The 288358-nt window shown below is 35.2% G+C and overlaps 4 protein-coding genes and 2 long non-coding RNA genes across 24 annotated transcripts in view; 3 read left to right on the top strand and 3 right to left on the bottom strand.

Annotated features, from left to right (window-relative positions):
- Nucleotides 1-12097, bottom strand: part of LOC149773693 (uncharacterized) — a 79587-nt gene extending 67490 nt beyond the window's left edge. For all 4 annotated transcript variants that reach the window (XM_089946102.1, XM_089946103.1, XM_089946104.1 and 1 more), the window contains exon 1: nucleotides 11745-12097. The gene's annotated coding sequence lies outside the window, so the exon portion shown is untranslated. The remainder of the gene's footprint in view (nucleotides 1-11744) is intronic.
- LOC149773692 (uncharacterized) lies at nucleotides 10713-35387 on the top strand. Its single transcript, XR_016417307.1, has 3 exons — nucleotides 10713-11067; nucleotides 17945-18092; nucleotides 34032-35387. It is a non-coding gene; the product is annotated as an uncharacterized LOC149773692 (long non-coding RNA).
- Nucleotides 35388-55024: 19637 nt separating this feature from the next.
- LOC149773691 (uncharacterized) lies at nucleotides 55025-221222 on the top strand. Of its 14 annotated transcripts, none has more exons than XM_089946165.1 (18): nucleotides 55025-55096; nucleotides 106274-106705; nucleotides 107302-107346; nucleotides 120419-120660; nucleotides 127542-127623; nucleotides 141665-141742; nucleotides 142696-142893; nucleotides 144468-144535; nucleotides 150841-151185; nucleotides 155352-155405; nucleotides 180858-181170; nucleotides 183698-183986; nucleotides 188447-188627; nucleotides 193814-193918; nucleotides 196172-196237; nucleotides 200143-200822; nucleotides 218821-219146; nucleotides 221071-221222. In XM_089946165.1, the coding sequence occupies exons 1-18, from the start codon at nucleotides 55045-55047 to the stop codon at nucleotides 221082-221084; spliced, it is 3570 nt and encodes a 1189-aa protein (XP_089802291.1). In that variant the 5' UTR covers nucleotides 55025-55044; the 3' UTR covers nucleotides 221085-221222. The 14 variants fall into 14 exon arrangements, with proteins under 14 accessions (XP_089802291.1, XP_089802290.1, XP_089802289.1 ...); XM_089946164.1 differs by having other exon boundaries at nucleotides 142651-142893; XM_089946163.1 differs by lacking the exon at nucleotides 141665-141742 and adding an exon at nucleotides 139545-139685 and having other exon boundaries at nucleotides 142651-142893.
- A 12930-nt stretch (nucleotides 221223-234152) lies between these two features.
- Nucleotides 234153-260644, bottom strand: LOC149773690 (katanin p60 ATPase-containing subunit A1-like). 3 transcript variants are annotated; one of them, XM_089946194.1, is made up of 11 exons: nucleotides 260574-260644; nucleotides 255598-255778; nucleotides 252328-252518; nucleotides 249147-249321; nucleotides 247615-247715; nucleotides 244818-244923; nucleotides 242507-242665; nucleotides 240850-240976; nucleotides 238056-238190; nucleotides 237486-237612; nucleotides 234153-236770 (listed from the first exon to the last, which is right to left on the bottom strand). In XM_089946194.1, the coding sequence occupies exons 2-11, from the start codon at nucleotides 255763-255765 to the stop codon at nucleotides 236572-236574; spliced, it is 1488 nt and encodes a 495-aa protein (XP_089802320.1). In that variant the 5' UTR covers nucleotides 255766-255778; nucleotides 260574-260644; the 3' UTR covers nucleotides 234153-236571. The 3 variants fall into 3 exon arrangements, with proteins under 3 accessions (XP_089802320.1, XP_089802322.1, XP_089802321.1); XM_089946196.1 differs by lacking the exon at nucleotides 242507-242665 and adding an exon at nucleotides 242272-242430; XM_089946195.1 differs by having other exon boundaries at nucleotides 260570-260614.
- Nucleotides 260645-272028: 11384 nt separating this feature from the next.
- LOC149773689 (baculoviral IAP repeat-containing protein 2-like) lies at nucleotides 272029-272909 on the bottom strand. The gene is made up of 2 exons (XM_089946072.1): nucleotides 272665-272909; nucleotides 272029-272459 (listed from the first exon to the last, which is right to left on the bottom strand). Exons 1-2 carry the CDS (start codon nucleotides 272777-272779, stop codon nucleotides 272083-272085), a joined length of 492 nt encoding a protein of 163 aa, XP_089802198.1. The 5' UTR covers nucleotides 272780-272909; the 3' UTR covers nucleotides 272029-272082.
- A 6449-nt stretch (nucleotides 272910-279358) lies between these two features.
- LOC149773688 (uncharacterized) lies at nucleotides 279359-281913 on the top strand. Its single transcript, XR_016417325.1, has 3 exons — nucleotides 279359-279634; nucleotides 280731-280837; nucleotides 281038-281913. It is a non-coding gene; the product is annotated as an uncharacterized LOC149773688 (long non-coding RNA).
- The last annotated feature ends 6445 nt before the right edge of the window (nucleotides 281914-288358 follow it).

Raw genomic sequence — 288358 nt, 5'->3', positions numbered from 1 at the left:
ATTTTAGTAATGGTTAATAGTTTTGGAGACAGTGAGTGTTTTAATGATGGTAAATAGTTTTGGAGACATTTTGGTGTTTTAGTGATGGTAAATATTTTTGGAGACATTTGGTGTTTTAATGATGGTAAATATTCTTGGAGACATTTGGTGTTTTAATGGTTATAAATAGTTTTGGAGACACTGGGTGTTTTAATGATGGTAAATAGTTTTGGATACGTTGGGTGTTTTAGTGATGGTAAATAGTTTTGGAGACATTGGGTATTTTAGTGATGGTAAATAGCTTAGTTCACATTTGGAGTTTAAGTGAGCTTTAGTTGAAATGGGGAATTTTAGTAATCGTAAATATCTTTAGGTAGAATGGGGTGTTTTCGTAGAGGTAAGTGACTTCAGGTGAGATATACATTTTAGCGATGGTTAAGCAGTTTTTGTATCAAGCCATTCGCGAGAGATGCAAAAAAAATTCCCAATTTGAATTAAGAACTATACCTTATGGAACACCCGGTGTTGGAAGATTAATCTTTCCAGCCTTAATTAATCTCTCAATCTGATTAAATGAAGAAATATATGGAGTTGAAAAGATTTGAGCCACAACATGTGCATGCAGGCATGAATTCTTAGCAAAAGTAAAGCAACCTTAAAGAGGAAGAGGATTTAGGTTTCAGAATCATGTAAGCTGTTACCTCAATAATTAATTACAATAACCATTGGTACAGATAACTATGATATTCCTAATATGAATAGTATAGTGACTGATGAACAAAAATAGTCATCCACAGAGCGTTAAATCCGATCACAAAAATGTATTGATGAAGTTATTCGGCCATCAGGAGAAATCACCCCCATAGTCTGTGGCCATTTTAAGTGCCTGGGTATAACGTATTGATTTAAAGTCACTTGGTGTATGTTGTTCAACCGACTTAAATTTCTCAAATGTCAATAGCAAGGTAACATGCCCCAATATTGGAATTTAAATGGTAGAAGAGAAAAAAGCAAGTACAGAAGAACGGGTAATTGCTGTGATTCGTAAATATACTGTAAGACTTTGCCAGGTGTGCAAATGCAGCTGGATAAGTATTGCCTACTCCTAGTCTGTAGAGATTTGAGAAAAGGAACGTAGTAAAGTTTTGAGTTATATAAATAAACAATAAAAACATAACAAAGATAGCAACTGTCTCTCAGAATTCAAGTTTAGCAGGTATCTGTCATCCTCGCGTTAGTATGAAAGTTAACCAGCCACTATCACGATGGAAATATAAAGTGATGTTGAAGCTGGTATAGATACTCTGAATTCAGTTCCGTAAAAGATGTGGACCCAGGTGTAGTATAAAATCGCGTCGTCTTGAAATCAATAAGCACGATAATGGGATTCATCTGCAGGAAATGTGGATACGGCTAAAGCAAACGGACAACTAATTTTTCATAATGCTTGCTAACACAAACATTATTGGCATTAAAACCCATGATAAAGGATTGTACATGTACTGATTCAACTTGTACATAGTGCTGATTGAACAAACATAATAACAATCTGTCATTGTTAGTAGTGAGAGAGTGAGAGAGAGAGAGAGAGAGAGAGAGAGAGAGAGCAAAAGTGCTATATTCGAGGCGGTATGGTGGTATCTTTCGTGAGAAGCAAAGATGCAAATTGCGATAAGTATCACATTTCTCTCGGGGGCCCCGAGTGGCCGAGTGTCTAAAGCGCTCACCATTATGGATCACTGCCATCTCACCTCTGTCTGCTTGGGTTCGAGTCTCAGGCTTGGCCAATGTGGGTATGTGAGAAAGCTTGCCAGTAGCTTCTCGTGGGTCGGTGGTTCTTTCCGGGGTTTTCCCGGGTTCTTCCTCCACCATTAATACTGGCCGCCATGTATAGCCTATCGTGTGCTGGAAAATGGCGTTAAACCCTACAACAACAACATCACATTTCTCTAAGATTCGGTTGCCTGAAATGGACATATACACCGGATTGTCGAAATGAACGTGCGCATCGGATTGTCTGAAATGAACGTGCGGATCGAGTTATCCAGTATTAACACACACATTTATAAATGACCCTCTCATGTAAGATACTACGTGTCACGTGTAATCGTTAACTTTGGCCTCATAACGTAAATCACAAACTTTTAGGGCAAAAGGAACTTTGTGAATAAATAAAGGAAATGCGATTTACGAAGACCCAATTCACTTTAAAGTTAAGATGCATGTTTCGAATGTACTGAAGTCAATAAATTCGCTGAAATATTGCATATCAAAATGTTACCACTTAATAGTTTGCTACGGAAAAAAGATTCTAAATTGTACATATAAAAATATGATAGAAAAGTTAAAAAGAAAACCATTGACATTTTCGAGAACTAGAATATTAGAAGCATGAAAACGGAATGTATGTATATAAGACCAAATCGTAAAAAAAAAAAACAACGTGACACAAAAAAAAAACATTAAATAAACTGATACGACAGCAATGAGTAAAAGATGGAGGTAGTGACGCTACAGTTTTATCATATCACAATCTCTACTACATACACAAAACTGCATACGTGTTTTGTTCTGGTAAACGTGCTAATATATCAGCTAAAATAACGCGCACAAATCATTTGTCAAGGAATTCATACTTTCTAGTTACATATCATAGTCTCTACGATAAATTTAACGAAGATAAATGGACTTTTCTTGAGTGTGCAATTTTTTATATGTGCATATATTCTTCCATTCTAGTTTTTGCAGCGCCCTTTCTGTGGAAATTTTGACCGCGTACTTTTTAGTATGAAATTGTATCACTTTACAATATTAATTTGTAGAGAAGTAATAATACTATTGACACAACTACTCTATTCAACAAGTCAGCACTCATGCGTGCTAATCATCTGACAAGGGGTATAATTAGCGTTGTTATCCAACATATTAACTTTCCATTTAAGTATATCTTGTTGATTATACAGACCATTTTTATTTATTACTAGTTTGTGACATAGCTCACTCTCCAATACTAACAACCATGCCTTCACTAACGAAATCTCGGTTATGACGCTAATTGTCCGTGTCATTTTAAACGGAGATTTATTAATATGGTACTTGATATGAACTTCCTTGGATAAGAATGTAGTCTCTGACAGTGAAAGGACGGGGAATGGATATCTGCTGACTTCAAAATTAACTGACCATATAACTACCTGAATGAAGATCAATGTGAGCCAGCTATGGGACAATAAAAACAGTCTGTAAATAAAAAAAATTCTAAAAAGAGGTTAAAAAATGGTATTTAACAAAATTCGTAGATATGTAACACAACTTTTATAAAAGAAAAGCATATTTAATGATCTTTTAAATAAATATTTTTTAAAATCATTTTTTTCCTTTTTACAACGCAGCAAGTTTATTTGCGAAATTTGTGTAAATCATGGAATAAAAACAAAAAGTAAAACAAAAACGTTTCTCTTTTTTGACACGCACAATATCATCGGTGAATGACAAATAAGAAACAGTGTATTGTGAAGAACCTAGAACAGAAAATTATTCAAATGTTAGTAAACAGTCCCCTCACACACATGTGTGTATATATGAGCTCTGCGTGTGTGTGTGTGTGTGTGTCTGTGTGTGTCTGTGTGTGTGTGTGTTTATTGTATTTCTATTTATCCAGCCATGCGAGAAAAGGGAAGGAAAAATCTTGGCTAGAAGATTTATATTTCAAGACCTTGGCTGTTCAAGCGTATATCAATAATACACATATCCCAGATAAAAATAGTATTACAGCGCATAAAACAATATTATCCTTATCGAAACAGCCAAATTTCGATATCGTTTTTCAGTGAAGTCTTTTGTTCCCGTCAGTAATATGATATAGCCATTGGCGATCTAATTAGAGCCCGAACCTTCCGTTGGACCAGAAAAATTATAAGTTTGTTCAGATTAAATAGATTGTCAAATTTCTTACGTATATCCGCATATAACAAAATCAAATTTAAACACTTTCTAGATAGAAAAAACATTGATTTGTGCCCGATTGTGTAGCAACAATGGCAATAAACGTAGCTTCATCATTCTGGCGATATCACAATTTTATCTACTTTTTTGCCAAAAAAGGAAATATATCTTTCCTATATGTATGTATGTATGTATGTATGTATGTATGTATGTATGCATGCAGGTAGGTAGATAGGTAGGTAGGTAGGTAGGCAGTAAAGCAGGTGATATACAGAGTGGGCGCCATGCAGTAGTTAATGTATGCCTGCGAAAGTACTGAGGTGATTTTGCTTTAATTACTAATTCTGTATTTGTAATATAGTAACCTCAATACAATACTGGTGTACTAAAATATAGTAAACTATTATAGTAACCTGAATACAACACTGATGTATTATTATATATTTACCTAAATACAATACTGCTGTACTATGACATAGTAACCTAAATACAGTACTGGTGTTCTATATTATAGGAACATAAATACAATATTGAAGCAGAAGTGACCTATTGATTATGTTAAATCAGATACTGCTGAAATCAATGCGCGAGATCAACGCGGTCACCTACATGAAGAGAAGTGAGAACGCAAAGAAAATGGTAGACTAATTACAGAAAAAAGAAATACAAATACTGCTATTACTATACAAACTTACTAATTTATATTGACCGAAGCAACCAAAGTAATTTTTGTAACGTCGAAATGTCAAAAGTCAATTTTGAGAGAGAGAGAGAGAGAGAGAGATTAACAGATTCAAAAATACATTTAGGATTAGTTTACAGAAATATGTTGTGCTTCATTATCGGCATTTGCTACATCGTTGCTGAGAAAAATAAATCAAACAACAAACATGTTTTAAAACTAGTGAGAAAATGTGATCATTACGGTCGACAAAGAAAATATTCAGAAATGATATTGTGAAACTAATTCATTTAAGTCAAATGATACTTTATAATGGTAAAGCATGTTCAATTATCGATAAGTTAATCCAATTGTCAGAAATAACAAGCATTATAGGAAATAGATGAATGGTTGCCAATTTAATGTTAAGCTTCGTCCTGTATTTCATAAGAAGACCATGAACCAGACAAGCAAAATATATTTTCAGTAATTTTCATACCGAGGGAACTTGTAAAGAATGCTTTGTCAAATATCATTTCTAAGGACTATTTATATTGCAGTAGATACCTTAAAGAAAAAGTAAAATGGGTTTTTTACTATACAAAGACCAAACCAATGGTAACAAAGCCTGTGGAGTGTCAGAAAAATTGCTTTGTCCACATAATGAAAGGAACTTAAGAAATTGAAGCTGATAGTTTCGTAGTTATCAACATAAGAAAGATGTGAATAACAATCTTTCAGTTCAAATAGATGTAAGATCGAAAATCAAACACTCTTGTTGCCTGCTTTGATAACCGTATGCATTATAAATGGACTATCGTCGAATACGAGTCCAAAATTAGTTCAGTCAAGAAGATACAACGATCCACGGGAAATTACTGGAAAGATTTCTCAGATACCCGCTATCATTTTAAGTTTGCGCTGGACGAAACGGCGCTCAAGGCGAGCTTCGCCTTCGGTACTTCGACTCGACAAAATGCAGCAAACTCCGCGAAATGCCGCCCCTTTCGGTCGTCCGTTGTTGTTGTTGTTGTTGGGTTTAACGCCATTTTTCAGCACACGATAGGCTAGTTTTGGCGGCCACTTGCGGGGTCGTCCATATTGCACGTCCATTAAGATGGTCCTGCCTGGGTGGCCAGTTGGTCTACGCTTACCTTTATAGGTAGCTGATATCTCACCTCTATCTGCGTGGGCAAGAGTCTCGGTTCGGTCAACGTATTTACCTGAGAAAGCTTGCCAGAAGCTTCCCATAAGTTCTTCCCAATATTGTACCTAGAGTCTTAACCCACCAAATATACTGGCCGCCATGTATAGCCTATAATGTGCTGACTAATCGTGTTAAATTCACAAAACCAAGCGTCTGACCTCTCTTATTATGAATAGATGAGAAAATGTCTCACTGATTAAGCACAGAGAAAATATATAAAATATGCCAAGATGCATTTGAAAAAAAAAAGATAGAAGAGCACAAAACACAGGTCAACATTCATGATGGCGAGCTTCGCAAATAGTATAATTCCAGACAGTATTGTCTAATACATTTTCCCTGTCAGATTTAACCGAATAATAATCAGTTAATCATAAAATGATAATTATGTAAAAGTTAGGAGTTGTAGACACAGTAGCATTTAAAACAAAACAACCGGTACATAGTTCATTAAGAAAATGGTTAGTATGTTCAGGTCTTTTATTTTCTTTTGTTTGTTTTTAAATTGATGTACTTACATGATATGAATCAAGCACACAATGCAGATTGAGGCTAGCCAAATTCAAGTAAAAAATCCATTGATTATCTTATTCCGTTTGAAGTCATATAGCTATTTGTAGTTAATGTTGTGAACTGTCTAAATTATCAATCAGATGAATTTTTTAAAATAATGTCACAGCTTAGTTTACAACATCCGGCTCTGGAAATTTTAGTTGTTCTAGCATTGGCAAAGATTTCATATGTCTTCTTGTTTTTCTTCCATCTTTTTCCAGCGTTCTTCCTTTCACCATTTGTCGAAAATCTCTTTGTATGTTCCCTTTGCAACGGCTGTGTTCAAGTTTTGTTTATATTCTTCAGTGTCGGTAGAAATTAAGTTGCTTATATTTTTGTCCTTAATAAACGCTAATTCTTTTTCCATCTGTGCTTTGTCCGTTTCTTCAGTATTTAGATCAAGGAAAATTGGTTGAGGGTGGTGACGATTTCCAAGACTTCACAAGAGTGTAAAAGCCGTGACAGATGACATTGAATCAATACAATAATTACAAAATATCAAGCCATCTTCACATGAACATGAAATATCAATATAAAGATTTAGAACCCTTCAACAATCTATACTTACCGATATAAATCAAATAATACATTATTTAATTACTGATACATCTTATAATTATCAACAAATATGCAAAGAAAGATGATGGTAAATATATTTTGTATCCAAAGGAATGCTGGCCTAGAAAGTGGACGTATTTTTCTTACCAGTCAGCTGAATAGAAAAACAACTTGGAGGTTCATGACATATTTAGCTTTCTTCTGTAATTCCATTTTAATATAGCGTTTTTACACAATATTGGTATTTTATTTTTCGTTTCTGCGTTTCCTCTTTCAGTTTTTTTCTGAAGTATTTTTAAGAACTTACAACTCCTTGTATCTCATATATCATTTGTACCCTTTATTTATTTTTATTACTACTTCATGTCAAATATTTATTACCATTTCAGATGAAAATTCTGAGAAAACTGTAACTCTAAAATCTGAACATTTACTCACTTTTAAAGATGTAAAGGATTTTACTTCATCTACGTGGTATAAAGCTCAAGTCCTTCCTCAGCGAAAGATGTTGGTTGATCATCATTCGTTATGATTAAAGTCTTCATTGATGTGCTAAAATTGTACATGATTGACATGTTGTCCTGGAGAAAATGCAGAGTTGTTGGTGTAATTGCGTAGTTGTTGGTGTAACTGCGTAGTTGTTGGTGTAATTGCGTACCTTCTTCGAATAAGATCTGAGAGCAGTTGCAATGTCCTCGTACTTGTATCAACATTTGTGTGATTTTCACTACCTCTTATCTTGTTAAAAAATCTCGACGACTGGCTTGTAGTCTTTACATCGTATTATGTTTCCTCAGCTTTTATCAGATGTATCAAAATAAACACAGCAAGATTTTTTTATGTTTCTTTATGTGAAGTCATGCCTCTTATACACTGTTGTTGTCTTATCAAGATTTGTATGTGTACCAATTTATTGGTTATTTACTGTTTGGGGGTGTCATTTCTTTTCATCGTTTGATATTTCACGTATGAGGAATATATTCATTCCTTAAGTTTCTATTAAACCATTCCTTCCACGTCTGTCACATTCATTAAACTCATCATCTTTCTAAAACCTAAACGTTTTCATACTCCGCGATACTTCTATTTATGCATTGTTCTTCCTATGTCGTTTATTTAACTGGCATACTGCTTTTGCTTGCTTGTAATTTTCATTTCAAATGTAAATACTCATTGATATTCATTATTCTGGTTTTGAAAATCTTTTCGGTTATATATATGTCATCTTTTGTTATATAATCATAACAACTATTCGTAAAAAATGCTTTCTATTTCCCATTTCTTTAGTTCTTCAAGTCTGTACAAGACTGGTTCAGCTAAAATTACTTTCATGACTTTAAATATCTCTTCGCTTGAGTTAAGAAGTTAGCCCTTTGCAGATATTGCGTTGAGGTTTGAAATTGTATTTCACCGAGTTTGAATGTGGGTTTTTCAATTGTATATGTTGTCCTATAACAGAAAACATTATTCCAAACCGCTGCTCTGTTTCCTTCTTTGCTTTCTTCAACTGGAGTAATAAGTAACGATCTACGAGCAGTATTATTGTTGCTATAAAAAGCTTTGGTAAAACGTCAACCTATTTTCTAGTTTCATTTTAGTGATATACTTCTACATTTTGTCTTGAGGGTTCTGTTAAATGTCTTAACTATGGATTGGATTGTACCTAAAAAATATTACTGATTTATTCCTCAAGCAAATCCCTAAATATTATTTTATAACCTGTTTTCTTCGTCAAAATGTTTTTTCTTCAGGCTGTTCAAAGTGTTTCATAGTCTCTGTCATTGCCCACTTTCATATTTACTTATCAACTCAAGTAAAGTTTTACAAATGATATGTTGCTGTCCAAATGTATGTGTTATTCATATTTATTTGTTTTCCATATGAGTGCATGTCAATTATTTATGCACGCTACTATCAAATTATTGTCTTTTTGCAACACTTAATTTGTTTGTACAAATGATTGATAATTTTCCAAGCAACTGGACTTTCCGGATCGTGTTAAAGATTAAAAAAAAATCTTTTCTTTATCAGTTAACTCTGACGCACTATTCGTCTATGATTTAAAACAGTAAAAAAACATCTTGAGAATACTATATGCAGATAATCTATATGCAGATAATCTATCTGCATGCAGATAATCTATATATATGCAGATAATCTATCTTTATGCAGATAATCTATCTATATGCAGATAGTCTATCTTTATGCAGATAATCTATATGCACATAATCTATCTATATGCAGATAATCTATCTTTATGCAGATAATCTATATGCAAATAATCTATCTGTATGTACAGGTCAACAAATAATCTATCATAAAAAGTGTTTTCATTTTCAACAATTTGCAATATATCTTCAATCTTCTCAAACCTTTGAATGATTTCAGATGATTTGAAATTTTGATTTTAGATTTACGTGAAATTTTGATATACTTACGCTTGATTTTAATACCGCTCCTTCATACACTGAAGTACCATATGTAATATTTTATATTTAACTGTGCTCTCCTTAAACATCTATCTTTTGTTGAATCGTTGTAGACTGACCCTGTGAAGCGTACTAATCTTAAAGATGTGCTCTGAATTTGGCCGAATACAATTCTGTATATTTACTTGTGTCCAATACAAATCTGTATATTTACTTGTGTCCAATACAGAATCTGTATATTTACTTGTGTCCAATACAAATCTGTATATTTACTTATATTTACTTGTGTCCAATACAAATCGGTATATTTACTTTTGTCCAGTACAAATCTGTATATCTGCTTGTGTCCAATACAAATCTGTATATTTACTTGTGTCCAATACAAATATGTATATTTACTTGTGTCCAATACAAATCTGTATATTTACTTGTGTCCAATACACAATGCATACCTTCCTCATACTGCATTGCTTTAATTGCTGCAATTGGTTTCTAAATTTAAAACTGTAAAAGGGGATGAGTTAAACGATATCACGAAGAGTCTAAACTAATGACTCTTGCTGGTTGTATTTTAAGAAACTGAATTTTAAAATAGGCACACCTTTCCTTTCCTTTATCATTTAAAAAAAAAAAAAATACAGCATTGCAATGACTAGCTACCAAATTTACAGTGTTCAGCAGTAGACCGGATGATCAACCTTCACCATTTTTAGACTGGTGTCAAGAATAGCTAATATTTACTACTGTCATATAGATAATGATTATTATTATTATTATTATTATTATCTTCTTGTTCATATTAACCACCAATCATCTCATTTCTTTGCTAGTGACAAAAGTAACTTACTCAGGATGCTTGTTTATTTATAATTAATTTCAAAAGTTGACTTTTTGTGATCTATATTGAAAGCATCAAACTGTATCATCTCTCTTTGTGTGTTAGTCTGCCTCTCTTAACAGTCAATTCTGACCTCGTGTAGCCACAATACCTTGAAGTTTGGGTCAGGGTCAGTAGGGTAGTTGAGTACTTGCTACATGTACATTCCTGTATTTATAGATGGCGACATTTCAAAAGTATATACCGATAATTAAAAACGAAAATTCTGAAAGCAGATTTGCATGAAGATGCCATTGATACATTTGCGTGTTTAAATCAATGTATGAGGAATAAAACGAGAACTGATTTTAAAGAAGACAAAGTATTTTCCAGATTTTAATTTTCTGGACGTCTATTCGCTTTTGACACAACCCCAGTACTGTCTCAACTGTATGACCTGTTCGAGAGTCGAGTTTCATATCCTTAACGCGGATCAGTTCCTGTTGCATAAATGTAAACAAGGTTGTCTTTATACGAGTTAAACCTTGGTTTTGCTATAAAGTGGACTCGTCGAACATTTACACGGAATGTTTCTTGACAAGTTAGACAAAGAATCGAATATTTTAGATGATGCTAGAAAATATTCCAAATTTATTATGTTAGGTACATTCATCTCCTAGACCAACCACTTTGGTATAAACATTTGATTTTAATAAAACGCGAGATAAAAGTTGTAGATTTTAATAAAACTCAATTCCTAACAGTTCTGAGTGATCAGTTAGTTATTGATTTTACATACAGCGCTTCCTTGGACATGAATGTAATACTATATAAAGTGTACAATCCCACGATGAAAGGGGTATTAATGGCTGGGATTAGTTGCTTGTTGACTTGGCGGAGTTAATTCACAGATATCAAGGTAAGATTACATTTATCAATTTCACAACACAAGGAACGGGAACTGTTTCATGTTACGTGATATCTTCCTATAGTATATAGAGGGTCGGGTGGAGTAACAAATGCGTATTAAATCACTTATGAAGTTCGTACTCACAACATATACATGCACATGCATGCATTCAAACAGGTACACAGAATGCTAATCAACGTACATGTCCAACTAAATCCTTCTTCTGTTCCTTACAGATCATCTAGTCTTCTATCTATCTATCTATCTATCTATCTATCTATCTATGGTTTTGTGATCAATTAAGATCATTCAGTAATAAAAGAAGCGAAGCTTTTAATGAACATTTTACGGATTTGGCATTACTCTCAGATTTTCGTTACATACACTTATTATTTCATGTCTAAAATGGTTTATTTTATTTCAAACTACAGCGACCATTGAGCGACTCTCTCTCTCTCTCTCTCAAATGATGTTTAAAACGTCACGAGTACTGAACTTTGTTAGATTTACATAAATACCTAATTGCGTTTTTGACTGATTGGTTACTTTGATTGTTTCAAAATTGTTTAAGATACAGATTTATATTCTAATTTTTGTTAGGCCAAATCACCTTTTTTGTATTGGTTATACGTGGAAATATTCAACTGAACTTGAATGGTGTAATAAGTTAAGCTAATAAATCTTACCTGCTGTATTCTGCATGTGAAATGCACCTTGGTCTAAATAGTCCTTAGACAGGCCGTTAATTCTGTATATACGTTAAATCCAAAATGAAATGCACACATCAAATCCATGACTATAAAATATTAAAAGGCTGATTTTGATAATTCGGTTGACTTCTTCAAAGCCTCTTGGTTTGAGAGAGCGACATCAGACTTGTAGATTAGTTCTTAACTCTGAGCTTAGCTTTCACGAAAATCGTTTTCTTTTGTGCGACAATCTATTCGACGTAGAATGGGCGCTTTCATTTGATAGTCGAATTGGCGTTCTGACAACGCGATCAATTGAACCACAGAAGGGTTGGTCTCTCCACACTTGAATGTGAGACAGTCACAATCATCGGTGTATTGGTATACGATACTAAGGTGCCGACATGTGACATAATCTCTACTGATATCGCATTGCTAGGCGGCTCGATAAGAAAGCACAATTTTACTTGCATGTGACCTCGGACTACTGATATGAGTGAATTTCTGTGCAAGATTTAAAATTTAAGATAATTACATGTGCAAGATAAGTTTAAGGTATACTGGTTATCGTGAATTTTTTCGATTACAAGGAACAAAAAGAATGTCTCTAAGCAAGGACACTTTAAAAATGATAATAGGGAAAAGTTGTAAACTATATTTGTATTATAAGCTTAATTTCAAGGTTAATACGCTGGGTTATAAAGAGATGAAAATCTATGTAGTTAAATAGAAGTAATTAACGAAAATTATAATTGCTTATCGATAGTTTATAATTACCGATTGCATAGCGTAATAATGTTAATTCGCCATTAGCAATGAGTCTTCTGCCCTCCTGACCTCAGTGCTTTTTATCTCCACCCTAGTGTATGTCATTCTGTGTAGAGAGAGAGAGAGAGAGAGAGAGAGAGAGAGAGAAGTTAAGTCAGTGTTAAGTCAATATAAAATCTATTACAAAGCTAAATGGATATTGGGGATATATGCCAATTTATGCACAGTGTTGGAGGGAAATAAAGAAGATTACGCCTTTTTGGGAAGAATTTGGCCATTACTGACGACCAGATCGCGCTTTCTCGCAATCATTGATTCATATTTATAATTTGGTTATAATTAGATTTCAAACGAAAAAGTAAGAAGTATGAACATTATCGTGGATTATCGTGTTTTTATTTAGCGCATAGTTCGTGGTTGTCTTCCGTGTGAAATGAGATAGGTTCCTGGAGTAGGTTGAACAGCTATGACAGCCATATAATCGGGTTTCCCCTGTATGTCCATAACCTGAATTCATCTGCATTATTTATTACGTAGTTTAGTTTGGTCTGCTGTCCGATATTTTTTTTTTACTATTTCAAAGTGAACTTTATGGCAGCAGCGAATCGGTAGACTAACGTATTGGCAATAGACAGACGAGGCTTAAGTGATGTCAAACTCCATCCACAATCAAGCTGTACGACATATACATTTATTGGTTGAAATTTTGTCGAGTAGCATTGAGAATAAAACTCAGCAAAGGGTTTCAGAGTTCAGATATTTGAGTTTTGGTTTCCAAACAAAAACGTTATAGAAATGAACGAAATTTGATACTCTTTATTATAATTAAGGATGAATGTACGGGTAATGAAATTTTGTTGGGTATCCGACTGGGTCAGTATTTACCACGTCGGGTTTCTCCACTCCCATTTTGTCCGGTAACAGTGTTAAATTTGACCAAAATGACGAGGCACATCATGATTGTACGGGGATGATCGGCAATTCATTTTCAATATTTCTAACTATATGTGTTCATTTACAAGGTTTTGTAATATTGAATTTTCTCGATTATCTCAGTACAATGACATGATTGTAAGATAAAACATCAGAAATATTCCAATACATCTTTACAAATTGTTTGCCTGTCCTCAGCATTTCATGGTCGATTATACAAGCAAAATAAGAATTGATCTGTGTAGAAGAAACCAGTTTATTCCTTACAGAAGGAAATACAAAATCAAGTCAAGTATCAAAGCGCTATGTTCTATGAGAAAACCTGAGCATTGTTTAGTTTCGTAACTATTTTCAACACAGAATTTCCTGTTGTTTTTCAATGGTTCCCACCATAGTTTACCTTTTTTTTGTTGCTATATGACTCTATGACTAAAACGAAGTATTACCGTCACCACGAGAAAACATATTCGGAAAATATTTTTCTAAATAATAACTACAAAAACTTTTAAAATAACAACAAAATATTTCGAAAAGTATTTGTTCTAAGCTTTGGTCATTTCTTAAAGATCTTTGCGAAATATCGAAATCTTATCTTTGTAATGAAAGTAATCTTTTCTTGACAAATCAATTGCTTTTACTTTTACCGAACGTAAATGGCATATTAAACGAAAAGATTTTTTTTATATATCTCAAAAATATCTCTTTAAAAGAACGAAAAGCTTTTGTTATTTGGACAAGCAAAATATTTTTGCTAATAGGAAAACAGACTTAAGAAGAGATATTTTCGTTACTTTGAGGATATTATATCAGAATTAACGTAAAACCTTACCAAAAAACCGGAAATCGTTTTATTATTTTGTAAAGTATGTTTTGGTTGTAACGTAAATGTTTTAGTAATTTCGGAAAACATGGTTCTCAAAGACGATACTCTCTTTGAAGAAACAAAACATTTTTAATATAACCGAAAAACTACATATTGAAATAATGAAAAGATATTTGTTATATCAAAAAGATCTTTTCTAAAATGTCGAAAATATTTGGTTTTCTTAATGGAGATAATGCGCTACTGGATACGACTGTGTACATCATGAGAAGAAAATAAAGACTTGGGTAGGAAATGTCAAATTATTAAGGTAAATCTCGGAGACCCACTCATGAGAGCATGGCGACCAATTTTGGGTCACGGCCATTGTTAAGAACCATTGTCTTGATGAAACGTGACCCCATTATAGGTGAATAACCAGAAAGGTCAAAATATTAGAAAAGAATCTGACCAAGTGCAAATATTAGCGTTATCTTATCTATCTGACAAAACCAGTGCTCTAACAGCGAAGTTACGTACGTCAATTCTTATAAATCCTTTTTAACGTTTGTTATTTTAATCTATTCGATGGCTTGCAAGAGCAGAGTTTTATATCATGCAAAATAAATCACAACATTTTGATTGAGAAGAGAGCATCTTTGCAACCTGTAAGCTATTAGTACCTGAATGATATTACATGGAAAGAGTAAAGAAACATATCAATATGAGATGGTTATTACTCGAGGGCATAAATTCCAATGTATCAGGAGAAATAAGTAATTTTGCTAAAAAAGCGTTGCAGCAAGTGCCACTTTTAAGTCTTAAGCGATAAAATAAATTTACTTCATATAGATCAATAGGTTAATGCAGTCTTTTGAATGTTTGATGTTTTTTATATGCTATGAACAAATGAGTGAAAATTTTATTTATTTTGTTCTCCATTTTATAAGGAAATATTTTATGGTATCCAAGTAGTTAGGTGTACAATGGATACTTAATACGTCAACAAAGAGCCTCAATGATACCACATCTTGACGCTAATAGTATAAATTTAAACATCAAAGAACAGAACAATCTTGAAGGTTTTAATGTGATCAATAGAACATAGTACGTTTAGATACCACATCATAATAGGTAAGAGGTTAGCAAGACGAGTGGCATTGATGCTTCTTTAAATATTTGCAAATATATAGTTCAAGTTTCTTACAAAGTCTCGAATCATATAATTTGAGTTTTCTATATTCGTCGTACGTCTGCTTAAACCAACCTCAAGGTGTGGCTAATTCTTGTGCGATGAAGCTTTTAATGTGGAAGCGGGAGCAGTGCGGGCGTCATGAACAATGTGTACCAATCTGTTATCAGAGTTTGTTCTGTCGTCTATCATTTACCGAACTGTCGGCATTGTTGGCAATGCAGCATGGCGATTTTACTGTGGACAGTTTGAAAACATTTTTGTTTTTGCTACAAGACGGCATTTACGACCATCGTCAAATTGACATCACCTCAGCACCGCTTGCACAACCGACTTTAGAAAATCACGTATTTCGATTGGATCCAAATGGCACGTTCTGTGGTGCACTCTGCATCTTAGCCGCTAAGTAAGCGCCTCTGCGATCTGTCTATTCACTACACAATGATTGATATTCTTGCCAAGAGTCAAACAAAAAGTTTTGAAAAACACAGGAAGTTATCAAATTTGCTTCCGGTAGTGTATGCGCATATTATCTAACATTGTCAATTCCTTTCGATAATATTGTCCCCGAGGTCTTGAGCAACGCATGCAAGTCCCCCCATCCCACCCCATGGATTTAATGAATTATTTTTATTATGTTCCTCTGTTTCTAAGGACGTGTGTTTTCAAAGATGCACACCTGAAATATAAACAAATAAAACACAGATAATTAGTACAGATGAAATACACATCATGTTTTACTTAGATCAAGGGTGGATTGACAACGAATGTGCCCATACAGATAAATACTGCAGTTCTGATGTGTTGTCAGTTTCTTTTTGGGGGGCCAGATATGTTGAGCCTCACTCCCCCCCCCCATGAAAGAATCCCAGGTTGTGCACAAGGGGTGAAGTCCCAAGAAGCCGTTGCATTTTAAGCGTTTCCAGGATATAATTGAAACACTCTAAATATAAAGAAAGAGGGGGCATAGTTCTAGCTCACCTTTGTCAGTGGTCGTAGGCGCGCAGGCTCATTCTTTAGTTTCAAATGTATATTCTTTCGAAGCTGGACACCATCTGTGCTGGAGAAACTACGCCTCTCCTAGCTCACATGCAGTGCATCACACTAACCCACTAAGTCACACACTAATCGCCAAACAAGGATGCAAGCGGACCTTCGAGATATTGCTTGGTGAATGAATTATTATGGAGGGAACGTATATGTCAAAGCACGGTGAAGCAAGTCAGAGCAACTGGCCAATTGCCATCGAGATCCACGGTTCCTTTACTTTAAGGGGACATCATAAGTGGAAAGAAAGAAAAGAAGAAAAAAAAAAAAAAAACAATTGCAAACACCAAAATGTAAACAAAATATCTATTTAAAAATGTTTTCTTATTGAAACCACCATGAAAGAATCTTACATCAATATATCATACAAGCGCCGAAATTTATACTTTAAACTATTTACGCTTTGGAAAATGAGGTATTTCATTAGACAAGAAGAAAGAAAAATATCACGTTTGTGATGCCTAGTATGGGTCCCGCAAATGTTATTGCCGATAACATCTATTGTACAGTTATAATCCAAAGAGTAAAGATAGCGTGCTTCCAACATTAAGAATAACATGATATGCCTGTACGCAATGTAGTTTGACGGTACATCTGCACAGTAACGGCTATATGGTGCCAATTAAAAGTAAAGTTGCCTGCTAGAGGATGTAAGAAGGATGCAAAAGTCATGACAAAAGGTATCTTTTTATTATTTTTGCTTGTTTGTTACCGTTGAAGGTCGTCTTGATTTTCCATTATCGCTTTTTTGTAGCATTATTCATATTTCTTCTGTCATTGATCCCTCTGACCAGATGCTGAGACAATTTTTTAGATTTTTTTTGGGTGTGTTTCTCATCATATCAGAGCCTTTTCATTTTTAGTGCTGTCTAAAGGGTAACTTTTGAATACAATGTTTGTGGATCCCAGCTGGATGGGAGCAAACATTGATATCTGTCGTTTCGTTTGGATTATACATCCACGTGGGGGGGGGGGGGCTTTACAATGATTTTGCTGTTGTCTCTATAACACTTAGTTTGTATTTGATATTTCTGCCGTGAACTTGAATGAATGATGGAGTTCCTTTGTATTAATCATAAAATCGTCTAGCTTTCTTCTCCCCGGTGCCACTTCATATCAACGTCATCAAAGACACGTAGCCGCTTGAGTGGAAAGCACGGCACTGAGGCTAAGAGACTGCCTTAAAATTGTCACAATAAAATATTTGAATATAAGGGGACCATCTTTGTCCCTTAATGCCTATTACGATCCAATTCATTTGCAGTAGTTCTTTAACTTGAAATGGAACTTATTAGTATTAACTTTTAGCACCAGTTTCAATAGTTGTACAAGATAGCCAGCTGGAAGTGTCTTCTCGGGTCTTATATGCCATGCAGATAGTGTATAGGAAAGTTACATCGACTGAGACAAACAGCATTACGCGTGATAAAGCTTGTTGTTTTTACTTTTAAACAGGAGATCGGCGGTGTCTTGAAGATGAGAGGGAAGTGTTGTACTATGGAACATGATGCAGAAAATCGACGAAGTCTTTATTTTCTTTATCGGGTGACCATTACCAAAAGTGTGGGTTTTCCTGGATTTGCTGGTTTACGTATCTTGCGCAGTAGGTACAATCTGCATGTCCTATTGTTCTTGGGATAAGAATGCCTCTGTTGGTTTTTCATCATCAAAGTGTCCATCTTCAAATTTTTCAATGATGATTATAGTGACACTTGTGTGCGTTCTGCTGCTAGGGCCTGGTTCTTATCATACTGAAATGTTTCATAATTTAGTTGCATGTTTACCTTAAGATTTTATGTTGAATAGAGTACTATTGATTTTAAAACAAAATTGACAAAAAGGCCAAATTGATATTAAGGAAAGACATTTTTGTTGAAATAATACATGCCTATCGTCATTAAACAGTCTGTACTATAAAAAGAAAAGATTACGTTTTCGATTGCATATCGAGCGGATCAAGATAGATCATAAATTACGTCAGCTCGAACGAGATCGTACTTGAGGATATTGAATGTATGTCTCAATGGAGATGATAAAAACAAAAGTTAATCGATTGCGATACGTTAAAAGGGATCAAGATAAAATGTTTAATTATGACAAGTTTGAAGGTTTTGATAGTCGTAATATTTAATGTGAGTAAAGGTAATTCATTGCAAGTGATTATCATAAATGGGGAAAAAGAATATTTAAAGAATCATGTGTGATAACAGAGCTGAATGAGATTGTCAGAACATCGAAAATTAAGTTATACCTTGTCTCTAGCATTGCAGTAAAACAGTTAAGAGCCCAGGGTATTATGTATTGATATACTCATGGTATTATATATTGATATATCCAGGGTATTATGTATTGATATACCCATGGTATTATATATTGATATATCCAGGGTATTATGTATTGATATACCCATGGTATTATATATTGATATATCCAGGGTATTATTTATTGATATACCCATGGTATTATATATTGATATATCCAGGGTATTATGTATTGATATACCCATGGTATTATATATTGATATATCCAGGGTATTATTTATTGATATACCCATGGTATTATATATTGATATATCCAGGGTATTATTTATTGATATACCCATGCTATTATGTATTGATATATCCAGGGTATTTTTTATTGATATACCCATGGTATTACATATTGATAGACCCAGCGTATTATTTATTGATATACACAGGGTATTATGTATTGATATACCAAGGACATTGTTTATTGACATACCCAGGACATTTTTTCACAATTTTATAAAAGGTACAGAGATAATTTACATCCCTTCTTTATGCAAGTGTAGACCAATCTGTTTCATAATAAAGTGCTTTTCCACGAAATGCTTCAGTAAACCAGAAACTAGTATATCTGCCACAAGTTTTACTTTTTCCGTTTTTTTAGTGCACGATGATCCACATTCTAGTACTCGGCGAATATAACGTCTATTTCATGAACAATTTTTTAGGTGACCGACACATTGTGTGGCAGATGTGAAAATAATATTAATTTAGTTTGACTTAGAATCATTCCAGGTTAAGATAACTCCGAAAATAATAACGTGATGAAGAAAACAAAATATTTTTGTTATTATTAAATAGAATAAAAGAGTAGGAAAACTATTCATCTCCCGGTTGTGAACAAAATAACTTTTGTTTTTAAGGATTTAACAGTTACTAGCTAAAGATTTACTAACCAATCTGAGAGTTTAAAGTGAGAAGTCATCTGTATAAATGGACGTGAAAGATTTTAAGATATCGGTTATATAGTTAATGCACACACGAAATAGGAACGGATCACAGATGCAATCTGCTGTCTGACGTTTTGAAAAGTATTTGCCTTCGATTATTATTTGCGATCTGTTAGATATGTAATTTATAACCAAGGTTGTGTAAGTATATATTTGATACATTTGTCTTGATAAATTCTGTTACACGCAAGGGGTCCCACTACCGAGCGAATTAAACAACATCATGCACTATTCAAGTCTAATCACTCTCTGAAGTCTATTACTTGATCTAAAGAGTGTGTGTGTGTGTGTGTGTGTGTGTGTGTGTGTGTGTGTGTGTTAAGGCTGTCTTGATAAATATGTAATGACTAACCGGATGACAAAAATGAAGCATTATGTAGCAAAGATGGAAAGGAAAATACTAGGAAAATTTAAAGCTTTAGACCTTTTCACGACTAACACACAACGTAGTTTAGCCACAAACGTCTGAAAAACCATTTCATTATTTGAATTTCTTGCGTGAACTCGAGGGTGGCTAATCGAGTTTCATTTCAAGTAATGATGTTGATTTTGTATTTAACATCATGGAGAATATTTCTCCTTTTATCAGCTGATATAAACAAAGATCTGCAACAAAGCCTTGAGTAAATACCGTACTGTGCAAATCACTCTAGCAGAGTCGACCAAAAGTCTTGGATGATGAGGAAGATTGAAATAAGCATTAGACCATTTCAGTGTCATACGACCATTAGACCATTTCAGTGTCATACGACCATTAAACCATTTCAGTGTCATGGGACCACACGTTTTCATCTTTGCAAATAGAGTATAACGAATTCTTTCTTCCATCTTTTGGCACGGCATGGACATGTATTCTTTTGAACCCGGAAGACTGAAAGCGTCATACCTGAGAGTTTGATTTACAACAATAAAAACGAGATTCGGCTCGATATATTCTGACGTCTGATTTGTCGTTAATTTGATGCTTTAATTCAGAATTTCGAGTCGAGTCGAACCGGGCTATTAAAGGCAATTCACCAAGCCTTCACGTCCATGTTCTATGACTCAGTGTTGGATAAAACAATATGGCAACATAGCAGTAAAAGGGCTCCAATAGTTAACTTAATTGAAGTTCTTCTTTCTATGAATTAAGTATTATATTTACATCTCAATTCACCACAGTGCTGGGAAGATTAAAAAAATCCAAGACACTCAACGAAAACTAAGGAAATTTGTGTTATACTATGACATGTTATTGCCCATTATTTAAGCAAAATAGGAATTTGACCTTTCATGAACAAGCTGTTTGCTTTTTACGTAAGGAAGAACAAACACGGCACTGTTTAAAGTTAAATAACAGAAACAATGCATAACACAGTATTACAATGCATAACACAGTATTACAATGCGTAACACAGTATTATCCCTTTGATTATTGCAATGTTATAATTTATTACATTTTAGCTACGTTTCATAAACATAATTGTACTTTTTAAAAGGAAAATCTGTTTCTCTTTTTCTTCATTTTATTTAATAAAAATAGTTTTTAAAATAGTTATTAGCTTTTTGCTTGAAATATCTTCTAGTTTAAAGTTTAACTTTGAGTAAAAACTGCCTTGTATTACAGATACAAAAAGTTGACATTAAAGTTATTGCTAAAAACAAACGTAAGACAGCTGTTTGACTGAACTTAAATGGCATGCATTATGTCATATACTATTCCGTGTTGTATAGATACAACCTCATCTTGTTAAACATTGTTGACAACATGACCCTTATGCTTCCTTAACTTTGGAATTTGTCACACCTAATTTTTTATCATGTTGGATTGAAAGTGATTTTTTTCTGGATCATTTTGGAACTACCGTCCTGAGAGTCGTGCTACCATAGCGGTAGACAGACAATTGGATGATAAGTGTTTTTTTTAGGAACTACCGTCCATAGAGTCATGCTACCATAGCGGTAGACAAGGAATTGGATGATTAGTATTTATACTATTAGGCAAGGTATAATTTGTAAAAATATTTTAATGGCATCAAAAAAAGCAACAATTACGAAGTTCTATATTGCACCCATACCCACTTGACACTACGTTGCCATCCTTGCCTTTATTTATATAACCTACTGAGCTGGTGTTGATGTAAACCAAGCCTTTAACCCTTAAAGGAGAAAACGGAACCATGCACTGTGATCATAAAAAAAAAAACACGACGTAGTTTGTCTTGTCTTGCAACAGCATCTGCCGTTAGTGAATGATATCGCGAAATCGGTCGCTAAAGGCGCGTGCTATTGCCTGACAAGCCAAATTGTGTGGCGGGAGTGTTTTTATGTTGTTGTTCTTGTTGTTTATATAGGGTGTAAGATCGGCTGCATATGGCGGAAAGTATAAATGGCAGTAAAAGAACCCGGGAAGACTCCGCAAAAATAACCGACTCACGAGCAGCTACTGGCAAGTTTTTCACGCACCCACATTGGCCGAGCCCAAGGCTCGAATCCACGCAGTCAAAGGTGAGATGGCAGTAATCATGAGCGGTGACCGTTTAGATCACTCAAGGCCTCGGCGTGTTTTTATAAAGGCTAGGTTGGCAGTGAAGTCTCTATGTACCTACCAAAGCCTATTCAGATAAGATCAAGGACATATTTTATGAAGAAATGGCCTTTTATTGCAGAGGTTCCAAATGCAGACAAGTAAATCGTCCTTGGCGACTTCAGTACTAGAGTTGGCACATATCACAAGATATATCCAAGTGTCATTAGTAAAAATGGCGTTGGCAAATGCAACAAAAACGGACTCCTCCTACTGAAGAAATACACTGAACACATCTTGGATGGACCCACTCCCCAAGCACTGGCATCTTAATGACTACATCGTTAGGAGAAGAGACAGGCAGAATGACGACTGTCATGACCAGTGCAGAATGCAGAATACAATATATCATAATCTCCTAGCTCAATAACCGGATTCAGCTTAGCGGACGACCGCAAGGCAAAATGGTGTCCCAAATGTGTAACCATCCAAAATTTTCGATCTCACAGCGTAAACATCAATACTGGTTTGAATACAACGATGCTGCCATACACTGACTACTGAATGAGAAACATCGACTACAGAAGGCTTGCTTCGAAGACAGCACATCCGGGCCCAAGAGGGCAGCCTTCAACAACATCAAAAGGACTGTCCAAATCAAATTCAGAGAGTCGCAGGGTTCACGAGATAGCAAGAAAAAAAAAAGGATGAGATTAAATGCCACGCAAACAAGAATGACATGATGAAATTATATAATGCTTTGAAGCCAATCTACGGGCCACAGTCATCAGGGAAAGCTCCAATACTTAGTGTTGACATCACCGTGCTGCTTACCGAGAGAGAAGATACTTCAAGGGAGGGCAGAACACTTCAACAGCAATATCACTCAGCAGTCATTTATCAGGGATGAGGCGATTGATCGACTGTCACAAGTAAAGTTCAACATAACACTTGCTGGTACCTCCAATGCCGACTGAAACTGTGAAAGCAATTGACTGCTGTCAAATGGGAAACAACAGATGATGCTGTACCAGCAGAAGTCTACTAGAACGGAGGGGAAAGCGGAAAAGGGGGAAAGATGACAGACACTCATGTGACAAAAAGAGGAATCTTCTTGTTGTCATTAGTCGGCAAAATGCTTGTCAGAATTTTTTTTATCAAGGTCTCCTGCCAGAAAAGCAGAGTGACTTAATAAGAAGGACGAGGAATCACAGACATGGTGTATGCAGCTCGTCAACTCGAGGAAAATTACCAGAAACAGAACTCCATTCTGTATGTGAATTCGTCGACCTAACAAACGCCATTGACAAAGCATGCCGTGGAGGCCTTTCAAAGATAATGGCAAAATTTGTTTGCCCAGATAAATTCATTACGATGGTTAGGCAATTCCATTATAGTATACTTGCTCGTGTCACAGATAATGGTAATTCATCTGAACAATTCCCAGACAGCAATGGAGTCAAGCAAGGCTGCATGTTGGACTAACCCTCTTCAGCATAATTGTGTTTATTCGTGCTTACTGATGCCTTCCGTGGTTATGGCACAAGGATCGACATATGCTACAGCACCGACGACAAGTTCTTCAATCTCAGGAGACTACAGACGAAGACGGAGTTCCAAATTGTGATCATTCTTGATTTCTTTTTTGCTAACGACTGTTCCATAAATGCAAAAGCTGAGTCTCAAATGCAGCACAGTATAGACTATTTCTCTTCAGCTTGTGCCAGCTGAGTCTCACAGTCATTATCGAGAAGACAGGGGTGATACACTAACATTACGTAGAGCCTACCATCACAGTAAGTCGCCAAACTCTCGTGGTAGTGAACAAATTCAACTATCTCAGCAGTACACTGTCACGTGTAGTCCACACTGATGATGACACTAACATCAGAATTGGTAAAGCAAGTATGGCCTTTTGCAGACTTTGGAAGACAGAGTGATCAATCTTCAAATAAAACTCAAGGTCTACAACGCCACTGTGTTGCCGACCCTGCTCTAAACTTGCGAAGCCTGGACGGCATACAGACGTCATGCCAAAAAGTTTAATCATTTTCACATGGGTTGACAGGAAACTGATGAGGATAAGATCGTAGAACAGGGTCCCTCCTCCTGAGGTTCTCACATGGGCAGGCATTCCAAGCATCCAAATTCTACTGATGAAATCACAGTTAAAATGGGCAGGACACGTCACCAGCATGTTATAAGAGCTACTGCAAAAGATCCTCTGCGGCAAGCTGATCTCAGGGTGGTAATAGGAAACCGCTTCAAAGATTCCATCCCTAAAACACTTCAAAACATTGTGTCTTGGGAAGATCTTATAAAGGACTGCTCCACTTGACGGAGTATCGTCCATGCTAAAGCTACATACTTTCAATGGATACGAATTGCTGATGCAGTGCAGACGCGTGAGCAGCGGAAATTTCAGAACTGAAGTACGTCTCCCATTGTACAAGCAAACCCAAGCAGCATCTCCTGTCAAGTGTGCCACGGAAAGTTCGGAGCACAAATTTTTATTGATGAGCTCATCACCCACTAATTGAAACCGAACCACCTGGTGATGTCATGGTCATCTTCGATCTCGAAGGTCGAACAACAACAGAACACATTGCTTATATAAATCATTTGTTTTGAAAGTCTCTTTGATCTCATCCGAATTATATTATGTGAAAATATAAAAATTCGGATGTAGGTGTGTCAATATATGATAGCGTTTCAGCTTAGATGTATTAAAGAAAATGTAATGGTCTAATAGCGAATATCATTAATATAATTTGTATTATAGACCGAAGGACTAAATTGTTGAAGTACATGTATATTGATTTTAGCTTTTTATTTCTTTCTCAAGTAGTTCAATAATATCAATACAGGATTTATCTAGTTCTATTTTGATTAAAATGCCATAAAGCTGCTAAAATATAAGTTAAACGCAGTATGCTTTTCAACAACTGCAATGTTAATTATTTTATGCACATAATAATAATAATAATAATAATAATAATAATAATAATAATTAATATAAATAGCAATATATATGTATTAAAAGAGATCTTACATGTGATCTTCTTTAATAGCTTCTTTAAAAGCTTGCAAATCTGGATAACCTGTAAAAGGATAGATATGAAGATAATTCAATACAAAATTTAGTTTTAATCAAGCAATGGAATTATAAGAATATTTTCTGGATAATATGTCAAAGACGAGACCTTTTGCGAGTAAAGAATAGAGTCTTGGCCTAATGAGATTCATGCGAACACCTTTAAACTTGTGTTTAGGGTTCTAATCAAATTTTATGACTTATAGCAACATCTTAATGTTCACTTTGTACTTCCTAATACATGACTGGATATTTGCCTCTTGTATCATTTCATACCATAAACAGACATACAACAAAGCTTTCATTTTATACAATAAATAGACATACAAGAAAGCTTTAAGTAAATATTGCGCTCTTCAGTCTACGACATTGAGTCAAATGAGACGTACTGGATAAACATGGAGAACCTCGAGACTTCTTTGTCTGTAATAGAATACAGCTTTGGACAAAAACGTAAATAATTTATCTGCAATGCATACGCATTTTGAAGTAGGACAGTTAACAAAAGCCACTGGAATTGTGTGTGATTTGGATTTTTAACGTAGCTTTAACAATTTTTCAGTCATATCGCTACGATGTCTACCGTGTGGCAGTTTATAGTGATGTCTAGCACTGTGGCATCATGTCGCAGACATGTAACATGATGTCCGCCCAGTCACATTATTTTGACTCCAGGCAGACCAGTGCTAACACTAACCTCTTAATGTTGAGCACCAAACAAGGCAGCTGTTAGTACCATTTCGTAAGTCTTTGGTATGACTCGGCCGGGATTCGAACCCACGACCTCCTCCATCCGAGGCGGACGCTCAAACCACTAGGCCACTGTGGTCCAAGGTACTGGAAGTAGCTTCGGTTCTGTAAGATCAAATTGCTGCTATGTTGAGCGATATTTCACTTAAGCAGTTAATGTTAGGATTGCATCTAAGTCAAAGCAAGACGGTGTTAAAAGGAGTCTCGAGAAGTCATAATCTAAGCCGTGATTATCTTTAACATGCCGTTGATTATGAAAGCAATACAAGAATTTGTCTAACTTCAACAAGTTGTTAAGCAAAAGCAAATACAGCACTGTTAAGATGTCAAACAGGAAATAAATACATCGTGCATTGTACTGTCATACAAAAGATATAATATTATATACAATAGTAGATATAATGATAGATATAATAATAGATACAATAGTAGATATAATGGTAGATATAATAGTAGGTTGCAAACTTTACTTTAGCATACATAATTTTTTTCAGTAGTTCACAACTTTACCTTTTTGTATGTCCCCTGTGGTTCTTTTGTCGTTTATATATGATATATTTGTAAATGAACTGGAACGTCCTGCGAGTTTCCCAGGTACATCTAATCTTTAGATTTTGTGAGAAGGGACTTCTGGTGACACAACCATATGAGGGTCCCAGAGTGGGACGGTGGACTTTATATATCACTCGCAAAAGCACCTCTGTTCACGTGAGTTCAAGTCACGCGCAACCAATGTATGTATGTGACAAAGCTTGTCAGTATCTTCCCGTTGACCTGTTGTCGTACGCAGGTTCTTCCTCCACCAAATATGCGAGCCTATCATGGGATGAAAAATGGCGTTAAAACCCACAAAACCCAAATCAAACCACAACATGATAACTACCGTATATACTCGCTTATAAGCCCAGTCCAACTGCAAACAACGTGCACTTATACGCCGGCAGATCGGACTTTGTGTTGTTTGTTTCACTGACTACACTTAACATACTGCATAAAACCATATCTGTCTGCACATTATGTGCAGTCGAACTAGACTAAAAACGGTTTCCAGATAAATCACACATCCCGTATTTTACTGCACCAGACAGACACCATGTGAGTCAAAATCCCATTATGATCCCCTAATAATGATTATCCATTGGTCAACCATTTCATCCTCACGTGCATGAAAGTTGTTATGTCGTTAGAGTAAATTATGCCCAAACATTTAACATCGCTTTTAAATCTGGAATTTCTGAGGATTTTTTAAAATTATTATTAGTGAATTATATTTGATCCAGAGTTCTTCGCAAAGAACTTTTGCCGTTTATAGCAAATTGTAACTTGTATGGTTGACAAAGGCTATTAAAAAAAAAACAACAAATAAGCCGTGTAAATTTAGTTAATAAAAATTTGCAATATTCGTGAGGAAAACTAGTTTAAAAAGTTTATACTTGAAAGCTACTTCTTGTTTTCAGTTAACTTGTAGGCATTTTGTAAGGTACCTCTTCATTACTCATATACATGCATGGTCATATGTTAAGATCTATTCATCCTGATCAAGATCGATCATTCGTGAAGAAGAAGACGAAGATTAATTAAACCTAAATATGGAATATATCATACATAAATGCGGATATATTTTATAAATGGGAAAATATAGTAGTTCCAGATGTGACACCATCACAGTGACGACATCACTTATATCACCACTGTGAGGAAATACTTTTTTCACACTGATACAATTAAATATCTCATTATGAAATATATAACCAGACTTAATATATGTTCAACATGCGAAGTTATTTTAATGCAAAAATAATGAGACAATGGTTCAATGTGCATAATGCAACTTTATATTTCACCTGAATACATGATTATAATTGTGTTTTGACTGAAAGTGATCCTATGTCTTGATATAAAGATCTAAATATTATTGGTCGAATACTACTTTAAGGTCGTAATAGCCTCTCTATGAAAATGTATATGCGACAGGTACCTTACGTTAATCAAGTAAGAGCTACATGTAATGGAATGATGGGAGAACAACACTGAACTCTGGGTCTGATTGATAATCTTCATCTACGTTTTAGACTTCTTAGGCAATCAAGATGTTACCAAATGATGCCGTATTTATTATGCGAAGGGTTGCGTCAGTTATATCGTAGCGATGTCTACTTTTAAAGCACTCAGACGTGTTTCCAGATAGTATGCCCAATTTAAGCAGTTCCCCGAAGAGCACCACAATTATACTCATAGCTTGCTGACAAAGTTCATATTCTGTTTCAAGATTAGTGTTGATTCTGGTCATCTGTCGCACCTCTCGATAATACCTTTTTACCCTTGAAGAATTCACCATAACTTGACATGACAAGTATATAATAGTTTGCTGCATAGCATATGGTGATTACCATTTCATTCTGTCCATGTAGCAGATAATATAATTAGAAACAAAATGTAAACATTATGTGGTCGTTTAAGAATTTTGTCTTAAAGCCACATCTGGTGGCTAAATCGTAAATACAGATAAACTTTGAAAATTCTACGCAACCAAATTTTGACTTCGAGTTCTTGGTTATTTTTGGCTGAGGTTGCTTGATCAATAAAAAACACAAAAAGAAATAGAAAGAAAAGACATAGTTCAGACTCATGATTGACAGTAATATCAGTTCTCTCGTTTGCATGCAAAATATTGTGTCTTTTTTAATTTCATTTTGTATTGCAGGGAAATAAATGGTTTGCAGATTCTTCTAAATTGTTTGTTTCACTTTCATTCTGTTACATATTTTAAGACCTCGAATCGTAACACTATATGCGGTGAATTTAAATTAACTTGGTGCCTTCTTGTCCTGAGAAAATATTAGATTAATTAAATTTTAAAAAATACTACGCTGAACAAGCGAAAAAAGCCATTCATATGCTGTTAAGCGAAATCACTGCTTTCACTGCCCAACAGATATATAATAACATTGATAGCAAATATTTTATCAGTTTAACTTTATGGTTCTGGAGCTTGGCGTACAAAATACGCAATCGAAAACATGAACAATGATGAGCACGAGAAAAATCAATCTCAGGTAAATTACACTTATTTATGTTTCATTAAAGTCTGGGTAGAACTCCGATCGATATTTACATAAAATCTCACATGCTTGCATCCTGAATGTCAGTTACAGTAGAAAACAAACATTAAAATTTCCAAACAAATTTTAAAACACAATGCACAAGTAATCGGATATAGACCATAACTATAAATGGATTGAAACATCTTTTGATTTCTGTTTGAAGAATCGTATTCTTTTATTCCGAATCTATGAATAAACTTAAAGGTACAAAACTAACTTTGTTCGAACCCTTAGCGAATAGTATAATGAACAATGGAATGCAAAAGTAGTTACTTCATCCATAGGCATATATTATTATCTTTTGAGACAGGACACAAATCTCAAAAAATACTTAATATATCTACATCAAGATTCATATTTACCAGTGCTCAGATTTAAAACAAGTTATCGTAGACTCCAAGTTAAGACTGAGCACTGGGAAAACGTATCACACTGACAGAGCGTGTAATATTTGTAAAAACAACAAAATAACTGAGCCCAACTTGGGTGATGAAGAATCAAAAGTTTTAGAACCCTAAGTTTTATTAGCCCAATTGTTATGTAATTTAAATAACTGCTTTCAACAGGAAATATTACAGTTATGAATATTTCTGAAAATTATAATTAAGAATTTTACAGAATTGTTACTTCAAAAATAGCGACCTTTTGTGAGTTGAAAAATAGTTTTTCTATAAATTCAATTTATTTCAGTCAATTTTGTCTGTCAGACACATACTCTTTTTATTTGATGCAATTATCAATAAATATGTATAAGTGTATGTACATGTAAGTATCTTAGTTCGAAGTCTTGGTTTTTTTTAGTTGCATATGAATAGAAATGTGTACGTATATTTAAATTTGTTTTAAATATATGTGCATGTAGACACCAACAGCTTGAAAATAAATATTTAGATGATACTGACGATGTATTAAACTAGGACCGTGCCGTTGTTGTGGATATATTGTTGTGGTGGATATACTGACGATGCATTCAACTACGACCATGTTGTTGTGGATATATTGACGATGTATTCAACTACCACCATGTTGTTGTGGATATATTGACGATGTATTCAACTACGACCATGATGTCGTTGTGGATATATTGACGATGTATTCAACTACGACCATGCTGTTGTTGTGTTGGATATATTGACGATGTATTCAACTACGACCATGTTGTTGTGTTGGATATATTGTCGATGTATTCAACTACAACCATGATGTTGTTGTGGATATATTGACGATGTATTCAACTACGACCATGATGTTGTTGTGGATATATTGACAATGTATTCAACTACGACCATGATGTTGTTGTAGATATATTGACGATGTATTCAACTACGACCATGATGTTGTTGTGGATATATTGACGATGTATTCATGTTGTTGTGGATATATTGACGATGTATTCAACTACGACCATGTTGTTGTGTTGGATATATTGTCGATGTATTCAACTACAACCATGATGTTGTTGTGGATATATTGACGATGTATTCAACTACGACCATGATATTGTTGTGGATATATTGACGATATATTCAACTACGACCATGATATTGTTGTGGATATATTGACGATGTATTCAACTACGACCATGATGTTGTGTTGGATATATTGACGATGTATTCAACTACGAACATGATGTTGTTGTGGATATATTGACGATGTATTCAACTACGACCATGTTGTTGTGGATATATTGACGATGTATTCAACTACGACCATGTTGTTGTGGATATATTGACGATGTATTCAACTACGAACATGATGTTGTTGTGGATATACTGACGATGTATTCAGCTACGACCATGATGTAGTTGTGGATATATTGACGATGTATTAAACTACGACCATGTTGTTGTGGTGGATATACTGACGATGTATTCAACTACGACCATGCTGTCGTGGATATATTGACGATGTATTCAACTACGACCATGCTGTTGTTGTGGATATATTGACGATGTATTCAACTACAACGATGATGTTGTTGTGGATATATTGTTCGATAGAAAGCGTATTACTTGTCATCAAATTGACGTGTAAATATAATTTTCTCCATTAAAGAACGGACATTATGTATTATTTTATATAATATGTTATTGTACTCCTGTATGGACTTGCAACTTATATGTTATGATAAAAGTACTCTCCGTTAAAAAAAACTATGAAATATCGATGCAAATGTCATTTTCTCTCAATTCCAATTCCAAAATTATACATATGTTCCAAGTGTCGACTCCACGGTTTAGTATTTTGCACAGGTCGAGTGTCTTAATAACAAGGGAATCAAGAGATTTGTCCTATGTAATTTATGTGTTATTAAAAGTAGATTCTTTAAATGCTAATATTAGCTGGTTTCAGTTTTATTTAAGTAGTGAGTGTGCATGGAAATATAGCTTAGTATGAGTATCACAAAATCGGTTTAAAACAGGGACACGCCAGAAATACCGAATTTCAGTTATACTTGACGGAGTTTTGCTTGTTCACATGCTTAATTTAAACAAATGTGGACTAATTCTGTATCCGAAACATAATAAAGCAATCGGTTAGACATACAGATAATTATATTTTGGAAGGATGAAAAAACAACAACAACATAATCAAATAAACAAAGAAACAACCCGGTATTGCAAAGGCTGAACCTCGTGCAGACGCCAAACATGAGAAAAAGTAAACAAAAATTTGGAAACACGAGACTGTTTCATCCTGGGTTTCGAGTTTTAAACGGTATGTTGTGATCGGAACCGACCTGTTCCTTTGAGTGACGTGTATGATCGATGCTTTTTTTGTAATGGTGATGAATATGAAACATCCACGACTTTAAGTCCGGAGCAAGGATGCATTTCGTTTGATATTCGAGGAATTTAAATTTGTATTATCGAAGTTTTACTGCTTATCTAATCATAAAGTTCATAGAGAAAGCAAGAAATCTCCCGTTTTCAACGATGACATAAACGAAGCAACTGTATGGTCATATTTTCTTCAACAGTAACAAAACATGAGTTGTGACTGATACAAGTCTTTGACTAAATACGTCAATTGCGCTTCTAATAAACACTGTTGCAACATATATACTTGTCGACGTAATATACTGCAACTTATACCCTAGTTTTTCTGCGACTCTTACAAATATTGTATGCTCTTGCTGTGTGCTTGTGTTCTTTGTAAAGATACAGGTGCTTAACTTGCGTGTAATTCATACGAATATTGCATGAACTCGCACGAGTTAGGTCCCTTATATATATATATATATATATATATATATATATATATATATATATATATATATATATATATATGTATGTATGTATGTATGTATGTATTGAAAGATTACTATAGATCATTCTTGATAATAAGTAAAGACAACTATTACATAACTCATGACAATCAGGTCATCTGTAATATAAAAATGAGTACCAGTAGAAAAAAGATTATCAGTAGAAGTATATATCATGATTTCAAACTCCAAGGCAGGAACTTGTCATCATAACTCATATGACATTGAACTCTTTTGAACTTAACCATCTGATAATATTAATCTTTTGAACTTAACCATCTGATAATATTAATCCTTTGAACTTAATCACTGATAATGTTAATCCTTTCTGTGCACTAGTATGAAACTCTATGGCAGGGGTGGGTAAAACATGGCCCGTGGACCGGATTCGGTCCGTGATCTGGTTTAATCCGTTAATTTACATCATAGGGTGTAAATGTTAAAAATCACTTATCCGAGATATACAAGAATTAACATTATGACATCGATTAACATACGTTACTATGAGGTCAAGAGAAAATTATGTATTAAAATTTCTCCAATGGTTAACATGTGGAAGCCAATCTGTGTACAAGGGAAAATTAACATTATCTTGACCCCAGACTACCTGCAATGTTACGGACAAATGAGCCTCTCTGGGGACAAAGGGAAATCTTATGTTAAAAATGTCCATGGGTCCAATGAAACATTTCTGCTTATAAGGGGAAATTAATGCAATTGTTTTAAAAATTACAATCCAACACACGTCCTTTTATCCAGCAACCATTGTTTGATTACAATCCAAACACGCACACCTACTATCAAGCATAAATGGTAGACGTTCTTTTTGGACACACTCTACACTTATTCACATATAAACATATCATCACAGAAAGGGGGTAGGATGTAAGAGAAGGGGAATGAAATATACATACACTGTCAAAAACCCAAATATCACGCAAGGGTGGGTATGTATGTACAAACGTAAAAACAAATGAGAAATATAAGTGGTTTAAGTTATAGCTGTAACGATAGACATACACAAGTATACACCAGATGATGACAAATGATTAGTATATATCGGTGGCCCATTCAAGGTTCGTTTGTTATTACTGACATTAAAATTAATAGACAATGTACCTTCCGGATCTGGTACCTCACAATATACATCTTTGGCCCCATGATGTTTTGGTGGAAACAACAAGCCTAAATCTTGGATCGTTGTCCTCCACCCAATTTATTTTCGTTCACCTCCGTCGGTATCCAATCTACATGACCCAGTCTTCTGACATTTTCTTGAATTTTCATCCATCTCTTATTTGGGTCTGTCAAATTACCCCTCTCTTCTCCTTCTCTCTTCTTCCGTTTACTTCATCAGTCTCTTCTGTTCCCTCCTCTCCTCCATCCATGGTGCATATATTTTCTCCACTTCCTCCTCCATTACGTTTCTGACGAGCCTCTTCGCAAAATTTAATGAAGTCTTCTCCCTCTTTCGATGTATAATTTGATGATATGCGTGCATTTTTTGTATCTGTCACAGAAGGCGAAATACTCAAATAAACGGATAACTTCTCTCAATTTCCAGACTTGACAACGTTTGGCTGGTAATTCTTCTTCCTTGCCTGGTCGACGCTAAACGGCAGGACAGTTGGAAGGGCCGATACATAAAGGAGATGAAGGAAAACATCCCTAAAACAGAAATCAACCCTTACACAGAATAATAAGGGAACAGAAGTGGCAAATACTAAAAGAAACCAGTATTCTAATTGTATTCATTGTTGGAACAAGTGTATTGCGTGTTTATAAACACACTAGGCTCCCACATTATACTTACAAACAGATATTTGTTTATAAAGTAATAGTTTGTTAAGTTTTAATTGCTTTTTTGATGGAGAGGGATGGAGACCAAGACATATACATGCACACACAAAATACAAATATAAAACACAACATAACTGGCAATTGACAAGTATCTATTTTCAAGTGATTTGGTTGTCCATGAGAAGGACCATTATGTTGGTGAGTGGTCCTGGATTTTAATGTCTAGCGAGACGACCATTACTGTTCTGCATCAGGTACGGCCTAACCAGGTACAAGAGTATTCAATCTTGAAATTTGCGAGATGTTGTTTGGTTGACGAGTCAAAGATGGGTCAAAGATTGCTCGTTCGTTCGTTGGATTAACGTTGCTTTCGCACATGGTGCATTTGAAGCTAGTTTATTCCCGAGTGTCAGGATATTTACTTAGTCGTGGGGGAAGGAAAAGAGCATCATCTGCAATGCTTTTATCTTCATAAGGTGTGCTTCTAAATGTTGTCAGATTCCAGGACAATTAAGTCCCACTGGACCTACGATGAGCGGGAATAGGTACACGTATACTCATTCTTGGTGATCTGAACGGGGAAGGCATGTAGGGACCTTGCGAGGGGGCGCAATACTAACTGGTGCTTCCTAAAACGTCTAAGTGTACTGTAATCCAGCTGTATTAATTTGTATTTCCTATTGTCAATTCGGTTATTGCCACCATTGTAATTAGAGTGAAATATAACAGGGTTAATAATTTTCTTTTTTTCCCATAAGTTGTGAATTAGATAGCTGAGCGTATCTCCAATTCTAAGGAAGAAAGGAAGAGTAATATTGTTAAGTCAAAGTGACCAAATAATTTGTAAGTCAAGGTGTATTGGATAAACATTAATTTTGAAAGGAGAGAGGAAGGATCGTGCTTAGTCGTTTGTTTTTTTTTTAATCGAGTCGGGGATTCATGCCAGTTTGAAATCCCTATATAAGAGGCAACTAATGGAAGCTCCTAAAAGGGCTGAGATTACATCTCTGGAAATAAAAGTGGTTTTATGTGTTCTGGTGTATACAACACTTCTCTCCTTCCTTTAAATTCATTTACATCAACTATATCTCCTTACATCATGTCCTACCATTGTTGGTGTTGTTGGATGGGCTGGTTCTGTATGTTATGTATTTTGCACAGTTCGTTGACCATCAGGGCCACAATTGGAACTGGGCATTCGAGGAATTTACGTCCTAGGATACTAATGTTTTCTGTCTGCCGATTTGCTAGTATTAACTTCCTTTTACTTTTGGCGCTCGGATTTCCATCATAGTATATTTTACGGATCAATTCTAGGATTGTTCTGAGCGTCTCGGTGTGTTGTATAGTTGTTTCACAGTCGTCTAACATGAATGTTAACCCCCAAATCTCGAGTTGGTCAAATATATAATTCACTACATCTGCTCTTTGTTGAGTGCTCATCTTGATGTGGTGCTACCCTTTCCTTGTCTTTCTTTTAGGTTCTTGGTCTTGACCCGTTGTTGTGTTGTACAATAGTTGTTTCCAGTGTTCAGCTGTTTTATCTAAGGTTTGAACTTTGAACTTTGATCAGCTCATTCGATATTAATATGACGTCCTCCAGAGGCGGTGATCCACAGGAGTCAAAACATTCCACACTAGACGGCTACCCAATCGGTTACTGGACGATGACTGTCGTCTGTGTTGATTGCAGAGACTTGAACATCGATTGATTTTCGATGGAGAAGTTCGTCTTTAGTACACACAGGAACAGGATTCCAGGAATCCGCGTACGAACTGTGATTCAGACGGTAATCAGGTTACCGGGTATCCATTGTTTCTTTTGGTGTTTTCCACAGGTAATCATAAAGCATTAGTTCCCACCTGACTTTTCCCTGATAAGTTCTGTCAAGTACGGCGATGTACAACGGATAGCCTTTGTACTATGTCGCAAGAGAGGTTCGATGTATAACTGATAGCCTCTGTACTCTGTTGCAAGAGAAGTTCGATGCGTTTGATCTCTAGAGAAGTCATATTAGGTAAGGAATGGTCACGCAAGTATTTATAGCACTTCCTCAAAATTGTCTCTTCTGAGATGAGAGTCCATGCCTCTTCCAGATACTCTTCCACCTTTTTTTCTTAACATCATCAAATATGTGTCGTGTTGTTTCTCACTAGGATGATCCATTTGACACCCATAAGAATCTTCTCCGGTCCGGTTTGTGATTGTTTCAGCCAAGGCACCAACAAAACATTTGACCAAATGTTGTTCTTGTTCTGGCAATCTTGACAACATGACTGTCTCTTCTTCATTTTTGGTTTGATGCTGTTGTGCGTGTTCTTGATAAAATAAACATTCGTATCGCCGATCTCCACTGTATCATAATGTCCCTCATTTGTTTTCTAATAGTCTAGGAATACTTCTTGCAAACTTTTTTTCCAGAGCATTATGCACTTCAGTATACAATATGACGTTCACTGTGTTGACAGTGCTAGTAGAAACTGTTACACTCGAAGCTGCTCTGGTTTTATAGGGTAGAAATGCCCTTTGTTGTTGCCTTGATCAAAATCATATTAAACATTTCCTTCTGCAAAATCTTCACACGAAATACTGCGGACGCCGATGTCCCTAACTTTCACGTGGCTTCAAAACAGTATCAAATAAGATCTCAAACAGACTTTGTGGGTAACGTTAGGTTACAATGGTCTGGTGCGCAGAGTCTGGCTATCTTGGAAACCTTTTGTCTTGGACACGTTGAGGTATTGTAACTCTAAACGATTTTGACAGATGTTTCCGTTAAGGCCCGCATTGCTGATTGTACCAATGAGGAAATGTTTTTACTTCCACTCTTCGCAAAGGATACTTGGCTGTCATTTATTCTCAGAGTTTGACTGATGTCGTTTCCCACTTTCGATAACACTTCCATATTACACACATAAAGTCTGGCTTCTTTGACATTCCTTCTATGCACGCTAGCATTAGCCATCAACTAGAATACAATACTACTTTGATTCAGTCTCAGCCTTACATCATCTCCAGTTTCTTTTCTTGCAACCACATGTCAGAATGCAAACTATCCAACAAAAGCCTTCGTTCATCGTTAAATCAAACATTGTGGTGTGTAGCATCAGCCAAGAATCATAATCCAAGAATAAAAAAAAACTATGTGGATGTCCTTTTCAACGCAATTTCACTTCTTGCATTGGTTTTGAATCGTCGATCATAATAGTGTTCCCTCATTTATATCACTTGGTATCGTTTACTTTCTTAACTCAGGTGTTGTTGGCACGTTTTCTTGATCGTCGTTAATCTGAACGAACATGCTTTGGTAATGCGAATTTCTTCCGCCATTAAATCTTTGCGCTATCTCTGGGAAGTGAAGCGTACTTTATGTAAGAAGAGGCTTTTCCATCGATCATTTGTCATTGAATTTTTGGACGTGTTGAATTTATGTAGGTCATTTTGGAAGGCGTTAATTATGTCGGTATACAGACCTAGATTCTGACAGAAGACTTCAAACTGTAGTTATGGATCGATAGTCTCAAAAATCGTCATCCTTTGTTTGGCACTTTCGTTTCAATGTCTCTAACAATTAATCCTATAAAAGTGAAATAAGACCGCTGCAATTTATGGTGCCATTTGGGATTTAAAATTGTTAAATCCTTTCGTGTACGTGTAAGAGTTTCTCGAATGTGAAAATAATTTTCGGAAGCTACCGAATGACTTTCTTTCTAGGCTGATCATAACTCTCTTGATTTTGTGGTAGAGATAGATGGTGTTTGGTTTATGCTCATTCGTGTCATATTTTGAAATCACGTGTCATGCACTTATGCTAACCCTTCACTTAGTACCCGATGGCTTCGTCGCTATTGGTTTTTTCTGATTTCTGTTAGCAAGGCGTGATCGTTTCATCTTGAGTAAAAACAAAATTGTTTGGGCTTAGGTTTTCGTACTCTTTCCCTAAATGTAGAGAGAGCTCAAAGAATATATGTGTTCACTTGTTAAGATAAAATTAAAGATAGTCAAGAAAAAAGACACTGAGATTCTGGATGTATACAAAGTCAAAGGAAAGGAAGGATAGGTTACAAAAAGAAAAATGTAAAGATACCTGTTATCAGTGTCAATAAAAAAGACAACAAGGAGAAGGAGGAGAGGTCTTCAGAAACAGAAACAGGAGAAGAATCCATAGCCATCAAGAAATTCAAGAAAGCAAGATAATTAGAAGAAACTGAAGAGGACGAACGTATGCTAGTGAAGAAATTGAGAAACAGACATATAGTGAAGAAAGAAAGGAGAAAATTGACTTTCGTGTAATGTTATGAAATGTCATCATGATTCTTAATCAAGGTGATTCTCTTTCTCTGGATTCTTATACTTTCAGTAGGGATCAGATACACAAAAGCTCTCATACACATAAATACACAATTTAAGCACGCCCTGACTGAATTCAGTATTGTTGAATGTGCAATTTTACAATTAAAACTAAAACCCTTTTATCCCGCTCTAATGCTTTATGTCGTGAGGGTATAGTAGTGTGTCTATATACACTACTACCATTGTGTCATAGTATAGCATTTTTGTGTAAGCGTGAGCTTATATTTCACCCCACCCCGCTAATTTTACATTCCACCCCCATCAATCCTGTGTTATTGTATGTGTATATGCACATGATTACAGCATAGTATCCATTAAACACTGGTACCATGTCATTGGAGTGTGTGTTTGGATTATAATCAAAAAGCGGTTCCTGGATTGTAGGTTCTGTGTTGGATAGTAATCAAAAGAGTATGGATAGTAAGGGATGTGTTGGATTGAAATTAGAAAAATAACATTACATTTCCTTTTGTCCACATAGATTTTAAACAAAGATAGACACTTTTATCATAAGAGTCACCCTTGTTCCCATAGAGGCTCATTTGTCTCACAGTTCCCAGGGTAGTCTGGAGACAAAATAAATGCTGATGTTAATTTCTCTTTGTCCCAGAGTGGCTCCCGTAGGTTAAACTATGGTCCCTTTCAACATAGGATTTCCCCTTGTTTTTTTTAATGACTCTCTCATGTTAACCTAATGTAAATTCATGTATGTCCCTACATGGAGCTCTTGATGTATTAAGGAGATGGATATTCTGACAAAATGTAGTTTAAAATATTATCTGGCAAGCATTTGCAGAAAATGGTTTATTAATTGTTCCTATCTTTAAATAAATTAGATCTTGTAAATTCAAGGAACATTATACATTAGAATGAACAGTGACCTTTTCCGGAATATGTACTCCTTTTCGGTCCTTAAATCAATACAGAAAAACGATACAGATACACACACTCTCCTGAGTGTTATTTCGTTTAGTAAGTTCAAATATGGTAACCTTAATTAAGGATTTCGTTTTCCGTGTATCCCTGTCTTCACGAATTAGTCTTATTTTACTATTCCTTGGAGCCATGATTCAAATAGCAGTATCAACAGTACTGCAAACGCCACTGGTAGAATCAGTGGATGTTACCAGTCAAATGATTTAACATCATGACTTATCTCGATCAAAAAGCTCTCGAAACAGCAGTTTTACTTCAAGCATGGCATAATATTCATCCAGATTCGGCATTGTTTAATTTAGCAGCGGACGAAGCGCTCGGGTACCGGCAGTTCAACGAAGTCTCACATACTTAATTACTTTGCGTCAACGGCTTTCAAAATGCGCCAGTTTGTCAGACATATATGTTTTGAATGCGCCTTATTAGATTTTATGGTGCCAGTGTTGCAAAGACTTGGACTAAAGTGATATTTGTACTTCATGCATGTATTTATGCAAGTATCACATTTAATTCGTGAAAATATATCAAATACCTCATTATATGGGTAAGTATATGTCCTTCAGAGAGATTGCTAGACATGTCTGAATCGCTTACAGATTTATTTTTCTTTCAACGTGTCCATACAATATGTTGGTATTTTCTTAAATGAAAAAATGTCTGAATGTAACGTACGAACGATAGATAGATAGATAGATAGATAGATAGATAGATAGATGGATAGATAGATTGTTTGTTTTGTTTGTTGTTTGAGGGGGTGTCTTTCAGTACAGGAGCTGCACATGGGAAGTAACTCCAGCAGCCTGCACTGAATTTTTTAACGATATTTACTTCCCTGTACTATAAACTCTGTTTCGAGATGCGTATGTGTTCTACTATTTGTTGAAGTCAAAGAACGTATAAACTATTGTTAAGTTTGGCTGAATTGTATTTCGAGTTGGGCCGAATTGTCTTTGGGCCAAATTCCCTATAATCCGGCATAAATGATACAAATTCCCAATCCCCACCCCCCATTCGATCCCACTGATTAAATCCACTTTTTCTGGTAAACATGGTCTTTCGGAAAAAGAAAGAACCCTTTTTCCCATCATCATTCTTTTGGTTACATCTGTATGCAACACAGTGCACCATATTTGCTATACAAAAGCACGATCATACGCTATGTCACAGACATTTACGTGGGGAAATGAAATACTTTAATGGTTTGGTTGAATAGAAGGGATAAATGTACGTCATATCCGGTTTTGGCACGCGGAAACTACCGATTGTTTACGGAGATTGCTGAATATTTTTTGATTTAAAAAAGCCGAGTTTTAAGTCTAATTAAACATGTTTATGGTGTGCATACATAACCAATGCGTTTTGTTTATAACTATAATAATATCACACTTATGTACAATATAGGTGGCCAGTGACCAATGAAGCTGCGGCTGTCTTTGTCAAGCGTTGTCATTGCAGCTGTAACTGTATTTCAATTGTTCAAGTAGTGAATACAAAATATGTTTGTGTGTAGGTTCCAGTTACGTAGGAAATTATCATTACGCCGGAATACTTTTCCAAGATTAGTATCGTAACATGACGAACAGAAACATATTTGCATTTAAAAAAAATACTTGTGTATTTTTGCTATAGGTAATAATTTTTAGTAGAACATACAAGACTATGCTGAAAGATAATAATTCGGCAGACATCGTGCCAGTAGAAGGGTATGTTGTAAACTTTAAAAACTACGAACATCAACTAGAAGTCAAATAGGCTATTTGTTGTAAGTTTGAATTTTGATTTATCACTGTGCCAGAGGTGCAAACGTTCAGACTGTCGAGCTTCACTGAAGGCGGACACTGTATCTGGAGTGAACACAAAAATTACATTAGGACCAAAATATTTATTTAGCTGTTATGGTATTAGATATGATCCACCCGGATCTGCTGAATGCGAGACAAGAAATTTCCTTCAGATTAGAAAGTCATGTTTATTCATAATTACATATTAAATCCGTACGATTATTGGACATTTTTTAAAATTGATTTCTACATTCGATTGGAGGTAGTAAGTCAATATTTGCCTTAGACATGAAGAATATTGACCAGATCTTTACAGTGTTGAAGAAACACGTACATACTGTCTTCAAAAAAACAATATTTTAATAATTGGAATGAATCATAGAAACGTCCTTCACAGTCATGATATTGCCTAATAACTGACAGCAAACTCAAATATAGTTGGTACGCATAAAATAGAAAGGCCTCTGCGCAGTCACAACCTTTATCATTAGACAAATAATAGTAGCAGGAGTAATGATATAAGAACCATATCTAACGGTCTAGCATTTGCTGGGAGCAATTATATGTTCAAGATATTTCATCCCTAACGGGTCTGATGAAGATATAATTAGACACGAAAAACACAGAATCTCTGCAGAGGAAAATGAAAACAGAACAAAGACATTTTATTACTTGAATCATGGGTGGGGAGGTAAAGACTTAACAGTTCAGACCAAACACAACTTGAATAATGTCTTTGTTCGATATACTCTATTCGTCTTGATGCATCGGTGAATCCTAAAAATAAGGTATAACTGGAAAACCCAAGACAACCGTAACTTAATGATTTCAACCAATAGTCTCTAACAAATCTCAAACTTGTTTCTCCTAGAATGATCTTAAAAGGGTGTTATCATACCGTGCAACAGAAAGTGGTTCAAAAACGTTTTGCAACGCAGCAATTGCGAACGTTCCAATGACTTTCACGACTATCTATTTCAGTTCTGTTTCCACCGTAAACCGTGGTCTTATTGTTAGCTGTTGATACAGCTTGTTGTTCAAGTCAGTAATTTTGTGCTAGAATCATTATCACCTTTTTAATCCATTGGTCGCGTTCTTGTAATTCATTATGCAGATCTTTCCTGTGACTGTGTCAACTGAGATTGAAAATTAATATAGTCTGTCATAGATTTACAAAGCCTAGATTTCACTCCTCGTCCTAATGAATTATTTGTAAAAGTTGAATGTAGGGTATTTCACCTTATCTTTCTCGTACAGTTTGTAAGAATTATTGAACATTAGCAGATGTTTTTAATCGATGTCTATATACGTCCGGAGCATAGAAAAAACATTGTTTTTCTATTCTCATACAAACTATTTTGTACTTCTGATATTGTGATACATGTGTTTTAGTACAACCCTATTAAATAGCTGTTAATTTATTCTCAACTTGTTCCCTCCATGGTTTGGTATATTTTAAATCAATATCCTCCAACATCGTATGTTTTTATTCAATAACATATCCTTGTCCAAAAACTAAGTGTAGATATTTCATTAATTTAACAGGATGATGCAGATTTGTGATGCTGTTGTTGACGAGGTTACATATTTCTCCTCTGTTTATATACTAATGCTTCATGGTAAAACCATCGTTTTATGTCCCCTTGGAGATATCAGTGTAATCAGTTTATTCTACGTCCCCTAGAAGATATCAATTTCATTAGTTTATTCTGTGTCCACTAGGAGATATCAATGTCATCAGTTTACTGTTTATTTTACATATAAAAGCATACGCTACTAGCATACGCTGAATGTTTTCCATTTTAATTTTTCATGCTGATATTTACTCTTTTCATTGTACCTTTCTGTAACTGCTTGTAATGCCCATTAGCAATGGTTCTCACGACAACAACAAAAAAAATACAACAACAACAACAACAACAACAACAACAACAAAAACCCAGGCATAACATGCAGAGATTATAACCAATGATGCATAATAACTTGTAATGTCTGAAGTTATATATCCTATCGAGGAACACTACACATATTTAAATCTCAGAAACTCACAAACTGTACCAGTTTTATTGTACTTTCATGGTTCTATGACTATTTGAATAATAACAATTTAGCATTGTACTTGGTGGTAAACACTCTGTAAATGTTTACTAAGAGCGATTTTAAATTTGGCGTTATAAGAAATCTATATTGTCATTGTTCTCACCATTTGGAGTTATACTCTTGTTTACTTTATGTGCAAATCGAGGCTGCAAAACGATCAAAATTAAAGTTGTCTTCAATTAATTTTTATTATTTATGTAATAAATATATCACAAAACCCAACAAAAGAAAAAAAGTAATATTATCTGTGATGGTAGGATAGATTAGCACTGATGTTATCAACCGGATTTATATAACAAATTTCTTCCTCAAAGAGACCAACACCGTATTACTTCAAAAGATCGTCTTTTGTAATATAGCTTTTTTATTTATCTGGCATTAAAGTGGACTTACACGAATTAATGTATATGAAACTTTAATCAGCGAATAACTGAACCGAAATAAAATATTTCATATTTGTATCATTTCTTGTAACGATTATAGACTTTTAGTTCAGTAAAAATAGCCTCAAATTCTCTATTTCCTTCAAATGTTTCCTGCCTCACATGAAACGTTTTTAACAATTTCCCCGAGTCCACCTTCAGTGAGGCTTCAACGTCGTGGAATGAGATATGTATTCTCTTCCTGATTACACTTTGGTTTATTTTCTTGTACCTTTCATACTTTTTGCTGACAAAATTCTATAGATCATCATTGCTTCTTTCATGGCCACTCGTTGCTTTGGGGATCATATTTAAACTGTTGAACTTGATGGTTGAAGAAGATACTATTCGATCATGTAAAACTTGATTGCACATATGCAAGAACAAATAAAAAATATTACACTTAATCTACTATTATTACATTAAACAACTTCTTCGAAAGTGTTCTATATAATGCCGATTTACATGATGTATGGTAGATAGAGTTAATATTATGTTTCCTTCACTCAAAAGTTGTCTGTAGATAAAACCTTTCGTATGTATTACCTGTTAAAAGCTACAACATCTCTGAGATTAAACTGGACAAACTCCTGGCTTCTCAATTTTACGTAGAAAAAGGTCTGGCATACAGAACTTTATCAGTTCTTTAACGCTGATGATTGCCTTAGACTCTAACAAGCCACATCACTGCATATCCATTAAAAATACATCGTGCGGTGTGAATTCGTATAATCTCTTTCACATATTGTATCGTGCGGTGTGAATTCATATAATCTCTTTCACATAACGTATCGTGCGGTGTGAATTCGTATAATATCTTTCACATAGTGTATCGTGCAGTGTGCATTAGTATAATCTCTTTCACATAGTGTATCGTGCAGGGTGAATTCGTATAATCTCTTTCACAAGTGTATCGTACAGTGTGAATTCGTACAATCTCTTTCACATAGTTTATCGTGCAGTGTGAATTCGTATAAACTCTTTCACATAGTGTATCGTGCAGTGTGAATTCGTATATTCTCTTTCACATAGTGTATCGTGCAGCGTGAATTCGTATATTCTATTTCACATAGTGTATCGTTCGGTGTGAATTCGTATAATCTCTCGTGCGCCAGTGCTACAGAGAGTAAATTTTAGAATCTGTCTGTTCCTTTTTTAAATGTTCAGCTTTGACATTTTGGCTTCTTGTAAACGTTTCCACGTTGTCTTGCAAGTTCAACTCTTCGAAGGTCTTTTTGCTTGCTTGCTTGCTTGCTTGAGAGAGAGAGAGAGAGAGAGAGTTATAAATTTTTACAATAATACACTCATTTAAGGATCCTAGGATCCTGAAACTCTGAAAATAAATTGCTTTCAAAGTTATGGAAATAATGACTCGAAGGTTATTTTTCATAACGTTTCTCGAGAGTATTATTTTAGGACTTAATAAAAGAGAGCTAGCTCATTTGTGCAGTTAAATTAGTACGTTCTTCTCCTGCACACAGTAAATCATCCACCGATATATTTATCATTTTATCTCTATCAACTCTTAGTAGTCCAAACCAACTAAAATGCATGGCCCAGTAGAAAATCAATAAAAGACGCATTGGTAAAGCACTTATCACTGTATATTAATATAGTCTATTACAGCTGTTTAATTATAGATCAGAGACCGATGGAAATTCTCTACATTAGAAAAGTTTGGCGCATTTTCACACACACACACACAATAAATGAAAAACAAAATTATCATGCTGAGACATTAATCCCAACACTGAATTATATACATTATATCAAACGTTTGTTATTCTGATAATATAATCATAATACAAACGAAGTTGTTAAGTGTAGGAGTATTACAAAACTACTTTTGACATTGCACTAGAACAAGAGCAGTGTAGCAACGATGCATATCGTTTGTTTTCAATGTTATTAAAGAGGAACACTGTTAGCAAGTCTGATTTCCTATCATTTCGTTTCCAAAAACCAGAAGTTTGCTAGCGGAGAAATTTATTTCCAAAAATAAATTTACAACCACCTCATTGTTTAAAGTTGGCGATATACAAAGCAAATTAAAAATATACATCGCGCTCAAAAGTAAAATGTAAACTCCCAGATTAGAAAATGCTTAAAAATTTGGGCATAACTATTTGGATAGGAAGCAAACTAGTGTAGAAAATTGACACGTGCAAAAGACTGACACGTGCAAAACCTAAGGTATTCATTGATGAAGATGATAAACATTTGAATTAAACCAACGCGTGCTATGTCTGTGAAAGGAAAGTATTTAAAGATAAAGTTCGCGACAACGATCACTTGACTACAGGTAGTAATATTAAAGGGCAGCTCATCATGACTGCAATTTGTGTCACAAATTCTAAAATATATCCCACTATTCTTTCACAGCTTTTTGAGCTACGACATACATTTGCTCAAACTATGAGTTTAATGACACAAAACCAATATTATATATCATGTACCTAGATGCCGCAAAGCATTATGAATGAGGCATCAACCAATGCACAGACTTCAAGCTTTGCGTACAATTACGTTTAAAAAGAATACACCGCGTTGTCTTGATTGGACATCAGTCGTGGCCTTAAATAGAGCTATATACAAATCTGAGATAAAAAGCTAACACTGATACTGAGGCAGACGTTTAAATTATTAAATAACAGTGTTATCAATTAAGAGATTCAAAATATGTGTAAGAGAATAACAGTAAAACGATGTACAGACGCAATGACATTTTACAAAGCCAAAACATGTTTCACTTGCTTAGAGAGCTGCAATGTGTTAGATTCATATAATTTGCTGTTGTAAGAATATTATCAAAAGTTGAAAATAAATACGGTAATAGAATGAGACTATATATGGCTGACACAGATTCATAATGCATTGATGCTGAGACAGAACACTTTTATAGAGCTATAAAAAAGAGAGCATCCATTTTATTTGACACAAGTGACATTGATACATCTATACTATTTCACAAATTAATAAAATGATAACAAACGGTTTTCGAAGATGAACAAGCTGGCACACCTGTGAAATAGTTTTGTGGGTTAAGATCATAACATTATTCATTCAAGCCGGACAATGATGAAATGAAGGTCTCTACAGGAATAAAAGGTGCGTGATTAAAACGAAATGGAAATGTGAGATGTACCGGGAGTATTTCTTTCATTGCAAGGAAATTCATCAAGAGATGACACTGCTTATATCATACAACCATAAGAGTGATATCATCCAAATGAACAAAGTAGCACTGACAAGTGTTTCTGGATTAACAACGTACATGTATTACATTATTGACACGTTAGCACTGTACGGTAGCTGTGACGCTCGGACAGAAAGTATACAGTACATGGTACTTGCAACATGACACGCCATTGACATGGAATTTCTAAACGCATTAAAATTTGGTTGTTTTCTTGTTTTATAGAGTACAATTTATCGTTGAATTTCACCTGGAATAGCATGGTTCTCCTCACACACTGTTTCCGTCTTATTGTTAATCCTTGCAGTAATAGACCACCAAAAACTTGTATTTTCTCTCAAATGTTTGATTAAAGGGTAAATAGTTAGTTTGAACATTTGCCATTAACTGCTAATTAGTTAAGAGTATTTTGCTTGTTTACGTCGTCAAGATTCACAGAGTCATCAGTTAGAAACAAAGTACACTGATAAATATCAAGCCAGTAGCTCTAACCAATTATCATTAGAACATACCACTATCACCTTTTCATCTTTTTGTGACCACATTCTATATCGTAAAGCTCGTTGCACAGATTACAAAAGCGATATCGAAATATTTATATATTCCATCTATATTATATTAATGGAAAAGTAATCAATCCACGAAAGTATCATCTTATGACGATATGCCGAATACATGATGATTAAAATATAATTGTTTACCGATTGTTTTGAGTGTTGATCAGTGTTATGCATATCTATATTTTTGGTTACTCCTGGTAAATAATTTTATCTAAGTTTTTGTAATTTGAATTAATTGTAATTATTTTCTTTAGTTATAGTTTGCCTAATTGACTAAGGTCTGTTAGTATAATCATTAAGAGCGTACAGTTGCTTTGGATATATAAACAGATGCTTATGTTTGTGTTGAAAATTAATAATAATGATCTTAACAACAAGTTGTTGATGACTTTGGGTTCATTTCTCATTGGCTTTTAGGGTTTGGACGGCTTTAGAAGAATTGAGTAATTTCCCATTGGATTGTCTAGTTAACATAAATAGGTATTTCGAAACATATTGAGTAGCCAGATCTGTCACGTTGGGTATGTTGTGAAATGGTTGTAATAAAAGGCTATATAAGGAGAGAACCAATCAATCAGATTCATTCCTATTCTTGGAGTAATTCTTATTTCTCGCGTTTCTGTTGTAACATCGAGTCTACAGACGTGTTTTACGTTGTACTTAGATATTATTTGAGAAGAAAACCATTTGTTTGGACTGTTCGGTGGAATTAGAAAGTGCTTATTTTGGGACTGCAATATTATTCTGGAACTATTGTGAATTATTCAAAGGAATTCTGGACAGCGGCATTTTGACTAAGTCATGATTCTTGGCGGACCAATATATTTCCGGTTCTGAATTTTCAACGGAACTGTTCATTCTTATGGACTTCAAAATAGCTCTTTCATGATTAATTTGGATTCACATAATACTGTAATTTCCTCTCACAATTTTCATTTATAACTTGATAATTCAATTATTTGTTAAGTTTTACAAAACGTGTTGGTTTTGCTTCTTTCTTTTACTTAGTTTATGACCACATAGTCGTACCATCAGACACGAAATAAATCTGATGAGCATCGATATTTACTTTACAAATCTGCCAATATTATGAAAATGTTATAGTCATTTAACTTGTAAAGATCGTCGCTTCCGTAGGATATGGTTAGGTCTTTGCAGAACCATTCTGTAGAAAATATTTACCATTGCATTGTTAGCATCTTTTTTTTACCTTTATGGTAAACGACACAAATAAACTACCGAGTACAATCAATATAGTTGGGTTCAGCTTTGATATTGTTATATATGTTTGATATAATTATATCTGATTTAATATATATATTTATTTCAATTTAATGTTTGTCAGTTTTTTTTTTTAAAAAGTTATTTTTCATTGCATGATATTGTAATGTAAATTTATTCACTAGAGATGATACTTTTTCAGATAATAGTTTGACCTTGACTGTTCGTTTTATAAACACCAGCTGTTGATCTAGATCCTGACCTTGATTGAAAATTACTAGCAACCACGTAAATAAGTTCTATTTTATTTTATCATGGGACTTCGTGTTTAAGATATAAACAATTTTTTAATTTTATATTTCTTAGAGTAAAATGATTGGTGTTTGTCAGGGTCACACTGGGTGTACGTGACCTTTAAAAAATACATAATTCTATGAGCTTCCAGAACATTATCACATAACCCCTTGTTTACATTTTAGATAACCATATAACCTCTGTTTTGGAGAATTATTCTCAGTGGAAGCTGGGCTGTTACACTGGAAGTTATATACTATGCTGTTTGGATTTATTTCAAATTACTTGGAATCAAAATGATTAGTTCTGTTATTTTTCTGGAAAATACGTGTGCTCATGTAAAATTGTTGAACAAGGACCGTTTTTTTAAAATTTAAATTCATTCAGCTATCAGAAACCGGAGTGATAATTCTTGTTTCTACAAGAAACTATAGACTTCAACACTACATATTGCAGTATACGTCATCGTCCTCCATCTTGGATTCTTCGTCGGGATTCGAACTTGAAATCAGTAGAACATTTTATTATTAGGACTACTAAATTTTATTCGTGGATTATTCTTGGATTAATTTTGGATTTTATTATATAAAACCGTAGGTTCATATTTTTTATTTTTTTATAGAATTTTCCAGGGAAATAAAGTATAGCATTTTCCAAAGCTTGTTATTTTCATTCCTTGTGTTACTGTTTATTCGAGCCTAAACACGTGACAAAAGAATATGCAAACGTATGTTTTCGTGTTAAAGGATGTTCGCGGTGGATGTATGCAATGATAAATTTCCTTTAGGTATTTAGCCCTTTGCGGGATCTTTTCCTGTTTATGAGAAGTTATGCATTTTAACCATTCTCGTAGATTTTCTTAGCTTTTTATTGTAACTAAGAAAAGAGTCATTACCTGTAGAAACTTGTAAGTACGCGCACCCATCATAACTGTAATGAACAAACATAACACCCATCACAACTGTAATGAAAATGTATAACACCCATCATAGATATAATGAAAATGTACTCGTATTTTACTTGATAATCTGACGGTTAGGTAGTAAAAGTCAGTTAGTTTTGGTTGCTTTTACCCCTAGTATCGTTTAGACCATGCCGACCACCATCACTCTGATTAGAGGCATGTAGAGAAAACGCAGCGTCCAAGTTGTTCAAACACTTAGTCACCAATCTTTTTTTTCCTCAGCCTTTCATTCCGGTGGACCAGTATCTTTAATCTGTCTACAATTTGTCTCTGAAAGTCATGGATATTTTTGTCTTGTCTAAATATTTTGTCATCGGCTCCATCTGGAGCAAATACCTTGAACAGACAGTTGTTCCCATTTATCAAGAGATGAAGCACGTACCTCTGGTACACTTATCATAGATATATACTTAACGTGAAAATAAACCAAAGTGGTTTGATCCTGCCAAAAGTGCTTTGCTATTTCCTTGAAAATATACGTTACACGCATGGCGTGAAAATCTATCGCTTTTACATATGATACTCAGTCTGATAATTCTGCCACTCTGTTGTTGGTTGTGATGACTATTTAATGGTATGAAACAAAGTCACCACGAAAAGACTTTAACGGGAAAAGATTAGAACAACGTGTAACAGTTAGCATTTAAACATTTATTGTTTGTGTCATTGATTTCATCATTGAAAATTTATAGAATTAAAAGACCAGTAGCTGTACCAGATTCAGAACAGCCATGTTTGAATGTCTGACAGTTGCTAGAAAATTCTAACAATTTACCTGATATGCCTTGAATAACTGTGACACAGAGTGATTTTATAGTTTACGGTATGCTTCAAACATTAAGGATCAACACTTGGTTCGTTGTTACCATTTGCAATTACTGTGTCTTTACATTTTCCCATGTACATTTTAAATGGGTTTTTAAAAAAAAAAATCATAAAAATTAAAAGCCTGTTTTGGAAAATACTTTTTTTTGTAGCAAATTAGGCAAAAGTCAATTTACTCTCAGGTAATCAGCTTTGAACCAGCTAAAAGAAGCTGAAATTGATACCTTTACAACTTCTTCAATGTTAATGCCTGATGATGGAACAAATTAATAGCTCAGTTTCTATCTACATGAAGCTTTGCCTATTGAAGTGCAGAATGGTGAACACGATTATCATATTGATCAGTCGACTTCTTAATATTTATTACCTGAAAGGTTCAAGTTTACCGGAGATCGGATTTTGAGAAATTTACATTTTTGGATTTTGATGCTTGATGTTATTATTGTCCATTGTTATATCCATAGCTTTAAGCAATTGGCTGTTGAAGTCTTATTTTGGAAATAAACAAACAGGATGCACACCTCCTTCTCGCAAACAAAACAGAAGAAAAGAAGAAGAAGAAAGAAAAAAGAAGAAGAAAAAACGAAAACAAACAACAACAAAAGCTCCAGCTATATATATATTGCCACCTACCAAATAATGGATTATGCTGTTTGAATTTGGTTTCATTTCTTTCATGTAGTGTGATTTCAGCATTTTGTGATTTTAAAAGTTTTTGCCCTTGAGCCTTGCAACGTTCTGCATTGACCTCTGTTTAATTCCTGTGAACGTTTTCCAAATCAACTAATAAACTGAATTCTATGTGCATCTTTTGACTTTTTCATAGTAAATTGTCTGTTGGTTATTTAACCAAAGATTCATCATGCATTTTTACTCGATATTTCCATATATTTGTACGGAAACTTGTAAAGAAGATAAACACAAAATCTGAATCTGTACAAAGGTATTTGCAACATACTTAAATACTGCTTGCAAGTAGCTCCAAATAATTTAAAATGTAGCTGCTTAGGTTAATAAGATGAATTTGAAGACATATTCAATATGTGAAGATGATAAAGACGTGTGTGTATTTTAGAGAGATAGAAAACTTAATTGTCTAAACGAGTACTATAGAAAAGAAATTTAAAAAATGAGATAACAAAACCGAGAACGCAAACATTACGGGTTTTGGAAAAGACAAAGGTACGATAATGATGACATTTTCAAATTTTTTATTTAAAGAACAAGAGTAACAATTTAAAAAGCAGGAATAAAAAAATATCAGACAAGACGTTGAAGAAATTCGAGACACCATCAAATGACTTTAATCGAAGATGGATAAACTTTGCAAAACCCGTTTAGTGATCACGCTGATCCATAGTCATCAATGCATCTCTCTGACCATGAATCATAAAGAAAATTATTTCATTGAAAGAAAAAGATATGGGATTGCTAAGGACTACATATCACAAAATGATAAAATGTCAGCAATAAACAAAACAGAAGCGCTGGGTGAAAAGAGAATAATTCACAATGGCTAATATCACCATCAAACCCATTCTGAATAGTATTTGTCACTTATCACTGATTTGCTTTACTGCAAGATACATAGTTACTCGTGTACTGAGAACTATTGTAACGAGTTGTTAAAGACACTTGTGCATCAACAAAAAGTAATGAGAACACATTAACGTATCGATGATTTGACAGTATTTTCATTTAATATAGTTCTTTTGTAGTGAAATTAACATGTTTGAAAGTTATACAAATTACAGTCATTGCAGAGATTATGTGCCCCATATCAGGTGGAAGTTATGTAGTCGTCTTTCAGTTCGTTTTGTAAAGTGCATACGTTTTCGACTGAAATAAATTTGCAAGTTATTGATGTTACAAATATAAATTAAGACATCTGATTGTGATTTCAAATTGTATCCGCTCTTGCGTTTACGATAATTTCATATTTTCCTAAATTGTTTCTCGTCCATCTTCCACAACGCCTTTCAGTTCCCATATTCTCAATTTATCTCTTTGTATTCCCATTTAATTTTTTTTTGTGCTCAATTCCTGTTTGCAATCTTCAGTTTCTGAAGAAATGAGGTTGTTGTTATTTTTCTTCTTCGATAATTATAATTATTTTTGAACTTGTGCTTTGTTCGGTTCTTCTGAATTTTCTTCGGGATTTAAATCTGTAAATAAAATGGCTATCACATCATCTTGGTGTAAGAGCGTATGAATTTAAATTTACGAGTATGCATGTACTTCTTTTACTTTTTTGTAAATAATGTGCTCGATTCATTGATATCAGCAAATAAACAAAATTTAAAATAATACACTATTGTAAAATAATACCATCGAGTCATTCCATAACTCTATCACTATGTCAGGATATTAAAGAAAATTTCTTTAACTGCCATCATATTTTCATTTTCGTCTTGCTCGCGTTTCACATATTTGCACTGAAATTTGGAAAGTTAATGTGCTGCAAATGTAGATCAGAATATGGGCTAGTTGCAGGCAATTATACCAAAAGGCAATGTCTAGTAAGCAAAAATTTAAATGTTACATTGTGCAACGAAATAAGACTGATATTTAGTTTGATAAATGAAAACGATGGATAGAATGAAATGTTCTAAGTATTAAATAGGTAAATATGGAACAGAGTGTATCAAACAAACCCGAGACCAGCACATATTTATTTTGTATATGGCATCTTTATTTTGGGTGATTAATATCAGAGTAGTATTTTTCTCCAAGTATTTTGCTCTATATTCTGCTATCCTTCTTTTCTAATCCTATTTTTTAAGGACATTTTGCGGTAATTTTTTTTTTTTTAAAATAATATTCATGAAAGTATCGTATGAAGTGGTTTTACCACGTAAACACTCCATGTGTGATCATCAAAAACCTCCGGCATGTAGAAATACGCTTTCGATCTTCCCAATCAAGTGCAGTAGCCCACATGATTAGTATCTGCATCGTTTATATCGTACAATTCTCTTTCTCCATTTTGTTTGTGAGCTTTTCGGTACAGTAGGTGTGGTATTTTATCATCTGCATTCAATTCACTGGTCCAGTAAGATTTAAAGTATGGACTGCACTTTGACAGTGAATAAACTGACCGAAGCGGAATTGGAACTTCTTGAAGTTTTGTTTACTTATTTATTTATTTTGGCCCTCGTGTGATGGTTTTTATTTTTATTTTTACCATGGCGCTGGTCTACCTAAATATTCACTACTTGTACGCGTTGGAAAGGCATCATTGCACATTACTTCTAGAGACATTCATTTATGTGTGTCTCTGTTGTTGCTGAGAAAAATGAAATGTCTTCTCGTGTAACCAATTATATTCATATGATACCAGTCTTACAGCACGAAGCCATATTAAAACCTTAGCAAATTTTATTTCATTAAACTTATGGACTTTTTCTATAAGACGAATTTTTACTTATATTTTAGATCGTCGACAAAAAATGAATTGTTGCTGAAAAGTGTCCGATCTGAGTTCAGGCACCCATATGCAGATTCAATGTAATCTTCCATGCACATTGCAGCTTGAGACCGGTGCCTTATCCAAACCTTAAAATTAAAACCAATTAGAATTGAGTATTAAGAAATGAAAATGGCTTTTATCAGTTCGCCACCTGACCTAAGTCTGAAAAGAAATCTTAAACAGAATAGAAGGAGTATGTTTACCATGGTTAGCAATAATTTTTCCAATGACTGCAAGACACAACACTTAAAAGAAACGTAAATTAACAAGCGTAACTAAAACAGTTATATTTCTTTTCATGTGAACTGATCGAACTGGAAGTTACTGTTTAATCTTTCTAACTCGAATAAATTCTACAGAAATAACTTTAACTTTAATGTGTGGGTTTATATTTTGTAAAATATTTTATCACAGGTTAAAATAATTTTTTTAAAGATCACCATTGTCATTGTCATTATCATTGAGTCCAATATAGAAGAAAAAAGGACTTTCTTGCAAATATATTTTGCTACGAGCACAAAATATTCATTGTTTTCTGCAAAAATTATGAAAATTTGTCGAAAGGAGCTTTTGCAACATGGAATAACTTGTGACAGTTCATGGCAGGGCAGTTCGTTATTAGGATATGACTAATCTTGCGCAGGCCCATGACGTCATGTGCAGAAATATGGCGGACGGTAGTGGAGTAGAAGGCAGCTGCCAGCTAGGTAATTGAGCTATTCTAGTCGGTTATATTGCTTATGTAGTAAATACACTAGATCATCTGATATGTTCAGTGAATTTTCTCGATGGTTAAGTTGAACAAAATCTGCAGTACAGCATGGAAAGACTGATATGAGCTTTTAAAACCAATTGATCATGCCTTGGTTACGTCGTCTGTCATTTTTCCGGTAAACCTTGGACCAGGAATTATTCCCAGTCTTACTCGTTTGACCTTGATTAACCCATAAACAGTTCTCAAGACATCCTGCAAATGATTTGTGCACTGAATTTTATCGTAAAGCTTCTTTCCTTTCAGTAATAGATTTTTGTAAACATGTCCAAATCAAGTACGGTAATTGGAATTAAGATGCAGGTGGTCCAGTTTGAGGTGGGTGGGTGGGGACATTTGTATTCTGATAATCACTGCAAGTAGGCAGCGCTGAACTTTTTTTGTGCATTAAATTGAGTAGAATTCAGATTCGCACTGAACACGTGATGAAGAATATGCATTTTGACACTTGTTTTTTCACTTGATAGTTTGAAGAGTTGAGTTGTGAAACAATATTAATACCCCTACCTCTCTTGTCAGCAGTGTACTAAAGTAAACCTATATCTTTCTGTTGAGTAGCCAGATGTGATTCACACCTGGTGTATTGTCTGCATCCCCTCTGCAAGTATGTATATACTGCATCCATATCCGTAAATGCCAACTGTCTAGGCAGTGTAGGGCCATCTGGAGAATGAGAAAGTATTTTGTCATGGGAGTGGGGACAGTGTGTATGACCCAGATAATGTTCGGCAGTTGATACTAAATTATTTACTCATGTAAGTATGTGGCAAATGACTGGAAATTCAAATTTAGGTAGAAGTTGTTTTCTTTCAAGTATTTAATATGTTTTTTTTATATACAAAAAATAGCAGGTAGACTTAGCGTTGTCATATATCATCACCACAAATGTACATGCATATGTGCACACATTCACTTATTTCACTTCCACGCATATCTTAGAAAACAAAAATGTACAGTAATTGTCTTTTAAAATGTACTGGACAGTGAAATAAATTATCAGCTTGTACCTTGCTTTTCCCATTAATTCATTGGATTGTTTGAAGGTAATGCAAATGGTGTTGGTGTTCACTATGCAATCGTTTTGGACAGGATAGTACTGTTGTTAAAACCTTCCCAATGGAGGGTGATGTTAATATGTTGATGGATATTGTATAGACTAATGTTGCTATGGTGTTTGTAGTATGTGTAAAATACAGAATGCCCATCATTTTTTGCTTCACTTAATAGAATAAGGCTCCATTGACTGAAATTTTGTTTTCTTGAACTTTGTTTACTTTGCCTATTGCTTAAGTGTGTAAGTGTTTTGCATTCGGAATTGAATTTACACCCACAGTGACACTGCTTTTAACCTTGCCATTCCAAATTCACATTAATAGACCTGGGAGCTCTAAAGCTTTAATATGATGGGTAGGGAAGTTGGTTGTGCTTTGTTGTGGATTATAAATTATGTTAATGTCAGTGGATTGCATACTGCGGAAAGGGTGAATTTGAACATTGTAATGTGTTTGGAAATGTAGAGATCTTGGCTCTCCCTGATATATGTATGCATTTTTTCATGTTACATGCACGTGTCCAGCACGATTGTCATTCATGTGGATACCACCAGCACTGTCATCATGTTCAATCTTGCGCATCATTAAATATTCATAAACTCTTGTAGAATCTGATTTCATATGAATTTATAATACCCAGAAATCTGTTTTATCACACTTTAATTCCCTTCTAGATCAGTATTTGAATAGCACTAAGCTTGATGACATCATCAGCTGTTGCTAAAAAGTATGTTTGCAGTCATGATGGCTGACACTCTTTTACATGACAGATTCCACACACTGCATTTTTCCAAATTAAAATTTTTATTTAAATTTCACTTGTTTATTGTAAATGCTGACCTTTCTTTATACAGGTATGAGTATGTTTTGAACTTTTAATATTCTTCATTTTTATTCTTCAACCAGTGGCCTTGGTTGTGACTTAAATGGATTTAATATTTGATGGACAAGGGATAACGAAATGTTTTTATACTTGCTACCGATTTTGAGTAATTTACAAGTAATGTTACTTAAATTGTATGATACTTAAATAGTAGTTACTGTTATTATGGCAAATTGATGATTCACAATAGTGTCCAAATAAAATTTTGTGAAAGCTTAGATTACTTGCATGTTTTATATTATTATAGTCCATATAATTTAAAGACCATTACAACAAAATAGGGCATAATTCATTTTTGCCAATTAATTGCAGGTGCCTATATGCTCTCTCAATAGAACATGGTTTCAAAATGGGTCTGTGGATTAGATGTCAAGTTAAGAAAAGGAAAGGTCAATTTTGGACACTAGGGCAACTATTTTGCATGAATTGCCTCCTAGCAACAATCCTGGCCATGCCCCTGCACATCCATGTAAGGCAAAGAATTCTAATGGGGATAAGATTGCATTAGTTTGTAGATGTGCTTTACCACACTTAAACTCAGATGTAGACTGCTTTGGTGGCCTAAGTGGTTAGAGCACCCACCTTGGATCCAGGAGTATAACATGTTTAGGCTCGAATAAACAGTAACACAAGAAAGAGTGAAAACAACAAGCTTTCAAAAATTTAACAAATTATTTATTTCTCTGTAAAAATGAAAAAATAAGAACTTACGGTTTTGAGAATCAAATTCAAAAATAACCCTAGAATAAAACTTTAGAAGTCCAAATATTGAAATGTTCTAAGGAATTCAAGTTCGAGTCCCGATGAAGAATCCAAAATGAAAGGCAATGACATATGCTGTATCCTGTACTGTGTTGAAGTCTACAGTTCCTTGTAGAAACACAAGAAATAACACATCAGTTTTGGAAATCTGAATAAAATTTTAAAGAAATGTCTGCATGAGCACTCAAAATAATTTTACACTTTTACATCCCAGTGTTTAGAAGCCCAACTCCGATCTCTCTCTCTCTCTCTCTAAGCATCACTATTAAAATTAAGTAATGCACAATTTTGGAAATGCCTAATTGCAAAAAGAGGATCACATGATCATGTTTACATATAAAAAAAATCCCATAGCCCCAGTATGACCTTGATAAAAACCAATAATTTTACTTTTAGGAAAAACGTTTATTTCACTAAAATCTATTTACAAGTCTAGGGTCACGTATCCAACAAAGCCTTAATCTCACCCTTATTATTCCCACAATAACAATAAATTAACAAAAAGAACTCGTTCGTGTGACTGTTACTAATTATGAATTAAGGTCTGGAACCTGGTCAGCCTTAGGTGTTTACAGTTAGAGTTAGGTCAAACAGATTTTCTGAAATAAATTCCAAATCACGTAAACAAGATTATATTAAAATAGCATAATAGCATGTAAAATAAAAATAAATTTTTAAAGCTGATAAACAAACAATAAAATTAACATAAATATGAATTAAATCAGATATATGTAACAGGAGGTCTCAGATTCAAACCCTGGTTGAGTCATACCAAAGACTTGATAAAAATGGTACTAACTGGTGCCTCACTTGATGCTCAGCATTTGGAGGTTGGTGTTAGGACTTGTCTGCAGGTATCTGCATGGTATATGATGCTTCATGTCTGCAGCATGATGCCCCAGTGCTAAACATTACTATAAGCTACCATACTGCAAACAACGTAGCAGTATGATTGAAAAGCTTTTAAAGCTACATAAAAAATCCAAATCACACGTACACACCAACTTGGATGTATATTGGGGCAGGGGTGGTTATTGGTTGTCGGATTTGGGTTCAGTGGGGATTGAAGAATGTGTGTGTAGACAAAGATTCTTTGTGAGAAACTTTTATTTATTAATTTAAATATCAGAAAAAGAGACTTTAAGTGAGAAGAATACAAAATATCTGTTTTAGTTACCTTAGTGACAATTTCCTTGGAAGAGTTAACATAATTTCTCTGTTGTCCACAAATTGCAACCCAGTCATAACCCAATGATCTGGTTACTTGCTGATGGGATGTTAATTATGATGTACTGTGATCTTTAATGAAGGTAGATGTCAAATAGAAATATTGGAGTCATCGATATAGATTGTCATAGCTGATAACCTTTGTTGGAACCATTACTACCTGGTGATCAGCTTACCAGTAGGAAAGGAAATACTATCCATGTGATATTATATCCTGCTTTTACTTTGATTGGATCTGCTACTTTATTTTGTATTGATTTTAGACTGCCTCATGTGGATAAGAGCTTATCCTATCATTGTATTGGCTCTAGCTATTACCGACTTTAAAAAAAAATTAATTCATGCATGGTAGGAAATGTTTAGGAAGAATTTGTACCTTGAGCACATGACAAGTTTGTCTCCAACTTATGCATAAAGGCATATAACATGATTAACCATATTATTTTGTGATGATTTTTAATAAAAAAAGCCGTTAGTGTGTGTAATTAGGTATAAATACGTGAAAGTGGATGGGGAGTTTACTGTTGATACACTGCCCATGATTAATGAGTTTACTTTCTTAATTAAAAGCTGTATATGCTGTGAATGGTGCTGATTTTGATAACACTTTGTAAATGAATAAGAGAAGAAATTGATATTAGCTTTCATACATTACATGGCACAATTTTGCCTTCTGTGATTTTAAGGTCTGACTGCTGTTAAAAAGTGATTGATTTTTGTCAAGCTGTTAGTGGGAAGTGAGATGTAACTGTCATTCCTGCTGGTGTCATTGTCAACAGTTTGTTATATATTTTATTTGTTTGGTGTAAGTCTTCTTTTTCACTTCTGTTTCCTTAACTCTTTGACAGATTCTCATCATACTTGGCACAAGCTAATATAAAGCAGAGACATTTCATTCTGTGACAGTGTGTTGTCAATCTGATTAAAATCAGATCTCCACTGTCCTGTGTGAAGATCTGATGGCAACCGCTCGGGTGGCCTAGTGGTTAGAGTGTCTGCCTTGTTGTGGGAGTTCGCGTGTTAGAACCCTGCCGAGTCATACCAAAGACTTATAAAAATGTTACTAACTGTTGCCTGGCAAGGTGCTCAGCATTAAGTGGTTAGTGTTAGGACTGGTCAGCCTGGTGCCAGAATAATGTGAGTGGGACATAATGCTACATGTCTGTGGCATGATGCCCCAGTGCTAGACATCACTGTAAACTGCCACACTGCAGACATCATAGCAATATGACTGAAAAATTGTTAAAGCTAGTGGAGATCCGATTATAATCAGATTGGTATGTTGCTTCATGTTTTCTGTTTGGTTATTTTTCCTAAATCTCTTTGATGCATTATCTTTATTCTTGGGATTTATCATTTGAAACTAAGGCCAAATGAGATGTGTGTTTCCAGTTGGACAACAATCCCAGTTTCTCATTGCAAACCCTGGCATTCTTTTCCCAATGGTAAGAAAAAAATCAAATATATATATATATTATAATGTTTGCAAATAGAAAGAAAAGAAATAACATCCAGCCTACCCTAATTTTAAAACCAGTGCATTAGGAAACACATATTTGTTTCCTTGGCCTATGCCATTCAGTAACATGCTTGCTTGCCCCTTTCACCTTAGGGTCATGATTACAGGGACAGAACATTTGCATTATTTTTGGGTTACATTTTGGAAACAAATTTGCTTGTACACCTGTATTTCATAAATCCCTTAATGGAATTTGTTTTTGGGTCTATGTTAGTGTGTAGCAGTCCCATTTTATTAAGGTTGTGGTTAATTTGTTATTTGCATTTATGGTACAGGGTTCTGGCGGACACAAAAGTACACATACTTTTCAGTTTTCCCATGTATGAACATTCCAGCTGAGTCCTCAGGATGCAAGTTTATCTGGACTGCAAAAGTATCTACAATCAGTCACGTATTATGTGAACTAAGTTCTAGTAATTTGAATGGGATTAGGTGAAGCTGTTTAGATTAAATATTAGCAGAGAAAGCGATTAAGATAACTGTCAAGCAAAATTGTCTGTTCCTAATAACCATTTTGATGAAAATGCTTACTAGATACCTTACTTTGATAAACATTACTCAGTTCAGTTTTATCCATCATATGAATCCTTACATGATGTTTGTAACACTTGCATTTTGTTGTACATTGTATTTAGAAAAATTGTTGTTTTGGGTTAAATATCATTTTTTAGCCTATAATATACATGGTGGCCATTATAACTGATGGAGGAAGAACTATGGAAAACCCTGGTAAGAAGCACTGACCCACTGGAAGCTATGGGCAAGATTTCTCACATACCCACACTGGCTGAGCCTGAGACTCGAACCCATGTGGACATTAGTGAGCTGGCAGTGATTGGTAAAGGCACACACTTGAGACCACTTCATTCCTTGGGGTACCATAATAGTGCCAAGGCTTTAGTACTTATTTGTTTGTCAGAGGAATAGGTACTCTGATGTTAATGTCATAACGTTGGCTGTTTTTTGTTGGTGTTGTGTACAAATACATCTGACCTTTCACAATGGCATCCAAAAATATAGACAGCATGATGAGTGAGGGCTAAAGTTGCATGCATTTTAACTTTATGTTGTATTTCATCCACTATATTTGATTGGTACAAAATACATAATTTGACAATACAAAGCAGATCTGATTGCAACTGAGTATAAAATACAACAAATGCGTCATAAATAAGAGATCTCACAGAAACACCTACAGATATAGCTGCGAGATGTTGGAGAATGTATTGATCTGAAATGGAATTAAGCCAATTAAATAAGTTTAATATGGAAAAGAAATCATTAAGCTCTTTTTGATTGCTTCTTGTTGCCTGCAAAAAATCAAAGAGGGCAAGGTAATGGCACTGAGAATTGGTATAATAGTAAGAAGATCACAATCAAAATTATGATGGTTATTAACTACCTTTATTTTTCATTCATTCATTTTAAAACTAAATATTTTACAGTGAATGAGGATTAGCAGTCTGATGACATGTATATTGGAGACACAGTGATTCTCTCATATTGTTTTAAATTATTGAAAGAACAGTATTGTTATTGGGATTACAAGTTTAAGTGCTGGTATTGAAGCTTTTTTCAAAGAAGGAGCCCAGGACTACAGCTTTCAAAATCCAACAGAGAACCCCATTCTAGTCATCACCATAAGTAGTACATGTTGATAAATCTTTATGACCCCATGAGTTTTTTAATACTGGAGTTATAGCACTTTTTTATTTTAGCTGGATGCATTATATAGCAGAAATTTCCAATTGCAACTACTCTTGTTATTTCAATGAAATACTGTGAAACTTTGTATAATATACTGTGGTTATCAGAAGAAGACATGCCAACATTAAATTTTGTTTGCTTAGTCTTGCCAAGTCAGGTTTCCTGGATCCAATTTTGGCAAACTTCATCGGTAGTGTACACTTGGGAAGAGGCACTTTCCTATTGATTTTTGGGTTCAGAGATCAGATGCTGCCCAAAAATTTTCATTTAGGGTTCCAAGTGACAAGTCCACTCTTGAGTTTTCTGTACCCTGTTTTTATCAGCTTTGCAGTTGCATGGCACTTGAGGATGGGTGACTAGCTCTCTACTGATTTCTCTGATTGATATTTCAAAGATGAAGCTTGCTGAATGTAAAAATTGCCAAATTTGAGATAGGTATGGGTGGTTGGGGTGGAGTCGATTGTCCCTTCTTTTGATGGCTGTTGTTATGTGTATTGAACAGTTTTCTCATCATTTGACTGGAACTTAGAAACTTGGTTCACAGATTATGTGGTTGGTTGATTGGCAAGTATGGTGAGGCCAAGCTCTTAAGTGCATGCAAAAGTCCTGGATTACCCGTTGTAGAGCCTATTGTTTACCAGAACAGGTACTTTGTATCTGAAACCCCCCTCCCCATTCAGTGTAAATCAACACGTATAGTCATACAGACACTTAGAATTATTTAATCTGGTTATGTGAAATGTGGTATCCAGTATAACACAATTTACATGCAACTGAAAAGGTTGCTTTGCTTTGGATAATTCATGATTATTAGAGTTTTTCCTTTACTTGGAGCATACTCGGGAGTGCAGTGGAGGCCATATAACGTGACCATGATAAGTCACATGATCAACAGTAGTTGCTGATGAAGGCCGTGTGATATAGCCAAAATTTAGAACTCAGCAATATTTAAGATATTTATTCTCTGAGTTCACGGTTGCTTATCTTTTCTTAAGTTATTTGGGAAAGAAATTATTTTAGAAAAAGGAGTTATTATTTCAGGTACATGTAATTGGTAACCTTCTTCCATTTGATACACATGCATTCTTTAACCATGAATCTCATAATTTTCCTGTACATATACAATATACACCTGATTATATTTCATATCAAATTGCAAACATAGACCCTGATCTGCTGTCACATAATGTACCACGGGTCAGGATCTGTGTTGTTGGTTCTACTGATTACTCCTAATAATCTGCATAGATCTACATCTGCTGGTGCATTATGTGGCACCAGATCTGGGTCTGTACAGTACACAGTAGGGTTTGATTTTGATATGAGTATATATGGTATTAACAACTGTTCCATCAATAATCAATGCCAAGGGGCCCTGAGTGGTCTAAAGCAGTTTGGATCACTGCCATGTCACCTCTGTCTATGTGGGTTCGAGTCTCAGAATTGATCAATGTGGGTATTTGAGAAAGCTTGCCAGTAGCTTCTCGTGGGTCGGTGGTTCTTTCCTGGGTTTTCCTAGGTTCTTCCTCTACCGTTTATACTGGCCGCCTTTTATAGCCTATCTTGTGCTGAAAATGGCATTAAACCCTACAACAGTCAATGCCAAATGTCCTGCATGGAAGTAATTGACAACTATGTGATAAACTAACCACTGAATTCCTTTTGCCATGACACATTTATAATAAAATTAATTTTTATTAATGTCCGTCACAAAATATAAACCATGAAACATTTTTTCATAAACTGTACAAAATATCTGGCCAACAGAAACTGTGCAGATGGAATTTTATCCTAAATTATAGACATAACTTCACTATTAATGGGTAACTTCTTGCAGTTGCTTAAGTCAATGGTGAGGTTTTTTTAAAGTCTGTCCAGAAGTTCATAATAGCAACTTAGATACTTATTTAAGCACTAATTATGTCCTATCACTTGCCTGATATGCCTTTTGGTATTTGTTTTATTCATTACGTATGTATCATTGGAGCTGAAGTTAAAAAATTAAAGTCCTTTACCTACCCCCAGTATACACTGTGACATACTCAGAACTTTTACCCAGAATGCAGCATGGTTTCGATATCCATACATGTTAATTTCTGTCTTATGGCACAGTACTCACTTATAAGTCAAGTTTGACTGCAAACAGCATAGGCCCTGATCTGCTGTGTAAAATATTTCTAACAAAGGGCCATTGGTGTGGTCTAAAGCACTCACTTGTACTGATCACTGGCATCTCACCTCTGTCCGCATGGGTTTGGGTTTCAGATCAGCCAATGTGTATTTCTGAGAAAGCTTGCCAGTAGTTTCTAATGACTCAGATGTTCTTACTGGGGTTTTCCTGGGTTCTTCCTCCACCAGTTATAATTATTGGCATGTATAGCCTATCATGCACTGAAAAACTGTATTAAACCCAGAACAACAATTCCCAACACACTGCTTTGACCCAGATCTGCTTATGCATTATGTGGTGGCAGATCTGGGTCTGTGCAGTTTGCAGTTGTTCTTGACTTAACAAGTGAGTATATACAGTACTACAGTGTATTACAATATTGTACCTACATTTGTTTTGAATATCTCGCTAGCTTGGATAAATGATTATGTTCCTTCTCTATTTTTATTTATTCAAATCAAAATATCCAAGAGAAGATTAATGAAGAGAGAGCTCCAAATGTGTTTCACCTTCTTGCCCAGTCCTTTATAATAGGGGCCTTTGGGTGGCAGTGTTTTGAAGCTTATACAAGTAGCTCACCTAAGTTCACATAATAATAATAATGAGGACTTTGTATAGCGCCTAATCTTTAGAAGCTCTAAGCGCTTTACAACATTAGACAACACCTACAAGATAAAAAACATATAATAATATTATTACAAAAACAAACACCATGAAATTAGAAAAACATTAAAAAAATAAAAAACATGCTGAGAATATTTCAGGTAGGAAACATTATTAGGTCTTTAAGTTTGTTCTTGCCGTCGAAATAAGTGAGTTTTGAGAGCCCTCTTGAATGTGAGCACAGTGTCTTTGTGTCTAAGTTCAGTGGGCAATTCATTCCACGTTGCTGGGTCCTGGTATGCAAAAGAATGCTGTCCATATGACTTTGTTTTCATAGTGGGAATAATGAGTATACGATTGTCAGAAGAGGAGCGTAAGTATCTTCCTGGTGTGTATACATGGGTGAGGTCAGATAGGTATGTTGGACTAGAGTCCGACAGTGAAACGTAGCACAGAGAACAAATTTTGTGTTTGATTCTGGATCGAATGGATAGCCAGTGTAGGGTACAAAGCAGCGGGGATGTGTGCTCTGATTGTGGTACTCTAAGTATGATCCGAGCAGCTGTGTTTTGAAGTTTCTGGAGTAGATATTGAGATGAACCAGACAGAATTGAGTTACAATAGTCCAGTCTTGAAAGTACTCATGAACACACAAGTGTTTTAGTGGCGTCAACTGAAAGATATTTGCGAATTCTGCTGATGCGTCTCAGCTCAAGATATGCAGCCTTGCATATGTTCATGACATGTTGGTGCAATGTGAGAGTACTGTCCAGAGTAACATCTAGGTTTCGTACTGATTGTGTGAATTTAATGTTGGCGTTGCTGATATTTATTGTTTGAGGTAAAGGTTGTGAATGAAAAAGTCTTTTTGTTGTGATCAGAGCTTGAGTCTTAGTCGTGGCCAATCTAAGTAAGTGAGAAAGCTTGCCTGTAGCTTTCTCTGAGTCCGTAGTTCTTGCTGAGGTCTTTCTGGTATCTTCCTCCACCCGTTATAGTGGGCACCATGTAATGCCTATCATGTGCAGAAAAACTGTTTTAAACCCCAAACAGCAACTGCAACCAATGGGATTTCCTTGATGATTTTTATTTAGAAAATACTTTTGAGCCCAATCTAGCCATGTCCATGAAAAGAGGTTGCACAGGAAATGCTTGTGATCACTTTTATAATCCCAAGATTGAGTTGAAGGCACATTTAGTGTCAATTTTACTGCTGTCATAATTTAGTGCTATCGAGTTAATCTTGCCCAGCAAAGTACATCAAGGTTAAAAGGGAGTATACCTGATTAGATGTGTTGAAGGTTTATGTAAAAGCAGTCTGGTTAGAGCTGACAAAAGTACATATAAATGCAACATGATTAGAACTGTTGAAAGTACAAATAAATACAGTAAGGATATGTATTTAACAGAACCGACAGGTCTTCTAAAACAGCAGGGTGGACTGTATAATTTGTTTCATTTAAGTTTTTTTTAATGCATTCCATTAATATGGATTTAAGTTTTTCCTTTAAATATTTAATATTTACCATGTCATAATATGGTATGTTTATATGTAAATTATGACTGTATTCAGGGGTTGATGGGATAGAAAAGTACAAATCATTTTGGAGTTGTCATCTTTTCTGATGATAAGCACTGTTTAAAGGTCTTGGTTAACTAGCTGATCAGTTCTTGACTCCTGACAACAGTATTATGAGTCCAGAGTGTACTTCAGAAAGTCTAGAACTGATGCCATTAATTAAATGGAAAACTGGATCATAGTTTAGAAGGTGGGAGTTCAAAAAAAGACAGGGAAGTGTAGGTCCTGGAAGCAGGGACTAGTGCAACTGAGAACTGATATACAAATTATGAATGGATCTCATTTGATATGTGTATGTAAACCTAACTTTGCCATGACGAAGTTTAAGAGTATATGGTATTGATGTAGTGAAAGATCTTTCTTCAAGTGTAGAATGTGTCATTTTAATCTGTGATTAATTTTGATTATTTTGTGTTGGGATTAAATTATGCATGTATTGGATTAAAGTATATTAAGGGAATGGTATTCCATGTTTTGTCATATAAAGTAACTAGTCTGGAAACAGAAAAGAACATGTTTTTAATGTAAATTATTCAGCAGCATGTGAGCACAATACTGGTTAAATTGTACCCATTAAATGGTAAATTCTTGAAATGTAAATTTAACTTGTCATACCATCATGTACAGTGGCTTTGGCTCTTGATCTCAGTGGGTTTAACAGCGTGCTCATTCATGACACCAATCCTACAGCCTTTTTTCAGGCTGGTTAATCAGGTTGATTCCTTGACTCTTTTTCTGTTTAATGATTACTATCAAGTAGAGATTGCATGATTCTGTGCATCAGTGTAATTGCATGTTGGAGTGCTAATTTGCATGCAAACTGTCACGTAGCTGCTGTTGTAGTCTACACAGGTGTTCAACAAAATGCCCATTAATTAAAAAACAATTCTTGACTAACAACAGTTGCTAGGCCTTGGTTTAGGCCCATCCAGTGCAACTAAGTAATCTTTATTTCATGTGTGCCTTTGCTGGCAAAACTTGTGTGAATGAGACACTTGGACATGATAGGAGAATATTTATTGATGCACACATTGGTTTTAGAATTTTTATCTATCTGCCTTCCGAGAAAAGGCTGTACATGTGTGGTCAAATAGCAAATGGCTGATATGTAGATAATCACTTATTGTGCCATTATGACAGTTTTGTGGAGCACATAATGTTTAGACTGTGTATGTGTCTGTCAGTAAGTCCTTTTCTACCTGGTATGTAGACAGATCTTGACATGAAAAAGACCTGATTATTGATTTTGTAGTCATATGTGAAAGTTGCCAGACATGGTTGCTAAAAATAGAATTGTCCTTTTTTCTGCACAGTAACTTGTGCTTTCAGCAATATACCATACCAGATCTGGTCCAAAGAAGGATCATTGCCTGAGGTAGAAGCCATTTCATAGGATAACACTGAAAAAAATCTAATGAAAATTGACCACATGTGTAAATATGGTAAATTTTGCATTAATTTTGCTTGAAACAGTTCCAAGAAAATAGATGGGATTCTTGAATGTGAAACTGTTTGTCATAGATTCATTCTATTTTGATACTACATATGTAGCGGACAAGTCTAAATTAAAAATAAGTGGCACCAGATATATAATTTAAAAAATGGAATGTATCGATGTGACTGGAGGACAAGTGTTGACTGCCCTAGGGATTAGCTCCCTCTCCAGTAGAGTGTTCATCTTCTGTTGGTGTATGTATGTCCCAGGCTAAACCTCTTCATTGGCTTGGTCTGGCATGATGGATGATAGTTGGGTTCTTTCTATCATAAAAGTCAGATACTGGCATTGATTTTGAAATCTTTCTCTTTTAGTAAGGTCTCCAGTGTTTTTTGGTTTCTGTCCAGTGTTCCCATGCATGCATAGAACCCCGCTCCTGTTTGTTCTCAGATGCATAAGATTCAGGGTGGGGCACTCATTTGTAGACTGAAGGACTGATTCTTTTCATGGTTTGTGCTCCTGTGAAGAACCTGTCCTCCAAATGAACAATTTGGAAATGAGGGCAGTGTTCTTAGGCAATTAGGCATGCATTGACAAAATAAAATGTTGCTGCATGATGGTCTCTGACAGAAAGTCAGTCATAGCATACTTCATGAGACACACATGCACTGTCTCTCTGCGTGGAGGTTTGGAACCTTATTTGCTTGTCATCCTAATGAGGTATTATCCTGAGTTCACCATATTCCTGGCTAAAAGAGTATATTGGTGGACAATCAGTCAAGGAAGGGGAAAATAGTTGTCACAGAATATTCTGTGCATCACTTTGTTGCTGATTCCATGTTCTGACTTTGGGGTCACATTTGTGGACCTTTGTACTACAAGGCTTAACATTAAGCTTCCCTTTAACATTTACCCATCCACCATCTGGGCAGTGTATGCTTTCAGCCTGAAGTGGGATTTTCTGTTGGCCATCAGGATGATCCCATGGGTACTTCACAATGTAAGGAACTCTGCTGCTCAGTTTGTTTTGATAACCCTCTTTGGCCTCAGTGATTGTGTTTCATTGATCTTGATCTGCCGATGGACCATCCCAGAGGAGGGATCTCCTGTCACAGCACAAGGTTCTCCACTTTCTTACTTGGCTCATGTCAAACAATCATTCTGCCAGAATTTTTTTTGGAGCAAAGTCATGAGTGCATCATTCATTTCAGTAGAGGATCTGTGTCTTTGGTCTAGAAAGCCAGGAGGAGAATGTTTTGCGATTGGTGCAGTAGGAAACATATTAATCCTAGCTGTCCTTAGTTTATATTTCATTGATATTAAAATCTAGTTTGTTGGTGGGGTAAAACTAATTTCAGTAATGTAATGCTTACCTGTTGCTATTGCCAAATTCCCTTCTCCTCACTGTTGTCCCCCAATTCTATGCTGTATACTCTAAAAGAATGAAGGATCCTCATCTTCTGCAATTCAGTCTCATAAACTTCTATGCCCGAATCTAAATCTTGCTAAATATCCAACTGCTGAACATATCTTTCCTCAGCTTGCTCAATATTTTCTAGATCAAACCCAAGAAACTCTTCATTTTGCTCTCATCAAAAATCGTTCTTACAGCTGCCATCATTTATGATTTTTCGTAAACAAAACGTGTAGTGGAACTGCTCTCAAACAGTAACCCTTGGCTTCTGAAAAATTCAAATTTACACAAACAAAAGTAAAATCATTTCTGATTGGTTTAATAGTTGTTTAGTTCTTGGAAAAAAAAACATTTTTAACCAATCAGAGACGTATCTAACACACATTCATCATTACTACAGGCGGGATCGACCATTGAAATGCAGTGAACAAACCACGACAACAGGTGGGATCGGCCACTGAATGCAGAAACCGGATCATGCATACAGAGGGGATCGGGGCCAAAAGAGTTTATATTTGGCTTTAACCAAAAGACATCATGTGATGTCTGGGTGGTCCTAAATGAAAATGGTATTGATCTAACCTTCAATAGAGCCACCACAATGATCCTGTTAAAAATGTTGTTATAGTGATTCCTAGATGGGTGTTTTTATAGTATCAATATTTGGTTTCAACCAAAAGACATCATGTGATGTCTGGTTGGTTCTAAAGGAAAATGGTATTCATCTGATGACATTCAATAGAGACACCATTGCTGCTATCTTGAATATCTTGTTTTTGTTACTAGTAAATGAAGAGACATGTCAACATTGGGTTTTCATTAGAAGGCTTATTATGATATCATGTTGGGTCCAACTTATAATGCTCACAATCTAGCATCAAATATGGCCATGATGGTGGCCATCTTGAAAACCTTGTGATTGGTACTCCTCCTGAATTGAGTCCTATTCATATGTGGTGTTTGATAAAAGATTTCTGATGATGCCTGCTTGGTTCTAAATGAAAATGGCTCTGATCTTACATCTAATACTGCTGCAGCAGCAGCTCATTTAAAATTTATTTGTTACTCAGAAAATCAGAGATGGTTTAACACTCTACAGTCACCAAGAAGAAATGATCTTATCTTTGATATCTGAAAATTCATTGTTAGCCAGTAGAGCACAAGTCTCAATGAGGGAATCTTGCTTTAACAGACCATGATTATACTGGTGGACACTTTGGTTGTTAGTATCGTATGGTGATTTTATTTAACAAATATTTTGCCTATATTCATGTGTAAAGGATACCTCTACATCAAGGACATTTCTGTGTCCCTTGAGTGTCTTATCCGGACAAGTTTTGTTGAATTGTACTCAAAATTTGGTTTTGAGAACTTAGAATACCTTTTGAATATTCTTCTGTTTTATCTCTACCTATATAGCCTTTGAAAGTATTTTCCAGGTAGATTTTTTTAAGTGATACACAGAACAAGACTGCATAAAATCCTCATATCCAAGTGCTATATTAGTACCTGGGGTCTGGTGTTGTCTGAATTTATGATGGACCAAAACTGATACTGTATTGGGGAAAGGAGGACAGATAGAGCTTAACAGTGGTAACCAATTGATGTATCATAACCATACTATTACAGAAATTGAATTATTTACACCATATTCTTCTTTAGACAAACATTTTCTTGTTATGGAACCTGAGTTTGTGTCCAGGTTTTAAATTTCCTATCATTAGAGCTAAAACAGACCTGTCCAGATAGTACATGGACAGATAAACCTTGCAAAAAGTAGGATGAGTTTGGAATCTGGACAAAATAGTATCCTTTACAAAATAATCATAAGTCCAGTAAGAAAAAAAGGTCAAATTTTCACTCATCTGCTCATGCACAGGCAAAAGTATCCAAACAAAAACATCTTTCACATATCTAATAATCTGGCTTTGTAAAAGTTTTTCTGAATCGGACAAGTTTTGAAGGAACAAGAAAACCTTGCTACCTCCATTTCAGGTGAAAATTAAAAATAATCACAGGGAGTTAACAAGGCAGTATCATGCAGTTCTCTGTATGTAACCTGTACAAAATATTTGTGTTCATATTTCCCTGCCTTCAGTTACTTTATCAGCTCTTGTATGGCTTTAGGATTCAGATAAAGGGTTTCATTACCATATATACTCACATATAAGTCCAATCAAATTTCAAATAACAAAACCTGGTCTGCCATAGCATACTGCACATGCAGACCAGAGTATATGTTGTTTTTCTTGTACTGATTACTCCTACCAAACTGCACAGGCCCAGATCTGGTAGTGCATTTTGCGACTGCCAGCCTTGGTCTGTGCATTTTGTAGTTGGAGTTGACTTATAAGCATGTATAGATGGTACTACAAATACTAGACAAATATTGGTATACCACTAAAAGCAATATATATATACACAGGTTCACTGGGACACATAGTTTGCATTGTTGTGGTTTTTATCATCACTCGGTTCACTGGTTTTTTTGTGACCATTTGTGTCGGATGTCTGAATGATATTCTCCACTGGATGGATAAATTGAATACTACGTGTTCTTTAAAAGGGCTTTATAAATGATAAATCTAATACTTCCAGGGATACCACTAATGTCATCAATTGGTATGAAGATCTTTTAAATATCCAGTTTGTTTTGCTATATTTGTATTTCTGAAAATTTGTTTCATATCCCAAATTGTAGTCTTTTTTTTAATACCTGGGTACATGTACTTTAATCATTATCTACAGTGGCATGGTAGTACTCAGGTAAGTATGTAAGTTCTTAAAAAAAAATTGATCTGAAAAATGAAGAATGCATTCTGCTCTTGTAGACTGCAGCAGAACCTTATGTTATCTTAACTTAAAATAATTGTTCCCAGTCTGTGTTTTATAATTATCTTAAAACCACTGGAGGTTTTTGTCATTTTCGCCTGAAATTTGAGTAGGAAACAAGTCTCTACAAGTTTTTTTTAAAGAAATACGTTCTTAAAGGAACAAAATTTACAGTAGAAAAAAATATGATTACTTGCTAACAAATATCTTTAATTGTGTACACAAATTAAAATTCCTAATTACCTCACTGCACATAGTATATGCTATGCTATTCTTTAACATTTTTTTTTACCTTCTCTTCAGTTATAAATTACAAACTATTCATTGTAATTCCGAATGTGTATTAGTTTGCTAATTTTTTATAAACTGTTCTGTTGAAATGTATACATCTTTCATTCTGTAATAATTGAAATGCAAGTAGCTGGTAAAGTAAAGTAACATTTTAATTGGTCAGAATGTTACCACATGATCAAAATGAATTGCGTTTATTTCTGTATGAACTGTAAAGAGAACTACTTTTCTAAGAATACCCACTTCTATAAATATAGTCACGCATACAGCATAAGATAAACACTGCCAGTGAATGCAGACATGAAGTAAGCATCAAAGGAAAAGAACATTCTAACAAAAATTTTTTTACAAATTGAATAAATTTGCCTTCCATTGGTTGAGGGCTGGTATTATGATGACTTTATTGCGATCAAGTAGGACAAGCCCAAGCGCTATAAATAGCTACGTAACAGAAAACTCCAAACGTATTACTATGCTCAAATTAAGATTTCTGTTTTTTAATGATGCAAACAAAATAACATAGTGAATAGTTGAAATTTCAATTATAAGATTTTAACATTTTTTTCTGAGTTTATCGTGGTATAAATTGTCAGTTGCCAACTCACACAGCTTGCATAACTCCCTTTGGGTGTTATTTGCTGTGTGATTCGGCAACTGATAGTTCATACCACGATAAACTCAGAAAAACGTTAAACTCTTACATATTTTTTTTATCCAGTTCACCTAAACCTGTGATTCTCAATAATCAATATCATAGTTCACTTTGTTACTTTCCTTTAGATGGAAATTTGGTATTTTTAACACATTAACCCCTGGAGGTTTTTGTCATTTTCATCTGATCTTCGAGTAGGAAACACATTTTGAAAGCTATTTCTGAATACATCTTAAGACATCAACTTCCAGGTGATTTTCCAATAACCAGTGCCTAGTTGTACTAGAAACATTTTTTATTTTTATTTTTTTTTTTTTTTTTTTTGCTTAACGGAGACATTATTTTCATGTCAAGACCAGTCTTATTCCAAATGCCCATCTTATCCTACTTTTTGCAAAGGTTCATCTGTCTGTTTGCACTTCATACCGGTCTGCCTTAGATCTGACACCAAAAAGTCTAAAATCCTGAAACAAAATTGGAATCTGACCACGGGCGAATTTTGAGCGGAAAAAAAATCTAGTCCAAAAATGAGGTTTTTCCCTCTGTATTTTGTAGTGCAACTAGAACTTCCAGATAATTTGGTATCATTGTAGAGCTACATCTGTCTACCTTTCTGTAATACCAACCACTTTAGTGTATCGTAGATGACCTTGACGTTACAGAGCTCTGCACTAAGCTGCTACCTCCTGCCACGTTAACTTGTCGCCAGGGTTTAATGTGCTACCAATAATTTGTTTTTATCTTATCTGTCTCTCCATTACTCTTGTCTCTTGATAAATGACTGGAAAATTTACCAGAACTGATGTATATGTTTCGTAATGTGGTAAAGCAATCGTGACATATAAGTTTATGACCTCTTCTCCAAGTCCCTGTGGAGAGCAGTGGAGGTCTAAAGGGAGACATAAAAGAATCGATGTTACATTTTGAATATTTTGTGGCCCAGCTTCATGCATATGGTCATAGAAGAATGACTTGTGGAGTAGATTTTAATTACAGGCCTTGTGTCATGGTCTGGAGAGGAATTTCATGGTCTTGGTTGAGGTGGTGGTGAGGCAGAATGTATAACGAAAAGCATGTTGTTGAAGTAGCTCTGTTTATTCATACACTTTTTAGAAGTTGTGATTCCCTACTTCTGCATGTCCGTATTTCCATTAGCACATCATCTAAATCACTGTGTGGAAATTCATGAATCATTGTAAATATATTGCACCTGAGGTAACCATCATTTACAGGTTTCATCCTTGACTGTGATGCTTTGTTTTTAAGGATGTGTGGCAGAATAAAGGTCAGATTACAAAATTGTCAGTTCCAGTGACATTTTAAAATTCTTTCTGATCTAATCTGCACATGCAGTGGGATTGGGATTTGCATTTGTTATGATACAGTTACACGACATTGTTTGTTCAAGATGATTGATCCATCCATGCATAGTGATTTTAAAGAAGTTATTGGTTATTTTAAATTTACTCATTTTTAGCCCACTCCCCCTGAGCTTGGGTATGTACAGTAGGCCCAATGCACTACCCTTGAGCATGTTTGTAAGAGGCTACAGATGGATGCGGTCTTTCTGTCCTATGATGATTTTGTATCAGAGATGTCTTGGACTTTTAAAAACAGTGCAGTTGATATTTTTTTTTTTAATTTGACTTTGTTTTTTTAAAGGTTTGACCCTTTTGTGCTTTATCTTTGTTTTGTATGCTTTTTTTTCCATACCTAAATATACTTGGCACAGTGGAGTCAAAATTGTGTTGAAGATCCATTATACATCCATCCATCCTTTCATTTGAACTGATCGGCGATGCGTCATGTAAATGTGTTATGCGTATCACGTGATACACAAAAGTGAAAATGTAGGACAAACAATGACAGCGGCTGATAATATAGCATGTGTAAGGAAATACAAAACAATGGTATGGAACTGAATTTTTATTGCTGCTTTTATCTTAGTCTTCAACAATAGAAAATTTATATCCATAGTGTACATATATATATATATATATATATATATAACAGAAAAAAGATATAAATTTAATAAAGTAATTGACATGATTCTCTGTTTTGATGTAGTCTTTCTTGAAGATAGTTTTAATTCATGTTTTTAGAACATTTTGAAGAGTTAATCTACATGTTTCATTTCAAAACAATAAAGTTGTATATTCTTTTAGTGATAATACACTTGTACACACAAGAAGTTTTAAAACTGATGACAATGTATAAATATTTATCATTTAGTAAAATAACATGCCATCCTGAAATATTCATGAATCATTTTACTTTTAGATAGAATATCAAAATAAAATATATTGGTGATGCAACTTTTGTCTTTTTTTAGAGGAAGTTTCTGCCGTTTTGGAATCATTGTTTCATTTATATTTTTATTGGCAACCACATCACTGCCATATTAGGTAGTTTGCAGTTCTTGCATCACAAACTGGTCTATTCTAAACTTATTTAATAAAGTTACTCAGTTCAATAAATCTTAATTGTGTTTTCTTATTTCTGTTGTATATTTGTCTGTGTGTGTATGTATGTATGTATGTGTGTGTGTGTATATATATATATATATATATATATATATATATATATATACTCTTTAAAGGTTGAGCTCTTGTGTACTTTTTTAAATATATTTCTTGATCTAGACCTCCTCTGTTTTGTTCTTGGATCCGCCCCTGTATCACGGAACTGAAAGGCTTTGCATTACTAACACATCTATTGATTAAAAGCATCCCCCATCCCGATGTTAATCGAACATGTTCTAGTTTCTAAATAGATGTAAATGACGAACCAGATTTGGTGTAAGTGTTGCTGGGATAGGGTCGGATGATCTGTCATCTGTCTATTCCCACCTATGAAATGTTTACGGCAGATATATGTCCATCTTGTGATTTTGTCAGTAGTAAAAGTTCCCCTTCCACAAGCATGCACCTAATGCCCCCACTTCTTGAGATTTTTTTTGGTTTTGGAAATGGAATCCAAAATACACATCATATGTTCACGATCTGAATATCTACTATTGCTGTTACAAAGTCCAAAGCAACAATGTATTGAAGCACCGCAATTTTTTCGTTTTTCAGGCATAGATGCAATCTCTTCAGTGTGTTCACCATTTATATTGTAGTACAAAAGCCGGTTTATTTGTCCTACATTCTGCAGCTGAGTCTCCAAGCTATTGATAGGCATGCTTTTTGTAGCAATTAACAGCGTCGGTCGATCTCTGCAATATGTTGTGAAGACACCTGTAATAAAGATACATTTTTATGCTTGCCATAAATTTATGCACAAATGGTAAGCATGAAAAGCTTGAAAATATGATTACTGTGAAAGTAAGTACACTCAAAGTGTCTTGTGTTTCTGACATTGACGGATTTTGTTGTAATAAAGGACTATTGTGCTGCACCTTCATTTTGCATCTCTAGGACACATAGCAGTGGTCCATAGGGAATGGCATCACTTACACACACACGCTCGCATGCATGCATGTGCGCATGCACACACCCCACAGTAATGGTCTGTAAGGATCGACAGCAATATACTGTTTCTTTAACTCTTTTCTTGGGCTCTTCTTTTCGGGTATATCGTAAAGTTACACCACAGTAATTGGCTCCAGTAGCTTTGCATATCTGACCCATTGTAATTCCTATCAGGTTTCATTTGATGATATAATCTTGTGTTCATCCATACCTCTTCTTCCCCCTGTACAAATTACCTCAATCGTTGTCATGTTTTTTATCCTGTGTACCTGTGTAGTTTTTACTTGAAGTACCCTTAAATTATCAGTGAAAGAAAGCACTGTGTACCTAGTTTAAATAATCTCTTGTGAATGTTTCTCAAAGTTTATAATGGAAATATTTTTTTTGGGGGGGGCGGGGTTATGGCTTCTTGTTTTCTCATTGGAAACAGAAAGCAAGTTCTTGTCAGTATTAATGAAATTATATGCAGTTTTTCCTATGCAATTGTTTTAGGTGTTAAATTATTTGTCTTTCCATACTTTAGTATCTCAAACACTGTTTCTTGAGTTTACTGTGTATTTCAACCTGAACTTTGTATGGTTTTAATATTTTCATTTTTTTGGTACATTATGACCGTCAATGGTACAGTATACGTTGTATGTTGATGCAGCTAAATTTCCAGGCTTGACTGATAAGTGAAAGTTGCCAGTAATACATATGAATGGCTCATGCTAGAAAGGAATACAGGGATACAAATGTCCCCTTGTTTTTTTTGGTTTTTTTATTTTATTTAAGGTGCCAGGTCAGGTTTTGATGGGCAAGTATTTTGCAAGGTTTCTATTATTGTAAAAGAGACCAATTATTGTAATTTTTAAAAAATAGTAATTTTACACTTGTATCAAATAATATTTAATGTAAATAAATCAAGATTAAGAATTGTTTCTGCATTTGAGTAAGTTCTTTACTTCACGTTTCTTGTCATTCAATTAATGGAACTATCCACCATTTGATTCACAGCAAAATTAGACATTTATGATGGCTTGCTTGTGAAAGATTAGCTTAATGTAGACAAGTAAAAAGTATCGCCAACTTGGCACAGACTTAAATTTACTTGGGCTGTTCAACGGCACTTGTGGCAGTGAGTACAGTACTCTCATGTCTCATTGATGATGTGTGTAGTTTACTTAGAGAAATTGTGTTGAATCATTTTACAAAGAAAATACAAGTATGCACAATTTGACATACCAATGAGAATCACTGCTGGTGTTGATCTTGTGATAATTTTAAAATCACCTCTACTTTATTCTATGAGTAAGATATAGAGTTGGGCTTGCCAATGTTCGCATACTGCTGGTACTGCTGACTTTGTACCAAAAGTAAATTTTATTCAGATCTATTGTTGGATTGCATGGTAGAAAGGGGAGCATCTTGATGCAGATTCCATTAGATAGTATCATGTTGATGTATTCTTATTTGGGAATAATTCATCAGCATGTTAACCTTACATCTCGTGTATTGATGTTTGTTTGCTTTGTTTGGGACTGATTATAGCTTATTGCTATGTTAAATATTAAGTTGGTAACATGGAGGAATGCACCCAGTCTTGGTAAACCCATGTCGATTTCTATGAGCCAAATGCGTATCTGCACATTGAACATTGTGGGTACAGAGCTGAATTTACAGTCAGTAATATGAAGGACAATGAGACATGTTAAATGTGCACTAAGTGGGTTCATCTTTCTTATTTTAATATTTCATCAGTTTTTTGTTGTTGTTGCTTTTTAATTGTTGGTGCAGAAATGAAGTGTATATTTAACTCTGCATACAGTTGCATGTTTAAGTACTTGAGTTTGTTGAAAGATGTTGTAGTATTGGTACACCCTCCCATTTGTTTGTACCTCCTGTTTATTCATGGATATAAAATTGCACAAAACTTAGTCGTTTCATTCATCGATTTATACTTTCTAATCAGGCGATCCTAACAGTCAGCTTATTGTTGTTTCAAGCCAAATGGAAGCTCTTGATTTAAGGAGATAGGCGGCTCACTGTTCTTTTCTGGTTTCTTGAAAAGTTCATGTAAGTAAAATGTTGTCTACATTGCAATGTTTAGTTTTAATATTTAAAAAAAATATTAACAAATTAAAAGGAAGAACTCGTGCATACATGTGTTCAAAGAGATGTAACTCCAAAATGTATAGAATGATTGCGATTATCAAAGACAGTGAAATACATCACATCTGTTGCTTGAAAACATAAACATGTCAAGTTAAAATGGTGACTTATTGAAGAAACTCACGTTTGATTTGAAACGCCAAGAAGTTGACATTGTTTGGAGCCCCCTTGCAACATTCAAGTTAGAAATTATTAATTGCTGAATGGAATGGCTTAGTTTTATGCATTTTTCTATATCCTTGATGCTCTTTGTTTTTAAAATAAGTACAGTGATACTAACGAAAGGTAGAGTATGCAAATACTGTAGTAGTATTACGTTTCCGTACATATCCATTTTCTCTGATATAATTGATCAGGCATTTGGTACTGATGTTTAATACACATTTCCATTTTGCAAACCCAGTTAGAACTTTGTAATTGTTTTCACTGACGTACATGCCTTTGTATTCTTGGATGTACCAAATCAGACTTGATAAAGTCTGATTTATTTTAATTCCATTAATTCTGTATAGCTGAAATATTGGAAAAACATAAAAGATACAAAGCCGCATTTGCTTTTCGCGTCGAGCCTGGGGGATAGAACTTGAACAAAACAAATGTACTGAAGTTTTCTGTATAGGTGTGTGTATATATTGTATATACTTGCCTAAAAGTTGAGTCAGATTGCAAATTGCACAGATCCAGATCTGCCAACACAAGACCTGGCTTATCTTGGTCTGTGCAGTTTGTTAGGAGTAATAAGTAGAACAAACAACATAGATCCTGATCTGCAGGTGCATTATACTATAGCAGTTGTTTACAGTTTGACTCAACGTATAAGAAAGTATAGATGGTATATCTTGGTATCAGGATTTGATTGTTTCATAAATATTGGTAATGTTGGTTGACATATATCATGCTAGGTTAGCTTTAGTAAGGAAACAGTGCATCAGGATTCATATTATTGTTGTATGATACTATACTGTAGCAGATAAAAATCTGAAAATTATTTCATTTTACTCATATTATGTATAATCTCATTATTGAAGTAGTATGATATATGTACTGATGAAGCAGCAGGCTGACCATGCGTTATTTGGAATTTGGCAATTTTTTGTTCAGCAACACAAGTAGGTCATTTTGTGCTGAAGCAGTTTGAATCAAGTGCCTTGATCAAGGACACCCTTTGGTAGGCTGATAAATCAGCCCCTCCCCCGTAATGATATTTATTTTCGGTTTAGGGGCTGATATCGCCTATTCATTAAAAGCAGCAAATATTTTGGCTGCACACGTCAGTGTACATTGTATAGACTTAGCGGTATTTCTTGTAGAGCTACCATCTGCTGAAAGGTTGTTTTGGTGATGTAGATTATATTTGTGGAGAATATCCTATGATTGCTGACTTGTAATTCCATGTGGAATAGCACAACCATTTCTCCTGTGCCATTTTGAATTTCGCACAGATATGGCTATTACTAGTTACTGCTGCCTAAAGTGTATGCAGGTTTGTTCTGAAAAGATTTGCATGTAGCAAAACTGCACATTTTAATGAACATATGGCATTGTCCATCAGTATCAACACAGATTGGGGGCTTGGTTTATCAGATTAACCCCAGTAGCTGACCCAGGCTGATCCAGTCACAGGATTGAAACTGTGGTGTCTGCGTACAGTAGTTGCCGTATACAACATGCAGGAAGGCACATTGTGTCTGTTCTTCATCTCCAAATCTAGAGGGGGTACTGTATGTATAGGTCTTTCTTCCTGATGCAGATATTTTGAGACAGATTATCAAAGGGTGTATAGTTTTAGCTCTATTGGTACTCCTTAACCCCTGGAGGTTTTTGTCTTTTTCGCCTGAAATGCAAGTAGGAAACACATGTTGTGGGCTATTCCTGAATATATCCTAATACATCAACTTCCAGGTGATTTTCCAATAACCAAATGCCTAGTTGTGTTAGAAACATCGTTTTTCATTGGCTATTTCGCTTGCGCATGAGCAGAAGGGTAAAAATTGGAGTTCTTATTTTCTTTTTTCTTTGCTTAATGGACCCATCATTTTCATATCGAGACCACTTTTTATTCCAAATGCCCATCTTATCCTACTTTTTGCAAAGGTTCATCTGTCTGTTTGCAGTTCATACCAGTCTGCTCATCACTAGGCTACTACCTCTTGCCACGTACACTTGTCACCAGGGGTTAATGAGTTAAAAAAGGGTGTGTGTGCCAGAATGGCTTACTGCCATCTTACCTGTGTGGGTTTGAGTCTTGTCCTTGGCCAATGTGGATACATGAGAAAGCTTGCCAGTAGCTTCTTGTGGGTTGGAGGTTCTTTCCCGGGTTTTTCCAGCTCTTCACCACCAATTACACTGGCTGCCGTGTATAGCTTATCTTGTGCTGAAAAATGGTGTCAAACCCCATGACAACAACCTTCTTAAGGGAAAGACATATTTTGAAAATATTGTTGTCTTGATCTACTCCACTCCAAATGAATGGCTATATCAACATGTATCTTATGATACCTACTTGGTCCTAAATGAAAATGGTGCCAGTCCATGTCATACATCCAATATAGCCACCACAACAACTGTCTTAAAAATCTGGTTTTAGTTCACCCCTTGAACAAGATCATTGTGACATGCTGTTTTCACCAGAAGACTTCTTATGATGTCTGCATTGTCCGAAGTGAAGATGGTGCCAAGCTGACATCCAATTTTGTGTACCACAGCAGCTAATTTAAAGATCTATTTATCACTGAAGAATGTCAGAGATGCTTTCACCACCTGACACTTTAATAGAACAAAATATATGGTCTTGAATTCCTGGAGTTTCTTTTTGCCCATTAGAACACCAGTTCCTTTAACACATTAACACCTGGAGGTTTTGTTGTTTTCGTCTGAAATTCAATGTGGAAACATATTTTGAAAGCTGTTTCAGAATACATCCTAAAACACCAACTTCTAGGTGATCTTCCAATAACATACTGCCTAGTTGTGGTAGAAACATTGTTTTTCATTGGCTATTTGGCTCACACATGAGCAGAAGGGTAAAAGTTTGAGTTCTTTTTTCTTTTTTTTTTGCTTACCGGAGCCATTACTTTCTTAACGAGACCACTCTTTATTCCAAATGCCCATCTTATCCTACTTTTTGCAAAGGTTCATATGTCTGTTTGCAGTTCATACCAGTTTGCCTTAGATCTGAGACCAAAAATTCTAAAAATCCTGACACAAAATCGGATTCTGATCACAGGTAAAATTTATGGTAGAAAAAAATCAGGTTAAAAAGATGAGGTTTTTCCCTCTGTATTTTGTAGTTCAATAGAAATTCCAGATTATTTGGTATCATTGTAGAACTACATCTGTCTACCTTTCTATAATAACACCCACTTTAGTGTATCATACATGACCTTGATGCAGTGTTTCTCAAACTTTTTTGTCTTGCAGCGCACCAAAATGATCTAAAAAATTTCACGGCACACCTGAAAAGAGTTAACAATTTTTGTGGTGAAGAACTTGTTTATTTTTAGATATATATTTAAATTTAAATTTAATGCGAAGGATGTGCCTACTTTTGAGAGCAAGTCAGATTGAAGCGAGGCTCCAAAGTTGACAAACAAGCACGCATTTCATCGTTGATTTTAAGAAGTCTCTCTCTTATTTTCGATTTGATTTCAGTCAATGCTGAAAATCTAAACTCACAAAACCACGAAGACACAAATGGCAGATATACTTTGATTGCTTTTGAACTGATTGCAGGATATGACTTCTTGATTGAGATCCAAAACTCGTCCAGGCTCTTTTCGGGAAATGTTGACTGAAAAAAATTATGTTTTTTTTAACTCAATGAGCTGTTCTTCTTCGGTTGTAAGATTTGTAGTTTTGTTGTTTCCAATTGGATTGATCACCCATCCATATTCATCACTTGCATGTGATGGGAAGTAATGCTGCAGTGCCGATTGTAGGTCTCTCAGTGTGTCCAGAATTTCGGGGATGATTTTCTTGTTTGAATGAGATTCGTTGATAGTAGGAAAGCAGTCGAGGACTCCCTTCGAGACCTTACTTTGCCACAGCGACAACTTTTCATCAAATGACTTCAGTTTTGATGTTGTAGTGATGATGTTTTCCAATGGTCCTTGAAGACTTAAATTCAGCGAATTTAATTTGTCGAATAAATCAGCGAGAAATTGAACCTTCAGCCACCAGATTTCGTCATGAAGAGAGAATCCAAAGATCTCGCACAAGTCTCGCGTTATGAAAGGAACCAATGAACGACAGACTGACAGAGATTGCGTTTTTATATGTTACTTTTTTAACTTTTGCGACATTGATTTACCATTTAATTTTTTGACATGTTCAAGGTTTCAAAACGCTAGCAGTTTTAAATATTTTTCAGAGCTCCCACGGCACACCGTGGCACACAGTTTGAGAATCACTGCCTCGATGCTACAGAGCTCAGCAGTAGGTTACTACCTCCTGCCATGTAAATTTGTCACCAGGAGTTAATGTGTTAAAACAAAAGGGAAAATAAGCTTCTAGAAAAGTGTTAATAATCAACACAGAAGAATAAAAAGGAGTATTCAGATTCTTGTGAATAAAAGCTGGAAAGGACACAATTAATGTTTGTTGGACTTCACATGCCAATTTGAGTACATCTCGTGGCGGAAGAGATGATTACTGTCGTCATGTGAAATGGAAAAGAATTTCCAAGAATTATGTCAAGTTGAGAGATAGCGACAAGCCATTGAGCTGCATAGGGTTTGGAACTCCAGCTTGTGTAACTGTACTACTGGTGAATAAAATCTATGCATAGTTTACAAACTTTTCAGGTGAACATAATGTTTATCGTCGATGCGACAAACTTTTAATAACATTTTCCAGCTTTATGATAGCAGTTACTGATATTTTGTTACACCTTACTGAAAACTGGTCAATCTTACGAAAAAATAACAACTGCCTTACTCAGATGGACTAGTCAGGGTTGGCAGGTCTGCATAATAGCATTGTATTTTTTGCTTCCAGTTTCCTTATTCTCCAAATATCTTGAATGGGACTGGTACTAAATTACTTGGCAAACTGTAAGGTATCTGCATTTATGAATCTTATTGCCAAAAACAGTCTGGTTTATAGTGTTGCTGTCTGTGCATGAATGTTTGCAGAAACCAGCCAGTTCTATAGAGTTTTCCTCAGAACATACAGTGATGGAGGTACATTTGAAAATAGCTTGCATATTCTAATTAAATTCAATTTTTGTTTTCCTTTCTCTTTCTTTTTGATTGTTTTTTTTCTTCTTTTGGTCCAGATGTAATGTTTTGGGATCATGCAGCTGCCACATGCTGGATGTTTGTTTTTTTTAAAGTTCAAACAATATAGAGTTGTGCTCAATACAAGTTGTGTACTGTCAGTATAGAATTGTATGGTGACATCTAAATCACAGTCTGGCAGAATAAACAAAAGTAAACATTCATGGGTGTGGCTGTGGTGGTTTATGAGTAATTTTAGCTACATGTATGAAGCTTTAGTTTGTTTGTGTTTGTTTACAATGAATACATGAGTTCTGACCCTAAAAGGGAAGTAACTCCAGTTTGACTGATGCACACAGTTGTGAGTACTCATGGTCAGCTTAAAGTCATCAATTTAGGGGTTGAAAGAACCATTTCAATGCATAACATTACTTGTATACCAGATATCTTGATCGAACCTTGTAAACCGATTGCATGTCTGTTACAGACCATTTCCAGACTGGATGGCTCCATTTAATACAAGAAAGGCTACCTGACAATTTTAGGATCAATAAGTCTTAGGTCAGGGTCATAGAAACTAAAAAAAGAAAAATATGTCTTCAAAATAATTCAGTAGTGTGTATTTAACCTTGAACAAATTTTTGTGGATGGCTTGCATTTAAAACAGAGATGATGCATGTTGGTTTTGGTATCAAAAGGTAGGTTATCAATGCAATGAAAGTGGGTTTTGTATAAAAGAAGATTAATAATACTATTTACCACATGGCAGGCATATGATATATTGATGGTACTGTTATCTGTACTTGGAAAATATAGCTAAGTAAGTTAAAAGATAAGCCTGACATTTGGGAACAACCATCAAGACTTGCTCAGCCAAATGTAAGTGTTTAATGTTTTCTGCAGTTGTAGCTCCTTTTTAAATGTACAGTATAATAAATTCTGTGCTAGATCAAATTAATTTGGCTTAGAGTCACTTTTTTTCCCAATACCTATGGAATGCTTATGTCTTTCAACCATTTCGGTCTAGGAAATCCTGTTATTATCTATTAAGGGACATAACTCAAATTATGATTCAGAGGAATTGATTAGTGACGATGGTTATTCCCTTGATATGGTTTGATAGTTCCATTGTTGCACTTCAGAGGATACAGAATGCTTATCAGAAGTAATTGCTTAAATACAGTAAAATTTGTCTTTAAAGCCCACTAAGAAACAGGCATCCATTCTCAGTGCATAGATTTTGATTATGAATACAAAAATGGAGGGGGCCTCGAGTGGCTGAGTGGTCTAAAGCGCTCTCCGTTATGGATCACTGCCATCTCAGTCTGCGTCGGTTCGAGTCTCAAATTCAGCCAATGTGGGTATGTGAGAAAGCTTGCCAGTAGCTTCTTGAGGGTCGGTGGTTCTTTCTGGGGGTTTCCCGGGTTCTTCCTCCACCATTAATACTGGCCACCATGTATAGCCTATCGTGTGCTGAAAAGGGCATTAAACCCCACAACAACAACAACAACAACAAAAATGGAACACGGTTTTCAAAATCTTGCAGGTTATGTTCATCACCTTGAATCAGTTTAAGCTATTATTTCCTGAATACTCCAAGCCATCTGTATTCTTAATATTTTGATTTGTTAGTGCATTAATTGATAATCTTGTGTAAGAATGATTAACCAGTTAGTACCTTGAAACGTTTTGGGAAAATCATGGAATTTCTGACATTGGAATTTTAAAAAATGATAATGGTTAATTTCATAGAGTGCCAAGTATTGATGAAAGAAATTGTTTCGAACGCAGAACAGTTATGATTGATGAACAGTTTTATTTCATAGATATTATGATCCTTGCATTTTGTGAGAAAAGTCACATTTATTCAACTGTTATCAGAAACTGTCCATTAGAATTTTAATCCACCCCTCACAAAGAAAAAAAAATACTTTATGACATGAAGGGTTTTTATATATATATATATACAGATAATGACTATTTGCTATTATATATGGCCACCATTACTTAAAATGTAACATCTTTTGAAATATTTAATGAATGAATATGACCTATTTTTACATAAATCATATTGGAATGATGCTTATCTGTCTTTAAATATTGCAGCTGCTACTAAAAATAGAAAACCTTTTAATAACTTCAAATGATTCTTAGAATTTGCATAACAGCAAATGATTCTTAGAATTTGCATAACAGCAAATGATTCTTCTGAGAAGTTACATAACAGCAGATGATTCTTAGAATTTGTATAACAGCAAATGATTCTTCTTAGTAAGTTTGCATAACAGCAAATGATTCTTCTTAGAAGTTGCATAACAGCAAATGATTCTTAGAAGTTGCGTAACAGCAAATAATTCTTCTTAGAAGTTTGCATAACAGCAAATGATTCTTCTTAGTATTTGCATAACAGCAAATGATTCTTCTTAGAATTTGCTTAACAGCAAATGATTCTTCTTAGAATTTTGCATAACAGCAAATGATTCTTTTTAGAAGTTTGCATAACAGCAAATGATTCTTCTTAGAATTTGCATAACAGCAAGTGATTCTTAGAATTTGCATAACAGTAAATGATTCTTCTTAGAATTTGCATAACAGCAAATGATTCTTCTTAGAATTTGCATAACAACAAATGATTCTTCTTAGAATTTGCATAACAGCAAAAGATTCTTCTCACAAGTTACATAAGAGCAAATGATTCTTCTTAGAATTTGAATAACAGCAAAAGATTCTTCTTACAAGTTGCATAACAGCAAACGATTCTTCTTAGAATTTGCATAACAGCAAATGATTCTTAGAATTTGCATAACAGCAAAAGATTCGTTTTACAAGTTACATAACAGCAAATGATTCTTCTTAGAATTTGCATAACAACAAATGATTCTTCTTAGAATTTGCATAACAGCAAATGATTCTTCTTAGAATTTGCATAATAGCAAAAGATTCTTCTTAGAATTTGCATAACAGCAAAATATTCTTAGAATTTGCATAAGAGCAAATGATTCTTCTTAGAATTTGCATAACAACAAAAGATTCTTCTTGGAATTTACATAACAGCAAATGACTTTATTAGATGTTACATAACAGCAAATGACCAAATTTGACAGAAAGCAACCTTGCTTAAAGGCCTTGAACACTTATAGAAATTATGCCAACCAATCATCAAAATATATCTGTTATTAACTCATTTGGCCCCAATCCCGTCTGTAGGCGTGATCCAGTTTCTGCATTCATTGGCCGATCCCGCCTCTAGTTGTGGATTGTTTATTGCATTCAGTGGCCATTACAGTCTCCAGGCATGATGAATGTGTGTTAGATACAGCGTCTCTGATTGGTTAGAAATGTTTTTTTTCCAAGAACTAAACAACTATTAAACCAATCAGAAATGGTTTTACTTTCATTTGTGGAAATTTGAATTGCTCAGAAGCCAAGGGTTACTGTTTGAGAGCAGTTTCACTACACGTGTTTTGTTCATGAAAAATCGTAAATGATGGCAGACGTAAGAGTAATTTTTGATGAAAGCAGAAATGAGGAGTTTCTCACGTTTGATCTTGAAAATATTGAGCAAGCTGAGGAAAGATATGTTCGGCAGTTGGATATTTTGTGAGATTTACATTCAGACATAGACGTTTCTGAGACTGAATCGTCAGAAGATGAGGATGCTGACAGCGATGATGATAAGAGTTCTTATGGATAAACGTTGCACATAATTTTGTAAATAGTGTATAAATAAGTTGTGAAAGGCTTGGACAAATAGGAAGAAAAAAACCTCACTGTGTAGACAAATTCATTTGGAATAATTTGTGAAAATTGCATAGATTTTAATTGGATATAAGAAGAGAAAGTAAGGTAAGAGTGAATGCATGTGCACGATGTTTTAAAAAATTTTCAAACAGGTAAAAACTCTGGGACACAAGCAGCTAGACACAGCTTAGTGCTTCTGGAGCATCGCAGCAGAGATACTGATAACAGTGCTAGGGCCGAATGAGTTAACAACAGAAAAATATATACACAACTTGTGTCTTAAAAACCACCAATAGAATTTGACCAGCTCTGTATAAGCCTGGCAATATCTAAAAATTGATTTTGCTGTGTCAACAGATATGGCTGAAGGTATAAGATTTAGGGAAAAGTTTCTACAGTTGCTTTCATAACATGTATATCAGCATCATTGGAAGATATTCTACAAAAAGCACCATAGCATGCAGATTTTCTGACCAACTGCTCTTTGATTTGGATTTTAGGCAGTTGTGATCCAGGTGAGTAATCTCCGACTCACTTGCACCTCTTGCACTGAATGTTAGCAATACATGTATACACAAGATGTGACAGCAGCTGCAGAAACAAGGCAGAACACAGCTTGCCATTTCAGTTTCATATTGATCTTGTTTGGTTAATGTGTTAAAACGAAAATGTAATAAAAAATTTCCCATTAAGATTTTTTAGAATTAATTTCTTGGTTCATAGTGTTATTGAACATGAAGCAACAGCCTCACAGTGACTTGTGTCTGCTGATGCATACAATATAACCACTCCAACTCGGGTGACATCAGACTGTTTCACAATGTAGTTCTAGCTGGGAAGTTGTTTATACAGACCTGTAGCATCATAACCAGTCTGGATCTTCCGTGTTCTTGTAAATGAGAGAATTCTTCCTTGCAGGTGATTTTTATTGATGTGTTTCAGCAGCATCAATAGAAGAAGCTTAAAACTGTTGTAGCAGGTGTGTGACTTGGATTAGATGTCAGTCTATGGATAGTAACTTGTTTTATTCACAAGACACCTTTTAGAAATAGATTATACACTATCAATGGAATTATGTTTCAGTGGAATTATATTACCTCTGGTAAGTTTGAGTTACATTTAGCACAATAAGTCTATCGCGTGGTGTAACTTCAGAATCTCTCCCCCCCCCCTCCACTTGGGAGTTCGCTCTTATGTACCCACCCACCCCTCCAATCATTGTGTCATTGCAGGGGTCACAGGGGCTGTCAGTCTGCAGAATCTATCATGTGACTGAGTTAACATCATGTGCTCACAAAATTGGTTTGGTTTGGTGTTTTGTAGTACTGCAAGACATGTAGATTATTTAATGATGAACAATTGTTGGAGTAAAGTGCTTTGCCCAAGGGTACACAATGGTAGTCAACCTGGGTGATCTGATAGTTGGATTGGAAGGCACCCATATGGTACAAGTCAGGCTTATTAACCAATGAGTCACCACAGCTACTGCTAGTAAAAGTGGTTTTGTAATGATAAATTCACTTTGTGAATATATATTTACTGCAGTTGTTGTGAAAATATTGATTTTTTTACTGAGGTAATATTTTTGTTACTTGGTTATTATGACTTCATACAATACTTAACTTGGGTACAGTATGTTTTTAGTGCAACTAGACACATGCTTTATGCTAATTTATGAAGTTTAAAATGTCATAATTGGGATGGACTATCAGTACACACTTAGAAACAATACAATTACATATAAAACTTGACCTCAGTTTTTCTTTTCTTTAAATCTTGTTTCCCAACAAAGTACAGTATTGTGGAGAAATGGACAGGGTGGGAGCTCAAGATCAATACTTAATCAGCATTTAATATGTATATTATGTCAGCTCAGGTTGATTTGTGTGTGCATGAATAGGAAAGGTATTGAATAAATCATTAAATACTTTGTAGCCTAGAACCTATTGATGGTTGTGTAGTACGAGTTTTTGACCTTTTCCCACCATGCATGTATGAACTTAGTCATAATAGTTTTGAGACACAAATTGTTACAATTTGATATGCATTTCTATTATTGTTAGTACAGTTTTCAGGAATGTAATTGTCTTGCTATATTTACAAGAATTTCATGCTTCCAATATGTTTTAATTGACAGTATACACAATTTACAAGATCCATTTTGCTAACTCACATAGCTGTATGGATAACGGAGGTTGTCACGCATCTGTCAACAATTGCTACTTTCAACTTCTCCAAAGCCAGTGAACCTATTTCAGCTTTACTGGGCAGAGAATATCATGACCTGAAGATGTTTAAGGTTTGTGCAAACAATGCTCTTCCACCATTACAGGTGGCTACTTTTAATGAAATAGAATGAAAGTTTAAACAAATTCCTCTCCAAAATCACTAAATTTGACTCCTGTTACTGAAAATAAAAAAACTAACTTTAAAGACTCCTTAAAACCTGCTGATTAGAAATTGAACCCAGTTTGATAAAGTTATTTTACATGAAGGCCTGTCAAATTTGCGTCAGTGATACAAATCCATCCTCATATATGGTTGCTATTACTAAAATCATACCAGTCTTTGAACATCTTCTCCATAGCCTCTGTATAAGATTTGCAGAAATGGTGCTGAACTGTTGTAAAATATGGCTACCATTGAAGAAAAAGAAATAACTTCAGATAACTTGACACAAACTAACAAATAGAAGTTGGCCAGATTTGACAGAAAGCATCATGGCATGGAGGGTCTTTTATGTTTGTACCAGTTATGCCAATCCATTATTAAATATTGCTGCTGTAACTAATAGGAGAAAAACCTTGATAGAACTCAGAAGCTGTTCGACAGAATTTAGCCAAATTTAACAAAAATCATCCTCACAAGAAGGCCTTTTATGAAGAGACATGATTTTTCTCCATTTTAGAGCGTAATTCCACTTTTCTCCTGATTTGAATCAGATTTTTCTTGACATAGTCCAATTTTTTATATCATCTCCAATCCAGTTTTAAAAGAACGGTCTGTTTGCACCCGTTCTGCACAATCCTTGTAAATTATTTGTTCCATATATTATTTAGCACACGACTCACATAAAGAGTATTCTGATTGGTCAAAGATTTAAATTCATCCAATAAATCTTTGTGTAATGCAAACTGATGACAATGGAAAAAAGTAGCATGCTTGCAAAACATGGCAACCAAGACACGAAAAGTTTAGATAAAGGTTTAAATAATGAATGGAAACGGGAGTGGCTGGAGCGAAAAGTTGATGGAAATTTAGTTGGTCAGTTTATTTGTGACCTCTGCAATAAAGATCTGAATTACGGTAATCACAGTTGGAAGAGTTTGTAACAGCGCCTACAAAAGAAGCCGCATACGGAAAATATTGAAGCTCAGAAGGCATCTGGAAAAAGTGCAGTTAATTACTTTAAGAAGAACTTTTTCTTGCATGGGAGAACAGATGTAGCCCTCTGTCAAAATATGCACACTCCATGTCGCCAAGCACCAGCTTGAAAGGATAGAGGCTCTCATTGAGAAGGAAAAGAAATGATCACATATTGAACCAAAAAAGTCATTGGTGACAAAAAGAAAGTCTAAAGAAATCTTTGCCAAAGCCACAAAAAGAGCTTGACTGGCATATGAACAGGCTGTGTCCGTTGGAGAAAAATACAAATGAATGTATGGGATTATTTGTATATAGTTCATGTACTTGAGTGTTTATTTTACAGATTTGTTATGAAAAGTGAGAAGTATGATATATTGCTGCAGATATTGAGAAAATTTTGTGACTTAATTACGATGTGAATACTGACATGCACATGAAATAACTTCAGCATCAGTAGTATTGGAGAACAAATTCATGTGACTATAAATATTGTGAAATTATTGAAGTCAGGTTGAACATTTTTGGTAAGTTTGTTAGTTTTTCAAATGACTATTTTGGTTTATTTTATGATCATAGGTTGCACCAGGTGCAGTTTTTTATAAGTGTTGTGAAGTGTCGAATTTAGAATTGCAGTGAACTTTAAAGGTGAATGTTGTTGTTGTTGTTGTAGGGTTTAATGCCATTTTTCAGGACATGCTAGGCTATACATGGTGGCCGGTATTAATGGTGGAGGAAGAACCCAAGAAAATCCTAGAAAGAACCACCGACCCATGAGAAGCTACTGGCAAGCTTTCTCACATATCCACATCGGCCGAATCGGAGACTCGAACCCATGCAATCAGAGGTGAGATGGCAGTGATCCGTAATGGAGAGCGCTTTAGACCACTCAGCCACTTGGGGGCCCCTAAAGGTGAATGCATTGAGCATTAAGTTTTATCACATTTAAGCCAGAAAAGTCTTTGTGAAGGGTCACTTTGACCTTTCATTTGTTCATCTCCCCCCATGTCAGTGTGAACTTCAAAGGGACAGCATTCCAACTTAGTGAAATTGACCGGAATAACTTAACATGGTCCTTAGAAAGTAAACATTTGAACAACTAACCCTAACCACTTGGCAGGAACCTATGTTCACTTATCATTTTTTCAAAGGGAAATTGCCACACACTGTTGTTCACAGTTTTCGAGCTGTCTAAACCTGATGAGAGGAATTATTTCTTTGGGAAAAATTAGGGACCGCTGCCTACAGTTGGGCAGAATAAATTAGGGTGTTCACTTTAGAGCAATCATACTTTAAAGTGACGACCTTAGTCAAAATTCTTTAGTCTGAAAATTTCCTAGAAGAGGAAACTTTGTCTTGACTCCATGGAAAGCATAAAGAGATTAGTGCTTTCCTCGTGAAACAAGAAAGGGACCAGGTGGTTGTCTTGTTTAGTGCTAGGACGCACAAGTTCTGAAAGAGAACAGCAGTAAGGAACAGCTTTCAGAGAGAAAGACGGGATAGTCTGGAGACAGAAGTCAGATGGAAAAGAAGGAGGAGGTCAGAATAAAAGGACCAGGAAGTCCATGAAGGGGCAAAGCGTAGAGCTTATGAAGGATGAACTAGGAGACATTGATATATGGTCAAAGGGAAGAAAGATGGTGCAATCAGTTGTGGACATTGCGCTCTTTTCATCTCGCATTATGATGATGAAATAAATCCAAATTGGACACACCTGTTAAATTCTATTGATATAATTTATCTTGAATTGGAATTGCTGTTATTAATTAGTTCTAGTTGAATTTGTTATTTCTTGTCAAAAGGGGCTCGTCTTACTCTATTTATCCCCAGTATTCTTGCTCAGATCTCTGTTGAAATTCCATTCTTCTTTCACTCCTGCTAGGCTATAATATCGAGGGAGGTCATCCTCTAGATAATGCCAGCCAAATACAATTAACCACCCCTCTTACTAAGAGGGCATCGTTACAAGTGTAAAATGCGTTTTTGGCCGGGGAACTTCGGCCCTCTGGACCCCCACATCAGGGGTGCTGCCCCTTGAGACCCCATTGGAAAATGACCCCCCAAACCCCCCTTAAAATTTTTTCAGCTTTTTTTTTAATGGAAGACCAAGATATGTCTGCATGAAGTATGTTACTCTTCTATCAAGTTTGACAATGCTACATGTACTGAAACGTAAAAACAAAACTTTAAATGATTTCTTTAAAAAAATTATTCAAAAGATATTAAAATTAATTTAATTTTAACCACAATTAACAGAATGATCAAAATTTGTGCAAAAGATGCAGATGGAATATTTAGCAGGGCTTCTGTTACCCAAATATAAAAAACTTTAAATCACTTCTTTGCAAGAGCTGGTCAACAAAATTTCACATAAACACACTGGCATAATGCCTTTCATTGTTTGCCCAAATGATGCTGATCCCACATCCAATATAGCTGCTATTTATTAAAACAAAACTAACAAAAATCATAAATTTTTTTCGAGAAAGCTTAATATTAACCATGACTTTTGCAAACTGTTTTTGCATTTGGCTGTTAGCTTGATGTCAGGCAGGTGAGTGATCTTGGGCCCTCATGTTATTGTCTATTTGCCTGCTGTATGGTGGAGTGTTTTATGTTATGATATCCTTCCTTCCATCTGTTAAATTTGGTTTCTGCACAGTTGTTAGAGGTTTTTTTATGGATGACTTTCATTTCAGGTAATAATGAGGAACCCTATCTGTTTTGGGCTCAAGGGAATAAAAGTCAAGGTTACTGTCACTAAAAGAATGAAAATGGTTTCTGCACAATAATTTCAGTTCTCCAGCAACATTTGTGGATAGCTTGCACTTGGGGTAAGGATGATCCTTGTTGATTTCAGGGTCAAAAGGTCATGGTCACTGTGAATGAAATAAGAAAACTGGTTTCCACACAATAATCAAATGTTGTCAATGGCTTGTACTTGGTGTAAGGAAAAACCCTATTGATTTTGGTATCCAGTGGTCAAAGATTGAGGTCACTTTGTGGAAGACTTGGTAAAGGAAAAGCTGTAAGTTTTGGACTTTAAAGATCAAAGGTCAAAGTCACTCTGACGGACAGAAGAAAATGTTTTCCTTGCAGAGATTTCAGTTATTTACATATAGGACTGATTAAATATGGGGCAGGTTTATAATGCACAATTCATGGTATTCTTTTTTATTCCAAGTTGATATCACTCATATATGTATTCAGAATACTGGACTAAAGTCTGGCCTTTATAATAATCTTTCAGGTAGGAGCTACCTGTGTATGACAAAGGTACTCAATAAGTGTCAAGGTGTACCATTAACTTGATGCCTGGAGTCAAGTCTTTGACAGTACCTTTGCTGGCCTTTGTCACAAAACAGTCTCCGTAATTAAAGCTGGATTGTTAATATATATCAAAGTGGAACATGTGATCTTGATTTGTGACTGCAAAGAATAAAGGCTTTCAACTCAGATATTCAAATTCTCACCTGTTCAGTTTATTTTAAAATGTCCAGTCTTGTACTTTATTGCCTTTTTAGTCGCTTGTAGTTAAACACATAAGATATGCCCTTTCTGTCATAAAATTTAGGTCACCTAATAGTAACTTCTGGCAAACATTTAATCTTAATGCACTGTCCAGTCTAGTGTAAAGGTTTTAGCTCTCTTTGTGGCTTCACATAGCTGTGTTGTAAATTTTCATGCACTTTTTGTTTTAAAAGAAATTTCAGGAAAAAAATAGTTATGATTTTCATAGGTACCTAAGATGTCCAGAATTTCAATAACAAAGTTTTTTATGCCAAAAATTAGAGGATACAAAATATTTTTTATAGCTCTAAAGTTCATAGATAAGAAGAGCTTATGGGATGGCCTATTGTCCATTGCCTGTCTATCCATTAGCACAAGTTTGGTAAAACATTTGGAGGATTGCCATAAACTTCACATGTACATTCATCCTGAGTATGGCCATCACAGCAGCCATTTTAAAAATCTTGTTATCACTACCGCTCCTAAATGGATGGTCATATTAACAAGCATGGGGTTTTCACTAAAATGATTCTTATGATGTTCCAGCTTGTCCTGAGTGAAAATGGTGCAGTCACATGGCAGCCATCTAGAAACATTATTGCTACTTCTCCAGAATGTAGTCTTATTGATATGGGGTTATTATCAGTCGACTTTCTAGTTGGTCCTAGATGAAGAAATTTCCTTTCTTGAAGATCTTTTTGTCACTACTCCTCATGCATGGATGATCATTTCAACTTTTTATGATGTAGAGTTGGTCCTCAAACATAAATGATGCTGATCTGAAATCCAGAATCTTGTTATTGGTACTGCCTCTGAATGGAAAGTCTCATCAGCATGGCATTGTCACCAGAAGACTTTCTATGATGTCTAGTTGGTCTTGAGTGAATGTTTTGCAGATCTGATATCCAGCATGGCTGCCACAATGGCCATGTTGAAATCTTATTTGTAGTTACTCCTCCTAAATGGAAAGTCATGCTGACATAGGGTTTTCTTAAGACAATTATGTCACCTAGTTGGTAACAATTTGACCCCAAAATGGCACAATGAACATATTGAAAATCTTGTCACTAAGTTTTCTGAATGAATGGTCATATCAAGATGGGGTTCATGTGAAAAGTCCTTTAATGGTGTCTTGTTTTTCCTAAAGGAAAATGGTGCGAATCTTAATCAATATGGCAGCCAAAGTGGTAATTATGAAATCTTATAGCTCAAGAATATCAGAGTTGTTTTCAACATCCAACAGTTAAAAAGAAGAAATGGTCTTATCTTGAAAATTCCTGGAATTTCTTTTGGGACATATTTAAAGCATGAATCCCACCATCACAGAATTCTTATTTTTAGGATTGATTGTATATACAGTATAGTAATTGTTGTTAAAATCTTTTATTTTAAGATGGAATGCAAAACTATACCAGCATATATAATCATGTTTGTGAGGATGTCTCTTATCTGTTTGGGGGGCCCCGAGTGGCCGAGTGGTCTAAAGCACTCACCGTTCCGGATCACTGCCATCTCACCTCTGTTTGCGTGGGTTCGAGTCCAAAGCTCGGCTAGTGTGGGTACGTGGGAAAGCCTGCTGGTAGCTTCTCGTGGGTCGGTGGTACTTCCCTGGGTTTTCCAGGGTTCTTCCTCCACCAGTTATACTGGCCGCCATGTATAGCCTACCTTGTGCTGAAAAATGGCGTTAAACCCTAGAACAAACAAAAATCTTATCTGTTTGGGGTTTTCTTTGAGGTCATTTTCCCAGACACTATTGTTTAAGATGATATTTTGATGTGTCATGTATAGTTCTATAATCTTCAATGAAAATTGGGACAGTGTGACCTATATTTCATAATACAGTAATCTGCTTCAAGTGTTGCATCAGCTTTTCTCTTGAGCACTATCTTGTGGGTTACATAACATGGTATGTATTTAAATGAGGAAAACTATGACAATCAGTAAAAACTAAAAACTGATTCACTGCTACATGCATCCCAACAGTTTAACACATTAACCCCTAGCGATGAGCAAATGTGGCAGGAGGTAGTAGCCTACTGCCGAGCTCTGTAGCGTCATGGTCATGCATGATACACTAAAGTGGGTGGTATTATAGAAAGGTAGACAGATGTAGCTCTACAATGATACCATCTAATCAGGAATATCTAGTTGCACTACAAAATACAGATAAAAAACCCTCATTTTTTGGACCCGACTTTTTTCTACCCAAAATTCGCCTGTGGTCGAAATCTGATTTTGTGCCTGGATTTTAGACTTTTTGGTCTCAGATCTGAGGCAAACCGGTATGAACTACAGACAGATGAGCCTTTGCAGAAAGTAGGATAAGATGGGCATTTGGAATAAAGAGTTGTCTCCATAAAAAAAATAATGGTTCCGTTTAGCAAAAAAACAAAAACAAAAAAAACAACAAAAAAATCCAACTTTTACCCTTCTGCTCTTGTACGAGTCAAATAGCCAGTGAAAAACGATGTTTCTAACACAACTAAGCAATATGTTATTGAAAGATGACCCGGGATTTGGTGTTTTGGAGTCTGTTAAGAAATAGCTTTCAAAATGTGTTTCCTGCTCAATTTTCAGGCGAAAATGACAAAAAGCTTTAGGGGTTAATGTGTTAAAAAATTAGGCCAGAATTGGTGCAAGGTCAGATTTTGACCTGATGAGTTGGTCACCTGGTATTCATTAGTAGAAGAGGTCAGTGGGTTTTGTCAGTAGTTTTCATTTTTACTGACAGAAACAAGTGTTTGTGGTTTATATGTATATCTGTGTATGTTTGTACCTCGTCTGGTTTACATACTTAACTCTTAAGAGACTGACAAGTACATTTTTGGCATGGGGTATTGGGTGGGGGTGATGGAGCCCTTGTTTTTTTCCAACCTAGATATTTTTGTTTTCTTTTGTCTCAGGATAATTCATTTTCAGCTAATATAATGGATAGAATTTTTTTAAATTTTCTACTCCAAGTCAGAGTAAGATTTTTTTATCAAGCTATTTGGCAGTTGGAAGTTTTAAAAAACTTGCAGGCACCTTACCAGACAAAATTTACTTAATTCGATAAGTGGCTAATGAGACATAGAAGAAAGATACCTTTTGTCATCTGTTTTGACAAAGTGGCTATGAACTGAGTAAAGTTTTTGATGATATGATTCATTATGGGGGAGTAACAGCTACTTTAGGTGTTAAATAACTGTTAGTAGCAGAGGGAGTGTATTTTATCTTGGGGCTGTAGATTTTTCCAGCAGATGCACTTGAAAAGTAAGGACTTCCCATTATGTTGGAACAATGTCTTTGTGAAAGGTGTAATTTTCCCCCTTTAGGTAGGTTGTTGTGAAAGTATTGTACAAAATGGCCTTAGGTTCTTGGCTTACTTATAGGTAAGAAGTACTTTGTATGAAGTATGTACACAGTGTAGAATGGCTTAAAATGGCCTGCTTATTCTTGAACTTAATGCCCTCTTTCTCTCACACCTGAGTGATAGTTATGATTATTTGGATAAAAATTAATATCTTCTTTTTAAACTAGCATGTTGCATCTTTGGATTAATGACATTTTTGTCAGATCTGATTAGTTTATGTATGGATATTGATTCTATAGTTAGCTTTTATAATTTTGAGCAAATTATTACAGATTTGCCATGATGATTATTTTAAATTAATTTAAACTATGAATAGAAACATTGCAAATTATCTGTAGTTAGCATACCTGCCATATTTCCAGACATTGTTGGGGGCTAGTGGGGACTCAAAAGATTGTTGTTAGGTACCAAGGGTTGTCGTTGTTGAAGGGTTTAATGCCATTTTTCAGTACACTGTAGGATATACATGGTGGCCAGTATTAATGGTGGAGGAAGAACCTGTGAAAACATCAGAAAGAACCACTGACCCACGAGAAGCTACTGGCAAGCTTTCTCACATACCCACATTGGCCGAATCCGAGACTCAAACCCACGCAGACAAAGGTGAGATGGGAGTGATCCGTAACGGAGAGCGCGTTAGGCCACTCGAGACCCCTCCAAGGCTTGTCAGTGCCTGACATAAAAATGTGTTGACCAATTGATAATAATTTTCCTATAGGCCTCTATCAATTATGGGAAATTCAAACTTGATATTAGGAAAAAAGTTATGTTTTCTTTGAAGCATTTAATATACTTACAAACCTAATATAGTTGTTAAACTTATCATTGTCCAGTATTATCACCACCCATGTGTACACACATAACCACACTCATATAAACACAACAATACAGACGTTAAATGAAAAAAAATATACCAAGTTTCTGTCTTTAAAATCCACTGGAAAAGTGGAAGTAATTCTTAATAAGATGTAGTTTTGGCAGATCTGAACTGTTCAGGTGTTGGAAGTGGGGTTGGCGTTGGTTATATGTAATACAGATGTCATTTATATTCATCTGAATCATCTTGGCACTCATTTTAGACTGGATGGTAGTTGTTCAAACTTTCCAATGTTCTTGCTGAATTTTTCTCAGCGTAGAAAAATCTTTCTGCATCTGCACTACTGTGAGGGAGTGGCAAACAATCTGGGTGGTGTTGCTAGGAAAACGGATATCATGAACTCCATAATGAATAATGTTGATGTAACACTTGTGCAAAAATTTAAATGCTCCTACATGCTGCTGCACTTCAAGAAGTCAAAGTCTGCCCAGGAGATGAAATTTAGGGTTGCTTGATTTTGCTCGATTTGCAGATAGCTTGTATTTTACTAACTCAAAACTGCATTTTTTCATTTTGCCTTAAAAAATAAACCGCACTTGTACACTATTCCAGCTACTGAAATAATCGTGTACTGCATTTAATATATGGATTTGGTTGGTTGGTTGGCTGTTATGGGTTTAATGCATTTTTTTGAATTGATAGGCTATACATGGTGGCCAGTATATCTGGTGGAGGAAGAACCACCAGCCCACATAAGCTACTGGCAAGCTTTATTATACACCCATGCTGCCTAAACCCGAGACTCGCACCTATGCAGGCAGAGGTGAAATGGTGATCTGTAAAGGTGAGCTCCTTAGGCCACTTGGCCACCAGGGGCCTCCAATATATCCGGATTAAAAGAAATGCTGCCACTGATCACAAACTTGTCAGTACAGTTTATTAATGATTGTTTAAACATTCTCTTTCAAGGCAGTGATGTGTAATAACATTTGTATGTCAACATGCATTTCCTTGTTCAAAGGATTGGGTTGTTCCACATTGTGTATTTGACCTATGCAAATTGGCCTAATGGGCACTCCCACAGCATCATCCTAGATATTCCCAAGCAAATTAAGTAGTCAGTGCAGTGGTGGTTGCTTATTTCTGACCATGCCTTATCTTTTATTTGATGTCAAGATAATTAGATGTATTAAAACTGCCCCAGGGATAGTTTTACATTGGCTTTGATCAGGACTATGTACTGTTTATACAGGTTATGTATACTATCCACAACTGTGGTTTTCAAATAATGTCTTTTTTTTCTTTCTCCTATGATTACTGAAAATCATGTTTTTTTTTAAAAAAAATTACCATGTTGGGTGGGTTTTGGGGTCAACATCCATGTTTTTAGCCTGACACGTAATGTTATGGCAGGTACAAGTTAGGCTTGTAAATAGGTTACAGTTGCAGAGTGAATATCCATATGTGTAAAGCAACATGTTCGTATGGCTAGTAAAGGTCAAGGTTTGTTAACATTCCGTTTCCTATAGTAGTTAAATATCCTTTGATTTGGAAATAAAGTATTGTATAGATTTAAGCCATTTTATAGTCATTGGTTGGTTACAAGTTATGCCTAAAAGTACTTTGATGCTAACAGCAAGCAGAGATGTGGTTTGTTACAGGTATCTAGTATACACAGTATTATGTAATATTCTATTGATTACAGGTGGAAGAGATGATGTTTGTTGTAATAGATATCATGTACTTCCTGCACATTCTTGTTCTGTTAGATTCCATTTAGCATTAAGGAACTGGTATTACAACATGCAAGTCTGAAAATGGCCACTTCATTGCCTTAAGGGCATTACAATCCATTTCCTATGATGTTTCAAATAATTACAGTTGATTTGGGTTATTGGCAAGACAGTCTGCAGTGTTGGGATTGCATGCAAAAACTTCTGTATTGTACTTTACAGCTGCTCTGTCTACCTGTGCTCATTTTCTGCATGCAGGTAATAAACTCTATTACTGATCACTGTGAAGTATGTTGATCACTGATACAGTACTGACACTTATGTTGGGCATATTGGTGTTTATCGTGTGCTTGGTTGTATTTTCTGGCCCTGAGATAAATGGAGTTGTACTGCCAATGGAGTTCAGACCATACACATATTGGTGTTGGTACATTATGTGGAAAGATGGGTACATTGACACATCACTTGATCAGTCTTGGTTGTTGCAAGTGCCTGTTGTAATGCTTAGGTTTTATTCTGTGCATATTTAGATGCTTTTTCAATCCCAACCACCTCAGTTTTATTGCTTATAATCTGTTCAGATTGTATTAATTTTCATTCCTCTGAAAGTGTGGAAGGTATTCAACAATATCATTGTCTTGTTTGTCAGTCTGTCTGTAATGGAGTGGTTTCTGCCTCACAACTTTTGTTTCTTGCTATTTTTTTCTTTCTTTCTCAAACCTCATAGATGCCATACCCATGAGTAGAGGCCATAGCCTACCGGTATTTGATTTTGTGGCTACTACAGTGAAGGTCAGGGTCATTGGAGCTGACTATGGGATTTTAATAATAGCAGTCTAGCACATTACCTGCTGTTATTGCCATCTTTTCCAGGCAGTAGTTAAAATTAGTTATTGCAGGTTTAGAACAAAAATAACAGTCCCAAGATTGATGATTTTCTCACTTTGTTCATATATCGAACATCAGAGATTCCTTTTTGATGTCACAACTAAGGGTTGGCCAAGCTCTGGTTGGCAGAACCACCATGGCAGCAAAGGAAGATGATATCAACTTAAGCCATTGAATTGGCAGTGCTAATTGTATATCCCATATTGATGTTGGGTATATAATCTAGGTCATTAAAACTAACTTTTCTTGTATGTGTGTGTGTGTGTGTTTGTGTGTATATATATATGTATACACTAAAAATAACATGGCTTTTAAAGTTTTGGTATAAAACAACTTGATATACCATTAGTGTGCTACTGGTATATCAAATTGTGATCTGCCCATGTGCAATAATACGCATATTTTGGATTTATGTGCTGTTAATTCTAGGCCTATAGATTAATGATGAATTTCCACTCATCAGTCATTAGTAAGTATGAAAAGAATGATAAAAAGTATAAATTATCCCCATTTTCTAAATGAATTTAACATGATACACAATTTCATCACAATCCTTTCTGCTTTCCGCTCAAAGGGCAAATATGTGTATTAGCATGTGATATGAATAAAATATGCTGTATCAATGATATGCCACTCACAAAATATTTGTCAAAAGGAGACACCACAAACCTTGTTTACTTTGAATGAAAAATGTATATATCTCATAGTATATCATACATACAGCATATATATACATATATATATATAGAGAGAGAGAGAGAGAGAGAGAGAGAGAGCTATTTGATACACGTTAATTTTCAAAAAACAAATTTGACTGCCATGTAAGTTTTATCTGAAAGATAGCATGTAATAGTTTAATAGCTATGATAGCATGTAATAGTGAAATAGCAATGATAGCATGTAATAGTGTAATAGCTATGATAGCATGTAATAGTGTAATACATGTAATAGTGTAATAGCTATGATAGCATGTAATAGTGTAATACATGTAATAGTGTAATAGCTATGGACATCATCATTATCGTAAACCCATTATGCAGAATAAAAACAAAGTGATGCAAGTTGTTGCCAGGTTTTATCATTGAACTTTATATTTCCTTTTTTATGAAAGATTGTATGCATAAACAGCTGGAGACAGAATGGTTTAATGTTGTTTTACTCATTATCAATGACAAAACAATATAACTTATCACGGTTCCATTGTGGAAACTTATTTTTGTTGCTTTTAAAAGGGTGGGTTTTGTTGGTTTTGAAGTGCTACAGTTGGATGTTTTTGTATAAAGACTTATTGTCATCAGTAATTACTGCAATAAATTTCACTGTTAAACAGTGTTTTAATATATATATATATATATATATATATATATATATATATATATATATATATATATATATATATATATATATATATATAATACTTACTGGCACATATGTTTAGGTAGTTATTACACTTTACATTTTGTATGAGCCGAACCTTTGTTTTGGCAATTATCTTTCACCATTTCAGAAATGCCACAAGAAGCTGGCAAAAGAGGCTGTAAAATAGCTTTGCGGAACACCCACCCCACTGTTTGACATGCATTAACTGTTCACATGGATGGACGACCCTTTTTGTGCATTATTGGCAGATAAAGTATGGGACTCTAGAGAGTCACTGATTCAGTAGATGTTGGAAAAAGAATTGGCCTTCATTTTCACAGATGGACGCCCTTCATTTCAGGGATGAAATGTTGTCATTTCTGGTATAAAGAAGCCGAGAACTCTCCAGTACAGGAAGGAATCAGAGGAACTTTCTGGTGCATAGAAGTTGCCAGCTAGCAACTCCAGTTGGCAATCAGAGGCATTTCTGTATAAGGATGTCTTATTCAAGCTGTCCTGAGCAGTTGCACTTTCCAGCACAAGAAAGTTGCCAGCTCATGAATCCTGAGAGAGATCAAGGGCACTTCCCAATTTAAGGAAGCTTCCAACACTAAAACAAGTCCTATCTTTCCAATATTAGGGAGGTGCATTCTTCTTGCACGTCATATGGGTTGCTATCATCAAGTCATGTTCCTGAGATAAGGAATCGGACTGGTCATCTGTCACTGGGTACTAGGCACTAGACACTTTGCACTGGGTCAGGCTACCTGGGACTGAGTTGATACCTCTCGTGTTTCTGTTCTGTCCCTGTGGATCTTAGATTATAAACTGGAACATCTCATTTTACCCTTTTTGTTGTCATAGATGAGTTTCCTATGGATCCATTGGTTGCCAGACTGGACAGGCTGTAGGCCTTCTCTGTTGCTTCTTTTGGCTTAGTTATTGAAGGAAAGGGAGAGTTAGTACCAGTCATTTCCTTTAGCACAAAACAATATGCATGTTTTAGGTCGGTGGACTGTCCCTGTTTCTCATTGCCGACCCTAGCACCCCCAATGATAAAGAAAAATATTTAAAAAAGCAAAATCACATTAAATATATGATGAAAATTTAAAACAAAAAAATCACATTAAATATATGATGAAAATTTTTAACAAAAATAAGAATGACCTGCTCACCTTATTTTGAAACCAATGGAATAGGAAACATTTTTTGTGTGGCCTTGTCAGAAAGGGATATCCAGTCCATATCTCTGAGTAGAGGGAAAGGAACATAGTTTTGTCTTACCCTGCCAGTTCTAGTGGACTTATTGAGTTTGAGGAGACTCCAATTGTCATGATGCCTTTTCATCTAGTGTTTCCATTTCAGTCCCCTGTCCTACTACATCATGCAGATGATTGAAAATGAGAAAATGTGGAAAACTGAAGTTTACTGCCTTAAATCCTGGACTGGTGTCCATTCTGGGTCTTATGGCATTATAATTCTCACTGATCTGTAGATGCTTTTAGAGACAGTTAATTCTACAGTGTTTAAAACAACTAAAAACGTACATCTGATTCATGTTAACTGAAATGATGCTGTTTAATTGAAGTGATTATAAACACAACCTTTTTCCCTCTGCTTGTTAGGCTTACTGAACAGCTGACAGATTATATGCTGTATTTACTCAACATGCAATTGTTTCATTTGCTGTGCATCTTCTACTCCTTATTATGACATTATTTAGTTTGTAAGTCATGTCTTTGTTGGATTGATTTGACAATTCAGTAAGACATACCTATCATCAGGGCCTTTGATTAGATTTAAAGTTGGAAGACGAGTTGCCAAAGTAGACGTTGATTTGGGGGACCTCCTGCAACAGGGATACAGGTTGTTTTTTTTAAAAGTAGCTGATCATCTAAACTTTAAGAAAAGAAATGCCAGAAAAATCATACTAAGCTGTACTCCTAAGCAGAGTTGTGGAAATTCATAATTTAATTGAAATGGGTGGTTCCTGAGATAATGAATCAGTCTCAGTTTTATATATGAAGTTGAACATGTTTACACTTGTACAGATTTTGTAAATATTTATAGGGAGTAAACTACAGTAAGTTGCTTACGCATGTAAATGTTGCAGTCTTATTCAGGGATGCAGAAGAGAAAAAAATTCTGTTGCTGCCTCTCTCAGGCATGATAATATAACACAGAAGCTGCCACAAGGTCAGGAGGCTGCATTTTGGTCACAGCCTTCTGCCTTCCAGTAGGTAGTTACAGGTTCATTCACATGGACAGCCTCTGTTCAATTTTTTGTTATATTGTTGCATCGCCTTAGTAGGGGCCCTCGAGTGGCTGAGTGGTCTAATGCGCTCTCCATTACAGATCACTGCCATCTCACCTCTGTCTGCGTGGGTTCGAGTCTTGGATTCTGCTAATGTGTGTATGTGAGAAAGCTTGCCAGTAGCTTCTTGTGGGTTGGTGGTTCTTTCTGGGGTTTTCCCGGGTTTTTCCGCCGCCATTAATACTGGCTGCCATGTATAGCCTATCATGTGCTGAAAAAAGGGCATTAAACCCTACAACAACAAAAGCATCACCTTAGTCTTCATTTACAAATATTTAGCCAGCCATCTGAAAAGATAATGAGAAGTTTGATCTGATGTCATCAGCTTCTGTGTTTAATACTGGTAGATTTGGCAGGTTGTGCACAGACTCATGACATTGTTCATGGAACAGTTTGCATTCAGTCTATTTAACATAAGTCCAAATTATGAGGGTTTATTTTTCTTTGAACATGGTTGGTTAATGAAACCCAAGAAAGAGAATCAAAATACAGCAATCTACTTGCAAGTAATAATAGTAAACTTATAGGGTGTGAAATTTCTCGGGTTGTACATAAGACCAGTCCTATCATAATATTTCATATTCAGCTCGGAAAGTTTTGTTGAGAACTTGAAATCATGTTTTTAAGTGTAGAGTTTGGGTGCTGAAACCAGGGCATATTGGATGAGAAAAGTACTTTGAGAGTTTTTAAAAGAGTTTTATTTGTGCGTCATTTAGTTTGTAAACCAATAAAGTTTTGATAATGTAATTACAAAGGGAAATTTGATTAGGTGTAAGTAGCTTCTTTCTGGGATGTGTGGTCCATGATGACTTACTACACAAGATGTTGTACCCAATCCAATGAAATTGCTTTTATTGATCCTGTAGGTTCACTCTATAATACTCTTTGATCCTAAGAACTGCCCAGGGAAGTTTTAGTTTAATGTTGGGACTCTTTAAAACCAGCTTGTAACATTTGTATTTCATCGCACATATAGTTTTGAATTGCTATTTAATGTTGGTGTGGCATATGTTACCTTGTTACCTTGTGTACATGATAAAATTTGCATAATCAATTTTACTTTCACCCTCAGCAGATTCAACAGATGCAGAGGAACAGCCTGACGAGAATGGTACGGATGTTGATTCACAGTGGTCTGCCACATCGTATAAAATAATGGATATAGCGGAACCTCCACGTACTGAGAAACGGAAGGCCCTTGCATTTGAAATTGACCTCTCACAGGATTTGTCATTTCAAGGAGATGGTGGAGAGTCCTCCCAGATGGATGACATGAATGAAACCGAGTCTACCTCAGGGTCTCTTGGTCCAGGGGGTGATGCAGGTAGTAGTTTAAGTTCAGACAGAAAGAAAAGAGAAGATAGCCTGCCAATGGAAATGAAGTCATCAATGATTTCTTCAACTGACAGTGCCAAGTTCACCATTGACAGTGTCGTGTCTAAAGGGAGCAACCCAGAGTCAGCTTCAGGCTCTGCTAAAACTGTGATTAATAACAAAGATAAAGGTGAGTAAGCTATGTTCTTTCTCTAACTTGTGCTTTGCTTGATTGCTTGGTTGTGTGCCTTAGGAAGTAAACTTTAGGTGAATACTTCTCTGCATTTTTTGAGCAAACATCAATTATTAGAATCTGTAAATGTAAGACTTGCTAATAAAGTTTTTGATAACAGAGGTGAAAGGAAATGTTTTAATCACTAATGTGGTTTGATTCTGAGCAATGGAAATGAGTAAATTTCTATCCTATTAGAACAACTTTAAAGGGTTTCATTTTTGTAGCAAAGACGTTAATATGAGTGAATGAATAAAAGAGGAAAGACACCAGTTTCTTATTTTTTGACAATCCTGGCTGTAATAGACATACTAGAAAACTTAAGAACCTTGCTTTCTATTACAAGTTTTGTTGGACTAAGTGATTATGTTCAGTATCATGGGGTATGTGTGTAAGAATTTATTTCTATGACTTGTACTTGAAAAATATTGTTTTGCTAGCGTTACTGTATGAATTTATTGTCAAGATAATGACAAATGGTTTTAATAAGTATGTTTTTGTGTTTGCATGTGTGTGTTTGTTGTGTTTTTTGCTTATTTGCACATTTTCTGCAGGAGATGCTGACAAGCTGTTATACATGATCTGGAGTGGTAGAATAGGCAAGTAGACCTAGTGCTGCCTCGACATGTATACATATTAAAATGATGGGAATGTATAGCTAATATTTGAATACAGTCTACAGTCTTGTTTATTTAGCCTCTATTACGAGGTGTGAAGACCTAATTGAAGTCGGTCAAAATTGAGTTGATTGATTTAAGTGTCCTGCTGACAATGCTGGTATGAATTCATTTAATTTTTTCATGGTTTTTGCGACAGTGACAATTGTATTTAAATTCATGAATTGAACAAGAGATTCTTTTATTTGCACAGAAAGATCATTGTTTATTGGTATTTTACAGTTTTGGTTTTTAGCACGTACAAAATGCACAAATATTAGCACTGCATAGAAAAAGGGAATTCACATTATGCCATGTTCGACATAGTACACCTTAATGCTCTGCTTTTGATGAATCATTGTGTAATTTTTGTGAAGCTAAAGCATTTTGTGAGTTCTTCATTTTTGTGGGGGGGGAGGTGGGCATTCTTTCCCCCAACATGGTCACACTAAATAAAGCACATGTTAGATCCATTTTTGATAAATTAAAGCTCTCAGTTAAGGTGTTAGAAGCAGCTATGCATGAATGATAAGTCCAAACAAAGAAAAAGCATTTCCAGTTGGCCGATTGTCCGTGTTTCTTATTGCCAGCCCAAGCTCTTTTTTCCCCAATGGTTTTTTAAAAAAATCACATTAAAAAATTTTTTTTTAAATAAAAAAACCTGTCTACATTAATTTTAAAACTAGTTCAGTTGGAAACACATTTTTTTTCTTAGCCTAATATGTTCCAAGAAAATTACTATGTTCTAATATAATTTTATCAGCTGCTTCCATCCCATATGTTACTATGTACTTGTTAAGGATTTCTTTTATGAGAGTTTTAATTAAGTGGGGGTCTTGACTTATGAAGACATGGGTGAGTTTTATGTCGAATACGGTATCTGCAAATGTATGTTTGGATTTAAAAGCAAGACTAGACTGTACTATTTTATCAACTTCAGTAAATGATTCAACTTGATCCATTATGTATCATTTTGAAACTAAGTTCATACTTTCTCTTGTGCTTTTGAAAAATATATTTCTTTCCAAGTTATTTAGATTTTGGTGGATGGGTGTCAGACATGATTATTTTATAATTTTATGCAAGATCTTATGCAGTTGTTTTTCCTGCTGTATCCAACTTGTGTCTAAATATTTAGTCCAGGCATTTTGGCTGGCTTGCTTGGTTCCTTGTCTATCTGGCATATACCACAAATGCAATATGGGGATCACATGAAGAAATGTTTTGCTGGTCTCTATGGGTTTTTATCTTTGAGTATATATGAAAAAAGTGTGTTGAATTGTAAGAGGCCAGTAAATTAACACACTTCAGTGGGAAGGCAGATCCATAAGGAGTTGATGTAAGGGGATTAACAACTCTTGAACAGCCTTATCTGTTTGTAGTAAGCATTGCTATACACTGCAGTAGTTTTTTTCTTTCTTGATATCATATCTACCTGCTGATGGGCAGCATTTCAAATTCAGATTTTCCGCAGTGCAATACAATCTACTTTGACAATGTAATGTAATTTATTGATTTTGAATGTGGAAAAATAATTTGTTGCCTGAACATTAAGACCACAACATATCAACATGGTAACAAGACCAGGTGTTTTCTCTTTATTTTAGGTATGATTTTGAGAAAATTACGCTCATTTTCTTTTAGAAGTTATTCCAGTTTTACACTCTTAATTTGTTAAATTGGATAATTCTTCTCTAGAATGACTAAATATATCTTTGACTTGTTATACACTTGTATCATTAACATTGCAATTCAAGGCTGTTGCAGGAAGTATAGCAGGCACAGCTATAGCGTTACAAATTTTGGACCATAAATGATGTATACATTTAAAATTATCCTTAAAGCAAAGTGTGTAAATAAATGCCCCCCAAAAGCAAAACAAGCAGTGTTGCATGAAGTTGAATAGTTCATTAACTGTTGTTTACCATGGAAATATTTCTTCTTCACATACCATTTTAGGTAGGGCATCAGTAGAATATATTAAATATATTAAATGTTATAGTACATGTCGGGAATTTTTGTATGCCTGTTACACCAGTAGTAAGCCAAATTTGAAATAATTGCCTGTTCTTATACTTCCTGCCATATACATATATGGAGTGAATATATACAAATAAAAGGGATCAGATTTATTTCATTTTGTGTTGCATCAGAAAATACAACTGCTACAATTACTTTGTACACGACAATGCTCTTATTACCATTGTTATCTGTGCTTGCAAAAGTATTGCAGTTTCAATCGGTAACTGTTGACATTAAGATGTAAAACTTCGTATATTCAACCTTAATTTACATTATTCAACAGTTTACTGTTAATATAAATGATACTGTATACACTAGGACCACTCTGGTGGCCTTAGTGTTTAGAGTGTACATGATGGATACTGGAGGTCGCAGGGTCGAACCTCAGCTGTTCTTGCAGCTGCCTCACTTGGCACTCAGCTTTAAGAGGTTAGTGTTAGGACTGGTTAGCCTGGTGTCAGGATAATGCGACTGGGTGGGGCATGATGCTACATGTACTAGACATCACTATAAATTGCCACATTGCAGACATCATAGCATTGTGACTGGAAAATTGTTAAAGCTACTTGAAAAATCCAAATTACACACACTGTCTACACTCGCTTGTAAGTCATGTCAACTGCAAACAACAAAGATCCTGATCTGCAATAGCATAATGTGCCTGTACATCAGGATATATGTTATTTGTTCTACTGAATACTCCAAACAAACTGCATAGACCCAGGTCTGCCAGTGCATTATGCGATGGCAGATCTTGGTCTTCTGTGCACTTTGCTGTTGAACTTGTATTATAAGTGATTATATTGGTGTATTCCTCTCAAATTAGAAGAATCAGGGGAATTCTCAACAATCCTTCACAAATTTGATTGATCTTTAAGCTTAAAAAAAGTCCCATGTCTTGCAATCGGATCAAAATCAGATCCCTCCGTCCTATGAGGAGATCTGATATATACCAATAAGGGATCATGTTCTGTTGACCTTGTAATTCACCAATCGCATCATGGCTCACATTGGTAACTCTCCCAAACACGAATTTGCAATGTTTTATCTCATAGGGGGCAGGGGCCAGATTTTATGTACAAATTTAATGCCACAATCAGCTACCTAGTATAAAAAATAATAAAAAATCAAATACACAAGTACAGTCAAAAAGATCCATATTTTTAGATACCTATATTGAAACAAAGCACAAAAATATTATCCACTTGAGCAGAGAAGTCAATGGCAGTTCAACTGTTCATAGCCGAAGAAGTTTATGCACTCCAACCCCAAATGTATACCTACAATCTTCATGTCCAAAGGTCATTTTTGACACCATGTGATGCTCACAGTACAAATACAAGCCCATTTCCTAGATGACAGTTATGCAAAACAGTGTGTACTAAACTGGCTGATGCAATTGAAAATAGTTGTCATCCAAGCCGTTTTTGAGATATTCTACTTGCCTCAAACCCATGTGTTTACTGCTATGGGAGGCTAGGTCTTCTTCCCAGCCGACTATTGTTATTTCACTATCAACATACTGCAGAGTAACTATAGAATGTGTACATGTCTGACATCAATTTCAAGAATAACACAAGCCCGAAACACCTAGTCCACAAATATATCCATATCTTTAATTAGTAAACAATAATAGCTGAAAAAGTCACACACTAGCCTTAAGTTAAGAAATTTGCCAGGGGCTAATTTATGAAACTGTACCCTGCCACTATAGCATACTAAAGATACATGGACTGGGAATTCCAAAGGTTGCCAAAACCTGAAGTTTTATTGGTGTATACAGATCTCCATGTAGGACTAGTTTGATAAGATGCTTTGTTATTGTTTATGTTTAGGGATACAATTTTGAAAGACCAATACATTTCTTAAATTTTATGCAAAAATTATTCACTCAAAGTGAACATTTACTGAAGTTGAATTTAATTATGATGGATAGTTGTTGTTTCTATTGCTTATACTTCTTTCATCAATAAATTACAAGGTGGTGGGTTTAATACTTACATATACTCCCTGGTATGGTGATGTTTATTAACATTTAATTACCTTATAACTTGCAGCACTTGAGTAGATTCCTTTACCAACATCAAGATGCACAAGTGCAAATTATTATATAAGTCTGTATACACATTAACATTAAAGTGTGTTCTCATTTCATAGATGTATGTACAGGTAAGATAAATATATGTTGAAAGTTTTAGGAGTAATTTATCAGGTGAGTATAAGAACTTGCATAATAAATAAGGTATGACAATACAGTACCCACATTATCTCGACTGTAAACGTGCCAATACACAGCGAGTTTCAAGTGCTTGTATGTAGCAAGAAAGTATATACTGTATACAGCTTTTTATTTTGGTTTCATGTTTTACTGCACAGCAACACAAGTAGGTTATTAGTGGTTAGACATGGGAAAGTTTCACAACCAACAATTAATCAAGGTAATCTGGTTATCACACTATCTCATTAATTGAAAGGCTATGGGTCATGTCAGTAGATAATGATGGATTATCATAGTCAAACAGCCCATTTAGATCTGTGGTGAGAAAAAAAATTGTTTTAAAATCAGACAGCCCTTGGATAAAATAAATAATCAAATAATAAAATGGTTATCAGGGTTATTTGATAAACACATTTTATTTGGGTGTATATGCTTTCTATCAGTTCTTCAGGACAATTTGCAAGAACTGAGCTGGCAGGTCATGCATTATTAATACAGGTGCCAGATGGATTTAACATTTAAAAAAAATAAAATAAAAAACTTTTATGATGTTTATCTGACAGCTCAGGTTGATGAGTACACCATCACCATACATTATTTCATCTAACTTTAATCAGCTGTTTGATTGGTGAGGACAGAAATATGGCTAATGAAAATATAAAATAGTATTTGTTATTAGAAATCCTTTGATCAGAGAAGCATTATACCCATTTAAAGTGAGAAGGGTTTTGAAAATACATTTTTATGACCAGAATGGTTGTTGTGTTGCCACAATAGAACAGGAAAAATCCAGAGCAATCTTTAATTTTTACTGCAATATTTTGTGCAGATTGAGGTTGTGGATGCATTGACTCTTATCCAAAGTTGTTGTTGTTATTGTTGTAGGGTTAAATGCCATTTTTCAGCACAAAATAGGCTGTACATGGTGGCCAGTATAACTGGTGGAGGAAGAACCCTGGAAAACCCCAGGAAGAACCACCGACCCATGAAAAGCTACTGGCAAGCTTTCTCACATACCCAGAGCCTGAGACTTGAACCTACGCAGACAGAGGTGAGACGGCAATGATCCGGAATGGTGAGCACTTTAGACCACTCAGCCACACGGGGCCTCCTCATCCAAAGTAATCATACAACTATCATAGAGAGTAGTCATATGACTCATACAGAGTAATCATATACTCATAGGGAGTAATCATATGACTGTCATAGAGTAATCATTTGACTCATAGAGGGTAATCATTTGACTGTCATAGAGTAATCACATGACTGTCATAGAGAACTCATGACTTATGCATAGTAATTATGTGACTCATAGTTATCATATGACTTTTATCGAGTACTCATTTGTCATAGAGTAGTTATCTGACTTGAACAGAGTAATCATGCAACTATCAGAGTAATCATTTGACTCTCAGAGAGTAATCACATGACTCATACAGAGTAATCATGTGGCTCATACAAAGTAATCATATGCAGGTGTTGTCCTTACAAAGTCTTTGAAGTTTAAGAAAGTTGGTTTTATTCTTGAATAATCCTTGAATTTTTTAAAAAGCTACTTACATTTTTATTCTCAAAACTCCCTGAATTTATATCTGGGAATATAAAACATTGAAATATAACAAAATATGTCACTTTTTAAATTTGAGCTTTTGGTATTTATGTGTTTTCCAAAAATCATGAATAAATAAATAAAATGGGATATAATTGTGTGCATGAAGTGCACATTATGTGAGTACGTGTAGTTACCACATGGAGTGATGTCCCTTTGCTATTGTGGCAATAAAGTGCTTTGCCCTGATTGATCCAGTGGTAGGATTTAAAGTGTCACCCTTCAGTCATGACTGTGGCATGCTGTATGGGCCATTGATGGCCAGGTCTGATTCACAGATCACTCACATCTCAGATCTGTCCATATGTGTTTAAGCCTTGGCTCAACCAAGATGGAAATGTGAGAAAGCTTGCCAGTAGCTTCCTGTAGTTGGTGGTTCTTTTCAAGTTCTTGTTTGCTAAACATTCTGGTTTCCATGTATATAGTCTATCATTTGTTTTCAAAAATGGCATTAAACCCAACAACAGCATGAATAACACTGGGACGCTGAATATTTGGGTTAACTTCTGATATCTATCGATATACTACTGTATACCTTGGTATTGATATCTAATATTTGTTGATCTACAATAGTACTGCCCAATTTCCATATTTGATTGGGATGATTTGTGTATTGGAATGGATTTCCATGCCAAGCAGGAGGTCAAAATTGGTTAGGTTTTGGTGTTTTTGGCACATTAAGACTTTGAAGGTTATATTGTGCAACACAGAATAAAGTGCCGTGCCCCAAAAACATGGCAGCCAATCCTGACTGATCCAGTGACGGGAATCAAGTTACACCCTTCTGGTCACTATTAGTTATTGAGCCACCACGGCTCTAGATAAAAAACTGGACCACAGCAATGTTTAGTCAGGGTGGTAATTCTCAGTCTGCAGATCAGAAACAGAGCCTAATCAGTTCCTGTATGATCGAGGTTATACATACGAAACTGATGTTTGTTCAGAGATTGATTCTGCATTAAATGTACTTGTATAGACACTAACAATCTGCACACTGTGCTTATGTAGAAGGGACTTTCCTATGAAGATTTGGCTGAACATTGGTAATTGGGAAAATTAGCATTGTTTAATATTTTGATAATTTCTTTTTGGCCTGTGTTCTTTTATTGATTTTTTTATATCTTTATCTGGCAAAACTAGATGCAAGTGTCTTGAGTTTTATTAGGCACACATATTTTCTTTAATTAATTGGGGACCGCTCCGGTGGCCTAGTGGTTAGAGCATCTGCCTCGGATGCAGGAGGTTGTGGGTTTGGTCTCCATCTGAGTCATACCAAAGACTTACAAAAATGGTACTAACAGCTGCCTTGCTTGGCGCTCAGCATTAAGAGGTTAGTATTAGGACTGGTTGGCCTGGTGTCAGGATAATATGACTGGGTGGGACACCATGCTGCATGTCTCTGGCATGATGCCCCAGTGCTAGACATCACTATAAACTGTCAGACTGTAGACATCGTAGTGATATGACTGAAAAATTGTTAATGCTACATTAAGAATCCAAATCACACACACACACACACACACACACTTAATTTAGTGGGTGTGATTTTAAGAACGATTTTTGGGGGCTTATTCAGCTAACTTTTATGACATTGCAGCTTTTAAATTTTAATTTTAAAACTGCAAAAGTCAAAATAGTGACATTACGTTAATTCAGTAAAATGCACATACTTTTAAATTATTTAATTTTTCATTTTAGTTCACCAGGCTTAAGATTTGTTTGCATTTGGCTGCATTGCTAAAACAGCTACACTGGATTTGACTTAAATTGACGCAAAGCATCTTTGGCTTGGGAGCATATATTGCACAAATGATACTGCTTAATATGGTCATTTTTGTTGAAAACAGAATAGTTTTCAGCCAGTTTCTTCTCAAAACAGGGTGAACAGAATTTGACCAAATCTCAAATTTAACATCCTGGCATAAGGTTGCTCAGGTTTGCACAAATAAATAATACTTATCTACCATTCACTATGGTTGCCTTTTAAAAAAAAGATATAAAAATTCTTTCTGTATGGTTGCCATAAATTTAAATTTTTTTTATGTCAAAGTATTATGCTAACCCAAAAGGCTTAATCAAATTGCCCTTGCATTTAAATCTTAGATATCTGCAATGAGTGATCTCAGGCCTATTTCAGATTCTTCTCAGGCAGTGTCATGTCCCATGTTCTATCATAGAAGATTGGATGGGGTGGGGTAATGAAGTATATTTTATCTTCTCCATTTCATCGACACCCTTCACCCAAACCGACCCAATGGCAGGCTCAGTGGTGTAGAATAGGTTTAGTAGATTCTCCTGTATGTAGTTAGAAGTGACTAATGAAGGTATGAGCCACAGTGGTGGGTTTGTTAATGTGCCAGACTTGCCACCAAAAGGGCATGGGTTCAAATCCAACAGTTAGATTAGCCTGGTTTATTTATCATAGTGTGCCCTTGGGCAAGGCATTTTATTACAATGGCCTTGGTACTAAATGACCTACTTGTGTTGCTGTGCTTTAAAACGTTGTACAAAACAAAACAAAACAAAAGAAGAATAAAACATTCCTTTGAAATAGAGGTATAAATCTTTGGTACAGAATTTAGATGCATGAAAGAGACGTATAAAACAAAGAAACATTGAATTAAAAAAAATAGTACAAAAATATAGTATCGGGACAATTACATATTGTAGGAATTTATTTTCTCCTACAGTATCTATATTATATCTACCCGATTATGTGTGAAAGAATAACTTAAAAGCCTATATACCTACCTTTTGGGTTGGGTGGGTGGGCAATGGTTTTGAGATCAGAACCATACCTTTTATTCTTGGCCTAATGTACATGCCATTATCAAGCTGATTAAGTATTCTTCCCAGTATTTTGACTCCAAAATCCTAATTAGTTGAATCATATTTATATCATTTATATTATTGCTTGATAAAGAATATTAATTTTAAATTTGTTAACTCTAAAAGTCTTCTAACTACATATAGAACAAAGAAAAAAAAATCATAAAGACTCATGTTTAAAAGTAAAATATCTGACATGTAGGATATGAATGCATATGACAAAGATGAAAAAAATCTTGATACAATATCAATGAAAAGCCAACCGTAAGAAGAAGAAAAATAACAGCTGCAGTACATTATCACATGGAGATCTGTTTAATAACCTGGAGATCCAGTAATAAAGCATTCATCAGGTGTTCTGACAGCCATTGAGCTGGAAATCATAGCTTTTGATAATGAGTTTTGTTACAGTTTATGAATAAATCAATATTAATTTAGTTTTCAAGCATCAGAATTGTGGAATATTATGCCTCAAACACATTTATTTAGGGTTTGCTCAGTATTTACCTTGACTTGTATAGTTAGTTGACTCTGTAATATTTAAGCATTATTTCTAAGTATTTCACAAGTGTTTTTGATAATGCTGTTGCATATTGGGGTTATGCCTGATGTCAGGAGATGAGATTTCTTCGTCTCATCTATATGGCCAAAGCAGTGGGGAAAAAATGAGTTTATGGTCAAATTTTGGTTTGACAAAAAAGTTAATCAGCAGCTGGTGAGTTACTGAAACTGCAAGCACTATGGTATTATGATACTTAAAATATTCATCTTGCTTCAAGAAAATGTTAAAACTTTCTATCTTTACACAATGTAACTGCTGAATAAATTCGGTAATAGCATTAGATGGTAACGTTAAAAATGAGTAATTCAGACCGTGTCCAGTTGTTTCTGAAGATGGATCATCTCATAACACCATGAAATATTGAATAGCTTTGTTAAGTTCTTGATAGTTTTTAGTCCAAAAGCATTGTTAGCTATACAATATTGGGTTTGTTTAGGTAAGCTTGGGATTTCACCAGCTTCCTGGAACTTCTTGTTTCTATGTTTGGCAGTGAAATAGTTTAATTTGGCTGGTTTGGTGTTTAACACAGCAGTAAAAGTAGGTTATTTAGTGCAATGCAATTAGAGTGAAGTACTTTGCCAGAGGCCATAACCGTGGTAGCCAAACCAGGCTGATTCATTGGTAGGAATTGAACCCAGACCTCATTGATTTTGAGTCCGGTATGCTAACCACGCAGTCACCACAGCTCTTATTTCCATTAGTTGCCTTTCATGACTTGCTGGAGGGCACATAGGTCTGTTACATTACTGGGGCTGCAGGGGTTTGGTGAAATAATAACTACTAAAATAAGCATGTAAATTAATTTTAGACACTGTTCCTGATGTTGGACAGCTAGAAACATTAGTTTTATAACTAAACTTTATGCAAGATTCACTGTTTTCTCAGGATATTAATGCGTTCATTGTTGAGGAATGGGGTTAGGCACTGTTGTTGCAAAGCAATATCATCTTTTTTTTTCCTGGCAAGTTGAAGCAAAATTTGATGGACAAGAATACCAATTTCATCAGAATTAGCCCCAGGCATAACCCGTAACATATACAGTATAGTTAAGCCATGATAATGTTATTTGAGGTGTGCGTGAGTGATTTGGTTGACCGCCTTTTTAAAATGGAAATAAAGCGTTTGAAATAATGGTACACTCCATTACAGAGCTGTATTTAATCATTATTATCATCTTTGACTGTTAAGAGTTATTAGGTCCAAGTTTTATGCTCTTCTGTGATTGCATGAAGTGTTACTGTTCTTCTTTTGTGTGATCATCCATGCAACCACTGAAGTTAGTTTCTCAGGCAGTGTGATGGTGCATCCACGTTTTTTTTTATAGTTATAATATACAGTCAGTCCTGTTTTTTTCCTTTAAGGTAGTATATACTATCTGCAAATACCATTGTTATTCTGTATTTAGTAAATTCTATTTGTTGTAACCAACTTTAGATGTAACAGCTTCAATTATTAATATTTTTGTGGTGAAAAACATTATGTCAGCTACATATATTACTTCTTAATAACTTGACAGCACCATATGTTGCTAGTTTTTGGTGAGACTAAATAATGATTTGAACAAAAGATCCAATTCTGTGCTAATTTGCCCTTATACCAAAAAAGATAACATTGAAACAGATCACTTTCTTAAGCATAAATGTATTTCAGTACTTTTAATAACATGATAATACAAATACACGTGAAATCACTTTTTTTTCCTTGCTTTGTGAATTCACAAATATAATCAGTCTTATTGATTGGGTTATATTTCTTCGTGACTAGTGTGTAACCAGGTGCTTTCATCTACTGTACCATGATGAAAAACTAGGGAAAGGGGCTTACAAACTTTAAATGATATCTGTTCTATTGGGGAACATGCTTTTCAGAGGTAGAAAGTGTTTTTTCCAGTTGAATTTTTATTTAGCAATTTCTTTTGATCGTACTATGCATTGTTTAATGTGCAGTACACCCAGTTCTCACAATGTTTTTTTTTCTCTTAGCAGTGCCTCATTCATTGTGAAAATCATTCATACTTTAGAAAAGATTTAACTGAAATACCGTCCATCTAAGCAGAGATATGGAGATAGATTACTAAGAGCCTGCGCTTGTGGAGCATTGGACTCGTAAACCAAGGGTCTCTTTCTCGAGTCTGATACCTGCTCTGGCCAGCTTGAGTTGGCTGCCTCAGTGTTTCCTGTGAAAAGCACCTGGCATGATAATAGCTGTTAAAAGCAACAAAACCATTTTTTTCTTCTTCATAACTCAAAAGTTTTTAAATTAGGAGCATCTTTATGAAAGACAATTTTAAGTTAAATGAAAAGGAGCAAATTTGTAGATTGTGCCTTAATTAGAATTTGTATGGTATTTGGCAAAGAATCACAAAAGTATCAAAATAGACAGGTACACTTGTTGATAAAAATGTCATTCATGGAGGGAAAAAATCCCATAATAAATTTATGTTTCATAGAGGACTATGCCAGTGGCAGTCATTTATGATTGTCAGTTATTGTTTCAATATTTAGCTAATTTATTCCATTCTCATTAAATCCTTTATCATTGGTTATTAAAATTTGTCTGCAACACAGAACTGTTTTTGCTATCACTTGTAGACAGGGCTGAGGACAGTTTGTGGGTACTAGGAAAAATTGCCCAGTAGGCCCCTGTGAAATACATAATGTGATAGTAGTGGCCCACTGACTGTTGTGGACCTATGGAATTTTGTACTATATTACAGTTGTAGATGTCCCACCCTGACTGTGGCCCTGCTTGTAGAAAATAACTGACTACCTGTTCTGCATGTTTATCAGATTTTGAAAATAACACCAATATAGTTCTTACTAAGTTTAAAATCAGCTTTACTTTTGTGATCTTTTTAATGTGATGTTTATTAAGTTATTTATTCAGTGTCACAAAGCATATCATTGAGAGCAATGACTCTTTATTGATCATTTATAGCAATGGCTATAAGAACAGGCAACCATTCTAGATGCTAGTTGAATCAATACTTGCAAGAGAGGTCACTCAGGTGACAGATAATTACACCTCTGTGCTATTATTATCATTGCATTGGCTTATTTTAGTAATGATCTCCAGTATAGCAAATTCAAAAGACAAGTTCATTGTGAAGAGTAATGAGTAAGGCCTTTGCTTTGTTGTTGCTTCAGAAAGGAAAAAGACTCTCGTTTTATTATTGACCACAGGACTTTTAGAAAATATAGCTAGATCATATAATTGTTATGGTGTTGTTTAATGCAACATTTGTATGATTATTACACAAGCAGTTTTCAGTAGATAAAGAAAGCAAAAAAAGCAAGTATAGTAATGCTGACTTTTGTTCTTTAGTCATGATACATGTACATTTAACATTTGCTAAACCAATCAGTCATGCTTGTTCAAGAGCATCAGTTAAATTAATTTAACACTGATACACAAATTTATTGATGGCCAACTATCAATATTATGTTGCACAGTTAAAGATTTGGGGAAGAGACTTTAAGTACAAATGAAATATATTTTGATATGCATCATTGAGAGTCTATATACTGAGTACACTATTACTTGAACAGAATATATACAATGAATGAAAATATAAAATATTTGCAATCCTTATTAAAAATTGACTTTTTCTTGCTCTAAATATTCTATTTAACAGTATAATGGCTATTTGTCTGATGTGTTGGACCCCAACCAAACCTTTGTATCATTATATCATACAATGTATTCAGGTTTGATTTACTGGACTTGGGTTGTGTATGAAAATTATTTGAAGTATAACATTTTGTAAAAATTATAGATCCTAATAGGAAAGATAAAGACAAGGAGAGAGAAGAGAAAATACGGCAAGCAAGGGAGAAACTTGCAGAGGAACGTCAACGTAAAATTGATGAAATGAAGGAACAACAAAGACTAGCACAGGAAAAACGGGAAAGGCAGCTTGACTTACGAAGGAAGAAAATTGAAGAATTGAAGAGTAGAGAGGAAGAAAGGAGGCAGGCAGTGGGAGACAGGAGAAAGAAATTTGAAGAAACTGATAGGGTAAGAAATTGAAAAGAATAATATTGAAAGTAAAAAAGCACAAATTTTACTTGCTTGATAATGCCGTTATTGCTTTTTTAAAATAAATAATATTATATATGAACCATTCATCAAAACATAGTCAGGTGGAACGTTGTGTTAGCACCATGTGTGGAAGATGTTGACAGTTGAGAAGTCAACTATGCCCAAGTAAAGGGAATAGTAATTCTCAAAGATAAAGTACTAATGCGTATTACAGTTCAGTTTTTTTACATTGGAACTTGTACATTAAGGACACTCAGGCAACTGCAAGATTGGGTGCTTACAGGCAAGGAACATTCATATTGACTTCAAATATCTAACATATATACTCATACCAGATCAACTGCAAACAACATAGACCCTGATCTGGCATCATATAATTTGCCAGCAGACCAAGGTCTTTGGTGTTTGTTCTGCTGAGTATACCTAAGAAACTGCATCAACCCAGATCTGCTGGTGCATTATGCAACAGCATATCTGTACCTGCACATGTTGCTTTTGGACCTAATCTATGAGCAAGTGTACATGGTACCAGGTAAAAATAGTTTGAGAACATGATTTTCATAAATGTCCATTCTGACTGGGTGCCCAGTACATTAAGATATCTGCTAAGACTAGTTTTCTTTCCCTTGAATGATGATTACAGGCAAATTGTTAGTGTCTTTAACTTTTGCTGAAAATATTTTCTAAATGGTTACAGGCCAATTGGTTCTATTCTGTGACATGTTATTGTAAGATTGATGGTAGTGGTAGTTTCAAAAGATATTGTACTAAAACATCAACTGTGGGGAGGGGCAAGTGCAAATTTTATAATCAAAATTTTCAGTTCTGGAATAGGCCCTGGACCATACAGTCCAAAGTCATGACAAAATGTATAGGTTGATGTTTGGTTTTGGAGCACTACACTTGGTTAAATCTCTGTTCCTTTGTATGGAAACTGCATTGTTGTCAACTCGCCATTAAAAACAGATCATGAGAATAAAAATTTCATCAAATTTGCACAGGTTATAAATCACATATCCTGTATCAGATACATTGAGAAAGATGCATGTTGGTGTGTGAATTTCTTCACTGTGATGTAGTTTATCAGCTCACACTGGAATTTCAACATAGAAATCTTGCAAGGCTGATTTACAGCAGGTTGTAAATTGCAATTAATTTCCAATGTGTTTACTTCTGTGACTTTTAAATTTCTTTCAAGACGTTCTTGCAATTTTTATTATTTTGTATGAGACAAAATGCAATAATGTCATATTCTCATAATGCACTTTGCTAAAAAGCGATGTCATATCAATGATATATTGTATTCATCTTATCAGCTGCGTGGGTTCGAGTCTCTGATTCGGCAAATGTATGTATGTGAGAAAGCTTGCCAGTAGCTTCTTGTGGGTTGGTGGTTCTTTCTGGGTTTTTTTCGGGTGCTTCCTCCACCATTAATACTGGCCACCATGTATAGCCTATCGTGTATTGAAAAATGGCGTTAAACCCTACTACAACAACAACAACATCATCTCATCATTTTGATGTGTGCAGCAAATGTTGATATTACAAAAGTGGATATCCTTAAAGCTGGAACAATGAATAAGTAAAAGAATGACCCATTGATAATTTAGTTTTCTTTCACAATGATCCTTTTTTTTTTTTTTTTAATAATAATTTATCTATCAGACTTTTTCTATAAAGGATAAGCATGTTTGGACATTTCTTCCTAAATAGATTTGAATACATTTGACTGTTTAAAACAGTATATTTGTATCAATTTTGTGTGAATGCTTTTTGTATATTTGTTAAAACAACAGAAGCTCAATACTGATGTGGCTGAGTGTCCTGTGTTTGTGTACTCTACAATATAAAAATAGTTAACATTCTAGTTAATAACTGGAGCATGCTGAAGTAGTTAATGTTTTGTTTGCTCCATCAACTCCACTAAGAGTTACAACTTTACACATTTATGATGCTTCAACTATGGTGTTCCCTCTAAGAAAATAGTATATTGTGAATGTACTTCTGTTTTACTCCTTGATAAATTACTAACTGTGAATCACTAATGTAATCTTTCAATTAATTTTATTTTCCTTCCTTGTAAATTTTTCTGCCTTTCAGTGACCTAGATAAAGTCTAATTTGTCTTATCTGTCATATATGACAGATTATGTCCAGTTCCTCCTAAATATAACCACCAACATTTGTAATCAGAGTTAATTTACTAGATTAGAAAGTCTGAGATATTTGATATTTTGTGATTTTAGTACCTGTGTGGAAGTTGCATAGTTCAGGTGCACTTGCTCTTATCATAGGTTCATTAATGTAAAATGAGAAAAACATACTGGATCAATATTTACAGGTAAATGACCTGATAATGTAACTTAAAGCTTGTCCTGTTTCATAGTGGTCTAAATTTACTCCTGTTCAGTCTCTTGTTTAGTGTTGTTGACCCTTTGATAGATAAAAGCCACATATTGCAAATGTTCTTTTGGTAATTGTTTTTGAGGTTCCAAAGGTCAGATGTACACAAACATCAGTCACAATGACATTTTCAAACATTTTCAGACCAAACTTAATAAAAGCATTAATAACAGCAAAATGCAACACATATGTGACTGATTTTAGATTATGACCCCAATGTCACAGTTAATGGGTGGTGGTGGTGTGTTTGAAATACATGTATGCAGTAAAGAGTGTGCAGATTGGCACATAATGGATTTTTCCCAGCCACTTTTAAAAAGTGACTCATTCTGTGTTTTTCTACTTAATATATTTTCATTTTCAAGTGTCTCATGTCTGTAATACTAATGGAAACAATTGCAATTATGAGATTGTTAAAGGCAGCATGCAGCAGTCATCACATTATACTGATCATGTTACAATGAAGTGCATTTGAGCTGCCATGTAGTCTGGTTCTTAAACCCATATGTATAATTTGATTTCTGTCTGTCATAAGAAAAAAATAAGTTTAAACCCAGTCAGTGTGTTACTGTACAAATGCATAGAATCAATGTACTAATGTTTAGGTGACCCAGTGGTCAAAACAGCTTTATGGCAGTGATATATTCTGAAGGATTTTATTAATGAGGTCTTGCATTTGATTAGCTGTTTTTTTTTTTACCACTCTGGAAGTCGTACATCCAATCTGATTGTTAAAAAAATCAAACTAGGAATATGGGCTTATGGAGTCAAGATCTTGCATGAGTTTGATAATGAGTTGTTGTTGTTGTAGGGTTTAACGCCATTTTTCAGCACAAGATAGGCTATACATGGCAGCCAGTATAATTGGTGGAGGAAGAACCCTGAAAACCCCCGGAAAGAACCACTGACCCATGAGAAGCTACTGGCAGGTTTTCTCATGTACCCACGTTAGCCATTGATAATGAGTAAGATCCAGATCCATTTATATTAGTGGGGTGGTCTTTAATACAAGTCAGACAGCTTATTTTTTTAGAGACTAATTTTAATTCGTTTTTGAGTAAACTTGAAGAAAGACATTATCAAGATCCCCAGTGAGTTTTACTGTGAGCAAAATCGGCACGTATTAATGAAATTGAGTGAAGTTAGAAATGGTTCTCAAATTGTACACAGTATAAACAGTTTTATTTGTCCTTTAAAATACCAAATTTCCATGTAAAGGATAGTAACAAAGTGAACCATGATATTGATTATTGAGAATCACAGGTTTAGGATGCATGGAATGTTTCCACTTTTAAGAAATGAGTTAAACTGGATGTGCAGTGAGGTAATTAGGGATCATAATTTGTGTACATAATTATAGATATTTGTTATTAAGTAATCATATTTTTTTCTCCTATAAATTTTGTTCCTGTAAGAACATGCTTCTTTTTAAAAAAACCCAGAACTATTTCAATTTTTTTGTTGTCAGTTTAAATTAAATAATTGGAAGCAAATTTGGTATGTTTGGTGAAACGGTCTAATTATTTGTTGTATTGCTGTATTAAAGTGCCCATAAATATTTATAATTTTTTAAATCACGTGTTTTATGGAGCATTTTTTTAGTGTAATAAAAGCCATTGCATATATTCAGTGCAATTTTTAAAAATTAAAAATTTTATTTTGTATTTTAGACTTTAAGAGAAATATTACCCTCTCAATTATGCTTTTCTTAGCATTCCATTTACATCAAATGAAGCTCATGTGGGTTATCTCTTTACAATCTAATTTGATCTTCAATGGCCTGAGACCTCTACACCAGTCAAAACTGATTTTGTTCACAATATCATGATAAAAGAACAGTTCACAGCCATTCTGTACTTTCTGGAAAAATTAAAAAGTTGTACCAATACAAAAATAAATTAGCTCAATGCATTTGGATGAGATTTACACATTCATTGATGAATTGTTCTTTGAAATAATTGGTGTATTTAATTTGTGATTGAAAATAGTATTTAGAGTTGGTAGTTTCAATCAGTTTTGATAATTGCACTCTTTTATTTTGATTATTATAATCACGTGCAGCAATACAAGAATTAAATTTAAATATATTGATTTACCCATATTCTATACAATGTTCTTTATCAACTTTCTGTATTACACATTATCATTTCAAGAGTTCCAGGATGACAAAAATAGAAATGGGATATTGTGGGAAGTATGACTATCCAGAACTTTTACCTTATGATTACCTTGTGAGTTTGAATTTCAGGTGGTTTAATAGTATTGAAGTTGTTCCTTAGTGCACTAACGTGACATTACTTAGTTAACGGGGCCCTGAGTGGCCGAGTGGTCTAAAGTGCTCACCGTTCCAGATCACTGCCATCTCACCTCTGCTTGCTTGGGTTTGAGTCCAAGGCTCAGCTAGCATGGGTATGTGGGAAAGCCTGCCAGTAGCTTCTCATGGGTCGGTGGTTCTTCCCTGGGTTTTCCAGGGTTCTTCCTCCACCAGTTATACTGGCCGCCCTGTATAGCCTATCTTGTGCTGAAAATGGCGTTAAACCCGAGAACAACAACAACAACAACAACTTAGTTAACGTTTTGTCTTGCTACTTTTACAAAAAATCTGACTAGATCACTAGGTAAACAAAATACAGTGTGACCCCACTATGACACACACCGTTATAACATGAATTTTGATATAATTTGATCGTGGCATGGCTCCCAAAATTTCATTTGCATGAGTTTTTCTTGTATGTGAGAAAAAATTCATAAAATATTGAAAATGGCATGTAAGAAGTTTACTATCATTTTGGGGAAGAGATCATGTATGAATTATAATATAAGAGGATTGTATCATGGCTCCTGAAATTTCTTATTCATGTACATTTCTCGTACACAATAAAATATGTTTTCTTCATAAAGGTATGAAAATTAATATGTCAAAAGTTTATTCAGAGATCGCACTAGGCTTCACACATTGTTGCAAGCGTGATTTTGTTCCCCTTAATTGGCAACAAAATATACCATCTGGTGATTTGTTTTTTTGGTGGTTGTGGTGGCCACATTGTATATACAAATTTGGGTTTGGAGTGGAGAAGTTCAAATGCACAATGAAAGGAAACTGCAGAATTCAATATAATGTGCACTGGAATCTATCTATTATATATTAACAGATCATCTTAACGGTGCATTTTTATATCATACTCCGTTTATGGTGACATCTGGCCTGTGTACCTTGATGCTGTAATGCACTCAGATAGTCATGCTACCAAACCAGCTACAATTGACCAACCTTTGAAGGCAGGAACAGGAACGACTACAGTTAACTAAATGACTTTTAAAAATGTACCCAGAAAAAATAGTTTTGCTGAAACTTCAAAGAAGACTGATTACCAGTGAAGCACTGATTGTTCTATATACATACTAAGCAAATGAAAAAAGAAATTAAATCAATAATAAATGGGCATTTGTTTGGTCCTCCAAAGTTGTTCTTTAGTGGTGACTTCAATATCACATGCACCCTTTATCAAAACAAGCCGACTACAATTTTCAATAAAAAAAACATCTTTCATTTAAGGAAGTCAATGCCAAATTTAAATAAATGCAATGGAATCTGATGGATTGTTGCATTTTCCAATGTGACTGGAAGATGTTTGTTGTGAAGTTTCCAATTTGCCGGAAAAATGTGTATGCTTACAATTGGTACCAATGGTGGCATAAAACAAATAAAATTTCCAATCTTTTGAAACCCTAGATTTCTGCTTGTCAAGTCCCTTTTTAATTTGTTCATATGTTTTCATTTCCCTATGAATAGCCTTATCCCCAGGGTAGCCTCAGCAAGATGATAGCTGTCTCCAGCAGACAAAATCAAGACCAGTTTAAGTACATTTACATTTATTATGCGAACTACTGTAGCCATTTGCTACTGGCAACATTATCATAGTGAATTGTTTAGTGACACGTGTTTCTTGGTGATGGGATATAGATGAGATGTAAAGTATCTGTTTTTTAATATATATATATATTTTTTGTGTTTTCTAACGGATGTGACTGATACATGAATTTTATAACATGATCTGTACTCATATTAATGGATTTTTCAAATACATGTGCATGACATTTGCACATTATGGACTGTACTGCACAAACGTAAGCTGTCAGTAGACTAGTTTTGTCTTCATTTAATCAAAAGCATGTATTTTTGCACCTGCTTTTATTACCACCCCCACCCTTGGCCATCATTTCCTTCAGCTAACTGAATTGGTTGCTTATAAAATGGTTTGGTCTTTAACATGGTCAGGTTCTATGGACCCCAAGAACTGTGTTTTATTGGGGTCACACTGTAAATATAAAAAAACTGATTTTCAAGTAAATTATGTGCAGCACAAGTATTCTGATTCAATTGTTTGGTTATTAATTTCAGCTAAAGAGTTGCTCTGCTTTCCATTGAGATTTAAATATCTTTTTTTTTTACAGGCCAAGAAAGAGGCCATTCTGCAGAAGGCCAAAGAGCGTTTAACCCGCTATGAGCAGTGGAAGACAATGGGTCGCAGAAAAGGTGGGAGGAGCTTACAATATGCGTTTGGCAGTGCCACTCCTCGTGAAGTTTGCCAACCTCTTGAACGCTCCAGACGTTCTTCTTCACATAGCACGCTTATGCGCTGCTCGCCAGAAGGGTCTGACTCAGACTCCTTCTATCACAGGCGAGCAGTGTCAGCCTGCAGTGTTGTTAGGCGGCACTGCTGCATTGATATTAACAGACTTACTGGTACTGGTATGTTAACATCTCTTTTACAACATGTCAAAGATCCCTGTTATCCCATTGTTTGCACAGGCATGACCTCACACAGAAATTTAGAATATATTCTAAATGTTAAAAGAGACAGTGAATTTTTTAAAATGTTTTGGCTTGATCTACAATGGTTAAAACTATTAATGCAAAACAATATTATTATTTGTTGTTGTATAAATTGGTGTTTTTTAAAAAGATATTTTTTTCTTTGGATTCAAAGGTATATAATATTAAATCACTGACTATTGTTTTAATTCTGTGACCTGATGTCTATTCTTCAGACAGTTTGCCTGAATATTGCTACAGATCATTGCATTGTTGCATCTAGGGCTTGGTATCAGACGTTTACTGCAATTTTGTGTTCTGTGACTTGTGTGCACCAACTGAAGCAGTTTTGTTTTTACTTGTGGGGGAAAAAAGATAAAAGATCTGCATACTGTATTTCTTTAGTACTTGTCTATACATGTCTCTCTTGGTTCTGGCAATGGCCATAGTTCACAAAGGCAATATAAAATTTAGAATGTCAATTAATTTCAGCTTTAAAATCAAAACATTCAAGATCTATAGTAGTCGGCCAAGTGACAGTGCAGGGTCACATTTGGCTCCTAGCATATTTAAAGTTCAATATATGATAAACAGGGCTTAGCATTTGGGATGAAAATGCAGTTTATTATTCAATCACTGAAGTATTATAAAAGAAAAATAACTAGTAAACATGAAAATTACTGTAATAAATGCTGGAAGTTAATGAGTGAACACTAAAATTTAATGAGAGCAAGGTCAGGAACAGAAAATTTCAGATTGTAGCTCTCTATCTGGGAACCAGATACATAGACATGTAAATAGTATTATGGGTTACTTGACCAACTGACCAAGTGTTTATGACAGTAATATAAGTATCTGATAGAACAATGATAGTGCATTGGAGTTGACCCAAGTTGTTGGTGGCAAAACTATCAGAGAAAGCAAGATTATTTATTTTAAAAAATTAACACTACTTGTGCATTGAGCATTATGAAGCAGTTTTATTTTGTACTTTTCAGTTTTGTGTACCTCAGATTTGGAGGACAGTGGGACACAATTTCCACTGCCCTTGAAGCCCTGTGATGCAACACTGCTTGTAACCATCTACATGTTAATGAAGTGTTGTCAGAGCAATGCATTGGTAACCTCGATGCAACACTGCTTACAACCATGTACATGTTGATGAAGTGTTGTCAGAGTAATGCATTGGTAACCTCGATGCAACACTGCTTACAATCATGTACATGTTAATGAAGTGTTGTCAGAGCAATGCATTGGTAACCTCGATGCAACACTGCTTACAACCATGTACATGTTGATGAAGTGTTGTCAGAGTAATGCATTGGTAACCTCGATGCAACACTACTTACAACCATCTACATGTTGATGAAGTGTTGTCAGAGTAATGCATTGGTAACCTCGATGCAACACTGCTTACAATCATGTACATGTTAATGAAGTGTTGTCAGAGCAATGCATTGGTAACCTCGATGCAACACTGTTTACAATCATGTACATGTTAATGAAGTGTTGTCAGAGTAATGCATTGGTAACCTCGATGCAACACTGCTTACAATCATGTACATGTTAATGAAGTGTTGTCAGAGCAATGCATTGGTAACCTCGATGCAACACTGTTTACAATCATGTACATGTTAATGAAGTGTTGTCAGAGCAATGCATTGGTAACCTCGATGCAACACTGTTTACAATCATGTACATGTTAATGAAGTGTTGTCAGAGCAATGCATTGGTAACCTCGATGCAACACTGTTTACAATCATGTACATGTTAATGAAGTGTTGTCAGAGTAATGCATTGGTAACCTCGATGCAACACTGCTTACAATCATGTACATGTTAATGAAGTGTTGTCAGAGCAATGCATTGGTAACCTCGATGCAACACTGTTTACAATCATGTACATGTTAATGAAGTGTTGTCAGAGCAATGCATTGGTAACCTCGATGCAACACTGTTTACAATCATGTACATGTTAATGAAGTGTTGTCAGAGCAATGCATTGGTAAAGATGCATCAAATGATACACAAGTTTTGTCCTATTGCAGCATCTTTATCTAAGGAAAGCTTTGCTGCAGTAACATCAACTTTAAAACGTACACCTTCATTAAAATGTAAAAATGCATCCTTACTTTCATATAATGATTATAATGTCATGCCTGTGGAAATATGTCATATAAATTTCAAATTTGGAATGTCAATATTAAGATTTCTATAAAGAAAAGAAAATGAAAGAATTTTATTTCATTCTTGGTTTGTTATCAGTACTTACTAATGATTTCTGTTCAAATCCAAAATTTCATGATATAAAAATAATTTTTGCATGAATATTTTAATTGAAATACAAGAAATTGAAACAGATTTTTGTTGATTAAATGCAGCAGTCAGATGTATTAAGTTAATTAATATTTAAATCATCTATTTCTTCAAAATTTCTGTCAAATAGTGCTTTTTATATTTTTTATCATCAGTTTCTTTTTCCCAACCCAAGGGCTGTGCAAGAAATGGGGGAAATTGGGCACAAATCCCAGCTCTGCCTATTGGTTTTGACATGTTGTCTTTATCTCCTTTCATTTTCCATATATCTAGTATTCTTTTTCTGCCTCTGCTAACTTTCTCATGGTCATTTGTAGGGTTTCTTTACTTCAACAGAGTTCAATAGCCAAAGTATTCCAACCTAAAATGTTTTATAATGCATGGAAAGTTTGAAAGTCTTTGTAATATAACTAACCATAAATTCAGTTTTATCTTAATTTTCCTTACACTTAAAAAAACGTGTCTTGCAGGCTTAAATTATACTGGTGAGATTATGTCTTTTAAGTTAATTTTTACTGTCGATTCAATTAAGAACAAATTTTAATTGAACATATCCTGAGTTTGATTTAAACTTGGCACTAAACTAGTCAGAAAGGACTTTTCTTTAAAGTCATTTTGATTGGCTGTATAACTGATTACAAGCTGTTGGCCATAATTGGTCTACAGATGAACAAAGCATTATCATCCAAGAGAACTTATATCTGTGTAGCTGTCTTGAGAAATCTCACTATTTATATGATTATAAACTAATGAACTTAAATCAAGTAGATTATAAAATAAGTTTAATGTACTACTATGATATCTGTTAGTATATCGCAACTGCCTGATCCTCCTGGAAGCCAGTTTTGTATTATACTATGAAAGCTTTGTGAACATCCAAGACCAGGCCAGATGAGTTACCATGGTGTGACCCTGGCCAGGGCACTTTTTCATTGGCCTGAGCATGATATGACTTTTCAGGGGTTGATTTGCCTTTAGAAACCAATCAGTCAGTCAATCAATACTGACATATGACTTAAATATGGCACACGGATCCATTAGGTTGGATCTAAAAGGCATACACCAATTTTTCAAGTGCACGTTTGCTTGATGTGTTGCAAATACTTTTTATCGGAACCTCTTCTTACAATGATTCTTGCATCCTCCTGTTATCTTGAAGCATCTGAGACTTCTTTATGATATTAGTATGCATGATGATACAGAACTTATTTAGATATTGTTATTTGCATACCAACAGCTACTCTGTTTTAGTATGAACACCCTATGACCTTAACTAACTTCATAATCCAAACCTAACTCAATATAGTGGTTGTAGTACATTACTAATCGATCCTTAACAAGTAGTGTGAGTTTAGTTGCTTCTAACCACTTCTGACTAATCTAGATGTTGATCATTATAGAGTAGAAAAGTTTGATTATTGAATAGAGTACTCTACATCAAAGATTGCAAAGCAGTTATTTGATAGGTTATTATTCATCATTGAAATATATTATTTTTAAGTACAAAATACCATTGACACTCTCCGTCACAGGAAATGATGGCCTCATTGGCTGAAAGTAATATATGTAAATTTTACCTTGTTCAATTCAGATACTTCTTGTATGTATTTTCAGATATTTTCATGTTTAGAAGAAAATTTGTGCTTTCAGAGACCTAAGCACTTATGTTAAAGACAATAACTGTGATATTGAAAATCGGAATTATCTTGGGGCTCACTTCAACATTAAAATATCAGTTGACAATTTGATCTATAGTTTTTTAATTAAGTATTTTTATGATGGGTATGACTGTCAAATTGAAACCTATACATCCAATGATGAGGTTCATTTGAGTGACAAGAGAGAACTTTAATTTCTAGTCATTTGGTAACAGCAGTCTTTGATGCAATGAGTATATCTGTGGGCTTGCATCCATGATGCTGCAATGGTTCTTAGAGGAAATGAGCAAATGTAAATGCTGACATTGTTCAGAAGTTTTCTCCTGCACATGTAATATAGGAAATCAGCTGGTCCTATTTATAATCAGTTTCCACTTCATGCTGGCATACTTGTGTGTCATATAATATTTTAATTTATCTAGTTTACAGACTTTTCCCTTTTTCATGCTCCCGCTGCTTGCAGAGAAGGCATCTTGATTGGGTCCTATCCACACATATGGCCATCTGTATGTCTCTATGTTCATTCCAAGAAACCTGTTTAGCAAGATTGCATAAGAACCACTCAACTTTGATAACTGAAATTTGGCTGGTATATTTGTATGCAGATGCAGATAAGTCATTAAATTTTCTGGCTGTTACAGCAAGTTTTCAGTTTCCTTTTGAAATTGTTGGACTTTTTGACAAGAACTTTGTTACCATGATTATTAAGACGTCACATGAGGTGAGCAAATGAAATTCTGTATATTTTTTATGATATGTAGATTATGAATACAATTTTAAGGCCATTTCAGAACTTAAAATTTTATACAGATTTTCAACATATTATGGATGAAAATCTAGTTAGCATGATTAAGCAAACCTACTTAAGGTAAACAAATCAAATTTGATACTAATGTTTGGATGCATACAAATGAACTGATGAGGTTTTTCTATACAGTTACAGTAATAATTCAAAGTTCGCTAAATTTATGTTTATTTTGGACTTCACTTTTTGCTTGTCTGCATGGGAGGGGGGGAACATGTTTTGCAAAGACATAACTGGTTTCTATGTTATATTCTCTGGATGGTAACAAAGTTTTATATATTTAGGCAAAGCCATATTTGGACGAAGTGTTATGATTCTGAGTGTTACGCCAGGTAAGCTGGCACTATACAATGTATCTTGCAGCAGCTGTGCCTTAGTTACTTTGTTGTCATTGTCGATGTTGCCACTTACAGGGTGCAGGGCGGAAATATTGGGATAAATTATTGGCCTGGTATCAGAAAAAGTAAGTTCAATATCCTTGGCTTCTGTTAAACCCATATAAACAGATTTTTTTTGGATATTAATTTTTTGCTGGCAATGATAAAAGATTTGCCAAGGCAAGTTCTGTCATTTTCATTAGTTTCATTTAACTTTTCAACACGATCAAAAGCAACATGGTCACTCATATTTCTTTGATTCTAAATCTTCTGCTTATTACTGTTGATCAAACTTATCCACTACAATCATTATTTACTTCATCATACATCTTTCAAACTAAATATATACACAATTTTTCTTGGACCAAACTTTTGTATTCCTGAAGCCATTATATTTCCTTGTGAAAAACATATATGCAAAATCCAAAGTCTTAGATTTTCCAAAATGTATTATAGACATAACAGAAATTGAAAAACAAGGTGTCTGAATTTGATCTGTGTACAAAAAAATTCTTGAACCGTACATTTGGCATTTCGTATGTTGCATCTAGCAGTATAACTAAATTTAAAGTTGAAATAGCCCTTTGCAAAGGATTTGAGGAATTTTCATAACCAGTCACTATTTCATTTAAGCTTTATGTAATTCGGGGGGAAAGTATTGCCTGAACAGATAGTTTTGGTTGATTTCCATCTGACTTATAAGTCTGCCAAATTCACTTTGGTTATTGTCTACTTCAACTGTAATAGGATTTTTCAGAATGGGAACATCATGTTGTCAGGTAGGATGTAAATGACCCGCCTGACAACATGAACCCAGATTGATCAAAATGCGAGAAAAGTTCTTTTTGTCAAGGGCCCTAGTTGGAATTATGGTCCTTACTGTGCATTGTAGGTGGATGATGCATTATTTCTGTTCAGTATGTGGCTTTACATTTGATTTTCATTTGCTCATTGAACCATTGCTGCACAGTTCTGTTTTACTTTGTTTGCTTCAAATGAGAAATAATGATTTTTGAGTGAATACAGCTTTAGCAATGCCATTTTGCATAGAAGCAATATTGTTGAGATGTTTTCTTTGCTATTTGCTTAGGTAGTTTCAGTTTTACTGAAATGCTTGCTTTTGGAGATGTGAACATATATTTGATTCATGCTGTTTTTCAATCTTTCATAATGTCTGGTTTGAAAAATTATTATTATTATAATCAGCTGATCCTGGTTCTGAGAAGAAAGAAAATAGTGTTGCACCATAAATACTGTTTTGTTTGTTTAGTTTTCTCATATAGATTTAAAACAATAACGCTGCAATGAATTGCAAACAAAAATTAGATATGACAGTTAAATTTTAAAAACAATTACACATACAATTCGTGAATAGCATTTAAAATGTGTTAAGTTTCGCAGCATTCTCATCTATAATACAGAATACTTAGAACAGGGATTGTAATATTTCCATTTGTACTTAACTGCAGATTAATCCTAATCCTTTGATCTTGTCCAAATCTACTCATATATAATGGCACAAAGTAAATATATACATCGTCTTGTGTACAATTATATAAATCAGTTTTGAAGACCTTCCAGATCACGCCAGTAAATGCAGTCATGAAGTTGCTTATAAATTTTAATCCAGCTGCAAACTGTACAGATAATGATTTGTCTGCACATCATGTGCCAGCAGATCTGGGTGTCTGCAGTTAGTAAGAAGTAATAAGTAAAACAAACATCATAGACCCTGATCTGCAGGTACTTTATGCACTGGTAGATCAGGGTCTCTGTTGTGTGCAATAGGACATTTAAGCAAATATATACAGTTGATACCAATGTCATATGTAGAATATAAATATACTTAATTGAAATAGGAGTTGTTTCAAAGTTTAGATTGCACATCCTATATCATTATAATGGGATTAGTTGATATGTACCACACATGTTGAATTAAATGATTATATAGGTACATTCGTACAAACATTTGTAATAATTAGATGAGTCAGCATTTTTTTTGTTTTTGTGATGTAAATGTAGGATTTTATATAATCAAAATCAATATGAATAGCACTAAATATTTGGTTTCTGGTCATTTGTTCATTGCAGAACCAATAAACTGTTTACCCTAAGGGGACTCTTTCATATGCAATTCCTAATTACCCTTAAAGGGACTCTTTCATACATGATGCCAAATTTAACTTGATTTATAGATTTTATCAAATAACCACTAAAGATGATTCTTGTACCACAAGGGGCACTGGGTGACTGAGTGGTATCAACTGGAATACTATTCCAGAGTATTGGAATCTTTTTTCGAATAATTCCTTGTTTGGCTTGGGAATTTTATACTGTTTGGTAGACATGGATCACAGGTGGGGAGTATTGCCAGGTAGCCTACACTGGAATAGTGATTATAAATATTCAGGAGCACTATTATTGGATATCCTGTACATTAATTTGGCTTTTCTCAAATGGATTTAGTCTTGAATAGGTAATACATTTATTTTTAACTTACCAGCTACATTTTCCTTGCTTTCTTTCTGGATTGATACTAGCCCAAATGCACTTTTTTGAAGATGTGCCAGCTTTGCTATGTTTTTATCATTTGAATTACGCCATACTGTATTACAGTAGTCTAAATAGGGTTGTCTGTAACTGTTATAAAATAGTTTTCTGTGCCTTTCAGAGACAAAATGTCTTATCCTACTGAGAAGCCATAAACATGAATTGACTTTTTTACTGATATGTTTGATATGTTCAGTCCGTGATTTGTTATTATCTGCCAAAACACCAAGTAACCTATCATGACAGACCATTTGCAATTTTTTATCCTTCCATGTCAGACATAGTTCATCACTAAAAAGATTTGTTCTTTTTTGCCGTGTTGAGATAAATAATATTTTAGTTTTCCCAGTATCTACCACCATGCCATTGCATGTGGACCAGTTGTCCAATTTGTTTAGGGCATTCTGTACAGAAATTTCGAGTTCTTGCTTTGTATTTTGGATGTCTGAGAATGTTGTGTCATCTGCATAGAGATCTGTAGAGTCCCTTAGTAAAAGAGGTAGGTAATTAATAAATAAAATAAATAGTATTGGACCTAGAAATGAGCTTTGTGGTACTCCATATCTAATTGGTCCAGGTTCAGACAGAACATTATTTCTATAAACATGTTGTGTTCTCTCACTTAAGTATGAAGTAAACCATCTAACTGCTTTCATCACATTGGTAAATTTTCAGTTTCTTCAAAAGGATTTAATGATCCACCATGTCAAAAACTTTCCTGAAATCTACAAATATAGATCCTATTATTTTACCTTGATCAAGTGCTTGAAGTCATTTATCAGTTAGAGAGATCAAGGCAGTCTCGCATGAATGTTTTTGTCTAAAGCCTGATTGATTAGGATGTAACATTAAGTGTTTGGTTATATATGACATGAGTGAGTCATGTACATGTTTTTCAGTCAATTTTGATAAGTTTGGTAGTATTGAGATTGGTCGGTAGTTAACAGCATCATCGTTAGAACCAGATTTGTGAAAAGGAGTTACTTTTGCATTATTCCATATTTTGCGGACAGATGAGGTTGCACTACTTAAATTGATTATGAATGTTTCGCTATCTAAAATAGCAGAGGTAGAAGATTTAATGAGTTGTGGACCAATCTGATCCAGTCATGTAGCTTTCTTGGTATCAAGTTCACTGAGACATTTATTAACAAAGTTTTTTGATACTGGTGGGATAGAGAAACATACCTCCTTTGAGATTTTGCTACTACATAACTTTTCAAGTTCATTTCAGTTGTTTTCTATCGCTGGTTCTTTTAACTTTGTGGTAATGTTTGTGAAAAAATCATTGAAAACATTTGCAATGTCAGTGTCATCAGTGACTATGGTGTCATTTACCAGAAGTGAGTGAATTTTATTTGTCTGATCTTTGTGTGTTCCTCCAATGAGTTCACTGAAGACTTTCCAGATGGAGTTTGTGTTGCTGTTTTTGTTTTCAAGCAGTGATTGATAATAATTTTTTATAGCTTTTTTTTAATCATACTTGTTATTTTATTTCTCCTTACTTTATATTGTGCATATTTTCACATAGCCTTGAAATTGGTCTTGTGTTTTCATATTGTCTAGGATTTCAGTAGTAGCCAATTGGGTTGGATTTCATTCTTTACTCGGTGTACTTACAGTGGTGCATTCTTAGAGACTACATCCATAATCAGTCCATACCCTCAGAGCTTCATCTATGTCATCCAAATTTTGGATCATATTCCATAGAACTTTTTATAGGTCTTGAGAAATTGTTCTTCATTAAAATGTTTGAATGATCTGTAAGTGATAGTTTTGTGTGTATTTTTCTTATTTCTCTTGCATTTAACCTTTTTTTCCAAAAAAGTAGGATAGTGGTCACTAAGACCAACATTCGGTACATTAACACAAGCCACATTGTCTGGTAGTTTGGTGTAAATGTGATCAATAAGAGTACTTGATATTTCTGTTACCCTTGTAGACTCATTTACCAGCTGGACTAGGCCTAATGATTCAATAAATTCCATCCAGTTGTTCCTTAATTGAGTATTGAGAAGGTCCTTATGTATATCGCCAAAGATATATGTCTTTCTCCTGTGCAAGAACATTTTCCATTTGTTTCAGAAAGTTATCATTCCAAATTGCTTTAGAGGAAGGTGGCCTATAGATAAAACCAACCAGGAATAATTCTGCATTATTTTGAAAAATTTCGACCCAGATACTCTCAATTTCATGTGACTCCCAAGTCAAGTCGCCTTTCTGCATTTACATCTTCCCTAATGTTTACAAGACCTCCCCCTGCTGTCTCTCTGTCCCTGCGTAATGGTTTATTGTAGCCTTGACAGTGAAATAGATTATCATTGTGTTTAGCATTTAATTTGGTTTCAGTGAGTCCTAAAACAGATATATTATTTTCCTTGGAAGACAACATGAACTTAATCTGGTCTGTTTTTCCCACTATACCTTGTACATTTAAGTGAGCTATGTTAAAACCTTTTGTATTTAGTTTGATATCAATTATATGTATGTCATCATGCAATGGAGTACTCAATGAGATTGTCTCCATACTACTTTTATCATTCTTGCATCCTATTTCCATATTTAAATGTTCAGATATATTAGCATCTTCAAAGTCACATACAGACCCTGAAAATCTTTAACTTTTTCATTTGCTATAGTGTCCATTGAATAGTTAGAGTCAAGAGTCTCACTATGTACGTTTAGATTTTTTTATAAATGAAGCATTGCCATTCTCCTCTTTGCCAGCTTCCTAGTATGTATAATATTTGATTGACAGAGTCTTTGTTTGTGTCCAAATTTATGGTATCTGAAGCACCTGGTGTCCACATGAGCAGGTGGTCCTGATATCATTATTTTACATGTATCTGAGCTGCAATACCTAGCAACATACAGTAAACTTTCATTCTCTGTTCTGATTTGCTTTAGTGACCTTCCCTCACTGGCATCATTTCCACCTACTAGAATAATAATTTGGTTGTATTTGGTTTGGTCAATATTCATTATTCTGCCTGTGATGTTGTCGAGTTTTGCACCTCTTAGAGTCAGTACATCGGTTTTTATGGAACATGAAAGAAATTCTTTTGATCAGTAAATACACATTTAGCATACATTTCTTGGTGGTCTTTTACAATATGCTATTTTTAAGATTTTTTTATGGTGTACGTGAGGTGTTTCCAAGATGATATGGAATGGCCGGCTTTAGTAGTCTGGACTTCAAGTTTAAATTGACTCAAAACCTGCTGATAATGAACACATGTAATGATGCTTACATTTTATTTCTAAATCACGCATTTTGTCACTAATTAATCAAAATTTTGTTGACAGAAGTTTTCTTTGTTTTCCTTAGTTTCAGAGTAGCTAACACGTACATGACTGATTTGGACAGCATTTTTTTCGAGTTGTTTAAAATTGACATGTTTCTTGAGTGTAGTTTATGCAAATATAACACCAAATGGTGGCCGTAATAATGCAGCCAGTCATTTGTTACTGTTTTGTCAATTTTTGCAAATAAAATTAAAATGAATTTTCTGTACAACTTTGCAACAAATAGGCCTCGTAAGAAGGTTCATTCTGGTGTGCTTTTTATTAAAAAGAAGTTTTTTTAAATGTTTTCGTCACTTGTCTTGGAAAGAGTCCCTTTAAACATTTTAATAATATAAATCATGAAATTTATTCACCATTCAGGTTTGATAAATGTATATCATAATATATATATTAAATATATGACAGAGTATTGACAATTTTATAATTTTTCAATAATGACTTTACTAATTCCTTTTATTAATTATAACTGCAGCCTTTTTGAATTCCTTTGTCTTTACTGGCATTCATATATAGTATGCATAACAAAATGCTTTATTTCTGTTCAGTTTCTTAATTCATCTTTGTTTTGCATCTTGTTTTTGCATGTAATGCATATTGTTGCATCATGGCTATTTTTTTGTACTCAATACAGGACTTCCACCAGGGGTTTCCCCTCCAACCAAACAATTTTCCTTCTCCACTAGCGTGCTTTACCATCGGCAAAATCCAGAATTTTCCTCGAGTGGTACACTGAACATTAGTGTTCCTGCAGGCCATGCTGAGTCACTCATGGGTAAGGATGGTCCATGTGATCTAACTAACCAGTTTGGTAGTGTGTGTCCAGTTCTGCCAGTTCATTGTCTCTGATGTCCTGTTTATAATTATCCTTAAAACTGAACATTGGTGTTCTTGCTGTGCAGGCCTTGATGAGTCATTTATATGTTCCATGGGATCCAACCAGTGTGTTTGTGTGCATCTCATTCTGCCAGTTGTTCATTGTCTCATGTGTTTGTAACTGAGCCTATACCGAGTTACAATTGCTGCCTTGAACATCATTAAATGGAAATCAAAGTATTTTATGTCAGTTAGAAGCAGGTGCATTGTGGTTAGAAATTGGGTGAAAGTTGGATTGATACCCACTATGAAAACATTTGAGGTTCTGAATAATATTGCATAAAATGTCTGGTATTGATTTTTTTGTATAATTATTTGATATATTTATTTGGTTTATCCTTGATTTAGAATGTGGGCATTAATAGGAAAGCTATTGAGAATCAGATAATTTACATTGCTTCATTTTCAACATTTCCTGTGAAGAATTAAATCAGTTTTAGAGGGATTTTTTTATTCACATCACTTCAGAAATGTTGCTTATCATTATGAATAGTTTCTTTCAATTCTGAGGTTTATTTTATGCTCCAAATTGCTGGAGTATTTTTGGATGTCTTATATTTTACTATTGCTAGGCTGAGTGTACAGTTTCTGTCAGTGATAAACTTTGACAGCCCTGTAATGCTAACTAAGGATGCGTGGTTTTTGTTGTGATGTTCATATGGTCAAGGTGTCCTCTATGTTCATATGGTCAGGGTGTTCTGGATGATTCTTTGAAGTGTGCATAGTAAAATTGTAATATTTTTCTGTAAAAAAAATCAATTGGGAAGAGAACTGTAATTTTGCTGATTTTATTTCCTGGTTTTCCTTGATACCTTGATTGTGATGACTTCTTTTGGCCACAACAGTTATGTCAGAGAATGCAGATCATTTATAGCCTGCAGGATGAAAAAAATGACCTAAATTGTCGTACACTCGATGCATGCACACAGTTGGTGGAGATTCTTTTCACATATTTGAAATATAATCATGTGGCCATTATATTTGTTTGATGTGCTTTCTGTGTTTTCTGTTGCATTCATGTACACTATTGTATGTGCTTGTGTAGAATGGTTGATATTGTGTTTTCTTTGTGGGTTATTAAAATGTGAAATTTAATATTATAAATATTTGAATAATATCAATAAAATTTTATATACATACACATATTTCATCAAAATTTGTTGTAGTTAGTAATTTTGTTCACTGCATTTAGAATTAGACTTCTTGTATATGGAATCCAATAGCCATCTTTTTTTAACTGAAAGAGTTTACAATTTATTTTTCAACAAGTTTGTGTTGAAAAATGTCTTTGCTTATGTATTTTATTTAATTTAATTTAATTTTATTTAATTTTATTTTATTTTAATATGCATTTTTATCAGGTTGACATTTGAGCTGCATGAGATTATAAGAATGACATTTGAGCTTACTGCATGACATACTGCATGTGGAGAAGATAAAATCTGTAGAGTGATGTTTTCTTTACTATCCAATTATCTTTTCCTAACTATCCAATAATTACTCAACATGCAATTCATACCTAACAAAATCCATTCTTTTGTCTAACTTTATATATGGACATTTAATGCTACCTTATTTTAATTTGACTTTGCTTTTTTATAACTAAATATAAGCATTTTTGTAGTCAGTTAATTGAAAGCCCCTGCTATCCATTATATGGGATTATTGATACTGACTGCATGTGCATATTCACCTTGCTCATTATTATGGGCTGTGCATGATAAACAACAGCTAATATGCTTGATTTCTAAATCTGCATTTTTTTATCGTATGGGGAGCAGTTGCCTCCCAGTGGCTGTTCTTGACTTAATAAATCTCCAGTTTGCCATAAAATTCTTATAAAAAAATTTCAGATTTCTTTAAAATTGTCCTTTCCAGATGCAGGAAAGAAATCACATAAAAATGGCATATCATTGGCCTGGAATCATTCCATAGGAAAAATTCCAAGGAATATAGGTGAAAATTGCAATTTAAAACTCTCAAGACTGAAAACCCTTGGGATCTAATTTGAGCTTTGGTTTTAAGGGTTTGGGTGTACAGAGTTAATTTTATCGTTGAGACCATATAGGTAAAAGTTGTCAATAGCAAACACATTGGCATTAATATGTATTGATTTTTATGACACTAATTTACCAAAGGCTCAGGTAGTCCAGCTATTTGTTGAAGGACTTTGGGTATAAAAAATGTGTTCCACTTCAGATTTTGGTTTACTGATGTTTCAGTCTTGAGGGTTTTTCATAGTATTATGATTTTTTTAAACTTATAAACCAGTCAAACAATTTTAGCTGTGCATGGAAGATTTTAAAATGAAAAAAGTATTTTATTTGCTAAACTTGATTACGTGAATATAAAGTACAAGATATTATAAGATTTTTTTAAAATAAATAATTTAAGTTGCGTTTAGAATCCTGAAGTCCTGTTGAATTTTTTAATCATGTCTATTGGTGCCTGCAGGACTTATAAGCTGGGACATGTACCTTCCTGGCCAAAATAATTTATGTAATTTGCCATAAAATTCAGATGGAACATTTATTTGAAACTGGAATGGATGTCTATCCTAGAGGCCTTTTTTTAAAAGCCATATAATTATTAAAAGAGAGGAAAGTTCAAAACAAAATTAAATTAACTAGAGAATACTAAGAGCTCACAGCCAGCGGGACGCAGAATGCTTGCAAAGGGGCATAACACTGCATGGAGCCATACTCACCCAGAGGTGGAGGGCTTTGGCTAAATCAAATTTTTAAAAAAAATCCTGAAGCAAAAATTATTGATTCAATTTTTTTCTTCTTCTTTTTTCACCCTCCCCTTTCCTAAATGGCCCTCCAAAATATCCCTTTTGGTCATCTCCTATGGCCCTAATTTAGCCTTGAACACCATTCCGGAAAACAGACTGGGTCGCTCTTTTATAGCTGCCAGCGCTCCTCCACCCACAAGACACAAAAGCACTGTTACCCTTGGCGCAACTCAGCAGCCGAAGATGAGAGATACAACACAAAAACCCCGGAAACCCCGCCCAGCAAGTGTTGGCACATCCATGCCGAGCTTCATCAAGATTGAAAGTGAGTCGCCAAAGTCGCGGAGCAAAAGTACAGATAGGATTGCAAAAGGTATGTGTGTTTAAAAGCTTATGCTTTGGGAGATGTATGAATATTTGATTTATTTTTATAATAATCAGTTATATATTGTTAAATATTTTCTTCATGAAAATGTCAGTTTTAGAATATATAATTCATTTAATAACTTGGAAATTTATACACAATACATAATTTAAATATAATTTGACAAAAGATGGTATTCACCTTTATTTATTGTACAGTCGTTAAAAAGTATAAATAGCATATTCAGGTATGGAAAATTCTCTTGTTTTGATACCATATAGAATCTGAAGTAAGAATTTACGTTTTCCTGCAATTTGTTTTAAGAATCTCAATTTTGAGAAAAAGATAGAAGAGGTTTTTAAAATAAAATTTTTCCAGTCCAGTTTTTTTCTTGTACGTTTTATTGTGTAGGTTTTTGAAGTTGGATGGTTTTTAAGATAGAAGAAACTGTACAAATTTTTTTAAAAACCCACTTAATCCTTGGAATCACAATTAGAACTGTAGAGGTTCTAAATGCATGTGCCATCATATCTGCTGTGTGTCTTATAATTAGTTGTCAAAATGATTTCTTGCAGAATAAATGAAGATAAAAAGTTGCTCATCTCCAGTTTGTAAAATCTAGAAAATGAATGCTAGAAAATAAAAATGTTCAAAAATGTAAAAGCTAGGGGTGAAATGATACAACCCCTGCTGCAAATCGATATGATGCATGATACATAGCTTAAAATATGATACATTATTGATACACTTATAAAATTTTGTTGCCTTTTCATCTTTAGAAGGTATGTTGGTGGTGCTCGGGTACAGTTTTTGTGTTGACGTATTGGTTGTATTTGCAATAAGTAGATTACCCACAGATATTAATTTGTCTTCTGTTCACTCTTGTCAAGAGAGAAAGAACTACCTTTTAGGTATCGTTGATTTTTATTCAACCTCTTAGGCCTTTTCATCTCAGTAACCATGCCTTTTGTTTTGCTCTGCATAAAAGTTTTTTAAGCCTCTTTTTACCAATGTGATGTCCTCACTTACATTTTTGAAAGTCAGTACAGTGCTATCTTAAAAGCAAGAAAATCCTGTCTAGAATGAGTGTGGGAGCAGAGGTGACTAACAACCAAATCATCCACATTGTACTTCCTGCAGGTGGAAAACAACTGCTGTGACTACAGACACTTGTTTTTGCCAGTTTAAAAGGGCATATTTTGAATCACACGAGTTGGACAACTTGGGTCTGTCAAATTATAGAAGAATAGTAGGTGTTGTCAGTGGTTTATTCCTTTTTTTTACTGCCTGAAATGAGTTCATTTTTTTTTGCCATGGTTGTCTCAAATCTAAATTTAAAGAATGAAAAGGCAAACAACTATTAGGCTTTCGTGAAGATTAAAGTAATTGGTATTGGGTAAATATTGTTTTGTATCATTTCTTCACTGCTATTGATATGGGTATCGATACGAAAAAAGTATTGATGCATCAGTAAAATGATTCATTGTTTCACTCCTATTAAAAGCACACAAAAACAAAAATATTGTTGACATTCTGCTTTAGAGCCAGTTTGTTATCTATAAGTGTAATTGTAAATATTTCAGATAAAGCTAAACCTCCTACCCCACGAAGGAAGGAGAAAGATGAAGAAAAGAAAGACAAAGAAGGGAAGGTGAGATCAGAGTTGTTTTTACTTGCCATATGTCCATACATCTCTAAGCCTACAGTAAATAGTGTAACACATCATTTACAAAAGGTGTTAAACCCTTATGGATTCTTTGTATTTTATATAGATGAAACTTGAAAAATACTCACTTCGGATTGTTTAGGCAAGAAATTAGATCTTAACTTTTCATTCCACTCTAAAATCTCTATGTTGAAATATTTATTTTAATCAGTGTCAGAGAAATGCTTATTCAGTAGCTCCCATGCATACTGGTAAATCATCTGCAGGCATCAAAGGGAGCAATGGGCAGTTATTTTTGAAAATGGCAGACCAGCATGTGTGAAAAGAAAATTGGAAGAAGTTGAAAAAGTTGAGTGCTATCCAGAAGTTTCTAAAGATTTAAACAGATATTTGGTCATTTATGAAACAGTCTAACAAAGGAGTTCATTATATTCACATTGGTTTGTGTGAATTGGATTTTTCTGTCACACATGGTCATAGAAGCATTGTAAAAAGACATGCTGAGTGCAAATTCCACAAGGAATGGGCTGAAATAAAAGACACATAAGTTTCTGTCCTCATTCCGCAGAGTAGTCTCCGATAGTGAGGAATTTGCTGAAGTGATGAATAGCCAGCTTTTGGCTGAGTTAAACTTGCAGTTGAAAACAGCTGATTCATTAAACTGGGATTTAAGAAAATATTTCTGGATAGCAAAATTGCAGAGGGGAAGGTGAACTATTTAATAATATTGTTAGAAAAGGTAGAGTGATACTGTTTTAGGAAAAGGTATTTCTTTTCTTGGTAAAAGAAAGAATTTATTTTGTCATTGTCATTAAAGACAATAAATGCATTTCTGAAGGTTTTTTAAATTGTTGAACAGTTAGCATTACAGCTATGCTACTGACAGCTGTTGAAAACTGCAGACAGACTGCTTTTGGACTACTGATGGAACCAGGAAAGGGTAAACAGGTCTGCATTGATATGTTAGGCATATCATTATCAGTTTCTGCGACTTACTGGTCCTTTCAGTTTTCCCTAATCTTATGGTTTGGAAGAAATAATAGTACCATGCAGACTTGATAGCATGCAGGAAAGCAACGTGTGAGTGTGCACACACTGTATGTGGCAACAAGCATGCACACACACACATACACACATGGGATCAGGGTTTAATTTTCTCTTATAGTTCTGGTTAAGGCCTATTTTTAGCAATAATTTCATGCACTTCATTTTTCACTTCTTGTCTAAAATTATGATATCACAATAGATACAGAAGATAATGGTTGAGGTGGGTACATTCACAATAGATACAGAAGATAATGTTGTGGTAGTAGGTAAATTTACAATAGATACAAATGATAATGGTGTGGCAATAGGTACATTCACAATAGATACAAAAGAAAATGTGATAGTTAAATTTACAGTAGATACAAAAGATAACTGTATGGTAGTAGATACATTCACAATAGATACAAAAGATAACAGGCAATAGGTAAATTCACAATAGATACAAAAATATAACTGGTAGTAGGTAAATTTACAATGGATACAAAAGATAACTTGCAATAGGTAAATTCACAATAGATACAAAAGATAACTGGTAGGCAAATTTATAATAGATACAAAAGATAACTGACAATAGATACAGAAGATAATGGTCTGGTAGTAGGTAAATTTACAATAGATACAAAAGATAACTGGCAATAGGTAAATTCACAATAGATACAAATGATAATGGTATGGTAGTAGGTAAATTCACAATAGATACAAAAGATAACTGGCAATAGGTAAATTCACAATAGATACAAATGATAATGGTGTGGTAATAGGTACATTAACAATAGATACAGAAGAAAATGTTGTGGTATTAGTTAAATTTATAATTGATACAAATGATAATGGTGTAGTAGGTAAATTCATAATAGAAACAAAAGATTACAGGCAATAGGTACATTCACAATAGATACAGAAGAAAATGTTTTGATAGTAGTTAAATTTACAATATATACAAATGATAATGTTGTAGTAGGTAAATTCACAATAGATGCAAAAAAATAACTGTATGGTAGTAGATAAATTCACAATAGATACAGAAGATAACTGGCAATAGGTAAATTCGCAATAGATACAAAAGATAACAGTGTGGAAGTAGAAAAATTCACAATAGATACACAAGGTAAATGTGGCAGTAGGTAAATTCACAATAGATACAAAAGATAAGTGTGGTAGTAGATAAATTCAGAATAGATACAAAAGATAAATATGTCAGAAGGTAAATTCACAATAGATTCAAAAGATAACAGTGTGGTAGTAGATAAATTCACAATAGATATGCATGATAACTGGAAGATAAATTCACAATAGATACAAAAGATAACAGTGGTAGTAGGTAAATTCACAATAGATTCAAAAGATAAGTGTGGTAGTAGATAAATTCACAATAGATATGTAACTGGAAGATAAATTCACAATAGATACAAAAGATAGTGTGGTAGTAGGTAAATTCACAATAGATACAGATCATAACTGTTGTAGTAGGTAATTTCACAATAGATACAGATCATAACTGTTGTAGTAGGTAAATTCACAAGAGATACAGAAGGTAAATGTGGTAGTAGATAAATGCACAAAAAAGAAAAAAAAATTGAGCCTTGAATAGTGTGAATGTTGGAGACATGTAGCACACTCAAGTCTTTGTAACTTCTTTATTGGGACTTGAGATATCACTTAAACTCATGAAAATTAGGAAAATATGATTACTGTAAGAGTCAGTTTTTTTGTTTAACTTCATCTTTTTAGCATAAAACATGTTCTTAACATTTGGATGAATACTTTAAAAAAAAACCCAGCACTAATAGTAGATGAATGGTTCAGTGTGTAGCCTAAGTAAATTGGTCATGTAATATTCCAGAACTTTCATTTGAAAGTGTGTACCAGTCAGTCGGTAGGATTATTAGTCTCAGAGGGCTGTATGCAGCATTTCTGCCATCCATTTGGCTGATTATTGCAGGATGCAGCAATATACTAAAAGTTTCCACACTGTTGTCTGTTCAAATTCATAAAGTAATTGAAAAGAGAAGTGTTTGCAACAATATGTGCAGTTGTCCAAAATTACATTAGATTTGTATGTCACTTGTAACATGATATAAATCCAATTTATTAGTTGAATAATTTAGCTGTATACTTCTGATGATTGACTTTTATTTGAGGGTTACATAACTTTTGTAATATTGCATGATTGCTGCAATTTACAAATTTAAAGTCCTAATGAATGACACTTCTGTTAAGATACTTGAACTCCCTTCACCATAAAAAATATATCTATTTATTTAAGAACCTGTACAATGTCACTTTCAGCAAAACTGAAATTGATATAATCATAACTTATACGTTTTTACAGTAATTCATGGTATAAAATAAAAAGATTTTACAGGGTATGGTGCATTTGCATAAGAGGGATGATCTGATTCAGCAGGATTTATTTCGAATGTTGTTTGACCAATAATCTACACTGGATAGAAAATCATATCAACATTGGGTTTTCACCAGAAGACTAATTACCATGCCTAGTCCTAAATGAAAATGGTGCCAATCTTACATCCAGTATGGACACCTTGGCAGCCACCTTGAACATCTTGTCATCCCCACTTCTTAACGGAAAGTCATAGTGGCATGGAATTTTCTTCAGAAGACTGATTATAATAATTAGTTAAACCTGAATGAAAATGGTGCCACTTGGACATTCAATATGGCCACTACAATGGCCATCTTGAAAATCTTATTTTCACTACTCCATTTAATTGGCGGGTCATATCAATATGGGGTTTTCACAAAAAGACTACTTATGATGTCCAGTTGGTCCTAGCTGAAATGATGGCTGATACGTCATCCAATATACACCATAAAAATCATCTTGAAAATCTAATCACATTTCCTCCTAGACAAAACGTCATACCAATGTGGGCTTTTAACTAAGAGACTGGTGTCTAGTTGAAACAGCCCCAATGCTGCTGTTTATTATAAATTTCACCACTCATTAGTTTTGATGGAAGAAATTTGCTTAAAAAGCTGTTTGACATAAGCCATTCTTTCGATTAATCAAGATGTTGGGTATAAATGACTATCAAAATATTCAGTTAGAATTAAGAGTCTACCCTTTTAATTCAGTCAGCGAAGTCTCTTGTAATTCAGACATTTTGCTGGAGTGCTACAAAAGTAGTGATGCGATACATTCAGCAAATTTCATTAGTGACTAATCTAATAACAACATTCAGATGTGGTGCACAAATTGATTCCATAGGGAATAAAGAGACAAAGGCCCTCTTTTTAAAACCGTATCTGAGAAGAAAAAAGCAATCATTAGATAAAAAATAAGACCTGGTTGAATATTGGTGATCATCTGGGGTGTTGGAATATACGTTTGGAAGAGCAAACTAATGGGAGGCCCAAGTAGCCAAGTGGTCTAAAGCACTCACCGTTACAGATCACTGCCATCTCACTTCTGTCTGCGTGGGTTGAAGTCTCGAGCTTGGCCAGTGTGGGTACGTCAGAAAGCTTGCCAATAGCTTCTTGTGGGTCTTTGATTCTTTCTGGGGTTTTCCAGGGTTCTTCCTCTACCATTATTCTGGCCACCATGGTTGGCCTATCTTGTGCTGAAAAATGGCATTAAACCCTAAAACAACTACAAGCACAGCAACTTCATCTAATCTTGTGTGTCAGCTTTTGACTGAAATTGGTTGACCTACACAGATGTCACCGATCAACATCAGATTAATTCACACATGTGGAAAAATGGTAGGGTAAATCAGTTTGAGGAAGAAACTACATGGCTCATAATATGATAAAATATTGATATTATATGGTTTTAATGGAACCCAGCGACGTTTAGGACCAGTATCTTTCAAGATTTAGTATTATCTGGCTACTTTGGCTGCATGACATTTTGCACTAAAGGGTGGCATTGGGGCATTAAATGAAATTTTGTGGTGATATTGGCCAGTTGTTGCCATTTTAAAAAAATCTTATTATTACTACTCCACCTGGATAGAAAGTCATATTGACATTGGGTCTTCATCAGAAGATACCTTATGATATCAGGTTGGTCCTGAATGGAAGTTATACTGGTCTGACATCAAATATGGCCACAATGTCACTCGTCTTGGTATTGCTACTTCTCTGAAATGGTAAGTCATATCAGCATGATGTTTTCACAAGAAGACAAATTGTGATATCTTCTTAAATGAAATTGGTGGCAAACTGACCTCAGATATGGCTGCCATGGCAGCAACTTGAAAACCTTGCTATTCTTATACCTTTTAAATGGAAAGTCTTATTGGTATGGCTTTTTCACCAGAAGATTTCATATGTTGCCTGTTTGATTTTGAATGAAAATTATTCAGATCTGACATTCAGTATGGCCATCTTTAAACTTTTATTAGTTCTACCCAGCAGAATTTATGTTATATGAACATTATGTTTTCACCATAAGACCTGTTAAATTTTGCCTGAAAGAAAATGGTGTCATGCAAATGTCTGCCATGATGGTCATCTTGAAAATCTTGTTATTGCTACTTCTTCTGAATGGATGGTCAAGAATATCAGAGATAGTTTTAGCAATATGCTGTTATATTTTTTCTTCATACAGTCTCATGACAGTCCCATTAAAGGACTTTTTCTTCTTCAAATGGCATGTATTTTCCCCACCCCCATGTTTTCCATTTTTGTTTTCAGTTTTAGTATATACCATGATTACAGTACATAAACCTTTACTGATTTCAGCATTTTTTTTAGAACATTTGCTGTTCATGTTGAAGCAACATAATTATTAGGATAATATTCGGCCTGGGCCCTTTTTTCTTTCAGTCTGAATAATTCTGGTGCTTACATTACTGTTGGGAACTGATCAACAACAAGGATACTTATTTGGTAATTCGTGATCCATCGGTAATGGGTTTGACACCCATCCAGGTCAGCCTGGGTCATCTGCCATAGTTATGTTCTTGTAAAGGCACTTAGGTCCCACTTCCTCTGCATGATATAGCCAAAAATGGTAAAGTTCCATTAAAACAAAACAAAAAAATTACAGAAAGCAAAAATTGTACTGAATTGGATATATAAACATTTCAAGATTAAAGGCAATAAGGATGTCTTTCAAGCATCATTAAATGACAGTTGAGTAATAGTGCAGCTGCAGTTGATAATTGCTGTTTGGTTAGAGGAGTGGAAACATGAAGAAAAAAAAGAAGAAAAAAAATACTCTAAAGATTTAGTAGTGTGGATTTAGTGTAGCATTTTGACATGGTTAATTTCAGGAGGAGGCCAAAAAGCCAGAGCCTAAGAAGTTCCATTTCAGAAAGAAGAGTGAAGAGAAAAAGATAGAGAAAAAGAAAGTGGAAGAGAAAGAAAAAGATAAAAAGAAAGAGGAAGAGGAGAAAAAGAAAATGGAAGAGGAGAAAAAGAAAGTGGAAGAGAAAGAAAAAGATAAAAAGAAAGAGGAGGAAAAAGAGAAGAAAAAGAAAGAGGAGAAAAAGGAAGAAAAGAAGGAAGAAAAGAAATCCCCAATCAAGAGCTTCTTTGAGCGACTTTCAATACCAAAACGTTCAAAAGATTCACCCAACAAACAACAGGAGATGGAAAAGGATCAAACACCTTCAAAGGTTGGTTATTTGTACCATCTTCCTCATCTTCTCTTATTAGATGTATGTTTTATCATAAACCTGTTAACTGACATTAGATTAATAAAATATTCATGTTCAAACTTATTCTGACTGTTTCTGTTGGATTAAAAAAAAGAGATGAAAACGTTACTTAAATAAAGCACAAACTACATCAGATCAGCATGGATTAGCTGTCAAGCTGTCATGGAGTGCCAGTGGTAAAGCAATTTACTTCTTTTATTCATCATGACAGTCATATTTAAAAATGTTGTACTACTCTTCCTGTAGAAATGATTCTGCTGACTTGGAATTTTCACAAAAAGAATCTGACCTGCATTATATCTTTTATGGTGGCCATTTATGAAACATTTTTATGGCTATATCTCTTTAACCAATGGTCATAAAAAACTTTTTAATGGATGTAGTTGGTTCTGTTGGAAAATCATGCTGATCTGACCTCACAAAAACACTACAACAGTGGCCATCTTGAAAATGTTGCTGCATCTGCATACCAGAGACTTGTAAAAATGGTACTTGCAGCTAGCTCACTTGGTGCTTGGCTTTAAGAGGTTAGTGTTAGGACTAGTTGGCCTGGTGTCAGGATAATGTGACTGGGTGGGACATGATGCTACATGTCTCAAGCATGATTGCCAATGCTAGAAATCACTATAAACTGCCTCACTGCAGGGATCGTAATGACGTGACTGAAACATTCTTAAAGCTATGTTAAAAATCTAAATCACATTCACATGCACTTTACTGAATGGCTGGTTGTTTTGACATGGTTACCTTTGACACTTTACTTGCTATATGTTGTTTGTCTGAAATAAGAATGGTACTGATCTGACCTCACAAAATGACTGCCACAGTGGCCATCTTAAAAATCTTATTGCAGTTTCTCCTGAACAGACTGTTGTATCAGCATGGAATTTTAATTAAAATAATTCTTGCAGTATATAGTATGCCCAAAATGGTACGGATTCATGGTGGCGCACTGATTAATTTGAATTAAAGTAGGGAAGAAATGGACTTGTGGATTCCTACAACTACTTATTTCAGTAGAGTGTCAGACCCTTTGAGGGACTTGTTTATTTTGTTTTCTAAATGTTGTTATAAGTTTGTCAGTAAATAATATATGCAGAATTTTTAAAAAGGGAATTTTGTAAAGTTATTTTGGTATTTCCTTAGTAACTTAGATCAGATTTTCATATTTACACTATTGTACACATGTGGTTTTATCAGTTAGTTACTATGATTGGTTTAAAATTTCATGGCCTTATAAAAACTATATTCATCGATTCTAAAATAATGTAATTTGATCTACATCAATTAGGAGGTTTTGTAGCATTTGCATGCAGCTTTATCATACTCCGGTTTATGTTGGGAGTTTTGGCAAAATATGAACATATGGTTAGACATTCATTATTATTTGTTATTCTGATAGCTATCAACAGCTGTCCCATTTTTGTAATGCCATTCATTATAACACAGTTTTAAATATAATTGTCACGCTGCAGACCCAAATTGAGCAAATAAATATGTTATTCATTTAACAGAAGATTTGTGAAACGATGTTAAGCAGGTTGGGCTCCACCAACACTTGTAGTTACAGTCTGCATTTGTCCCTTGCCTTTATTGTATTGAGCCACGTAATTGCATTCAACTACTCCGAGATATTATACTAATTAACAAACTATAGGAAAGTCAAAAGTTGCAGTCAGTGCCAATTAAATGTGCTGGGTTGGCTTTTTGATCTGTGTACCCATAACACACCAGTCACCTGTCAGTATTTCTGAGCATCGTTAATTCCTCATGGAGCAATAAACAATTGCTAAAGGGTAAGCAAGTCTTCTTCAGCTTTCCCGTTTTTTTCTCTCATGATTGGCAAGCATTGACCTTCTGCACAATGAACTTTCCTTGTTCCATCACCAGACAGAAGGAGACTGTTCTTTTATTGTTCATTTGTATAATTTACCTTGAAAATAACTTCCATCACCTCTATAGGGTGTGACTGTTGGAACTACTTTTATACAAATTCTGTATGTGCACAACCAGTAAATGTGCACCTACATAGTAATACTTGTGACCTTCCTACAGGACATTTGGAAGCATATTAAGCTACATGGACCAGTAAGATGGCACTTCCTCACTTCCTACTTCTGTTGCCAATGGAGAAAAAGCAGTTAGTGTAATGGGATCAGCTCAGTTCAAGTTTCAGGACTTCAGGGTTGTCATACATGAATGGAATTTTTTATTGAGGTCACTTTTGGAAGATCCTGCTTATGTCATTCAGACATCATGAGATGAATTGTGTCTCTCGCTTGTGTCCTTCGCGGTGTTTGTCCCACTTATGTCATTCAGACATCATGAGATGAATTGTGTCTCTCGCTTGCGTCCTTCGCGGTGTTGGTAGTGAGTGATGTTTTTCAGAATGAATATTGACATTAGATGGCTTTCTCTGACATAAGTCATAACTAGATTAGAAATTAACATTGACCAGGATAGCTTGAAAACAGGATGCTCCTTCTGTAATGATTATCAAGAGATTTTGACCTACCAAATGCATAATAATTGTGGATTTCATAAAAAGAACTAAAAGTTTTAATATGCTATCTTTATTTTTATACATGCAATTATTTCATTAGTTTCATTTAATAATTAGCATTACATGACATTTAAATTTGTAGATGCAGTTGCCATATAAACTCACCTAAATGTTGAATCCAACTGCAAACTGCTCATACCCATCTTGCAGAATAGGGTCTGTGCAGAGTGTTAGGAGTAATTGATTCAATAAACAAAATTGAACTTGATCTGCTGGTGCAGTATGTGACAGCACATCAGGGTCTTTGTTGTTTGCAGTAGGACTCAACTTACAAGTGAGCATATGCAATATCATTATGCTACCTTTACATTTCCACATTTTACCCACCCCCATTTCATAAATAGTTGTACACTTCAAAGATGTTAATCTTAAGCGTGACAGGGTGATCCAGCAACATCAGGTGGTCTGCAGTAATGGACCTGTGATTACTGCACCGTAACAAGGGAGTTCTGTATATGGTTTATTGGTTTCTGCTGACAAGAGTAGCTCAAAAGATGCGTTTGTCCATCCATTTAATGTCAAATGACCAATGCACAAAAGTAGTGATTCACTCTTTTCACCAAAAAGTGCTATTGTGAACCTCAGTTCAAGTTCATTGTTGTACAAGTTATTATAATCATTATGCTATACATGGTCTGAGATGTAAATGTATGCATAATTTAACTGCGACTGTTGGAAAGTACTGGTCTTGGTCTGATGTACTGCTGACAGATCTAAATGATAGTGACAAGTGTTATTCACAGGACATTGCACCTAGTGAAAATATCAAATCTGTTTGCATTGATTCCTTTTTGTCCTTTGAACCAAAGTCTATTTGCAGTGCTCTAATTATTCCACATACAGGCATTGGCCTTTGTATTTTTGATTGAAGATGGTCCTTTGATCCTGTGTGGAGGAAAGTATCATTGATTATTTTATCAAAGAGGAGCCTGAGGTGTTAAACTTTCTCATGTTGTAAAACATTTATAATATTCATAGGGACATTAGTGTTTTCTTTGTGCATTGTGTATCCTTTGTCTAAATGTAAATGTGGCCTTTTTTGGACATCATAATAGTACTTAAAGAATGATTGACTGTAATGTTTAATCTTGAAAATATAATAAATTATTTTAGTTTTTGTTCATGTCTTAATATATGTACCACAAAGTCAGAATATTTATAAAGATTTGTGGAGAGTTCTTTTGCTCAACTTTTGGTACTGGACAACCAAAATTGTGTCACACTTACATTTTAGAATGTGCTTGATTTTTCAACCAACACTGAATAGTATTTGGAGTCATCAGAAGGAAAAAAGTAGTTTTTTTAAACAATGAAAGTGCATGGGCATGTCTTATAAAATGTTGTTTGTTTGTATATAGTTAAGTTGCTTGTTTGTTTGTATATAGTTAAGTTGCATATGCAGTTTCACTATGAAGTTTGGCTTACCAATGAAAAGTGCAGATGAATTTTTACGCAGTAGCTTTGTATTGATATTCATAGATTAATGAAAGGTTTGCAGTTATCCCATCTTGCATATGGTTAGTACAGTTTGTACTCACAGTTTTATGCACCCAATTTGCAGGTTGTTAAAAAGCCTAGTGCAACAGTTTCAGCTCCCATTCCCCCACCAAGGAAGGTCAGTGAAGAGAATTATATTTAATTTAACAGACTTACTGGAATACCTTTTTCCTTTCTCTTCCTGAAAGTGGTATCTTTTCAAGAAAAACTGTAACATTTGCATGTGGAGCAGCAGAGGGGGCGAATCGGACATTTTGTCCAATCGTTATTTTGCTTAATTATTACTTTCTGCACTCAACGATCTAGTGTCGTCAGCGCCTGGTAAAAAAAAAACGACGACGTCGTTGGGGGATCGTCCAAACGTCATTTGGTTTAATTAACACCTTCTGCGCGTTGATCCCCAGCGTCGTCAGCGTCCGGTAAGCACATCGACGACCGCGTCGATGTCATCGCCCCCTCTGCTGCTAAGTGGCTACTTGCAATTTAACCGAATATTTGGTCAAGTCCGATACGATATCGTGTCCGAGGATCATGTAAATTTATCGTTACAAATCCATGTGGGGTCGACTGAGCATGACTAAAAAAGTTTCGAAAACCATTAAAGTCCATGTCACCGCCGCACCATGTCTGCCAAATATTTCGTAGCGTGTGTGTATCAACGCCGTTGAATACAGCAAGAATATTACAGTTGTCTCTAATTACTTTTGGAATCTGAGTGTATCGTTGAGTGACATATATCACGTCAGTGTTTTTATGCCTGCCTCTGGAAAATATCCTAGCTGGGTTTTTTTGATTGTCTAACATAACATCATCGTACACGACTAGATTGTTAACGTCGCCATCAATATCATCAATACCTGGTGCATCATTGATATCTGTAATAAACTCAATAACATTTTTTTTAGCGATCGCTGATGCATTCTCGTTGAAATCTTTCAACACCTCGTAGCATCGTTGATCATCTACGCTAGGAGCAACCAAATACAACTTATCCCACTTCATCCATCTCATTATTAAATTGAGTAACAATTGCGTCTTGCCGGATCCAGATGGTCCGATGATAATCATCCGGATCGAGTTTGGTAACGCTGCAACATGCTTAACTGGTTCTCTTGTTTTAGTCGCCGAAAAATCAATTATATTCATATCTCTATACATAAATTATGGATCTATATTGTGTGAAGTGTAGAGTACGTACTGGCACAAATGATATGACAACCGCTACAACAAGAAATAACAGATCGGCCCTTACTGGCAAGTGTGTACAATGCGGTACAAAGAAATTTAGATTTATTTCTATTAGACCCGGAGATGTTTTAAAAAAAAGCGAGGAGGTGACATCGCAGCCAAGTTATCAAAACTCCCCGGAACACCGTGGGCAAAGTATCCAGGAGAAAAGCACCTCCCAGGATATAGCTACTGTGGCCCCGGAACACGATTAGATATCAGACTCGATGATCAAAATCAGCCCAAACCCGGTGAGTATCCAATAAACGCTATCGATAAAGCGTGTCATGCTCATGATGTTGCTTACAAAAGTAGCGATCTGCAACAGCGTCATATCGCGGATGTAAAATTAATTCACGCATTAAATGCTATTCCTGATAAATCCGTCAAAGAAAAATTGGCCTCATGGTTGGTAAAATCGGCTATGAAAGGTAAATTAATGATTGGCGCTTGTAATTAATAACAATCATCCAAGAAAAACGATGGAATCCATCTATTATTCTCCGAGAGGATACTGGAAGGGGAAGGCCGCAATTGGTAAGCTTGCAAGCGCTGCAAAGGTAACAAAGACCACTGCGGCTAATTGGTTATCCAAACAGGCTATATGGCAAATTTATTTACCACCGCCTAAACAAATCAACTTCTCGCGCTTTGATGTCAGCGTACCTAATGAAGTTCATCAGGCTGATATACTATTTCTGCCGCATGACAACGGTTACAAATACGCGCTAACCGTAGTTGATGTTGCGAGTCGATACAAACAAGCGGAGCCGTTAAAAACAAAGTCGGCAACTGAAGTAGCCGCTGCGTTTGAAAGAATTTATCGAAGAGGCCCTCTGCGCTGGCCAAATCTATTACAAGTTGATCCCGGTAGTGAATTTCGCGGCGCTGTTTTATCAACGCTGAAACATCATAGCGTCGCGATACGACGAGGTCATACTGCGCTACATCGTGATCAGGCAATTGTTGAACGATTCAATCGAACTCTCGCTGAACGGTTATTTGGATATCAATACGCGAAGGAATTCATCCAAGAAAAACGATCTCGTGAATGGGTTAAAAGGTTGCCAGGTGTAATTGCAGCGTTAAATAACGAGATTACCCGAGCAATCAACATGAAGCCCAGCGACGCGATTAAATACGAGTATATACCCGGAAAATCAAAAATAAATAGCGTTTCCAAGCCGATTCTTGGCGATGTCACTGTTAGATATCTATATGAACCAGGAGAGCTTGAAGGCGGTAAAAAAAGGGCTACCGATCCTATTTGGAGTGTTACCACACATAACATATCAACGATAACACGATCAACTGGTAGACCACCGATCTACAGACTGGATTCAACTGCTCCTCAGCGCGGATTTACACGCGAGCAACTACAAGTGATACCTAACGATACTCAATTGCCCCCACGTGGTCTTAACTAGCGCCGTTGCGTCTATTGCACTCAAGACAGGTCAACCTCACATTGTTTTTGACATGACCGAGACTGTTATCGATCCTATCCACGGTAAATTGGCGAGTGTCTTTATCCGAATAACGCCAACTCATTATACAATTGCAACTCGCGCAGTGATTATTCTGTTGTTGTCGTAGCGAGATTATTAATTCGGCATCAATATCAAAACGCCGCTGTTTTTTTTTATCCTGTTGGCGGTAACCCGAGAGTTTTCTATTAATGACGCTTGCATCGATAATGTCGTTGTCGTTGGTGACTCCGTCACTGACTTCGTCAACAACAATTCTTCGAAGCTGATTTATTCTCCGTACTCGGGACACTGCAAGATAGACTAGATTCGACCATTCGATGCGATTATCAACTATCCAAACAACTGTGTCCGTGATGGTTAGTCCCTGCGAGGAATGTATTGTCGTTGCGTATCCTAGCGTCCACGGGGATTTATCAGCACGTAGCGCGTCTTCGACGACGCTGATATCAACGAGCACAATATCATTCAGCACAAGAATTTGTTTTTCTGTCCGGCCCGGGATTTCAACTTCAATGTTCTGCCGCCGTGTGTCCGCGGGTCTATAACACAACGGCACTGGACGCGTTGGAAACTTTTCCTTATGCAACGTAAACAACTTCCGCTGAAGTGTGTCTCTGACTATCTTTCTACTCGCTACAATCAAATCGTTTGGTCTCCATGTTTCCCAGAATTCATTTAACGGCGTTTCCGGAATCACCTCGCGAATTATTTCACATTGAATTCTATCCGGCTGTAATCTGATTAGTTTTTTAACCTCGCGCAGTTGTTCATCAAGTGCTCGGTAATCAGTATCGGTTTCTTCATAATAGTCCACGAACCCGCTCAACCAATCATGTGGACCCTCGCCGACAAATGGTGGTGGTTGGCCATGGTCGCCACACATGATTACCGCTGTATTCGCGCGCAGCAACCACTCAAGAAACATTTGTAAAGTATCTAACGAAACAGTACATATCTCATCCCAGATGATAATGTCGGGAATAAATTTTTCACCCATTCGATCAGGAGTCCACTCACCGCCGCTGTATCGAAAAAAGCTGTGATAAGTAACGGCGTCAACATTTCGTTGTTTTATCTCTCGCGCTAGTCTATGAGTCGGTGTAAGCACGATTATACTTGCCCGCGTTCGAAATAATTCAATTGCCCGAGTCGTCTTTCCTGACCCGCCACAGCCGCTTAAATAAACCATCTTGTGTCTACAAATTGGATCAGAACACGATGGTGCATTAGACCATTCTGACAATTTATCACCGCGTAAGTAGTTGTTCTCAACGGTGACATCTGCTGACGGGGAATAATCGCGTCGTATTTCATTTTTAATTCTCCATGTACCCCAACTCTCGTCCGGACTAGTAAACTCGGCTACGTTTTCCTTATACGCTACGTCTATATAAAACGAATCAACGGCTACTCTAACCGCGGTATCGGGGAATCTATTTATCATCGAGAATAAATTGATAGCGGCATAACCCAGCATAGACGCCCTCAAATGTGGATACGCCGGGCTGTCTCCATCGCTGTAGGTAACAACTGTACCCAACCTCGTTCCATTGGACAAGAAAGCTGTTTTGCAGTTCACGTATCTATTTTTTGCCACTGCGTCCTTGATTACGAAATCATATTCTGCGTCATCTATAATCAGCCGTGAGCAATATCGTTTGTAGTCGTGGTTTTTTCCACCTTGTGTGAACTTACCAATTATTCTTCTACCGAGATCTTTTGCCTCGCGGTTTCGTTGGCTGAATATCTTTTTGGACCATTCGATGATATATTCCTCGTCGGCATCAATGTGTTTTCTGGATTCATCAATTATGCTATCTAGACGCTCTGGTTCTGGTAACCAGACTTCAGTCTGCGCCCGGTATGATATAATTGCGTCACTGACAATCAACGAAACTAGCATGCTACAATCAATCATATACCGTAGCAGCGCTATTGGCAGCCACTTCTTTTCATTCATGTGTCTACCGATCCAAATATAGCAACAGCGATGAAGTCCTGCCGCGAATTCAAATGATACTATGCGAGCGAATCCGGTTAAATCAAAATCAGGCAGTGGTCCATTAATAGCAACACGAGTCATTTCATGACTGGGGTGTCCAAATCGTTTGAAATACTCAGCGGCGGATCCATACCCGAGAAAACTCGCTGGATAACAGGCAACCATATCAACCGAGATCATAGCGTCGCGGTTGTATTCAGTGTTCCATAGTCCACCGTGATAGTATTCCAAACAACTGGATTGTACATCCGGTAGAAATTCCTTGCGCGTTGGTCTCCACGCATTTTTCCTTGCTGCAACATGAGCTACAACCGATGGAATCGTAAAACAATTTGTTAGCAGTTGTTCATCATGCTCCTCAAATTCTATGGCGGTTTTTTTCATCCTGTTGTGAAATGCTTCAGTGCGATATAATTCGCCGTTTGGTCTTACAAACTGATCAAAGGTATCCGCATCGTTTTCAGCGCTGCGAAGTAACCACACTGATACAGGGTCGTTTTTACACAAGTAGGCAATAGCATCAAATAGTTTCCTCTCCGCGAGAAAACCGTCCTTGGAGAATTGTTCTCCCAGGAATTCTTCGGGTATATACTTTACTGTTCTATCCCGTGGAAATATTGTGATCACGGGCGTCCATGCGTGTTCGTTATGATCAATAATTTTGATTGGGGCTCCCTTCGATTTATACTTCGATTCGTATAATACTTCACCGGTTATCGTTGTAATGGTTATTGGAAATCTCAGCGATGTTTCTAATCTCGCTATGTCGCTGATGGTCGCTCCACGCTCTTTTACGGTTAGTTCCCACTGGTTGATTTTGCTACGTCGTAAATCAGTCAATTTGTTTCCTCGACATGCATTTGTAAAATGCTCTATTATTCGTTCTGCTACACAATTTATCCCAGTTGACTGTTTCATCGGTTTCAGTTTTCCGATATCAGGTTTCTTATTTAACGGGTATATTCCATAAACAACTGCTGTTTCAGGATACGCTCGTTCATAGTATGGTTTGTCAATTCCGGTTAACAACCCCGGCTTGGAGTCGCGGCTGACAGTGACTGTTTTCTTGTCGCTGAGAACTGGTTCAAATTTATCACGTATGATCCAATCGCCTGATTCCACCCGGACAATGAATTTTACTCTGAAGAAATACCTTTTACCGTCAAGTTGTGATATTATCGTTACTGCGCGGTTGTCGTTCATGGTAGCATCAACAATGCCATCAATTCGAAATGTTGACCAACTATGAGATGCGCCATCACGCTTGAATTCATTGATACAATCGCGTATTTTACTCAACAGGGTTTTATCGTTTATTAACGCTTTTGGTGTGTCCTTGAGGACTCTATCGAGATTGAACTTAATATTTTTCCAGGGCTTAATTACTGCTAATCTCTCAAACTCATCCATATAATTAAAACAAGTATTTAAATGAAAGAATATAGTATAATGAATCACTGCAAATGGTTGATGATTGGGTCGACAACCCCGTGCAATAAATCATGTAGAGGTGAATTCTGCGGGTATCATTTACAAAGCGTTCGTAATGGTTCTCTTGGGCCCCCTCCCGTGCTTGGTTTGCCACGTCGGTGTAAGAGGAAAATCACAGTTGTGTATCAATTGTGGCGGAAAGCGATACAGGGAACTAAAACGCTATTACGATAAACGAATAAAAAACGCCGTCATCAACCCCACCGCCGACTTCGTCATCAAAACCCCCCAAGACTACGTTGAAAGATTCATAATTAAACCAAATAATAAATTAGACAAGTAGTATTATTATACAAATGGACCAAGAATTTCAGCCGCATCCCCTGCTCGTCAATTACGAGGCATCTCGCGACGGCATTGTTAGAAATCGTAGACTGAAGAAGCCGGTTGGATGGAAAAACAATCACGGATATTTGATGTTTACTGCTGGAGGGAAAAAATATCTCTGTCACAGAATCATCTATGAATGTTTCCACGGATTGATCAAAGATCGTCTCGTTATTGATCATATTGATGGATGTCCTCAAAATAACAGACTGTGTAATCTGCAAGCCATCTCTCAGAGTGAAAATAGTAAAAACGGCCAAACTGGTAAATGCTCAAAAAAAGCAAAAAGCGTAAAATCATTTGATACAACAACTCACGAGGAAAAAATATTTCAGTCGATGAATGAGGCAGGAAAATATTTCGATATTTGTAGAGCTTCAATACAATTTGTTGCAGAACGAGTATATCAAACAGCGATCTCAAAAAAGACGGGTCACAGAATTCGATTTTCATATATAACATCAAAGGGAGATAACTCGTTTTGTGATAGCGTCGCATGACAAGAGTTACGTCCCTTGAAGTCCAATTAATGTTGCGATTAATTAATCATTTTACGATGAAAACTAATGAAATACACGCTGTTATCTAACAGCTGTATTCTTTTTTTTAATGTTTTATTTGAGTATTTGGTTCCATTTAAATGCCGTGAAACACCATTAATAAGTATTTAAGGATTTAACGATTCAAGGGAATTCAAATTAACACACACCTTGTGACTGACGCCGCTGTATTAGTCACTTTATATATAAGATGACTCGTTATAAGCCTGGGGCTTTCGAAAGCCAATTCAACTAATCAAAACTAACCCACGCTCTTGACCCGGGCGTGTGGTTGTCTTTTGTTCACAATCATGCAACCGGGTTAATTTAATTGGGTTGCTTTTGATTGGTTGAATTGGCCGTAGAGTTCCGCCCCGCCGTTTTATGTTTGTGCTGTCTTGTGCCGTCCCATCATCCATCAATCATTTCATTGTAAATATATTCATCCTTAATTAAGTACATGTAGTGATGTCCCCCAAGCATATCTTCTGGGCGGTCTACGATGACGTTTGTCACCCTAGGCCTCCCTCTCGGAGATGTATGCTTTGGGGTTCCAAGATATGAATGTCCTTAATTAAGTATATGTATATGCCTGTAATCTGCCACAACACTCGAGTGGAGATCTACGGCATTGTACTGTCCATGTATGCCTGCAATCTGCCACAACACTCGAGTGGAGATCTACGGCATTGTACTGTCCATACAAAAAACGGGGTCAAAAATGACCCCCAATAATTTTATTAAAATTTTTGATATTAGAAATAAGATGTTTTATAAGAATAATGAATATCGAAGACATCAATAATATATTAGCCGAGATTTCAAAATTAAAAAATCAAGGAATTGAATTATCTGATGGTCTCGACAGTGAAAAAATATTATCCGATTATGAGATTATTAACGAACAGTCGAAACGGGGGCGTTTTACCCTGGCCCGCGAGTATTTTTTTATAAAACGATTACAACATACGATTAATGAGAACCTGTACCACAATGACGCAAATGCATTCATTGGACTATTTACTGCCGTTGAAATAATACGAAAAAAACTCGGACGTGTTTATGAACGACGCCGGGAGATTTCTAGTAAGATCAAAAACATTAGAAGGATTATAGACGAAAACTCCGTGGAGCCCCCGATGGTACACTCGGCGGAAAATTAGAAAATTGCGGATCAATTTACAATAATGGTAGGTGAATCACTTACTACTCGGCTAGCCAGAGAGCGACTAGCAGCGCTTAGAAAGTTTATACCGTTACGAGACAGAGTGAGAGAGAAACTTCAAACGCGACAACAAATGCAAACTGATTTTGCTGTTGGAAGTGAACAGTTATTTGCCCCGGTAACTAAAGCGACTAAGGATGTTACGGCGGTAACTGTACCCGTTCTTGGTGCGCTTGAAAAGATAGCGGCAGAGACAAAACAAACAAAAAGGTCTTTAGAAACACTCCCTGCAAAAATAGCGGCTGCTACAACACGGAGGCCACCACCACTCGCTATAACCGAACCACAAGAACCTTATGTTACAATGGCCGACGAGGAAGAACTAGGCGCTACTGCGAAAGAACCAGAAGAAGAAATACCAGAAGAAGAAATACCGGAAGAAGAAATACCGGAAGAAAAAGAAGGGAATATACCCCGTATTGTACTCAAGAAGAGCACAATAGATCAAATTAGAGACTTCAGCAACAGGGAAGAATTAATTAATTTTGCTGCCAACAATTTTGCTAAGAACATACGAGATAAGAAGCATATCAATAGCGGTTACGAGAAAAATATAAAGTCGTTAAAGGACTGGGCAAGAATAGTGTATTTAGCAAGTAAACATAAAGATGCATTACCACATCGTAGTAAATCCGATTACGACGCATTCCACAAGGAAGTTAAGAGTATAACACCAAAAAAAGGAAAAGGATACTCTGTTGGTAAAGAATCCTACGGCGTTACCTGTCCTAATAGTGTTCTCAGTGATATATCACGGCTGGAAGTACTAATCGGAGGAAAACGAGCCGGAAATAACTCTACGGAAATAATCAATGAGGCCGCTGATATTTGCAAGCGGTTATTTACAGGCGGTATTATGGACATTAATGCATATCGAACGCTCATAGACGAGCTCGTGGATGATTAATTGGAAAACTGGTGTTTTTAATAAGGATGATTATACACTACAACCATGATAAACCAGTACTCGTCTACGTGGTAAACTCGCGATTGCCTGTTTACCGTGCGTACTATGGAGATGGTCTCGGTAGCACCATTGCGGGGTTATTTACAAGAATGGCTCCAAAAGTAGCGCCGTTAGCCAAACAATTAGGAATGAAGGCTATTGATGTTATTCGTGATAAGGGTATTAGTGCCATTGGAGATGTTGCCGGAAAGGCGCTTTCAGCCGCGCGGGACAAACTAATGTCGTTGGTGAAATCCAAGAGATTCTCAAAAAGAAAACAGATGCCATCAACGACAGTGATGCCTGCAAATGTCAGTAAAGTAATAAATAACGCCGTGGAAGAAAAACTAGAGTCGTTGGCGACGACTCCGTCGTTGGCGACTTCGCCATCAGCCGATGCGGCAACCAACGCGCTCATGAACGCGATAGCGGGGAGTGGTTTAAATTCGAAGAATTTACGACGAAAAAATCGCAATTGAAAACATCAACATGATAAATAATAAAATGTTTGCGCGAACCGCTGATCCCGCGTTTGATATGGACGCCCCAGTGCACAGGGATGATTCTGTCCGTGATTATCAATATTATTCTTATTATGCAGCGCAACCCGACCTACGATCGCGAATTGAACTTCAGGTCCAAGATACCAGTAAATACTTTCTGCCGTGTGAAGCGTTTATCGAAATCGAGGGAGAACTCGTGACAAATGCCGCCGATAATGCACCATACGCAGATGACCCTCGTGTTCGAGTTGGTTTCGTCAACAACGGTATCATGGCGTTATTTGAGAGCGCCAGATATCTTATTGACGGGCGAGAAATTGAATCAATAGAACGCGAGGTTGATGTTGCAACAACGATAATTGGGTTGGCGAGATACTCGGATGATTATACAAGATCGGCGGGCCCATCTATAATGTTCGCAAAGGACTCCACCGATAACGCTGATCATATTCAGTACATTAACGTGCTGGTGGAAAAAGATACCGCAATTGATCAGGTTGAAGCAAATAACCCAGACCGCAGAGTAAAACCAGGCGCTAATTTCAATATTATAAAAAGTCTTAACGATAATTACAATATGGGATTCGCAACACGAGTAGGGATGTTGCAAGGACCACGCCGAAAGTTTTCATGCGCGATTCCACTTCATCACATATTTGGATTCTGCAGAAATGTCAGGAAGGTCATCTATGGGGCTAAGCATACAATTGCCCTGACGCGAAGGGGCGATGATAACAATGCAATATGGCATGCTGCTGGCGTCGCTGCCGGTAAAGTCATTTTAACTAAAATGGCATTGTGGATGCCGGTGCTGACTCCATCAGTTACCACGGAAGCACGATTGTTAGCATTTATGGAACAGGGAGGGAAATCGTTGTTGAGTTGGCTAGCGGTAACAACTGATGCTAAAGAGGATAACGTCGCCGATACGTTTACATGGCACCTAGCATCAAAACAGGGTGTTTCAGCCCCGCGTCATATATTCATAGCGCTACAGAATAGGGAACGATTGGGTAATCAAGAACGCAGCCATATGATATTTGATCGATTAGGAGTCATGGAGGTTTCGCTGAGAATAAACGGACAACAGGAACCATCCGAGGATATACAGCTTAATTACGGTGACAACCATGTCGCACGTGTGTATCATCGATTGCTGTCATATATGGGTCGTGATCAAAACGTCGACACTGGTTTGCAAATATCACAACTTGATTTTAAAAACCTGTATCCGATTTATTATTTTTCGCTGGAACATCTTGATTTAACGAGACAATCCGTCGTCGATATACACTTCCGAGCTCGTATAGCCCCGGCTGGTGTTAATTATAGAGCGGTTGCTGTCATTCTCAGCGATAAATCAATGCTGTTGGAAGGCGTTGGTGGACGAATGAGAATCGTTGATGCGCCAGTGGAAAACATGTAATTGAAAGCATAAACGCGTTTACAATAAAATGTCGTATAGTGTCGTCAGTGTAGAGTTGACTGATGGTCAAGTCAAGAAATTACGATCAAAATCGGCTAAACAATGCGGGACCACAATAACGCTGAAGCCGTCGCAGATGGCGGGTGGTAATCATAAGATATCGTTGACGGCGCGTCAAATAAAACATTTCAATGACGCGATGAAGAATAAAAAAGGTGTTCAAATAGATTTTTCCGCCGCAGCAATTAAAAACATGGAAAAGACCGGTGGGATATTTCCGCTGTTAGCTGCGATTCCGGCATTGATTGCCGCGGCCGCACCAGCAGTGGCTAAGGCGGCGGCGTTGGGGGCCGTTGGTACCGCGGCGGGGATGGCATTGAAGAAGGCAACCGGAAGAGGCTATAAAAAAAAACGACCCGTAGCCGGAAAGGGTCTAAGACTACCGGGAACCCCGTATTCATGGTACTCGGGAAAGGGTCTAAGACTACCGGGAACCGTTTATTGACTCCAATGTCTAATTTTGATTTAATAGACGCCGCAAACGCGCTAGCGATAAAAAACTTCAGAGGTGTTTTTATGAGGGATCAATTACCGGCGGCACCAAGGAATATTGAAACCGGCATAATTAACCTCGATGGATCCTCCGGAGCGGGAACTCATTGGGTTGCGTACGCGATTGATCCGCGTGCGATCGTCTATTTTGATTCATACGGGTTAGCCCCACCAAACGAATTCATGCGGTATATCCGGGCGTGTTCAGCCCGGGTTTTTTATTCCACGCTGCCAACACAGCGATTAAGTGACCCACCGATATGTGGCCGTGAGGTATTGAACGTACTTGCGGCGATTTCATCATCGCGAAAACCACCTCATGTGGTTGTAAACGAATACACTAGTGGGGTCGTAGAAGCTCAACGGATTTTAGAGAATAACATTTACAATAATAATGATTGATATTTGGGGACGATCGGTTTCGGCGCTGAAAGAATCCACGGAAACAGCCGCCACCGATGACATAAAAAAACTAATTGAGGATGAAATCGCTGATACGTTGAACTTAACCAGTGTTGACCCAGATGAAATAGTTGTATTTCAAGACCGCCAGGGTAAATTGAAATCCGGTAATGTGTCACTGAATGATGTTTTAATACGACAGCGTGATGCCGACGAGAACACTATCGCGCTGTATACCAGCGACGGACGACTCAAACCGGGTCGAAATATAGTGGAGATAGAGAGAATGATAGAATTAATCCGAGACGGTGGTATAAGGTTGAATAGATCAATAATCGAACTCGAAGGGCATGTGAAAACAACTATCGATAGATTTTTTGGGTACCCGATAGTATTCGAACCAAATCTTGCAACAATAAAAAATACTATTTTGGAGTTTACGACGCTGTCGGGCCAATTTTACACGTTACGAAAAAATGTTAACAGGATCGATGACAACTTTGATAAATTCCTTGGTAAAAAAAATACCAAGCCGGATGAAATCACAATAACTATAAATGATATCACTGCGTATGGACAGGAAATAGAAACAATCAAAACTGATGTTGCAACAAACAAAAAGGGTGTAGACGCGCATGAACGGGAAATAGAAATAATCGGCGCTAATGTTGCAACGATCATAAATAATGTAGACTCGCATGGACGGAAAATAGAAACAATCAAAACTGATGTTACAACGATCATAAATAATATAGACGCGCATACACAGGAAATAGGAATAATCAAAACTGATATTGAAGCGAACAAAAAGGGTGTGGACGCGCATACACAGGAAATAGGAACAATCAAAACTGACGTTGAAGCGAACAAAAAAAATGTAGACGCGTATTGGCGGGGAATAGGATTAATCAAAACTGATGTTGCAGCGAACAAAAAAGGTATAGACGTGCATACATATGAAATAGAAACAATCAAACTTGATGTTGCGGCGAACAAAAAAAGTATGACCGAGAATACACGGGAAATAGAAACAATCAAAACTAATGTTGTAACGATCATAAATAATGTAGACGTGCATAGACAGAGAATAGAAACAATTAACACTAATGCTATAGCGAGCAAAAAAAGTATAGACGTGCATGAAGGGGAAATAGAAGTACTCAAAATTAATGTTATAGCGAACAAAAAAAGTATAGACACGCATATACAGGAAATAAATACACTCATTACTAGGGTTGCAGCGAACAAAAAAGATGTGGACACGCATATACAGGAAATAGGAACGATTAAAACTGATGTTGAAGCGATTAAAGACGGACTACCGAGAGTAGCAGAGCAATTCGAAAAAATAAAAATCCCTCATGAGAACATCATCAACACAGTATACACAATTCGGCATGGATCATTCGATTGGACTCCTACACAGAATACAGTAAATATTACCGCAACTGTTAAGGGTATTTATCGATTGACACTGGTTTCAATGATGCAGTTTAATATATTATCGTCGAGTTCATCCGGGTTTAACAATACAATATCAACAATTATAGACAGGAACGCAACTGAACAGTTTACAATTTATGCCGTTGATAGAAATCTAGCCCGGGCAAACATTACATGGTATGTGGAATTTGCAGCGAATCTAAGTAATTAAAAACACTAGCTCTTTTAAAATAAAAATGACCACCAAGGAAGTTGAATCAGAGGTATCACCGACGTCACATCAATATCGATTCGATACCGCAAAAGAATTTTCCGCGAACTTGAAAACGCTTTCCGAACAATACCGTGTAAAAATAAAAAAATACCGTCGTAAAATAACCGCCATCGACGCGGTCGTGTACTCGGTGTCGGGTATAGTAGCTGGCGCCGGTGTTATTTTATCCACGGTGACCACGATAACCCCGATCGCTGTTCCAATCGCTGTCTCCGCGATGACAACAGTTGCTGGAATTGCCAACGCAATCACTAGGAAGATATCATCGTGTTTTCAGAAAAAACTCAACGAGTATACAGTAAAACATCAAATAGTATCCGACGCATACTCGAAATTATCCGGGTTGATCTCGTTGTCGATTGATAATTTGTTCGTATCCGATGTTGAATTCTCCACGATGGTCCAGTTGTATAGCTCCGCGATGTCAAAAATCGAGGATTTTCAACTGGAAGCCGAAACCACCTGGTTGTTGAAATTAGACACTAAAGACAACGAATAATAATAATGTCGCTGAACCCCGAAGGGTTTCAATTACTTCAGCGGATCGCGGAGAACACCACTCCGGTACAAACAAATATGATATCAATAACGTCAACGAAACCCGAATTCAGTGTAAACTTTCCATCACCGGTTCCAGTAAAGGAAATAGCACTGGCAAAATTGCGAGTATATCACAGTTGGCCTAATATCCGAGCGGACGCATTTAACGGACAACAACCTAATAACTCGCTGGTTTTTGCACGGACAAATAAACCCGATGGGACCCCAGACTGGGAGGAGGTTACAATACCAACTGGGTCATACCAAATAGAACAAATCAATAAAGAATTTCAACGCAGGATAAAATCGATCACAGGAAAGGAATCAAAAATCGCTATTACGGTTCATGAACCGACGTTATCGTCGACGATTGAAATAAGCACACCGGGGTATATGGTTGATATTTATAACAGTTCAATAAGAACCATACTAGGATGGCCTGAGAATCCACCCGCGGACACCCCCCCATCAACTATCCTCAGACACGATAACGGAGATGGTGGTAGGCATATTGCTCCATACAACGTAAATATTGCATCGGTGATAGCGATTAATCTAGTGTGTGATGCTATCGAAGGAAGTTACCAGGTAGATACCAAGCAATCAAATCAGGCTCAACAGGGATATATCCTTTATTCGTTTTCACCAACAGCCCCTCCGGGATTTTTAATCGTTGAGAGTCCGATTAATCCGGTCTATATGCGATGCCATGATCGGTTTTTAACGAGAATTAATTTTAGAATTACCGATCAGTCAAATAACCTAATTGATCTGCAAGAGGAGGAGTTAGTGATCACTCTGTTTGTAAGATCATAAAGACTTTCATTGTAAATAACCACTTAGCAGCAGAGGGGGCGATGACATCGACGCGGTCGTCGATGTGCTTACCGGACGCTGACGACGCTGGGGATCAACGCGCAGAAGGTGTTAATTAAACCAAATGACGTTTGGACGATCCCCCAACGACGTCGTCGTTTTTTTTTTACCAGGCGCTGACGACACTAGATCGTTGAGTGCAGAAAGTAATAATTAAGCAAAATAACGATTGGACAAAATGTCCGATTCGCCCCCTCTGCTGCTTGTGGGAAGGACATATTTATCTTCCAAATTACACTATCTGCCATCAGTAATTGCATACAAGTAGAGTCCATCTGCTGACAACATAGACCCTGTCTGCCATTGCACAGTATGCTGGCAGATTTGGGGCTCTGTTTGTTTTTTGTTTTGTTCTACTGATAAATCCTAACAAACATAGACTGAGATCTCATGACAAATTAAGTGATGACAAATCAGGGTCTATGCATTTTGCAGATGGATCTGACTTGTACCAGGCTCTGTAGTCATAAACTGAGCACAAAATTTGATTTGAGATGGAAGATTTAAGAATCAAATATATTTGTGTATATCCTTTTATATCAGTAAAATTGTTAATTTGTATAAATATATAGGGCTGGTAATACTAAGATGATGAGATTTGGCAATTCTATCTTTATTCAATTGGGGCTCCCAGTGGCCAAGTGGTCTAAAGCGCTCACCGCTTTCATGCTTCAGTGATCACAATCCTGGAATCATATAGCATAGTGAAGGTTAAGTGACTTCCATTTCATGCTTCAGTGATCACACCATTTACATGTAGCCCATTTTTTAAAAATATGTTCTTTTCAAATTTAGATCACCATTCATACTGGCCGCTATGTATAGTCTATCTTGTGCTGAAAAATGGCATTATACCCTACAACAACAACAACAACAACAACTTTATTCAATTAATATGAATGAAAAGTTGGCAGTCCAATCTTTGTTCAGTTATTGTGAATCCAATTATGGGAATTCTAACTTTATTCAGTTACTGGGATTCAAATTTAACAGTTCATCTTTTTTCAGTTATGGTGTCTAAATTTGACATTTTTATCTTTTCTCATTGTACATATCTTCTTGAGCATGTGTGTCTGAGTTTTTGTTTTTGGTGTGGAAACCACTGCAGCTCATTGGTTGGTTTGTCAGACTCACAGTCTGTAGGTTGCATGTTCAGATCTTGTACAATCCAGCCCAGGTTGGTTGCAGTATTGTGTCCCTGAGCAAGGAACTTTGCTTCCATTGCCTTTGCTCTATATAGGCTGTCATGTGATAATGTTCTCTTAAATACCAGTCATCTTTCATCCATTCAGATTTTGTGCTCAGAATATTTTTTGACTATAGCCAGTAATATCTGAAAGCATGATCCCTATTTATTTAAACACATAGCTTAGATTTTGTGGGAGAAGTGCAAAGAAATAATCCAATGTTTTTACAGCTCAGCTGTTAAAAAGAACACAAGTTTGGTATGGTTAAGTTCATTTATCGGTTTTGATGACAGTAGATACTGGTAGATTAATAAATTACTGTAAATTGCAATAATTTTATAAAAATCATTTTTTTTCTTCGTATGCCTACCATGTTCTTATGGTGTATAGCTTTGATCATTATGTCAGTGTGTCTGTCAGTTTCTCTCTTCCACACGATAATTTAAGTTTTTACAACACATTTCTGCGACATTCTGAATAGCTTGCACTTGGGGTTAGGAGATCCCTATCAGTTTCTGAAAGGTCAAAGGTCAAATTAACTGACAAGAGAAATTGTTTCCACGTGACAACATTTGTTTTACATCTCAGACCTGGATTAAACTTTATGGATAGTTTGCATTTGTGGTAAGGAGGTACTTTATGGATTTTGATGTAAAAAAAATGCCAAAAGTCAGTCACTGACTGAAAGAAGAAAAATGGTTTCTACACAATAACTAAAGGTTTCATGTAGCTCTGTGTTGTGTATTTCAGTTTTGTTTGTTTACTGAGGGTTGTGCCTACCTGACTTTTCTAATACTACTGAGAAGCAAACTAAATGTTTACTTGAATTAGAATTCAAGTCCTGACTTTGTTTACAAGTTTGCATATTTTTATGTTGGAAATCTTTATGTTGCAGGTTAAGTGAAGTTTGTATATAAAGAGGTTTGGTAAACAATTGTTCATTTCTGTTTAATATTAGTCTTTGGGAATATATAATCACAGTTTATTGTTGTGTTTAGATATAACTTGGACACAAATTTTTTTATTTAAGTTAGTCACTGGAATTACAACTTGTTCTTTGACTTATTTTGGACTAAAACACTACTTTGGGATTATTGAGAAGTAATCCAAACATATTCTGGATTTTATCATTGCAGTACATCAGGACATTCAAGGCTTTAAATTGATTCAGAACATTCTCATTTTGGACTTGTGATATTACATTTAGGATTATTTGGAATTTAATTCACAATATTGTCTTTTGAACTTTCACATTGTATTCTTGGCAGATAATTTATTTGTTGAAATTTCCTTAAACCGTTGATTTCATTTATTTTCTGTTACATAGTTTAAGATCACAGACTTGGTTTAAGATCATTGAGTGGTAACAATATTCTCTGCAGTCTGCATTTAATCAATCCTTGTTGATAGCTTGCAGTTGGGTAAGGAAGTAGCCTGTCGATTTTGAGGTCAAAATGATTAAAAGTCAAAGTCTCTGACTGAAGGAAGAAAAATTCTTTATGTACAGTAACTTGAATTCCCCACCATCTACAGTTGCCAGACTTTCAGGATAGCTTGCACTTATCGTAAGGAAGAAGCCTTTTCAGTTTATGGTTGAAGGAAAAGGTCACTGACTAAAAGAAGAAAAATGGTCTTTGTACCATAACATTGGTTCTAGTGGGACTAAATTTTTGGATGGCTTGCTCATGGTATCAAAGGGTCAGAGGTCAAGGTCACTGGCAAAGAAGAAAAATTCTGTACAAAAATTTCAGTTATTGACCATTTATCTTCACAAAGTTTGTGGATTATCTACACCTAGGATAAGAAAAAGTATAATCATTTGTTGAATGAAAAATGGGTTTTGCAGAGTAAATTTTGTTCTAGAATAAATTCCATAAGTTGAGATCATTATGACCCATTATTCAATAATTTCCAGAGTCAATCATAACCCAGTGGTGCCTACATAAAGGACTGTTAATCACAGGGTGGGTGTATAATATGCCATTCACAGTATTCTTGTTGTGGTTTTGCAAAATGATGCATCTTTGCTAGTATTTAGATCGGCAGATGTGCCTCAAACAGAATTGGCATTTCTATTAAATACAATTTACTTTCCCGAATTAGATCCCTGATTTGTTGCAGCCAAAAAATCTACAGAAAATTGATATCTAGAAATGAAAGTGAATTTGTTGAGCCTGCACATTGTTACAGGGGAATCAGAAAAAAAGTAAAAATAATACGTTTGTTCATGAGCAGCCACTTGATTGCCAAAAAATACATAATTTAATGATATTTGAACTGATAATGAATTATATTACCTGCATTTTTGGAGATTGCAGAACTCTTCAGTCAGTTAAGGTTCAGTTTGTGGCTCATATAGATTCTTGTTCTAAATACATTTGTATTGTCAATACAAGCACTTGGGCAATTGGACTGGTCATTAAGTAGTCTGGTTACCTTGTAGTTGGGATCATATTGGTATTTTTTCTAGAGATATGAAGACTAGTCTAGTGTTACATTGTGCCAGCATGTGAAAGTTGTCTACAAAGTGTGATCTCAACAAGTTTAAGAGACAAATAATAAAGCTCATCTGCCCCAGTTCCACTTATGAAATGTAAAGTTATGAATTGGAATAAATTGTTGATTGTTATTTGGTAATTGGCACTGGAAAATACATCAACATTGTTGTGAGTAGTAACCTTTGACACCTTCCACCCCCACCCCCACCCCACTTGGCCATTACAGTGAATTTTGCTATTAGACTTTGCTCGATATGTAGAAATCTATTGACTGCAGGGGCAATTTTCAGTGCAGAATCGCATGCCTTGGAAATACTTGACAGTGATTGATTGGTTGGGCAATTTTTATTGCAGAATCCCATGCCTTGGAAATACTTGACAGTGATTGATTGGTTGGGCAATTTTCAGTGCAGAATCCCATGCCTTGGGCATACCGGTACTTGACAATGATTGCAATAAATATATAGTCCATAGTCATATTAAATTGAAATGAGATGGTAGGGTACCAACCAAACATAAGTGGATGTGTTTTTTAATAAAACATTTAGTCCTTTTAAGTGAAGGTATATCAGTTTTAAAGTTTTCTCCGTCAAAATGTTAAACAAACCTCTTCCAAAACAACTCTCCACACCAGCATATGTAGTTAAGTTAGCATTTTTTATTGTATGAATTTAAACATGTGGTTAAGTACATGGACATAAATGTGTGTAATTCAGATGTGCTGTGAGAGTCTCAACAAATTGCAAAAGAGAACTTTTTCAAAGCCAATTGTTGATTCTCCAGTAAGGTTCATATGTGAACTATGCAAAAATCAATTTCATACTGGAGAAAATCTAGAAAGGGCACGGAAAATTTGTATTTAAAAAAATGTATGAACCCTGTGTAACTTGTACCAAGTTTTGCATGTTCTACCAGTTTGCAGAGCCTGTACATTGTGACTCTAACCAAGTTTTCTGTGTTCTACCAGTATCTAATCAAATAAAAGGCATCAAAACTGAAGTATTCCAAAATAATTCCAGTGGGATACCAGGTTCTGCTTTAGCTGACTTATTGGCAGCCTTAACAGACAAAAGGTGCATGTAAGACAGAATTGCAGATTGTGCTATGTGTATGGATGTATTGTATGCTATTATTACAGCATTTATGCTGCAGGTGCAGCAGTCGTTGTTGTTGTAGGGTTTAATGCCATTTTTCAGAAAAAGATGGGCTATACGTGGCAGCCAGCATTAATGGTGGAGAAACAACCTGGTAAAACCCTGGAAACAACCACTGACCCACAAGAAGCTACTGGCAAGCTTTCTCACATACCCACATTGGCCGAATCAGAGACTCGAACCCATGCTGACAGAGGTGATATGGCAGTGATCCCTAACGGTGAGCGCTTTAGACCACTCTGCCACTTGGGGTCCCAGTACAGCAGTGTAACATGATATTAATAATGCAGCTTGTACAATAATCATTAACTTGCATTATATATTTTCAGTGGAACTATAATCAGAGCATTAATATTTAGCTTGGTTTTTGACTTTGATATGTGCATGTGATTTTACATTTTCACTCTCCTTACTTGACAGACAATTCCAATGGTGAATTTATAACAAGACAAAACTGTTAATTGTTCAGGAATAGTAACGGAACAGATTAAAGTGACTTCTTGCCAGTAAAGTAGTAGTCCCACCAGCTCAGCTTATCATTGTACATAACATTTTGTTTGTTTAGGGAAATAAATCCAGTATAAATGAACATGAATTTGAAGTTAATACTGTACAAGTACTGAACATTGTATGAAAATTGGAATAATAATACATTTTATATACTTAAATTCAAGTCAGATTAAACTGCAAACTGCATAGACATATATCTCCCTATATAGTTAAATACAAGCCAGATTAAACTGCAAACTGCATAGACATATATCTCCCATCACATAATGTTCTGACAGACCTGGGTCTATGCAGTTTGCAAGGAATAAATCAGTAGAACAAACAAGATAGACCCTGATGTACTGGTGCATTATATGATATCAGATCAGGGTCTTATTTTGTTTGCTTGTAAGTATAAAGGGTGGTCATGAAATTAGCTGCTTACTTATAGTTCAGGCTTAGTTATGCGTAAGAGTGAATAATTGTGATGACCAGGATATCAATAATTAACAAATCTGACCCTTTGAAGTTCAGCTTACCCTCCCAGGGGAGGTAACTTTTGTTAGGATTCTCTGAATAACATTTGTTCAATTATTCATGGGACAATCAATTTAACAGGCCAGGAATACCAGAATTGTCATTGATCCATATGTGCACTAAATGAACAAGTGCCAAGAAAAACATTGTACAGGAAAAATTAAACTTCTTGTTATGTTCTAGATAATATAGTTGTTAGAGAACAACATGTTTTCAAAATTATTTGCTAGTTAAAAGAAGTCACTGGGAACCTGTTTGTCCTCAGTGTGTATCACTCTTTTCAGTGGAAACGGGGGACTGACTGCATGGGGATATTTAGTAGCATTACTTAAGTCAATATTAACAACTTGATTATTAAGCTCTCAGTTAATGTTTATGACTTTATTATAAAACTCTCAAGTCATGTTTGTGATTATAATTAAACTTACAGTTAATGTTTATAACTATTATAAAACTCTTAATATTTATGACTTTAGTATTATACTTAATATTTATGACTTTAATATAAAACTCTTAATGTTTATGACTTTAGTATTATACTTAATATTTATGACTTTAGTATAAAACTCCTAATGTTTATGAAGTTAGTATTATACTTAATATTTATGACTTTAGTATAAAACTCTTAATGTTTATGACTTTAGTATTATACTTAATGTTTATGACTAGTATTATACTTAATATTTATGACTTTAGTATTATACTTTATATTTATGACTAGTATTTTACTTAATATTTATGACTTTAGTATAAAACTCTTAATGTTTATGACTTCAGTATAAGACATTAGTATAAAACTCTTGATGTTTATGACTTTAGTATAAAACTCTTAATGTTTATGACATTAGTATAAAACTCGTAATGTTTATGACTTTAATATAAAACTCTTAATGTTTATGACATTAGTATAAAACTCTTAATGTTTATGATTTTAGTATAAAACTCTTAATGTTTATGACTTTAGGATAAAACTCTTAATATTTATGACTTTAATATAAAACTCTTAATGTTTATGACTTTAATATAAAACTCTTAATGTTTATGACATTAGTATAAAACTCTTAATATTTATGATTTACAATAAAACTCTTAATGTTTATGACTTAAGTATTATACTTAATATTTATGACTTTAATAATATACTTAATATTAATGACATTAGTATAAAACTCTTAATGTTTATGACATTAGTATTATACTTAATATTTATGACTAGTATTATACATAATATTTATGACTTTAGTATTATACTTAATATTTATGACTAGTATTATACTTAATATTTATGACTTTAGTATTATACTTAATATTTGTGACTTTAGTATTCTACTTAATGTTTATGACTTTAGTATAAAACTCCTAATATTTATGACTTTAGTATAAAATTCTTAACCCTTTCATCGCTAAGTAACTTTGGGGGCATAGAGTCCTCAACACTAAGTAACTTTGGAGTTGTAAAGCAAAATGACTTGTGAACTTTGAAATAACATAACTTTGCCAATTTTAAAGATATCTGGCTGGATTAGGTGTCAAAATCAAGGTTAAAAATCAAATTTTATGATTAATTGACTAAAATGTGCATATCTATTACAACTGTTAAAATACAGGTGCAAACAGGTAACACAACAGGTAAAATACAAGTAATTATCTATTTACCTCTTAGAAAACTTAGAAAGTTTCCAAAACTTGTTCAATTGACCATAGATGTACTCATGAATAATTCCAGTAGCAACACAAGTCTTTCTTTCAGGTATTTGACAGGTAGAAATTAAAATTCCATAAAATGCCTTGATTTCATCCAAGGTGAGATCTGTCCACACACCTGTATCGCCTCTGGCACGTTTGATCGTCACATTCAAATTCGTTAGACGGACAATATTTCCAAAAACTTCATCTGAATTGAATATTTGAAAATATTCCAAAGCTTTCCTGGAGCCATCCAATACTCGGGTAGGTCCAGCTCTCTCAGAAAACTGAAACAAATCTCTTTGATTTTCCAACTTTGTCCAAACAAAATTACGTGGAGTGCACACTTCCTCCGGTTCAAAACCTTCAAAGTCCTCCTCATCGTCATCACTGTCACCCACAAGTGCATTTCATTGCCTCTCCAGATGCCTTTTCTAATTTTAATCCAGCTTTACTAGGTCGAAATTGGTAAAATCCTCTGATAATTCAAAATCTGACACTTCACTCTCCTCTGATCTTTTTTCGAACTCCGCCATTTTGGATACAAATTTCACCATTTGGAAAACTCGTTACAAGTGCCTACTTTGTTCGATATTTCTAGTTGTATACAAGCTAAACTCACAAGATAATCCAAATGTAATATCTACATTACAAGTAGGAAGTTATTAGAGGTACCCCGAAATTTATGTAGTCGGGTACTATAACGTTAGAGAAGATCACTGCCCCAGACCGGTAAAGCGGTCCATGGTGTTTACAGACTTACTTGCCCTGGACCGGAAAACCAATCCATAGTGATGAAAGGGTTCATGTTTATGACATTAGTATAAAACTCTTAATGTTTATGACTTTAGTATTATGCTTAATGTTTATGACATTTGTTTAAAACTCTTAATTTTTATGACTTTAGTATTATACTTAATAGTTATGACTTCAGAATTGAACTCTTAATTAATGTTTATGACTTTAGTATAAAATTCTTAATGTTTATGACATTAGTATGAAACTCTTAATGTTTATGACTTTAGTATTATACTTAATATTTGTGACTTTAGTATTATGCTTAATATTTATGACTTTAGTATTGAACTCTTAATTAATGTTTATGACTTTAGAATTAAAAACTATCATCTGTGACTTTAGTATTAAAAACTCTTTAAGACTTTAATATAAAACTCAATGTTTGTGACTTTTATATTAAACTTTCAATTAATGTTTGTACCTTTAGTGTTAAACTCTTTAAATATTTATAGCATACAGCTGATGATAGCATACACCTGAATCTTCTGTTTTGTACTGAGTTGGTAGACTAGGGCCCTCATTGTTTATTTTGCTTATTAATTTTAATCAGCATTTTCTGTGCAGTTTGAAATGACCAGGTCATTGCATTATGACATCATCAATATGTTGTCACTATGTATATTTTAGCAGGGTGAATTATTTGGTGAGACTGGACATTAAAATGGCACAATTGCAACTTGTTTCTCTTATTAAATGATAGGAAAAATTCTTTTACAGTTTTTATTATCACAATAATAGTCTTGTAAAAGAAATTGATAAACTTGGTGAAACATATATGCGACCTTTTCAGATCTTTTGTGATTTAAGACCTGCCATAAATCATCTATTTAGGATTTCTGTTTTAGAGAGGCAATGTGATCTCATTAATCGTGTCATATGGAAAAAATGCCACCAACATATGCTTTCTTTGATAAGAGAGATCTGTAATTTTCATCTAGTGCAAATTTGATGAAGTTATAATTACTTGTTTCTCTCTTATTTTAAGGGCATTTGTGACATATAGTTTCCAGTATTGCTCTAATGACCCTTACTTGGGGATAGATATTCAAACAAGAGTAGGTCAAGAAAATGCACACCAGCTGATAAATTATAAGTGACTCAGAATAGCTTGAAACCCTAGTCATGTGAAAATATCAGTCTTTAAATATAATAAATCTTCGAACATTTGACAAGCGATCAGCCATAAAGTTCAACATTATAGACCCTGATATGCCAAACCATGACACAGTGGCAGGTTAGGGTCTATTCTGTTTCATTCGGATGTGCATTATGCATGGGCTGTGTTGGTTCTAGATTTTTTTCCAAGTTTTGACAGGATTTTTTAAATATTTTATTGTGTACTTTATCAGTACAGGGCTGAAGAATGTAATTTTCCATTTTTGGTGTGGCTTCTGTTCCAAATGTTTCAATACCCATAATATTTTGTTTCATATTTGGTCTTTTTCCCAGAATTTTTTTAAAGCTAGTAAAAGTTTGATTTCATGCAAAGCAGTGCATTTGTATGTGCTCTTTTGTTCAATGGTATAGACTCTTACATCTTTTATACACCCAGAAAAAATGTTTCTTTAGCAGTTATAGTAACTTCATGGTAATAATCTGAACCAGCTGCTGAATTTTCATTCATCAAATGTGTTGTTGTGAATGAAGTAAATTGTCATGTTCTGAAATATTGCTCATCATTTTGGTGATCGTTGGTTAAAAACAAAATGCTATTTGAGCAACAAAATGGGGCAAAAAGGTTAGCTAATTTAACTATATTAAATGAATGTCTTTTTGTCTTCCCATATTTATCAGTAAATGTACTGGGTGAAGTGTTGAAGCTCTACGTTGTAAGATTTCTGGAGCAATATTTTAATGTTTGCAGACTACTTGACCTCTGTAAGAATTGTTTTCTCTTCTTTTTACTTAGTAATGAATTTTGAAATTTATGTGTAAAAGTAATTTCATGATGCTTTCAGTCCAAAATACAGAAGGAAAAAGACAAGACTTCAAAAGAGAAGTCTGTACAAGGGTCACCAGCCAAGGATAAAGTTCCAGTCAAGTCAGTACAAACTCCTCCTCATAAGGACCTCCAAAAGGAGGAATCAGTTCTTGAGGGAAAGCCTGAGGCAGAGCTAGGAAGAGTCTTGGAGGAGGAATGGGAGGCAGAAGTTGTCAGTGTAGTGAAGGAGGAGCAAAGGGAAGAGATTCAGGCACAAATTCCGAAGGCTGAAACTGTGACTGAAGTAGAAGAGGATGTGGAGAAAAAAGAGGAGATGCCACCTGAGCCTGGTGAGGAAAAGATTGGTTTAACTGTTTTTAGCTGTGATGAGCATAGAGCAGAAGAGTTTATGTATTGAAATCTTGTCTGTTGTCCATTTATCATATGTACATTAGCACAAGCTTGTTATTGCTTACATTAGCACAAGCTTGTTATTGCTACTCCTCAGGTATCAGAAGGACTGCAATGCAACTTACACCTTCATCCCTTAGTCTGGTTAGTCCTAAATAAAAATAACGGTGCCTCTCAGATATTTAATAATAGATGCCACCAAACATCTTGAAAAGTTTGTTATCAATGCTTATTCCCAGTGGGTGGTTATAGCAACATGGAGTTTTCATTAAAGGACTTTTTTATAATGTGTTGTTGACCCTAAAATAGAGTGGTGTCCCTTGGACACCTAATTTGGCCATCTTAAAATCTTGTTATGCTGCTTGTCTGGAATGAATTTTCATAGTAATATAGGTTTTTAGAAAAAGACTTATGATGATATGTAGTTGGTTCTGAATTAAAATTGTGTGGAACAGACCACCAGTATGGCTTTCGAGATAGCCATCTTATTAAATCTACTTCTCTTTAACAGATGGTCATATGGACCATCTTTTCTCTAACAAGACTTCTTGTATCTCCTACTGGTCTTAAATAAAAATTGTACTGATCAGGCCTTTAACATAATGACCATAGAGATGTTTTGATATTTTGATTTTACTACTCCTCTTGAAGTGATGTTCACATTGATTGGGTTGTAGCTAAAACACTTTTTACTATATGTTGTTAAACCTAAACAAAAAAATGATGCCAATGTGATTTCCACAAATTTGAAGAAAAAAACTTGTAACAGCTGCCGTTTTTGAACAGATGGCCATACCAAAATGTATTTGTATCTTTATATATATATATATATATATATATATATATATATATATATATATATATATATATATATATATACACTTTTTTTGCAGTATCTGCTTGCTCCAGTATTACACTGATGCAGATCCAACCTCCAAAATGACTGCTTTGTCAGCCATCTTTTACATTTCTGTTCTTGAATGGATGTTCATTTTGATAATGAGGTTTTTGTTAAATCTCTCTATCATTACTCCTTTGTAGCCATTGCTACTCTTCCTGCAAGGATGGTCATACTGACCTGGGAATTTCACAAAAAAACTAAATATAATATCTAGTTGTTTCCAGTAAAAAAAAATTACTGATTTGGCACCATTTTGAAAATCTTGCTATTATTTCTCCTCCTAAATGGTGATATTTATATGGTATTTTCACTAAAAGACTTCTTATGGTGTCTGATTTTTCTTGGATGAAAAATAGTAATCATGAACATTCATTTTGGCCAGCACAGTGACCATCTTGAAAATCTTGTTGCTACTTCTCCAACATGGATGGTCATGTGGGTTTTTGGTATATTGCAGTTTGTAGCTTTCTGGTCTTAGTTCATATGAGCTGATGGGATGACATGTTGTCCGTTGACTCATGTTGCCCATCTGTTAGCACAAGTTCGTTATCACTACTGATCATAAACTTCTTGGAGAGTTGCCATGAAACTTTATGCACACTAATCCCAAGGTTTAGTTGGTCTTAAAATGGTGCTGCTCAGAAATCTGGTTTGTCACCATGGCAACCATTTGCTACTTTTGAATTGATGGTCATACCAAAATGGGATCTTCACTAGAAGACTTATGATCACAGTTTTATTCTAAATGAAAATGGTGATGATCTGATGGCCACAATGGCAGACAACTTGAAAATCTTGTTATTGCTACTCCTTATGAATGGAAATTCATATCAGTGTGTGGTTTTCACCAGAAGACTTATTATATCATATTGGTCTGAGGTGAAAATGCTGTTGATATGACCTCAAATATGGCAACCAGAATATTACTATTGCTACTCCTCCAGAACTGATGGTCATATCAACATGTGGTTTTCAACAAAAGGCTTCTTATATGATCTAGTTGCTTCTACATCATGATCTAGTTGCTTCTACATCAAACTGGTGTCACCCAGACATCCAGTATGCCTATCACAATAAACATAGCAAAATTCTAGACACTAGTTCTCCTGAATGAATGGTCATATCATGGAGTTTTCACGAATGGTCTTTCCATAGGGGTCTAGTTTGTCCTAAATGAAAATGCAGATTTAATATCCAGTATTGATTCCTCAGTGACAAATTTGAAAATCTTGCAGCTTTAAAATATCAGAGATGGTCTCAAGACTTGTCACCTTATAAGAAGAAATGGTCTTATCTTGAATTCCTGGAAATTCTTTTTCAATGATAGAGCATCAGTATCTTTTTGAGGGACTCTTGTTCAAGAATAATTTGGAGATTGTTTCACTACTCGGCAGTTGAAATCGACAGAAGAAAGAGGCTTATCTTGGATTCCTTTAAATGTTTCTGTCAGTAAAGTATTAGTCACTTTGAGGGTCACTTGTCTTTGATAGTTAGCATTAAAAGTATTAAATGCACAAATGAATTCTTACTGTTTGACATGAATTCTCGATGATTTCATATTGAAGTACATGTTGCTGAGACAAGAGAAGAAGAAGAGGTTGATAAAGAGAAAGAAGAAAAGGAGGAAGAGGAGATGGCAGAAAGAGAGCGGACTCCAGTGAAACAAAAGCATGAGGTGAAGTTCAGTACACCTGAAGTGAAGCCAAGCCCTGCAGAGCAGAAGATTACACCCAAGTCACAGAAAGACCTGGAGCTGGAGGATTACAAGACCAAACTAGCAGAGAAGAGGAGGATGGCACGTGAAAAGGCGGAAAGAGAGGCAGAGCTTGAGAGACAGAGACAGGAGGAACTCAGGTAAACTGGACTAAAGTGGTTTTTTGTTGTTGTCCCCAGCATCAACACATATTTAGATATAATTTTTAGCTCAGGTCTTTGAATAAGAGGAGAGATATTGTGCAACCACCAGTGCTTGGTTTGGCATCTGTACATGTAAAAGCATATAAATATGTACAGCCTCACTGCATCGCAACCATTGTTTCTTACAAGTCGAAGGAAAACAGTTTGAAGTGGGTTTCAAAACACCTACATGTTGGAAAGGGAGATGAGGAGGCTAACTTCATACATTCATGTACATTAGGTATACATTCTTGGTGAAGTTTGCATTCAGCTTGTGTGCTTGGAAGTCACTGTGACCTACATTTCATAATTTATTTTGCTGGTATAGGTTAAGGTTTTGTGTTTTGTTTATGACCACATAGGTGTTTTTGCATCCTGTATACTGTATTTACCGCATATGTTGGGACACGATAAAATAATTATTTTTTTTCCTGTCCCAGAACTTATGGTGAAACATTTTTTCACTTTGGTCATATGTCCCAAGACTTAAGAAACGAAATAAAATTGTATTGCATTTGTGCTTCCCCCCACCCCACTGCACGTTGCAAAAAAATATATAAATAAAACGTTGAATTGATAATAGAAAGAAACTAACCTTGTGTTGTTATCATTTATTCCTTTTTTCAACATGAGCATTTAAGAATAAAATATTTCCACGAAATCCGTAAGCGTAGGATTCCATACTGTAGCGTGTATCAATTATGTCCGATACCACACACCACATTGTTCACATGAACATTGAGAAGCAATTGTGTGTGGTTGTGCTCCAAAGTTAGAACATGTTATCCGACTGAAAACTGGAGCCAACAAAGTCGCAAACAAGAGGGAAATAGTCAACCGATATCTTGAAGAAGCCATTCACGCATGACACGGTGTTGGGTGCAAAATAATCAAGATTGAATTATATCCAGGTCTACTGTATGACAGTATGTCGCAAATAAAAACGATCATTTGAAAACACATTCACTTAAGTGTAATTGACAATCTTTTCACCAGCTCGGGTTACAAAATTATCCTTCCTATTTACCCGCAGACGTCAATGATACTTTGTATTAATTGTAACCACAGATGCCAAACACATCGAACATAGAAGCCCTGGTGGTGAATAAACACGACTGGCAGCAATCAGTTAACTCCTTCTTTGAACCTACCGACAGGACATCAAAGACAAAAGGTGATTTTTATTACAAAGCAAGCTGATCTCAGAAGCCGACTTTGGTTACTTTTTTTTTTTTTTTTTTTTTGGTAAAGGATATCAATACAAAGGTTATTTTATTGCAAAGCAAGCCGACATCGGAAGCTGACTGGATTTTGTGAAGTGAGCTGTTTTTTTTTTTTGTTTAAAATACAAAGACGGCCAAGATATGGAAGCAAACTTGGGTTCCTTTTCAATTATATTCACGGGAATTTTGAAAATAAATTGAAACAATGGAACATATTTTGACGCAATATAGTGCTTTGTGCACAGATGTCGATGAATTCGCAAATGAGAGGGAAATAATCAACCGATATATTGAAGACAACTGCCTTTCATGCATGGCACGGTGTTAGGTTCAAAATAGCCAAGAATAATTTATATCCAGGTCTACTGTATGACAGTATCTCGCAAATAAAAATCATTATTTAAAATCACATTCACTTGAGTGCAAGTGACAATCTTTTCGCCGGCGCGGGTTACAAAAGTGTCATTACTATTTATCTGCAGACATCAGTGCACCTTTGTAATAATTACTACAAAAAATGCCAAACACATAGAAGCCCTGGTGGTAAATAAACACAGCTGGCAGCCAACAGTAAACTTCTTTGAACATACTGACAGGACATCAAAGACAAAGGTTATTTTTATCACAAAGCAAGCCGATATCGGAAGCCGACTTTGGACTCTGAAGCCGATTTTTTTAAAAGGATATCAATACAAAGGTTATTTTATTGCAAAGCAAGCTGACTTCAGAAGCCGACTTGGATTCTTTTACGTGTGCCGATTATTTATATCTTAGCTTCGAATAAACAAAGACTGCTGAGATGTGGAAGCTAACTTTGGTTTCATTTCACCAGTATTCACGACATTTTTTAAAATAAAGTGAAACAATGGAACAATTTTTAAAGTTTACAATATAATGCTTCGTGCGCGAACATCGATGACCCAGCATCATCCAGAAGATTTGGAGCAAATTAAAATCACGTGATGAATAGATCATTTCACCGACAATATGATCATTAAGATGGATAAAACTCTAGTGTACTTTGATCGCATTCGTGGATGGACTGACTGTAAAATGGGCGTCAGAAGTGTGAGAATTAGCAAGACTAGTGCAGATTTGAAAACATCTGACTTTTGTCCTTGCAGTTTCCGCTTCAGGTGGTGTGTTGTCTCTAACATTTTTTCATGGTATGAAAAAGCTAAAAATATGTTCATGTACCAAAAGAATAGATCGTACGTGTGCAGGAGAAGGGTTGTGTTGATGAGATGCTGCTGCAGTGGATTGAAGAGTTTTATGTCAAGTATACAGTTTTATATTTTTTAAAATAAAATCTCAGTTGGAGTGCAATTTCTGACATGAAATTTTCGAATGATTTAAATGGTGTCCCACAACTTACGACTCGAAAAAAACGATGTGTCCCAGAACATACAGTGCACAAAAAATTACTTTTGAAATTAATTTATGGTGTCCCAACAAATACGGTGTCCCAGCATATATGGTAAATACGGTACATACTGTTCAATTTATAATCATGAAACTTAGGGGATGCATCTTGATTAGTACTACAGCATCATCACATAAGTAGCTTGCTATTGACCCATTTTTCTTGTCTCACTAGCTTTGCTTATTTGTTTGAATCATTTACTAGCTGATTGTAAACACAGTCACACAGAAAAGGTCATTATGACCTATGTTTCACTATCTTGGTTCAAACATAGGTTTTGGACAAGCTATGTAGATACTATCCTGTCTAGAATCTTGAAACTTAGTGAAGGGATTAATCTTGTTGAGGACTACTCCCTCATTGTAGAAGTAGGTCATTGTGGTCCATATTTTGTGCTTCACTGAATAAGGGTAAATTTGTGTTTGTTTCTCAGCAACTGTTTATTCTAAAATTGTAAATTTGGTTATATATGTTATATATATGTGTGTGCACGTGTGCATCTCATCCATACAACAAAAGAGCTTATCATGACCTATATCTCATCAGTTAGTTGCATCGTTAGGTCTTTACTTTTAGCACAAGCATTTGGAATTCTTCATGATATGATCTTACCTAGATATGTGAGGGGATTCATCCTGATTAAGTAGTACTACACCCTTATTGCAGAAAGAGATCTTTTTGACTAATTTATTTTCTGCATAATAATTACTGTGTATGTTATTTTCTGGAGACTACTAATAGCTTGGCACAGGTGATCTATATAATCATCCTGGTCTGATGATTGCCAGTTTTAAAGGTTCTTTGCAAGATTCTTTTTTTAAAAAAAATCAAAATATGCAGAGATAGAGTGCATCATGGCACAGTTTGCAGGTAAGACATTGAGTATGCTTAATTGAATGATCCTGAATTAATTCCAAAAATTCCATGCTAATTTCTAATCAAATGGTGGGCACATTCAATTGAACAATCCAGAATTATGTTTTAGAGCAATCAGAAACACAAAATTAAAATTCTGAGGTGCATTATCATTAGATGAACCAAAAAGTATCACTTTCTTTTCAATAGATACAAAACAAACGTCTTAGGCTTGCAGTGAATCTTAGTTGACTGAGCTAGTTTGGCATAGGATTCGTCAATCTCTGACCAGAGACATGGGCTTAAATAAGACTTAGATTAAGAGGATAGTTGTTGTTATGTAATTTTGAGTAAAGAGAAAAAGATTGTCATACAAGATGCTGATATAATATCTTATGTGGAAGAATATACACTGAGCAAAATGGGGGCCCCGAGTGGCCGAATGGTCTAAAGCGCTGTTCGTTACGGATCACTGCCATCTCACCTCTGTCTGCGGCGGTTCGAGTCAAAGATTCAGCCAATGTGGGCATGTGAGAAAGCTTGCCAGTAGCTTCTCGTGGGTCGGTGGTTCTTTCCGGGGTTTTCTGGGTTCTTCCTCCACCATTAATACTGGCCGCCATGTATAGCCTATCATGCTGAAAAATGGTGTTAAACCCCACAACAACAACAACAAAACAACTGAGCAAAATGTAACTTTATGTTTGCACCAAGTTTTGAAAAAGAATCAGCATTAATATCACATGAGATAAAAGTCATTGTAAATGCTCTCATACATGGAGTCATTTTATGTAGCATGTTCATATCACAATCCTCTTATTATTTATTCAGTTCCATGCATTGAGTTTTAAGGCACCGGATGATCCAGTCAGTTTGGTATATCTTGCTATATTTTTGAGAAATTTTGCTTGTCTGTGTAGGCGTGAGGAGGAGGAACGTATCCGTCTTGAAGAGGAGGAACAGCGACGAATGGAGGAGGAAGCACTTCGGCTGGAAGAGGAAGCCAGGAGGGCAGAGGAAGAGAGATTGCGCATGGCCATTGAGGCTGAGGAACAGCGAAAGAGAGAGGAGGCAGAGAGGCTGGAGGCAGAGAGGAAATCTGTAAGTTGTACAGTTATTAACTTGGTGTGTGCTGATGTGTATCTGTGTTATATGTGCATTGTGGACAGCTGAAGAGGCAAATAATAATTAATACAGTGCAGAAGGATCATATACATAAGAAGTGTGTGTGTAGATGTGATCCTTTGCTTTTCTGTAAGAGTTATGCTGAGATGTTGAAATGGAAACTATGCTACTGAAATACAAGATATAGCAGTCTTTTTTTTCTGGTAATGATGTTATCACTATTAAGAAACAGTTTTTGCACGGTTTTTGCTTCATTTGCTTATTGTCCCCTGCCTTTATAAAGAAAAGCAGCCAACATAGTATCTGTGTTTCCATCCATTTATTTGAGATATAGCGATGAAACTTGTTATACCTAAACATCGTTCCTAGAAAATGTCTTGCATGCAGTATTCAAGGTTCTTTTGCCAGGAACAAAGTTAAGGCTTAATATTTTAAATTTCCATAATTCTTTTCCTTCTGATCAGTATATTTAAATATATTTGAGGTTAATGGATGTAATTTTTTTTTGTTTGTTTTTGGTTTAACACCATTTCTCATGATAGGCTATACATGGTGGCCAATATAATTAGTGTAGGTAGAACTTGGGAAGACCCCGGTAAGAACCACCAACTGACAGAAAGTGACAGGCAGCTTTCTCACATACCCACATTGGCCGAGCCTGAGACCTGAACCTACGTGGACAGAGGTGGAATGGTAGTGATTGGTAAAGATGAGCATTTTTGGCTACTCGGCCACCCGGGTTTCAGATGAAACTTAGTACTAGAAGATATGTTACATACGTTATTTGATATGCTATTGCCGGGAAGAAGCTTAAGGCTTAATATTTGACTTTTCCATAATACTTTTCCTTCTGCTCAATACATTTAAAGTTTGAGATTAGGAATGAAACATATTTGTACATCATCCCTAGAAGGCATGTTGCATACCATGGGGATGGGATGTGGCTGTCTTGAAGGACAAGGTTGTGAGTCATGATTTGTTGTTTTCCATCACACTCCATTCCGTAACTTTAGAGCTGCTTGAGATTTCAGGGATGCTGCTTTAAGTACATATGTCATTATTGGCAAAATGTGTTGTCCATCATATTGGGGTGTCATATCTTCAAGGTCATTGTCCTGGTTGAATTTTTATAATTTTGAGCCATTTGAGATGATGGGATGAAACTTGGTAGGACTGTATATCCTCGCAAAAAGGTTTGCTGTGTGTGATATTGGTTCTTCTGTCTTCATGGTCGAGGTCACTGTTCATTATTGTAGGTTTCATTCACATTTGCCCTTCTGCTTTTTTGCTTAAGAGCTGTTTAAGATAATTGGATGAGGCTTGCTATGTTATCACTACAAAATGCATGTTTGATATCTTATCCTCAGGATCAAAGTCACAGGTCAGTACTTGAAGGTTTCATTCATTTCTTCTTTGATATGTTACATGTTTAGGCTCTAATAAAGAGTAACACGGAAAGAGTGAAAACAACAAGCTTTTTAAAATTTAACAAATAATTTATTTCCCTGGAAAAATTCTGTAAAACTTAAAAAAAGAAGAACTTACGGTTTCAAGAATCAAATCCAAAAATAATCTAAGAATAATCCATGAATTAAATTGCGAAAGTCCTAGTAATAAATGGAAAATACAAGATGGATGATGATGACGTATGCTGTAGTCAGTACTGTGCTTATCTACAGTTCCATGTAGAAATACAAATAATGACACTCCGGTGTTGGAAATCCAAATTAAATTTGTAAGCAATGTCTTTCCAAAATCTCTGTGTGAGCACTACTCAAAATATTTCCAGAGAAAAAAGAATTTAATTCTTTTGAAATCCAACTGATTCTGAAGAAAATTATAACTCCAAATCTGGCTACAACAAAATAACTTGACATCAGTGTTAAAAGCCCAAAACTGAGAAATCTGTCTCTTTGAATCTCTATTAAAACTAACAAATGCGCAATAATGGAAAAACCAGAATTGCTAAATCGAAAGGGAGTGTGTGTGTGTGTCACATGAACCTGTTTATGTCACATACACCAGAAATGACCCTGATGAAAACCAATCATTTTAAAATAGAACTTTGTTTACGAAGGTTGTTACAAATTCTGAAACAAGGTCAAGATTTAGATCAACACCTGATAATTAAGAAAGAATGATTAAGGTCAACTGATTTTCTGGAAAAAATCATCTCCAGTGAATAAATTCACATTATAATAGCATATAATAGAATAAAAATTTAAAACTGACAAACAATTAAATTAAAATAAATATGAATTAAATCAGATGTATGTAACAGATATCATAAAAGCTGTTTGAGGTGCAGTAATATAAAATTTACACTAATGATACTTAATTTGACATCATTTCATGTATTAGTCAAGTTTTTATCTTCAGGGCCAATGTCACTGATAAGCTGGATTTCATTAAACCACTTTTCAGCACTTTTCCTCTGATGTTTTTTGAGAGTGGGCAATAAAGCATGGTTTCTTCTCATGTCTGCCCAGTAACTTTACAGCTCTCTCTTGAAGGTTATAGATTGGATTATTGTGAACTTTATGATGTCACCATGGTAAGCAGAATTAGAGTGTATTTCCTAAACCCTTGATTGATTCTTACCATATTTGGCATGAATCATAATGAAGCTGAGACAATTAATTCTACGTTTTGCTTGCCCCTTTTACCCTGGGGTCAAAATCTTACACATAGAATTGAGTTAAGTTTTTTGTTTTTGCATGCTTTCTAAAACCCTTTACAGACTTTGTTCATGCTTGGATGAATAATTTTGAACCTAAGTCAGTTCAGTCTGCAACATGCTTACTTTTGGTCTTGATTCAAGCTCATTAAAAAAATTATTTGCCCACATTTCTTAAACCATTGATGGATTTTCTTAATTCTTGGGATGACTCATTGTGAAGCTAAGAAAGTTCATTCTCTGACAAGAGCTCTTGCCCATTTGATCTGGTGCAAGGTCGCAGTCAGAGAAATTTTATGTTCAAGTTTTGTTTAATAAAGTTTTTTCATTTGTTTAATTCCCTTAACCCATTCTTGGATGTCTTCATGCTTTGAATGAGCCAGTATAAGACAATTTTTCTGTGAAATGCTTGCTTGCTTCTTTGGCCTTGGGGTCAAGGTCACAGAAATAGGAAATTTGCAATAAGACTTTTTTCTTTTGCTTATATTTTTTAAGACACTTTACAGATTTTCTCCATACATTGAATGAATGATTACAAAGCTAAGACTTTTCATTCTGCAACATGTTTACTAAACCTTTTTATCTTGTTTCAAGGTCATGTTTTACAGCAATGTTTTGATTTTGGGCTAAACGTGTAGGCCCTGGCCTTTTTGTTATGCTCATAAATTATGTACTGGTTTGGTTGAACGCTGCTTAATCTGATGTGTAAAATATAAACATGTTAAAATGCCTTTGTGGTTTGCACATCAGCCTTTGATGCAGGAGGTCGCAGGTCCAAACCTGGCTGAGTCATACCAAAGACTTGTAAAAATGGTACTTACAGCTGCCACGTTGGGTGCTTAGCATTAAAAGGTTAGTGTTAGGACTTATCGGCCTGGTGTCAGGATATTTATCCTGCTGCAGCCTAATGCGATATGACTGAAAAATAGTTCAAAATCTAAAACACACACACACACAAAATTCCTTTGTACATCCTAAAAATTGTAAATCCTTCTGATTTAAAGAGATATGTCCCAATCCGATTTTGTAAATGTCATGATTCGACCTTTCTGGGCTATTGCTTGTACCAATATATAAGTAGGGAAAAAATATAATTTGAAAATGAGACCTAGGTTTTTGGTAAAAAAATGTGCCAGTTACTGCTATTTCATTTTCATTTTTGACCCTTAAACATTCTTAAAGGGTATCTTAATATTCAGAATTGGAATCACTAACCATAATTTAAGGAGTTTTAAGTGCAGAAACCTAGCTTCAACAAATAAAAACGTAAACTTAGTCACCATAAAAAAAGAGGCCAAACCTGGTTAGGAACTGGAGTCAGATATTTTCAATATGCCAGTGTTACATTGAGGAGATTTAGTGTTGCCTGTCATTCATGACATTTGTTTGACAATGTGAATCTCATTTTTGTGTCATTGTTAACTAATATAATAAAGTTATTTAAAACTCCATGAAACAAATACAAGGCAAAAACTTCATGGATAGATCATACTTAAAGAATAACCCTATTGATTCTGGAGTTTAAAAATATGTCAAAGCTCATGATAGCTGTGAGTGAAAGATGAAAAGGATTCCTGTACAGACAAGTCAGTTATTTATCGCATACATGAACCAAAGTTTGTGGAGGGCCACTACTTGAGGTATGGAAGAGGGCTTTTGGTTTTGGAGTCATGCAGTTATTGATTATTGAAGAAAAATGGGTTTTACAGAAAAACATTTTTCTAGAGCAAGTTTATTAAAGATGACTTTCACTTAGAGTAATAAATAAACCTTTTTGATTATGGGGTCTAAAAGTCTGAGACTGCAAGACCATATACCCTGACCAAAGGTTGAGGCCTCTGAGACTGCAAGACCATAAACCTTGACCAAAGGTTGGAGCCTCTGAGACTGCACGACCATATACCTTGACCAAAGGTTGAGGCCTCTGAGACTGCAAGACCATAAACCTTGACCAAAGGTTGAGGCCTTTGAGACTGCAAGACCATATACCTTGACCAAAGGTTGAGGCCTCTGAGACTGCAATACCATAAACCTTGATCAAAGATTGAGGCCTCTGAGACTGCAAGACCATATACCTTGACCAAAGGTTGAGGCCTCTGAGACTGCAAGACCATATACCTTGACCAAAGATTGAGGCCTCTGAGACCTCTTGGTCACTGATCTCCATACTCAGCCGTACCCTCCTTGTGTCTACATAGAGTACTACTAAACATTGGCAGACATATGGTGTGCCATTAATGGTAATTTTGTTGAACATTTCATTTACCCAAACACCATTTAGCAGGTTTGAAAATGTTAAACTCAGCATACAGAAATTACTCTGAGTGAAGTCTTTATCTCATTTAATAATCTGTTGCAAGCTTAGGTCAGAATTATAACTTTTGAGAAAAAATTTGAATTCAGCACTTCAAGTAGTGTATGGATATATGTCTGTGTATTTTGTTTTATTGAAATTTTATTTGTCCATTCCTAATATCCTTCTCAGAAAGAAGATGCCGAGAGAAAAGGTCGTGAAGAAGCTGAACGTTTGGAGAAGGAGCGAAAAGAGAGAGCAAAGAAGGAGGAGGAAGAAAGACTGGAAAGGAAAAAGGTATACCAGCTCTTTTTAATTTTTGTTTTGGAATTATTTTTGTTTTGCATGTGGTAGTAAAAGACTGTTTCAGATTGCTGCACAAAGGTATGGAGGACAGTATATTTTCTTTAATGGTATTTTCCTGCAACCATCACCCATAGTCCATCCATTAAAATTGCTTGCTGTACTATGGAGGCCATGTTTCTGATCTGATTTTGATCAGACTTTGGAATATGGATTTATATCTTCAAGATTCCAGAAGAGGTTGATAATGAATAAGATCCACACATTAATGACATAATATTTTCATCACAATGGAAACTATATTTCTGACTCGATTTTGGTCAAGCTTGAAATATGGGCTTATATCATCAAAATATTTAATGAGCTCAGTAAGGAGTAAGTTGATGCATACCAATGAACTAATCTTGCACCTGATTGGTCAAGCTTGTTGCCTTTCAGGAAACCATATATCAGGCTTGGAATATAGGCTTGTGCGATCAAGATCTTGCAGAAGTGTTTGATAACAGGGAGATCCATGATTGTTATTGAGATGATAATGCATCTGATTGATCTTGATTGTGCTCTAGACACTGGTTTTGCTCAAACCTAATAAAAACACTTGAGTCATCAAGATCTCTGTTGAGTACTGTTATGAATGAGAGCTACTGATATTAATGTGGTGATCTTGCATCAGATTGGCTGAGCTTGTCAACACTATAGTTACTACCTCAAATAAGATATTTATCAAACTGGATAAATAGGTCATATCATCACGGTATCTAATAAGTTTTATTTTGAGTGAGATTTACGCATGTTAATGAGGTGATCTTGCATCTTATTTGTTGAGCTTCTTGCCGCTCTAGAGATGGTATATTTGACCTGATTTATTCACAAAATAACACTTTTGAGAAATAGGTTACTGTTATCAAGATGTTGGATGAGTTTTATTTTGAATGTGACCTATGTATATTTGTGATGCAATTTTGTATCCAGTTTTCTGCAATTTTTTTAAAACAACTCTAAAGACCATTTTAGATAAGATTTTGATTGAACTGGCTACTGTGATCAGGATTGCAGTTGAGTATCATTACGAGTGAGATCTAGCCTATCGTGTGCTGAAAAATGGCGTTAAACCCCACAACAACAACAACAACGAGTGAGATCCACACACATTACTGTCACGATCTTGCACCCAAATTGCTGAAATGGTCAACACTCAAGCAGCTCTGTTTCTGTTTAAATTTTGGATCATATTTGTTGGATAGTCTTATCATCAAGATGTAGGATGTGTTTGATTACAAGCAAGATCTAGGCATTTTTATGAGGTCATCTTTTATCTGAATCACTAAGCATGTTACCACTCTGTAGTAAATAAACTTGTATCTTTATTGTCGTTGACTAGTTCTATAATAGTGAGATTTGCATATATTAATGAGTTAATTTTTTTATCTTATTGACTGAGCTTGTTACCTCTCTAGATATAGAGAATATATTTCTCTTGCAATTTCATTAAACATGACAAATAGGTGTATACCATCAAAGTATTGGATTGGTTTGATTATGAGAAAAAAAATATGTTTTTATCTTTGCAAATAATTTTTACCATACTGTTATAAAGTAGGTAAAATGAACACAATATAAAGTTTGTGAGAGGTTTTGTTCTTACAGTACTACATAAGCCAGCTTATTAAAATGGTCAGCTACTATGTCAGCCAGATGAAAGTTATCAGGCCTACTTTAGCCTCTTGTTTATATTTTATTTGGCAATTTTTGAGGATTATACAATTCATTGCATGTTGAGTAGGGAATATATAGTATTGCTTAGAACTGTTTTAAGTTTTATTCATCAGTAGCTTTACACTGATATGGAGGTCACATATCTTCAGTGAAGTGAATTTTCTGAACAGCAGAAGGATTAAGCAGCATAGATACTGTGAAATAATAAGTTTTCTTTGGGTAGCAATAATTTTGAAGTTTTGGTTTGCTAAAATCCACAGATTTAAAGACTTAATGAACAATGATTGTTGTGTGAATACATTGGGACCAGATCCACAGAATTAACTTCAGATGTAGCCATGGTTAACAAAACCACAAGAATGTATAACTGCCCCCAAAAAAAGTTCACATTATTGTCTTATTTTACTGCCAGATTAGGTGAGGTGACTGCAGTGCAGTGTCCAGTTACTTTACAGTCATTACAAGAATGTTTATTTTGATAGGACTTTGTTCCACCATCATAAGATTGTAAATCATTTTTCATTTTTTCAGAGGTTGGAAATGATCATGAAAAGAGTTAAAGTGGAAGCTCCAACATCAGCATCAGAGAAGACACGTGTAAGTTTGGAATTGATAGATATATTTATTTGTAGAAACTGTGACAGAGAGAATGCATACAACAAAATATTTTTTAAGATATGGCTTGAAATAAATTTGTATATTCCATTCAGGGTACATATAGTGACTTGTGTCCGTCTGTTGCTTCATGCCCCATCTCGTCTTGTCCAGTAATGTCAATCACAAATTTTGTTTCTGCGTTGAAGGATTATATGGATTGAAATGAAAAATGGTACGAGGATTTGCATTAAGCCCAAAGAGCTATTCAGTTTAACCCTTTAGCTACGACTGTTGCATCTAAGCGTCTATTGTAAATAGCTCCTGAACCCCACTGATGCATATATGCAGTGCCAGTAAACCTAGTTTACTACCCCAGTGTCGCTTATGTGCGTAAAATTCAGTACTATTCGAAACCCCAGTGTCGCATCTATGTGGACGTGACCGCTATGTTAACTAAATGTTGATTGGTTGAAAGTACAGAAGTTTACATATTTTTGATTATCATAACCAATGAGAGGACTGGTTACTCAACATTTTGATACAAGTTTGAAAGCTGAGAGGTTAAATTTAGACACACTGTAAGCAGTTTTCTGCACTTTACGAAACGTGTAGTTGATGTAAACAAAAATGGATTCCGATTCAGATATGAGCGACTTTGAAGCGATATGCAAGCGATATTGAAGAATTTAATGGAGCATTCGTAGAAAATGGATCTGATATTGATATAAGTCCGGTTTCAACACCCAATGTAAGTGATTTTGAATTGGATGATGAGGAAGACATAGTCCCACTTGCACAATGGAGTGACGACCTTGCCGTGTTCGAGATCAATAATTTTGATTCTCGTGTTGGTCCAACAATCGAGCTTGGACCACTAAACAATGAGAATGATTTTTTCCTCAGGTTTTTCCCTGAAAGTCTGGTGGAAAAACTTGTGAAAGAAACAAACGATTATGTCAAGAAAATGTTGGGCTAAAAACAAGACCAGAAATGGTATGAAACTAGCATCACGGAGATGTGGACATATCTAGGAATATACATCGTCATGAGTATTATGCAAATACCTAAATATTCCATTGCCTGGATGACATCTGTGTATTTTGGGATCCCAGGAATACCCAAAATCATGACAAGAGAAAGGTTTGAAAAAAATAGGGAAATATTTCCATGCTAACAACACAAGCATCAACCCACCCAGAGGCCAACCAGGACATGACAAGATTTTCCATATAAGACCTTTCTATGAGACAGTTTTGCATAAATGCCTGAAAAATTATGACCCTCCCAAAAACCAGTCAATTGATGAAGGCATGATTGCTTATAAAGGAAGACTGTCATTTAAGCAATACCTGTCAGCCAAACCCACAAAATTTGGCATTAAAGTCTGGGAAAGAGCCCATCCTCAAACCGGCTACGTCCATGAATTTCAAGTATATGTTAGAAAGCCCGATGGACAGAGAGCGAGAGTGAGAGAAGAAGGGTTAGGATCTAGAGTGGTGAAAGACCTTACCAGAAAAATAATAAACAAAAACCACCACATCTATATGGACAATTTCTTTTCAAATCCCCAATTGTTTGAAGATTTACGTCGAGATGGACTCTTCTGTTGTGGTACTGTCCGAGGAAATAGGAAAGGAATGCCAGAACCTTTAAAAAAAAACTGTGGTTTAAAAAGCCAAGGGGATATGAAATGTATGCAAAAAGAGACTCTGGTCTGTGTTGCCTGGAAAGACAAGAAAATTGTCCATATTTTATATCACAACATGGATCCGACACAGCTGTCCAGTGTAACTCGAAGAAAAAAAACCGGCCGACGAAAAGAAGTAACTTGCCCAAAAGTTGCAGATGAGTATTCCAGAAACAAAGGGGGAGTGGATATTGCAGACCAAAACAGAATGCAATACAGTTCTTGTCGTAAAGCAAAGAAATGGTGGAAATATCTTTTTTGGTTTCTCATTGATACAGCAATATGTAATGCCCAGATATGTATGAAAGAGTCACCAAACCACCAGATCAAAACCAAATCCGGAAAAGAAAAGAAAAGAACACAGCTTGAATTTAGAATGAACTTGGCCAAATGTATGGTTGCTGGCTTTCAGGGAAGTAGGAAGAGAAAAGCTCTGTCCAATGTTGATGCTGAAGGTTTAAGGCATTGGCCAGGACGGTTCCCAAAACGTGGGAGATGCAAGATGTGTGTTAGAGAAGGGAGGAGACATGAAGTTTTCATAGGATGCAAATAATGCCAAGTACATTTATGTGTGGATAATGACTGTTTTGAGAGGTACCACTCTCATCTTTTTAATTAGAGTGTAGATTTCATTCATGTTTTTATATGTACGTATGTAAATATTGGATTTATTTTGTGTGATTCAATACAGTTTATATGACTGGGATTTCTTGTATGATGGGATGTAGGAGTATATGTAGTCAAAATATATGAATAACACACTATACAAGGTAAGCTGTTTTTTATTTCACTGAAATCCTCCAAAAAATAATGAAATAATGAATATAAATGTAACCATGTTTTTATTGTCAGTTTCTGTAGTCAGCCATGATGATGTTCTAGTATTCAGCCTAGCAACCAGCCTCAGTAGTCTCAGTAACTGATATGATAACACTCAGCAGTAGTGAGACTGCACAACAGCTGTAGTAGCTAAAGGGTTAAACATACATGGTACAGAGGGGAGGCAGTATTTAAAAAATATATGTCAGGTTATGCTGATTATCCAGTTCCTGTGAAAACTTGTACAAATTATAAAATGTATCAGTGGGTGAATAGTCTCTATTAAAAGTGCCTTCCCTGGGTACCTAGTACATTTTACTGGAGTTGTGTCCCCTGTTTTACCTCACATTTTGGTGGCAGGGGCCAGTTTTTATGTACAAATTTACTACCACAATCAGCGACCTAGTATAAAAAATCATAAAAAATCAAATACACAAGTGAGGTCAAAATGGTCCATATGTTTAGGTACCTATATTAAAACAAAGCATAAGAATAGTATTCACTTGACCAAAGAAGGCAATGGCAGTTCATAGCAAAAGAAGTTTATGCACCCCAACCCCTATTTTATACATGCATTTTTCACATCCAAAGGTCATTTTGACAGCATGTGGTGCTCACAGTGCAAACGCAAGCTCTTTTCCTGGATGAAAATTTTGAAAAACATTTTCTACTAAATAGTTTGATGCAATTCAGAATAGTTGTCATCCAAGCCATTTTTGAGATACTCTACTTCCTTGAACCCACATGTCTACTGCTATGGGAGGCTAGCTCTTCTTCCTAGCTGACTATTGGTATTTCACCATCATCATACTGCAGAGCAGCTATGGAAGGTGTACATGCCTGACATCAGTTTCAAGAACAACACAAGCCCGAAACACCTAGTTCACAAATATATCCATATCTATAAATAGTAAACAATAATAGCTGAAAAAGTCACACCATAGCCTTAAGTTAAGAAATTTGCCAGGGGCCAATTTACGAAACTGGACCCTGCCACCTTGGCCTTTCAGTTTTGCTTATATCCAGGTATTTTTGAAGAATTTTGTGGATTGCAATCAGATTTAGTATGAGGCTTTAGATAAAGAAGACCTGGTTAAATTCATTTTTTACAGTTTTCCAGCAAGATTTTAATGTACTTTGACTTCCTGTTTGACTTGTATATTCAGCTTCAATTACCAATCAAGGACTTCATGGGGATTAAAACCAACTTGATATAAAACAGTGCACTATGTAACCCATTTTAATGGCAGTAATACATTACCTGCTACTATTGCACTGCTTTCCTTTTTCAGTCCAGTAGTAATAGGTAAGTATTGCATGATTACAATTAGTTTTACTTCTTTTTTCCCCACTACCCAGCTACATTTTGGAAACTGATAAAAAGTTATTCTTTTTGTAGATGGAATCACCAACAAGGATGACAAATGCTGCAAGCAAAACAAGTTTGACATCAGAGGAGTCCTCAGAAGAGAAGGATGAGGGAAGTGACAGAGAGGAACGACATGAGATCAAAATTGTAGAATCCTCATTAGAGGCGCCAAAATTCAAGTCCCCACTTCTTCAAAAGCTTGTTGACAACAAGATGCAAAATGGTGATTCTGGGACACCAAAATTTAAGTCTCCCATTCTTCAAAGCATGATAGGAAAGAAATTTGGCTCACGCTCAGGATTAGACAAAACTGAGGACTCAAGTGCTGATATGCAAACAAGGAGAAGTGGTGTCACTTTGACACCAAGTCAAGAAGACCTCTTAAGAGCAGGTGAAACTGAGGAACTGGAAAAGCGTTTAGAGGCAAATGGTAAACAATACACTATTACTATTGTTGGTGCAGAGGAGACAGAAGAGCAGGTGGAAAGGGGTGTTTCTGATAAAACTGTGATAAACTCTTCCCTTGTGAGATCAAACTTGACTGTCGATAGTGGTGTTTCTAGTACTATGTTAGGATCTGATCAAGATAGAGTTATGGACTCGTTCATGTCTCTTGGCTCTTCAATGGCTGGCTCTGCAGTATCTTTCAATGGTGTGACATCACATAATGGGGACCTGCATGATAGTGACAAGGAGCTTGTGGACTCCAGGTAAAACTTGAATGTTTTGTACAGACACACAAACATGTCCACAAATACTAATAATAGCACCCTTGCACAAAAGGAAAAGGTTCATATTCACTTACAAAGACAATGTCAATTTGCAACAGTTTTCTCTGAGTTTAGCCATTAGTCATCTGCTTCATTGTGCAAAATGTTGAAAACATTTTATTGTGGTTACAGTGTGTTTAGAAATTTGTGTTAAAATTTTGTGAAATTTCAATTTTGAGAAATTAGCAGTTTTCAATTTGGGAACTTTGCATTGACTCTTACCACATTCTAATCATTTTGGAGTTGTCTGTTGATTGTAACATGTAATCAGGATGCAAATCATTCAAACTACAAAGATGCCAGTCATTCATTATTTTGTAGAAGTACCACAATTGTTTTATGAAAATTCTGCTTTCTGAGTTAATAAAATTCCAAAATCAATCACAACCTACTATTGCAGACTGTAATTATTTTCAGACTGCTTTGATACAGCCAGGATTCAAATGACATAACTGTTATTACAGCCAGGATTCAAATGACATAACTGTTATACAGCCAGGATTCAGATGACATAACTGTTATACAGCCATGATTCAAATGACAAAACTGTTATACAGCCAGGATTCAAATGACATAACTGTTATACAGCCAGGATTCAGCTTAAGTAGCAGCAGAAACATAAAAACCTTTAATACATTTCTATGTAAACATGGTTAAATATGAAGTGGACAGAAGACTCTTTAAATTTATGTATTTTATAATTGCAGATGCTGTATATTCTATATTTTTAACACATTAAAACTTCACCTAAACCTTTTTTATATTTTCATTATCAAAAATACTGTTTTATTGAATGCCCATGCAAAGGTTTTACAAATTTACTTTCACAGATTACAAACACTTACAAACTTAATTTTAGAAAGGTAGACTGTTTAAAATCTTCTTTCATGTCATGCTTAGAAAGAGATCTTTGGGTCATAGGGCCTGTATAGTAATGAAAACAAAAACATTTGCATATGCAGAATTGTTTTATTAATACAGGTAAAACACCTCAGGATACTGCTGCTCTCATATAGTGTGGATGTGGTATTCAATTGTCCAATTATATTGTAGATGTGGTAATTGGCTGTCATCTTATATTGCTTCTATATTGCTGTCCTCGTGCATTGTGGGTGTGATATACTGCTGCCCTCTTGTGTTGTAGGTATAGCATTTCAGAGCATGTGAATCCTTCAAAATTTGTACATATTTGTACACATGGAGAGCAGTGGTGTATGAAGACTACTGCAAATTAGTTTAAAGTCTCACATATAATAATGTCCTTTGCTTAATATACAGATATAGTTTTTTTTACTAAGGAACTTGTTGTGACAAGTGAGGTGACTGGTAGAGGTCTCGTAGCACCTGCCATGACAGGTGTTTGTTCAGGTATGCAACTGTTTTACACAACGGAGTACTTTGGCTTGACATAAATGGTTGTTAAACTCAATTTGATTGGCGCATTGCACTCTGGAACAACCATTCTGTAATAGTTTCAGGATAAAAAATTTGTCAAGAAAGTTTTATAACTGTTTGTTTAAAATATGGGCTACCTAGAAAACCCAAAATGGTTGACTACCAAGATGATTCATCTTCAGATGACAATTTCGTTTGGCAAATAATGACTGGTGATAGCAATGATAAAAATAATTTTTTAACTTTTGAAGTATCAGTTGGAAGAGGTTACTGGAAATACCATTGAGTGATTGGTGATGTAGAATGCAAATGTGATCTGCATGCAAGATGGACAAAGTGAGACAGCTTGCCAGTCAACCACATATTTAGCTATATTTTGAATTTAAATGCAGAATAGGTGGAATACCAGGCCTAACTAAAATAAAGGCAGTTTAAAAGGGGAGTGCAATTTTCATTTGTTTTCTCAAATAATTTAGCTGTCGGGGGATATTATGCTGCAAAACTGCATAGCACTCAAATGGTTCAGATAAATTGAATAAATAAGAATCTAAAAGAAATTTACAAGTAAGGATATTCATATGATTCAGAACAAGCAGACTAGCAGTGATGGACTTGATACAGCATTATAGAACAGAACAAAAATCTGGCATGGTAGTCCTCGAAACATCGATTTAGAAGTGAAGCTTTGGCAGAGCTCATGTTAGTATATAAATCTTATTTGGAGCAGAGATGTCCAAGAGACATTACCTGTGGGCTGTGGAAAATTGTCCATAACAACACTAAAGAAGTTCAAGCAGCAGACTGAAAGGGCTTGTCAGCACATAAAAATGTTCATACATATATAAGGAACAGATTAACCTCAGAAACCATCAACAGGTCAATGTTTATAGAACTTGAGGAGATATCTTTGTGGATATTGATTTTATTAGGGCTTTAATAGAATGGAACAGCAGAAGAAAACATGGATATTTGATTGTTAAGTAAATATTGAACTTTGGCTGTTTCCTCCTCATCTATTTTTCCTACTCCTCCTTATTTTTGGCAACAAGGGGGGAAGTCCACCATTTTGATAAAATCCTGGCAGCACCACTGACCGTGAGAAAAATTGCTAATACAACCAGACATACAGCCTGGATATATGCATCAAATACTTTTATAGGATCTGCAGTGATTAAAATACTGTGTAGTGGCTTTTGAAATTGAATGCTTTTCTGTAAAGGTTGCTCATCGAAGGTTAGTGAAATAACCTTGTTTTCAAATGTAAATAATGTAGTTTAAAGAAATTTTTGTCAGCATTATCAGTAAATCAGCCTTATGTGTGATATGTAATGTAGAGCACATCTTCTTCTTGTCAGCTTTGGCCTTTTTCTTAGCAATGCCATATTCGATGTAAAAATCATTCATATTTTAAGAACAAAATTAACAGAAACATTTAACTAAACAGTCTTAAGCACAGACATGAAAATATACATGTAACAGGAGCAGGTACCGGTAGTTCTGCATCACTGACAGCCACGTGCATGCTTATTTAGATGGTTATAAATTCAGGATATGTTCACAGTCAGTAAATTAAAATAAGCCATTGGCATGTGTAACATAAAGGCTGCACTTGCAGGCTGTAATCAGACATAAAAAGATGGCCACATGATATAGGAACTGGCAGTCTCACAATCAAATAAGAATTATGTTTTTCATTCAGTATCATGTGCTTCTTTTTAAACACAGAATGTTGTATATATACTTGTAATCAGAAAGTATTAATGTCTGCATCATGATTCTAATGGTTGACCAGTGAACATTTTTCACTCATAAACACCAGTGTTTAGGCACAAGTTGGAACACTGAACACAGCTGAATTTTAGGTCTCAGTTTTAAGAAGGACACATGAGTGATGCCTGCATGCAAATCCAAAATACCTTGATAGTGTTGCATCTTTAGACAGAAGGTGTTACAGGTTGCTGTCATCATTAAATATTATCTTTTATATTTATGCAACAGTATGAAAGAATCTTTTAAGTTCTGATTATCTGGCTGATCAAAGAAACCCAAATACAAACTCAACAAGTTGAACTTAAAAGTTGTCAGCAGTTAAAAACTGCCTTGACCCTTTATGTATATGTTATGTTTAACAGCAATTTTAACCATTTTACATTTTTGGTACACATCTATTATATGTGGAAAAATTTAAGAGTAAAGTCTGATTGTTATAGCTGTGTAATTATTTTTCACAGAAGAATTTTTTATGTGCTTTAAAATCTTGAGAGAACTCGTTCACCGTCATGTCAGTGAGGCTGCGTGACCAAACGTAGCTGCCATTTCCCATACTCAAAATTTACACGTTTTTCGTCTGCGTCTACATCACTAAATCGTCTGAATTTGATAATTTATAAAAACTAATTGCTGCCTGCATCAATGTCAGAGCCTTTACCGAAGTTATTGAATCTTTCATAGTTGTGATTCTAATCATGAAAACTTCGTACGTACTGAATGAAATCCGCGACCGCCATTTTGGAGAGTGGAGATTACGATCCAGTTACTTTAAATAGCAGATATCGACCAGTGCATAAACAGCGACCACATGATCTGACATAATTGTCATTCGCAGAAATGAATGTAGTATCTAATAGGGGTTTTTTCCCCGAAGGTAACGCTACAAAAACAAGCTCAAAATGGCTGATGTTTACAGCTTGCATCAAAAGGCGCTTCCATGCAAATGGAGTAGAGGCATCAAAAGGCGCTTCCATGCGAATGGAGTAGAGGCGTCCAAAGACACTTGCATGAGGTAAAGGGTTAACTCATTCGGCCCCGATCCCATCTGTAGGCGTGATCCGGTTTCTGCATTCAATGGTCGATCCCGCCTGTAGTCATAAATTGTTTACTGCATTCAATGGCCGATCCCGTCTCCAGGCGTGATGAATGTGTTAGATACAATGTCTCTGATTGGTTAGAAATGGTTTATTCCAAGAACTAAACAACTATTAAACCAGTCAGAAATGATTTTACTTTCATTTGTGGAAATTTAAATTGTTCAGAAGCCAAGGGCTACAGTTTGAGAGCGGTTTAATTACACATGTTCTGTTTATAAAAAATTGTAAATGATGGCAGATGGAAAAGGGATTTTTGATGAGAGCAAAAAAGTGGAGTTTCTCAGGTTTGGTCTTGAACATATTGAGCAAGCTGAAGAAAGATATGTTCAGCAGTTGGATATTTTGTGAGATTTAGATTTGGACATAGATGTTTCTGAGATTGAATCGTCCGAAGATGAAGATGCTGACAGCGATGATGATGGAGTTCTTGCGGATAAATGTTGCACATAATTTTGTAAATACTGTACAAATAAATTGTGAAAGACTTCAACAAATAGGGAAAAAATTACATCACTGTGTTGACAAATTCATTTGAAATAAATGGTGAAAATTACGTGGATTTTATTTGAATATAAGAAGAGAAATCAAGGTAAGAGTGAATGCATGTGCACTATGTTTTCAAACAGGTAAAAACTCTGGGGCACAAGCAGCTAGACACAGCTTTGTGCTTCTGAGGCATAGCAACAGAGATACTGAAAACAGTGTTCCGGGCCGAATGAGTTAATGGAATGTGGTTGATTTATCATTTACTCGGCCAAAGTATACTTATTGTGCATATACAGGTTTAACACTAGCTTTTGCTGACTTGACCTTATGACCAATTGAGCTGGTGGTATTGTATGGTGCATTGTCTGGTGTCCAGCATGTCACCCTTTAACATTGCTGTTATCAACTTCTCAAACACTGCTGGGCCAGTTTTAATCATACATAATAGGAATATTTATCATGACATTTTCTGTCAGACTTGTAGCAGTAGCATCCAAAATGCCTATTATCAGTTTCTTATTAATGGCCTGGCCAGTTTTGATTGGATTTGGTAGGAATGTTTCTTAATGCATGCTGTATCAAATTATCTCCTGGTTGACTCGTATAGCAGTAGTGTGGCTACCTTAACCAGTTAAAAAAAACTGTGTTTTCATTTTTATAATGTCTGAGCCAAATTTTAATCAAACTTAATTGAAGTGTGTCTTAGGACATACTTGTTAAAAATTGTGTCTGGGGTGACTCCACTAGATATTGTGTCACTTCCATAGCAACCCTATGGAAAATCCATTTCAGCTTCTCCAGAACATCAGAGCAAATTTTGATCAAACTGGCTAGGAATGTTTGTTAGGACTGTTATTGTCAGACTTTTGTCTGAGGTGGTTTTCCTACAACACTGCAGCCTCCATTGCAACTATATGTGAAACCGACTTTAAACTTATTCTCCAGGAAAGCTGAACAGGTTTCGATCAGACTTGGTCAGAATGTTGGTTAGAATATGCTCTGTGAAAATTTTGTCTGGAATAGCTTCCTTGGCAACCAGGTGGAAAACCTTTTTTAAATTTCTTGTATTGAACAGCTAAGCCAGTTTTGAACAAACTTGGTGGACTTGTTTTTAGGACCAATATGTCTCCTCCAGTGATGATGTGGCTTCCATATCAAATATAAGGAAAACTTCTTTTCAACTTCTTTCCAAGCATGTCCATGCCGGGTTTTGATTGAACTTGATATGAACATTTCTTAGGACATGCTCTCCAAAATTGTGTCAAGGTGGTTCACATAGCAGTGGTGTTGTGGCTTCCAGATTAATTGGGTAGAAGCTTACATATCATAGTTATCTCCTATCAAGTATGACTTGTTGCTGCTACATTGAAACCCTCCTGTAACATTCTTTGTTATAACACAAACTCGGATATACCGTGGTCATGGTATGGTTCCAGATTATTTTTTATGTCACCATTTGCTTCATGTATTGGAAAAAAACTTTACAGCTTGATTTACTAATTTGGCAAAGTGTGTTTTACTCTTGAAGAAGAAAAATTTGTTTCTTGCTTATTTTTGAAAGATGTTAGCTCATAAAAAGCTGATAATTGTTAATCTTTTGAACCGTCTGTCTACAATAAAGCCGATAAGTATACTTTGTGTTTTTCTTCAGTGTATCCTGTATACAATCATTGTACATGTACAATGATGGTAAACAAAAGGCAACAGATATTTGCTCAGTCATCTGACATGCACAGCCACACAATACAGATGTCTAAAAAAATATAATTCTCACTTTACTTTATAATTCAATTAATTTATCTACCTTTTTAAAGGTAAACAATAGACCACCAATGAACATTCATTCAACTGTCATACACTCCTGTATTGGTCATTGCCACATATATGTATCCACCCCCCTTACATGTTAATCGGTTTTATTTTCTAGTTAGATATCAGTTTCAGATCACTCCCATATACATAGGCATTAATAGAGATGGGTACCACAAAGTTTTTTACCACTGTGGTTTTGAAAATAATGTAATAAGTACCACAGCATACCACATTTGTTAGAGCCAGTGATTTGCATTTTTGGGGCAGGGGACCCAAGATTCTTTTTAATTTCCAGCCCTAGCAACCATCTTTATAATAGCTCTTGTACCAGTTAACGAATCTCTTCAAATTAGAATGCAAGATGAAACACTTTTGCATGAAGCTGCTTCACTGTATGTGGTTGGTTTGTCAGCTGTGTAATCATAAATTCCTGGAAATGTCAGAAGTATAATATTTTGATGCTCCAGAATCATGCTACATTACTAGTGTGTCACAAACTTGTACTTGGTTCTGCAATCTTCAAGATGTTGTGAAGCCATTCCACCATATTTGTTGAGGCAACCTTAGTGAAAATGCGATATAGTGATCACATTGGCATACATTACCACATATCATTCTGTACATTCTTCCATATCTAGATTAAAGTCGGTGTTTCAAGCTCATTGATATAGTTTTTTATGTCTGCCATATCAGCAGAGCATATTTTGGTATGACCCTATTTATCCATCTGTTAACCTTCTATCCAGCATTATAACTTCATTTATACAGCATGTCCCTCAACCAATCTTAGCAGAAAACTTGCATTTAGGGTAAGGAAGAACCCTTGTGTTTGGGGTTAAAAGGTCAGAGGTCAGGTTACTGACTGAAGAGAAATGGTTTCAGCACATTAACTTTTCTTCAGCATCAATAGTTGCTAAATGTTTTGGAGGGCTTGCACTTGGGATAAGGAATAATCCTTTTGATTTTGAGGTCAAAAGGTCAAACTCACTATGGCTGAAAGAAGAAGGGCTTCTGCACAATAACTTGAATTCTATCTATACTTTAGACCTGGACTAGACATAGTGAATGGCATACATCTGTAGTGAGAAAGAAGGTCAAACAAGTTGGAAATGTCTTTTGCATAATAATTTTAGTTCTAGACCACATACATTCACCAAAATAAGAGGAGGGTTTGCACTTAAAGTATGAAAGAAATCAATATTGGATCAAACAAAGTCGAGGTCATTATTGCTCGAAGAAACGTGTTTAGTAGAAAGACTTTTATTCTGGAGTAAGTTCCAAGTCCAAACTTCGTGGATGGCTTGCTTATAAGGCAATAAAGTAATATTTAAATTGTGGGGTCTGGATGTCTGACATGGGAAGTCTAATAAGAAAAGATCATTCATGCACAGTAACATTAGTTAAAAACTGACTATCTTTACATCGAGATACCTTGATTAATAATCTTCAGTCAACTATGCCCTAATCAGATCTGCCAAGCTTTCAGACAATGTTGGGTGCTTTATGAGATTCCAAAAGTGTTTTAGGTCCCAAGTGTATGCGACCTTAAAAAGTGATGTGTGCAGTTAAGAACAAGTTGCCTACTCGTATAAGACTTTTGAAAATGACTGGAAATTCACATTGGAGTAGAAGAAAATCTTAGTCTTTAAAGCATGTAATGCACTTTTGAACAGAAAATAGTTAGTCGACTTAGCATTCTCAAGTATGATCATGCACACACACACACACACACACATACACACTAGTATGTGCACAGACTTTTATAACAAAGAGACAGACATTTAAAAAAATGCATAGGACAGTGGAATACAGTTTTAGAGTTTGCAACTGTAGTTGTTCATATAGGGGATGACAGGGTTTGGATTGAAGGTGATAACAAGTGTCATTAGAATTCATTTTTGCATTCATTGAAGACTGATGGTACTGTAGTTCAGATTTCATGAAAGATTTTGTTCAATTTTCCTCTGCATAGAAAATGATTTTTATGTATCTGCACAGCTTTGAGGAAGTATCAATCATGCAAATGGGCCCTAGTGTTATGTATATCTATATTGTGTCTTCTACTTCAGGTGCATCACTGTAGATTGCATATGAGCTATGAATATGTGTTTACAAGTTTTACAATCATCGTTAATAATAGGCTTGTCCGTTAGTTTGGTGCTAATTTCCCCATTGGATGATTGAGTCAGGTGGGTTCTCTTGTGACATGAGGTGTTGTGAAATGTGTCAGGTGGGAGGTATTGTGACATGAGGTATTGTGAAATATGTCAGGTGGGAGGTATTGTGACAGATTGTGTTGGAAGATATTTTGATGTAGAGCCATAGTGTATATACAGTATAAGGCAAAAAGCCTTAGACAGTTAATTCATTCCTGTTTTCATATTTCCTATGTTCTTGTTTTATTATCAGAATGCAGATGTGTTTCATGCTATGTTTGCATATAATTTGAGAGGAACCATTTGTTGACAACTAAAATATTAATTTGTGACTATTGTGAATTTATTGAAAGGGGTTCTGGACAATGCCATTGTGTTAAATTGAGACTGATGGAACGTCAGTACATTTGATGGCCTGGAATTCATTCAGAACACTCTGTTCCTTTGGACTTGTGTAGAACTTTTAGGATTATTTTGAATTTAATCCATAATACTGTAAGCTCTTTTTACATTTTCATTTTATTACTTAGAGAATAAAATTATTTGTTAAGGTTTACAAAACTTGTTGGTTTTGCTCTTTCAGGTACTTAGTTTAAGACCATATTATTGTAACACTAGTTATAATGTTTAAACATGTTATTTACTTTTGAGATTGAGTTCTGTATTCTTAAACTGACTCAATGCTGGGTATTATTACTAATAGTACACCCAAAAAATACAAAGGGGTCAATTATTTAATTTCAGGGTGGAGGTTGATGTTTATTAGAAAAAAATTCTGGCTCACAGATAGCTTCAAAAACTATTCTTGCTCAGGTGTGTGGAGAAAGAACAATTATATCTATTATATTATTTAAAGAAAAAAAAAATTAGAGGCAAAAGAAAAGAAAATCGTAAGCCTCCACCTTTGTGAAAATTAAATGGTTGGTCCCCTTAGTCAATATATTTGCATCTTGTGCAAATAATAAAATACTTCCCATTGCTGCTGCACTTGACAAAATCAGACTCCATAACCAGAAGGTCTAACATTTTGTTTTGTTGGGCTTTGCTCACTTCACTTTTGGCTCATCTTTCCCATAATCTGTCATGTTTTGATATTTTGCCTTTTAAAATGAATACTACTTCCAAACTATTTCACCTTAAAAGCAATGTATAAAGTAGTATCCAACTTAAAAGAAACATTGCCACTGTTAAAGAAATGGTCAGTTATCTTTAATAAAGCAGTTTTCAACATTATTTAAGAATCGCTCTGGTGGCCTAGTGGTTAGAGCATTCACTTCAGATGCAGGAGGTCATGGGTTTGATCCCCAGCCGAGTCATACCAAAAACTTATAAAAATGGTACTAGCAGCTGCCTCACTTGGTGCTCGGCATTAAGAGGTAAGTGTTAGGACTGGTTGGCCTGGTGTCAGCATAATGTGACTGGGTGGGACATCATGCTACGTGTCTGCGGCATGATGCCCCAGTGTTTAAGACATCACTATAAACTGCCATACTGCAGACATCGTAGCGATATGACTGAAAATTTGTTAAAGCTATGTTAAAAATCCAAATCACACACATACACAAATTATTTAAGGCAACAATGTGTAATAACTTTTGTTTCTTCAACACGGGTCACTTTGATTTACCTAACTTTGAACAAATTATTTTGTGTACTTTACCTGTGCAGATTGGTGTTATCCTTCTTCCACAAAGCATTCTTATTGCAACATGACCCTAATTATTGTGTCAGTTAAGTAATCTGTGCAGTAGTGGTTGTTAATCTCTGACTGACTTTTTAATTGCCGGTATGACAATCAACTGTATTATACAGGTTATATACATATAGTGTGGTGTCAAGAAAGGTCTGTATTTTGTTGTGGGGTTTAACACTATTTTTCAGCACACGAATATGCACGGCGGCCAGTATTTATCTGTATTTTGTTGTTTTTATTAGGATTATTGAAAATCTTGTTTATCAAACACAACTGTGTCAGGAAGAGTAAAATATGCTTTTCACGATACCTGTCATGTCATGACTGGTATGTCTACTAGTTCCTATATAGAGACCTATTAAAAATGTGACATTCATATAATCTTGTCACTTTCAAGCTAAATAAAAGGCTGGTTCAACAACAGAGGATCTTGTTTAAATTTTAATATAGTGCCACAAGAACAGTTTGCATGTTAACCAACATTTCATTCTTTTTCCTGTTTAAATTACATCATTGTTAAGTATGGACAGGTTAGCTTATAGTATGGTCTTGCATACATGGTCATCAGTTGTGTGCTGTATGACACAACCTTTTCACTTTCCACAACAACAAAAAATACTCATCAGAATTTTTTTTACAAAGCATCCTGACATAGAGAGGTTTGCTTGCTTGATGATGGTCCACTATGGAATTGGTCACAATAAACATTTTTTTTAAAAATTATTAAAAAACTTATAAAAATTTTTCAACAGAATGTAACCAGAATTTGAAAGATCTGTTATGATAATAAAATAGATAATTCTGTCCATGATGATTCAGATGTTCCTAAAAATGACCATAGCTTTGAAAGATTGCATAAGTTTGTCATGTGGAAACTATATGGTGCTACATAATGGCCATAATTGTTAGAAAGAAGAAATAACTTTAAATGACTTTTCAACAGCAAAATGTTCAGCAAAAATATACCATTTGACAGACCCTGAAATTATATAAAAAATAATGCTCGTCTACCTAAAGATTTGTCCATATTACTAAATACATGATGCATGTTGAAGAAGCTTCAAATAACTTTTTAAAAACTGCAACTTTGGAGAATTTAAACAGCTTTGATGAAAGTATCCAAGCATTAAGACCTTGCACGTTTTTTTTTAACAAGAATATCAGTTCATTAAATTTTAAAAAAATATTATCAAAAATAACAACCATGAGATCATTTCTTTTTTTAAAAAAGCACTCAACATAATTTGGACAAATTTGACAGGGGGCATCCAGGTATAAAGGCCTTTTGAATTTTGTGAAATGATTTTGACTTTTCTTTTAATATGGCTGCAGTTACCATAAAATAAAAATCTGCTAAAAGATGGGTGGAAAAATATCCACTACCAGTTTTAGTAATCAAATTGTATGGAGATTTAGTGGTTATAGCTATTTCAATGCAGAATATCTGAGTAATTGTCATGACACTGCGTTTTGAATTATGTCTGCCTGATGAGTGATAACAGAGATGCTTTTGCCTCTGGTTTCTTTGTGTGATTCTTTAAGAATTGATCTTCTAGTACTGTATTAGGCTGCTCTTAAACACTATGCTATTGATGCACTTGTGGTGTAAAAAAAATATTACCTATATTCTTAGCTTGCTTGTATAGTCCATTCCACCCTCACCCACTCCATTTAACATTTAAATGATTTATATGGGTGGGGCAGCCTTAATTGTATTCACATACATGTTCACACTGACCTGTTGTGAATGTTTACAGTGGTATGAATAAAACTCCTTAGCATATTTTAAAGTCTTGATTGTTTTCATGGGATTTGCCTGGAGAATTTGTTTTCTTGTAGTGTTTTGAGGGGTTCTGACCCATTTAACTTTTCTTGGTACCTTGTCACATGTTGTGAATACACAACTTGATGACAGTATACATGGGCAGATGATAGTTATCTGTCATGTATACACTAATCCTGTCACATGATCTGTCCATTACATACCTGGCTGGGTTAGCCAGGCATTGTTACCCTCTATGCAGAAATTGTGGCTTACTTGTACATACATACAATTTATTTATATATGGGGACCATCTCAAATGGTTACTCATAGATTTGTCCATGTGGGTGTGTATTAATGTGAATAAAAGGCTATTGTGTGACAATAATTTCTATTGTGTACTTATTGTCAATATCATGGTGCAAATATTTGTATGGCCGTATTTAACATAGAGGAAACCTTTTGTATTGGTATTTATGGCCTCTTAAAGAATGACGTGTTTTGAAATGCCCCCCTTAACAGGTATGTGACAGGAAATTGTTTAGAGCAGGCTTTTTGTAGGCCTATGAAGCATACTTGAATTAGATAGGGTGGTGCATAAAACACAGATGGAAAGGGAATTGTAATACTCAGGTGAGTTAAAAATGCAGAGTGTATCAGGAATGTAGAACATGAAGTGTACATTGAGACATGTAATGGCTGTTTACTTGTATTAAATGTAACAAATGTACCTTGGCATTTATGCTGGCTAGAAAGGGTTCATGATGACAGTTGGACTTGACAGGTACAACCTTGACTACACAGTTTTACACATTACAAGTTTGCATTTGCATCATGTCTAAGGTGGTTTTCTCCCAACAATACTTCTACTGAATTAGTATAGAAATTGGTTGATGTTTGTTGTGCCTCTCATGGTGGTTGTTTAACTAGGATCACTGGCAATGTGACAATCCATAGATCCATCAATAGATGTGATTAAGGTCATTTTGTATAAAAAAAATTACTTTCCTTTTTATTTTAATGTCATTTTATCCCCATCCTGTTTGTATTTAGTATATAGCTTGCAGGTGGACTCAACATGCAGGCCATGTCCAGCTTGTGAACTTTGTTTTTATTTCATAATGTTTGTTTTTATTTCATAATGTTCATAAGGGTAAATGATGGTGGAGGTGACTTAGGTTTGATGTTTTTTTGGTTAACCAAAGAGTGTAATGACTATGTCTGTTAAACAGTACTGGCTGATCTATTTTTTTTTTTCTTCATATTTATTTCATGTTACAATTTAACATGTCCCTAATGGAACATGACTTTGTGTCAGATGTCAATACCAAGTATTGATGAAATGCTTTTAGAAATATGAAATTATATATTAATGACTGGCTTTTTTTTTTTACTTGAACAGTAACCAAATGATTTATTTCAGCCCATGAAAATTTAAAATCATTGCATGTTTCTACTTGTGTTAGTATCCATTTGATTATGTATGTTTATAAAAGAATAACAAAGATGGTTGGAAATTTCAATGTTTTCTTTGAAGAAAAAAAGGGATAAGTCACAAATTCAGTCCCGTGTTTGACAATTTTCTCAAGAGAATGTGATGTATTAGCATATCCATAGGCACACATTTATATGTGCCTTCATAATTATGTGGGAAGAATAATGTGGTTGAGTGCCACTTTGCATGGCTAGTGAAACAAAATGGCAGAATATGTTAAGTGTGCACATTTTGTGACATCATCTAAAAACAAGGATTGTATAACAGGCAGCCAGATCATGATCTATGCTGTTCTACCTTTGATTTTATGTGGACAGTATTAACACAGATGTGCAGTTGTATAACAGGCAACCAGATCATGATCTATGCTGTTTGTTCTACCTTTGATCTAACATGAATTGTGCAGACACTGATGTGCATTTTTACAACAGGCAGCCAGATCACGATCTGTGCTGTTTGTTCTACCTTTTGATCTTGTATGAGCAGCACAGACACTTCAGCCAGGGTATTACTATTTTATCTCTGTGGAGAGGTGACTGAGTAACGGTGAAATTTTTATGTGGAGTGACACTGTTGCTTCACATCTTGTCTGCTTGGATCAGATTTCCGTTGTGTCATGCAGTAAAATGTTCTTCATTAAATTCTAATTGGTGGTTATTGTTTGTTCCAGTTCAGGGAAAACCACCAATTAGAACATAATGTAGATTATTCACTTTGACACACCAGAAGTATAGGCATCTAAACTCAGTCCAAAATGATACAAAACATACAAGTGGCTGTTAAATGATGAGCAAAGTATTTAAATAATACATGGAAATAAGTTTGAATTTCTCCTTTATGCTGATATATGTTGTGAGTGACTAAACTTTATGGCTGGAAGAAAAACTTGAAATTACCTTAGGAGGGAATTGACAAGAGGGCAGATTTCTAATCACATCAGTTTGTGACCCTATATTAATTAGTAGAAAGAGAATGGTGGTGGGGTTTTTTCACTGAGAGAAATGAGTGGTTGTGCTCATGGCAGTTGTTTTACATCTGTAAGAATTACCGTGTGAGGGATTTGGTTGTTAGTCATCTCCACTTTTGCATCCATACCTGTCCTTGCATGAAGAAATTACTCTGTGGTTGTGCTCATGGCAGTTGTTTTACATCTGTAAGAATTACTGTGTGAGGGATTTGGTTGTTAGTCATCTCCACTTTTGCATCCATACCTGTCCTTGCATGAAGAAATTACTCTGTTTCTTCTGATGGGGGGTTCTTTGATTTTTTTTTAAAGATAAAATAGTAATGTGTTCCATCCATAAGTGAATACATGAAATAGGTATGCAATGCAAAACGAATGACTGCTCCGGTGGCCTAAGTGGTTTGAGCATCTGGCACAGTTGGAGGTCGCAGGTTTGAACCTCAGCCAAATCATGCCAAAGATTTAAATAAATGGTACTAATAACTGCCTTACTTGGCACACAGCACTAAGAGGTTAGTGGTAGGACTGGTCGGCCTGGTGTCAGGATAATGTGACTGGGTGGGGCATTGTGCCGCATGTCTGTGGCATGATGCCCCTGTGCTTGACATCACTATCAACTGCCACACTGCAGACATCATGGCGATATGACTAAAAGATTGTTAAAGTTACATTAAAATCCAAATCACACACACACACACACACAAAACCCAAAGGACAAGGTGACCAATACTAATCCTGCATCTGATCCAAATGGAGAAGCCTCAAATGGCCAAAAAGGTTGAATTAGAATCATTGACCTGTTCAATAGGCAGGGAGGAACAGTAACTAGAATAGACCAAACGATGGTCAGTTCCTTTTTACAAATATACCCAAATAAAGTAGTTTGCTGAAATTTCAAAGGAAGCAGATTACCTTGGAAGCACTGATTGTTATGAAAACGTACTTAGCATATGGAAACAAAAATCAGTCTCAATCATGCAATACAATTTTTTGATGTCGCTGCCACAGTAAAAAATGGACATTTCTTTGGTTCTCCAAAGCTCTCCTTTAGCAATGTCTACAGTAACACATGCACCCTTCATCAAAGAAAGCTGACTATATTCTTCAATAAAAACAAAGAACCTTTCTTCAGAGGAAGTCAGTACCAAACTTAAATAAAAGTAATGGAATCTGAAGGACTTCTGCATTTTCCAATGTGACTGGAACATGTTATCTATGCTGTGAAAGTTTACTTTTTGCAGGGAAAATGTTTATCCTTATGAACACTACCAACGGCATCTTAAAACGCAAACTTTTACCAACTTAGGACGTGCTGAAAAGTAAATGTGCTGCATCATATGTTACGTGATTGTGCTGTTTTTCCACTGAATTCAGACCGTCATGACCTGTGACAAAATTATTGAATATTTTAAATCTGTGTGTTTGTGCATATTTTCGATGGAATCACTTGTATTGTGGATTCAGTGTATGTGATGAGATTCGTGGGTAAGTATATAGTGTTACTCTATTCATGCTATACATTAGATATGTATATATAAGCAGTAATAATACACATATATGTACCAATTCGTGGTTCTCTAAATGAAGTAAAATATTGTATATGCCTTCTGTTTCTCAGGTGTATTTTTCATTTAATATGCATCGATTTAAGATGGTAACTGTGCCAATGAAACATGTATTTTACTGCTCACATTTATTACCTAACACCACCCACCCCCACCCCACAAATCTTTTGGGGTACATGCATCATTATCTTCAGCTAACTTACCTGGTTGCTTATAACACGGTCGGGTGCTTTGGCTCCCAGCTACCGTGTTATAGCAGGGTCACACTGTAGCAGGTGGTCTGGAGTATTTTTGTTACTTTGTCATTGTTAAGAATGGCATATGAAAAGATGACATGTCTAGGTCTGTCTCTAACTGGCATACGGGAAATACAACCAGTATGTTGACACGCATGAAAAGGCACCATCCTACCTTATGGCATGGTCCTCTTTCTTGTTTATTGTCCACTCACAATTGCTATTCTCAAACACTGTTCAGAAGTCAACAGAATTTGAGCAAATTTGACAGAAAGCATCATGGCATTAATCTTGTTAAATTTGTTCCAGTCCATCAGATATGGCTACTATTATTAAAAGCAAATTAAGAACTTTATGCGACTAAGAATTTGTCCTTACTGTACGCTTATTTCTCTGTACTTTACATTGTCAGAATCGTTCAGTATATATGATATTGCACACCTTCATGTTGCATTCACAAGTATAAAAGAACTACTTTCTATTGTAAACAAACAGTGGACGCAGACGCCAGCACTTTTGATTTGTAAACAAATCATGTATAAGCATGTAGTAGGTGCTTTACGTTTTAGTTGATTAAATTTGTTTCTGAATGAAGTAAAGCAGATGTTTCATGGACTTCCACATACCAGCTGCTTTGACACATTCCGTGTTAACTTTTTTGATACAATGTTTCAGATTTAAGCTAGCTATACAGTAGACACCAGAAAGGGTCCTTACAAATAACATACAAGTGACAAGGCATACACTGTCTTCTTTAGCTGGCAGTAAGAATGGCAAAAAATTATACTTAAGTTTTACATCCTGAATTTCCTGAAAATGTACTTTCTTAGTTCTGCAAATCCGAATTACATGAACCAAGTCATAGGTTCGCAATCTTCACCATATTTAATCAAAACCATTCTTGTATGAAGGGTTTTGATACAAATGATGCAGATACTCCATTAAACATGGCCACCATTACCTAAACTAGAAAATCCTTTGGATGATTTCTAAAGTTTCTGCCATCAAATATGGCTGCTGCTTCTAACATGGAAGAGCTTTTAATGACTTCATCTAAAAAGCTGCTTAGCAGAATTTGAAAAATATTTGTCTAATATTGTCCTAGCTTGAAGTTTTTGACATTTATAGAAATTATGCTTTCCCTTGTCAAATATTGTGATTGTTGTTGTTGTTGTGGGGTTTAACACCATTTTTCAGCACACAGAATATGGTGGTTGTTACCATAAATAAAAAAGAACCCCCAAAACAATCTCAGGTCAATGACCTGTTTTAGCATTGTTTGCCAGACATGTTTTATGCAAATTGCTGATATTTGAGGTATAGTGTATGACCTTGGTTGCTCCATGATGGACAGGAATAAGTTATGTCATTGTCAAATGATTCAAGTTAAATAACAGAAGTTGTTAAAAGCTTATGTTGGAAATTTGAACTATATTTGAAAAATTAAGAATTTTTTTATCACTGCTAAATTTAACTCTAACATTCTGTTTTTTCCCTTAAATTTCAGTATTAGTATGAGAACAGTGGACTCCTGGGAAGGATCTCAGTCTGGTTCTTTGTCTTTTGGTGGAGGTCTGGTGGATTCTCATATGTCTTTTGAGCCTCAGTCAGAGGGCCAGTTTGAAGAAATTATTGACTTAAATGTGACAAATAAAACACTGGATCTTAAATCCCAGCAGTTACAAGACAATCTGTTAAGTAATACTGGTGACTTGCTGAACTTTAATGATATAGATAATAATATAGATAATTCTGGCTTTGCTGATTCTGATGTTCCTAAACCAATTATAGCTTTTGAAGATAATGCAACAAGAAGACAACAAGATGTCACAGGTTAGTGATAGCTTTTGATATTTACTGCAAAATTTGGCTAGCATAGTCATAGCTGATACAATCTCATAGCCTGGACTAGACATTTTTGAAGTTAGGTAAAATTTCCCAAGTGCAAGACTGGGCCATTTTTTTTTTCTTCCTGCAAGTTGGGCCACCACTAATTTTCATACTCGCCTCATTGACTTGCGACTAGCTGCTCTTATCTCAGACGCCATTTATTCATTCACATCCTGTGATGCCATTGTGAGCAGTGGTTATTGATAATTGCCACGTGCATGATTTCTATTACTGCTTGACTGCATATTAGGCTAAGTGACCAAATTATCAGCCAATCTGAACACTTCCAATAGAACAACTCCAGTATGTTTAAATAAACAACCTTATTATATTGTGTTTAGTCAACACAGATGCTCATAAACAGATCATCCTTTTCAATTCAGTCTACGGAATCATTGCAATGAAATTAATGAAAGACACTTTATCAGCAAAACAGTTTCCTTGATGAACTAATTAAATGACAGTAATGAATCTTTAATTTTTATATTGATCATAACTGGGGATCAACCTCCGCAATATGTTTTAAGCCTGATGAAGAAATGTGTTGTTCATTGTTTGTTTTTAAAATGGATTAAAATGCATACATACTGTTACTTTATGTAAACTGATGCCTCACAGTCATATTATTTCAGACACATGTACTTGGAGTTAAAATAATAAAATATTCTGTGATAAAAGACTTGATTTTTCAACAACACAAAAACGAAGTAGTGTACTGTTAGGAGCTTTTTCACAGAAAACTGGTCATAGGTCTGAGATACTGTAGATGGATAGCCATACAGTTTTCTAACTATTTTCAGGCAGTTTACTTATTGTTTAATCTCTCTAATGTTTTGTCACATTATACGCTTCAATGTTTTACTGGATTAGTTTTTCTGCAGCACATCTTTGATGAAAGCCATTAGAAGACCATATATTGAAGGCACCATGTTGGTGTTAAACAAAATATTAAAATAGTATGCTATACATTTTAATGTTTATCTTTGTGTCAGAAGGATGCAAGCAAAATTGTTTTTTGCTTGTATATTTGGTGTTAATTCATAGCCTGTTGAAGCCGATATGGTTCCAGATAAAGATAGGGCCAAGTATTAATGCATGAAACCAAAAATAACTTACTTATTCTCTTTATTGTTTGTTGTGTTAACTTAAACATGCACCCACAGGAGAATATCATAGACTAAGTACATCAGTGATATACATGTAATGTGCTTGTAGATCAGTTCACTTGAAACGATGAACAAAAATGTATGAATGTAAATGATAAACAATGTATGAATGTATGTACAGTAAAATGTGTCTTGAAAGACAGCTGCTATGAGAGACTATCTTGAGAGACGTGTCAGTGTGTGGACTTTTTCCTGATTATATTGTGCTAAAACTCAAAAGACCATGATTTATTTGCAGAAGGGGCAGTCTTTCAAAACACGTTCTGATATATTAGGGTTTAACAGCATGTCATGGAAAATGGTAACAATGTGTAGTCCCTTAGTTTTAGATGACATCTCTCATATTGTTGAGTAAACATTTTCAGTGTGAAAAAGAACAGAAAACATCAACAATTCAAAATTAAACATCATTGTCCAGTTCTGAAAATTCTTTTTAATCCATTAACTCTGAAAATTATCATGAATGTCGTACGGATGATGGATTCATGTCTTCCCAATTATTTTTTTGGACGATGAGAGACTTGCAGATTGAACAAAAGAAAAATTTAAAGGTTTCATTTTCATTTATTTTACTGACCGTTTCAGACCATAATTCCCTTATAACTAAGTATATGTTACACAGACTATAGCACACTATTGAATTAAGGAAAAGTTTTTAGAATTTCATGGCAATGATTCTAGTGCTTTTCTTTCTGTTGCAGACCTCTTGTCCTGAAGATTCCTTTGAAGCTATGGCAACCCATTTAACCATAGAAACCACAGGTCTTTCTTTGGGCCAGTCCTTGGGAGCATTGACCTCACATAGCATAGAGGCCGATGCTGCTGCTGCAGGTTCAGAGCTTTCTCCAGGTTTTGACCGATTTCATAACATTGGCTCTGATTTTGCATATTTGTCATCATCGTCTAAACCAGATCAGACATCTGAAATATCAGCTGTATATAAGCTCTCACCCAATCCTGCATTGCAGGAACAAGTGGATAAACTGTGGGAAGAATTTGAGGATGTGATGGAAAAAACAAAAAGCAAGGTGCGACATATTCTGGAGGAGTATGGGGTTGGGGAGGGGGAAGAGGACAGTGAAACAGAAGAAGGACAGATATGGCGAATGGTTCAAGGGGATGCTCCATACACATTGAATATAGCTTGATGACATTAATTGTAGTCCAATACTAGATGTCTTTCTTTACATTTATAACAATGAAATATTATTCCGTGCAAGAATTGTTTGCATCGGTCTCTCTGGAGGAAGCTGGGTCAGCTCAACCTGGTTTCATATTGGATTCACAGGCTTTAGTACTTTTTTATTTGTTTCAGTGAACGACACAATGCTGTTTTTAAAATGATCATGTAAAGTGAGTCTGTTAAAATATTTTGTTTTTATAAAGCATGAGGAATCCTCAGATTTCATTTTTCAGTGGAATTGCCTCTTTGTGATTTATTAATGTTCTGCCTCTCAGTATGGTTGCTAAATTCATTAGTTTTAATATTGTACAGGTGTACAAAATTCAGCAAGGCCTGGTTTAAAAATTGGAAATTCATGATTGTTCATAGGGTATACATTTTTTTTTATTTTGTGGTTGCTACAAACCACAAATTCAAAGACCCAGTGAACAACGATCCTTCTGTGAAGAATATGTTTCCTTTCCTAATCCAGAATTTAGATATAGATAAATATGTAATTTTTTCCCCAAACCCATAAAATTCAACTAATTGAAAGCAGTTGGACTTGTAAAAAGTCCTTGCATTCTCCAACATGTTGCAGTTAATTGTGACATTCTTTTCAAATCCTAATTATTAATGTCAGGTATGACTGTGTTCAAGACCACTTTAGAACATATATCTATAGTTACAATATAAATGGTTGCTTTAATAATTGCAGCATTTCTCCAGATGATTTAATTAAAATTGTTGGAATAGATATACCATGGTAATTGTTGGAATAGATATTCCATGGTAATTGTTCGAATAGATATTCCATGGTAATTGTTGGAATAGATATTCCACGGTAATTGAATAGAGTGTGGAGTGATGAAACTTTGATTTGGAGAGTCTGTCTGTAGCATGGTTGCCAAAAGATTTGTGCATTCATTTTAGGTTGTTTATTACAATTTAACAAAACTATTTTGCGGGGATGTAAATGGATGATGCTTTGTATATTCAGCCTTTCCAGGTCCTGCTGAATTTTTGAAGGCTTTTAAGTCAGTATTGTGTTTTTTGTGTGTCCTGCTGATAGTCAGATCTGTTTTTAGTCATAAAACAATTCATGTCATGATATGTTGGACTTGTGACATGTCAGTTCTTGTCATAATTGGTGTACAAGGAGCTGTCCTGTTCTACTGGAGTCTGAATTTTGTGGGATTTTTTATGTTAAGTACCAAACAATTTACTTCCTGCTAGTTTTGTTTTTGAAGGGGAGGGGGCTGCATGTTGTTGATATTGAGTTGATGCAGAATATCGTTAAGTAACTGGACATAAAAAAAAATAATAATAGAAATTCGGACAATGAGCATATTTGACTGATATCAGTCCAATAGGTATAAAAATGCGGGTCCAATGTGGATTAACATTCTTGAGCTCTGTGTCCATTAAAAGTACATCTTTTATGTCCAGTTTAACTAAATGAATCAGAAATGGCTTGTTAATGATTAAATCATCAAAACTCCCATTTCTCTGCTTTGATTGAAAAGTTGGCTGATAGACAAAACCAGCACTGACTTGGAGTAGAAAGGGACAGTTCCAAAGTCACTTTTGAACACCTCAAAAGCTGTAATTTCATTTTGATATCTTTTCGTCTGCAGTGCAGACAATAGCCTTTGCCAGTACCAATGGCAGAATTGTTTCCCTTTACCCCATGTCCCAAGAATAAGGACTTTGACATCTAATTTACTTTTGAGAACTTGTTTTTGGGATAGATGCCCCTCTTGCCTTATCTTTGTTCTGGGAACTAAGAGAGGCCATTTCCAGTGAACTGGGGGGATGAATGATGTGAATAATGGATAACTATTGTACTTTTAATGACGTGGAAATGGTTTTAGTTTTGAGTGCTTTGAGATATGTGCATGTGTGGATATGATTCATTAATTCTTTCACAATGGTCAATTATAAACTTGTTTAAAATGTTATATCAAGGAAATGTGCCATCTGCATGTTACTAAGCAAAAATGATTTTAAAAATGTAATTTTTCTTTCATCTGATAGAAATATGGTTAGACAGTATGTGACTGCTTAAATTGCTTACATGTTTGTGTGCTGTTATTGATTCAAATAAGTGGCATTAGTTAATTTCAATCTAAGATGGGAGAAATATTGATTAATATGATTTCTTTATTGGAAATCCTATTTTGCCATGTTTCATGGAGCTTTTGTAGTTCATGAATTAAATCAGTTGTTACAGAGGTAGTTCATCTCAGTTTGATTAAATATCCAACAGAAAGGGGCAAAAACAACAGTTCAGACCCAACATTATTAAGAAATGAGAACATAATACATGTTGCACTAATGAAGGACACATCCTTAAAATAATTTTGTTTTTTATTCTGTTAGTAATGACCATCAGTTGAATTGATTTAAGAATATTGATTTGTTCTAAGGGGTAGTATTACTACTTTACTTTTGTTTTGAATTTATCAGCTCATTCCATAGTTATTTGTGAAACTTAGATAAATATAATTTTTGCAAATGCACGTGTTGCTCAAAGACCATTGTATTTTTGATTAGCATTATAAATTGACATGGGAAATGAGCTTTTGAAAGAGTAAACAGTGTTTAAAGAAATCCATTGACAGTTTAACAACATTATGTTTAAATTGCATTTTAGAAGAAGCTTAAATTTTCTCCACGTGAATTTTAAGAATTTAATCATGTGAGTCCAATTTAATGAAGTCAGTCCTGTTTAAAATTGATTTAAAGTACGTGAACTTAGATGTAATTAAGTAAGTCATGATTAAACTTGATTTAGAGTACTTGTGCAAATTATGTGTTTCAGCAAACCTGACACTTGCACCTGTAGCTAATTATTTTTAGAAATGTTGTCCTTTTCATCATGTATTAGCAAGTTATTAGCTCAGTGTGTATCAGTTATTCATATCAAAACGACTGCAACAAATTGAATAACAAGTTCAAAAGAGTTAATCCGTTTCCTTTTTATAGTCCATTTTTTTAACCTACTTACCTTTACTGTTGGAGTGATATGAATGGTATCAAAATAATAATTATCATGTTAATTAATGTCAGTAACTGAATCAGAAAGCAGGTTCTGTAACCAGTTGTAAATCAAACTGCTAGTAGCTTTTATTCTAGATAGTGTGTTGCATCTTTTCCCATGTGTTTTTTTCTCTCAGTAAAAGCAAGTTGAATTCAATTTTGATTTTTAGAAAAATAAAAAGATTTATAGATGAATGGTAAACTGAAGTATAGATCCATAATGCATCGACAGATCTGGTCCATGCATTCTGTTAGAATTAATAAGTAGAACAAACATTATAAACCCTGATCAGCTGGCACATTATGCAGTGGCAGATCAGGGTCTGTCTTGTTTGCAGTTGGACCTGGTTTATAAATGAGAATATATATTAATTACAGGGGACCCTGATAATTTTGAACAACATATCTAGCTGAAATTCTTTAATAATCCATACTTTACATAGTATAAGGAAATACAGGAAAACAACAGAAAAGTGGGTCAGAGTTATGCAGCAAAACATTACAATACAGTTATGGGAGAAGGTAGAGTTTTATTCAGTTATAGAACTGCCCCCTGTAATTACAGCCTGAAAGATACCCAAATACAATCATGAACCAAGCAAAACACTAAGCTCAGACACTATATATATGTGTAGCATCTTTTCTTCCAGTGTAAGTGTGAGACTTGCCTATAGAAGCTGTGATACCTGCTGTATTATGCTTTGGTTAGCCTTAAATAAATTCCATGTTTTAGATGAATTTGTACCTCAATATTGGATCAGCTTGATTGTAATATCCATCTTTTACATGCATTTTGAGTCAATTGTAGATTTTTATTGAAGAGTTTTAGAATATTTTCATGTTTTTACTTTGTAAATATGGTATTTCATTGCCATCATTAATTTATTTGAGCAAAGGTATATCATCATGTGACCTCTTTGCTGCAGTAATTGCTACAAAAATATTTTTAAACTGTAAAATGAAACCATGGTTAAAATTCTTATAATGGCAGATAATGGTAGAGGTGTGCATTAGTAATGGAAGAAAATTTGAAAAAGAATTCAAATACAATTTTTTTAGTAAGAAATCCTCACCAAGTTCATGTCTGAGGTTTTATGTCAGTCTACAAAATGGACTTTGTGTCTCATTATCTAATCGTCACTCCACACCAGCTAGACTTCTAAGAATTCAATGTAATTTACATGGCAGTGTCATAGAAATTGAAAGAATGATTTTTGTGTTTGGTCAGCATTATTGTGGAACAATCATAGACACTTACATTGTTCTTTCTGTCTCCATTTTGTAAACTGATCATAAGGAAAGGTGGTGGTGAACTTGCAAATGATAGTGATTTTTTGATGTTGGTTAAACATTTGAGTTGAGAGCATACTTATTTTTCTCTACTTTAAGAGAAGAAATGTATAGCATTTGCAGTGTGTAAGGGTTCATTGGTATAGATAGAAGTGATTTTCGACGTGCAAGTGCAGATATTTCTATACCAGCAGACAAAATGTTTATGTATTGTACATTTGTATGTCCAGGCACTACTAAATTTAGTGGTCTTTTGTTAGGTTCCTGAACTAACATTAAGGGACCTCCATTATTCCAAAGCATTTCAGTGAAAGAGTACTGGTATTCATAAATTCCAAATTGAGTTTAGTGGAAATAAAAGATTTTTATAAAAATGCTGAAGCATATATCCATGTAGTGCTTAGATTAAATCAGAATAACTGCTATAATTGTGTGTGTGTTCATAATTGTGGCTGTCTCCTGTGCAGAGACATTTGTTTGTCTGGTAATGGATTTCTTCACTAGCACACTTTCGCTGTACAGTGAGGATTTCAACATCTGTGAATGGGGTACTGGAATGATCATTTCTGGGCTGTAAACAAAATTTAAGATTTATTTAGCAGCCTTCTGTGTTGTTACAGCACTGTATATGGTACATATATTGTTCCAATAAAGTGATAATGATAAAATAAAATGTTGTTGTTTTTTATGTACCCTAAACTAATTCTGAACTCATTAGAATAGAAACACTAAAGTTTCCTCATAAGTTTTGACTAAACAAATTAAGAAAACTGATTTCCTGTTTTTTTTTATTTTATATATATATAAAGTTTAGAACGAGAGTGAAATTACAGTGTGACTGAATTGTTCTTAAAAATTTAAGTCTTAAAAAGTAAAGTTGTATGGTTTGCAGCAAGTTAAAAAGGTGTAATGGGAACATAAGTGATTGTGTAGTTAAGCAATTAACATGTAATGGGAACATAAGGGGTAGTGCAGCAATTAAAGTGTGGTGGGGCCAGAGTAAAGTCATATTTCACGTAATATTGTAATATATCCTTAATATGAATTTTAAATCAGTACCCACCCCATGTCACATATGATTGAAATTGGTAACATTCAGTTTTACTGGAGAGATTTTCAGACACTATTACATGTACTTGCCAATTGTTCCACATTTAAGTTGTTTTGATAACGCAGTTTACATAATTTCATTTAACCACTTACTTTTGCTGAGGTACCCTCTCCACCACCGATGAAGACAAAGACTAGTGCCACAACATACTCTATCCATGGATACAGTAGAATAATTGAGTAATGTTGTGGGTGATATCAAGATCCCTTTACACCCCAACCCCCAATGCAGATGCAGAAATAGTGCAAGAACATACTGTATCTGTGAATACATTAGAAAGCACAAGCAATTCCAATCAAGCCTTGAAGTCCCATATGATCAATAGGACTTTAGGGTTTATTGTCAATGTCAATGATTAAAAGTGGCATTTATATATCGAAATCCCACTGGGGATAAGTCAAGGACAATCAAATTTAGACCGCTCATGTGGTTAGAGTGTCCGCCTCTGATGTGGGAGGTCATGGGTTTGATCACCGGCCAAGTCACACCACAGACTTACAAAAATGGTACTAACAGCCGACTTGCTTGGCACTCAGCATTAAGAGGTTAGTGTTAGGACTGGTTGGCCTGGTGTCAGGATAATGTGACTGTGTGCGGCATGATGTGCGGCATGATGCCCCAGTGCTAGACATCACTATAAACTGTCACACTACAGACATCGTAGCGATATGACTAAAAGTTTTTAAAGCTACATTAAAAATCCAAATCACACACACATCAAATTTAGAGAATTATTTAAAAGAAAATTTGTTGGCTGCAAAACATAATTCTATTTGTGCATAGTTATCTTTTTCTAGTCTTGGTTTATTTGCTTAATAGCCTATGACTACTATAACAATGAAATATCCGGGGTATAATCTGCGCTTACATAAATTAACCTAAAATAACATGTTGTTTTGGCTCATCAATTTCTAGGTCAATACAGATATTTTCAAGCTGAAATAAACTAGTTGACACATAAGAGAGTTAAAAGGTTGAATTCCTGTAAAAACAGCCATGTAAAGTTCGCAAACCATTTTTCTGTTTTAGTTTTTTGTTTTGTTTATATTTTGTATTTGTCTTTGAAAAATACTCATTAAAGAGTCGAAAGCACTCAGGCTAGCTAGATGCTAGTTTTGCACTGTTCGTTGCCAGTTTATTGCATTTATCTTAATCCCTGACTCATGATTCCCGGCTGGATCCAGTGCTATTGAAAGGATAAGGATTGTTATTCACCATATGATTTGTATTATATATATATATATATATATATATATATATATATATATATATATATATATATATATATATATATAATTTACGAAAAAATTGGCCTTTTTTTACAGCTTTGAGAAATAATCTTGAAATGTACCTTTTGATGATTTATCAATGTCACCCTGTCTTGTCCAAGTTTGCTTTCTTCTTTGAGTTGGTTTTTATGAAGCCAGTGTGCCACATACCTTAATTATTAGGACATAGCTGAAAGTGCCCACCAATCTTCAACCTTTCTGGTCATATCATGCTGATCCATTTGATCAGATGCAGGATTCATCTTGTTCAATACACCATTTGTTTTTCACTGCAGGAATATTTGGTAAACATTACAAATTTTAAGCGAGCATAAAGGACATGTTAGACTTGTTCCTCATGTACAATTTAATATCTTTATAGATCATTTTGCACAAAGTTTCTATGTTGCTTTATAAACAACCATTGTGTTCTGCATTGAACAAGCTAGTTATATTTTTGGTTATTGTTTTACCCAAACTGAACAAACAATTAACACAAGTCGGAGTTGAATGTAACATATTTCCTTGCATGACACATCAGATTTAAATTCTAAGCAGAATGTCTCTTTTGGATTTGTAATGTAGCATTAAAACGTTTCAGTCATATCACTACGATGTCTGCAGTTTGACAGTTTATAGCGATGTCTAGCATTCGGGTATCATGCCAGACATGTAGCATCATGTTCAACCCAATCACATTATGCTGACACCAGGCCAAATAGTCCTAGCACTAACCTCATAATGCTGAGTGCCAAGCGAGGCAGCTGGTTGTATCATTTTTATGTCTTTGGTATGACTCAATGGGGGGGTTTGGGTTTGAACCAGCGACCTCCCACATCCGTGGCAGATGCTCTAACCACTAGGCCACCGGAGAGGTCTCAATCTAAGCAGACAAGATATTAATCAACGAATAAACCTTGCGTAAAAGTGGTCATTAAATGATCAGTAAAGTATTTACATCATACGTGGAGAACAAATCTAAAATGCATTATTCACGTTGATATCTATCATCAGTGCTGAACATGCTGACAGGATAAAATAATTAGCATGGAACTGTGGAACAGACTTTGAACAACAAAAATCAGATACAGACCCAGGATTGGTGACTAAAATAAAATACAAGCCCCCGACTCCAACTTCCATATACCCAAATTGCCACTTTTGTATATTATTTCTCACAAAACATTGTGATTGCTACACTTCAAATATGAAAAGACCAAAAAATAAATCATATTAAATTTACTTTTGTGTTTATTTGGATCTAAAAAAATTCATGTAAAGCAACATTTTCTCCAGGTCCTGAGGCCAACCATTGTCTAATTGCTCTAACAATATCCTTCTTACTAAGTGGAATAATGGTGTTTATATTTATTAGCATCTAAAGAGTGTCTATATTTTACAGTTTCTGTTTATACTTTTGTTATTCATAGGTGCAGCTTTGTATGTTTAACCAGTGTCATCACACTAGTGTAAGCATGAACAAGGCACAGCTGAATTATTTTTCATTAAACTTTAACATCAAACATCTTGAACAATGCAATAGCACTTAAACAAGACCATATAAAGTACTAACTGGTTTTGCCAAAATTGTTTTTAGTCTAGCTTTCATTTTTGTCTTAACCAAAGGATGGTTAGCTTTTAATCAACGACTCAAAGGCCAACACTACCACATTTTATCCCCTTATTACTTATAATACCTAAAGGAACATCCCGCATTTCTGGCCTACAGTCTCCAGATTACAATAATAAAGTAATCAATAAACAACTTGTGTAAATATGCTTACACGGCCACACATTGCACCAGTTCCAACAATTCCTGGAACAGTTCGGTACCCACTTGACTGGTTTAAGCTGGTTTGTGGCACATAATCAAAATGGTATTTTAGAATCACACGTGTGTCTTACAGCTATATGATCACTATAGTTTAGTAACTTAGGTAATATGTTCCCCATTTGTAGATTGAATGCTTTACTAAGTACACAAAGTTTACAGCTTTCGATAGAAGAATGATAAACAGATGATCTTCACGAGGGTAAGAGGTATACATGAGTATAAATATTAATAATTTACTAGACTTTCAACATCTTTAAAATAACTTTCCACATTTCATTAAAAGCATTTTAGGCAAATTATATTTCTTTTTGACAAGCCCAACAGGCACCTCGCTTAGAATACAGGAGGGGCCCGATCTGAAATTAGAGGGGCCCTGGGCATTAGGCTTTTGGATTTTTTAGACTGAGTTGCCTTGTGTTAATCTGTTGAAGGCGAGTGGGTGTTGTCAATAGTTTTACTTTTATCATCAATAAATAAGTGCTTGTGCCTGCTATGGCTTTGTCAGATGAGTTCTCAATTTAAAGAAAAAATAGGGATACAACTATTAATTATTCATGACTGATGAAGGCTAAATTGACTTGTACAAGGTAAGCATCATGCTGTATTGATTCCTCACCTCTTGTATTAATATGGAACAATTATCAATACATTGATTAATCATTTCACCCCATATTAATACAAAACCATGGTCATCACCATATATTTCAATTTGTGCTTGAATTATTTTCCTAATTTCCATGCCTTTCTAAAAAGACTTTTTGGTCTATATTCAAACTTCCTGATACCTGGACCCTGGTAACAGAAGCCACAAAGCCATTTCACGCCTATTGCAATACAGATCATGTCTATAATACAAGATGAATACCCATGTATGGGTATCAGTTCAAACAATTATTATTTACAACATCTGTGACTTGTAGCTTAAACTTTTGATCTCTGATTTGGTTATTTAGAGTCTGTCAAAAATCAGTCATGCAGAACATGTCTGGCATATACTAATATGACAGGGCCCACATGGCTAAGTGGTCTAAAGTGCTCACCTTTACTGATCTCTGCCATCTCACCTCTGTCCATATGGGTTCAAGTCTCTGGCTTGTCCAATGTATGTGAGGAAGCTGCAACTAGCTTCCCATGGCTCGGTGGTTGTTAATTTGGCTATTCCTGGGTTCTTCCTCCACTAGTTATATTGGCCGTTATGTATAGCCTATCTTGCACTGAGAAATGGCATTAAACCCAAAACAACTAGTGTGACAATCTCAAGAGACCTACAGTGAATATATCCAATTTAATTAAATTGTGTCTGTGTGATTTGACTGTGAACAAATATTCCACTGAAATTTGTGAGATAGTCCCTGCTTTTATTTGAACAATTGATCAAGTTTCCTGTCCTTTATTACCATCCATCTTCAGCATTATGGAATGTCTATGGTTATATTGAAATTGAAAATAAAGAGTAAATAAAACATATACACACTTGAATTTTAGTTTGAATCCTTAAAAGATATACTCATTTTCCCTAAAACTTTATTTAAATAGATTTGGATGACTTAGTTCACTGTGTTTTCAGTGTGACTTCCGGGGTGGGGTGGGGTGGTGTCTGTGTTTGCATCAAGAAGTAGAGAAAGAAAAGGGAATGGATTTTATATCTTTGTGAACATCATTTAATATTTTTATCCTGTCGGATAACTTGTATTCAAACAGGAAAAATTGGTAGTCATTTCAACTTTAGTTTGTGTAAAACAGTTACTGAAAGATCCATCTACAAATTTGAGTAATAGAATGGCTAAACTGGCTTGACATGTACCATTATCCACCCACCTCCAAGGCAGTGGTTAAAACTCAAAATTTATTACATATACTCTGTATCTGTAGGCTATCACTGCATGTATTAATTTAGATTAATGTGATGTGATTTTACTACCATTTTTGTAAGTCTCTGGTATGACTTGGCTGGGGATGAAACCTATGACCTCCCACATATTAATTTAGATTGATGTGATGTGATGTGATTTTTTGATTTTTGACATAGCTTTAACAATTTTTCAGTCCTATCACTACGATGTCTGCAATGTAGCAGTTTATAGTTATGTCTAGCATTGGGGCATCATGCCACATGATGTCCCATCCAGTCACATTATCCTGACACCAGGCTGACCAGTCCTAGCACTAACCTCTTAATGCTGAACGCAAAGCAAGGCAGCTGTTACTACCATTTTTGTAAGACTCTGGTATGACTCAGCTAGGGATGGAACCCACGACCTCTCACATATTAATTTAGAAAAAAAAATATTTTTAATAAATCTCACCACTATTAAAATTTTTGCTATCTAACCCTAAATCCCAGCCTAGGGACATTAGAGAGGAGCCAAAAATTGTACAACAAATGCAGATGATTATGAGATAAAGAACAAAATACGAAGTTTTGATTATTTCCAATCTATGGAATCGGAGGAAATTAAGTTATTTCATGACAATGAAGAAAAAAAAACTGAGAATTTTATATTTTTTTTATATACTGAGTTTATATGTGAAATAACATTACTGAAACAGAAACACGTAACCAGCGTTTCTACATTATGAAGTTTAAAAAGTGCCAGGTTTTGCCTCTTTTAACATGTATATACACAGAGAGAGTGACAGACAGATGGGTGGTGTCAGGTGCTTAATTTAGGAATGATATATGCCATTAAGTTACTTAAATGATTTATGACTGATGAAGAATTCTGTCACTTAAAAATGATCACCACGCCATGTCAACACTCCTCATCTTGATCTGGAGCATAAAGTATTTATTTGCAAGCAAAACGAAATTTATTAATAAATGAAAAAGATTAAGTGCAAATATACGTCTCTCCAGGTGCATGCCATAATGCATACATGCCACCCCCACCCCCATCCAGAGAGGTGTAAGCATAATTATTGCTATTATAATGACAAAAAATGCGTAATTTGGGCATACAATATGTAATTTATATATTACACCCCATGATTACAGCACGTAAAAAAATATAATTTTTTTAACTACAAACCTGGTTCTGCAGCTTGTCAAATTCTTGTCACAAATGGTAAAATCCATATGAATTAGAACCAGAATACAAACACAAAATATACTAAAAAATTATTTATATTCAGCACTCGCTTCAACTAATCTACATGTGGAACTTTGGCTGACTGAATGCAAACTTGAATTTTACAATGATCATGGTCAGGTACTCAAGAGTGCCGCATTGCATTACTCTCATATTCTGTATTAGTAAAGCAGTGTTGATTTGTAACTTTTTTGATCTGACATATTTTCAGGTTTGAAAAGATCCATCTGCTTTAACATTTTTCATCATATAACATCTACAACTCATACCATAAAACGTTTCACTTAGCATCTGGCGCCATTTTCTTAAAAAAATATAAACTGGTTCACTAACTAGCTAGCTCATCAATCCAATGAATCTGTGAGGTAAATGAATGTCTGTTTTCTTTGAATGGGTCACGTACAGCTGCTATAAATAGTAAATAAGGAAAGTACTCTTACGATTGTCTTATGCAGCAGTCACCTTTTTAAGAATACTGTCAAATTAATATGAGTGGAATTAAAGATGTAATAAAATGACAAAAACAACTTTTTATTGCTTTACTTTAATTTTATTTTGTAATATAGCCAAAAGAAGCATAATCCATATGCAGTCTCGCGGAAAAAGTAATTTGGTGAGAGAAAAAAACAATGATTACACCAAAATGTAATGGTTGGCATGTATGCATGTTGCTTATCAAATATAAAATTAGTGTTTCAGCAGTTTTAGTAAAATGATCATATCAACATTTTTTCAGAATTATTTCATTACTATTAAATCAACAAGTATTTTTTATATCAATAATTGCTAGAAGACTTGATAAGCATCCAACAAACTGGTCCATGAATATAGTATTTTTCTATCCAGTGTCCTTAATTGAAGGATGGATGGATAAACTGACAGATGTGATGTATCACATTATCCATGATGCGAAAATAGATTTTGTCTTGGTACATGAAAATAGGAAACAAACACAATGACAAACTCACATCAAAGGACAACTTCTACTGAACAGAAATATTGGTTTATTGAACTTGGATCTTCATACAGTCAGAGGTGTAAATGCCATTTCCAACAAGAAAAATATTACCTTTGCCAACTATAACAAGTCACAAATGTATGCACATGAAAATATATGTTACATAACAATATAAAATTATATATAAGTACAATTAAATTAAGTATGACGTATTTTAATACATTAATTTATACATATTGCCCTTGTTTGTTAAAAGAATGTTTAAAGGAATACCTGCAACATTAGAATGAACCTCAAAGTGTAATCCCTCAGCATTTCACATAATTATTTACTCATGTTTAGAAAAACGAATAAGTTATCTGAAAAGAAGTCATAGAAAGGCCAAAGGAAAAAGCAAAGTGTAATGGTAACACCACCTGTTCTTGCACCCACCACCTGTAAAGTTATGCAAAATATACCACATAAAATTAACTAAAAAACTTGCTTAATGATAACTATGTCGTGGCTGAAATGATCAGGATAAAGTTTTATGTTCTTTTTTCACCTTTTGGTGTTTATTAACTTTTTTATTTCACATCAGCCATCATATTCTAGTTAATAAAGATAATATCATCTTTATATGATAAAAACGTGGAAGAATTTTCTCAGCAAGGAAAATAGTCTATATGTTTCTAATAAAAAGAAATGAGAGGTACTATAAAGCTTTTACAGCTCTATAATTATCGTCTGATATTAAAAGTAAAGATGATTATTACATAGTTCTATATTTTACATGCAGTGTATTAGCAAAAATAAAACACATTTGTAAAAGTAGTGACGTTGATAAGTAATAAGTCTGTTAATGAAATGAGATGTAAGTGATGTGTGCATCATAAAGGTCCCTGCTCTCTGTAATTTGCTCCACAGAGCTAAGACAGGAGAACTTGTATAGCAAATCAAAGTTAGACCAAGATGGGCAGTCCAGAGCCATCACTTCCCTATATAAGAATGTTAAATGCTTGATCTCCATGAAGGTATTATCATTCAAACAACATCCCATGTAACAGACATTAAGTTGACTGACAAGGGCCATAATTCTGTCCCAAACAATGACAACGCTCATACAAGGCACATCTAGGTCTATCAAACAATGTTTAAATCAAATTGTATCAGAATAAGCTGAATGGTTCTTGTATTATGCTGATAACAAACAACATTCCATGGAACAGACATGAAGCTGATTGACAAGGGCCATAATTCTGTCCCAAACAATGACAAAGCTCATACAAGGCACATCTAGGTCTATCAAACAATGTTTTGTTGTTGTTGTTCTCGGGTTTAACGCCATTTTTTAGCACAAGACATGGCAGCCAGTATAACTGGTGGAGGAAGAACCCTTGAAAACCCAGGGAAGAACCACCAACCCATGAGAAGCTAGTGTCAGGCTTTCCCACGTACCCACACTAGTCGAGCCTTGGACTCAAACCCATGCAGACAGTGGTGAGATGGCAGTGATCCGTAACGGTGAGCGCTTTAGACCACTCAGCACCCCCAAACATTGTTTAAATCAAATTGTATCAGAATAAGCTGAATGGTTCTTGCATTATGCTGATAACAAGCAACATTCCATGTAAATATATGACTCTGGCTTAGAAGGACCATAACTCTGTCCCAAAAAATGGACAAAACCTACACAAAGCACATCTAGAACTAAGAGGCAATGTTCTTACAACATTGCATCAGAATAATCCAACTGCAAACGACACTCCAAATTTCAATGAAAAACACAAGAATTTGCTTAACAAGGGCAATGTCTGTTTAAATGAAGTAGACTACTAAATTTAAGTCTATGACACAATATTTATACTCAATTACATTTGAATGGTTCTTGAGATACAAGCATCATCTTATGTGAATATATGAAGTTAACTGTCATGGGAGACGACTATCAAAAATGGAGCAGATGAGATAAAACCAATAAGAGGCACATTTAGGTATATGAGACAACACACACATCAAATTTCACCAGAATATGTTGAAATATTCCTTTGTTATGCTGGTTGCAAGGATCTGATGTAATCATGATTTAAGATTGATTGAAAAAGGGCAATAACTCCATAAAAACTGGATTGGAAAAGACAAAACCTTACAAGGGCATCTACTACTTACCAAATAAAATCGTATTCCGTGTAAGGGTTGCAGAGCTACGGCAGTTTAAAAAAAAAGTGTTAATGAACAGAAAGATGGATGGAAAAGGTGATTTATGCTGAACTTAGCTCTCAGTAACTGTTATTACTGATGGAAAAAAATCTCTTTTATATAAAGTTGTGGTAACCAAGACAATTACATAAGTTGGAAAAAGACACTGAATCTTTGAACAATTTATTGTAGAACTGCCTTTAGAAGTAGGAAAAAGACATTTAAATTTTCAACAAGTGTACGGAACAACTTTTTTCTGATGAAACCTCTTCAAACTGAGCCAAACTCATTCATCCATTTAACGTAGCGCTCCAAGTCATCTTTGGACACACTTTTGTTTACTTTCTTCATGGCTTCTATGAAGTCTTCCATTGACATTGGCACATTCAGCTCTTCCTTTGGAATGTTTCGGATCTCTTCTGGGCCCAAGCCTTGGATCCTTCTCCGAAATGACATCATGGCAGCATCCCTGACAAATACATTCAATGGTTGCTAACAATGAAATTGAGAAAACCTACTGACAACATTAACTCTTGCTAGATGTGCAACAAGGTATATCCCTCAATACACTGAATTAGTTGAAGAGACAAGAAAAAAAGTAGAGAAACATCTAAGAGTAAATTATGTCTGATGAGTGAAAAGCACCCAATAAATATTTTACAAAAAGATAGTGCAAGTGGGTTAGTTTTTATCTAAACAAATAAGACTATCGCTCATGCAATCCATTATTCAATCACATAAGATAAAAGCTCACTGTTAACACATCTGTGTGTGTGTGTGTGATTTGGATTTTAACACAGCTTTACAAAAAATCTGTCTTATTGCTATGATCATTGCCTTGTGACAGTTTATAGTGAAGTCTAACACTGGGGCATCATGCAGCAGACATGAAGCATTTAAGTCAGTAAATGCTTATTACATTGGACTCCATGAAAGAACAAAAATGTTATCTTGTCAACTTGTGTTTGCCAGAAACTATGCAAATATATAATCAGGAGTGAATGGAAGATAATACACAGAACCATATATCAGTGCCACTAAATTTTGCCATTTTCTGTATATTCAACATAATCAATTTCAGCAGCATGAAATGTTCCCAATTTTAAAAAATTCATCATAACATCGCAAGAAAGTTGTGATGTACAGCATTACAACATGTAACACAATGGAAGATGAGACTGTACCTGCACACATTGGTAATGTCAGCTCCTGAGTAGCCATCCAGTTTCTCTGCAATTTCAGAAAGATCCACATCTGATGCCAACTCCAAGTCTTTTATGTTAATCTTTAGGAGCTCTTCTCGCCCTTTTACTGTAAATACAAGACTGATTATATTACATATGTTTCTGCTATTTCACTACCAAACTTAGCTTGCTGAGGGAAGAATAGTTAGTATTAGCTTTTGAACATCCTTTGTTCAAAATACATTTTGTTATCTACCAATAAAAAAAATGCATAATAAGGAAACATTTATGTATATTTTTTGCTGCACATGTTCTTTAATACAAAAATAATTAAAAAAAGGAATGAAAATTGAACTCTTCATAATACTAAACAAAACACACTTCACTACTTGTTTCTTCCTTGCATGTGACAGCATGCACATGACAGCAACAGTTACTTTCAAAAATAAAATAAACAAAATATTGATTCATGAGGCAAAATCTGACCCAAATGTCGTCAGTATTGACAAGTCCGATCAAAAGTAAACACTAAAGAAGCTTTTAAAAACAAGGAAAAATATTTCCCCCAACCTGTTGGAAGTGGAATGTAGATTCTCTTTTCTAACCTCCTCCTTAAGGCCTCATCTATGTCCCAAGGGAAGTTGGTTGCTGCCAGAACCATAACAATCTTGTTGGACTCCTCAGTCCCACATGCCCCAGCAACACCTGTGATGAATAAAATTTTAAAAAATCCACAGGACACTATACAATTTCCACATATATAAAATAAAAAGCATAATTATTTCAGTTCTCAGGATGGTGTTCAAGTGTGATTCGTATCTGAAGGCAATAAGCTATCAGCAAAGCAATAAAAGCCCTGCAAAAATAAATTTCAGAACTCCTGGTTGATGGAGTTTTACTTATCTATGAATGATGGGAGGAATAAAAAAAGGGTCATTTAATTTTTTGCACATAAGCTACACAACATATCAACATCCATCATTACTGTGTGTATGACAAAGTCTGTTGAAATAGGAGCACCACATGTAACATATTCAGCATGCTGAATGAAGATTCAAATTAGTTCTCTTTATTATTATTTTAATCTCAATCTTGTTAAAATACTAAATTATTTTTTTTATTCAGTCTTTTTAAAATACTAATTATTAATTGACTCATGTTTTTCAGGATGAATTTAACCATGAAATAGAATGAATGAAAGACAATAAAATGCAATGCTTGTATTTGCACAGTTGATTTGTGTTGATAAAGTATGCCCACCTGTACTTGACAGAGGTGTTTTTTACTGTTGCATTACCTGCAAAATCCCCATTAAACTTGAAAATATTATTGCCCAATGAAATGGCTGCTTTTTTCCCCTATTTTCCCAAACATGAGTCAAGTCAGAAATTACAAAAAAATTTTTCCATGTTTCTGACCTACATAATTGCATTTTAAAGTTAAATCTTAAATAACATAATACCTAAACTTTGTTTTCTATGAATTGTATGTTTTTCGGAATATATTTGCCAGATGATTTATGAAAACAGACAATGCAATAAACTGGTACTTCCCAGACATAGCGATGTCTGCCATTATTTACCTGTTACTGGTTCACTTACAGTTTCAAACTAATTTTACGACAAAGTAGTGTATAAGAGGCAGCTAAAATATCCAAATCACCAATTCTGATCTTAAAACACAAATTGATCTTTACATATTATTGTTAAAGCTTTGAAACAGTTTGTATATTTTATCATCGAAGGATAACATATTGAAATCGGGCAGCGATACTGCTGCTGACTTACACAGGTTAATGGTCAATCAGCTATCAAAACACATGCCTGTGAATGTGCAAGAGTTTGTTTGTTGGCTTAATTGATATCAAAACCAGGCCTAGCTGCTGATGGCTTGATGAATACATTTCGCTACAACACAACACTAGAAGTAACCTGGGGCATCTAAAAAAATGTCAATGTCTATTTGTCAGAATAACATCAAATTTTTATTGTTGGATTTGTCAACTATAAAATGATTTTTCCAATTTTTAGAATATTCCCCACCCACCATAGCAAAAAACTACTAAATGGACACAATTTTGTCTCAATATATAAGGAAAAATACATATATAAGGAGGCCCCATGTGGCCGAGTGATCTATAGTGTTCATGTTAATGGTCAATGTACCTCTCAAAATATCACAGGTCAAAGTCATTTTCACTTTCCTAACAGAAGAAGGCAAAGTTTACAATTTTTAGGTGACTAAGTTGCCCACTCTGCCTGGTAGCATGACCCCTGAAACCCAAAACAACAACAAAATATGTAACTATAAATCATCACCCAACTAAACTATACACAATGAGGCCAATTTGAACTTCCCAAAATTTAAATCTGGAACTAATGTGGCTCAAAACCTAATTGTGGTTCAAGACCTTCACACCCATTGCTTCTCATGGGCTCAAACTCTGTACCTTTCTGTGTATATGATTTAGTAGTTCACAACCTCTGTAGACTTTAAACTCTTTAGAAAACCTGAAAATTGCTCAGATACATGTCTGAATGGATTTAAATATTTTGCTACACTGGACTTAAAGTTATCACATTAAGGAGATTATACATAAAGATATCAGGATTAAATTTCTGGCTAATCTGAGAAAATTAACTAATTAGGAATCTGAAGTACTACCCATAGTGTAGAAGAACCCAGATTCCTAACATATTATTACTAATTATCAGCTGATTTTTTTATGCTTTGATCAAACAGTTTTCCATCTTATTAATAAAAAAAGCTATTGTTTTTCTGTGAACAAGTCCATCCTTTCACCAATGCTTGAAAAGTCATATTTTGGTACATACTAAAAGTCGATTCTAGACAGCTAATAATAACACAGGTAAGACGGAAAATGCTAATTTGAAAGAAGACAGTACTATAAAAATAGAGAATGAAATTGAACTTTTTTGTTTCTGCAAAACTGCACTTTCCCCAAACTAAACTCTTTCTATTAGGCACTTGTCCAAAAGAAATCAACTAGCTTTGGGTGTCAAGCAATCCAAATTGTAAAGACCTGTTTTATTTTGCAAAATAGAAAGAAGATTCACATGGACAGATACATGACACTCTAAATGGATTACTTATTTTCTAAATACAAAAAAAAGATATACAAGCACATGGAATTGCTTTCATTTGTGGCATAACATTTGCCTGAATTTTAAGGGTTTTAAAATATAAACTTCAAAATGCAATTTCAAATGTTAATGACAAAGATACATACTTTTGTACATGAACTCATTGGAGAAAAGTCTTTATTTTTTTTTCTCAACATGACAAATGACAGGCATGCAAATAAACAAATCCACATTATTTCTAATGATAAAAAGTGTCTTACCATCCATCTGTACCAATAGCTCAGACTTTACTCTGCGACTTGCTTCATGCTCTGAGTCAGATCCTCTCCGAGAGCAAATGGAGTCAATCTCATCTATAAATATTGTACTGGGGGCATAAAACCTGGCCTGCAAGGATTAACAAATATGGATATGAATTCTCATGTATGTCCTATATATAACAACAGAGTAATCATGATCATATTAAACACCCACTAATCAGGCTTTATCCTGTTTGTGCACAATTAAGTGTAGATCCTAATGTGTGGGAGCATCATGCAATGCAAATATGGGTGCTTAGCCTTTGACTTCACATTCAACCAATACTTATGTACTTCATATGCTTGCCATAAATTGAGTCCAACTGCAAAGTGCACAGGAGTTATCAATAGAACAAACAACACAGACCCTGATATGCTGATGCATTATGCAATGGTGAATCAGGGCCTATGTCATTTGGATTTGGACTCAACTCAAAAGCCAATCTAGACAGTATTAAAGCAAATTTCTGACCATAAAAAAAACTTATGATCTCTGTATTACAACTGTAGGCTGCTTTACTATGTTAATTTGAACACCTAAAGCTCAAGAATAGTGAAATCTAGCACATACATTTTTTAAGTGAGAAAAATTGAACAAATAATGGTCAAGCATCATACAGAGTTCAAACTACAATTTTATTCATCACAGAACTTTTTTGTAAGTCTTTGGCATGACTCGGCCAAGGATCCAACCAACAACCTCCCGCATCCAAGGTGGACGCTCTAACCACTAGAGCACCGGAGCGATCCAGAAAATAAGATAAAATGACAAGAAAGATAATTAAGATAGGAATAAGATGAGCTTTGATGTAGAAGAATGTAACTACCTTCTGGGAGTCTTGGAATAACCAAACTAAATGGTAAGTGGATTTATAACCACTGGCTTTAAACAAAATGGGCAATGCAAATATTTTTCTTTTTAACAATCTTTACATCATTGATTGGTACATGAAAAACTCTTACATATCTCTCTACATTGGTATTGGTATCTCTCATTCCAAAATACAAATAATTTAGGAAATAAATGTAGAAATGACAGATTAACATAAAATTGTGAGTACTGAATTGGCAAGATTCTATTTATTGCACAGATGGTAACAACTCCAAACTACACATGAAAGCTATGAGTTACAGCATTTTAAGTCACCATGGTTACCATAATACAAATAAATTCTGGATGAAGATGAACAAGAAAAGCAAATATCCCATTTAAATGAATTGATGGTGGGATGGAAAAAGTTATATTTCTTCAGACAAAACAAAAGGAATACAATGCCACTATGTGGTGGGTTATTGAACAAATTAAAATCTTAGTGCTCAGAAAACATGCATAAAAATCTGGAACAAGCATCCTCATGCAAAACGGTGCAAACACCCACATACCATTTCAAATAAAATTCGGACAAGTTTTTCTGACTCTCCGTGATATTTGGATGTTAGTGTGGAAGATGAGACATTGAAGAAAGTAGTTCCACATTCTGTAGCAACAGCCTTTGCCAACAATGTCTTCCCAGTACCAGGTGGACCCACCATCAGCACTCCCTAGTGGCAGGAAGAGAAAACAAGGGCATGCAACTTAGGAACTGAAGAATATTTTAAATAAATATGATCATCTTACCATTTCAAAAAGAAGTCGGACCAATTTCTCTGATTCTCCTCGATACTTTGAGGTAAGTGTAGAAGAAGAAACATTAAAAAAGGTTGTGCCACATTCTGTTGCTACAGCCTTGGCCAGTAGGGTCTTTCCTGTCCCTGGGGGCCCTACCATCAGGACTCCCTAAAATAAAGGCATCATGTGGGGCTACAATTTTAACCACTCACTATCGGATTATATACTGCACTTAGGAAACATGCTACATGAGGAGCAAAAACATCTTTGGTTTGGAAAGAGCCTTTTTTTACATAATATTAAACTGTGACATAGACAACAGATTACAGTAGAGTAAAAATGGATGAGTCAAACAACATGCATAATATATCTTCAGTAATTTATACATTTTCCTTAGATACAACACTACGAAATAAATTCTTGTTTAAACTGTAAATAATTATGGAAATAGGGTTTTAAACTGAAAGCTGTTGTTCACAAATGTTCAAAGAGATTTAATCAACAACATACTCAGGCTCCCACTCTAAGATCCGTCCTGTAGTGTAAAGGGCCCTTTTTCTTTCTCAAATTCATAAACTCCCTTTCCCTTGTTTCATGGTCCTCAATGAAGGCAATACCTTGACCTCTGATCCATGTTTACAGTCTTGAATCAAACAATAATTTCCTTTTATACTTACCATGACTGTGACGGTTGACCTTTAGATCTCAGAATCCATAGGTTTCTTTACTAGCCTAAGTGCAAGCTATCTGAACAGCTTTATCAATAAACTTACCTCAGAAAAAAGTTATTATGTGGTATGCATTTTCTATTTAGCCATAATGACCCTGAGTTTTCACATTTTGACCAAAAATTCAGTAGGCCCCTTCCCTACCAGAAGTACAAGCCATCCACAAAGTTTGGTCTGTGATGTAGAACTGATATTATTGAGTGGAAACCATTTTTCTTCAAGCAGCCTTGACCTTGAATGTTTTGTGATGTAGAATTAATGTGACTGTATAAGCTACTTTTCTACTTTCAGTCACAGTAAAAAATGACTTCTGACCTTTCAAGCCTCAAATCAATAGATTTCTAGCATGCCCAAAATGCAAGCTATCCACAAAGCTTGGTCCAAGTGTAAAACTATTACCAATTACGTAAAAACCATTTTCTTCTCTGAGTCACAGCAGGCTTCACACTTGACCCCAAAATCAACAGGCTTTTCCGACCCCAAGTGCAAGCCATCTATAACATAGGTAACTTGAGATATCATGCAGAAATGAAACTCTAATAGACAGAGAGATGGGCAACATCACAGGTCATGATGGGCATATACAAACTGGAGAAACAATAAATGGTAGTAATCTATGGTACAGATTGAACTCTTAATAATAATATATTCATCAGCAGTTCCAAGAGTTTAGTTGTTTTCTGCTAAAGTAGACACATATATGTGTGTCAAAACAAAATTAGGTATGATATAAATGACCAACAGTCTGATAATTTCATGTATCAGCAATAATTAAGTTCATGGGATGAATAATTTATTAGATTGACAAAAACTATATACATAAAATTTGACAAGTTAGAATCAAATACAATCATCTGAGGAATTAAAGATCATATGTGGCACTATAAACTATTCCCTAATTATTTCAATATCTGTTTTGTGAAAGAAGTGAAACATTAACGGCAAATGATTTTTGTGCTAGAATTTCCGAAGTAGCTGTTATCTGGTATACCAGAAAATAACTGCACTTGCAACTTTCCTTTCTGGATCTTGGTCTAAATTAACTTTAGTTGATACTCATAACTGACTCTTTTTTTTCATAATTCATTTTTTTTCCCTACAAATCTTTTTCAAATTATATTTTACATTTCTGGTATAATTAATACAACATGAACAGCTGATAGTGCATTCCATGATACAAATCAGATGACAAGAAGTCAAGCTTCACAAACTGATTTGCCACTTTCTAGTTTGAATATAAATTGACTGCAATCTGAAATTTTGTATTGTCTACAGCAATTTTGTTAAGTGCAAGCACCAGTATAGTGACAAGTGAAGAAATAAAGACAACGTAGTGCTCCAACCAGAGAGGAACAGGAATGCACCCCCAACCCATACTTTGCCCCTAGTGCCCTTCTATCCTGCCTCTTATTGTCTCAAAAATGTGCTTTTGTCCATTTCTTTTTCTGAAACAGATAAAATTCCATATTTCATCACTGATATCAAGTCATTTTATCTCAAAAAATGTCCATCTGCTCCTCAAAGTGCCTCTTTCTGCTACAAAAGTAAGAAATTTCTAGCTCAAGTACTGTGATGAGACAGCATTAGTGTACCTTCCACGGTCTTCTGATTCCTTTGAAGAAGTCGGGAATTATAAGAGGTAAAACAACAGCTTCCTGCAGCAACTTCTTGGCTTCTACCAGATCAGCTATGTCTTCCCTATGGATGAGAAAAGATAAAAGCAATGTTTTCAAACAAAAGATTTCCATTCTCAGAAAAGAGCAAATTGATAACACAATCTGCCAACTTAGCCAGGCCTGGACAAATAGCCAAAGACTGGTGCTGCTGAGATCTCTCAGATCCTGAAATGCCAGTACAGGAATAAACCTATGATCACTGAGTCACGACTTCCAGGAGTCAATAATCCTCTCCAGAATGGATGAAGGGCCATCTGTGAAGAAATGGTAGATGCTTTAATCTTCCGTCTTCTGTAATACAGAAAGCTATTCACTAAATCACATTTATTTTCTGCCAATAAAGCATAGGAAGGGCATCCATCTATGCATGCAGCACTTTCTGCATGCTAAAAAGGTACGGTGGGTGTCCCACCAATCATTCTTATGACCATACTTGCCATGTTTTGCTGTGGCATTGTTGTAAACTTTGGAATGAATTGTCAAACAACAAAATATAAATCAGGAACAAAAGTGTTAATCGTAAAACTAACCCTAAACCAGTACCAATGGGGATTAAATTTATTTCAGCACTGCTAAACTAGATGGTGCAGAAGGTATGAAAAAAATCTTTTAAATTACCCATAAGGGGCACAGATAATGAACTAAAGCTCAAGAACTGGGAATTTAAAAGGTCAACTAAATTAATAAAGTTGCTACTGAATCAACTGATGGTAAAACAAACTTAGATTAATGACAAATCTTCAAGTGCACAAATTACAAGTTTTAACAAAGAAGCATAAGGAAAAGAGGGACAATATTTCAATTGATCAGAAGTATCTAAGGCACTGGACTGTGACTGTTATTTTCATTCTAGATATCCAATTATTAATTGCTAATCTCTAACTGGAGGGGTGTTCTTCACATTTTATTGGTGACTGGTACCAAGAAAGGAGATAGCAATGCAATAGTAGCAGGTATCTTGTTACTGCTGTTTAGACACCATTTGATGAAAACCCCATGTTGTTGTTGTTGTTGTTGTTCTAGGGTTTAACGCCATTTTTCAGCACAAGATAGGCTATACATGGTGGCCAGTATTAATGGTGGAGGAAGAACCCTGGAAAACCCAGGGAAGAACCACCGACCAACGAGAAGCTACTGGCAGGCTTTCCCACGTACCCACGCTAGCCGAGCCTTGGACTCGAACCCATGCAGACAGAGGTGAGATGGCAGTGATCTGTAACGGTGAGCGCTTTAGACCACTTGGCCACTCGGGGCCCCATGAAAACCCCATGTTAACACAACCAATCACTGAAAAAGAGTAGCAATAAGAATTTCATGTCCACCAAGGCAATAAAAAGCTGGCTGCAATGGTGGAAGTGTTGGAGGTCTGATCAGCACCATTTGCCATTAAGACCAACAAGATATCATAAATATGCCTTTTAATGAAAACTTCATATCAATATAACTATTCTTTAATAGTATTAGAAATAACAAGATTTTCAAGATGGCCACCTTGGCTGCCATGCTGGATATCATATCTGCACCATTTTTACATAGAATTATCTTCCTATCACACTAAGTCTTTTAATCAAAGCCAAATTTCTATATGTCCATCTGTTCAGAAGCATATTGAGATTTTCCAGATGGCCACCTTGGTACTCTGTTGGATTTCTGAAAGGCACTATTTCAACTAATACTGACACAGATTGAGGAAGGTAAGACATGAAGGTAATATATGAAGGTAAAAGCATGACTGTTACTGACGACAAAGAATGGAACTAATAAGTTACCAGTGTTATGAAAATGCAGCTATTAAAAAGTGGAGTTACTTCCCTTTATTCACATATTCATCTGTAAGTTCTAGACCAGCACTTACTTTCACGGCCAAAATTGTCCACTTAGTAATTACTATGGTTTGAATCTTAAACAAAAGAGCCTTCCAGATGTTGTATCATTTCAGTTTTAAATAAAATTTAGTGAACAGGTTTATTTTATTTTAAAAAATCCACTGATAAACAAGCTATTGGCCAGCATTATCCAATAACAATATTGTACAACAAATTCTATTAAAAATACTATATGCATCATTTCAATATATATATATATATATATATATATATAATATATATATGTATTAAGTAAAAGTAAGTCAGGACTGGTGTGACTGTATACATATGTATGTATCATCAGGGCAGGTATAAGCATACCTAATTTGAAGTCTTTTATAAATTAATATAAATTTTGCATAATTGTTTTTAGTAGGTATTATAAAACTAAATTTGATTCTAATGCACAGAAGATATTTTTGAGCATCTAAAAACAGAAAAGTGGAGTAGGATGAACAATGATCTGTGAATCTCATTCATATAAAACGTACCAATGTACATTAGGGTTTCTCTGGACAATATCTCATTCATATAAAACATACCAATGTACATTAGGGTTTCTCTGGACAATATCTCATTCATATAAAACATACCAATGTACATTAGGGTTTCTCTGGACAATATCTCATTCATATAAAACATACCAATGTACATTAGGGTTTCTCTGGACAATATCTCATTCATATAAAACGTACCAATGTACATTAGGGTTTCTCTGGACAATATCTCATTCATATAAAACATACCAATGTACATTAGGGTTTCTCTGCACAATATCTCCTTCATATAAAACATACCAATGTACATTAGGGTTTCTCTGGACAATATCTCATTCATATAAAACATACCAATGTACATTAGGGTTTCTCTGGACAATATCTCTCTCCAAGTTTTCCACCAGATCCTTATCATAGCCAGATGGATCAAATTTCTTCTCTGCCTCCTCTTCCTAAATTACAAGACAAATGTTTAATAAATTTGACTTTCACAGATTAATACTGCCTCCTCTTCCTAAATTACAAGGCATATGTTTAATAAATTTGACGTTTACTGATTAATACTGCTTGGAAATCAGTTATGCATTTACATTACAGTTTCATTTCATGAATGAGAAATACATAAAAGGGAAAATTAAAGCATAAAATAATAATCAGTATCAAATACTGTATAAGCACAGTACTGAAGTAAAGATAAAAATAAAAATTTGCAAAATTGTAATAGTGACCTCTGATATTTAGCCAAAGGTCATGATGGACAGGATGTTTAAATCACCTGAGAGTTTGCTATGACATACCAAGAAGCAAAGTTTGATTAAAATGTATTCTTATTCGTTATTAGCAATTACAATGTATTTAATCTTGATCTTGACCATAGTAAAACAACATGGAACATCAAACTCATCCAAAATGCAGCTGAGATGTAGTTGCATATGAAACTAGCCAAAGTCTACCTCAACCTCTCTGAACACTGGAAAGTGGGTACTTTTGAAGCACAAATAAAAAAATTTTTTTTTTAAATACAGATTTTGTCCAAAAATTTTAATTCTTTTTAGCTACTTCAAATCGGGGAGGTTATAACATAAATTTTGCATGCTAAAATATACCCACAATATGGTATCATGCACATAAGCTGAATTAAATGCAAAACTGTACATTGCAACCTTTGCCCCTTCATGGTATGATGATCTGGTTCTCAAGCAGTCATACTGGATGTCTAAAAGGTGTTATTTTTATTTAGGATCAACTAGACCATGGAATGAATATGTCTGTCAAGTTTCATGGCAATCCTCTCAGTAGTTTAGGTGTAGCAAGGTGAAAGGTGTCATTTTCATTAGGACAAACTAGACCATGGAATGAATATGCTTGTCAAGTTTCATGACAATCCTCTCAGTAGTTTAGGTGTAGCAATGTGAAAGGTGTCTGAAAGATGTCATTTTCATTTAGGACTAACTAGACCATGGAATTAATATGTCTGTCAAGTTTCATGGCAATCCTCTCAGTAGTTTAGGTGTAGCAAGGTGAAAGGTGTCATTTTCATTAGGACCAACTAGACTATGGAATGAATATGCCTGTCAAGTGTCATGGCAATCCACTCAGTAGTTTAGGTGTAGCAAAAACAAAATTAAGCTTATATGACTAACAACTTTAATGGCTTGCCATAAATTTTTCCTAAAAAAGATACTGAAGAAAATACAACTGTAATTGAAATATTTTTACATTTAGATTTTCATCTCCTCATTTGGACCCTAACCGTTAGAACCAAAAATCATACTCTTCTTGCACAATCCAGCCAGTATTTACAAGAGTCACAGACAGATGGAGCGTACTACAGCAATCCCAAAACTAAATCAAGGAAATAACAACATCCTAAATCTTCCTACCTTTCTCTTCTCTTTCCCCCTATCTCGATCTCGACCTCCCCCATATGATGGCCCTCCAACTCGTTTCTTATCCCTGTCTGATGGAGCACTAGGTTTTCCTGCTGGACGGTATTTGCTGGTAGGTGCATCTTTCTTCGGAGCAACCCGTATTCCTCCTCGTATATTTGGGGAAGGTCTGAAGGAAACAATAACAAATTTATAACCAATTAAGAAATTTAAAGAGTCCCCCAAAGGGACTGACACTTTACTGGCCAAAAACAATTTCCAGGTATGAAATATTCTTAAGACCATTTCTTTCTTGTAGCTGTTGAATGTGGAAACTGTCTGATATTCTGCAGCAGTAATAAGATTTACAAATTAGCTGATGTGGTGAACATACTGATCAGATTGGCACAATTTTTCTTTAGACTTTATTTCAGTTGCTTTGGTACAGACAAGAGTCAAACCCAGTTACTTCAGTTATGTCAGTGTGTGTGTGTGCGTGTCAAAAAATTGTCACCCAAGATATTAGGGTTCACAGAAACATAATGTAATTTTAAAGATGTTCTTGACGTTTATTAATGTCTCTTAATTGTACATTTACTGGAACTGTGCTGACAAACCGTTTGTAGTTTTAAGTTTAATTATTACCTTATTTTTATACAGTTTTACGTTAGTAACAAGTGTTTTGATTTAATAACTTTTGAAACAGTTCAAACTCTAGCTGTACACAGCAGACAATATAGAAGTCAGATTGGCACAATTTTTCTTCAGACTTTATTTCAGTTGCTTTGATACTGACAACAATCAAACCCAGTTAATTCAATTACGTCAGGGGTGGGGGAAGGAATCTTCTCCTGAGATATCAGGGTTCATAAAACATATTGTAATTTTAAAGATGCCCTTGACGTTCACTAATGTCTCTTATTCTTAAGTTTACAGTGCTGACAAAACATTTGTAGTTTTAAGAATAATTATTGCCTTAATTTTTATACAGTTTTATGTTAGTAACAAGTGTTATGATTTCATAACTTTTTAAACAGAATTCAGATTCCAGTTGTACATAGCAGACAATATAGAATGCACAGCGTTGTTAATAAATTACTCACATGTGTACATGTATGTGCACTCTATGAAACAAAGGTACACATTTATTCTATTTTAGTCAAGGTATATTTTGCAGTGAACATATTAAATTTCAATATTCCTCAGTAAATGAAATAAACTTACCTCCTCAAGAAACAAATAAAAATATGATCTAAACCAGACCACCCCTATGTAAGCAAAATGGATTTGCTCGTGTTTTTGCAGATGCGAAAGAAATATAATATACATGTACCTACAGCTACCATTAATCTATATACAGATATTAGAAATAGAAATTGATACACTAATATGTCACCCTAGTAAAATTTTACAGCCTGAAGACAAATCAGGATTAAAATCAAATTTAGAAAACATCGAACCTCACCATAGTTCGAAATGGCTAAAAGAATTTTTTCCTTCAAATGGCTATTGAAATGCACATGTAGGCTGTAAATAATTTATATTTATTATTAAGATCTTTGAATTGAAAAAAAAATACCCACCATACTTGATTTGGACATTACCAAAACATGTTTTTGTGGTCATGGTTTAACTCTGATTAGCCACTGTTTGTATTCAGGTAAGGTAAGATATTGTATTCCTAACAGGCTATTGAACACCCGAAATTACACACGTCTCTAATAAACCATCAGTGTCATTGGTCCATATCAACTATTGTAGTTGTCTAAATTACACATGACTGTCTAATTTACCTTTTGCACTAAAGTGACCCCAGCCGATTAGTGACTTTATCTCTGTAAACACAGCTCACTGATTATAAAGCAGACCAGCTTATTGTCAGCCATTGCTTACTAATACAGTGTGACCTGCTATAATACACTCCATTATAACACAAATTTAAATATAACAAGATTGTGGAGTGGCTCCCGAAATTTCATATGCATGTATTTTTCTTGTAGGTGAAAAAATACATTTTTCTTGTTTAAAGAACAAAAAATAACATGAAAAAAGTTAACTATCAGTCGGCATATAACCAAGGATTTTTTTTCGGGACTGGACCATAATACTCAAAGTACACAGGTTCTCGAGATAACTGAAGTTGAGACAAGTGGGTCTGATGGGCTAAGGTTAATGTGCCTTTCAACACCAAAGCAAACCTTGACCCCCCCAGGAATAGGATCTGTCTATTATCTCTAGAAATCCACTTGGAACTCCCTATCAGAGGGAAGTTATTTTACTGCAAACAATAAAGCCTCACCCAATCCAAATTATATCAAATCACAAAAAGAAAACTTTTTCTCCCGGACTTCGGACTTGGTATTCAGAAAATTCCCAAGCTCCCATATAAACAGAGATGTTGATCCATACTGGATGTAAAGTATGTAATTGGTGTATCCAATGAAGTCTTCTATCTTTATATTTAATATTACTACAAGAGACCACTAGATCTGATAAGTTCTGTTATCTGAAATTGAACACAGTTCATGATATGGTCAGTTAGGTTAAAGTGTGCAGACAATTGAGTCTCCTTCTTACTTTGGATATCCCTAATGTGTCCTAATGATTAGAACTATGTTGATCAATTTAAGCAAGAAACCAAAAAAACATAACTAATGACCTGAACCATTACTTGTTCATACGACAGATGTCACATGAACATAAAAAAATAAAGGTCCAAAGGTTTCTTACAGATCCGCAGAAGAACTAGAAACACAAAGTTCATAAACGATAATAAGTTATGTCAGAGAAATATTAATCCATTTGCACACAAAAACTGTAACAGTACCAACACATTTCTGAATAAAACTGACATGAAATTTCATTTTCTTGTTAGCATGCTCTAGATAAGAGAGTAGCCCCGAGTGGCCAAGTGGTCTAAAGTGCTCTCCATTACGGATCACTGCCATATCACCTCTGTCTGCGTGATCTCAAGTCTAGGATTCGGGCAATGTGGGTATGTGAGAAAGCTTGTCAGTAGCTTCTCGTGGGTCGGTGGTTCTTTCCAGGTTCTTCCTCCACCATTAATACAGGCCACCATGCATAGCATATTGTGTGCTAAAAAATGGTGTTAAACCCAACAACAACAACTAGATAAGAGAAAGACTCAGATTTGGGGATTTTATGTTCATAACCAGACAACAGACTTTAATGTCACCTGTGTTCTACAGGAGTGGGAGGTGGCCATACATCTGGGTCACGTGTAGGTTCCTCATGACGTCCATAATCATCATAACCACGAAGTCCATAGTCTTGGTTAGAGTTTCGGGATGAGTCAGATTTAAAGCTCGACAAAATTTTAATTATGTCCTTCACGTATTCATATTCTTGAGCTATCTCTTGTCTCACCTGTAAAAAGTAAAATGAAACAAAATGTTGCATTCCAAAAGCTATTTGTAACACAGTTTATTTGAGCCAAAATAGTTATCTGCATTATAGGTGAGGAAGTCATATAGTGACGTTGCAAAAAGTATGTAATAATTAGTTCTTGATACAGGGTCCAATACAGAACTGAACATTTAGGTGGGAATGCCCCATTTAGAAAAACAAGAATTCATCAAAGACACTGATGTTCTACTGGCTGAAAAGAATTTCCAGGAATTTAAGATAAGACCATTTCTTCCTTTTACCTGTTTAGTGTTGAAACCATCTCTGATAATCCTCAGTGATAACAAAAGTTAAAACAGCGATGCACATACTGATGTCAGATTGGGAATATTCTCATTTAGGACAAAAGTAGACATCATATTAAAGCTTTTTGGTGAAAGCCCCATGTCCTAATGATCAGCCATTCAGGGGAAGTAGTGACAATAATTTTGTTAAGACAGTCTTAATGGTAGCCAGATTGGATGACACCATTTTGAATTTAGAACTTGGTGAAAACCACCTGTCATAATGATAATTGATTCAGGGAGAGTAGTAACAAGATTTTAAAGATAGTTATTGTGGCAGCCATATTGGATGTACAACTGGCACCACTTTTGTTTAGGACCAACTAGGTGTCGTAAGAAGTCAATCCCCATGTAGATAGCCATCCATCTGGGCAGATGAGATAGCAATATTTTTAAGATGGCTACTGAAGCAGACACATTTGCTGTCAGATTGGCACCAGTATCATTTAAAACTAAGTGGATATCATAAGTCTTCAGGTGAAAACCCCATATCAATATCACTTTTGTTGAAACAGAGTTGTGATAACAAGATTTTAAAGATGACTGCCATGGTGGCCATTTTGGATATCAGATCTATACCATATTTATTTAGGACCAGCTGGATGTCATAAGAAGACATGTAATGAAAACCCCATGTTAATACAAGCCACATATTCAGGAGGTGTAGTGACAATATTTCAAGATGACTGCTGTGGCAGCCATACTGGACATGATTGGCACCATTTTCATTCAGGACCAACCTGAAATATTAAGAAATCAGTTTACCCCATGCTGATATGACCATCTATGCAGGAAAAGAAGCAATAACAAGATTTTCAAGATGGCACTTGTGGATGTCATTTTGGACACCATGTCAACACTGGTTTCATTTTGGGAAAAGCTAAACACCATAAGAAGTCTTTCATAAGAAACCCCATGTTGATATGACCATCCATTCAGGAAGAGTAGCAGTAACAAGATTTTTGAGACGGCCACTGTGGTGGCTATATTGGATGCCCAAGCAACAACACTGTTATTTAGGACCAACTATACTATAGGATGAAAGTGTTCAATGCAATCTTCTAAATAGTTTAGAAGGAGAAACAATAACGAATTTGCACTAATGGGCAGACAGAAGATGGACAACAGACCATCCCATAAGTTCTTCTGGACTCTAACCAGTAGAGCTAAAAACCTGGTGAATTTTCTGAATACTGGAGGAAGCTAAGGATGCAATCAAGGATGACTTGAAAAATGTATATAATTTTACACTTTAAGTTGATTTTCAGTGCAACTATTTTAGAAAGTAGCATGAATCAGGCAATTGTTCATTCTAGAGTAGACCCTGATATTGGTGCATAAAAACTGAATAACATGGTATCCAGTAATGTCGAACCACATTTGAACTGGTTCTTAGAAGCTGAGAACTCAGAGTTAAATAAATTAATATTGATTAAACAACAAAATTTAACAAATTCAACTGGATCCAAGACAATACCTGAGTGGAAGCAGTATGCCAAGGGTAATTACAGTGAATGACCCCTGTAAAAGATTATAGTCTGTCCCTGGCAATTATGAATCCTTCCCCATCTCCTGTCTTCAAAAGTATTTACCTGGCACAGTTACAATCCAGGTGAGGATTATTTAATCCCTTCAAACTGTATGCATTTCAAACCAAAATTTATTCCCATCAGTACAAATATTTTTTTAATTTGGAAAAATAAAGTCATGAAGAGCAAGTGCAAAGAAATGATATTTTTAGTAAATGGAACAGCCTAATAAACACTGTAAGGTGCACAGTTGTAATGGTACCAGCTGCTATAACCAGTCAAATTAAAATAAAGGTGACCAAATTACTGTGACTAAATTCTCTGAATCATAGAAACATAATTAAGTAGATATTTATAATTTTTTCTGCTAGTTATATTCAACACATTCAAATATTGCAGTGTGAATAATAAATGGCTTTGAAATATTTTGTAAAATTAATAATCATCATTTAAAATGACAGTCCTTTTGACTACATTTATTAATCAAAATGTTGAGTAAAGATTTATAACAGAGGGACCAGATTTTGTTTGTCATATTATTAGGGTCTACTGTGCTTTTGCAAAGAAAGAATTTGAGCTGTATGCTTAAAGACTTCAAAGTTCCATTACTCAAATTCCTACTCTGCTGTACCAGAAAAACGAGACAGCATTCAATTACAGAATAATCTGAAATAGGTTACAACGACTTTATTCAAAACAAAACCAAAATTGGGTAAATAAGGTTACAGCTCATCATAATTAGCACACACTGACAATGTCCCAAACAGCATCCCCACCAGTTGCATAAACAGATTAGAAGAATTAGCTCCTTTATTTAGGTGGGTGCTCTCCACTCTGGAGGTTCATTCACTCTTAAAATATAGTGTTGCTCAATCAAAACAAATATAAGACACTTGTCTAAGACAACTTTTAGCTCACAAAGTTAAGGAGTAATGATACAATAGGAAAGTATGGTGGTAGGTTTTGAGAAAATCATCCTGTTCTAGGCAGGTTCTAGCATACACTTCAATCTCACAAGTTTTTTGACTCTTTTAATAGATTACACTAATGAGCATCAGGCACTTTACATTACAAGTGATGATAAGATCAAACATGCACTGTAAAGTAACCAGTTGCATGCAAGTTTTCACCAAAAAAAGATGGCTGTGCTCTGCTATTGTGTCAAATATGGTATATTGACAAGCTGTTGTGGGAGCTGTCACAATCAAATTCTTAAAAAAAAATCACCTGCTGCCATTTGCGGCGTCTCTCTGGCTCTTTGACTGTCAACAGCAGTTTCTGAATATGCTGTAGAACTCCTTCATAAAATACCACGGAGTCTTCATAGTTCCCAAGTAGGGCACTTTCTCTTGCTGACTTGGTGTCCTCATTGATATCATTCAAATTGTAACTCATCTTTTTACATCACCTGAAAGTAGATTAAACAGCCACTGATTCAGTTTGAACATATACTGATACTAAGGTTTGCAATATTGTTTTTTTATTCATGAAGAGAATGGGGCTTAGGCTTAGGTAAAAATGGCAAAGAGATGGTAACATGTCAGATGCAGTGGACGAAAAGGAAGTTAAGACTATGCTTTCCCTCTCTTTGAGGTTCTTTTGACACTCTGTGGTTAGTATTCCAGACTCAAGACCAGAAGGATACAGGTTTGAATCCTGTCTAGAACAAACCAGGTTGGCAACCATGGTGTATCTCCAGACCAGAAATGTCAATGTATAACTTTTCATGTGCAATGCCTAATATGCCAATCAAACCTTGGCCCCACAGGAAGGGGATCTATGATCCCTGGAAATCCACTTTGGACCTCCTATTAAAGTAAAAGTTACTTTACTGCCAACAAATAAAACCTGGCCAAATCACAATAAGAAAACTATTTTCATATTCAGGAAATACAGTCAGCATCAAATACCACTCAAATAAATGTGCAGTGCTTGTTAAGTAAAGTTCCATAGTGATTGGAACCAATTTACTAATTACTTAAGATACTATGGGTTAATACATGCATATTAATGCAGATCTTTCAAATGTGTGAATAATCAATAAATATATTGTCCCCAATTGGAAAAAGTTCAAGTCAACAAGAAAAGTTAAATAAACGGATATTAACAAGAATTGTCGTACTTAAAAAGTGAGGACATATTAAAATGAAGTGAAGCAAAAATTATTTTAGTCAATAAAATTTGAAGTTGTCTTATTAGCGTGAAATAAACTGATTTTATATCCACCATTGGGCTCTTTTGTCACTGGGACCCCAGTTTTCCCATCTGGATCAGTAATTAATGATGGTCCAGGACTTCCAGTGTCAAACAGCTATGAAAAGCTCTGCAAGTCATCATGCATCACTATTGCTGCATGTGGCATTTTTTCTTGGATTTGTTACATCTGCATGCAAGAGCCTGTTAACAAATGGATCAGGTCTTCATAAAAGGACCCCATGAGTCTGAGATGAAGAATAGAGTCAATGTGCCATTCTGTATGTCATACAAGTTGTAAACAAGGAGGCAATCTATGTGTCTGTGTGATTTAAATTTTTAACATAGCTTTAAAAAATTTCCAGTCATATCACTACCATGTCTGCAGTGTGGCAGTTTAAAGTGATGCCTAGCACATGTAACATGATGTCCCACCCAGTCACATTATCTCGACACCAGGAAAACCAGTCCTAACACTAACCTCTTAATGCTGAGAGTAGCTGTTCGTACCATTTTTATAAGTCTTTGGTATGACTTGGCCGGGGTTCGAACCCACAACCTCCCACATCTGGGGCGGACGCTCTAATCACTAGGCCACCATGGTCGAGGCAACCTATTTTCTGACGGATGCATCATGTGATCACATGCCACCAGAGATGATCTTGGATGTTTTAAAAATAATGCAATTTATATTGAAATGTTTTGATTTTGTATATTATGGACACTCCCTATTGTGGGAGTTTTGCAAAATATTTACCTTTTGATCTCTTGATGTGTGATGCATTTATCCTTTGGACACATTTGGAAAGGCTTTGGCATTTAACATACTAGGCCAGCTTATGCCTGTGTTGGTATTCCATTATATCCTATATATACTTCTTCAAAGACAATCTGATTTGGAACATAACTGTGCAAAAGAATAAGGCCAGAGCAAATGTTGAGCAGGCCACAGCTTCTGATCATTAATCTCTAAATATCATAATTTTTTTTATATAAACTTGAAATATTGAAAAATTACAACATACATTTGTAATTGCAAGAATGCAGTCATATTTGATGAAAATGGCCACTTTTTCTGATGGGGATACAGGGAGAGTACCATAAGTAGAAATGGGCAGTTCATGTGCATTTCATGATATTTAGGCTGAGAAATTGTAGTTGAGGTGTACAAAATTATCTTAGACAGAATATTTGACAATGAGTTCTCAGAAGAAGCTGGTGTGCAAAGCGACATTAAACACTTAGAGAGAGAGTTGTTGTTGTTGTTGTAGGGTTTAACACCATTTTTCTGCACACGATAGGCTATACATGGCGGCCAGTATTAATGGTGGAGGAAGAACCAGGGAAATCCCCGGATAGAACCACCGACCCTTGAGAAGCTACTGGCAAGCTTTCTCACATACCCACATTGGCTGAATCAGAGACTTGAACCCCCACAGACAGAGGTGAGATGGCAGTGATCTGTAACGGAGAGCGCTTTAGACCACTCGGGGCCCCGAGAGAGAGTACTGTGCCACTGAAATTTCATATTGAAATATTAAAATATCCAGACAAAGAGAGAAGACTCAGAGAGTCAAGACAAGATTAAAGACATGGTTAAAATGACCCATGGTTGGAGAAAAACTGAATTCAATAGGTGACTTTAAAGGTAATGGAAGTGTCACCAGTGTTCATCACTAACCTTACTAGTGACTGGATGGTTCTGGTGTTCGAACTTCTCTGCTGGATTCTCTGAACCTGGACAGAACCAAGTTGACATATGTTGATATGCTATTTGCAGTATGTGCAAAGAATTCATTGCCTCCCCTTTACATTTTTTTTTGCTGGCATGCTTCACAAAGTAAAACTCTATCAACTAGGAGTTCTGAAACTTGTTTTTTGTTGAGCTTTGCTGATAGCTAATTGCTTCATAAATCAGTTACAAAAATGAATCACACTTGAACACTATTCTGACATTTTAAAAGATCACGCTTGGCATTAAATCCGACTTCAATGATACATTGCCGCTGCTCTCAAACTTGTCAAAAATTTAAATCGTTATGGTCTAGTGTTGGTTTCTTCAGCAGAGGCTTTACAATGGCAGTTTTGAAAAATGATGGGAATTTCCTGAATGAGAGAGAGGTATTAATAACATCAGTTAGTGAAGGCAATAATGGATCTAAGCACTCAAGCAGCAGTGATTTTGGAATTGGATCAAGTTCACATGATCTTAGTGCACTCTCCATCATGATTGTACGTATGAAATCCATAGAGACAGGTTCAAATGCTGCTAATGGTTGCCGCTCAAATTCTGTATCCCAACTGTATGGTGACGACGAGTCAATTGAAATAAGACCAGGGAGCATCTCAAAAGCAATAGTCATTCAATGGACGTAAAAAAATCACAGGGAGAAGTCGTTTTCACTTTCTGAACACAAATAGGTGAAGTTTTCATTTTTCAAGCGACTTAGTCGCCAACTTCACCTGGTAAGGTGTCCCTTGGGTTTATACCTGACCTCATTGCCTTTTAATTGCTTCTATTTAAACTGCAAAGAACAGTTTTGCATTAGCTCCAATAATGACTGTTTACCATTTACACATGCTACATGTAATGATCATATACTGAAAGTGGTGTTTTTATTCTTCCATTTTCGAAGATTACTGAAAATTGTGTTTTCTTGAAACACGACTGTGTCGGGGGGGGGGGTTTAAAAGTACAATATCGTCTTTTTAGCATGACATGCCTTGTTACAATTTGATTGTAATCAGATTTCCACTTCATGTACGATAGTGGTGATCTGATTTTAATCAGACTGCGCGAAGCTATGACAGGTATATCAACACCTTGAAAATACAGTTCCACATTTCATCAGTGCCATCAAAGTTTTCTGTCAAACTTTATTATTTTTTCTTTTTACAAGTATGATGGGCACCTATCTTAGAATATAGGATGGGCCCAATCTGAAATTAGAGGCGCCCTGGGCATTGGGCTATTGGATTTTTGGAGCACTGATGCCCTCAGGAAAAAGTCATTTCTCACAAGCCTCAAAATGAGAAATGGTGCAGTTCTAAACATGTTTCAAACCAATTATGACAGTTTGGTTTTGTAGGTTTAAGGCCATTATTTAACACAGGAAAGGATATTCATGGTGGCCAGTATATTTATTGGAGGAAGAACTCGGAATGAACGACAGATCAATCGGAAGCTACTGGCAAGTTTTCTGTTACGGACTGCTTGGTGGCTATCGAGTGAGAAACAACAAATCACTAAATGAAATGAGTAAGTCTTGTGCATTTTTTTTATATCCATGATGCATTTTGATTTTAAAATAGGTAGAAGGTACAAGTTGCCAGGAACACAGGGGCTCGTATCGCTGCTTACAACTGACCTGTCATACATGTACCATATAATAACTACATGGAAGGACACCTCTCTCCTTGCTTGCCCTTGTGGCCAGGAAGGGGGGATGGGTAGAAACTCAAATATTTTTGGGAAAACATTACACATACAGATGAAGATTTTTGTTGATAATGGGTGGTCACACTTACCATCAGTTGAGTGTGACCCACCCCCATCCCTTCGCCACAAAATTAATCCACAAATGATTACCTTCTATAACATAAAATAAATGCCAAACAATCCATCCTAAAACTTGGGACCGTTGAATTAGGGTCTGCTAGACATGAAACTGCCAATATGTCTCTGGTGTTATTAATGGTAATTACATTTATTAATAAAAAGTCACGTCATTTACTATTTCCATGAAAATGTCACAATTTCCATTAAAAATCTGAACGATCGTTCTGTGTCATGAACACATAACCTACTCTCGAACTTACCTTCAGTAAATCTTTTCTGCCCCCCCCCCCCCTTTTATTTTTGATCCGATCTAGTTTCAATAATATCGACCATACATAGCTTTCACGAAACAGATATTTTATAATAATACTTGTATCTGTAAATAATCATTAAAGATCCATATTTCACAATTTCTTTAGCTTATAATTGCCTTGTATTATACCATACCTACCGACCCCATACGAAAAAATTGGTGGAATGCTTTACTTTGTCAGTAAGATGCTTGTTTTCCTTTCTATCGATACCAAGCGTTCGTTTGGTTCAGATTTCTACTGAATGGATTTGAATTGTGATTGGTCAAGATTGAAAATAAAATTTCTTTCTCATGTATTTTATTATTCTCGATGATATGAACTGTTGATGCATATCGCAGACAATGCTTTACCATCATGCTGTAGTAGTGGAAGGGGAGAAATAATAATAATAATGACACAGCAAGAGGCAGGTATGAGTTTCCTCACGTGTTTAATATAGCCAAATATTATAGAAGTTGGTCGCAACATCTAGGTCAACAGCTTTCAGTAGACATTTCTTACAATGTTGTTGACCGAACATGTTTTGAAAACAAATGTTTCAATGTTTCTCTAGTTGTTGTGCCTTTAATTCGCAAGCACTCGCAACAACTACATTAGTACCAGTTGCTACAAGTGATTTTTGCTACATCTACATTTGATAGCAAATCAGCATCATTAGTCCAGTAGTGAAAGTTCTCTGTCCCAAATGTTTTCTGTTAAAGTTAGATAGCTCTGTTTGGGCTTTTCTTCTTCTTCTTCCCCTTTTGTCAGTAACTGTGGTCATATTTTATGACGAACTGTCGTTATTTGTCCAGTATTGAAAGGTCTTTATCCGAAAATGTTTTCTGGCAAAGTTATGTTGACAGTTGTTTTTTCTATTGTTAGTTACGGCGGTCATAACTTATGACGAACTGTCATCATTTGTAAAACACTGAAAAGGGCCTTCCAGTAGGAATGCTTTCAATCAAACATAGTCCAATTCTGTTGAGCGGGTTTTGATAAGAAGTTTTATTTATTTTTTTTTTTAATGTCTAGCTCTGATAGCAGCAGTCATGTTGGAATTGGAATCAGCATAATTCATTTCAACGTAGAAACCCTTCATGCCAGAACGCCTTTTGTCAAAAGTGGTAAAATTCGTTTGAGTGTTGTTTGAGGGGTCCTTTAAATGATCTTCTATTTGTTGTAACTGCACCGTGTTTAAGAATGCATTATGTCAGAATTTATGTCTAACTCAGCTTTGTAGTTTCTGATATGAATTCATTTTTATTATTATTATTTTCACTTTCAGTAATGGTGGCTATATTTTAAGGAAGACTGGCATCATTTATCCATATTGGAAGCACTTTATGCCAGAATGATTTTGTCAAATTCGCTATTTAAACAAATTACATTTTTTAAAAGCTGCTCTTGAGAATAAATCGTTTAAAGCCTTTCATAGTTTCAGGAACGGTAGCCATATCTGATGGCAGATAGGAATCATTTGTAAGAAAATAAATTACGGATGTCCTGATGTCAAAGTGTTGTTTACCAAATTTGATTCAGATGTGATATTGTTGTTATTAGAAGAAACTTAAAATGACAAAATGTTGTCGGACGACGGACGCGGATAAATATATATTGTTCATTAATGCACCTAAGTTAATTATTTAATTAATAGTTTATTAATTGCTATTTTAAAATGAGCTTCGCCACAATGTTTTTAATGACAATTCATTATTGACAACAAAACGCAACAAAACGACCCTTCTCTGGTACAACACACTAAGGACGCTAGCAAGATTTCTGACCCTTGAGCGGAACGCAAGCATAGCGCAGCACATCAAAACGATGAAAGTGGCAAAGCAAACACAAAATAATCGTTTGAAATTGCTTTTATATGTTAAATAGTGACTGAGACGTGTTCTACACAGCTTTCGCCACCATAAAGTAACAAAATCCAAAGTTTTTAGAGAGGCGATAGCAGTATTTCACTAGTTTAACATGAAATCAACATTTTCAGTGTTACGAGATATAAATGACCACATGTGTACATCTGAGTCATCAAGAGTTTTTAATACCAGTGGCGAGCACAATCAAGGTAGAAACATTAAATTTTCTATCAAAGAGGGTAGGGAAATAGACTTTGAAGCACTTGCATTCCTTCGTTGGGAAATCCACTTTAGCTTCCACTGACTTCATATGTAAGTGTGAAAGGTGGTCAAGTATATAGTCGATATGCGTGCATAAAAACTCGGGGTTTTCTTATTATAGAAGATGATGATTCTGAAGAACTAGAGTTACAGTGTTGAAGCCATTTTTCTTCTTTCAATAACAGTGACCTTGACTTTGTGTATATTTGGACAGATTATGGTAATATTCAATGGTAAATTGACTGTCGATTTATGAATGTGGTCGCATATGCAAAAACTTTTCTGAAACTTAGTACTGTATATAGTTGTATATATCAATAAATACAGCAACCTAAATATTAATTCTCTCTGTGCCATAAAGTATATGTATTGCTTATGTGGCAGGCTATTGTATGCCAGAGTATTGTAACCATTTAGATCAGTTTCTAGGAAGTTCATGCTGTGTGGGAGTATATCTACGTACCTGGTAAAGTGGGATCTCTGAGTCACAGATCGGTAACTTCAGCTGCATTATGTTGTGCTTCGAAAGCAGAAGTCATGCTGAACATTCGAAATTATAAATCTGAAATATTTGCCTTTAACTTGAGGAATACAGTTTCTTGAAAGACTTGTATAATTCGTAAGAAGGAGAATAATTAATCCGCAAACATCATTGTCATTAATTTACCATTTAGTTATGAAGTGTGTGTGTGTGTGTGTGTGTGTGATTTGGATTGTTAACGTAGCTTTAACAATTTTTCAGTCATATCGCTACGATGTCTGCAGTGTGGCAGTTTATAGTGATGTATTGCATTGGGGCATTATGCTGCAGACATGGATCATCATGTTCAACCCAGTCACATTATCCTGACACCAGGCAGACCAGTCCTAACACTAATCTCTTAATGCTGAGCGCCAAGTAAGACATCTGCCTAGTACCATTTTTGTAAGTCTTTGGTGTGACTCGGCCGGGGTTCGTACCTGCGTCCTCCCGCATCTTAGCCGGACACTCCGACTACTTAGGCCACCGGAGCGGTCATGAAGGGAGAGAAAACATATTCGTTTCGTCAAATGCTTCTTACAATGACGTCTGAAGCACAAACTTAAAAATGTAAAGCATATTTGAACCTCTGCATTTCGATATAGAAACAAAAAGCAGACACACACACTATATATACTCTCTCTCTCTCTCTCTCACACACACACACACACTCACACACACACAGTTCATTTCCTACTGAGAATCGAACCCGGATCCACTAATGACACGAAGACTCGCCTTGCGTGCACGCACGAACCTCTATACACCCTCGACCATGCACACATCTCCCCGAAAGAATGGAACATAGTTGCTGGTACAAGGTGTAGTTGGGCAATGCAGCATGACAACCCAACAATTAACTCTAATCTAATACACAGTCAGTCCGGATTCCTGTGACAGAAATCAAGTCATAAGCATTAATATGGAAATATTCCAATATACACCGGACGGAGCTTAAAATGTTATCTCTGGATCCTACAAGATGATACATAGTGAAATTATATATGGGTTAAGAATGTTGTCATACAGGTAATTGTCATACAGGTAGATAATTTGCAGTTAATTCTCTGAGATTCCAACCCGGGCCCACAAGTTACAACAACTATCACACAGAAAGTTCAGATTTTCTTCTGCTTTCGTGTTACGTGTTTGTATTTTTTTATTTGTTAAATTATTTATTTTTCTCCGAAAAAGAGTTTGATTAGTTCCCAACGTCGGAAAACAAATTAGTATAGTGTTAATACTTAAATATAGTTTACAATGATTGTCTATGGATCAATGATACTTGGTTTTACCGACGTGTTTATATTTTATCGAGCCTTTTCTTTCTCTCTTATTTGACTTTCATTTGTTTCATAATAATCTTTCTGTGATAAATATATTCCCCAAATATGATTATATCATTTGCTTGACAGTATTTTTGGTAAGATGACAAAAAAGAGTTCACACCTTCTAGGACGACGACAACAACAACAACAACAGGAACAACAATAGCAAACCAAAGAAACAAAAGATATTAAAGGTTTGACTTTTTTATATAAAAAGGTATATACGGGGAAAAGACATTTGGACCATTATTTCATCTTTGCCATGTATTCCCCTGCACTTGCTAATTTAACTAAAATTGAATCAAGAGATGTATTGATGGATGCGAGATTAAATTGTTCTTTAGTTATCGGATGCCTTTAGCCTGGGAATATATATGGGGTATTGATGATTACTAAATATATCATATCCTTACACACTATTTATAGACATAGACACGTGCTCTTACTAACCTATTTATAGGTACAGATGATTTCTAAATTTAGACAGGTTGCGCCATACTGAGCATAAGTCTAAATTTACAGTGTATTTTCATCTCATGGAATTTCAATTTGGCATGGATGCAATTATGTATAATGTTTTGGGATTTTTGTACATTTTGATTTTATTCGGTTCTGTATATGCTTGAAACTTATTTGGTTCTTTGCTATAGGACACTTGGCAGATGCGTTAAATGTTAAATTCACTACAAACCAGTTTGTTACTTTTCAAGAAGCACTAATTATCTTATGTCGGAAAACTTGAATTTGAAATTTAGAGAAATCATTCTATACAGTAAAGTACACTACAAAGAAGAGAGAAAAGTCTGAAAAGGCTGACAAAAATCTTCAAAGCAAAAATAATATTGGTACATAACATAGATAATATAGGAAAAAGTAGGTCATTGCAGCCATAGTTTACTTTTTATGGGTGCTAACGTAAGTGTGAAAGTGAACGTATACATAACGTTTCAAGACCACACATGCAACAGTGTCTAGGAAACCACTATATGTAAACAGAGAGAACAAAAACCACGGAGCGTGAAAAGTACCAGAGTTTTCTGTCATCTTTTCCCATCCCGTTTTAGATATTTGGACTGTCATGACGGGACATCTAGATAGAACTTGATAGTGGTCATTAGGAATGTTTAAAATACGATAGGATACAATGCTTTCCGACATGTAGGCGCATCAAAGAGTTCATGGGAAATAAAAATAAAAGTATTGTTTTCTAAAATGGATTCCCCAGACGTGTATAGAAAATTATTTAAATTCTGTACATTTGCAAACCATTTTCAATTCTAATGAACAGAACTTTAGGCAAGTTCAAAGTCTTTAAGATTTGCACGTATAAAAATAGTCAAACTACTACTCAGTTAATAGAAGATTTAGTTCCATATTATACGATTATGTTACAATGCAAAAATCTAATAACCAATAAGGTAGACCAACAACCCTCTGTCTGTCTGTCTGTCTATATAGCTATCTATCTATATATCTATCTACCTACCTACCTGTCTGTCTGTCTGTCTGCCTGCCTACCTATCTATCTATCTATCTGAAAGTACAGGCCATATATATACTTGCTCTTTATTTATTTCTCTATTTACAATGAATGGTTCATATCTATTTTTAAAGTGAATAAACATGGTTGCTTGTTTTGTCCGCGGTTATATTGACAGATGATGGTAATATTAAATGATAAATTGATAGTGGATGAATGAAAGTGATGGTATTTAGATTATTAGAAACTTAGCATACTGTAACCTAAACCTCCAAGCCATCTGGGTAAAATAGACATTAATTTAGTAGTTATGTTGTAATCGATATACTATGGTGAATGACGGCACTTGTAATTATCGTACTAATAGTCTCAATAACCTAATGCAAAGTTTAAAAGTAATTAGATAACTGAAATCGACCACTATATTTACAATCACCGTACTATGAAATCAGTTTTTAATATTACACATTGTAAGTTTATATAACATTTAAATAATATAATAATATTACATCAAGTGAGGTTTTACTATGGCTATTTTGTTCAAGGAGAGAATCAATAACATCGCATTTATGTAATTAAATTGTTACATCAAAATGTTTACTAATGTCAAAGGAAAGAAGACATGTTAAATTTGGGAGGCTGTAACACATAAGTAAATCAAGTAGAAGTCATATTGTTTTGTTTATGATATGTCTGATCCTTCATTGTGACATAAAGTGTTAACCATGGTGCAATTAACAAAGGACAAATTTTCATTGCAGTACGAACGACACGGTTTATCGTTCTGAAATTATGGTTTCATAAGCAAAAAGTATATCAAAGTATTATATATATGTATGTATGTATGTGTGTGTTTAGTAGTAGTAGTAGTAGTAGAGCATTGTATAGTTGAGAAACAACCATGTTCTAGATTCCAAGGAAAACTGATATCTTAAAGATGGTCACTTCTCAACTTGAATTTGAATTTGACAGTTTGTTTTCATATTAGTTCCTTTAATATCGCTTCAGTCTGAGATTTACTTAAAAAACGAAGTAGAGTTAACGTAATTATTGTAATTTAAAACCAAAATGTTAATTTGGAGATAGCCTTAACACTGAAACATTTTGAATGAGAAAAGAGTAAAACCCAACCTGACCAATGACTTTGCTATTTTGATGCCCAGATGACATTAGCTTCAGTCCGTGAAATACATGAGAAGTATTTTAGTGTGTTGGACGGACGGGCAGACACTAGTATGATGTATTCCACAGAGTATGGCGGCGGCGTAACAAAATGACCTGACACATAAAAGTAAAATGCGCATTATATCGCCTTCCTCCTTGTAAGTGAATAGATGTAAATGTCATAGACATTAAAATGTGTCGACCACTTACACGAATCAAGTTATTTCATTACGAACAGAGCCTGATGTGCATCATCATGCTGTGAACGAATTGTTATTTTTTGTTCATGGAAGTATGTTATGAACAAAGCTTGATACATAAGAACAGCCGCACGAACAATCAAGTATAAACAATAGTATTTGTAATGGTAATGATCAAATCCCAATCAGTGAATTGCTATTGGATTCTGATCGTTAGAGTGACGTAAAGCAAATCATAAAATAAAGGCCTTTCCTTGACAGTTCAGGAGGTGACAGCAAGTACGGTTTATATATAGGAGAGAAGTGTTTAAGGGATGGTTATCTAATTACAAATGCTTGGTGTTTAAGGAGAGAATCCCCATGCATCTTTATCCATTATGTGACCAGTAAAGTTAATTGCTGCTATTTAATACCTACGAGCAATTTCTAGTACCAAAAACTATCTAGGTCTCTTAAAGAGATCAATGAGTTCACCCAGATTAACTACATGTATAAGAAACAATCTCAAAAAGATAAGTTTATCTGTCTGTAATCTGTGTCGGTACAGGTAAGTGACCTTTTATGCTCGCTGTTGTTTAAGATTCATAAGGTATGATTGTCAAAGGGTATGTACATTTTGATACAACTATTACAGAATCCAGGTTATTGTACATCAGTACTGTAGTATCAAATATTTTGATCAACAACGATGACTTCCTTGGATCAACCGAAATTGCTTCTTTCTATTAAGATATTATTTACATCATCTCACAATTTAAAAATTATTTAAGTGTAGTTTATCACTGTAAACAATGCAAACATCAAAAACAAAATAATAATAATAATAATAATAATAATAATAATAATAATAATAACAATACTAATAATCATTTGGATTTGGTTCAGCACCTAATCTTTACAATCTCTAAGGACCTTACAACATTATATAACACATAAAAACATGTACAACAACAAGATTACAAAAAAGCCCAATGAAATTACAAAAACAACATGTACAGATTTATTAAGGAAGTAAACATTATTAAGTCGTTAAGTCTGTTCTTCTAGCTGAAATGGGTGAGTTTTATGAGCACTATTAAATGAGATCACAGTGTCCTTTGATACGGAATTATGTATTATCTTGCGAATTTATAATATAATTTTTTTAAAGTCATTTGGTCCAATGACAGTTATATTTTAAATCTTTTAATTGATATATTAGCACTAGAATGAAAGTACATGTGCTCTTCGTCGTAAGAATTCCTGTAATGACAAGGCCGACCACTAAAGTGAAATCAGCAACTAAGTAGGTCAAGAATGATGCGCGAGTGTGAATGGGGATCACGGTTTACGTGATCCCCATTCACACTCGCTTATCATTCTTGACCTACTTAGTTGCTGATTTCATTTTAGTAATTTGCTTCCTGATCGAACTGGTAGGCAGTGGATGTTAGAGAGAGAGGGGTGGGTGGGTTGGGGCTGCTGAGTTCTTCGAAATCTAAGGATAATCAGAGCAGCTGGGTTTTGAACCTTTTAAAGTTTCTATGGTATATACTTAAACAACAAAATATATAGCGGTGTTCGATCTTTAGTATAAAGATCAATGTGAACCCCTTTAAAATTGAACCCTGGGTATACCGGAATCTCCTTAATAAAGAAAGTTTTGTTGGGTTCCTAATACTTTGCTTCTTTAATATTATCAATATTTTTCAATAAAAAGAAAAACCGCTACTTAAAAAATTTAAAGTTTTACATTAAAAGGCCTCATAAAACCGAAACTCACTTTAAACTTGGAAATTTGTTTTTGCTCCTAAATTCCGGACACACGCTGTACCGGATAATTTCCGGTTGTCAAAACCGTAGTAGATTTATCAGCGAGAAAATACCCCAAGGACACACGACCTTAAAGCAGTACTTAAAAGTGCGCAAACACAGTTTAGGGCCAGCTAGGATAGTTTAAAGTCGTTACACCATACAAACTAGCCAGTATAGTTATTATACTATTGCAATGTAAACCAGTAGGGTAAGCCAACATCTATCTATATATCTAGCTAGCTAGCTATCTGAAAGGACAGGCAAAATATACATGTGTTCTGTTTTGATTTCTCTGTTTACAATTGCTGGTGCATATCTATTTTTGAGGTGCATAAACCTGTTTGCTTGTTTAAATTTGTCTGTGGGTATATTGACAGCAGATGGTAGTATTACACATAGATGTTAAAAACGTTAAAATTAAAATAAAAAACGTAAAAAAACGCATTTTTTCTCAATAAATAAAAAACGAAAAAACGTTCCAGTAGTTTTTAGGCAACACAAAAATCAATATTTTACTTATTTACACGCTACATACCAGTTTTAAAGTTTCAGTGATACAAATGTATACACACCTGGCCTACACTACCAGATATCAGCACTATGTTGTGGCATGTTTACGTAAAGTATCGTAGGCTAGCATCATAGATTCATTATTGATCGATATTTGTTATCTAGAGTATGACAGAGGACCGCCTGTATGGCCGATGAAAAAAAAAAAATGAAAGTACCAAATATAAAAAACGCAAAAAAAGAAAAAAAAAAGTAAAAAACGTAAAAAAAACGCGTAAAACAAAAAAAAAAAACGAAAAAAAACGTTTTTATCATCTATGGTATTAAATGAGAAATTGAAGGTGGATGCATCAAGGTGGTGGTACACACATATAATTATTTGAAACTTAGCATATAGTAGTCTACGTCAACAAATATAGTAACCTAAACCTCTATTTTGTCTAACAAGACAGACATTTAACAAATAAGAGGCGTTATTTTCGAAATATGACGCAAATGTATAATGCCAGCACTTTTAATTATCATCCTGATTGCATAATGAGTCAACCATTGTATCAACTGAATGCTTGCAAGGTTTCAAAATAATTAGGTAATTGAAATCGAGCACCATATTTACAATCCCCATACCATGAAATCTGTTTTTAATATTACAAATTGTAAATCGATATCAAAATGTATCAAAATATTACATTAAGTGAGATTTTATTATAGCTTCTTGCTCACAAGATATAGTCAGATATCATCACTTTATTAAAATCTTGCATTAACATTCCTTAGTAATGTAAAAAATACAAAACATGCTTAATATGGGAAGTTTTAACACGAACAGGACACAAGTACAAGTCATATTTTTTTATTTATGATATTTGTGATCCTTCAATATGACATAAAGTGTTAACTATGATAAAATTTAAAAATAGAAATTTTGCATACAGTACAAATAAGACAGTTTATCATTCTGACATAATGATTTCATAAGCAAAAGAATATATGAAAGTATTTATGAAATGTGTGCCTTTCCAGTGCCCTTCGTCAACTGTTTGCATGCGGGACATTTTCTTAGTGCTGGGGCACATTCAGGGCAGGCCAAACTATTGCAACACGATAGAAACACGATGTAGATATCACTGTACTTGCAAATCGTACAAATAATCTGGTTTCTAATGTCACCCTCTAGATTAAGAAGTGTTGAAAGATTGTCTCGAGGTGGAATAGTGTTATTATGTTCATATCCACAATTATCTACTAGTCGGCGTGAGCTATTTCTATTGTGTTCTTCTCACTTAGTGCCATTGATATTGTCACTCTGTTCCTCTCGGTTGGTAACATTGATATTGCACTCTGTTCCTCTCGGTTGGTAACATTGATATTGTCACTCTGTTCCTCTCGGTTGGTAACATTGATATTGCACTCTGTTCCTCTCGGTTGGTAACATTGATACTGTCACTCTGTTCCTCTCGGTTGGTAACATTGATATTGCACTCTGTTCCTCTCGGTTAGTGCCATTGATATTGCCACTCTGTTCCTCTCGGTTGGTGCCCTTGATATTGCCACTCTGTTCCTCTCGGTTGGTGCCATTGATAATGCCACTCTGTTCCTCTCGGTTAGTGCCATTGATATTGCCACTCTGTTCCTCTCGGTTGGTGCCATTGATAATGCCACTCTGTTCCTCTCGGTTGGTAACATTGATATTGTCACTCTGTTCCTCTCGGTTGGTAACATTGATATTGCACTCTGTTCCTCTCGGTTGGTAACATTGATATTGTCACTCTGTTCCTCTCGGTTGGTAACATTGATATTGCACTCTGTTCCTCTCGGTTGGTAACATTGATACTGTCACTCTGTTCCTCTCGGTTGGTAACATTGATATTGCACTCTGTTCCTCTCGGTTAGTGCCATTGATATTGCCACTCTGTTCCTCTCGGTTGGTGCCCTTGATATTGCCACTCTGTTCCTCTCGGTTGGTGCCATTGATAATGCCACTCTGTTCCTCTCGGTTGGTGCCCTTGATATTGCCACTCTGTTCCTCTCGGTTGGTGCCATTGATATTGCCACTCTGTTCCTCTTCGTTGGTGCCATTGATAATGCCAGGACTATAAGGAGTATCAGCTGCAACGATGGGAAAATCTGGCTTTTTCTTCGCTTTTATTTCGGCATTTTCATTCTCGAATATAATATTCATAAGATCTGTAGCTGAGAAGTTGGAATGAACTGAAACAAAACGTGGATAAGGCTTTAACTTGATTAGCTTCAGGGCTCTAGATGCATCATTTTACGTATGTGTAAATGGTCTGGACTTCTTTGTTTCCACATTGTTTTAATAAATTCCATTACGAAATAGTTTTATATCAAGACATAAATTATCGGGCTCACTTGTCTTTAGGATCTTATGAAAAACGCGAATATTTTATTATTTTCAAGATGTCTTAAATATCGTTAGTTACTACAATTGTTTGCTTTTGTTGTCTGTCAATCATCCAAACTTTCAGTCATACCTTGGAGCTGCTCTAAAGTTATTTTTCAATCCTAAATGGACACAGACCTAACTTTTATCTAACAACTTACATTTTCTATTTGTAAAAGTCTGTATTGCTTGCACAATCATCCCTGAGTGGTAGCCAATGGACATCACCCTTTGTGCTGCTGGACAGTCCATGGGGTCTCTACTGGCAACCTGTACGGCTTCAGATATGAATGACGACGCACTGCCAGGTATCCCTCTATCAGGGTGTCGTTGTTCTGTATCCAATATCGTTTCTGACCTTAGCATTATTCCTGTCACATTAACATCTCTTGCATTCAGCTTAAGAAAATCACAGTAGGGGAACCACCGCGCATGTTCCTTCCAAGGGTCATCTTCCTCCTCCCAACTTCTTAACAATCCTCCGCAGAAGAAACAACATACACAGTCGCCTGAACCTGTAAAATGTTTTACAGTATTAACAGGTTATACTCTTAAAGGATTGTATATCAGGTAACAACTATCTGGACTATCTTAAAACCTTTCATCGCGTCAGACTGATTACATAGAGGCCAACACAAAACCAAACGATTCAACTGTTTATAAACAAATAAATAAATAAATAAATAGATTGGAATGAAAGTAAATCAATGCAAGACCTACCGAGATAGTAGAATCCGGCAACAGCTAAATCGGCGGGTCTTTGTTTTAATTGTGGAGGCCATTCTTTGAAGGATTCCAAGCGCATTCTGTAATCCTTGTAGCGTCGATACTTCATTGTATCCAACAAAACTCAAAGAACTTTATTTGTACCACCTACTTGTTTGTCCCGATAGATAAACATGCACACGTCCCGCTTTGTCCTACTCAGTTCCTTTCGAACGTTGAAGGCTTGGATTGTGTGTCTGGATCCGTTACTCAATTCTAAAGAAGAGTGTTGGAAACAACAATATTCATTTTTTGCAGGTCATTGCAAATTATCTGCTAAAATTCTGATAAAACAGTATTTAAGTTAAACACATTTAGACAAGGGTGTAGATTTTCTGGATAATACGGATCTAAAGTTATAATACTGTAAAACAAAAACATCAATTTCAAAGGGGAAAAATACGAAATCGCAACTACCTGGGCATTTTAAGAATCAATACAATCAAATACTAACAATTAACGTCTACCATGGAGCTGCAACATTCGGAAAGTCAGAAATCGAGATACCTTTCGTCGTTGTCTAAGTAGTAATGTTTTAAAACAGAATATGATGGAAGCAGTCCTCAGGCATTTCACAAGTTAGTTTCAATCCGTCATGCTTTCTATTTTTTCTGCTCATGTGTCTAACTGGCTCAACAAAGACATAGCAACATGCACAATAAGATCAAATGGTGTTTACTCCTTTTCAAAGTATGTGTGCAATAAACGCAGTCTTTTGTTTAAATGTTAAGGAGGTAAACTGAGATAAGGAAGAAAGTTGGTATCTGGGGTTTCTGTCGTAAGTAGGTCACGCATGTACTAATTTATCCCTTCATATTCTTTACAAAGAATTTGCCTATATGTCTAATTTATATCGTGTTCACTTAGACGAAATTTTGAACCTAGGCAATATCATTATGTCCAAGTAATCCCTCTATGTCAAGAGTTTCCCCTTATTTTTACAATCCCACGTTGTTGACAAAAATTCATCTATATATTCTGCAAATTTTAGTCACATTCATGATTAGAAGGTTGTAAATGGGTGCACCCACGCCGCCCAGTGTTAGTATAAAAGTGGACGAGCTCTTTTTGGGGGATAGGGGAGATGGTGTGGGGAAAAATATTTTAGACACAGCAAAAGCAAAATAACATTTTCGAAGAATATAATTAAACGCAAGATGGTCTAATTCTTTAAATCTTACATTTTGATTCTAATAAATTAAGTTGAATTTGTTACTTAGATAATTCATTGATCATTTCAACCAAAATATTCTCTGTGTAACAGATTCTGAGTAAAATGGGTCTCAATCAATATATAGTTTGACAGTTATATAGACAGACAGACATTCCGATAGATAGATAGATAGATAGATATGCATTACAAATAGCGCCGCAACATAGTTTCCGAATTAAGCACAATTTTTAAAAAGTTTATTTTCTTTTTAAAAAAATTAGAAACTGATGATGAACTTTCTCCTAATGAGGTAAATTACCCCTCACAAGACTCATTCGATTATTTACACGATAGTGTGTTACACTAACGCTCGTCGTTAACAATACACTTTAAATCTAACTGAAAAGAATTACAAAGAACCTTTGAAAATCCTATATAAAAAAATAACCAAGCATCGATTCGCTAACAGGTACGCCTAATATATTAATTAAAGGGTTTGATATTTTTCCGTCGTTATTACCAATGTATCATAACTGTGTGTTTAAAATTTTGGGACCAATACAAGATTTTCAAATTTACAAGAGGCCGAAAAGCATGCTTGTATTTATTTATTTAGCATAATTGCAACTTCTTGCGAAACGAGAACATACGAACCCTCATCTTTGTCCAATCATATGACTTAAATGTCACCGTTTTCTTCGCTACTCACAACGTGGTCATTAAATGACCCAATTGCTCCATATTTATACACGGCACTGAATTGCATTCTTGTGTAATTCCTTACCACATATGTACACAATGACTGTGATGGGCTAAAATTGGAGAGAGAGAGAGAGAGAGAGAGAGAGATATGCACATAATTGCATTATACTAACTTCTGTGCATTTCATTCCTACCTCTCTGCTCAGTGGCACCATGAATCGTAATTGTTGTTTTCCGGATTGGCAACAAGTCAGGAACGATTTGTATGCCAGGCCTATATAGAACTATCCGTCTACAGCACCATCACAATGAGATATACGAATCGAGAACAACCGTTTGACATCCGACCATATATGATTGCATTTAATCATTGGTAAGTCTAAGTAAATGTGCATTACTGACGGAAGCTATCGCTTCATATTTAACGCTTAGGCCGGGAAGTAAATAAGGGCAAAAAAGGTCATGAAGGATGATATACGCGTGTTTTATTGAAGGTTATTCAAGGTATCTATTAATGCTTGATGGAGATAAACAAACATAGAATAAATATTTGATATTCACCCCTATGAAAGCACTTATTGAATACAAGGCGTGACTATACATACATACATACATACATACATACATACATACATACATACATACATACATACATAACCGCTCCGGTGGCCTAGTGGATGCGAGAGGTCGTGGGTTCGATCCACGACCGAGTCATACCAAAGACTTATAAAAAATGGTACTAACAGCTGCCTCGCTTTGAGCTCAGCATTAAAAGGTTAGTGTTAGGACTGGTCGGCCTGGTGTCAGGATAATGTGACTGGGTGGGACATCGTGCTACATTTCTGCGGCATGATGCCCCAGTGCTAGACATCACTGTAAACTGCCACACTGCAGACATCGTAACGATATGACTGCAAAATTGTTAAAGCTACGTTAAAAATCCAAATCACGCACACACACACACACACACACGTGCAAATGTTCACAATGTATTAAAGTACGTGCACTTAGCTTTACTTAATGCATTCCGTTTTTTATGTATTTAATGTCCTTATCAATTCTCGATTTTGATAAGCATGCAAGTTATTTTTCATATCAAAAGTTTATATTTCCAGTAAATACATATTACTGAAATACTGGACGCAGACCTTTAAGTACATTGCACAAAATAATGTTGTGCAAGGAACAAATAACTTTGTATGCCCATGCCAGACGGTACGTTTATGAGGAGCATACTAGTCTAACAAATATGTTATGTCGTAAGGGCGAATTTAAATATTCTTGGAGATTGGAACCTTTATCTCTTGCTGGGGTAACAAGGATTAGAAAGAGAACATGAACTTACAATGTAAAAAAAAACAACAAAAAAAAAAACAAAAAAAAAACAACACAAATCTACAAAGTAAAGATTAGGTAATATAAATCTCATTCGCACTAGTAGTCGTTATAAATCTCACTAATACGTGTAGTAATTGTAAATCTCACTCCTACGTGTAGTAATTGTAAATCTCACTCCTACGCGTAGTAATTGTAAATTTCACTCCTACGCATAGTAATTGTAAATTTCACTCCTACGTGTAGTAATTGTAAATCTCACTCCTACTTGTGGTAATTGTAAATCTCACTCCTACGTGTAGTAATTGTAAATCTCACTCCTACTTATAGTAATTGTAAATCTCACTCCTACGTGTAGTAATTGTAAATCTCACTCCTACGTGTAGTAATTGTAAATCTCACTCCTACTTGTGGTAATTGTAAATCTCACTCCTACCTGTAGTAATTGTAAATCTCACTCCTTCTTGTAATCACTGAGGATGTCTTAAAATAATACAAATGCATTTGTTCTATTATATGCTATAACAAATGAATCAAATTCAAATTTACGATGAAAACCTGCAGCAAGAAACTTTTATATGTGTTGTGCATTCAATATGCATATGTACTAATTTGCAAATTAACTTTCAAATAAAACATAATAACAACTGATTAATTTGAGAGAGGGAGATGGGGTAATTTGTTTCATTATGGTAATCTGTACTTTAGAATCACGGGTTTGAAAACGAACCAGGCCTCGAATTAGCATTAATTTACATACGCCCACGATATAGGAAGTTTATCAAGCTAAATGTACAATGTTTGGCTGCACCAAAAATAAATTAACAAAGGTTAAATATAATTAAGAGTTAATATAATCTATTTTCATTTGCATTTTAGCAATAAGGAACTATCATTTTCAGCCACTAAATCAACCCCTCTCATTCATTTCCAGTAAATCTTCATATTTTTCTCAAAGATAGATCTGGATATTTGAGCAGTTTAAAATGGCGAAATTTTGTATGCATAATATCTGTTCATCTTTGCTGGTGAAAAAAAAAAACCTGACATAACCTGAGAAACAGTAATAACTTGATGCAAATGAACTATTGTCTAAAAATAAGTAGGAATTAACCATTAAACTATACTGTTGAATATTAGATTAACCTCCTCGATTAAATAAAAGAAGGAGCGAATTATACAATATTTAAATATAATATTTAAGTTAAGACCACGCACATGCTGTTCTGGAGACGGTAGTAGAAAACTACATGTCAGGTATGGAATAAATGTGGTGACCTACATTATGACGTGTACATGAATTACGCAAGGGATACTCCTTAGTTTGCATGAGATGAAAACACTGAAAATACCTATCATACATACTTGGAAAAAATTTAGTGAACTATATATATATATATATATATATATATATATATATATATATATATATATATATATATATATATATATATATCTGGTTCCAAATCTTAATCAGTTTTCAGTCTAGCCATAAAAGCTGTTTTATGGGCAATCAGATTTGTCTCTCAATGATCAAGCTGCGTTTTTCTTCCAGTAGTATCATATTGTAATTGTATTGTAGATAGATACATAGATACATAGATAGATAAATGCAAGCATATTTGTGTACAATTTTTACTAAAATATTTTAAATATAATTTTGTTTACTCAAAAGTATTTCGCACTTTCTGACCTAATTTCAAAGATAAAATACATCATAGAAAGCAATATTCCATAAATTTTAATTTTACAGTCATGCACATCTTTTACTTAATACTTTTCATTATACAGCTCATCTTACACACATATTGTGCAATGATCATAGTATGAGAGAGAGAGAGAGAGTTTTATCCCGCCATTTAAAACGATTATTAAAGTGAGTCAGATCACTGATGACTTTTATATCAGATCAATGAGATTGGGCAACTAAAAGTTTGACGATAGGTAATAATCTTTTAAAAATATTTGATGAATTTTAGAGATTAATCAAACCATTTTTTTATAGTTAATAAATGTAACAGCTAAATTGACTGCTAGAAAACTGTACCTCATGGTGTTAGAAAGGTCTAAACTATTTTAATGTTATTCAGAAATATAACATGTTTACACAATGTAAGCTTTATATTTTAAATAATTATCAATTAAAAAAAATACAAAATATAAATGACCGACAAATTTGATTTGTCTTGTGTGTCAAGAAAGTTAAAAATAATAGAATAGTTTTAGAGGAAACTTATATTGCAATTTTGAAGTAATAATATTATTTGGTGAACGTAAGTTTCAGTAAATAAGAAATTTCGAGGACCGAAAGGCATTATTCCTTATTCTTTTTTATTGTGCATTTTGTTTTCTCTCGCAAATCTACAGCATGAAACGGTTTCTCCAATTTCATCGAATTTCGTTGTTTTCTCCACCACCATCCCTCCGTGCGTTTCATAAGCTTGTGGTTCCTCATACAAATTAGTCACTTCAGGCATTAATACTGATTTGGCACATACTAGATAAACATTCACACACGGTCATAACGCAGTGTGAGCACGCACGAGTACTGGCACTTAACGTTCGAACTGAGTATGTAATATTGTTCGTATTTGCCCTAGAATCGTACTGATACAAAAGCTTGGAGCCCTTGTATCATTCTGTACATCCATTTATACATATACTGACAATCCATACGTATATCCATTTGCTATCAAATATTTCCCATTCACAATTTCTGTATGAATCATATTTATTTTTAGATTAGACGTATGGTGTCAAACACAAAGAACGTATGGGAGAATCTACATTTGAAGGTGTCAAAACATATACGATAACCATTATCATTAATTAAGCTATTAGCATATCTGTTGAAGCCATATTTTGTAGTATTATATATATCAATTATTTAAATAAAATTCGTTCATCAAGAATCAGAAGTCTCTGTCTTTGCTTACAGTCGCTCCCGTTACCTCTCATGACACTTTTTCTTAAGTTATGAAGAAAAAAAAACATATCCTCATAACAATTATCACATTTCATAGCAGAACTAATAAATATTTGTAACTTGTTTCGTTGTCTATCTATATTAAAGTAATGGGCCATGAGGTTGGGTTTTTGTTATTATTCAAGCTGACAACTTTTCCTAAACGTAAATCTTATATGAAGCACTTCTTCGGATCTTTTTTAAACATAAAATCATATGGAAAAAAAGTATATGGGTTCTATTAATTCTTTTTGATTGGAATTTATCGGCTTAGATGAATTTGTTTGCCCACTTTGCACACTATTGTATTTTATTTTCACTTCAAATTAGAGATTTTTAATCAAGAAGTTTACAGATTGATGCAACGTTTCTGTCGCTCGGTCTGCTAGAGTAAAGAAAATATCGTGCTGGTGGCTAGTCTGGGATTAAAACTGAGACACCGACAAAGGATCATTGTTCCGGCGAGGTTTGGAATTCCCAGTCTGCCTATTTTTAGCAACCAACAAGATAAAGTACTGTGTGTCGTATTGGGGAGAAATATCGTTAGACGCGCTATGTTCTGAATGAAAGTTTTCATCTGATTAGTGAATCGAAAGATAAAAAAGGAACACGTCATCTTATCGATATCTGCCAGATATCAGTTGTCAGAGATCTCGATTTTAATGAGATTGGTTCTTCGTTATGTTAACCCTAGATTGGCCAACTGTCATCGAAGAACGACAAAGAAGATTTACATTCCCTGAGATGCGACATCATCACCTACAAACTATGTAAGCATTACTAACTCTTACCATTTATAGAATCGAGAAATATTCTACATTTAGACACATAAGAGACGGACCTATTTTCAGAGACAATACAGTCGTTCATAGTAAAAAGAAAGTGTGGAATTCCCCGCAGAATAATGACGTACACTTTATTTTCATTATACTAATCCCCAATTCTATATATTTGCATAAAACCCCGTGTAACCCGTAATCATGTGTTTTCATCCTATTTTGATAATGAAGAACAAGCCCGCCGCACAAATTTTGCAATTGTGCAAGCTGGTACGCACACGCATGTCACATAGTACTTGGGGGGGGGGGGGGGGGGGCGGGGAGTGATTAAATAATGCCAATTTAAAACAAAATAACGATATATATATATATATATATATATATATATATATATATATATATATATATATATATATATATATATATATATATAATCTCTCTCTGATTTATGGAGTTCGTTTTTGGTATAATTTACCATAAAACTTAGAGCTAAAATGTCAAACTATTTCTAAATTAATGCTGTCTGATGCACTTAGAACCTCGATACACAAAACAACTGTCATAGTGTAAATCCAGACTTAGTGGATTAAGTTTGTTGCAAAGAGAGAGAGAGAGAGAGAGAAAACTCGAACTAGGTTAACTGTCAGCCTTTCTGTTTTTAAACTTTCTATTAACTAAGCACATTTATTACATACATAATGACTGACTTTTCGTGAAACTGAAACATGGTTCTAGAGACATGACCATTTCTCGCATCACATTGTTTAATTGTACATGTATTCATCATTTTATTAACCTTTATCTGATAAATATAGTCCTCAGAGATGATTATATCATTTGATTGACAGTATGTTTGTAACATGTCATAGCTGGTAAGCGTAAAATTTATTGGACCAAACATACTAGAATCTGAAGATTAAAACAGCAACCAAAACAACAAGAAGAGTATATGATTGAAGGATTGATTGACTGATTGATCACTTTTTTGAGCCTTGCCATATAGTCCCCCGCACTTTATAAATTAGCTAAATCGATAAAATTTATTCAAGAGATTTATAGATATATGAACGATTAATTTGTTCTTCAGTGCGAGGAATGCTATTGCCTGAGGAATTCACATGGAATACAAAGTATCATGAAATATATCACGTCCAGACGAGTTCACTTTGAAAGAGGATATTTAATCAAAGTACTGTAAGTACTGTAATTCCTTGGTATTTTCAAATTTCCAGGATATAGTTGATTATATTTTTGTTTGCTTGTTTATTTAAACTGTTTTTATATGTTATCTTCCAAATCATTTCCGGAAATTAATTAATCAATTCTTATTTTAAAACATATTTCCTAAGCTTCAGGTATGCAATACAAATAATAAATGTTTTGTTTTCTTGCAGGAAGCATTTACCTAAGTTGATATAAAACAGATCCAACAAAATATTCGAAACTATTTTGACCTCGTTTCATTGTTCCAGACACAGCCCAAAAAGACAAGTTAAATTCATTCAGATATCAACGAGGATAAGCTAGTGTTACTAAATAATGTGCATTTCCTTTTTATTTAAGATTTTGTGTGTGTGTGAGAGAGAGAGAGAGAGAGAGAGAGAGAGAGAGAGAGAGATTTTCAACTAATGACGTATGTTTAAGTTTAAAACAACTGAGTCTCTACATGTACAGAACCACAGCATGACGAGATACTGAATGCATTTCATTTTTAGTGTGATTTTGAATTTAACTGAAACAAGCGAGTGCAAAACACGAGTCATTTCTGCTGTAGAAACCGACTCTTAATGTAGTATATTTATTTTAGATAGTTTCGAAAATAGGCTCAAGTATATGAATCCACAATAATTTTTTTCTTCTGCACCGTAGATACAAAAAGCTACAATAAGTGCGAATCTCTAGTATATACGTTACTTTTCATCTTGTAGTAAATACAGAGGTTATGACAAATAATTTGAAGCGCTTATTGCCTCAACAGACAGATTTTGATGGTTTCCATATTTCCCAGGTTTGTTTTGTACTTTTGTTGTACATTTATATTTGTTCGGTTTTTGTACTTGCTAAATATGATTCGAATGGTGAAAACTTTCTATTAAAATCTGTTGATTTTGCTAAAGTTTTATTTGCAGCTTGTATTTGTTTTTTAAGAAGGTAAATGGAAAGGATATTCATAAGCTGTGATTAATGGCAACGTTATAATAGTGTAAACAACTGCGTAAAGTAAAACTCACAGTGATGATTCTACGTTTTTTGAAAATTTAATCTGGTATTAATAACACTGGTCAACAGTGAAATCATTACTGACTTGAAAAGGCCCTAATCTGTAGTATTTTGGTGTGCCGAACACGAATATAACCGTGAAAAATTTGTATTGGCTCTCGTTTTGAAGATATTCATATACCTCATTTTCTATGTTTCACTGTGTAAATTTCTCCAGTAGGACTGCAGCAACATCCGGAATAATGATGTAACATTGCATAATACCATCATGCTCACATCATCCACAGTTGATTGCATCATTTTCTGATGCAATGCAATACTAATGCCATGCGGTTGCTGAAGTAAGTTGACATCAGCAGTGTACTATACATGTGTAGGCCTATTATACTAATGCCAGGCGGCTGCTGAAGCTGACGTAAGCAGTGTACTATATAAAGCCCAATCAGATAGGTTCAGCATTTAAAATATTTTAGACGTTGTGCGAGACAGTTCAAGCTACTGTTACATAAAACTTATTATTTTATCCATTTACGTACAATAAAGAACAGTAATGCCTCGAAAGTGTGTTAATACCGCGGACAATTTTTGCTATATTTGTGGGGAAGTGACATTTGCCAACCAGAAGAAAAGTATCAATTCTCAAGTGAAGAAGGCATATCATCTTTACTTCGGATGCAAGGTTGGTGACCAAGACAAGCCTTGGGCTCCGCATATATGCTGTGCTACATGTACAACACAGCTTTCACAGTGGTTGAATTGCAAAAGGTCATCAATGCCGTTTGCAGTCCCAATGGTGTGGAGAGAGCCAAGCAACCACCTAAATGACTGTTACTTCTGCTTGGTTCCTCCTCTTTCCGGCGGAATAACGAAGCGAAAGAAGTCGAGAATAGTCTACCCAAACATTCCGTCTGCATTGAGACCAGTTCCACATGGTGAGGGACTTCCTATTCCAGAACCTCCAGCAGAATATTCTCTTGATTCATCTGACGAAGACAAAGGTGAGTCGACCTGTTCTTCTCCTGGTCCATCAGCATGCAGTGATCCAGATTTTCACTGTGGTGCATCATCAACCCCACACAGAATAACACAGGAAGAACTAAATGACCTGATTCGTGATTTGGACTTGTCAAAGAACAAGGCAGAATTGCTAGGATCAAGACTCCAACAATGGAATCTTCTAGAAGAAGATGTCACAATTACTGCATATCGAAAGCGCCACCAGCAATTGGAGCCTTTCTTCAGAAAGGAAAGTAATCTGATATTCTGTTCCGATATTGAGGGCCTCATGAATGCTTTAAAAATCACTCATGACCCACAAGAATGGAGACTATTTGTGGACTCTTCGAAACTGAGTCTCAAGGCTGTGCTTTTGCACAATGGAAACATTCTTCCATCTATTCCAGTAGCGTATGCTGTCCACATGAAAGAGACATACGATAACTTAAGGCAGCTACTGAATTCCATTGAGTATAACAAGTACAGCTGGCACCTCTGTGGTGATTTGAAGGTAGTTGCCCTTTTAATGGGACTGCAGCAAGGATATACAAAATACATGTGTTTCTTATGCGAGTGGGATAGCCGAGCAAGGGAAATGCACTACATGAGGAAGGAATGGACTCACAGGCAGAATGTAGCCATTGGAGAGAAGAATATCCAACACCCAGCTCTGGTTGAGGCTCAGAAAATCTTGCTACCACCCCTTCACATCAAACTAGGTTTGATGAAGAACTTCGTGAAAGCCATTGACCGGACTTTGCCAGCATTCCGATACCTGCATGAAAAATTCCCTCGACTCAGCGAAGCAAAGATTAAAGAGGGAGTTTTTGTGGGTCCTCAGATTCGAGAGCTTTTCAAAGATGACCGGTTCAACAACTTGCTGGAAGGTGACGCGAAACAAGCATGGAATGCTTTTCGCCTAGTTTCTACAAACTTCCTCGGAAATGTTAGGGCAGAAAACTATAAGGAACTAGTAGAAGACATGTTGATAAAGTATAAGAAACTTGGCTGCAATATGTCTCTAAAGATTCACTTCCTTCATTCCCATTTGGATTTCTTTCCTAGCAACTGTGGTATTGTTAGTGATGAACACGGCGAACGTTTTCATCAAGATATCGCAACAATGGAACAAAGATACCAGGGAAAATGGTCCACTACAATGCTGGCTGACTACTGCTGGACACTCCTCAGAGATGCTCCCGAACAGCTGTACAAGAGACAGGCGAAGAAATCTAAGATGTAGTCAATGACTTGATTTTTTATAGGTAGGCTATTACAGTTGACCTTTTACTATTGGAATGCATTTCGTTATGTAAACATTAATTTCTTGCAGATTACAAAAAAACTAGAGCCAATTTTGCAATTTGACTGTCATATTCGTGTTCAGCACATAAAAATTGATAAGAATTGACTAATTTTATTTCAGTAACATGACTTTTGTAAAAATTTGTTGTCCAGTGTAATCTATTTAAAAACATATAAGATCACCTATTACTTTCTGTTTAAGATCATTTTTTAAATTATTCTGAAAGGCGATGGGCCACTAAATGCCTGCTGCTTTGTTCATTCATCATATCGTAATCCTTTATGGGATAAATGACACTTCTGTTCATGAATCAGGCTAGTGGGGTGTTTTAGTCTAATTTATTCTTAAAAAGCGCTGATAATTAGCATGTGCACATTCACTCTGTATGTTCTAGAACCCTAATAAAGACAACTCTCTTCCTTTGTCGCAAAATAATCATGGCAAGCTTTTGAGAAAATAGGCATTAATTTCTTGGAATCGGATACTTTCCTAATGTTGGTGGTAAATAATCTAATATTGGCACTTTTATATAGGAGAGCTATGTTTAGAGTAATGAATGCCTGAATAATACCACAACATCAGCCATGTTTAGAGTAATGAATGCCTGAATAATACCACAACATCAGCTATGCAATGTATTCGCAAATGCGAATTAAGCATGATAGGATAACGCAACAGTTTTTGTGTACGTCAATGAGAGAAACAATGGTACAAAGATGACAGATCGCATCCATGTTAACTGCAATGTATGTTCCGGTTGCACCGCACGATCTGTGACGTATTTTTGAGTTGGCCACATACTTTCACAACTAAGCAATCTAAAAATTCTTTCCTGAACAGGACGCCATTTTTGTGCTGCAATCCATAGGAAGTCAATGCACACTCGAAGAATCTCACCGAATATCTTAATTATGGATACGATGTCTTATATTGGTCTTTCTATTGGATAGACTAAAGTTTCAGTATTGCGAACTGGAATAATGTTTTTCTACAAGAAAGGAATGGTGATCATATTATCTATCATATTATTATTGTTAATTTACAGACCAGACTAAAAGTGTATTAAAATTGTTTCCTTCCGTTGTCTGTCTGTCTGTACATACGTTTGCAGATGCGTACACCAGTGATACCATCTTCGCGTATAGATCTGGCAAACATAAAGAGATCTTTTCAAAACTTTATTTTGGCTGTAACTTGGGACTCAAAGGAAGGGTGATATATATAGAGAGAAATTACATGACATGGAAATAGTTAAACCTTTTCTAAATCGGACAATGATGTTTCCGTACTGAAAAACATATTCAATGCTCAAAACACATCCAAAACATTTCCACATTAGCAAAAACGAACACAGGAAAATGAAATAGTATTTTTAAAAAATGAAATATCATTAATCATTTCCTTTGTCAAAATATTAATTTCCATTAATTCATAATTTTGCTAGCATGCAAGCTCCATTATCATAATTTCTAATTATTATACCTGTGTAATATTGTAGACGCCATAATACTAATATATGATATTTGATGTAATAAAATGTAAAACTTAAGAACAGCATACTATGTTCTTCTGGCAGTTTAATGTATTTAACTACTTTCTTTCAAAACGTAGAAGAAACCACTCTTTTCAATCTCCGGTTTCGAACGTTCAACGCTCTCCCCAATCGTCCAAGTGATAAAATCTCTCTCTGTCTGAGAGATACGGCAAGTTAACCAATGTTTGTTGGTGGAATAGGAGCTATGTTGCTTGTTTTTTCACGCTTAGAATCTTCAATATACTGGACCCAGGACAGTTCTGCCTTCTCTTTGCATAATCTAACAGATCCATCTGTTGTCATATTGGATCTTTATAGTAGGGCACACAGACCCACCTCCAACTAAATCCCCACTCCATGCAAAATAAAAAAGAAAGCCCCCAAAACAGGACATAATCGCCTCCCCAGTCTAAGTATAGGTCTTTCTAAACATTTTAAACCATCAGAATTATACGTCTTTGTGTGGTTCCATTTAGCATATAAAAGACATATATTGTACCATGCAGGCTGAGTCGAACAGAAGGATGGATGGAGGAAGACGAAGATTCCGACCGGGGACCAGAGGAGGTGGGGTTCATGGGGTCTCCTTTTCTTGCAGGGGCTGGAAGGGTATCGGTCGGTTCCTTCCCATGACCAGCTTTTGCGGCATGTATACCATGCGGATATTAGCACAAATTAATCAGTGCGCAAACGCACACAAAGTTAAGAGTCGCACATGCCGACAAGGCGATAAGCGATATTAATCCAAAGTGGTAATAGGGTCAGATATAATATCTTAACATACAAGGAGATTATGACGCCTAATATTTGTTTTGATTTAAAGACTGATCATGTACTTTGTCACCCGACTTTTGTAAGTGCTGAGCTTACTGTATTTAACCATTATTGTTATATTTTGGTAAGTGCTTAAAAGCTATGCCATAATTGTATTGGATAAACATGAAATTCCATAATTAAATTAAAATATGCCGTATATGGATGATGTCACGCCACACTTATTATTTTGTCCTTATCCCGCTTCAAAATAAGCCAGTATATTGGTGACGGTTTAAAAAGCTTAAAAATTTAGACTGGGGGAGGGGATGATATCCTTTCAATTTACTGGGAAGGGATTATGTCCGAAAGGGATCTTATTCTACACACCAATACATTAGTGCCCCATTATAGCAACATATGGCGTTAATTAGAATATTCCAACTTGCATTATATCTTAATTGTAACTTTCACTGTGCTACATTGTAACTTCTACAACGTTGATTACTACGTAATCAAACAGTCAGAATGGAACGAAAAGACTTTACTATAATATAATGTAGAATGTTGACGTGCATAATTTTGAAAATCTGCACATAGAATTTCAAGATACAAAATGGTATTATTTCAATATCGTGCATTTCAAATTCAGAAGAAATATTGGCAATATGCAATTTTGAAAGTACATCTTACACATACAGAAAATGGAAAAATAGAAAATTCAGAAAAGAATAAACAGCATATAATAATAAACAATACATGCGCATAATTATGGCGGTAATCTCCCTAATAAGTATATCGATGCACTATCTTTTTCGCTTTTGGCTAGTAAATTAGGACGACGACATATAACGTGAAACCTGTAAAGGACTGAAAATACAAAATGCGTCTATTTATAGACGTACATAGTGTATCAGTCTATATATAGGTTGATGAAAATTTTAAATTGTTATGCTCCATTTATGTGAAATTTACACACGGTATGTATATATAAACATTTAGTAATAGGAAGGACGTATATAAATAATTGAAAGTGCCGTTTATTACATCTAATTGACGAGGAGGAGGTTAAAAGACAACATAAGAATGCTTCTATTAATATTACGAATAGCGATAATAAGAGGACTGAATCATGAATGCAAAAAAAAAACGAAACAGAAACTAGAGAATCATCGAATCTTAAAATATTAATTTTATTTTTATTTTTTAAAATCCTTGCTAAACAAAAAATACTATATTCCTTTCGTATAAAAGCAAAACATCTTCAAATGATTAACGAATCTAATATGTTGCGACTGCGAAAATACACGTTATAGAAGAGATCTTTAGGTAAGTCTAATTGCAAAGCCGTGCAAATATAGATTAATATAACGTCTCAATCAATAGGCTTTTTTCTATATTATAATTTACGCAGCATATATGCAAAATCAATAAACAATAGGCCAGTAATCCGTTATTTATGCATCTATGTATGTATGTATGTATGTACCTACTATCTAGCCATTTCAAGTTGCACATAAATGTGCCCTTTGCTATTTCTCTGCCTGTAGTGAACGGTATCCATTATTAAAGTCCATAGACCTGTTTACATGTTGACATTAATGGTGTGTGCATTCGCAGATTATGGTCATATATAATGGGTAATTTTCGATGGATCATTGAAAGTGGTGGTACATGGAGAAGATGTTTGCTACAATTGTAGCCATGTAACTTCTGCTAAAATACTCATGACTCCAGATCCTAATGAAAAGTGGAGAATTGATTACACACACACACACACACACACACACACACACCTGTAAAGTTATGAGTAACATCTTCAGATCACTCTGTCACAACCCAAGAATACAAAACAAACTTTCGCCATATTAAAACATGGGATTTTCTTTTCAGTGGAATGATAGAT

Source organism: Sinohyriopsis cumingii, unplaced genomic scaffold (genome assembly GCF_028554795.1).
Source record: "Sinohyriopsis cumingii isolate HCF-2022 unplaced genomic scaffold, ASM2855479v2 utg000622l, whole genome shotgun sequence".
Classification (NCBI taxonomy): Eukaryota; Metazoa; Mollusca; class Bivalvia; order Unionida; family Unionidae; genus Sinohyriopsis; species Sinohyriopsis cumingii.
This window is presented reverse-complemented; position numbering and strand designations above follow the sequence as displayed.

Coding starts and splice junctions, on each gene's coding strand:
- LOC149773691 (XM_089946152.1), top strand. CDS start 55,045: ATGTGCAGAAATATGGCGGACGGTAGTGGAGTAGAAGGCAGCTGCCAG. Junction 55,097..106,273: donor AGAAGGCAGCTGCCAGCTAG/GTAATTGAGCTA, acceptor TTTCACCCTCAG/CAGATTCAACAGATGCAGAG. Junction 144,536..150,840: donor AGAAAGACAAAGAAGGGAAG/GTGAGATCAGAG, acceptor GGTTAATTTCAG/GAGGAGGCCAAAAAGCCAGA.
- LOC149773690 (XM_089946194.1), bottom strand. CDS start 255,765: ATGAGTTACAATTTGAATGATATCAATGAGGACACCAAGTCAGCAAGA. Junction 252,519..255,597: donor GACGCCGCAAATGGCAGCAG/GTGATTTTTTTT, acceptor TACTTTTTACAG/GTGAGACAAGAGATAGCTCA. Junction 247,716..249,146: donor GGGGGAAAGAGAAGAGAAAG/GTAGGAAGATTT, acceptor CTTGTAATTTAG/GAAGAGGAGGCAGAGAAGAA.
- LOC149773689 (XM_089946072.1), bottom strand. CDS start 272,779: ATGAAGTATCGACGCTACAAGGATTACAGAATGCGCTTGGAATCCTTC. Junction 272,460..272,664: donor TGCCGGATTCTACTATCTCG/GTAGGTCTTGCA, acceptor AACATTTTACAG/GTTCAGGCGACTGTGTATGT.